General features: G+C 45.9%; 1 protein-coding gene and 1 pseudogene across 2 annotated transcripts; one reads left to right on the top strand and one right to left on the bottom strand.

Moving 5' to 3' along the window:
* Positions 1-40,313: 40,313 nt before the first annotated feature.
* LOC143766024 (alpha-N-acetylgalactosaminide alpha-2,6-sialyltransferase 2-like) lies at positions 40,314-210,324 on the bottom strand. Of its 2 annotated transcripts, XM_077253354.1 has the most exons (9): positions 209,923-210,324; positions 109,903-110,281; positions 100,227-100,392; positions 99,857-100,022; positions 99,632-99,770; positions 78,500-78,603; positions 77,496-77,579; positions 47,991-48,090; positions 40,314-41,505 (listed from the first exon to the last, which is right to left on the bottom strand). In XM_077253354.1, exons 1-9 carry the CDS (start codon positions 210,066-210,068, stop codon positions 41,335-41,337), a joined length of 1,455 nt encoding a protein of 484 aa, XP_077109469.1. In that variant the 5' UTR covers positions 210,069-210,324; the 3' UTR covers positions 40,314-41,334. The 2 variants fall into 2 exon arrangements, with proteins under 2 accessions (XP_077109469.1, XP_077109470.1); XM_077253355.1 differs by lacking the exon at positions 77,496-77,579 and having other exon boundaries at positions 41,200-41,505; positions 209,923-210,205.
* On the top strand, positions 79,489-95,175 carry LOC143769243 (ATP-dependent (S)-NAD(P)H-hydrate dehydratase-like; annotated as a pseudogene).
* Positions 210,325-227,382: the final 17,058 nt, after the last annotated feature.

The raw sequence follows: 227,382 nt of genomic DNA, 5'->3' as shown, positions 1-227,382 counted from the left end.
GTGGCTTTTGTTAGGTTCCCAGCTGTCATAGGAAAGTGTTGTCGATGAACTAAGCTGGCAAACACCTTCGAACATGGGTGGACACAGATTCGGGTTCCTGTGCAAGAAATGTGTCTGGGCCCCTCTGCATTTACATGATATATTATAGTATATAATACACCACGTTCCATAGTATTATAGAAATGCAAATTTTTCATAAATGGTCGATGCAGGTGAGTCAGTAAAATGTTCAAATCTTCAACCGTTAGAGGATAAATAACATTTTATTGGACAAACCTGCCAATGAAAACAGAACTTTTTCACTTTTTTAATCAAAAACATCTAAAAAGGCCAAGTTATGTAAGTATATGGACATGCTGCCAATGTTTCCCCCTTGAAGGAACAAATTAATTGTTGTAATGCCATGTGAATTATATCCTGCATCTTTGTGAATATCGTGATGTAATGTACCATGGGAAATGTAATATGTTCCGATGTAATATACAGTATAGAGTTGTGATAAGTATAGTATAATGTGCTATAGGCAATGTTAGTAGTGTACAGTAAAAGGCATAGTGTATAACATAGGTAGTATAGATAGATTGGGCAGCACGGTGGCGCAGTGGTTAGCACTGCAGCCTTGCAGCGCTGGAGTCCTGGGTTCTAATCCCACCCAGGACAACATCTGCAAAGAGTTTGTATGTTCTCTCTGTGTTTGTGGAGGAAGTGGGTTTCCTCCAGGTACTCCAGTTTTCTCCCACATTCCAAAGACATACTGATAGGGAATTTAGATTGTGAGCCCCATCGGGGACAGTGATGATGATGTGTGCAAACTGTAAAGTGCTGCGGAATATGTTAGCGCTATATAAAGATTATTATTATTATTAGATAATTGACTATAGTTTAGGTAGTGACATTTAGTGACATTAAGATTTAATGTTTTGGACTAGCCCATAGTAGAGGGGATTTACTGTTAGGTCAATTGACTGCTTTCTGAGTTAGAGTTTAGCAGTGCTGCCGTGGGTTGTTTCATAGGAAGAGGATAGCGAGATCCTGAGGGAAGTGACTGACTAGTCATAGTTACCTTCCGGAGAAAGATCCATGTAATGGACGCTGAGTCACAAAACCCTGAGTTAGCAATGCTAAAGGTAATGGGCCTAAACAGGACTGAGCTTGTGGGACCAGAGAAGGTCCCCAAGCAGTAGATCCAGGGCACCAGTAGTGGAAGAAATAGGACACAGAACCGCTAAGCGAGTAGAGAGACTGTGATCAGAACTGTGGCTGGGTTGTTGCAACGTAGGACGAAACAGTGTGTACAAAGCTCTGCAGTAGAACTACAAAGGATGGATACCATCTGTTAGAAAATGCTTTATGCCATACACAAAACGACCATAAGACTTTGTGCCCGCTATCCCTTGTATATAACTTTTGCCAAGATATTGTTCAGTAAAGACATTATTTTTGATTAATGGTCTCCTTTATTGAACTGTGGAAACTATGGTCCTGCCCATACCACAAACTATCCACAACCTGCATGGGCGTAAAGCCCTCACAGCACAAGTCCATACACTCAGCCAGGACATATACGAAAGTAGCGCGCTGAAGCATAAAGCAGATGAGTGCTGTGATGAGGGAGCGGCCGCCATCTTGGACGGGCAAACTAACAGAGCTTGGCGTGACTCCATTTTGTCTCCTGGTCACAGGTCTGCAGAGAGGAGTGCTCCTTGCCCCCACCTTTTCTCATGAATAAAGTTCCTTTTAGTATGGTAATGGTTTGAGCACAGTGTAGCAGGCAGATGGCATTTCAAAGCCTGAGTGAGGAAGCCACACCAGCAGGGGACATAGAGGGTTAATTAAAGCATGCATGTCAAGTGGCCACAGGATACACATCTATTATGGCTGTCCAGTCGAACCGTCTCCAACATGGAATTGTGAATTATGGATGCATTGTCCGAGGTACCGGCTCATAAAAAATATCCCCCTCGCCCTAAAGAAATTGCGCATCTGACAGTGCGACTCCCGGGTCCATGGGAGTTCTGAAACCTGAGATATAGAGATCAGCCTCCCACAGCAACCAAATGGGTCCAGGTTTGATCCCTGTACGACCGGCAGAACAAACCACATGCGCTGGTACTGCCCGTGTACTGATCCGATCATCCTAAGAGAAGTTATTCCATTTATTAGATATTGGAATAAATCTTGCAGGGATGCAGAGGGGTGGAGATTGCTAAGCCCACCCAGCTACAGGGGGAGGGACACAGCAGGGTTAAGAGCTGGGACACTTGGAGAGTGGGTCAGAACAGAGGAAGATGACTAAGGAACTAAGGAACAGGGCATATGCCAGCCAGAGGGGAGAAAACACACGCTTTCTGGGGGCTGCCCGGCAACTAAGTCTTGGACCTGCGGAACGCTGAGCCCCCCGGCTTCCACAAGCGACCTTCAACCTGGTAAATTGACCTCCAGCTTTATACCTCTAAGCCTTGTATTATTATTGTTATATTTTACTCTGACTGTAACTCTTGATATATTTTGACTGTATATTTCTTGTAATTACCTAGTGCACCCTTAAGGCAATTAAATAATAAATTAATTTTGGGCTGATCCTTTTACTCTGATTGCGAATCTTAGAATACCCAGTGTGGGTAACAGGGCAGTCTCCCCGGCGGCCATTTGCTCTAGGTGCAGTTCCCTTACTGACCTGAGAGACAAAGGGGGTGCCGGAGAGCTGTGCCTGTGTAGTGACATCATGGATTGGTGACGTGGCAGAAACTGGGCTTCCTTCACAAGTGCCTTTCCTGCAGTTACCGGCCTTGCACCATGCATAGTTGGCAGGATCAAGTCTTGCATTTCAAGGGCAACACAGTGCAAGGAAGACTTGAGTGAAGAGGAAGATTGTGACCATAATGTGGTCTAAGATTGTGTCGAACATGAACTGCAAGAAGGTGGTGAGTGGTGCGAAACATACTTGCCCAATGTCGACGTGGGAGAAGTTAAACGGCATAAAGCAATGTCTAGCCCTTCAAGAGGTACGCCTACAGAGGGGAGTGCTGGAACCAAGAGCGCGAGTCCACAGCGAGGAGTAACCATCGTTGCAGATTGAGGTGGAAAGAGGAGATCCGCTCAGTACAGTGTGTTTCGAGGAAATGGCAGGCACAATCAAGAAACTGGATGTTAGTCAGAGAGGACTTCACCCAGCAAAATGCGGGGCCATGGTGGGCCTCAGGAGGCGGAAGAGACGTCGCCGTTTGAGAGTTGTAAGTCATCGAGAGAGCAGCAGTGTTAGATAATGGTGGATTGGCAGATTCTATTGGCACGGAGTAGGTCATCCGATGAGAATGCTGGCCGAAGATGGTTACCCAGCAGATGGAGATGGCAGACAAGAAGGTGAGACCAGGCGGCCTGCTGGAGAGGGTCGAGGCCGAGCAGGATCCGAGGCCATGGACAGCGGACTGATTGGAGGCTCGTGATAGGGCCAACCGTCTTCATACCCTGCAGGTCCAGATGCCAGAGGGTCCCCTTTCAACTCCGAAGGCTCTTCCACCCAGCCCAGAGGTGAACCCCAACATGAAGTGCACACCTTTTTTAACTTAAGTGAAGGGGATTGGGGGGGGGGGTCCGGGCCCAAAAGGAAAAGGAGCAGTGGATCCAGGCCAGTTGGTCAGCCCTGACGGAGGAAGAGGCCATGGTCAGCAGTAGGAGTTGATGGCCCTCATGAGTCAGGAGCTGAAGTGTCACCACTTTCATATTGAACTATCGTTTGTCCCTACCCATCCTTCCTCCTTCACAGTTCAGCCCCATTCCTACTTTCCCTCTGTAATCCCTCACTCCCTGCATGGAGTGCATTTATTGTTTAACCCCTTTACCCCCAAGGGTGGTTTGCACGTTAATGACCGGGCCAATTTTTACAATTCTGACCACTGTCCATTTATGAGGTTATAACTCTGGAACGCTTCAACGGATCCTGGTGATTCTGACATTGTTTTCTCGTGACATATTGTACTTCATGATAGTGATAAAATTTCTTTGATATTACCTGCGTTTATTTGTGAAAAAAACAGAAATTTGGCGAAAATTTTGAAAATTTCGCAATTTTCCAAATTTGAATTTTTATGCAATAAAATCACAGAGATATGTCACACAAAATACTTAATAAGTAACATTTCCCACATGTCTACTTTACATCAGCACAATTTTGGAACCAAAATTTTTTTTGTTAGGGAGTTATAAGGGTTAAAAGTTGACCAGCAATTTCTCATTTTTACAACACCATTTTTTTTTTACGGACCACATCTCATTTGAAGTCATTTTGAGGGGTCTATATGATAGAAAATAATCAAGTGTGACACCATTCTAAAAACTGCTACCCTCAAGGTGCTCAAAACCACATTCAAGAAGTTTATTAACCCTTTAGGTGTTTTACAGGAATTTTTGGAATGTTTAAATAAAAATGAACATTTAACTTTTTTTCACAAAAAATTTAATTCAGCTCCAATTTGTTTTATTTTACCAAGGGTAACAGGAGAAAATGGACCCCAAAAGTTGTTGTACAATTTGTCCTGAGTACGCCGATACCCCATATGTGGAAGTAAACCACTGTTTGGGCGCATGGCAGAGCTCGGAAGCGAAGGAGCGCCATTTGACTTTTCAATGCAAAATTGACTGGAATTGAGATGGGACGCCATGTTGCGTTTGGAGAGCCCCTGATGTGCCTAAGCATTGAAACCCCTCACAATTGACACCATTTTGGAAAGTAGACCCCCTAAGGAACTTATTTAGATGTGTGGTGAGCACTTTGTCCCACCTAGTGCTTCACAGAAGTTTATAATGCAGAGCCGTAAAAATAAAAAATCATATTGTATGTATTTATGGGAACAATATATATACACTGTGTTCCAAATTATTATGCACAAAGAGTTTAGGAGTGATAAGGTTAGAATTTTTTTGTTTCTCATTTAAACTCGTTGATGGTGATGTGTGTCAGGGCTCTTTATATCACTGAAAGCAATTGCAGATACCTGTTCAAATTAGTTTGGCAGGTGTGTCCAAATAAAGGCAAGACTACTTAAGAAGGCTGTTCCACATTATTAAGCAGCCTACATTTTTTGCCAAAATGGGAAAGAAAAAGGATGAGTCGGCTGCTGAGAAGCAACAAATTGTGGAGTATTTAGGTCAAGGCATGACTACAATCAACATTGCCAAGACTCTTCATCGTGATCATCGCACAATCAAGAAGTATGTAGCTGATTCCCAGCACACACGTGTGCGTGCTGATAAGGAAAAATTGAGGACTCTTTCCAACAGGCAATTGCGTAAGGTTAAAAGAGCAGCTGCAAAAATGCCTTGTCATAGCAGCAGACAAGTTTTTGAAGCTGCTGGTGCCTCCAGCATCCCCAGAACAACAAGATGCAGGGTCCTTCAGAGGTGCGTAAGCCATCCTGTCAACCACCTCTATCCACTGCACACAAGCAGAAATGGCTCCAGTGGGCCAAACGATACATGAAGACTGACTTCCAAACTGTTTTGCTCACCGATGAGTGCCGTGCAACGCTCAATGGTCCAGATAGATGGAGTGGAGGATGACTGGTTGATGGACACCCCCTGAAAACACGGCTAAGGCGCCAACAAGGAGGAGGTGGACTAATGTTTTGGGCTGGAATCATGGGGAGAGAGATTGTCGGCCCCTTTATGATCCCTGAAGGAGTAAAGATGAACTCCATAATCTATGTGGAGTTTCTAAAACAACACTTCCTGCCATGGTTCAAGAGGAAGAACCGTGCTTTCCGCAGCAAGATCATTTTCATGCATGATAATGCACCGTCTCATGCTGCAAAAAACACATCTGCATCTCTGGCTGCTATGGGCATAAGAGAGGACAAACTTATGGTGTGGCCACCATCTTCCCCTGACCTCAACCCCATTGAGAACCTCTGGAGCATCATCAAAAGGAGTGTCTATGATGGCGGGAGGCAGTTCACATCTAAGCAACAGCTCTGGGAGGGTATTCTGTCCACATGCAAAACAATTGAAGCAGAAACCATCCAAAAACTGACAAATTCAATGGACGAGAGAGTTCAGAAGCTTCTTTCGAACAAGGGGTCCTATGGGCAAATGTAAAATCACCTAGAATAAAGTTTTCACTTGAAAACTGTTTGATTTCATTTTGTAATAAGCTGATAATGCTTATAACTTCACAACTGACCATTTTTTTGTTTAAAATAATAAAAAAATGGTTGAAAACTCTGCTGTGCATAATAATTTGGAACATGCATTTTGAGTGTTTATTTTTTTTTAAAAGATACTGTTTTCATAGGCAGTTTGTTCCAAAACATTGCAATTATACTAGAATAGTAGATGACTGGAAAATAACAATGACTGCAATTCAGATAGGTAATTTAGAGAAAATATGAGGAAATATTATTTGCATAATAATTTGGAACACAGTGTATATATATATATTTTTTTTTTGGGGGGGGTAGGCATCATGTTATAGTGTAAGATCGCTGATCTGACACTTTGCACAGCACTGTGTCAGATCAGCGATCTGACATGCAGGGCTGCAGGCTTACCAGCACTTGCTCTGAGCATGCGCTGGTAAGCCACCTCCCTGCAGGACCCGGATGCAGCCCTGCGGCCATTTTGGAGCCGGGGCCTGCAGGGAGGAGATGCTCTGTACAACGCGAGCACATCGCCTTGTACTGAGGGTCTCAGGGAAGCCTGCAGGGAGCCCCCTCCCTGCGCAATGCTTCCCTATGCCCCCGGAACACTGCGATCATGTTTGATTGCAGTGTTTCTGAGGTTAATGTGCCGGCTCCGTGACCGCTCATGGCACATAGTGCCGGATGTCAGCTGCGATAGTCAGCTGACACCCGGCCACGATCGGCCATGCTCCCCAAGGGAGCGCGGCCGATCGCTATGATGTACTATCCCGTCGGTGGGCATACGGGCCCACCCCACCTCGACGGGATAGTACGTCACATGTCAGAATGGGGTTAAGGGAAAATGTTTGTAAGTCTGTCGTGACTCCACCTGTGGTGTTCGGTCAATAGTGGGACCGACGCTGCGTTAAAGGGGTCCCCTAGGGGTTGTTGTTGCAGCACGGATGGTACACTTCCCACAAGTGAAGGGGGGTCCCCAGGGGTCATAAGGTGTAAGGCGGTGATGGTATGTCCTGAAGAATAAGTAGAGGACACAAGTTGTAAGTCTTTACCTAGTTTACTGTAGTTGGCAGGCCACAGTCCAGGGCACCAGGCATGGGTGGTGGTATGGCCCGGCCAGCTCAGAGGCAATGAAGGGTCCTCTTCTCCAGGTGAGGTCTGTGAGCCTTTCCTAGCACTGTTATAGATGAAGTCCCTGCTGCCTGAAGCTTTCTACAGGGTCCACCTCTTTCCCCCTGTCCTGGGACAGGTACCTGCATGACGGGCAGATTGAACCATTTTACAGAGACTCTAGCATGCCCCAGGATCCTCAGGTGCTGCTGCGTCTCAGGCGTGGGCTAATTACATACAATTTTTGGCCCTCCGGTTCTGCTCTGTGTCCTAGAGTCCCACAATAGCCTCGGGCTCTTGGTACCCGGTACTGTGCTTCGGCTCTGAGAGTCCCGGTCACAGTTCCCCTCTCTGAGCCCTGTTCCTCTCCTTTGCTCCTTTCTTCTCCAGCTACCCCACATCCAACCCTTCCAGGTTATTCCTTTCTTTCCCAGAGGCTGCAGCTCCCTCGTGGCTGCCAGGCCTCTCCGTCTGCTCTCAGTTCCAGACTTCCTTCTCCTTCAGTGTCTCTATCACACTGTCCTAACTCCAATTCCCTAACTCCTCCTCCAGACCAGGACATATATTCATATTTGAGGGAAGCTCCCCTGAATCCGAGTCCTGAGCTCCCCCTCCCTCCTCCAGTTTTATTTTGTTTCTCCTCCGCTGCTAGTTTTAATATTTGTTGTTGGCAATAGTCCTCCTTATTAATCAATTGCACACCATTAGCTGCTGATAGGGCCTCCATTGGGAATCCCATAAAGTCTGTACTAGGGTGCTTCCAATGAACTGTCTCTTTGAGCCTGCATGCCTGGGGTCATTGGCTCAGTTAATGTGTCACATGCATCAGTCATGCTATCCCAGGTTATGGCCGTTGTAATCTGTTTAAGCATTAAAGTTGGTGGGTGTGCTAGCAGTCCCACTAAGGTGTCTTCAGCTATCGGGGCAGTTAACATTCCTGTCTCACCGGTGCCGGTGTTCTGTTTTGTCTCCTCCGATGGGGTCAGGATGTCTGGTTGCCGCGCCTGGTCCGCGGGCTGCAGGGCCGGGTGCTGTGGCTTGGTCATCTCCAGTTGCGGCGTCTCATTTTCTGGCTGGGTCTCACTTTCCGACTCTGTCGGGGAAGCAGTCGCGAGGTCCAGGTTTGGTGGTGTCTAATCTTCTAGCAGCGCGTTGCTTTTCGGCTCCACCGAGGTCGAAGGTGCAGGCTCCGGTGGGGCTGGGGACACGGCTGGTGAGTACTGTCGTTGCGGCTAGGCGATCGTCATTCTCCAAACCATGGATTCTTTCCAGGCAGCCACCGCTGTCATCTGGGTCTTTAGAAGTTGCTGGGCCAGCTCCGCCATCTCCGCGGCAAGGAGCTCCGGGTCCAGGATAGGTTGCAGGTCCGAGGTTTCTTGCTGCTATGGACAGGGTACATCTTTTAAGATATCTGCTAGTGCTGGCGGCTCTTTTCCTTTGTCCGCCGGGGTCTTAACTAGGTAGCGTGCAGCCATCCTGCTGCCACGCTGTTCCACGTCCTTCGCCATCACGCTTCCAGGACTTTTTCTACAGTGCCTCCTGCATTTTCCAGCCAGCTCTCTCTGGGGGCGGACCCGTCCTGGTGACGGACATTGTTGGTTCACATTCCAGTCTCTGAAGGGGGTGGATCCAGCCCTCGCGCCGGTTCTTGAACTCCACCCATGGCATCACATCTTCTTCCTGCTTTATCCGCCTCATGTTGCAGCAACGGCGGCCATATTTCAATCTCACATAGTGCAACACAGTCCATTGTAGTCCATGGCACACAGTACTCGGCGATGCCAGGGCACGAAATCCTGTTCATGACTCCAAAGTTTGAGTCGCCCACAGCAGGGCTGTGGGGTACTCGGTACCGTGTTCAGTCTCAAAGGGGGATGTCACAGTGGCTGCAACCTGGTCCATGGCCCTGGGACTCAACTAAAGGGGGAAGGTATTTTAAGGGAAAATGTTTGTAAGTCTGTCGTGACGCCACCTGTGCTGTTCGGTCAATAGTGGGACCAATGCTGTGTTAAAGGTGTCCCCTGGGGGTTGTTGTTGCAGCACGGATGGTACACTTCCCACAGGTGAAGCGGGGTCCCCAGGGGTCCTAAGCTGTAAGGCGGTGATGGTATGTCCCGAAGAATAAGTAGAGGACACAAGTTGTAAGTCTTTACCTGGTTTACTGTAGTTGGCAGGCCACAGTCCAGGGCACCAGGCACGGGTGGTGGTATGGCCCGGCCAGCTCAGAGGCAATGGAGGGTCCTCTTCTCCGGGTGAGGTCCATGAGCCTTTCCTTCTAGCACTGTTATAGATGAAGTCCCTGCTGCCTGAAGCTTTCTACAGGGTCCTCCCCTTTCCACCTGTCCTGGGACAGGTACCTGCACGACGGGCAGCTTGAGCCGTTTTACAGGGACTCTATCATGCCAAGGGCTCCTCAGGTGCTGCTTCGTCTCAGGTGTGGACTAATTACATACAGTTTTTGGCCCTCCGTTTCTGCTCTGTGTCCTAGAGTCCCACAGTAGCCTCGGGCTCCCGGTACCCGGTAATGTGCTTCGGCTCTGAGGGTGACCGGTCACAGTTCACCTCTCTGAGCCCTGTTCCTCTCCTTTGCTCCTTAACTCTCCAGCTACTCCACATCCAACCCATCCAGGTTATTCCTTCTTTCCCAGAGGCTGCAGGTCCCTCGTGGCTGCCAGGCCTCTCTATCTGCTCTCAGTTCCAGACTTCCTTCTCATTCAGTGTCTCTATAAGACTGTCCTAACTCCAGCTCCCTAACTCCTCCTCCATACCAGGACATATATCCATATTTGAGTGAAGCTCCCCTGAATCTGGGTCCTGAGCTCCCCCTCCTGGCCTGGACTCAGAATGTGTTGCATGTGAGTGCCTTAGCTGGTGAAAAGAACTCCACTGCCTCTGAGCATGATATTACCTTCCCCAAAGGAAAAGCAACATCACTGTAGCAACCGGTTACCTGGGGTGCTATACGAACATCCTCCCTTAAGCTCTGCCTACACTCCGCCTACTTCCGCATGGGTCCTGTATCATCCTGAATACCTATTTTTAACATTGAGTTTGCAGGGACATGCGTTGAATGCGGATGTGTCCGCATGCGGTGTTTTGACATGCCCGCCGAAATCAACATGTTGCATTTTCTTGTGGTCAGCTATTTTGTAGGATTTTATTTTAATATCCAGTATAATAAGAAATGCTTCTTGTAATGATTTGGACAGTATCAACCTGCAAAATGATAAAGGATAAGACATGGAAGAGGCGATACTGCTGCCAAATATTATAAAGGGAGAGAAATGTCCTATTATGAGATTACTATCAGCCCTGTGGAGGTTGGCACCCTTCAATGTGAATAGGCCTGCCTGCTCAAGGTAGACTCGCCCTGATATCCCTTTTAATTCCTATATGAATGCAGGCAATAAGTAATTAATGGTTAATACAAAAAAGCATGTAGCAGAACCCACAACAATACTGTAGTCAGAGATAGGCCAAAAGCACCCCAGGGATCCAAGGTGCCACAATAGGGTATAAAACTCCTCATCCACATATACCAGGATATCACGTAGAAGGGTTATATGATCTATAGGAATTAATAAACAAAGTAATGCCTCGAGACACAAGATAATATTCAGTTTATCACATAAAATACAGAGCAAGTACAATACACTTGAGCTAACAATGATAGACTAGTAGAGGGGAAGAGAGGACCCTGTCTTCATGGGCTTATACTTGTGGTTATTGGGGGCGAGACAATACAGTAGGTCAGGAGGTTGGAAGTAGTGCAGGAGGTAATAAGGTTGAAATGGGGTTAATTCAGGTTGTAGGCATTTCTGAAGAGATGAACTGACAGGTTGATCATGGAGGCTTCAGTCATAAAACACAATTTGATGTGTTGAGGTATTAAGTTCCAGAGTATGGGGGAGATGCTCGGGAGACATCTTGGAGAGCATTGTTTAAGGAACAGAAAAAGGATAAAAAGAAGGTCTTGTGTAGACTGGAGATTGTATGAGGAGGAATCTGGAAATTAAGTGAATTAACCCCTTAATCCCATATGACATACTATCCCGTCAAGGTGACCTGGGACTTAATTCCCAGGGACGGGATAGTACGTCATAGCGATCGGCAGCGCTCACGGGGGGAGTGCGGCCAATCGCGGCCGGGTGTCAGCTGACTATCACAGCTGACATCTGGCATTATGTGCCAGGAGCGGTCACGGACCGCTCCCGGCAAGTTAACCCCCGGCACACTGCGATCAAACATGATCGCAGCGTTCCGGGGGCATAGGGAAGCATCGCGCAGGGAGGGGGCTCCCTGCGGTCTTCCCTGAGACCCTCGGTACAAGGCGATGTGCTCACCTTGTACCGAGCGTCTCCTCCCTGCAGGCCCCGGATCCAAAATGGCCACGGGGCTGCATCCGGGTCCTGCAGGGAGGTGGCTTACCAAGCGCCTGCTCAGAGCAGGCGCTGGTAAGTCTGCAGCCCTGCATGTCAGATCGCTGATCTGACACAGTGCTCTGCAAAGTGTCAGATCAGCGATCTGACCCTATAACATGATGCCCCCCCTGGGGCAATGTTATAAAGTAAAAAAAAAAATATTTAGATGTGTAAAAAAAATATATATATATTGTTCCCATAAATACATTTCTTTATGTAAATAAAAAAAAAGCAATTAAAGTACACATATTCAGTATCGCCGCATCCGTAACGACCCGACCTACTGTACCACCAGTTAACCCCTTCAGTGAACACCGTAAAAAAAAAAACGAAGCAAAAAACACTGCATAATTATCATACCGCCGAACATAAAGTGGAATAGCACGCGATCAAAAAGACAGATATAAATAACCATGGTACCACTGAAAACATCATCTTGTCCTGCAAAAAACGAGCCACCATACAGCATCATCAGCGAAAAAATAAAAAAGTTATAGTTCTCAGAATAAAGCGATGCAAAAATAATTATTTTTTCTATAAAATAGTTTTTATCGTATAAAAGCGCCAAAACATAAAAAAATGATATAAAAGAGATATCGCTGTAATCGTACTGACCCAAAGATTAAAACTACTTTATTCATTTTACCAAATGCGGAATGGTATAAATGCCGCCCCCCAAAAGAAATTCATGAATAGCTGTTTTTTGGTCATACTGCTTCACAAAAATCGGAATAAAAAGTGATAAAAAAAGTCACGTGCCCGAAAATGTTACCAATAAAAACGTCAACTCGTCCCGCAAAAACAAGACCTCACGTGACTCTGTGGACCAAAATATGGAAAATTTATAGCTCTCAAAATGTGGTAACGCAAAAAAATATTTTTTGCAATATAAAGCATCTTTGAGTGTGTGACGGCTGCCAGTCATAAAAATCCGCTAAAAAACCCGCTATAAAAATAAATCAAACCCCCTTCATCACCCCCTTAGTTAGGGAAAAATAAAAAAAATGAAAACATTTATTTATTTCCATTTTCCCACTAGGTCTAGGCCTGACTGCGCCCCCCTGCCGGCTGCGCCCGGGGCACATGCCCCGGCTGCCCCCTCCTAGATACGCCACTGTCAGGGGCTCTGCAAATGCAACGTGACGCCTGCAGACCAATCCATCTAAGTCTGCATTCCAAATATCGCTCCTTCCCTTCCAAGCTCTGCCATGCGCCCAAACGGTGGTTCCCCCCCACATATGGGGTATCAGCGTACTCATGACAAATTGGACAACAACTTTTGTGGACCAATTTATCCTGTTACCCTTGGGAAAATACAAAACTGGATGTTAAAATAATTTTTGTGGAAAAAAATGATGTTTTATTTTCACGGCTCTGCATTATTAAATGTAGTGAAACACTTGGGGGTTCAAAGTTCTCACAACACATCTAGATAAGTTCCTTGGGGGATCTAGTTTCCAATATGGGGTCACTTGTGGGGGCTTTCTTCTGTTTAGGTATATTAGGGGCTCTGCAAATGCAATGTGACACCTGCAGATCACTCCATCTAAGTCTGCATTCCAAATGACGCTCCTTCCCTTCCGAGCTCTGCCATGCGCCCAAACGGTGGTTACCCCCCACATATGGGGTATCGGCGTTCTCAGGACAAATTGCACAACAACTTTTGGGGTCCAATTTCTCCTATTATCCTTGGGAAAATACAAAACTGGGGGCTAAAAAATAATTTTTGTGGAAAAAAGAATTTTTATTTTCACGGCTCTGCGTCATAAACACTTGGGGGTTAAAAGCTCTCACAGCACATCTAGATAAGATCCTTAGGGGGTCTACTTTCCAAAATGGTGTCACTTGTGGGGGGTTTCAATGTTTAGGCACATCAGGGGCTCTGCAAATGCAACATGGCGTCCCATCTCAATTTCAGCCAATTTTGCATTGAAAAGTCAAACGGCGCTCCTTCCCTTTCGAGCTCTGCCATGCATCCAAACAGTGGTTTACCCCCACATATGTGGTATCAGCGTACTCAGGACAAATTGTACAACAACTTTTGGGTATAATTTCTTCTGGCACCCTTGGGAAAATAAAAATTGGGGGCGAAAAGTTCATTTTTGTGAAAAAATATTATATTTTATTTTTACTGCTCTACATTATAAACTTCTGTGAAGCATTTGGTGGGTCAAAGTGCTCACCACACATCTAGATAAGTTCCTTAGGGGGTCTACTTTCCAAAATGGTGTCACTTGTGGAAGGTTTCAATGTTTAGGCACAACAGGGGCTCCCCAATGTAACATGGCGTGCCATCTCAATTCCAGCCAATTTTGCATTGAAAAGTCAAATGGCTCTCCTTCCCTTCCATGCTCTGCCATGCGCCCAAACAGTGGTTTACCCTCACATATGGGGTATCGGGGTACTCAGGACAAATTGTACAACAACGTTTGGGGTCCATTTTCTCCTGTTACCCTTGGTAAAATAAAACAAATTAGAGCTGAAGTAATTTTTTTGTGAAAAAATTAAATGTTCATTTTTTTTAAACATTCCAAAAATTCCTGTGACACACCAGAAGGGTTAATAAACTACTTGAATGTGGTTTTGAGCACCTTGAGGGGTGCAGTTTTTAAAATGGTGTCACACTTGCTTATTTTCTATCATATAGACCCCTCAAAATGACTTCAAATGTGATGTGGTCCCTGAAAAAAAATGGTGTTGTAAAAATGAGAAATTGCTGGTCAACTTTTAACCCTTATAACTTCCTAACAAAAAAAAAAATTTTGGTTCCAAAATTGTGCTGATGTAAAGTAGACATGTGGGAAATGTTACTTATTAAGTATTTTGTGTGACATATCTCTGTGATTTACGGGCATAAAAATGCAAAATTTACTGGAATTGAGATGGGACGCCATGTCGCGTTTGGAGTGCCCCTGATGTGCCTAAACATTGAACTCCCCCACAAGTGACACCATTTTGGAAAGTAGACCCACTAAGGAACTTATCTAGATGTGTTGTGAGAGCTTTGAACCACCAAGTGTTTTACTACAGTTTATAATGCAGAGCAGTGTAAATAAAAAAAAAAGTTCCACAAAAATTATTTTTTAGCTCCCAGTATTGTATTTTCCCAAGGGTAACAGGAGAAATTGGACTCCAAAAGTTGTTGTCCAATTTGTCCTGAGTACGCTGATACCCCATATATGGGGGGGGGACCACCGTTTGGGCGCATGGCAGAGCTTGGAAGGGAAGGAGCGCCGTTTGGAATGCAGACTTAGATGGATTGGTCTGCAGGCGTCACGTTGATTTGCAGAGCCCCTAATGTGCCTAAACAGTAGAAACCCCCACAAGTGACCCCATATTTGAAACTAGACCCCGCAAGGAACTTATCTAGATGTGTTGTGAGAACTTTGAACCCCCAAGTGTTTCACTACAGTTTGTAACGGAGAGCCCCTGACGTGCCCAAACAGTGGAAACCCCCCAATTCTAACTGAAACCCAAACATACCCTTAACCCTAATCCCAACCCTAGCCATAACCCTAACCACACCCCTAACCTGAAAATGCCCCTAACCCTAATCCCAACCACACCCCTAATCCCAACCACACCCCTAACCCCAACACACCCGCAGCCCAACACACCCCTAACCCAAACACACCCCTAACCCTAATCCCAACCCTAACCACACCTTTGCCTCATTTTTTTTACGGTGTTCACTGAAGGGGTTAACTAGTGGGACAGTTTTATAGGTCGGGTCGTTACGGACGCGGTGATACTAAATATGTGTACTTTTATTGTTTTTTTAATTTAGATAAAGAAATGTATTTATTGGAACAATATATATTTTTTTTTTCTTTATTTACGATTTTTTTTTTTTTTTTTTACTTTATAACATTGCCCCAGAAGGGGACATCATGAATAGTGTCAGATCGCTGATCTGACACTTTGCACAGCACTGTGTCAGATCAGCGATCTCATAGGCAATGTTGCAGGCTTACCGGTGCCTGCTCTCAGCAGGCGCTTATAAGCCACCTCCCTGGAGGACCCGGAAGGAGCCCTGTGGCCATTTTGTATCCGGGGCCTGCAGTGAGGAGGACGTAGGAGACCCTCTGAACAACGCGAGCACATCGCATTGTTCCGAGGGTCTCAGGGAAGCATGCATGGAGCTCCCTCCCTGCGCAATGCTTCCCTATGCTGCCGGAACGCTGCGATCATGTTTGATCGCAGTGTTCTGGGGGTTAATGTGCCAGGAGCAGTCCGTGACCGATCCTGGCACATAGTGCCAGATGTCAGCTGTAATAATCAGCTGACACCCTGCGGCAATCGGCCACGCTCACAGGGGAAGCATATGACGTACTATCCCATCCCTGGGAGTTAAGTCCCAGGTCACCTCGACGGGATAGTATGTCAAATGGGGTTAACGAGTTGATTAGGAACGGCTAACTGGTCTGTAGGACCCAGAACTCTTAATGGTTGGTAGGGGATCAAATACTTTTTTCTTACTACAAAATGCAAATAAATTTATATAATTTATACAATGTGATTTTCAGGATTTTATTTTTGATATTCTATCTCTCAATCTTAAAATTAAACTACCCTTAAAATTATAGACTGTTCATGTATTTGTCAGTGGGCAAACATACAAAATTAGCAAATAATTGTTTCCTTCACTGTATGGCCGGGGTCCCACTACAGCGTAATAAGGACGAGTGCTAAGCAATAAAAAATCGCATAGCACTCGGACCAGTATTTCTCTATGGGGCAGCTCACATAACCGTTTTTTTTCCTTGGCCGTTTTCAGTGTGCGAGTAAAATTGCAGCATGCTGCGATTGTCACCGACACTCGGCCGGGTCTCGGCTCACTCGCACCCATATAAGCCTATGGGTGCGAGTGAGACAACGCACATCACTCTGATATCATCCAAGTGATGTGCGTTATACGCTGACCCCGGCAATGGAGGAGATGGAGAAATTAGTTTTTCCGCCTCCTCAGCAGCTGTGCTCCGATCTGCTCTGTGCGAGAGGCTCAGAGCACAGACGCATGACACTCGGCTCCTGCTCGCAGCAGAACAGGAGCCGAGTGTCATTAGCATATCGCATCCGATGCTCCCCCTTGTGGCATAAACTCATATGAACTCTAGCGTGGGAAAATATTCAGAAAAATTCACACGCTAGAGTTCATATGAGCTTATGCCACCAGGGGGCGCAACACCACAAGTCTACGATGCTACATTCCCCTGCATTTGATTAATTCCACAGTTTTTATAACCAGGAGCAACAGCTGCATTAGCAGGCTCCTGGTTGTAAAATTATTTAAGCCCTTCAGATGGATTTACAGCGTGGGACATGACTACGCCGGAGAGGTATGGGATATTGTTGCTTTTTTAGTTATTTTTTTTTACAGAACGAGGGTCTTCAGGTGGATTAAGCATACAATAAAGATTTTAAAACCCATGTGTGTGTGTATTATTAACCCTTTATTATTATTGCGTTAATAATGGCTAGGTGTCTTATTGACATCTTTCCCTTATTAACCAGGCTTAATGTCACCTTACATTAGCAAGGTGACATTAACCCTTTATTACCCCATATCCCACCACTACAGTGGAGTGGAAAGAGAGTGGCTAAGGCTACTTTCACACATCTGTCGGTACGGGGCCGTCGCAAACCGTCGGCCCGACGTACCGACTGACGTTGTGCTAAATGTAGCACAACGTGGGCATCGGATGCAGTCTTACGACGCATCCGATGCCCAGTGTGATGAGCGGAGAGGAGGGGCGGAGTTCATGCGCGGTCGGAAAAAGCGGAACTGACGGACAAAAAAAGTTACATTGAATGTTTTTTTGTGCGTCGTGGCCGCCAAAACACGACGCATCAGTCACACGACGGATGCGACGTGTGGCCATACGTCGCAATGCGTAGCTAATGCAAGTCTATGGAGAAAAAACGCATCCTGCGAGCAACTTTGCAGGATGCGTTTTTTCTCCAAAACGGCACAGTGCGGGGTACGCCATAAGACGGAAGTGTGAAAGTAGCCTAAGTTCCAGAATAGGCGCATCTTACAGATGCGTCTTTTCTGGGGTGGCTGGGGGCAGATGTGTTTAGCCATGGGGGGCAAATAAAATATCTATAGACCCTCTGTAGGCTATAAATATCTGCCCTCAGTCACTGGCTTTCCCACTCTGGTGGAGAAAATTGCGTGGGAGCCCACACCAGTTTTTTTTGTGATTTAACCCTTTATTTTAACACCTAGAGCCACAAATTTTTGCACACAGACACTACTAACATTAGTAGTGAGGAATATGTAAAAAAATAAGGGATATGAAATGATTTACTGTATGTAAACCATGTTTCATATCCTGTCACCTTTGATAAGGAGATAGCAAACGCCGGCATTTGAATTACCGGCTTTTAAGCTATCTACCTCTGTATTAAATATAAATATATATATTTATATATGTGTTTAAATTACACATATATATTTATATATATATACCTATACTATGGGTAGACATTTATTCTATCTATTCTATTCTAACCTGTCAGTGTGATTTTACTGTACACCACGCTGAATTACCAGCTTTTCTGTAGAACACCGGTACGTATTTCTTGCAAGTCACACTGATGGTCAGTGTGTATGTAATCCGTATTTTTCTCACCCCCATAAACTTTCATTGGTGGATTTTTTGCGCAATACGCTGACAAACGCAGCATTCTGCGATTTTATTAGTCCGTAAAATACGGCCGAGAAATATACGGCAGATAGGAGCTGCCCCATAGAGAAACATTGGTCCATGTGCAATGCTTTGTTTTTGCGCCTCTCATACGTCCGTAAAACTCTCTAGTGTGACGCCGGCTTAAGAAGGGAACAGGTTATGGATTGGAATTTACAAGTGGGGAGATAGTGGGAAATTAGGCTGGAGACATAACGAGGGGTCAGGTTATCGAACAAAGATTACATGTGGGGAGGTAGAGGGAGATTAGGTTAGAGATGAATGAAGGGGGTCAGGTTATGGTCCAGAGACTACATGTATGGAGATGGAGGAAGATTAAGCAGGAGACACATGTAGGGATCAGGTTATGGACCAGAGGTTACATGTGGGGAGATAGTGGGAGATTAAGGTGGAGATGTATGTAGGGATCAGACTATGGATAGCCTTGTATATCATTATTAGCATTTAGAACTGAATTTGCTTGGCATGAAGAGACACTAAAAGATTTGGCAGAGCGAAATGGCAGAACAATAATAAGATTAATGAGGTGCATTAATCTGCCAGAAGACTTGAGGATGGATTCAATGGGCACAAGCAGGGCCAGAACAAGATATTTTCGTCAAAAATGCAGAAGTGGTGCATATGTTTCTATTATATTTTTGCTCTGATTGTTCCACTCCTGGTTTTGGCTTACAAGTACTGATGTAATGATGTGCAATAACAAATTGTATTGTGGTACCGTGTTAGCCAGAAAAATCGATGTGAATACTTTTCTGCCCAATGATGACAGAAGTATTCTAGGAGTGATACCTTTATTGGCTAACCAGAAAATAATATGTTTGAAAGCTTTCCGAGCACAGCGGCTCCTTCTTCAGGCAAGATTACAAATAGATTCATAATAAACAAGCACAACATTTAAAGAATACTACAGGAGGACATGATGTAAAGTACTGATGTAAAATACTGACCACATACTGAACATGTGAGCATGGCCTAAAGGGTATATCCGGGACTTTCTGAAAAACAAAAAATGTGAGTAAGTACTAACAGGCAGGTAGTTGCTACTTACCTGCCTGTTGAGCTTGGTGCCATTCTTCCCTGACAACAGAGTGGTTGCAGACCACTCCTGCCAGAGATTCAGCTGCCTCTGCTGTTGTCACATCGACAGAGCAGTGGATTTTTTCAGCTCTGCTCCTCAGGGCAGGACAATTAGGCAGCAGGAATCCACCTGTCAATCTGAATGATGTCGGAGCTTTGCACTGTTAACAGAGCCCATAGTCCCGCCCATCCCCCAGCACTGGCTTCAGTGTATAGAGATGGGCGGGATTATGGGCGTGGGCAGCAGTGAATATTCATTCTCTGCCTCCTGTGACCCTGCTCCTCTGCCGCCACTCCCTTCCCCACAGCCACAGCATCTTACGGTATCTTTTTTTTTTTTTCTTTAGCCCCCAAAGTGCGCCCCCTTCAAGGAGGCAGTAGGTAGTGCCCTAGGCGGGTGCCTACCCTGAGTACCCCTCGTCTCAGTCCTGGGCACAAGAGTGCTTGATGGGAGGTTACAGAGAAGGATGCTGAATAGTGATGAGCGAACGTGCTCGCCACTACTCATTACTCGCCCGAGTATCGCTATGCTCGGTGTACTTGGCGAGCAGCGAGCATTTCCGGGGTTATTCGGCGGTAACTGGTGTCTCCACCCAGCAGTTTTGGTGGACTTTAGAGACCCAATCACGCTGCAGGGATTGTCTGCCAGGCCATGAAACGCCGCAGCCATCTTTGTTTTGGTCGTGCAGTGATTGGCTGGGCCGTACAGTATCATCCCGAGTATAAAAGACCTGGCGCCACCCTGCTCGCCGCATTCTGTTCCTGTTTTAGCGAGAGTAGAGAGAGCTGCTGCCGAGAGAGGGTCAGAATCGTTCTTTGTATAGTTAGTGTAGGTCTGCAACTGTGAAATCCACAACTCCTGAGAAACCAACAGTCCTTTTTAGGGCCATTTCCTGGGTCCCGATATTGCAGTGCTAGGTAGGCAGGGCACAGCATATCAACATCATTGCACGGCCTGCAGGCACTGTATGTGCGTACATAGCTCCCACTGCATCCCTCCCAAAGCTCCATAATTGTCTGCTGCTGCAGCTTCTTTACTATATACCTAGTTGCCTTTTTTCTTCCCAAAAATTCACCCCCCCCAAAAAAAAAAATACAGTCTGTTCTGTCAGACTGAGGCCTGTTTAACCCCTTCACCCCCAAGGGTGGTTTGCACGTTAATGACCGGGCCAATTTTTACAATTCTGACCACTGTCCCTTTATGAGGCTATAACTCTGGAACGCTTTGACGGATCTTGGCGATTCTGACATTGTTTTCTCGTGACATATTGTACTTCATGTTGGTGGTAAAATTTATTCGATATAACTTGCGTTTATTTGTGAAAAAAATGGAAATTTGGCAAAAATTTAGAAAATTTTGCAATTTTCCAACTTTGAATTTTTATGCCCTTAAATCACAGACATATGTCACGCAAAATACTTAATAAGTAACATTTCCCACATGTCTACTTTACATCAGTACAATTTTGGAACCAAAATTTTTTTTTGTGACGGAGTTATAAGGGTTAAAATTTGACCAGCAATTTCTCATTTTTACAACACCATTTTTTTTTAGGGACCACATCTCATTTGAAGTCATTTTGAGGGGTCTATATGATAGAAAATACTCAAGTGTGACACCATTCTAAAAACTGCACCCCTCAAGGTGCTCAAAACCACATTCAAGAAGTTTATTAACCCTTCAGGTGTTTCACAGGAATTTTTGGAATGTTTAAATAAAAATGAACATTTAACTTTTTTTCACACAAAATTTATTTCAGCTCCAATTTGTTTTATTTTACCAAGGGTAACAGGAGAAAATGGACCCCCAAAGTTGTTGTACAATTTGTCCTGAGTACGCTGATACCCCATATGTGGGGGTAAACCACTGTTTGGGCGTATGGCAGAGCTCGGAAGGAAAGGAGCGCCATTTGACTTTTCAATGCAAAATTGACTGGAATTGAGATGGGACGCCATGTTGCGTTTGGAGAGCCCCTGATGTGCCTAAACACTGAAACCCCCTACAAGTGACACCATTTTGGAAAGTAGACCCCCTAAGGAACTTATCTTGATGTGTGGTGAGCACTTTGACCCACCAAGTGCTTCACAGAAGTTTATAATGCAGAGCCGTAAAAATAAAAAATCATATTTTTTCACAAAAATGATCTTTTCGCCCCCAATTTTTTATTTTCCCAAGGGTAAGAGAAGAAATTGGACCCCAAAAAATGTTGTGCAATTTGTCCTGAGTACGCTGATACCCCATATGTGGGTGTAAACCATTGTTTGGGCGCATGGCAGAGCTTGGAAGGGAAGGAGCGCCATTTGACTTTTCAATGCAAAATTGACTGGAATTGAGATGGGACGCCATGTTGCGTTTGGAGAGCCCCTGATGTGCCTAAACATTGAAACTCCCTACAAGTGACACCATTTTGGAAAGTAGACCCCCTAAGGAACTTATCTAGATGTGTGGTGAGCACTTTGACCCACCAAGTGCTTCACAGAAGTTTATAATGCAGAGCCGTAAAAATAAAAAATCATATTTTTTCACAAAAATGATCTTTTTGCCCCCAATTTTTTATTTTCCCAAGGGTAAGAGAAGAAATTGGACCCCAAAAAATGTTGTGCAATTTGTCCTGAGTACGATGATACCCCATATGTGGGTGTAAACCATTGTTTGGGCGCATGGCAGAGCTTGGAAGGGAAGGAGCGCCATTTGACTTTTCAATGCAAAATTGACTGGAATTGAGATGGGACGCCATGTTGCGTTTGGAGAGCCCCTGATGTGCCTAAACATTGAAACTCCCTACAAGTGACACCATTTTGGAAAGTAGACCCCCTAAGGAACTTATCTAGATGTGTGGTGAGCACTTTGACCAACAAGTGCTTCACAGAAGTTTATAATGCAGAGCCGTAAAAATAAAAAATCATATTTTTTCACAAAAATGATTTTTTCGCCCCCAATTTTTTATTTTCCCAAGGGTAAGAGAAGAAATTGGACCCCAAAAAATGTTGTGCAATTTGTCCTGAGTACGCTGATACCCCATATGTGGGTGTAAACCATTGTTTGGGCGCATGGCAGAGCTTGGAAGGGAAGGAGCGCCATTTGACTTTTCAATGCAAAATTGACTGGAATTGAGATGGGACGCCATGTTGCGTTTGGAGAGCCCCTGATGTGCCTAAACATTGAAACTCCCTACAAGTGACACCATTTTGGAAAGTAGACCCCCTAAGGAACTTATCTAGATGTGTGGTGAGCACTTTGACCCACCAAGTGCTTCACAGAAGTTTATAATGCAGAGCCGTAAAAATAAAAAATCATATTTTTTCACAAAAATGATCTTTTTGCCCCCAATTTTTTATTTTCCCAAGGGTAAGAGAAGAAATTGGACCCCAAAAAATGTTGTGCAATTTGTCCTGAGTACGATGATACCCCATATGTGGGTGTAAACCATTGTTTGGGCGCATGGCAGAGCTTGGAAGGGAAGGAGCGCCATTTGACTTTTCAATGCAAAATTGACTGGAATTGAGATGGGACGCCATGTTGCGTTTGGAGAGCCCCTGATGTGCCTAAACATTGAAACTCCCTACAAGTGACACCATTTTGGAAAGTAGACCCCCTAAGGAACTTATCTAGATGTGTGGTGAGCACTTTGACCCACCAAGTGCTTCACAGAAGTTTATAATGCAGAGCCGTAAAAATAAAAAATCATATTTTTTCACAAAAATGATCTTTTCGCCCCCAATTTTTTATTTTCCCAAGGGTAAGAGAAGAAATTGGACCCCAAAAAATGTTGTGCAATTTGTCCTGAGTACGATGATACCCCATATGTGGGTGTAAACCATTGTTTGGGCGCATGGCAGAGCTTGGAAGGGAAGGAGCGCCATTTGACTTTTCAATGCAAAATTGACTGGAATTGAGATGGGACGCCATGTTGCGTTTGGAGAGCCCCTGATGTGCCTAAACATTGAAACTCCCTACAAGTGACACCATTTTGGAAAGTAGACCCCCTAAGGAACTTATCTAGATGTGTTTTGAGAGCTTTGAACCCCCAAGTGTTTCACTACAGATTATAACGCAGAGCCGTGAAAATAATTTTTTTTTTCTCAAAAATGATTTTTTTAGCCCCCAGCTTTGTATTTTTACAAGGGTAACAGAATAAATTGGACCCCAAAATTTGTTTTCCAATTTGTCCTGAGTACGCTGATACCCCATATGTGGGGGGAACCACTGTTTGGGCGCATGACAGAGCTCGGAAGGGAAGGAGCGCCATTTGGAATGCAGACTTAAATGGATTGGTCAGCAGCCGTCACGTTGCATTTGCAGAGCCCCTGATGTACCCAAACAGTACAAACCCCCCACAAGTGACCCCATATTGGAAACTAGACCTCCCAAGGAACTTATCTAGATGTGTTTTGAGAACTTTGAACCCCCAAGTGTTTCACTAAAGTTTATAGCGCAAAGCCGTGAAAATAAAAATTCTTTTTTTTTTCACAAAAATGATTTTTTAGCCCCCTGTTTTGTATTTTCACAAGGGTAACAGGATAAATTAGACCCCAAAAGTTGTTGTCCAATTTGTCCTGAGTACGCTGATACCCCATATGTGGGGGGGAACCACTGTTTGGGTGCATGACAGAGCTCGGAAGGGAAGGAGCGCCATTTGGAATGCAGCCTTAAATGGATTGGTCTGCAGGCGTCACGTTGCATTTGCAGAGCCCCTGATGTACCCAAACAGTACAAACCCCCCACAAGTGACCCCATATTGGAAACTAGACCTCCCAAGGAACTTATCTAGATGTGTTGTGAGAACTTTGAACCCCCAAGTGTTTCACTACAGTTTATAACGCAGAGCCGTGAAAATAAAACATCTTTTTTTTCCCACAAAAATGATTTTTAGCCCCCCAAATTTTTATTTTCCTAAGGATAACAAGAGAACTTGGACCCCAGAAGTTGTTGTTCAATTTGTCCCGAGTACGCTGATAACACATATGTTGGGGTAAACCCCTTTTTGGGCGCACGGGAGAGCTCGGAAGGGAAGGAGCACTGTTTAACTTTTTCAACGCAGAATTGGCTGGAATTGAGATTGGACGCCATGTCGCGCTTGGAGAGCCCCTGATGTGCCTGGACAGTGGAAACTCCCCAATTCTACCTGAAACCCTAACCCAAACACACCCCTAACCCTAATCCCAACGGTAACCCTAACCACACCCCTAGCCCTGACACACCCATAATTCTAATCCCAACCCTAATCCAAACGTAAATGTAATCCAAACCCTAACCCTAACTTTAGCCCCAACCCTAACTTTAGCCCCAACCCTAACTTTACCTCCAACCCTAGCCCTAACCCTAACCCTACCCCTAACCCTAACCCTAAACGTGACTGAAATACGTGGCACTGAAATACGTGGCACTGAACTACGTGGCACTGAAATACGTGGCACTGAAACACGTGGCACTGAAATACGTGATACGTGGCACTGAAATACGTGGAATACGTGAAATACGTGAATATGTGGCACTGAAACACGTGGCACTGAAATACGTGATACGTGGCACTGAAATACGTGGCACTGAAATACGTGGCACTGAAATACGTGGCACTGAAATACGTGGCACTTAAATACGTGGCACTGAAATACGTGGCACTGAAATACGTGGCACTTAAATACGTGGCACTGAAATATGTGATACGTGGCACTTAAATACGTGGCACTGAAACATGTGGCACTGAAATACGTGATACGTGGCACTGAAATACGTGGCACTGAAATACGTGGTACTGAAATACGTGGCACTGAAATACGTTGCACTGAAATACGTGCAACTGAAATACGTGGTACTAAAATATGTGGCACTGAAATACGTGATACGTGGCACTGAAATACGTGATACATGGCACTGAAACACGTGGCACTGAAATACGTGATACGTGGCACTGAAATACATGGCACTGAAACATGTGGCACTGAAATACGTGATACGTGGCACTGAAATACATGGCACTGAAATACGTGGCACTGAAATACGTGGCACTGAAATACGTGGCACTGAAATACGTGGCTCTGAAATACATGGCACTATGACTGTCAGAAAATGTTCATTAAACGGTTAGGGGTGAGGTTAGGGGTAGAGTTAGGGTTAGGGTTTGGATCCCTTTATCACCTTGATGGTGGTGGGTGGCTTTTCAGTGTGTTTTCTGTTTTTTTTCGATAAAAATGCATGCGTTTTTAACGCAAACAAACGCATGTGCTTAAAAACGCAAGAAAATACTGCAGGTTGTATTTCTGAAAATGAACGCATGCAGAAAAAAACCGCATGCGTTTGAAAACGCGACCAAACGCGTACAAAAAAACCGCATGCGTTTTCAATGTTAAATATAGGGAAAAAACGCATGCGTTTTTTTGTGCAAAAAACGCTGCAGACAAAAACGCAAGTGTGAAACCAGCAACGCTTTTTATAGCAAAAAAGTTTTTGCGTCTCCACATTTTGAGACCTATAATTTTTCCACATTTTGCTCCACAGAGTCATGTGAGGTCTTGTTTTTTGCGGGACGAGTTGACTTTTTTATTGGTAACATTTTCGGACACGTGACCCTTTTTGATCGCTTTTTATTCCGATTTTTGTGAGGCAGAATGACCAAAAACCTGCTATTCATGAATTTCTTTTGGGAGAGGCGTTTATACCGTTCCGCGTTTGGTAAAATTGATAAAGCAGTTTTATTCTTCGGGTCAGTACGATTACAGCGATATCTCATTTATATCATTTTTTTATGTTTTGGCGCTTTTATACGATAAAAACTATTTTATAGAAAAAATAATTATTTTGGTATCGCTTTATTCTCAGGACTATAACTTTTTTATTTTTTTGCTGTTGATGCTGTATGGCGGCTTGTTTTTTGCGGGACAAGATGACGTTTTCAGCGGTACCATGGATATTTATATCAGTCTTTTTGATCGCGTGTTATTCCACTTTTTGTTCGGCGGTATGGTAATAAAGCGTTGTTTTTTGCCTCGTTTTTTTTTTTTTTCTTACGGTGTTTACTGAAGGGGTTAACTAGTGGGGCAGTTTTATAGGTTGGGTCGTTACGGACGCGGCGATACTAAATATGTGTACTTTTATTGTTTTGTTTTTTTTATTTAGATAAAGAAATGTATTTATGGGAATAATATTTTTTTTTTTTATTATTTATTTAGGAATTTTTTTTTTTATTTTTTTTTACACATGTGGAAAAATTTTTTTTTTACTTTTTTACTTTGTCCCAGGGGGGGACATCACAGATCATTGATCTGGCAGTGTGCACAGCACTCTGCCAGATCGACGATCTGCTGTGCAGGGCTGCAGGCTTACCAAGTGTCTGCTCTGAGCAGACACTCGGTAAGCCACCTCCTTCCCTGCAGGACCCGGATGCCGCGGCCATCTTGGATCCGGGACCTGCAGCCAGGAAGGAGGTAGGAGACCCTCGCAGCAACGCGATCACATCGCGTTGCTCCGGGGGTCTCAGGGAAGCCCGCAGGGAGCCCCCTCCCTGCGCGATGCTTCCCTATACCGCCGGTACACTGCGATCATGTTTGATCGCGGTGTGCCGGGGGTTAATGTGCCGGGGGCGGTCCATGACCGCTCCTGGCACATAGTGCCGGATGTCAGCTGCGATAGGCAGCTGACACCCGGCCGCGATCGGCCGCGCTCACCCCGTGAGCGCGGCCGATCGCGTATGACGTACTATTCCGTCCTTGGGAAGTAGGGCCCACCCCACATGGACGGAATATTACGTCTGATGTCAGGAAGGGGTTAAGACCCTCCCCAAACTTGTGAACAGCACTCATACATGGTCAACATGGGAAAGACAAAGGAGCATTCCAAGGCCATCAGAGACAAGATCGTGGAGGGTCACAAGGCTGGCAAGGGGTACAAAACCCTTTCCAAGGAGTTGGGCCTACCTGTCTCCACTGTTGGGAGCATCATCCGGAAGTGGAAGGCTTATGGAACTACTGTTAGCCTTCCACGGCCTGGACAGCCTTTGAAAGTTTCCTCCCGTACCGAGGCCAGGCTTGTCCGAAGAGTCAAGGCTAACCCAAGGACAACAAGGAAGGAGCTCCGGGAAGATCTCATGGCAGTGGGGACATTGGTTTCAGTCAATACCATAAGTAACGTACTCCACCGCAATGGTCTCCGTTCCAGACGAGCCCGTAAGGTACCTTTACTTTCAAAGCGTCATGTCAAGGCTCGTCTACAGTTTGCTCATGATCACTTGGAGGACTCTGAGACTGACTGGTTCAAGGTTCTCTGGTCTGATGAGACCAAGATCGAGATCTTTGGTGCCAACCACACACGTGACGTTTGGAGACTGGATGGCACTGCATATGACCCCAAGAATACCATCCCTACAGTCAAGCATGGTGGTGGCAGCATCATGCTGTGGGGCTGTTTCTCAGCCAAGGGGCCTGGCCATCTGGTCCGCATCCATGGGAAGATGGATAGCACGGCCTACCTGGAGATTTTGGCCAAGAACCTCCGCTCCTCCATCAAGGATCTTAAGATGGGTCGTCATTTCATCTTCCAACAAGACAACGACCCAAAGCACACAGCAAAGAAAACCAAGGCCTGGTTCAAGAGGCAAAAAATCAAGGTGTTGCAGTGGCCTAGTCAGTCTCCTGACCTTAACCCAATTGAAAACTTGTGGAAGGAGCTCAAGATTAAAGTCCACATGAGACACCCAAAGAACCTAGATAACTTGGAGAAGATCTGCATGGAGGAGTGGGCCAAGATAACTCCAGAGACCTGTGCCGGCCTGATCAGGTCTTATAAAAGACGATTATTAGCTGTAATTGCAAACAAAGGTTATTCCACAAAATATTAAACCTAGGGGTTGAATAATAATTGACCCACACTTTTATGTTTAAAATTTATAAAAATTTAACTGAGCAACAAAACTTTTTGGTTTGTAAGATTTATGCATCTGTTAATAAATCCTGCTCTTGTTTGAAGTTTGAAGGCTCTAACTTATTTGCATCTTATTAAACCTGCTAAATCTGCAGGGGGTTGAATACTACTTGTAGGCACTGTATATACAGCACTATTTTGCACTTAAAAAAAGCCACATATTTGGCAGTGTGTTATCGTTGTCAGACGTCTGATGAATTTGTGGCCTACAAACTGTGGAAATTCAGGCCTACATTCAGCTTTATTTGCTGTCTGTTACCCTAGTTCGGTACACTATTTTAGTTTCAAAAATTAAAAAATACAGGCCACATATCGAACAGGGTGGTATCTCGATAAAAATACTTCTGTTTCAAGTTGTTATGGCTGCTTCATGACTGGGTTAAATGCTCCAACTACTACTACCACCATCATCATCTTCTGCCTAAAGGCCTTACAGGCAAGTTATGAACCTGCAAAGGATGTACCTTGACATATTTCCAAGCAAAACCCGTTTTGGTTTCGTTTTAATGTGTTTTTTGTGTCATCGGGAAAAATAGCATGAATCTCAGAAAAAAATGTTTAAAGCTGTGAATTAAGGGGAATGCTTCCAGGGGTGATCCCCATGATGTTCCGTTCCTGTGTCATTTCTGCAGTGTTTCCATCATTTTTAGACATTTTTACACCTTAAAAGGACCCCCGGGGGGATCGCGGTAAAAATACGCGGATCTCCAATAGACTTACATTGCGCTTGTTGTTCTGGCCGAGTACCCGAGTATTCCAATCTGCTCGACCCGAGCGTTGAGCACCCGAGCATTTTAGTGCTCACCCATCACTAATTCTGAAGTAATCTAGGTGAGAGATGATGAGGTCATGCCCTGGCATTTTCGTTGACTTAGAGTTAAGGAAGGTATAGATTAGAGAAATGTTTTGAGTTGGAGGCTAATTATGAGCGAGCGTGCTTGGATATCGTGTTGTCTGAGCATGCTCGGGTGTTAACCGAGTATCTCGGAAGTGCGCAAGTAATATGTTAAAGTCCCCGTGGCTGCATGTTTTGCAGCTGCATGTTTTGCGGCTGTTAAACAGCAGCAACTCATCCAAGGATTACCTAACAAACAGGCAATTCCCGCAAGTGTTGCAGTTGCCTAACAGCCAAAGGAAGATATTACTTGAGCAGGCCCAAGATACTCAGACATCACCCGAGCATGTTCAGCATGTTCAGATAACACGATATTCGATCATTCATCACTGTTGGAGGCGTCAGGACGTGATTAGGGATAGGATGTTTGGTTTGAAGGACAAAACAGAGCCAACGAACTTGTGAAATAATAGAAAGACAAAAGTGGGGCAAAGTTAAGAATAGAAGTGGGGCAGGAAGAAATAAGAATAAAGGAGCTGTATGGAAGAAAAGTAAAGGGGAATGTGTAGCGTCAATAGCTATATTAGAACATATAAAAGAACAATAACATTCATGATGCAATCATAAGGGTACAAAACAGAATGTATCTAGCAGACAGTCCCAAAGTATTACAACATTTATTGAATAGATGATGCAGAAAATATACATAATGCTTAGATTATATTAGATCATACAGGAATGTAACACAATTAAGGCATGGATGACATATTTAACCCTTCCTTACAGTGCACTCGAAAAGTTAGATTAGATACACAAAATGATGACACAAGCAAAATTTTCTTTCTTTTTTTTCTTTTTTTACAAATTTCCAAATTTATTTTCACCACTTAAATAAAAAAAAAATACATGTTTGGTATCTGCGTAATCATACTAACCAGGAGAATCATATTGCCAGGTCAATATTACAGTATAGTGAAGATGGTAAATAAAAAGCCCCCAAAACTATTGTGGAATTGCACATGATTTGCAGTAGTAGAATGGAGGGCAAGGGTAGGGTGGTAGACTGAGACAAGGGAGGAGATGTAGGGTGGTCCTGGACCATGGAGCGCTTTGTGGGTGAGAGTGATAAGTTTATATTGAACTCTGGAGTGGATGGGTAACCAGTGCAATGACTGGCACAAGGCAGAGGTATCGGTGTAACGGTTGGTGAGGAATATGATCCTGGCTGCAGCATTCAAGACAGATTGGAGAGGGGATAGTTTGGCAAGAAGGAGACTGATTAGTAAAGAGTTAAAATAGTCCAGAACATTCCCCCCTGATAGGTGATTAGATTGCCCTTGAAGGAGGGCGAGGAGTATTAACATCAGAACAGTCTGTAAATTGATGCCTGAATATGAATTGGAATGCCAAACCATGAGCAGTGCCTGTGTATGAGGAAGAGGGATTGGGAGGAGTAGGCTGCAGAATTGAACAAGTTTGCCAGACAACCTACAGCAGGACATTGCTGCCAAGAGGAGAAAGAGGCCGTGCAATGCAACATGAGACTGGGATTAAATGCCTAATACTGACACAGACCCAGTGCTGCAGAAGATTTGCTCAAGAGATTGCAGACTATTGCAAAAGTCAGTAAAGTGTTGCAAGTGCCAGTTCACTGTTGTATACACCTGCTCAAATCTATTTGTTGCCACTTGTGAAACTCAATAGCAGTGGTGGGGAGCCTGAGGCCTATGGCTCACCGGCAGATTCTCGGAGACTGCAGTGCTCGGGCAATGACACTTTAATTTCTTCTTGCACTGTGAGCATCAATGAAAGCTTGCATCAGGACACTGCCCAATGCCAGCATCAGGATGGCATCTCTAGCATCTCCTGGGATGACTATACCACAGCCCCAGCATTTCCTGTGGAGTCTATACCGCAGTCTCTGTGTGTCCTGAGATGACTATACCTGCAGCCACTGTGTCTCCTGGGGTGTCCATGATTTTGAACAGCTGACATGTGCCTGCAATACTAACTAGTTAAATGCCGCTGTCAAACTCTGACGGCAGCATTTAAATCGTGCTTCCGGCCCTCGGGCCGGAAATATGCGCACCAGTGACCCCCTCACGTGATCGGGGGTCGTCGGTTTGTCGGCATGACAACCAGAGGTCTCCTTGAGACCTCTATGGTTGTCACTGCCAGGTTGCTGTGAGCGCCACCCAGGTGGTCAGCACTCATAGTAACTCAGCAATTCTACTACATAGAGGCGATCTGACCATCCCCTCTATGTAGCAGAGCTAAGCGAGTTGTGCCAGCTTCTAGCGTCCTATGGAGACTATTGAAGCATGGCAAAAGTAAAAAAAATGTGTTTAAAAATATAAAAAATAAATAAAAAAATAAAAGTTCAAATCACTTCACTTTTGCCTTCAAAATAAAACAATAAAAAAAATCAAACCTACACATATTTGGAATCAACACGTTCAGAGTCGCCAGATCTAGGATTAACATGATCTATAAATGGCGTAGCAATAAAAAAGTAAAAACGCCAGAATTACTTTTTTTGGTGGCCGCGACATTGCATTAAAATGCAATAACGGGCGATCAAAAACGTATATGCACCAAAATGGTATAATTAAAAACGACAGCTCGGCACGCAAAAAATAAACCCTCACCCAACCTGAGAACACGAAAAATAAAGACGCTACGGGTATCGGGAAATTGCGCAATTTGTTTTTTTAAAGCAAAGTTTGGAATTTGTTTTCACCACTTAGATAAAAAGGAACCTAGACTTGTTTGGTGTCTAAGAACTAGTAATGACCTGGAGAATGATAATGGCTGGTCAGTTTTAGCATTTAGTGAACTGAGCAAGAAAGCCAAACAAAAAACAAGTGTGGGATTGCACATGTTTTGCAATTTCACAGCACTTGGAATTTTTTTCCTCTTTTCTAGTACATGACATGGTAAAACCAATGGTGTTCTTCAAAAGTACAACTCATCTTGCAAAAAATAAGCCCTCACATGGCCATATTGAAGGAAAAATAAAAAAGTTATGACTTTGTGAAAGAGGGGAGCGAAAAACTAAAATAAAAAAAAGCTCCGACCATGAAGGGGTTAACTCTCTTCTTCCCGTGAACTGCAGCCTTGGAAAAGTTCCCACGCTCGAGTTCATATGAGTTCAACCACCAGAGGGCGCCTCAACGCGACTCAATGTAAGTACAGATCACCCAGCTTTCCATTCAGCACCCGGGGGTTACAGGCACGAGCGAGTGCTTTAGCGCAGCTCCTGCCTGTAAAATTATTTAACCCCTTCAGATGGATTTACTTCGTGGGACCTGACAGTTCATCAGAAGGTATGTATATTGTTAGTTTATTATTTTGCCAAGCGAGGGTCTTCAGATGGATTGAGAGAGCAATAAAATATTAAAACAACCTGTGTGTTTATTTCATTAAAATACTATTTAATAATGTGTGTGTGTTTTTTTAACCCTTTCAGACAATTGGATTAATAATGGATAGGTGACATAATTGACGCCTCTCCATTATTAATCTGGCTTAATGTCACCTTACAATAGCAAGGTGGCATTAACCCTTCATTACCCCATATCCCACCGCTACACGGGAGTGGGAAGAGAGTGGCCAAGTGCCAGAATAGGCGCATCTTCCAGATGTGCCTTTTCTGGGGTGGCTGGGGGCAGATGTTTGTAGCCAGGGGGGCCAATAACCATGGACCCTCTCTAGGCTATTAATATCTGCCCTCAGTCACTGGCTTTACCACTCTGGCGGAGAAAATTGCGCGGGAGCCCACGCCAATTTTTTCTGCCATTTAACCCTTTATTTTAGCAGCTACAGCGCCCAAATTTTGCACATACACACTACTAACATTAGTAGTGTGGAATATGCAAAAAAAAAAAGGGGATATGAGATGGTTTACTGTATGTAAACCATGTCTCATATCCTGTCGGGTTTGGGAAGGAGAAATGAAAAGCCGGCAATTGAATTACCGACTTTTCACATATATCGCGCTGAATTAAATATAAATACAGAATATATATATATGTGTCTCAATGACATATATATATATATATATATATATATATATATATATATATATATATATATATATATATATACTGTATATATGTTTTACCGAACATTTGAGCACATACATCCATTAGATGTCGGTTTTGCAAGCCTGCGAGAAAATATCGCAGTACGGATGCCATACGGATTACATACGGAGGATGCCATGCGCAAAATACGCTGACACACCCTGCCTACGGATGACATACGGATCACTATTTTGGGGACTTTTCTCCGTATTACGGCCGTAAAAAACGGACCGTATTGTCTTACGCTGAGTGTGACGCCGGCCTAAGAGTCTTTTTTAACCAATTACTGACAGATTTAATTGGCATCAAATTGCCACTACTCCCCCACTCTGAATTGAGCTCATGTACCTGACTCAAATTTCTGGAGATTGGTGCAACTTTCTGCTAAAGGATAAAAGGAGACGACCGTTGTCTTTTCTAAAATGGAGGAGACAATTTTTGAAAGCTGCCTTGTGGATGGAAACCAATGACACAGACTCATTTTTTACAAAAATACAAAAATGTATGATTTAAATCTTACAAAATACAATCTCATTATTCTCAAAATTATCCCAAGAAAAAAAAAAAAATTAATAAATTATTCAACATTTCACCAGATTTGATAATAATACTTGTGCACTTCATCTAAAATAAAAAAAATCCACTCAAGTCCATGATTCTCCCACTATTTTTACTGATTTCACTCAACCCGATCTTAGTTACTTTTTTGGGGGTAAGTGCCAGAGACAACCCACATGGCTGCTATTACACCAGAACTTCTCCACGGGCTTCTAAATCACAGTAAATTCCTTGACCAGTCATCAACAGGGTGTCTGGATTATTGTAAAGTCACATGAGTGAGTTTTATTACTATTGTAAGGGTGAAATGGGGATCTGGCAACGAGGGAGTCTCGTGTGTGCTCAGTCAGAGCAAAAAAACACAGGCAACTTGTGATAGTAGTGACCACTGCAGAAGAAACATAAGGGTCTACATGTCATACAGTACAGACCAATAGTTTGGACACACCTTCTCATTTAAAGATTTTTCGGTATTTTCATGACTATGGAAATTGTAAATTCATACTTAACAAAAAAGTGTGAAACAACTGAAATTATGTCTTTTTTTCTAGGTTCTTCAAAGTAGCCACCTTTTGCTTTGATGACTGCTTTGCACACTCTTGGCATTCTCTTGATGAGCTTCAAGAGGTAGTGACCGGGAATGGTTTTCACTTCACAGGTGTGCCCTGTCAGATTTAATAAGTGGGATTTCTTGCCTTATAAATGGGGTTAAGACCATCAGTTGGGCTGTGCAGAAGTCTGGTTGATACACAGCTGATAGGCCTACTGAATAGACTGTTAGAATTTGTATTATGGCAAGAAAAAAGCAGCTAAGTAAAGAAAAACGAATGGCCATCATTACTTTAAGAAATTAAGGTCAGTCAGTCCAAAAAATTGGGAAAACTTTGAGTGTCTCCAAGTGCAGTGGCAAAAACCATCAAGTGCTACAAAGAAACTGGCTCACATGAGGACCGCCCCAGGAAAGGAAGACCAAGAGTCACCTCTGCTTCTGAGGATAAGTTTATCCAAGTCACCAGCCTCAGAAATCGTAGGTTAACAGCAGCTCAGATTAGAGACCAGGTCAATGCCACACAGAGTTTTAGCAGCAGACACATCTCTACAACAACTGTTAAGAGGAGACTTTGTGCAGCAGGCCTTCATGGTAAAATAGCTGCTAGGAAACCACTGCTAAGGACAGGCAACAAGCAGAAGAGACTTGTTTGGGTTAAAGAACTCAAGGAATGGACATTAGACCAGTGGAAATCTGTGCTTTGGTCTGATGAGTCCAAATTTGAGATCTTTGGTTCCAACCACCGTGTCTTTGTGCGATGCAGAAAAGGTGAATGGATGGACTCTACATGCCTGGTTCCCACCGTGAAGCATGGAGGAGGAGGTGTGATGGTGTGGGGGTGCTTTGCTGGTGACACTGTTGGGGATTTATTCAAAATTGAAGGCATACTGAACCAGCATGGCTACCACAGCATCTTTCAGCGGCATGCTATTCTATCTGGTTTGGGAACTAGCAGCAATGGCTTCAGAATGGATGTGGCATCCATTCTGAAGCCATTGCTGCTAGTTCCCAAATGGTCCCCTGATGAGCCCCTGTACCGGGAAGGGGCGAAACGCGTAGGGATGGAGACATGGAACATATTATGTCACATTTATTCAGATAGGTAATTTATTTTGACCATAGCAGTTTGTGTCTGGTATTCCGTGGCAGGATTATGCTAAGCGCTACAATGTGTAGCACGGTAGCCGCGAGAGACCAGTGAAACGGTTCATGTGCATGAGGCTTCTGTTTATGTTTGCTATATTGGGATGGAGACATGGGACATATTATGTTATATATATTCAGTTGAACAATCTATTGTGGTTGTAGTAGCCTGTGTCTGGTAGTCCCTGACAGGATTTTTGTCTAAAATGTGTGACAATCTGTAACGTGGCGTTTAAGAGAAACCAGTGAAATTTCTCATTCACTTGAAGCTTCTGTTCATGTCTGCTATGTTTTTGACCAGGTCATGGTAAATCTATTATGTAGCTCACGATGGCAGCAGGATAATTTAATATGCACAAGAGCACTCTATATATCATTATTGTGGTCTTTAACTATTAAATTTTGGGAGGCCTCTGCTCCCCTCTACCTTCCATTTTTTGTGTTTTTGCAGACGCGTATGTATATTTATGACAATACACAAGATTAATTTAGATCATATTCCTGGTCCCAAAGTGTATAGAGGGGATTTATAGGGCACATCCCACTGTGCATTGTTCTGTGCAAATAATATAGCCAGTGCAGCAATATACAGTTAGGTCCATATATATTTGGACAGAGACAACATTTTTCTCATTTTGGTTATAGACATTACCACAATTTAATTTTAAACAAAACAATTCAGATGCAGTTGAAGTTCAGACTTTTAGCTTTCATTTGAGGGTATCCATATTAAAATTGGATGAAGAGTTTAGGAGTTTCAGCTCCTTAACCTGTGCCACCCTGTTTTTTAAAGGGACCAAAAGTAATTGGACAATTGACTCCAAGGCTATTTCATGGACAGGTGTGGGCAATCCCTTCATTATGTCATTCTCAACTAAGCAGATAAAAGGCCTGGAGTTGATTTGAGGTGTGGTGCTTGCATTTGGAAGGTTTTCCTATGAAGTAAGCATGCGGTCAAAAGTGCTCTCCATGAAGGTGAAACAAGCCATTCTTAAGCTGTGAAAACAGAGAAAAAACCCATCCGAGAAATTGCTACAATATTAGGAGTGGCAAAATGTACAGTTTGGTACATCCTGAGAAGGAAAGAAAGCACTGGTGATCTCATCAATGTAAAAAGACCTGGGCACCCACAGAAGACAACAGTGGTGGATGATCGCAGAATAATCTCCATGGTGAAGAGAAACCCCTTCACAACAGCCAACCAAGTGAACAACACTCTCCAGGAGGTAGGCGTATCAATATCCAAATCTACCATAAAGAGAAGACTGCATGAAAGTAAATACAGAGGGTTCACTGCACGGTGCAAGCCACTCATAAGCATCAAGAATAAAAAGGCTAGACTGAACTTTGCTAAAAAACATCTAAAAAAGCCAGCACAGTTCTGGAAGAACATTCTTTGGACAGATGTAACCAAGATCAACCTCTACCAGAATGATGGAAAGAGAAAAGTATGGCGAAGGCTTGGTACAGCTCATGATCCAAAGCATACCACATCATCTGTAAAACACGGCGGAGGCAGTGTGATGGCTTGGGCATGCATGGCTGCCAGTGGCACTGGGTCACTAGTGTTTATTGATGATGTGACACAGGACAGAAGCAGCCAAATTAATTCTGAGGTATTCAGAGCCATACTGTGTGCTCAGATCCGGCCAAATGCAGCAAAACTGATTGGTCGTCGTTTCATACTACAGATGGACAATGACCCAAAACATGAAGCCAAAGCAACCCAGGAGTCTATTAAAGCAAAGAAGTGGAATATTCTTGAATGGCCAAGTCAGTCACCTGATCTCAACCCAATTGAGCATGCATTTCACTTGTTAAAGACTAAACTTCAGACAGAAAGGCCCACAAACAAACAGCAACTGAAAACCACCGCAGTGAAGGCCTGGCAGAGCATCAAAAAGGAGGAAACACAGCGTCTGGTGATGTCCATGAGTTCAAGACTTCAGGCAGTCATTGCCAACAAAGGGTTTTCAACCAAGTACTAGAAATGAACATTTTATTTAAAATTATTGAATCTGTCCAATTACTTTTGGTCCCTTTAAAAACAGGGTGGCACATGTTAAGGAGCTGAAACTCCCAAACCCTTCATCCAATTTTAATGTGGATACCCTCAAATGAAAGCTGAAAGTCTGAACTTCAACTGCATCTGAATTGTTTTGTTTAAAATTCATTGTGGTAATGTCTATAACCAAAATGAGAAAAATGTTGTCTCTGTCCAAATATATATGGACCTAACTGTATCTTGAGCTGCATTTTTTATATATAGCATTTTTTCATTTTTGTATTTTTTCACATTCATAGCGTGACCTAGGTTCTGGTTGTGTGTATGGTGTTTGGGTTTGGGTAGACGTTAGGGTCCGACTAGGGCCAGAAGAGACAGCCGATGTTGAGTGGGGGCACCACATCGAAATCTAGGGTGCCAACCTCCGCTGCCAGGAAGGTGTGAGTCTACTAGGGAGAATAATAGGGATTTAGCCAGGAATATATTTCTTTAGTTAAAGAGTTGCTGTAACAATACACCGCCCAGGCCCAAGGGTTATGGTGTTGGTAGTTATTATTTATTTATATTACTATATTTTAATGATGATATATTAAAGATATTTTTAAGGGTTGTTTTTTCTTTTTCTGGTTGCTATATTGAATATACCCCTATACCATTTGTTTTTGTTTTTTTTGTGATGGAATGTGTGCAGACACAGTATGGGGAGTTAGGTGAGCAGGTAGTATAGAAAATGAGGGGGTAAATATATGAGGAGACAGTATGGTGAACAGGGGGATGTGAGAGGAGACAGTATAAGGAGGGAGGGGAATAGTGTGAGGAGACAGTGTGGGGGGACAAAAGTGAGTGGGCATAGAATAGAAACTGAATAGTGGGGGTGTAGCATGGAGGGACAGTGTGAGGGCACAGCCAGGAGGGGACAGTATACCAGGAAGGGGGAGTGTGATGATAGAGGACAGTATAAATACTGGGCCCTATAGGGGGGGACAGTGTGAAGAGGGGGCCGGTATGGAAAGGAGAGGTCAGTGTGAAGAGCATGTACCATAAGAGGGACAGTGTGGGGGTCATATTTTGTGCAGACAATATAGTGAGGGGCTATTTTTTATTCAGGACTCGCATTATAATGACACTTGTATCTTTAAGGGCATCATGTGGAGATTTTCTGCAAAAGAGCGGAGAAGATGGAGGTCTGCAGAGACGGCTGTGGATGAGAAAACTCATCATGGGATCTGGACAAGATGAAGAAAAGAAGGAGTACGGCTCCAGAGACGACGTCATCTATAAGGTACCTGGATGTAAATGTTATGTGTGATGCTAACTAACTCTCATGTTTTTATTTATGTTAGGAGCTTTAAAGGGGATGTCCAGGTTTGTAATGAGTCTGCAGTCATTCTTTGTGACTGCAGACTTCTGACTTCTCATAGTGCGCCCTGCAAGCTGTCAGGATTCTCTGGTGCTGGCGATTTACATACATGCGGTCACGTGCTGACTAGACATGTGTGGCCTCACTCTATGAAAATGAACTGAGCGAGGCCGGGCACGTCTAGTCAGAATGTGGTCAGAAGTATACAAATCGCATGCTTGTGCTGACATGACTGTCCACCGGCAAGGGAGAATCCTAAAAGTGTGCAGTGCATTCGTTGTGAAAATTCAGAAGCCTGCGATGTCAGGATTCAGCTCTGCAAGTTCCAGTAGTCGTCACATGGACACTTCACTCATATGCGACTTTGTTACTTGTAGTCCTGTGACAATGAGCTTCTCTTCCTGCTTCTCTCAGTTTTTCACTGATCATTGAGAGCGTTAGGGAGAGGAGCTCGTCGGTATATGACTAAGTGTGAAAATCGCATATGTCCTGGGGGGGGCACCAAAATGAATTCTTGCCCCGGGTGCCAGAAACCCTAGGCCAGAAACCCTAGATACACCTCTGGGGCCAGCCCTTAGAGGGTGTTAAACACCTGCACTGCCATTATCACCTACTCCCCAGCGATCATCTGCAATGCCGGCCATCTTACAGCCGAACACTCCAACTGGAATCATGATCTCTTCTTTTTAATTTTTGTTTTCTTTTTTATCTTTTTATTTTTAATCCCTATTTCACTGTCCTGACAGGATTACATGTAGAGCTCAGAGGACTGTATCACACAGGATTGGATTAGATACATTGTGTAAAACTCAGAATTAGATACATGAAGTGTACAACAGGAAGGGATTGGATGCAGAGCTAAGTGGACTATGACACATGACAGGATTAGATGTAGAGCTCAGCGAACTGTATTATACAGGGTTAGATTAGATACATCGTATAAAACTCAGGATTAGATTGAATAAACGGAGTGTATCACACATGATGGGATTAGATACATGGCTCAGTAGACTGTATGACACATGATGCATTGAGAACAGCTCGGTAGCCTGGGATTAGTAGTACAACCTGCCAACCTGTGCTCACCGCCACTGCCATGTACCTCCTGTCACCTCTCGCTGCAGAACACTGTGATTGGTGACAGTGAGAACTTGTTGTTTAGAGCACCGCTCTGCACTACAACAAAATGTCACCAGGCTCCCCCAGCAGCTGTGGACTGGACAGCACATGGGACGACAGTTTTCGGCTTAGGCAGCCACAGTATAAAATGTGGTCGGACAACAACTAACATCCTATATCCTGAAGCTGCCGTATTTGAGATCTTTAAGTGTTGTGCTCAGACACCAGCAAATAAAAAAATGGCAGCCCTCCAGCGGCAGCAGAATAAATGTACCAAGAAATAAATATTAAAACATGACATTCAATTTTATTAGAAAAATAATTGATTGCATAATCAATAATTATTAACATAAAATGGCGATACACTCCCTTTGGCGATCAACTGAATTCTAATCCAGAATTTCCTCGTCGGTTCTCTCTGCTCAGATCTTCTACTCCTTGTTCACACAATATTATAGTTTTGACCCAGATTATAAACCGTTCTGGATTATTGGAAACTCGATCATCAACCTTTGTGGAATATTAAAGTCCAGATGATTAGATCCTTTCTTGATTAAGGCTATGTGCACACGTTGCGGATTTTGCTGCGGATCCGCTGCGGATCCGCCGCTGCGGGTCCGCAGCAGTTTGCCATGTGTTTATAGTACCATGTAAACCTATGGAAAACAAAATCCGCTGTGCCCATGCTGCGCAAAAAAATGCGCGGAAACATAGCGTTGTTTATTCCGCAGCATGTCAATTCTTTGTGCGGATTCCACAGCGGTTTACACCTGCTCCATAATAGGAATCCGCAGGTGTAAAACCGCAGGTGGAATCCGCACAAAAACCACAGAAAATCCGCGGTAAATCCGCAATAAATCCGCAGGTAATCCGCAGTGCTTTTTACCTGCGGATTTATCAAAACCGCTGCGGAAAAATACGCAGACCTAAAAAATATGTGTGCACATACCCTTAACAATTTGTGCTGTATAATTGGACAGAGATGATGGTCTGGGGTCTGGGAAAGCAGTGGTTACAGGGACTTATTTGCTAATAATTTATTCTAATTTATGGAGAAAGCTTTTCATCTTTTGGATTTAGGAAATAAAAAAAAAACAACGGACTCTTCATTTAGTCTGCTGGGAGCGGCATGTTGGTCCTAGCTGAAGGCCCAGCCTAACCTATAAAGGCAGGTTCTAATGAGAGCAAGTTACGCGGTTGGTACCACCAATGTCCTATCCCACCAGTGCATAAAGGAGAGTGGTGGCCTCCTTACCCTTGTCCCGAGGTGGCCATTTAGATTCACGTGACTGGGTGTGATGCCTCACACCTCAGCCCCTCATATACAGCTTTATCACCCCGGCTTTGTGCAGCTTCTGCCAGAGCATCATCTCCTTACGGAAACTGTGGTGGGCATAGAAAATGACCTTGTAGTAGGTGGTGTCAAAGTAGTGGTCTGAATATTTCTTATAGCTTGGTGTCATGAATCCATAAGCGCTGACCTGGCGGAAAAAAAGAGGCGGGGATTAATCTTGACTATTTGTAGGACCTACGAATACAAATTAAATAGCGAATTGAAAAAAAGAAATGGCATAATGATAGGGCATAGTGCCATGACTTAGTGACAGCCCCTGCAACCTCAATGTCTACACCTCTGTTTAGGGCAACTACAAGGAGAACTGTGGCCCACCACAGTCAATTCTTTGGCGCTTTTATTTCTTCATAAGTCACATGTTTAATCAAAGGAAGTCCACCTGTGTGCAATCTAAGTGTATCATGATCTGTCAGTATATACATACTTTTCCTGAAATGCCATAGAGGCTGCCACACCATTAAGCAAGAGGCACCACTAACCAAACAACACCATGAAGACAAGGGGTTCTCCAAACAAGTCAGGGATAAAGTTGGTGAGAAGTACAAGTCAGGGTTGGGTTATAAAAAAGAAATATCCAATCTCTGATGATCCCTCGGAGCACCATCAAATCTATTATCATCAAATGGAAAGAACGTAGTACCACAACTAACCTGCCAAGAGAGGGCCACCCACCAAAACCCTCTCCCTTAATCAGAAAGGCAGCACAGAGAGCAAAGGTAACCCTGAAGGAGCTGTATAGTTCCCAAGCATACTGCATACCTCCCAACCGTCCCGGATCCCACGGGACTGTCCTGATTTTGACAGTCAGCCTGCGATCCCGGGAGGGACATTAGTTGTCCCGCACTACGTGCCTAGGGTGGGGACAATGCAGGGGGCGGCACCTGAGCAAGGTTTGTGGCTGTTTTTTTTTTTTTTTTATAAAAGTTCGGTCACCTCCCCCCCGCCCCCGACCCCCCCCCCCCGCCCTTCTTGGTATAAACAGATCCTCTGAGAGATATTTGTATTGTCCCCTTATTTGATTATTAGATTGCCCCTCAGTTGTCTTTTTTCTAGACTAAATAATCATAATTTTGATAATCTCTCTGGATATTGTAGTTCCCCTGTTCCCCGCCGCTGGTACCTGCTTGCTGGGGCCGGAACTGTGGAGGCTGCATCCCCTGTTCTCGGGGGGGAAGCCTGAGTGAGCCGGACCTTCCCCTATTGCCTGGGGAAGCTCTAGAGAGGAAGACCTTTCTGCAGACCCAGGAAGGTGGGGACAGACGGGAGGAAAGCTCGCCCACCAGCGGGGGGGGATGAAAGCTGAAAGTGCATGCTGCAGAGGAGTTTGGCAGAGTGCAGCATGCAAAGTGATGAGAGACATGCTCTGCTCCTCCTGCCCCCACCAGAGAGTACCAGTGCTGCGACAGGCTGCATAGAGAGGGCCGCGTTGCCTGCAGAGCCGTGCACACAGAGCAGAGCCGAGCCATGCACTCAGAGCATAGCAGTGCACACAGAGCAGAGAGAAGGGCCAGGTGTGCTGTAGAAGCAAGAGAGAGGAGTGTTCCGTCCAGGGAGCACCAATATTGCACAGGTCAGCGTCCACTGTCGCTCGCCGCCAACAGCAGAGACCAGAGAGGGAGAGACTTGCAGTATGTGCCTGGTGATCACCATAAAGCAAGGTGTCGGATACGATACTTCGGGCCCGTGAGTACCGCGCATGTGTCGCCTGAAAGAGACCGGGTGCGTGACCGTTATCTACTCCCCTGACATTGCCTGCTAATAATTGCCCTGAGACTTGTGATCTGACTTTATTAGTGATTATAGTTGCAGAGCCACGTTGGGCTCGTACAGGACTGTGGCCCGTACCCTTGTCAGCCACTGCAGTATATGGACTAGGGGCAGTGGAAGGTACCGGAGACCGACCACTGTAGCCAGAAGATGGGGTAGTGTTGTTTACCGGACTCCATTGGAAAGGACACCGCCCCAGCCATTGTCGTCGCTATTCACTTTATGGACTGAGGAACCAGTGACTTTCATCGGAATTGCCGTGGTCTGAACCCATTGTTCTTCTACTCACCATATCCTTTTACCATTTATACTTTTAATCCTTGTTTAACCCTTTATCTCCCTGGGTGGCGTATTCCACTGTAAAATAAAACTGTTAACCATTCCATTATATCCTTCCTGAGCACCGGTGCCCAAAACTGCACACAGTACTCCATGTGCAGTCTAACCAGGGATTTGTACAGAGGCAGTATATTGCTCTCATCCTGTGTATCCAGACCTCTTTTATTGCACCCCATGATCCTGTTTGCCTTGGCAGCCGCTGCCTGGCACTGGCTGCTCCAGGTAAGTTTATCATTAACTAGGATCCCCAAGTCCTTCTCCATGTCATATTTACCCAGTGGTCTGAGACGCAGGTTCAGTGTCCTCTATTGCCTTGCGGGCCCGTCCGCGCCTGCAAGTCAACAGTTAAAGCCTCCAGCCAATCAGAGGCTGGCAGCTGACGTCAGCGCGCACGTCACCGGCGTATGACATCATTGCCATTCACCTGCAAGTCCACACTGAAATGCCTAGGATGGACGTCGGCGCTGGACAGCGGCCAGGTAAGAAAGGTGTTTTTTTTTTTACTGAATGCGGCAAGCCCGGGGCATGATGAAGACACGAGGGCAGGATGGGGGACACAGGGGCAGGAATGAAAACAACAGAGGGGGCAGAAATGGAAAATAACACAGGGGGCAGGAATGAAAACAACCTGGGGCAGGAATGAAAACACAGGGGGCAGGAGTGAAAACACAGGGGGCAGGAATGAAAACAACACGGGGCAGGGATGAAAACAACACAGGGGGCAGGGATGAAAGCAACACAGGGGGCAGGAATGGAAATAACATGGGGCAGGAATGAAAACAACACAGGGGCAGGAATGAAAACACAGGGGGAAGGAATGGAAACAACACAGAGGGCAGGAATGGAAACACAGGGGGCAAGAATAGAAACAACATGGGGCAGGAATGAAAACAACACGGGGCAGGAATGAAAACAACACAGGACAGGAATGAAACATGGGGCAGGAATGAAAACAACACAGGGGGCAGGAATGAAAACAACACGGGGCAGGAATGAAAACACAAGGGGCAGGAATGAAAACTCAGGGGGCAGGAATGAAAACATGGGGCAGGAATGGAAACAACACGGGGAGGAATGGAAACACGGGGCAGGAATGAAAACACGGGGCAGGAATGAAAGCAACACTGGGCAGGAATGGAAACAACACTGGGGGCAAGAATGGAAACAACACAGGAGGCAGGAATGGAAACTACACAGGGCAGAATGTGAGACATGGGGTAGAATGTGTGACATGGGGGCAGAATGTGTGACACAGGGGGCAGAATGTGTGACATGGGGCTGAATGTGTGACGGAGCAGAATGTGAGACACAGGAGGCAGGTTTGGAAACTACACAGGGGGGGCAGAATGTGAGATACAGGGGCAGAATGTGAGACACGGGGCAGAATGTGAGACACATAGGGCAGAATGTGAGACATGGGGCAGAATGTGAGACACAGGGGGCAGGATGTGAGACATGGGGTAGAATGTGAGACACGGGGCAGGATGTGAGACATAGGGGGCAGGATGCGAGACACAGGAGCAGAATGTGAGACACGGGGGCAGGATGTGAGACACGGGGGCAGGATGTGAGACACAGGATGGAGACAGATGGGGCAGGATGGAGACAGATGGGGCAGGATCATGGTGCAGGATGGAGACACATGGTACAGGATCACGGGGCAGGATGGATACGATGGAGACAGATGGGGCGGCAGGTTCATGGGACAGATGGGTCAGGATCATGGGACAGATGGGGCAGGATGGGGAGCTCATATGGGGGCAGAATGGATACTCATGAGGGCAGAATGGGAGAGCATATGGCTGGAGCCAGGAATGAGATACACGGGGCCAGGATGGGGGATATTATTACCATAGGGGCTAATTAAGGGATATTATTACTGCAGTGATGTATTTATTTTATTTTTTGAGGATACTGTTTTAAATGGGGGGGGGGGCGGTCCTGTTACTGTGCAGAGCAACACTAGGTCGCCTTTTTCTCTTCATCTGGTGTAGTGCAGAAGTCGGGAAAAAATTAAGCAATGTGTTCTGCAAGTGGAGCTCTAGATAACTATGTTGTTTCCTGCAGAAATGAGTCCTGGCTGGAAGACGTGATGGTGGTCTGTGCTGGATGAAGATGGAAAGCGATGCTGAAGGACTTCACCAAGAGACGTCACTGGTGAGTTAGTGTGTTACCTGTACACAGACACTGCATAATAAGTACAGATCTCCTGTGTATAATGGCACTTATGGTGATAGTAATTTGTTTTTTTTTATTAATGATCAGTATTGCAGTATTCAGTCACTATGTGGTGGTAATATGTTGTCTGACCATGGTGTGGCATTATTTGTCCCTTGTATGTGCTGTTATTTGGTCACTGTGGTGGTAATATGTGGTCTGGTCATGATGTGGCGGTATTTGTTCCCTGTATGTGGTATTATTGGTCACCATGTGGTGGTAATATGTGATCTGGACATTGTGCGGTGGTATTTGTTCCTTGTATGTGGTATTATAGGTCACTATGTGGTAGTAATATGGTGTCTGATCATGGTGTGGCGGTATTTTTCCTTGTTTGTGATATTATTGGTCATTTTAAATATTGAAAAATAAATAAAAATATACCTAAATTGTATTGGATATTTTAACAAATGTTTAGTAAGTTACAGTAGAATAGAATCCGCCAGAAGAGTTTACCTTGTCTTGGTGGTGGATTAAAAAATCTTTTGGCCAAAACAAAAGCTGCTGGCCATGTATGTGGTGATGGGAACTGTAAATGTGTGATTGGTGAGGATGTGGTGCAGAAGTGGAGTTTTTCCAAGAGAGGGCAGTGGGATTGTGGATGGTACGAGTGGTGGAGGAGGGCTGGGGTGGAGCCTGGGCGGAGTCTCAAGGGAAATTTTGCCAGTATGGGGCCCCGAAATTCCAAGTGGCAGCCCCGTATACTGGAACACTACAGTATTGCAGTGTAAGGTGAACATTACAGTCTGTAGAGCCCAGGCACTGGTTAGGCATCATAAGACCATAAAAATGCTGGCGGTCCTCTCGAGACTTTAGATACCACCTGTTTTATTTTTGCATTATCAGACTTGGCGACTTTCAGTTCCATTTCCAACCTGTAGGTGTCGATCAAGTCACAACTGTTTACGTAGGGTCTCCATATTGTTCCTTAGCACAAGTACTCCACATTGTTGACTTGTGGTTTCTTCCTTCTTTCTCTGCACTTCCTTAGACAAACACTGATTCCTTCTAGATGTCTCACACATTAATATTTGTCTTGAAGGCTGTAACCACATCCACAATTATTTTAATGATGATCAACTAAGTAATAAAAGTTGCTACCTTCCAAAATACTGACAGGATAAAAGGGTGTTGTATTTTCAAGAGCATGGTTTTGCAAAAAGAAAATCCTTTTTTTATTTTTTATTCTTTTTTTATCTAAGATGCAGGGGATCTACCCCAGTTCATGCTAGCTTCCCTGCTGGTATCTGGACTTTCAGGATGTAATGAAGCTGCCAACATGTTTGGTGGTTAATGTTGTGAAGCTTTTAATATCAGTATCCTTGATGGTCTAGGTTAACCTCAGCAACACTTGTGGTCAAGGGAAGTAGGATTTAATGCCAGCTACTTTGGTAGTCTATGACAGATGAGGTTACTGCCAAAATATCTGGTGGTCTAGGGCAGATGGGGTTAAATGCCAGCCTCACTGGTGGTCTAGGGAGGTTGGGTTTAAATCCAGCAACCCTGGTGGTCTAGGGCAAATGAAGTTAATGTCAGCATCCCTGGTGCTTTAGGAATGTCGATTTAATACCAGCAATACTAGTGGTCTAGGGCAGATAGTGTTAATGTAAATAACTATGGAGGCCTATGGAAGGTAGGATAATGGCAGCATCGCCAGGTGGTCTAGGGCAGATTGGGCTAATGCCAGCCTCCCTGGTGATTTAGGGAAGTTGGATTTAATGCTAGCAACCCTGGTGGTCTAGAGCATATGGGCTTTTTGTTGGCACCTATTGAGGTCTACAGTAAATAGGGTTCATTTTAGCATCACTGGAGGTCCAGGATAGAAGGAGGTAATGCCAACACCCTCCCATAGTCTACGAAAGTTAGATTTAATGCCAGCAACCATGATGGGCTGTGATAGATGAAATTAATAGCAGCAACTTGGGTGAGTTAGGGCAAATGCAGTTAATGTCCACATCCTATGGGGTAATATGAGCTTCTCTAATGGTTTATGGCAGTGAAGCATCCCCAGTGAAAATGTAGTATCAGCATCATCCTACTGGTATCAATTTTATCAAAGGAGTTAGGGAATTAGTGGCCACCATAGCCTGCCATACATGGATGGTCCTGCTCCTCCAGGGTGACAGTTCTATTTTGTAAGACGACCTGATTAATCCAGGAAGGTCCTGAACTGTAGACATCCCTTTTGGACATCCATCAAAATACCCTAATAAAGCACATGGAAGGGGATGTGTAGGCTAGTGATATTTTATAGTAACCATGCTGCCTGTCAAAAATGTGCTCACTCACCTGGTCACAAGTGTGTATGGCGGCCAACAGCAGTGAGGCTCCGGTGGACGGGCGATAAATGTCACGCCTTTTTGTTTTTAAAATTGGGTCATAGAGGAACCTGTAAAAGTAAAACAATAAAAATTAATCTGTCGATTTGAGGCCTATAAAACCACTTCCAGACAAAGCCAGATTATGGCCCTAAGTGAGCACCATGTGAACATAGTCTCTTCTATAGAATAACTACTATAATACTGCCCCTATCTACAACAATATAACTACTATAATACTGCCCCTATGTACAAGAATATAAGTACTATGATACTGTCCCATCCATGTGTACAAGAATATATATAACTACTAAAATACTGCTCCTATGTACAAGAATATAACTACTATAATACTGCTCCTATGTACAAGAATATAACTACTATAATACTGCTCCCTATGTACAAGAATATAACTACTATAATACTGCTCCTATGTACAAGAGTATAACTACTATAATACTATTCTCTATGTACAAGAATATAACTACTATAATATAATAGTTACGATCTCCACTCTGTTCCTGTGTGATATGTTACGTTGTGCTGGGCTTGTGCTGCATCATCTGTGTTCATTTTCCTTGATTAGTCTTCTACTTAAGCATGCTAGCTCCTTCACTCTGTGTCAGTCGTACACTTGCTGCTGCCTGGGTAAGTCTGATCCCTCTGTGCTCTGCGCCTGACCCAGCCTGACTTTATTCCCTTCCTGGACTTGACTCTTTGCTTGTGACCTGACTTCTCTTTTGCCTGCTCCCTGTAAACTATATTTGCCTTTTTTGTTTTCCTGACCCTGGCTAGTGAATTGGATTTCGTCTCTGACTACCCCCTGTTGTACTGCAACATTTCCTGGACCTGACCTCGGATCGTTTTTTCCTCCCTTTACTTATCCAGTAAGTAGTATTATATTACTATCTGTTATTGTAGTCTTTTGCTCCATTTTTGGGACTTATTATTACTATAGTGACTCGCGTCACCATAGTATTATAGTAGTTATATTATTGTACATAGGGGCAGTATTATAGTTGCTATATTATTGTACATAGGAGCAGTATAGAAGTATTATAGGAGTTATAATCTTGTACATAGGGGCGGTATTATAGTATACTGACAGTAAATACAGAGTTCCTGTGTATAATGGCACTTAGTATTGTGTTTTTTTAATTAATGATTAGTATTGTACTATTCAGTAACTATGTGGTGGTAATTTGGGATCTGGTCATGGTGTGGCAGTATTTGTTCCTTGTTTGTGTTATTATTTGGTCACTATGTGATGGTAATATGTGATCTGATCATGGTGTGCGGTATTTGTTCCTTGTATGTGGTATTATTTGATCACTATGTGGTGGTAATATGTGGTCTGGTCATGGTGTGACGTATTTGTCCCTTGTACAGTATGTGGTATTAATTGTCATTTAAAAAAAATGTATGTGACTCATTCCCTTAGACCGGTTTCACATTAGTGTTTCTGTGCGCAGCGTAGGCCTGCGTACTTCTTTCCTTAACCCCTTCATGACCCAGCCTATTTTGACCTTAATGACCTGGCCGTTTTTTGCAATTCTGACCAGTGTCCCTTTATGAGGTAATAACTCAGGAACGCTTCAACGGATCCTAGTGGTTCTGAGATTGTTTTTTCGTGACATATTGGGATTCATGTTAGTGGTAAATTTAGGTTGATAATTTCTGAGTTTATTTGTGCAAAAAATGGAAATTTGGCGAAAAGTTTGAAAATTTCGCAATTTTCACATTTTGAATTTTTACTCTGTTAAACCAGAGAGTTATGTGACACAAAATAGTTAATAAATAACATTTCCCACATGTCTACTTTACATCAGCACAATTTTGGAAACAAAATTTTTTTTGCTAGGAAGTTATAAGGGTTACAATTTGACCAGTGATTTCTCATTTTTACAACAAAATTTACAAAACCATTTTTTTAGGGACCACCTCACATTTGAAGTCAGTTTGAGGGTTCTATATGGCTGAAAATACCCAAAAGTGACACCATTCTAAAAACAACACCCCTCAAGGTGCTCAAAACAACATTCAATAAGTTTATTAACCCTTCAGGTGTTTCACAGCAGCAGAAGCAACATGGAAGGAAAAAATGAACATTTAACTTTTTAGTCACAAAAATGATCTTTTAGCAACAATTTTTTTATTTTGCCAAGGGTAAAAAGAGAAACTTGACCACGAACGTTGTTGTCCAAATTGTTCTAAGTACGCTGATACCTCATATGTGGGGGTAAACCACTGTTTGGGTGCACGGCAGGGCTCGGAAGGGAAGGAGCGCCATTTGACTTTTTGAATGAAAAATTGGCTCCAATCTTTAGCGGACACCGTGTCACGTTTGGAGAGCCCCCATGTGCCTAAACATTAGAGCTCCCCCACAAGTGACCCCATTTTCGAAACTAGACCCCCCAAGGAACTTTTCTAGAAGCATAGTGAGCACTTTAAACCCCCAGGTGCATGACAAATTGATCCATAAAAATGAAAAAGTACTTTTTTTCACAAAAAAATTATTTTAGCCTCAATTTTTTCATTTTCACATGGGCAACAGGATAAAATGGATCCTAAAATTTGTTGGGCAATTTCTCCTGAGTACGCCGATACCTTACATGTGGGGGTAAACCACTGTTTGGGTGCACAGCAAGGCTCGGAAGGGAAGGCGCGCCATTTGACTTTTTGAATGGAAAATTAGCTCCAATCGTTAGCGGACACCATGTCGCATTTGGAGAGCCCCCTACAAGTGACCCCATTTTGGAAACTAGACCCCCAAGGAACTTATCTAGATGCATAGTGAGCACTTTAAACCCCCAGGTGCTTCACAGAAGTTTATAACACAGAGCCGTGAAAATAAAAAATAATTTTCCTTTCCTCAAAAATGATTTTTTATTTTACCAAGGGTAACAGGAGAAATTGGACCCCAAATGTTGTTGTACAGTTTGTCCTGAGTACGATGATACCCCATATGTGTGGGTAAACCACTGTTTGGGCGCACGGCAGGGCTCAGAAGGGAAGGCATGCCATTTGGCTTTTTGAATGGAAAATTAGCTCCAATCATTAGCTGACACCATGTCGCGTTTGGAGAGCCCCTGTGTGCCTAAATATTGGAGCTCCCCCACAAGTGACCCCATTTTGGAAACTAGACCTCCCAATGAACTAATCTAGATGTGTGGTGAGCACTTTGAACCCCCAAGTGCTTCACAGAAGTTTATAACGCAGAGCCATGAAAATAAAAAATAATTTTTCTTTTCTCAAAAATGATTTTTTAGCCCACAATTTTTTATTTTCCCAAGGGTAACAGGAGAAATTGGACCCCAAAAGTTGTTGTCCAGTTTCTCCTGAGTATGCTGATACCCCATATGTGGGGGTAAACCACTGTTTTGGCACACATCGGGGTTCGGAAAGGAAGTAGTGACGTTTTGAAATGCAGACTTTGATGGAATGCTCTGCGGGCGCCACATTGCGTTTGCAGAGCCCCTGATGTGCCTAAACAGTAGAAACCCCCCACAAGTGACCCCATTTTGGAAACTAGAACTCCCAAGGAACTTATCTAGATGTGTAGTGAGCACTTTGAACCCCCAAGTGCTTCACAGAAGTTTACAACGCAGAGCCGTGAAAATTAAAAATTATTTTTCTTTCCTCAAAAATGATGTTTTAGCAAGCAATTTTTTATTTTCACAAGGGTATCAGGAGAAATTGGACCCCAATAATTGTTGCCCAGTTTGTCCTGAGTATGCTGGTACCCCATATGTGGGGGTAAACCACTGTTTGGGCGCACATCAGGGCTCGGAAGGGAGGGAGCACCATTTGACTTTTTGAACGCAAGATTGTCTGGAATCAATGGTGGCGCCACGTTACGTTTGGAGACCCCTGATGTGCCTAAACAGTGGAAACTCCTCAATTCTAACTCCAACACTAACCCCAACATACCCCTAACCCTAATCCCAACTCTAGCCATAACCCTAATCACAACCCTAACCCCAACAGACTCCTAACCACAACCCTAACCCTAATCCCAACCCTAATCCTAACCCTAATCCCAACCCTTTAACCCCAACCCTAACCACAACTTTAACCCCAACACACCCCTAACCATAACTCTAACGACAAGCCTATTCTTAACCCTATTTCCAACCCTAGCCCTAATTCCAACCCTAACTCTAATTCCAACCCTAAGGCTATGTGCCCATGTTGCGGATTCGTGTGAGATTTTTCCGCACCATTTTCGAAAAATCCGCAGGTAAAATGCACTGCGATTTACCGCGGATTTCCAGTGTTTTTTTATGTGGATTTCACCTGCGGATTCCTGTTGAGGAACAGGTGTAAAACGCTGCGGAATCCGCACAAAGAATTAACATGCTGCGGAAAATACAACGCAGCATTTTTTGCGCGGTATTTTCCACACCATGGGCACAGCGGATGGTACTGTAAACCTGATGGAACACTGCTAGGAATCCTCAGCGGCCAATCCGCTGCGGATCCGCAGCCAAATCCGCACCATGTGCACATAGCCTAATTCTAACGCTAACCCTACCCCTAACCCTACCCCTAACCCTGCCCCTAACCCTACCCCTAACCCTGCCCCTAACCCTAACCCTAGTGGTGGAAGAAAAAAAAAATATATTTTTTCTTTATTTTTATTATTGTCCCTACCTATGGGGGTGATAAAGGGGGGCTTCATTTACTATTTTTTTTATTTTGATCACTGTGATAGGTTTTATCACAGTGATCAAAATGTACTTGGAACGAATCTGCCGGCCGGCAGATTCGGCGGGCGCACTGCGCATGCGCCCGCCATTTTGGAAGATGTCAGCACCCATGAAGAAGATGGATGGACACCGCGAGGCTCGGTAAGTATGAAGGGGGAGATTGGAGCACGGGGGGAGGATCAGAGCACGGGGGTGGATCGAAGCACGGGGGAGCGGACAGGAGGACGGGGGAGCGGACAGGAGGATTGAGGGGAGCGGACCACAGTACGGGGCAGAAAGGAGGACTGGGGAGGCGATCGGTGGCGGTGGGGGGGGGCAGATTAGGTTTTCCAGCCATGGCCGATGATATTGCAGCATCGGCCATGGCTGGATTGTAATATTTCACGGTTTTCATTGGTGAAATATTACAAATCGCTCTGATTGGCTGTTTCACTTTCAACAGCCAATCAGAGAGATCGTAGCCACGGGGGGGTGAAGCCACCCCCCCCTGCGCTGGTCTACCACTCCCCCTGTCCCTGCAGATCGGGTGAAATTGGAGTTAGGCCTTTCACCCGATCTGCAGGGACGCGATCATTCCATGACGCCACATAGGCGTCACAGGTCGGATTGGCACCGACTTTCATGATGCCTACATGGCGTCATAGGTCGGGAAGGGGTTAAAGGAGAAATTCTCCAATTATAGTGCCAAGTTTTGTGCCACCATAATACCAGACACATTGCCCATAACTGTTCCATTCCCATAATATTCATAAAAATGTTGCTCTAAAATGATATCACAGTAGAAATAAATTTTACATTGTTATGACCTAAGACTCTAGAGCCTTTGTGAACCCTACTTAGTGCCTACTGAATCCCTGCAATTGGTGGAGAATGCGGGCATGAAATAACACAGGCGATTGCAGTGTAAAGATTGAATCTGATTAACATTGTGAACACAGTTTGAAAGCATGGAGGAGCTTGTTAACTGGTCAGGGCCAATCTGTAGTTGCAGCAGCAGAAACAGCAAGAGATTCAAACTCCTTATCTAGCAGTTTAAATAGCAGCAGCAGGAGTTAAAGCAGTGCAATGAAATTATTCCTGAAGAAGACTCTAAGAAGTCGAAACCGGTTGCATGTTAGTTTGAAATAAAAATCATCCTTGAATCAGATTATCGAGTTCCATCATCATAACTTCAGGAGTGCATATTGCTGGGAAAAATATTTACACATAATGTTTTGCATTTATCCCAAAAAAGTTCTGACATACCCAAAAAGACTGAATACAAATGCATGTCCAAATTTTCAGATATATATTTTTTGGTAATAGAAAATCATGTAGAATGTTTTTAAACTTCAGAAATACTTACTACTTTGTGTTGGTATATCACATAAAATCAAAATAAAATACATTAGATTTTGTGAGTGCAACGTGAAAAAATAAAGAAAAGTTCACGGGGTATGAATGCTTTCTCAGGGCACTGTATATGTATGTATGTTTGTGTGTACGTATATACAGTGAGTACAGAAAGTATTCATACCCCTCTAAAGTTTTCACTCTTTGTTTCATTGCAGCCATTTGGTAAATTCAAAAAAGTTCATTTTGTCTCATTAATGTACACGCTGCACCCCATCTTGACTGAAAACCCCCCAGAAATGTAGTAATTTTTGCAAATTTATTAAAAAAGAAAAACTGAAATATCACATGGTCATAAGTATTCAGGCCCTTTGCTCAGTATTGGGTAGAAGCACCCTTTTGAGCTAGTACAGCCATGAGTCTTCTTGTGAATGATGCAACAAGTTTTTCACACCTGGATTTGGGGATCTTCTGCCACTCTTCCTTACAGATCCTCTCCAGTTCTGTCTGGTTGGATGGTGAACATTGGTGGACAGCCATTTTCAGGTCTTTCCAGAGCCAGAGATGCTTAATTGGGTTTAGGTCAGGGCTCTGGCTGATCCATTCAACATTGGTCAGAATTGTTCTGTAGCCACTCCTTTGTTATTTTAACTGTGTGCTTAGAGTCATTGTCTTGTTGGAAGATGAAGCTTCGGCCAAGTCTGAGGTCGAGAGAGAGGGCTGCAGTGATAGTTGACTTTGTGGAACTTTCTCCCATCTCCCTACTGCATTTCTGGAGCTCAGCCACAGTGATCTTGAGGTTCTTCTTTACCTCTCTCACCAAGGCTCTTCTCCAACGATTGCTCAGTTTTGCTGGATGGCCAGGTCTGGGAAGACTTCTGGTGGTCCCAAACTTTTTCCATTTAAGGATTATGGAGGCCACTGTGCTCTTAAGAACCTTGAGTGCTGCAGAAATTCTGTTGCAACTTTGGCCAGATCTGTGCCTTGCCACAATTCTGTCTTTGGGCTCTACGGCCAGTTCCTTTGACCTCATGATTCTCATTTGGTCTGACATGCACTGTGAGATGTGAGGTCTTATATAGACAGGTGTGTGCCTTTCTAAATCAAGTTCTATCAGTTTAATTAAACACAGCTGGACTCTTATGAAGGAGTAGAACCATCACAAGGTGGATCACAAGGAAATGAACAGCATGTGACTTAAATATTAGTGTCCAAGGGTATCTGGAGAAATTGAACCCCAAAATTTGTTGTGCAATTTGTCCTGAGGATGCTGATACCCCATATATGGGGAGGGAGAAACCACCGTTTAGGCACATGGCAGAGCTCAGAAGGGAAGGAGCATCATTTTGGAATGCAGACTTTGATGGAATGGTCAGCGGGAGTCATGTTGCATTTGCAGAGCCACTGATGTTCCTAAACAGTAGAAACCCCCCACAAGTGACCCCATATTGGAAACTAGACCCCCAAGGAACTATTCTAGATGTGCTGTGAGAACTTTGAACCTCCAAGTGTTTCACTAAAGTTTATAACGCAGAGCTGTGAAAATAAAAAATATTTTTTTTCACAAAAATGATATTTAGCCCCCAATTTTTTATTTTCCCAAGGTTAACAGGAGAAGTTGGACCCCAAAGGTTGTGCAATTTGTCCTGAGTACGCTGATACCCCATATGTGGGGGGGGGGGACAACCGTTTGGGCACATGGCAGAGCTCAGAAGGGAAGTAGTGAAGTTTTGGAATGCAGATTTTGATGGAATGGTCTGCAGGCATCATGTTGCATTTGCAGAGCCAATGATGTTCCTAAACAAAAGAAATCCCCCACAAGTGACCCCATATTGGAAACTAGAAGCCCCAAGGAACTTTTCTAGATGTGTTGTTAGAGCTTTGAACCCCCAAATTTCACTAAGGTCTATACGGCAGAGCCGTGCAAATAAAAAAATCATTTTTTAGCCCCCAAATTATTATTATCACAAGGGTAACAGGAGAAATTAGACCCCAAAAATTATTGTCCAATTTGTCCTGAGTACGTTGATACCCTATATGTGGGGATAAACCACTGTTTGGGCGCACGACAGAGCTTGGAAGGGAAGGAGCACCGTTTTACTTTTTCAATGCAGAATTGGCTGGAATTGAGATCCGACACCATGTCGAGTGTTATGATCTGGTGGCCTAGGAGCAGCATGAGACATGCTCTGGAGAAGGTGGTACCTATACTGACCGCAGACCCTGAACCTAACACCGCAACTAGAAGTAGCCGTGGGATGTTCTTGTCACCCCCTAGACACCTCGTCACAGCCTGAGGACTAATTACCCCTAAAGAAAGAAACAGGAAAACCATCCTGCCTCAGAGAAAATCCCCAAAGGATAGACAGCCCCCCACAAATATTGACTGTGAGAGGAGAGGGAAATTACATACGCAGACTGAAAACAGAATTTAGCAAAGGAGGCCACGCTAGCTAAAAAGAAAGGACAGGACAGAGTACTGTGCGGTCAGTATTAAAATACTACAAAATATCCACCACAGAGAATACAAAATCTCCACACCTAACTAAAGGCATGGAGGGTAACTCTGCATCTCCAGAGCTTCCAGCTTGGCTGAATAAATCCTTACACAGACAAAGCTGGACAAGAAAAAACATAGAAATGCACTGAGCTATAAGGTCCACAGCATGTGGACTGCAAAAACAAAGCCAGGACTTATCTTTGATGATTTGGACAGTATAGCAGGAGAAACCAAGCAGAGATGTGAATCCTCCAAAAACCATGGACAACTGGCACTGACTAAAGGATCTAGCCAGATTAAATAGCCCAGTCAGAATTGGTAGTAAGTGAAAGCACCTGATGACTGCGGAGATCCAAAGGAGCAGCAGTGCCACTTACAACCACCGGAGGGAGCCCAAGAGCAGAATTCACAACAGTACCCCCCCTTGAGGAGGGGTCACCGAACCCTCACCAGAGCCCCCAGGCTGATCAGGACGAGCCAAATGAAAAGCACGAACCAAATCGTCAGCATGAACATCGGAGGCAGCAACCCAAGAATTATCCTCCTGGCCATAACCCTTCCACTTGACAAGATACTGAAGCCTCCGCCTCGAAAAATGAGAATCCAAAATCTTTTCAACCACATATTCCAACTCCCCATCAACCAACACCGGAGCAGGAGGATCAACAGAGGGAACAACGGGCACCACATATTTCCGCAACAAAGATCTATGGAAAACATTATGGATGGAAAAGGAGGCTGGAAGGGCCAAACGAAAAGACACTGGATTAATAATCTCAGAAATCTTATAGGGACCAATAAAGCGAGGCTTGAACTTAGGGGAAGAGACCTTCATAGGAACATGACGGGTAGACAACCAGACCAAATCCCCAACCTGAAGCCGGGAACCAACACCCCGACGATGGTTAGCAAAACGCTGAGCCTTCTCCTGAGACAACACCAAATTGTCCACCACATGGGTCCAAATCTGCTGCAACCTGTCAACCACAGAATCCACACCAGGGCAGTCAGAAGGCTCAACCTGCCCAGAAGAAAAACGAGGATGAAAACCAGAATTGCAAAAAAAAGGCGAAACCAAAGTAGCCGAACTAGCCCGATTATTAAGGGCAAACCCGGCCAATGGCAAAAAGGTCACCCAATCATCCTGATCAGCAGACACAAAGCATCTCAAATAAGTCTCCAAGGTCTGATTAGTTCGCTCGGTCTGGCCATTTGTCTGAGGATGAAATGCGGAAGAAAAAGACAAATCAATGCCCAGCCTAGCACAAAAGACCCGCCAAAACCTAGAAACAAACTGGGAACCTCTGTCAGACACAATATTCTCAGGAATGCCATGCAAACGAACCACATGTTGAAAAAACAGCGGAACCAAATCAGAAGAAGAAGGCAACTTAGGCAAAACCCAAAAATTTCTGAAGACTCTTCACAGATGTGGGTTGAATCCACTCATGAATGGCCTGAACCTTAACCGGATCCATTTCTATAGACGAGGGAGAAAAAATGAAAACCAAAAAAGAAACCTTCTGCACTCCAAAGAGGCACTTAGACCCCTTCACAAATAAAGCATTATCACGAAGGATCTGAAATACCATCCTGACCTGTTTCACATGAGACTCCCAATCATCAGAAAAAATCAAAATATCATCCAAATATACAATCATGAATTTATCAAGATAATTGCAGAAGATATCATGCATGAAGGACTGAAACACAGATGGAGCATTAGAGAGCCCGAATGGCATCACAAGGTATTCAAAATGGCCTTCGGGCGTATTAAACGCAGTTTTCCATTCGTCACCCTGTTTAATACAAACAAGATTATACGCCCCTCGAAGGTCAATCTTAGTAAACCAACTAGCCCCCTTAATCCTAGCAAACAAATCAGAAAGCAAAGGCAAAGGGTATTGAAATTTGACCGTGATCTTATTCAAGAGGCGATAATCAATACAGGGTCTCAAGGAGCCATCCTTCTTGGCAACAAAAAAAAAACCCGCTCCCAAAGGTGAAGAAGATGGCCGAATATGCCCTTTCTCCAAGGACTCCTTAACATAACTCCGCATGGCGGTATGTTCTGGCACAGACAGGTTGAAGAGTCAGCCCTTAGGGAACTTACATCCTGGAATCAAGTCAATCGCACAATCACAGTCCCTATGCGGCGGAACGGAACTGGATTTGGTCTCATCAAATACATCCTGGAAATCTGACAAAAACTCAGGAATTTCAGAAGAGGGGGAAGAGGAAATTGACATCAAAGGAACGTCATTATGAACCCCCTGACAACCCCAACTAGTCACAGACATAGATTTCCAATCCAGCACCAGGTTATGTACCTGTAACCATGGAAAACCCAGTACAATAGAATCATGCAAATTATGCAACACCAGAAAACGACAATCTTCCTGATGTGCTGGCGCCATGCACATGGTCAGCTGTGTCCAGAACTGAGGTTTATTTTTAGCCAAAGGTGTAGCATCAATGCCCCTTAAAGGAACAGGATTCTGCAAAGGCTGCAAGGGGAAACCACAACGGTTGGCAAATTCTAAGTCCATCAAGTTCAAAGCGGCGCCTGAATCCACAAATGCCATGACAGAAAATGACGACAATGAGCAGATCAAGGTCACAGATAACAGAAATTTAGGCTGTACAGTACTGATGGTAACAGAGCTAGCGAGTCTCTTTGTACGCTTAGGACAATCAGAAATAACGAGCAGAATCGCCGCAGTAAAAACACAACCTATTCTGACGTCTGAATCCTTGTCGTTCAGCTCTAGACAAAATCCTATCACACTGCATAGGCTCAGGACTCCGCTCAGAGGACAATGCCATCGTGTGCACTACTCTTCGCTCGCGCAAGCGCCGATCAATCTGAATGGCCAGAGACATAGGATCACTCAGACCAGCAGGCGTGGGGAACCCCACCATAACATCTTTAATGGATTCAGAAAGACCCTTTCTGAAAATTGCCGCCAAAGCATCCTCATTCCATTTCGTGAGCACAGACCATTTTCTAAATTTCTGGCAGTATAATTTTGCCGCTTCTTGACCCTGACACAGGGTCAACAAGGTCTTTTCTGCATGATCCACTGAATTAGGTTCATCATACAATAACCCTAGCGCCTGAAAAAAGGTGTCTACATTAAGCAAGGCCGGATTCCCAGATTCCAGGGAAAATGCCCAATCCTGAGGATCACCACGCAGCAAAGAGATGACAATTTTAACTTGCTGAATGGGATCACCAGAGGAACGAGGTTTCAGAGCAAAAAACAGTTTGCAGTTATTTTTAAAGCTCAAAAACTTGGACCTGTCCCCAAAAAACAAATCAGGAATTGGAATTCTAGGCTCTAAAACCGGAGTCTGGACAATATAATCGGAAATACCCTGTACTCTTGCAGCAAGTTGATCCACACGAGAAGCCAATCCCTGAACATCCATGCCAGCGCCAAACTCCTGAACCACCCAGAGATTAAGAGGGAGGAGAAGACAAAATAGACTACAGAAAAAAAATGGCTCAGCACTTTTCTTCCCTTCTTTTGAGATGCATTTAACTCATTGTGGGCCAGTTGTACTGTTATGATCTGGTGGCCTAGGAGCAGCATGAGACGTGCTCTGGAGAAGGTGGTACCTATACTGACCGCAGACCCTGAACTTAACACCGCAACTAGAAGTAGCCGTGGGATGTTCCTGTCACTCCCTAGACACCTCGTCACAGCCTGAGGACTAATTACCCCTAAAGAAAGAAACAGAAAAACTATCTTTCCTCAGAGAAAATCCCCAAAGGATAGACAGCCCCCCACAAATATTGACTGTGAGAGGAGAGGGAAATTACATACGCAGACTGAAAACAGAATTTAGCAAAGGAGGCCACGCTAGCTAAAAAGAAAGGACAGGACAGAGTACTGTGCGGTCAGTATTAAAATACTACAAAATATCCACCACAGAGAATACAAAATCTCCACACCTAACTAAAGGCATGGAGGATAACTCTGCATCTCCAGAGCTTCCAGCTTGGCTGAATAAATCCTTACACAGACAAAGCTGGACAAGAAAAAACACAGAAATGCACTGAGCTATAAGGTCCACAGCATGTGGACTGCAAAAACAAAGCCAGGACTTATCTTTGATGATTTGGACAGTATAGCAGGAGAAACCAAGCAGAGATGTGAATCCTCCAAAAACCATGGACAACTGGCACTGACTAAAGGATCTAGCCAGATTAAATAGCCCAGTCAGAATTGGTAGTAAGTGAAAGCACCTGATGACTGCTGAGATCCAAAGGAGCAGCAGTACCACTTACAACCACCGGAGGGAGGCCAAGAGCAGAATTCACAACAGTACCCCCCCCTTGAGGAGGGGTCACCGAACCCTCACCAGAGCCCCCAGGCCGATCAGGACGAGCCAAATGAAAAGCACGAACCAAATCGTCAGCATGAACATCGGAGGCAGCAACCCAAGAATTATCCTCCTGGCCATAACCCTTCCACTTGACAAGATACTGAAGCCTCCGCCTCGAAAAATGAGAATCCAAAATCTTCTCAACCACATATTCCAACTCCCCATCAACCAACACCGGAGCAGGAGGATCAACAGAGGGAACAACGGGCACCACATATTTCCGCAACAAAGATCTATGGAAAACATTATGGATGGAAAAGGAGGCTGGAAGGGCCAAACGAAAAGACACTGGATTAATAATCTCAGAAATCTTATAGGGACCAATAAAGCGAGGCTTGAACTTAGGGGAAGAGACCTTCATAGGAACATGACGGGTAGACAACCAGACCAAATCCCCAACCTGAAGCCGGGAACCAACACCCCGACGATGGTTAGCAAAACGCTGAGCCTTCTCCTGAGACAACACCAAATTGTCCACCACATGGGTCCAAATCTGCTGCAACCTGTCAACCACAGAATCCACACCAGGGCAGTCAGAAGGCTCAACCTGCCCAGAAGAAAAACGAGGATGAAAACCAGAATTGCAAAAAAAAGGCGAAACCAAAGTAGCCGAACTAGCCCGATTATTAAGGGCAAACTCGGCCAATGGCAAAAAGGTCACCCAATCATCCTGATCAGCACACACAAAGCTTCTCAAATAAGTCTCCAATGTCTGATTAGTTCGCTCGGTCTGGCCATTTGTCTGAGGATGAAATGCGGAAGAAAAAGACAAATCAATGCCCAGCCTAGCACAAAAGGCCCGCCAAAACCTAGAAACAAACTGGGAACCTCTGTCAGACACAATATTTTCAGGAATGCCATGCAAACGAACCACATGTTGAAAAAACAGCGGAACCAAATCAGAATAAGAAGGCAACTTAGGCAAGGGTACCAAATGAACCATCTTAGAAAACCAATCACAAACCACCCAGATAACAGACATCTTCTGGGAAACCAGAAGATCTGAAATAAAATCCATAGAAATATGCGTCCAAGGCCTCTCAGGGACCAGCAAGGGCAAAAGCAACCCACTAGCGCGGGAACAGCAGGGCTTGGCCCGCGCACAAGTCCCACAGGACTGCACAAAAGAACACACATCCCATGACAAAGAAGGCCACCAAAAGGACCTACCAACCAAGTCTCTGGTACCAAAAATCCCAGGATGGCCAGCCAACACAGAACAATGAACCTCAGAAATCACCTTACTAGTCCATCTATCAGGAACAAACAGTTTCCCCGCTGGACAGCGGTCAGGTTTATCAGCCTGAAATTCCTGAAGAACCCGTCGTAAATCAGGGGAGATGGCAGAAAGAATCACCCCTTCTTTCAGAATGCCGACCGGCTCAAGGACCCCAGGAGAATCAGGGAAAAAGCTCCTAGAGAGGGCATCAGCCTTAACATTCTTAGAACCCGAAGATACGAGACCACAAAATCAAAACGGGAGAAAAACAGGGACCATCGAGCCTGTCTAGGATTCAGCCGCTTGGCAGACTCGAGGTAAATCAGATTCTTATGATCGGTCAAGACCACAACACGGTACTTGGCCCCCTCAAGCCAATGTCGCCACTCCTCAAATGCCCATTTCATAGCCAACAACTCCCGATTGCCGACATCATAATTGTGTTCCGCAGGCGAAAACTTTCGGGAAAAGAAGGCACATGGTTTCATCAAGGAACCATCAGAATTCTTCTGAGACAAAACGGCCCCTGCCCCAATCTCAGAAGCGTCAACCTCAACCTGAAAAGGAAGAGAAACGTCCGGCTGACGCAACACAGGGGCAGAAGTAAATCGGCGTTTAAGCTCCTGAAAGGCAAAAACAGCCGCAGAGGACCAATTAGTCACATCAGCGCCTTTCTTCGTCAAATCGGTCAGGGGTTTAACCACACTGGAGAAGTTGGCAATGAAACGGCGATTAAAATTAGCAAAACCCAAAAATTTCTGAAGACTCTTCACAGATGTGGGTTGAATCCAATCATGAATGGCCTGAACCTTAACCGGATCCATTTCTATAGACGAGGGAGAAAAAATGAAAACCAAAAAAGAAACCTTCTGCACTCCAAAGAGGCACTTAGACCCCTTCACAAATAAAGCATTATCACGAAGGATCTGAAATACCATCCTGACCTGTTTCACATGAGACTCCCAATCATCAGAAAAAATCAAAATATCATCCAAATATACAATCATGAATTTATCAAGATAATTGCAGAAGATATCATGCATGAAGGACTGAAACACAGATGGAGCATTAGAGAGCCCGAATGGCATCACAAGGTATTCAAAATGGCCTTCGGGCGTATTAAACGCAGTTTTCCATTCGTCACCCTGTTTAATACGAACAAGATTATACGCCCCTCGAAGGTCAATCTTAGTAAACCAACTAGCCCCCTTAATCCTAGCAAACAAATCAGAAAGCAAAGGCAAAGGGTATTGAAATTTGACCGTGATCTTATTCAAGAGGCGATAATCAATACAGGGTCTCAAGGAGCCATCCTTCTTGGCAACAAAAAAAAAACCCGCTCCCAAAGGTGAAGAAGATGGCCGAATATGCCCTTTCTCCAAGGACTCCTTAACATAACTCCGCATGGCGGTATGTTCTGGCACAGACAGGTTGAAGAGTCGGCCCTTAGGGAACTTACATCCTGGAATCAAGTGAATCGCACAATCACAGTCCCTATGCGGCGGAACGGAACTGGATTTGGGCTCATCAAATACATCCTGGAAATCTGACAAAAACTCAGGAATTTCAGAAGAGGGGGAAGAGGAAATTGACATCAAAGGAACGTCATTATGAACCCCCTGACAACCCCAACTAGTCACAGACATAGATTTCCAATCCAGCACCGGGTTATGTACCTGTAACCATGGAAAACCCAGTACAATAGAATCATGCAAATTATGCAACACCAGAAAACGACAATCTTCCTGATGTGCTGGCGCCATGCACATGGTCAGCTGTGTCCAGAACTGAGGTTTATTTTTAGCCAAAGGTGTAGCATCAATGCCCCTTAAAGGAATAGGATTCTGCAAAGGCTGCAAGGGGAAACCACAACGCTTGACAAATTCTAAGTCCATCAAGTTCAAAGCGGCGCCTGAATCCACAAATGCCATGACAGAAAATGACGACAATGAGCAGATCAAGGTCACAGATAACAGAAATTTAGGCTGTACAGTACTGATGGTAACAGAGCTAGCGAGTCTCTTTGTACGCTTAGGACAATCGGAAATAACGAGCAGAATCGCCGCAGTAAAAACACAACCTATTCTGACGTCTGAATCCTTGTCGTTCAGCTCTAGACAAAATCCTATCACACCGCATAGGCTCAGGACTCCGCTCAGAGGACAATGCCATCGTGTGCACAACTCTGCGCTTGCGCAAGCGCCGATCAATCTGAATGGCCAGAGACATAGAATCACTCAGACCAGCAGGCGTGGGGAACCCCACCATAACATCTTTAACGGATTCAGAAAGACCCTTTCTGAAAATTGCCGCCAAAGCATCCTCATTCCATTTCGTGAGCACAGACCATTTTCTAAATTTCTGGCAGTATAATTCTGCCGCTTCTTGACCCTGACACAGGGTCAACAAGGTCTTTTCTACATGATCCACTGAATTAGGTTCATCATACAATAACCCTAGCGCCTGAAAAAAGGTGTCTACATTAAGCAAGGCCGGATTCCCAGATTCCAGGGAAAATGCCCAATCCTGAGGATCACCACGCAGCAAAGAGATGACAATTTTAACTTGCTGAATGGGATCACCAGAGGAACGAGGTTTCAGAGCAAAAAACAGTTTGCAGTTATTTTTAAAGCTCAAAAACTTGGACCTGTCCCCAAAAAACAAATCAGGAATTGGAATTCTAGGCTCTAAAACCGGAGTCTGGACAATATAATCGGAAATACCCTGTACTCTTGCAGCAAGTTGATCCACACGAGAAGCCAATCCCTGAACATCCATGCCAGCGCCAAACTCCTGAACCACCCAGAGATTAAGAGGGAGGAGAAGACAAAATAGACTACAGAAAAAAAATGGCTCAGCACTTTTCTTCCCTTCTTTTGAGATGCATTTAACTCATTGTGGGCCAGTTGTACTGTTATGATCTGGTGGCCTAGGAGCAGCATGAGACGTGCTCTGGAGAAGGTGGTACCTATACTGACCGCAGACCCTGAACTTAACACCGCAACTAGAAGTAGCCGTGGGATGTTCCTGTCACTCCCTAGACACCTCATCACAGCCTGAGGACTAATTACCCCTAAAGAAAGAAACGGGAAAACTATCTTGCCTCAGAGAAAATCCCCAAAGGATAGACAGCCCCCCACAAATATTGACTGTGAGAGGAGAGGGAAATTACATACGCAGACTGAAAACAGAATTTAGCAAAGGAGGCCACGCTAGCTAAAAAGAAAGGACAGGACAGAGTACTGTGCGGTCAGTATTAAAATACTACAAAATATCCACCACAGAGAATACAAAATCTCCACACCTAACTAAAGGCATGGAGGGTAACTCTGCATCTCCAGAGCTTCCAGCTTGGCTGAATAAATCCTTACACAGACAAAGCTGGACAAGAAAAAACATAGAAATGCACTGAGCTATAAGGTCCACAGCATGTGGACTGCAAAAACAAAGCCAGGACTTATCTTTGATGATTTGGACAGTATAGCAGGAGAAACCAAGCAGAGATGTGAATCCTCCAAAAACCATGGACAACTGGCACTGACTAAAGGATCTAGCCAGATTAAATAGCCCAGTCAGAATTGGTAGTAAGTGAAAGCACCTGATGACTGCTGAGATCCAAAGGAGCAGCAGTACCACTTACAACCACCGGAGGGAGCCCAAGAGCAGAATTCACAACAGTCGAGTTTGGAGAGCCCCTGATGTGTCTAAACAGTGGAAACCCCCAATTCTATATCCAACCCTAAACCCAACACACCCCTTACCCTAATCCCAGCCCAACCACACTTCTAACCCAACCACACTTCTAACCCGAACACACCCCTAACCCTAATCCTAAACTTAACCACACCCCTAACCCTGACACACCCTTATCGCTAATCCCAACCCTAACCCTAATCCCAACCGTAAATGTAATCCAAACCCTAACCCCAAATTTAGCCCCAACCTTAACCCTAACATTAGCCCCAACCCTACCCCTAATGGGAAAATGGAAATAAATAAAATTTTTATGTTTTATTATTTTTCCCTAACTAAGGGGGTGATAAAGGGGGGCTTGATTTACAATTTATAGCCGGTTTTTATAGTGGGTTTTTATGTTTGGCAGCTGTCACACACTAAAAGACGCTTTTTATAGCAAAAAATAGTTTTTGCATCACATTTTGAGAACTATAGTTTTTCCATATTTTGGCCCACAGAGTCATGTGAGGTCTTGTTTTTTGCGAGACAAGTTGACGTTTTTATTGGTACCATTTTTGGGCACATGACATTTTTTTATCGCATTTTATTCCGATTTTTGTGAGGCAGAATGAACAAAAAAATAACAATTCATGAATTTCTTTTTTTGGGGGGGCGTTTATACTGTTCAGCATGTGGTAAAATTGATAAAGCAGTTTTATTCTTCGGGTCAGTACGATGACAATGATACCTCATTTATATATTTTTTCATGTTTGGCTCTATTATGCAATAAAAACTATTTTATATAACAAAGAATTATTTTTGCATCGCTTTATTCTGAGAGCTATAACTTTTTTATTTTTCTGGTGATGGAGCTGTATGGGGGCTTATTTATTGCGAGACAAGATGACGTTTTCAGCGGTATCACGTTTATTTATATTCGTCTTTTTGATTTGGCGGTATGATGATAAAGCATTTTGTTTGCTTTTTTTTTCAATGGTGTTCACTGTTCACTAAAGGGCTAACTAATGGGACAGTTATATAGGTCGGGTCGTTACGGATGCAGCAATGCTAAATACAGTATGTGTACTTTTATTGTTTAGATTTTTTTAAATTCAAAAATGTATTTAGTGATAGAATAAATATTGATTTTTTAAAATTATTTTTTAAAAATATTTTTATAGTTATTTAAAAAAAATGTTTAAATTCATTCTTACTTTTACACTGTGTCCCACTATGGGACACTCATTGTGTGCAAGCTGATCGCTTCTATAGCATGCAGATCTGCATGCTATAGAAGCTGCCGGTGCTGCAGTCCCTGCACACTGACCTTAGAGACTTCCTGACATGCACTGTGTATGACAGGAAGTCTCTCAGCTCTTGTAACCCGGATGTCATCATGACGACATCGGGTTACCATGGGAGCGATCGGAACCCCACAGCATTCCGCGGGGCTGTTAGCCCCTCTGCTGGCTCCGATACACTGAAATCATGTTTGATCGCAGTGTTCCGGGGGTTAAATTGCCGTAAGCACTTTTTGCCCTTACTAATTTGGCACTTAGTAACGGCACTTAGTAATGAGTGTCAGCGCTGTTGATCGCATTGGACATACTATTCTGTCCATGGGTATTAAGTCTCAGGTCACATGGACGGAATAGTACGTCCAATGCCAGAAAGGGGTTAAATATGAGTGTCTAAGCAAAGGGTCTGAATACTTATAACCATGTGATATTTCAGTTTTTCTTTTTTAATAAATTTGCAAAAATATCTACATTTCTGTTGTTTTCAGTCAAGATAAGGTGCAGAGTGTACATTAATGCAACTTAATTAAGTATTTGATCACCTACCAACCAGCAAGAAATCTGGCTCTCACAGACCTGTTAATTTTTTGTTAAGAAGCCCTCCTACTCTGCATTCATTACCTGTATTAATTGCACCTATTTGAATTTGTTATCCGTATAAAAGACACACACTCACATCACACTCTAACCTCTCTACCATGGCCAAGACCAAATAGTTGTCTAAGGACACCAGGGACAAAATTGTAGACCTGTACAAGGCTGGGATGGGCTACAGGACAATAGGAAAGAGGCTTGGTGAGAAGGCAGCAACTGTTGGCACAATTATTAGAAATTGGAAGAAACACAAGATGATTGTCAATCTTGCTTCCATGCAAGATCTCGCCTCGTGGGGTAAGGATGATTCTGAGAAAGATCATGAATCAGCCCAGAACTACATGTGAGGACCTGGTCAATGACCTGAAGAGAGCTGAGATTACAGTATCAAACATTACCGCTAGTAACACACTACGCTTATGTGGATTAAAATCCTGCATGACACACAACCTTTTATTATCAACTCCACTCACTGTGTTTGGAGGAAGAAGAAGGATGAGTACAACCACAAGAACACTGTCTCAACTGTGAAGCATGGTGGAGGAAACAGCATACTTTGGGGGTGCTTTTCTGCAAAGGGGATAGGGCAACTGCATCATATTGAAGGGAGGATGGATGGGGTAATGTATGGTGAGATTTTGGCTAACAACCTCCTTCTCTCAGTAAGAGCATTGAAGATGGCCGTGGCTGGGTCTTCCAGCATGACAATGACCCGAAACACACAGGACAACTAAGCAGTGGCTCTGTAATAAGCATTTCAAGGTCCTGGCGTGGCCTAGATCTCAACCCAATAGAAAATTTTGGAGGGAGCTGAAACTCAATGTTGCCCAGAGACAGCCCTGAAACCTGAAAGATCTGGGGAAGACCCGTATGGAGGTGTGGGACAAAATCCCTGCTGCAGTGTGTGCAAACTTGGTCAAGAACTACAGAAAATGTCTGACCCCTGTAATTGCAAACAAATATTAAGTTCTGTTTTTCTATTATATCAAATACTTATTTAATGCAATAAAATGCAAATTAATTACCATATATACTCGAGTATAAGCCGACTCGAGTATAAGCCGACCCCCCTAATTTTGCCACAAAAAACTGGGAAAACTTAATGACTCGAGTATAAGCCTAGGGTGGGAAATGCAGCAGCTACTGGTAAATTTCAAAAGTAAAAATAGATACCAATGAAAGTAAAATTAATTGAGACATCAGTAGGTTAAGTGTTTTTGAATATCCATATTGAATCAGGAGACCCATATAATGCTCCATAAAGTTTATGATGGCCCCATAAGATGCTCCATAGTAAAATATGCCCCATATAATCCTGCATAAAGGTTAATAATGGCCCTATATGATGCTCCATAGACACATTTGCCCAATATAATGCTGCACAAATGTTGATTATGGCCCATAAGATGCTCCATAAAGATATTTGCCCCATATCGTGCTGCACAAACCTTGATTACGGCCCCATAAGATGCTCCATACAGACACTTGCCCCATATAATGCTCCACAAACGTTAATTATGGTCCCATAAGATGCTCCATAAAGATATTTGCCCCGTATAGTTCTGCACAAACGTTATGGCCCCATAAGATACTCCATACAGACATTTGCCCCATATAATGCTGCACAAACGTTAATTATGACCCCATAAGATGCTCCATAAAGATATGTGCCCCATATAGTGCTGCACAAACATTGATTATGGCCACATACAGACACTTGCCTCATTATTGTGCTGCACAAACGTTATGGCCCCATAAGATGCTCCATACAGACACTTGCCCCATTTGCTGTTGCTGCTATAAAAAAAAAAAATAATCACATTCTCACCTCTCCGTCGCTCAGGCCCCCGGCACTTTCAATATTCACCTGACTTCGCTCCGGTGCCGCTCCATCTTGAGCATCTTCTACACTGATGTTCAGGCAGAGGGCGCGCACTAACCACGTCACGCGCCCTCTGACCTGAGCATCACTGCAGAAGACGCTGAAGATGGAGCGGCGCCCAGAATGGGGAGCAGGTGAATATCATGCAGCACTGCGCTCCCCTCCCCATTATACTCACCTGCTTCTGGCATGGTGCAGTCCCTCGTTCCCCGGCGCCGCAGCTTCTTCCTGTACTGAGTGGTCACAGTTACCGCTCGTTACAGTAATGAATATGTGACTCCACCCCTATGGAAGGTGAAGCCGCATATTCAATACTGTAATGAGCGGTACCATGTGACCGCTCAGTACAGGAAGAAGCTGGGGTGCTGGGGAGCCAGGGACCTGCAAGGACCGCGCCAGGAGCAGGTGAGTATAATTGGACAGCCCCCGCTCCCCCTCCCCTGCCGACCCCTGGGTATGACTTGAGTATAAAACTACTTTCACACTTCCGTCTTCTGGGCTCCGTCGCAATCCGTCAATATGGCCAAAAAATGGATCCTGCAAATGTGCCCGCAGGATCCGTTTTTTTGCCATACACTTTAATGGACGACGGATTGTGACAGATGGCCACACATCGCATCCGTCGTGCGACGGATGTGTCGTGTTTTAGCGGTTCGTTTTGACGAAAAAACGTTCAATGTAACGTTTTTTCGCCTGTCAAATCCGCCAGTTCCGACCACGCATGCGCAGCCGGAACTCCGCCCCCTCCACTCCGGAACTCTCAATGGGCAGCGGATGCATTGAAAACTGCATCCGCTGCCCACGTTGTACTAAATTTATCACAATGTCCGTCGGTATGTCGGGCCGACGGTTTACGACGGCCCCGTACCAACGGATGTGTGAAAGTAGCTTAAGCCGAGAGGGGGACTTTCAGCCCAAAAAAATGGGCTGAAAATCTCGGCTTATACTCTAGTATATACGGTATGTAAAAATCATACAATGTGATTTTTTTTTAACCCCTTCATGACCCAGCCTATTTTGGCCTTAATGACCTTGCCGTTTTTTGCAATTCTGACCAGTGTCCCTTTATGAGGTAATAACTCAGGAACGCTTCAACGGATCCTAGCGATTCTGAGATTGTTTTTTCGTGACATATTGGGCTTCATGTTAGTGGTAAATTTAGGTCGATAATTTCTGAGTTTATTTGTGAAAAAAACGGAAATTTGGCGAAAATTTTGAAAATTTCGCAATTTTCACATTTTGAATTTTTATTCTGTTAAACCAGAGAGTTATGTGATACAAAATAGTTAATAAATAACATTTCCCACATGTCTACTTTACATCAGCACAATTTTGGAAACAAATTTTTTTTTTGCTAGGAAGTTATAAGGGTTAAAATTTGACCAGTGATTTCTCATTTTTACAACAAAATTTACAAAACCATTTTTTTTAGGGACCACCTCACATTTGAAGTCAGTTTGAGGGTTCTATATGGCTGAAAATACCCCAAAGTGACACCATTCTAAAAACTGCACCCCTCAAGGTGCTCAAAACCACATTCAAGAAGTTTATTAACCCTTCAGGTGTTTCACAGCAGCAGAAGCAACATGGAAGGAAAAAATGAACATTTAACTTTTTAGTCACAAAAATGATCTTTTAGCAACATTTTTTTTATTTTCCCAAGGGTAAAAGGAAAAACTGGACCACGAACGATGTTGTCCAATTTGTCCTGAGTACGCTGATACCTCATATGTGGGGGTAAACCACTGTTTGGGCATACGGCAGGGCTTGGAAGGAAAGGAGCGCCATTTGACTTTTTGAATGAAAAATTGGCTCCAATCTTTAGCGGACACCATGTCGCGTTTGGAGAGCCCCCGTGTGCCTAAACATTGGAGCTCCCCCACAAGTGACCCCATTTTGGAAACTAGACCCCCCAAGGAACTTATCTAGAAGCATAGTGAGCACTTTAAACCCCCAGGTGCTTCACAAATTGATCCGTAAAAATTAAACAGTACTTTTTTTTCACAAAAAAATTATTTTAGCCTCAATTTTTTCATTTTCACATGGGCAACAGGATAAAATGGATCCTAAAATTTGTTGGACAATTTCTCCTGAGTACACTGATACCTCACATGTGGGGGTAAACCACTGTTTGGGCACATGGTAAGGCTCGGAAGGGAAGGAGCGCCATTTGACTTTTTGAATGAAAAATGATCTCCATCGCTAGCAGAGACCATGTCACGTTTGGAGAGCCCCCGTGTGCCTAAACATTGGAGCGCTCCCACAAGTGACCCCATTTTGGAAAGTAGACCCCCCAAGGAACTTATCTAGAAGCATAGTGAGCACTTTAAACTCTCAGGTGCTTCACAAATTGATCCGTAAAAATTAAAAAGTACTTTTTTTTCACACAAAATTTCTTTTAGCCTCAATTTTTTCATTTTCACATGGGCAACAGGATAAAATGGATCCTAAAATTTGTTGGGCAATTTCTGCTGAGTATGTTGATACCTCATATATGGGGGTAAACCACTGTTTGGGTGCACGGCAAGGCTCGGAAGGGGAGGCGTGCCATTTGACTTTTTGAATGGAAAATTAGCTCCAATCGTTAGCGAACACCATGTCGCGTTTGGAGAGCCCCTGTGTGCCTAAACATTGGAGCTCCCCTACACGTGACCCCATTTTGGAAACTAGACCCCCCAAGGAACTTATCTAGATGCATAGTGAGCACTTATAACCCCCAGGTGCTTCACAGAAGTTTATAACGCAGAGCCGTGAAAATAAAAAAATAATTTTTCTTTCCTCAAAAATGAGTTTTAGCCCAGGATTTTTTAATTTTCCAAGGGTAATAGGAGAAATTGGACCCCAAATGTTGTTGTCCAGTTTGTCCTGAGTACGATGATACCCCATATGTGGGGGTAAACCACTGTTTGGGCACACGGCAGGGCTCGGAAGGGAAGGCACGCCATTTGGCTTTTTGAATGGAAAATTAGCTCCAATCATTAGCGGACACCATGTCACGTTTGGAGAGCCCCTGTGTGCCTAAACATTGGAGCTCCCTAACAAGTGACCCCATTTTGGAAACTAGACCTCCCAAGGAACTAATCTAGATGTGTGGTGAGCACTTTGAACCCCCAAGTGCTTCTCAGAAGTTTATAACACAGAGCCGTGAAAATAATAAATGTGTTTCCTTTCCTCAAAAATATTTTTTTAGCCCAGAATTTTTTATTTTTGCAAGGGTAACAGGAGAAATTGGACCCCAAAAGTTGTTGTCCAGTTTCTCCTGAGTACGCTGATACCCCATATGTGGGGGTAAACCACTTGGGCACATGCCGGGGCTCGGAAGGGAAGTAGTGACGTTTTGGAATGCAGACTTTTATGGAATGGTCTGCTGGCGTCACGTTGCATTTGCAGAGCCCCTGATGTGCCTAAACAGTAGAAACACCCCACAAGTGACCCCATTTTGGAAACTAGACCCCCCAAGGAACTTATCTAGATGTGTGATGAGCACATTCAACCCCCAAGTGCTTCACAGAAGTTTACAACGCAGAGCCGTGAAAATAAAAAATCATTTTTCTTTCCTCAAAAAAGATGTTTTAGCAAGCAATTTTTTATTTTCACAAGGGTAACAGGAGAAATTGGGCCCCAATGTTTGTTGCCCAGTTTGTTGTGAGTACAGTGATACCCCATATGTGGGGGTAAACCACTGTTTGGGCGCACGTCAGGGCTCGGAAGGGAAGTAGTGACATTTGAAATGCAGACTTTGATGGAATGGTCTGCGGGCGTCACGTTGCATTTGCAGAGCCCCTGATGTGCCTAAACAGTAGAAACACCCCACAAGTGACCCCATTTTGGAAACTAGACCCCCCAAGGAACTTATCTAGATGTGTGATGAGCACATTCAACCCCCAAGTGCTTCACAGAAGTTTACAACGCAGAGCCGTGAAAATAAAAAATCATTTTTCTTTCCTCAAAAAAGATGTTTTAGCAAGCAATTTTTTATTTTCACAAGGGTAACAGGAGAAATTGGGCCCCAATGTTTGTTGCCCAGTTTGTTGTGAGTACAGTGATACCCCATATGTGGGGGTAAACCACTGTTTGGGCGCACGTCAGGGCTTGGAAGGGAAGTAGTGACATTTGAAATGCAGACTTTGATGGAATGGTCTGCGGGCATCACGTTGCATTTGCAGAGCCCCTGATGTGCCTAAACAGTAGAAACACCCCACAAGTGACCCCATTTTGGAAACTAGACCCCCCAAGGAACTTATCTAGATGTGTGATGAGCACATTCAACCCCCAAGTGCTTCACAGAAGTTTACAACGCAGAGCCGTGAAAATAAAAAATCATTTTTCTTTCCTCAAAAAAGATGTTTTAGCAAGCAATTTTTTATTTTCACAAGGGTAACAGGAGAAATTGGGCCCCAATGTTTGTTGCCCAGTTTGTTGTGAGTACAGTGATACCCCATATGTGGGGGTAAACCACTGTTTGGGCGCACGTCAGGGCTCGGAAGGGAAGTAGTGACATTTGAAATGCAGACTTTGATGGAATGGTCTGCGGGCGTCACGTTGCATTTGCAGAGCCCCTGATGTGCCTAAACAGTAGAAACACCCCACAAGTGACCCCATTTTGGAAACTAGACCCCCCAAGGAACTTATCTAGATGTGTGATGAGCACATTCAACCCCCAAGTGCTTCACAGAAGTTTACAACGCAGAGCCGTGAAAATAAAAAATCATTTTTCTTTCCTCAAAAAAGATGTTTTAGCAAGCAATTTTTTATTTTCACAAGGGTAACAGGAGAAATTGGGCCCCAATGTTTGTTGCCCAGTTTGTTGTGAGTACAGTGATACCCCATATGTGGGGGTAAACCACTGTTTGGGCGCACGTCAGGGCTCGGAAGGGAAGTAGTGACATTTGAAATGCAGACTTTGATGGAATGGTCTGCGGGCGTCACGTTGCATTTGCAGAGCCCCTGATGTGCCTAAACAGTAGAAACACCCCACAAGTGACCCCATTTTGGAAACTAGACCCCCCAAGGAACTTATCTAGATGTGTGATGAGCACATTCAACCCCCAAGTGCTTCACAGAAGTTTACAACGCAGAGCCGTGAAAATAAAAAATCATTTTTCTTTCCTCAAAAAAGATGTTTTAGCAAGCAATTTTTTATTTTCACAAGGGTAACAGGAGAAATTGGGCCCCAATGTTTGTTGCCCAGTTTGTTGTGAGTACAGTGATACCCCATATGTGGGGGTAAACCACTGTTTGGGCGCACGTCAGGGCTCGGAAGGGAAGTAGTGACATTTGAAATGCAGACTTTGATGGAATGGTCTGCGGGCGTCACGTTGCATTTGCAGAGCCCCTGATGTGCCTAAACAGTAGAAACACCCCACAAGTGACCCCATTTTGGAAACTAGACCCCCCAAGGAACTTATCTAGATGTGTGATGAGCACGTTCAACCTCCAAGTGCTTCACAGAAGTTTACAACGCAGAGCCGTGAAAATAAAAAATAATTCATCTTTCCTCAAAAATTATGTCTTAGCAAGTAATTTTTTATTTTTGCAAGGGTAACAGGAGAAATTGGACCCCAACAGTTGTTGCCCAGTTTGTCCTGAGTACGCTGGTACCCCAAATGTGGGGGTAAACCACTGTTTGGGCACACGTCGGGGCTTGGAAGGGAGGGAGCACCATTTGACTTTTTGAATGCAAGATTGGCTGGAATCAATGGTGGCGCCATGTTGCGTTTGGAGACCCCTGATGTGCCCTAACAGTGGAAACCCCTCATTTCTAACTTCAACACTAACCCCAACACACCCCTAATCCTAATCCCAACTGTAGCCATAACCCTAATCCCAACCCTAACCCCAACACACCCCTAACCACAACCCTAACCCCAACACACCCGTAACCCTAATTCCAACCCTAGCCCTAATTCCAACCCTAACCCTAAGGGTATGTGCCCACGTAGCGGATTCGTGTGAGATTTTTCCGCACGACTTTTGAAAAATCTGCAAGTAAAAGGCACTGCGTTTTACCTGCGGATTTACAGCAGATTTCCAGTGTTTTTTTGTGCGGATTTCACCTGCGGATTCCTATTGAGGAACAGGTGTAAAACGCTGCGGAATCCGCACAAAGAATTGACATGCTGTGGAAAATACAACGCAGCGTTTCTGCACGGAATTTTCCGCACCATGGGCACAGCGGATTTGGTTTTCCATAGGTGTACACGGTACTGTAAACCTGATGGAAAACTGCTACGAATTCGCAGCGGCCAATCCGCTGCGGATCCGCGGCCGATCCGCCGCGGATCCGCTGCGGATCCGCCGCCGATCCGCTGCAGATCCGCGGCCGATCCGCTGCGGATCCGCTGCCAAATCCGCACATGCCATAACCCTAACCCTACCCGTAACCCTAACCCTAGTTCTAACCCTAACCCTAGTTCTAACCCTAACCACAGTGGGGAAAAAAAAATAAAATATATTTTCTTTATTTTATTATTGTCCCTATCTATGGGGGTGATAAAGGGGGGGGGTTATTTATTATTTTTTTTATTTTGATCGCTGTGGTAGAACCTACCACAGCGATCAAAATGTACCTGTAAGGAATCTGCCGGCCGGCGGGCGTACTGAGCATGCGCCCGCCATTTTGGAAGATGGCGGCGCCCAGCGAGGAGGCGGCCGGACACCGGGAGGATCGGTAAGTATGAAGGGGTGGTGGGGGGGTGGATCTGAGCACAGGGGGGGTGATCGGAGGACGGGGGGAGCGGACAGCAGGACGGGGGAGCCGGCAGGCGGACGGAGGGGACCGGACCCCATAACGGAGCGGTGGGGGGGCGATCGGTGGGGTGGGGGGTGGTCACTTCAGGTTTTCCAGCCATGGCCGATGATATTGCAGCATCGGCCATGGCTGGATTGTAATATTTCACCTGTTTTTTAGGTGAAATATTACAAATCGCTCTGATTGGCAGTTTCACTTTCAACAGCCAATCAGAGCGATCGTAGCCACGGGGGGGTGAAGCCACCCCCCCTGGGCTGAAGCACCACTCCCCCTCTCCCTGCAGATCGGGTAAAATAGGAGTTAACCCCTTCACCCGATCTGCAGGGACGCGATCATTCCATGACGCCACATAGGCGTCATGGGTCGGATTGGCACGGGTTTTCATGACGCCTATGTGGCGTCATGGGTCGGGAAGGGGTTAAAGATTTTGCCTCTCACAGTTGAAGTGTACCTGCGATAAAAATGACAGACCTTTCCATTTTTTGTAGGTAGGAAAATTTGCAAAATCGTCAGTGTATCAAATACTTTCCCCCCCTGTACTTATATTCACATTTATGCATATAGGGCTCTGGCAAAAATTAAGAGACAACTGCAAAATGTTCAGATTGTCTGATTTTGCTCTTTATAGGTATATTTTTGAGTAAAATTAAATTGTTCTTTTATTCTATAAACTTCTGACAACGTCTCAGAATTTCCAAGCAATAAATTTTGTATTTTTTTCTGAAAAAGAAAAATGGTCAAATTTTTTTTAAAAAAGTGCTTTCAGACCTCAAATAATGCAAAGAAAACAAGTTCAGAATCATTTATAAACAATACTAATGTTTTAACTCAGGAAGAGTTCAGAAATCAATATATTGTGGAATAACCATGATTTTTAATCACAGCTTTCATGCGTCTTGACATGCTTTCCTCCAGTCTTTCACACTGCTTCTGGAGCAAAAATGTAAGCAGTTCTTCTTTGTTTGACGGCTTGTGACTATCCATCATCCTCTTGATTACATTCCAGAGGTTTTCAATGGGGTTCAGGTCTGGAGATTGGGCTGCCCATGACAGTGTTTTAATGTTGTGGTCTGTTCATTTTTGCCAGAATTGTATTTATAGCCGGTGAAGGTAAAGAACCCACCTGTTTCTTATGTAACGCATAAAGTCAGGGTGTAGGATCTTAAAATGTTCTGTTGTCAGGTTCTTTCCAAAATAATTGGCAGGGCTATGGACATAAAGAAGAAGGGGGTTAAACTATGGCTATAATAAATGCCTGATGGGAGAAAGTCCCTATTCTTTTTTATCTTTTCTGCTATTTCTTCATTTTTAATAAATAACTACAGTAATAAAAAAGCAACTTTCAGTGAGGTTTAATTAGATTTAGTTGGTTTGCACCTTGGCCCAATGTCACTATAATTTTTTTAAATATCTTACTTGATATTAGGCTCCTCCTGCAGGATTTCACCTCTCGGGAGAATGATGACCCCCTTTTACCAATTCCTGAAAGTTCCACTCTTTATATAGTCAAATGGAGAGGTAATATCAACAGGAAGTTCTACAGCACTTTACAGACATCGGCACTGTCCTCATTGGGGCTCACAATATAAATTCACTATCAGTATGTCCTAGTGTGTTAGAAAGCCAGAAAACCCAGGAGAAACCCACGCAAATGCCTTGGTGGGATTTGAACCCAGGGCAGAGTAACGGTGCTAACCAATGAGCCACACAAAAGAATCAATCATGGCCACCTCTACATTGAGTTGTATAGACAGTGCAGGGAATACTATACTGGGGCATCTGGGCTCAACTTCTTTCTATGTCTGTGGTTTGGCATTGATATTGATGTCATTTTCAGCTTCTTTATTAGAAACAGTCATCAAGGTTGTCGCCAGACTGCACCAAAACTCAACATGTAACATCTTTTCTGAGCTAAAATTTTGTAATTAAAAGTTAGATTTTCCTACATGGTTACTAGAATAGAGTGACATGCCTGGGAAGATTTCAGGTCTGAAGTCTATACAGTTGTGTATGAATGCAGCTCTGGAGTATAACACAGACTGAAATTAAGGATAAGTAATGTGAAGCATTTAAAATATCTGTTCCACTTAACAGATAATCCAGTTTTACATAATTGAAATTACTTACTCTTTTCCTTTGTCTCTTCCTTTATCAATGATGGTGTTGGTGAGAGCTCCTAACACCATTAAATAGTCTCTGAGGTGACCTGGTAAAACGACATAGCGTGTTTCCTGTGGAAATGTAGGATTATAGTTAGGAACCTGATAATGATCAGGACAAAATACTAAGCTTACAACCTAATTTAGCTACACAGGCATTCATTAAGAGGTTCCTCTGGGGCAGGGCATGCGGAAAAGCACAAAAGAAGACTCTAAGGCCCTAGACTAGATATAATACAGCTCTGGCAAAAATTAAGAGACCACTACATCAAAACCCTGTCATAGGCAGCCCAATCTCCAGACCTGAACCCCATTGAAAACCTTTGGAATGTAATCAATAAAATGATGGATAGTCACATGCCATCAAACAAAGAAGAACTGCTTACATTTTTGCACCAGAAGAAGAGTGAAAGACTGGTGGAAAGCATGCCAATACGCATGAAAGCTGTGATAAAAAATCATGGTTATTCCACAAAATATTGACTTCTGAACTCTTCTTGAGTTAGAACATTAGTATTGTTGTTTCTAAATGATTATGAACTTGTTTTCTTTGCATTATTTGAGGTCTGAAACCACTGATTTTTTTTAAATATTGAGCATTTTTCTTTTTCAGAAAACAAATACAAAATGAATTACTTGGAAATTCGGAGACATGTTGTCAGAAGTTTATAAAATAAAAGAACAAATTACATTTTACTCAAAAATATACCTATAAAGAGAAACATCAGACAAACTGAACATTTTGCAGTGGTCTCTTAATTTTTGCCAGAGCTGTATATAAGGTTTCAGTTTTTGCCAAAGATCTTCAGTAAAAATCTGATAAATACATTATCTTCCAATGTGTGCGCCAAGCACGTCTGCTGAGCGGAGACGGTAACCTCCAGGGGGTGTCGGCTGCGGATGTGCGAGCTCCATGCACTCCGTTCCGTGTATCGTAGGTCTGTGCAGGCGGGCGATATGTCGGTGTGTATGCGGTGGCTCATCACAAGCACCCAGGTCTTCCTGTGTTCGGACATGGAGACCCGACCTGCTGGACATCTGGGGGGAGGCGGTCGTGCAGTCGGCCCTGGACAGGAATTTCCATAACAGCCATGTGTATCGGGACATAGCTGGGTGGCTCAGCGAGCTGGGCTTCGAGCATATGGAGCGCCCCCAGTCACAGGGCCATGGGGTACTCGGTACCGGGCCTCTCTGTCTCGGTCCTGGGGTTGTCACGGTGGCTAGACCCGGTCCGTGACCCTGCTAAGGGGCGTCCAATGGAAGATGTGATGGTGGTGCGTGGTGCAGGTCGCAATGAATAACGAGGACACAGGGTTGCAGTCTCTTTACCTCTTTACTGAAGGCTTTGGGATCCTCTATCCAGAGCACTGCAAACAGGGCTGGCTGAGACCGGCCGGTCCGAAGGCACATCCAGAGTTCCCTTTGCAGGTGGAAATCAGCGCCTGTGTGTTGTAGTACCTCCCTGCTGAGCACCACGGGATAGTCCTCACAACTGTCGTGTATGTTTCTGTTCTTTCTCTCTCTCTCCGTCCCCCCGATGATATGGAAGGGACGCACCCGTATGACGGGGTAGGCCTGGAGCTATTTTATAGGGACCCTAGAGACGCCCCTCTCCCACAGTTTGCCTCTGTTGTCTTCGTTAGGTGATTTGTTATGGTTACCCCAATGACCATGGGAAAAAAATACAAAACGGACTAGCTCTCGGGTGATGGAAACTAAGGTCGACCGTGACCTGAACCTGACCCAACACTTACAGTAGCCGGGGGATGTACCTACGATGCCCTAGACACCACGCGCCAGCCGGAGATCTAACTACCCCTATAAGAGGAATATACAGGCCTACCTTACCTCCAGTGAGGAACCCCAAAAGATGATAGTAGGCCCCCACAGATATTGACGGTGAGTTCAGAGGAAATGACATACGTAGGATGAACAGCAGATTTAGCACAGTGAGGTCCGCTTACTAGATAGCAGAAGGACAGGAAAGAGTTACTTCACGGTCGACCTAAAATCACTATTCAAAAACACCATCCAGAAATTACTTTAAACTCCAGTGACAACTCATGCCACTGGAGTAGTAATTTTCTGTCCACAAGAGCTTCCAGCACTGAAGAGTCACATTGCAGATAGCTGGACAAAAATAGCAAAACAAGAAACAAAATTCAACTTAGCTGAACTGGAACTTGAGGCAGGTGAATGCAACAGAATGCTACTAGCACATTGTTGGCCGGCATGTGACTAACAGCCAAGCAGCCTTAAATAGGAAACTCCCCAAGAGGGTGGCGACAGGTAATCAGAGATGGAGGAAGGCACATAAGAGACACTACCATAACAGACCACCGGGGGAGCCCACAAACCGAATTCACAACAGTACCCCCCCCTTAAGGAGGGGGCACCGAACCCTCACCAGAACCACCAGGGCGACCTGGATGAGCACTATGAAATGCACGAACCAAATCGGGAGCATGAACATCGGATGCTGTCACCCAAGAATTATCCTCCTGGCCATAACCTTTCCACTTAACCAGATACTGAAGTTTCCGTCTGGAAACACGGGAGTCCAAGATCTTTTCCACCACATACTCCAATTCACCCTCAACCAACACAGGAGCAGGTGGATCAGCAGAAGGAACAACCGGTACCTCATACCTCCGCAATAATGACCGATGGAAAACATTATGGATATTAAAAGATGCTGGGAGGTCCAAACGAAAGGACACAGGATTAAGAACCTCCAGAATCCTATAAGGGCCGATAAACCGAGGCTTAAACTTAGGAGACGAGACCTTCATAGGAACAAATCGAGAAGACAGCCACACCAGGTCCCCAACACAAAGACGAGGACCAATACGCCGATGACGATTAGTGAACTGTTGAGTCTTCTCCTGGGACAACTTCAGATTGTCCACAACCTGTCCCCAAATCTGATGCATCCTATCAACCACAGCATCCACTCCAGGGCAATCCGAAGACTCCAATTGACCGGACGAAAACCGAGGGTGAAACCCTGAATTACAAAAAAAATGGAGAAACCAAAGTGGCAGAACTAGCCCGATTGTTAAGGGCAAACTCTGCCAATGGCAAAAAGTCAAGCCAATCATCCTGATCAGCGGACACAAAACACCTCAAGTAAGTCTCCAAGGTCTGATTAGTACGCTCAGTCTGGCCATTAGTCTGAGGATGGAATGCAGACGAAAAAGACAAATCGATACCCATCCTGGCACAGAACGTCCGCCAAAATCTAGACACAAACTGAGTACCCCTGTCAGACACTATATTCTCAGGAATACCATGCAAACGCACCACATTCTGAAAAAATAGAGGAACCAACTCAGAGGAGGAGGGCAATTTGGGTAAAGGTACCAAATGAACCATCTTGGAAAAACGGTCACAAATCACCCAGATGACAGACATCCTACGAGAAACCGGAAGGTCAGAAATAAAGTCCATAGAGATGTGCGTCCAAGGCCTCTTAGGAATAGGCAAGGGCAACAACAACCCACTGGCCCTAGAACAGCAGGGCTTGGCCCGAGCACAAACATCACAAGACTGCACAAACATGCGCACATCTCGAGACAAAGAAGGCCACCAGAAGGACCTAGACACCAAATCCCTGGTGCCAAAAATTCCAGGATGACCTGTCAACGCGGAAGAATGAACCTCCGAGATAACTCTACTGGTCCAATCATCAGGGACAAACAGTCTACCAGGCGGACAGCGATCAGGCCTATCCACCTGAAACTCCTGCAAAGAACGCCGCAGGTCTGGGGAGACAGCTGACAATATCACCCCATCCTTCAGGATGCCGGTAGGTTCGGAATCACCAGGCGAGTCAGGCTCAAAACTCCTAGAGAGGGCATCCGCCTTCACATTCTTGGACCCAGGCAGATATGACACCACAAAGTTAAATCGGGAGAAAAACAACGACCAGCGCGCCTGTCTAGGATTCAGACGCCTGGCCGACTCAAGATAAATTAGATTCTTGTGGTCAGTGAGGACCACCACCTGGTGTCTAGCACCCTCAAGCCAATGACGCCACTCCTCAAACGCCCACTTCATGGCCAGAAGTTCCCGATTTCCCACATCATAATTTCGCTCAGCGGGCGAAAACTTTCGGGAGAAAAACGCACATGGTCTCATTACTGAGCAGTCAGGATCTTTCTGCGACAAAACTGCACCTGCTCCGATCTCCGAAGCATCCACCTCAACCTGGAACGGAAGTAACACATCAGGTTGGCGCAACACAGGAGCGGAAGAAAAGCGGCGCTTAAGCTCTTGAAAGGCCTCCACAGCCGCAGAGGACCAATTAGCAACATCAGCACCCTTTTTGGTCAAATCAGTCAAAGGTTTAGCAATGGCAGAAAAACCCGCTATAAATCGGCGATAGAAATTAGCAAAACCCAAGAACTTTTGCAGACTCTTCAAAGAAGTAGGTTGCATCCAATCACAAATAGCCTGGACCTTGACAGGGTCCATCTCCATAGATGAAGGGGAAAAAATATATCCCAAAAAGGAAATTCTCTGAACTCCAAAACTACACTTTGAGCCCTTTACAAAAAGAGAATTAGCTCGCAAAACCTGAAAAACTCTCCTGACCTGTTGAACGTGAGATTCCCAGTCCTCCGAAAAAACAAGAATATCATCCAAATACACAATCATAAACTTATCCAGATATTCACGGAAAATATCGTGCATAAAGGACTGAAAAACGGAAGGGGCATTTGCGAGACCGAAAGGCATTACCAAATACTCAAAATGGCCTTCAGGCGTATTAAATGCGGTCTTCCACTCATCCCCCTGCTTAATCCGCACCAAATTATACGCACCACGTAGATCGATCTTAGTGAACCACTTAGCCCCCTTTATACGAGCAAACAGATCAGTCAGTAAAGGTAACGGGTACTGGTATTTAACTGTAATCTTATTCAAAAGTCGATAGTCGATACAAGGTCTCAATGAACCATCCTTTTTACCTACAAAGAAAAATCCTGCCCCTAGTGGAGACAACGAGGGGCGAATATGACCCTTTTCCAAGGATTCTCTGATATACTCCCGCATAGCAGTATGTTCAGGTACAGACAAATTAAACAAGCGACCCTTAGGAAACTTACTACCGGGGATCAATTCAATAGCGCAGTCACACTCTCTGTGGGGAGGGAGAGAATCAACTTTAGGCTCTTGAAAGACATCATAAAAATCTGACAGAAATGCTGGGATCTCAGAGGGAGTAGATGAAGAAATAGGAACCAAAGGTGCATCCCCATGAATACCCCGACATCCCCAGCTCAACACAGACATAGATTTCCAGTCCAAGACGGGATTATGAATCTGTAACCATGGTAATCCAAGCACTAAGACATCATGTAGGTTATATAATACAAGGAAACGAATAATCTCCTGATGGTCTGGGGTAAGACGCATAGTCACTTGTGTCCAATATTGTGGTTTATTGCTAGCCAAAGGTGTAGAATCAATACCCTTCAGGGGAATAGAAACTTCCAACGGCTCCAAATCAAACCCACAACGCTTGGCAAAGGACCAATCCATGAGACTCAGAGCGGCGCCAGAATCCACATAAGCATTCACAGTCACAGATGATAAGGTACAAATCAATGTCACGGACAAAAGAAATTTTGACTGCAAGGTACCTGTAGAAAAAGATTTATCAACCTTTTTATCAACCTTATTTATACGTTTAGAGCATGCTGATATAACATGAGCTGGATCTCCACAGTAGAAGCACAATCCATTTTTGCGCCTGTAATTTTGACGTTCGCCTCTAGACAAAACACGATCGCATTGCATATGCTCCAATGCCTTTTCAGAGGTCACCGCCAAATGGTGCACAGGTCTTTGCTCAGAAGACACCGCCATATGGTGCACAGGTTTTTGCTCAGAAGATACCACCATATGGTGCACAGATTCTTCCTCAGAAGACCCCGCCATATGGTGCACAGATTTGCGCTCCCGCAAACGCCGATCAATCTGGATAGCCAATTTCATGGCATCATTCAGACCTGTAGGCACAGGGAACCCCACCATGACATCCTTCACGGCATCAGAGAGACCTTCTCTGAAATTAGCTGCTAAAGCGCACTCATTCCATTTAGTAAGCACCGACCATTTACGGAATTTCTGGCAGTATATCTCAGCTTCATCTTGCCCTTGGGAAAGAGCTATCAAGGCTTTCTCAGCCAAAATCTCCAAATTAGGTTCTTCATAAAGCAACCCCAAAGCCTGAAAAAACGCATCTACATTTAACAACGCAGGATCCCCTGGCGATAATGCAAATGCCCAACTTTGTGGGTCGCCGCGCAGTAGAGAGATAACAATTTTAACTTGTTGAGTCTGATCACCAGCAGAGTGAGATCTCAGAGACAAAAACAATTTGCAATTTTCTCTGAAACTCAAAAACCGGGATCTGTCTCCGGTAAAGTATTCAGGCAGAGGAATCTTAGGTTCAGACATTGGAGCACGTATAACAAAATCTTGTAGGTTCTGTACTTTTGTCGCAAGGTTATTCAAACCCGCAACTAAACTCTGTGGATCCATGTTTCAAATGGGTGTAACCCAAGCATTCAGAGGTTAAGAGGAGAGGAGAAAAAAAAAAGGCTGAAGACTGCAGTTTAAGCAAGGAATACAAATGATCAAACTAAGGTGCACTTTCAAACACAGAAAAAAAAAAAAACCTTTTCTTCTCCTTCCTACTTTAGTGCATATTTTAACACATAGATTTTTTTACAGGCCGGCCAAACTGTTATGGTTACCCCAATGACCATGGGAAAAAAATACAAAACGGACTAGCTCTCGGGTGATGGAAACTAAGGTCGACCGTGACCTGAACCTGACCCAACACTTACAGTAGCCGGGGGATGTACCTACGATGCCCTAGACACCACGCGCCAGCCGGAGATCTAACTACCCCTATAAGAGGAATATACAGGCCTACCTTACCTCCAGTGAGGAACCCCAAAAGATGATAGTAGGCCCCCACAGATATTGACGGTGAGTTCAGAGGAAATGACATACGTAGGATGAACAGCAGATTTAGCACAGTGAGGTCCGCTTACTAGATAGCAGAAGGACAGGAAAGAGTTACTTCACGGTCGACCTAAAATCACTATTCAAAAACACCATCCAGAAATTACTTTAAACTCCAGTGACAACTCATGCCACTGGAGTAGTAATTTTCTGTCCACAAGAGCTTCCAGCACTGAAGAGTCACATTGCAGATAGCTGGACAAAAATAGCAAAACAAGAAACAAAATTCAACTTAGCTGAACTGGAACTTGAGGCAGGTGAATGCAACAGAATGCTACTAGCACATTGTTGGCCGGCATGTGACTAACAGCCAAGCAGCCTTAAATAGGAAACTCCCCAAGAGGGTGGCGACAGGTAATCAGAGATGGAGGAAGGCACATAAGAGACACTACCATAACAGACCACCGGGGGAGCCCACAAACCGAATTCACAACAGTGATTTAGGTGAGACAGCCAACCTATGGTTAACTGCCCGGCCGTAGTTTAAAGTAATGCGTGAAGTCTCTTACTTTCTCGGCGTTCCGGCTTCGCGCCTCAGAAGGATGTTGCTGATCTCGAGGCACGACTCCTTCTGGTATTATCTCCTTTTTGGCTCTATTTCCGTTCCTCACTTCTCCACAATAAACCTCGCTTCTTGTCCTTTCTTAAGAGTCTGCCGCTGTAAGGCACAGGCACAACTCCGTAGCGTTCTGTCTCTTTCTAGGACTCTGCCAGGATCCCACCCCTGACAGGTCCTCTCTCTAGCTCTTCCCAGCTACTTTCCCTCTAACTTCCTGTCCAACCCCCAGTTTTACCAGAGCGTGAGGAGTGGCCTACTAGATAGAACCACTCCCCCTGGTGGCCGGAGTGTGAAGTGTATTGTGTGTGTGTGATACCTGGTCAGGTGAACTCCTTTAGTGCAATCAGACGTAACATCACTCCCCTTAGTGGCAGAGTGACATTACTGCAACGACCAGGACTCTGGGGCGCTGCACTCCCCCCCCCCGGTTAAATCCAGTACTCCCGGACTGGGAAACTAAGAACAACAATACATGTTAACAGAAAACACATAACATTTTTAAATATCATAAACAATTAAACATAACAGTGCTTCCCTTTATGGGAGGTGAGGACTCTTGAACGTTGCAAAAGTTTTGGTCATGCACAGTTCATGACTCCCAGTTCAGTGGTTGTAACTTTAAAACAGCAGGGACCCCAGGTAGACAAAGGGGTCCTTTTGAAAGTTTTGGAGCAATTCACTGTCCACTGCTTCGTTGTCCATTGTTAAACTTGTAACAAAGATATTTACACAAACACAATTAGCAACTTTAGTTAATACTTCCAAGTTTTGTAGCGAAGGGGAGTTTGATTCTTGGTGCTACGTGTAGACCTCCGTAGTGCAGGGGCTGCTATTGGCCTAGCAGGGCTCGCTATGCTTGCTACCACTTGTATAGTGCACTGCCTTCTAGCTACGCTTCTAGTGAGTCTGGGTAGCACTGGCATGCTGGATCTCTCAGAGCTGCTGCTACCAACAGTGGGTATGGCAGATTCGCCGATAGCAGAGGGAGGCTCCGCCGGTCCGACGGTGGGCATGGCATCGTCCGGCGGGGTCTGTGGTGATGGCGGGTCCGGGGGATCTGGCATCATGTTTAGTTCAGGTGGGCTCGGTTGATGAAACGTTAATACAGGTACCACAATGGCCTGATTTATTTGAGTCCACGACTGGGGGAAATCGCCAAGAACAGTGTGTATCATCTTCTCCTCTTCTACAGGTGGAGAGGTTCTTGGATCTGTTTCCTTCTCTCTCAACTTGCCAGGGCATACCTTAAGGTGGTCTCTGGATATTGCCGTTGAGGTTTCCCCCCCATCTTTGCTGATGAGACAGACTTTAGTATTGTCGAAATCGGACGGCAGGATGGTATACGGTTCCGCTTCCCATTGGTCGTCAAGCTTGTGTAGCCTTCTCTTCTGCTTGAGTACTTGCTCACCAGGTGGTAAGGGAATCGCAGGAGCATGCTGGTTGTAGTCCCTTTCCTGTTTTTCCCTGGCCTGAGCGAGACTTCTTTCCACGCACTCCTGTACTTTGCGGTACCTTTGCTGCCTCTCTGTATCCCAATCGGCATCCGGCGAGGTATCTTCGGGGGTTAGAACCCCCATGTCCAGATCAACGGGCAACTTGCTAGGCCTTCCTCTCATCAGGTACGCCGGAGTGCAGTTAGTAGAGTTCACTGGGATGTGGTTGTACATGTCTACCAGGTCGGACAATTTTGCTGGCCACAAGTTCCGTTCTTCTACAGGCAAGGTCTTCAGTAAGTCGATCACCACTTGGTTCATCTTTTCACACATCCCATTGGTTTGTGGATGGTACGGTGTGGTTCTGATCTTCTTACACACGTACAGATTGCAGAACTCCTGGAACACCTCCGCCTCAAATGCTGGTCCCTGATCGGTCAGTACCTTCTCTGGATACCCATGGGGCCTACAGAAGTACTGCTGGTTTTGGCAGCCGTCCTGGCCGTTAGATCCTTGACAGGTACAACCACCAGGAACCTGGAGTAGTGATCCACTATGGTGAGAGCATAATTATAGCCCGACCGGCTAGGCGTCAGCTTCAAGTGGTCTAGCGCGACCAGTTCTAGCGGCTGTTTGGTGATGATGGGCTGCAAGGGAGCCCGTTGGCTTTCACGGTCCTTCCGGCGTAGGCTGCACGTGCCACACTCCCGACACCACTTCTTGATGGCTCTTTTCATGCCAATCCAATAGAATCTCCCTCGGAGTAGTCTCTCCAACTTCCTCCACCCGAAGTGTCCAGCCCCATCATGGTACGCTCTCAGAACCATGGGCGCATCTTGCCTTGGAACCACTAACTGCCATACCAATTCATGGGTGCGGGGGTCTATACTCCTTCGGCACAGCTTACCATCGTGAAGAAACAGTTTGCTTCTCCCCTTCCACAGCTGTTGGGTTTCTTGTGGATCATCCGGGCCGGGATGCAAACCTGCTTGCGTAAGGAGCTCCTTCACCCGACGGACCGCAGGGTCACCATCCTGGGTCTCTGCCCACCCATGGTGGGGCAGGGGATTCAGCGTGGCATCCTGGTTGTTTTTGTGCCTGTTCTTCACATGATGGGAGCATTGAGTGGCTTTGGAGCGATGGAAAGCGGGCAGTTCTACTTCTTCAAGGGCCTCCGGGTCCTCCCCCGTTTCTGGCAAATTGGGCATCCGGGACAAGGCATCGGCATTCGCATTCTTGCGTCCTGCCCGGTACTTGATGGTGAAATCGTAATTGGACAACCCGGCCATCCACCACTGTTCCAAGGCCCCGAGTTTTGCTGTGTCCAAGTGCGTTAGTGGATTGTTATCCGTGAAGACGGTGAATTTCGCTGAGGTCAGGTAGTGCTTGAACCTCCCCGTCACTGCCCAAACGATGGCGAGGAATTCCAGCTTGAAGGAACTGTAGTTGTTAGGGTTCCTTTCCGTGGGACGAAGTTTCCTGCTGGCGTAAGCGATTACCCTCTCCTTGCCTTTCTGGACCTGGGACAACACAGCTCCCAGTCCTACATTGCTGGCATTCGTATACAGTACAAACGGTTGATCATACCCAGGGTAGGCCAGTACCTCGTCTCCCGTCAGCGCCATCTTCAAGCAAGTGAATGACCCTTCCAGTCCTTCGTTCCAATCAAATGGGGTGCTCTTCCCCTTGGTCTTCTTGGATTGGCCCACCAACAGATCTTGCAATGGCGCGGCCTTCTTGGTGAAGTCCTTGATGAACCTCCTGTAATAGCCTACCAACCCGAGGAACTGCCGGACTTCATGGAGGTTGCTGGGTTTCGGCCAGTCCTTAATCACTGTAACCTTGTCGGGGTCTGGGGCCACTCCTTCAGCACTCACCACATGGCCGAGATACTGCACTTTGGGTTTCAGCAGGTGGCATTTGGATGGTTTCACCTTCAAGCCAAAGTTGGACAGGGCTTCAAACACCTCGGCCAGGTGATTCAGATGGTCTTCATAGGTCTTGGAGAAGACAATGACATCGTCCAGATACAGCAGTATGGTTTCAAAGTTCTTGTGCCCCAGACAGCACTCCATCATCCTCTGGAACGTCCCCGGGGCATTGCACAATCCGAAGGGCATGTAGTTAAATTCTCAGAGACCCATCGGCGTCGTGAAGGCCATCTTCTCCTTGTCCGCCTCTGATACGGGAACCTGCCAGTACCCACTGGTGAGATCCAAGGTAGAGAAGTAGTTAGCAGATTTTAACGCAGCCAGTGACTCCCCTATCCTGGGCAGTGGGTATGCATCTTTATGTGTAATGTGATTTAACTGCCTATAATCCACACACATTCTCATTGTGCCATCTTTCTTCTTAACGAGGACTAATGGAGCTGCCCAGGGGCTATAACTGTCCCTCACTACCCCAGCCTCCTTCATCTCTCGCAACATGACCTTGGCACACTGATAATGAGCTGGGGGTACAGGACGGTATCTCTCTTTTATGGGTCGATGATCCCCTGTGGGGATATGATGTTGGATCCCTTTCACCTGCCCAAAATCTAAGGGGTGTTTGCTAAAGACCCGTTCGTACTCATGAACCACCCTGTAGGCCCCCTGTTTCTGGTGAGGTGGGGTAGAGTCAGTGCCCACGTGTAATTCCCGACACCAATCTTTCGGGTGCCCTGCAGAACCGTTGTTCTCTGCCGGATTGGACGGGACCAAGGGCCCAGGTGCCTGTATCACACTACTATTAACAGTAAACAGTTTGGCAAGTGTGGCATATTTGGTTAGCTGGACTTCTTCCTCCCCACAATTGAGAACACGTACTGGCACCCTCCCCTTGCGGACGTCAACCACCCCTCTGGCTGTCAGTAGGGTAGGCCTATTATCTGAATATACAGGTTCTACCAGGGCCTGATAGTCTTTACCCCTGAGGCCTATGGCTGCCCGACACCATATTAACATTTCACTCCTGGGGGGTATCGCAATGGGGTTTTAATTACGCACTGTGACACAACCAATTTCACCACCAGTCAGCTCCACCTGCTGTCTTTGCATTAGGGCCCTGATTTCTTTTTGCAGGGCATGTTGTTCACTGTAGCCAGCTGTTTCTGCGACCTGTTGTAATAGGACAATAACTTCTGCAAGACAATTTTCTATAACATTAGTACCAATGGTCATCATGGGATTACACTCACGGCGGTCAATATCAACAATTACAATCCCTTGGGCCTTCAATTCCACCCGCCCCACTTTGATGGTGACCTCTTTATACCCCAATTGTGGCAATGGCTGACCATTACTGGCTATTATGGTTAAATCGTCATCGGGGCCACGAGTAATATCGGCGTCCTCCCAATACCGTCTATAAAGCACGTAAGGCATAGTCGTCACCTGAGAACCGGTGTCCAGCAGAGCGTTCATGGGGATACCGTCGATCACAACAGGAAGAACTGGTCGCCTTCCAACGTATTTGGCTCTTCAATGCTGCAGGCCTGATCGTCCTTCTCCTGGGGGTGGGCCCTTTGCCCCAGGGGTTGCTCTTTTAAAGGACAGTACCTTGCAAGGTGGCCCACCTGGTGGCAGCGGCGGCAGATAGGTCGTCCGTCCCTGCCTCTGGTCGGCGGAGTCCTCCTCTGTCGCATCCAGGGGACATCCTCTGGTCTGGAGGCCAGCTGGATCTTCTCCTTGGGGGCCTCCTGTAGGGACTGCACGGTCCGGGCTAGGGCAGCAACGCTCTTGGTCAGCTCCTGCATCTGGAGGTGGAGTCCTGCGGGGGAGTCGTCCTCTAGGCTCTGGGCATCGGCCTCGGCGGCAACTGGGGCATCCGACGCCACCTCCTGGTGGTATGTGAGGGCGGGACACCTGGGAGGCACTGCACGGCTGGGCTGTTGCTCTTGTAGCGCCTGGATGGCTTTATCCTTGAATTGCGCAAAAGTCAGGTCTGGATTCTTCATGGCCAGGAAGTGCAGTTGACCCCTTTGGTGGCTGCACAGGAGCCCCTCAATGAACCGCTCCTTCAGGAGTTTATCTTCATCTTGCATGCTGCTGGGGTCACTCTGCTTGATGGCCCGCAGCGCCTCCTGGAGGTTAAGGGCATAGTCCCGTAAGCTATCCTGCGGCCTCTGCTTGCACCCATAGAAAGTCAACTTAATTTCCATAGCGGGGCGGGTGTCAAAGGTGGCTTTAAGCTTTGCAAAGACCACAAAGACCTGTAGCGCAGTTTTCTTATCCGCGGCGGGCCAGGACTTCACTTCTCTCAGAGCCGCCCCAAAGAGTTGGCCGGTTATCATATGAACTTTCTGAGGATCTGTCATGGGATAAAACTCAAGCAGGCTGCAGATCCCCTCTTTAAAGTCAGTTAATGTATGTGACTCTCCAGAGTATCGCGGGAGCCAGGCTGCTCCGGGCAGGTACGGCATAGAGAAGGGCATTATGGCTGTTGTAGCCGCGGCAGTATCCGGCTGGCTGACGGGGGCGGCAAGCTCTGCGGCGACCGGCGGTGGCACAAGGCCTGTGGCTGCGTCTACTGCGGGGTCCGGAGGTGCCTCTGAGTCCACGGCTGCGACCGCCACCTCTGCCCCTCCCGACTCAGACATCACTGTTCCTTCCCCCTGCTAACCTGCTGAGAGTCGGGGTTCCTCTTCCGGGATCGGCACTACACCGCGTTTTCTTGTTCCGCGCTCTTTTTGGCCGGCTCTGCCCACATAGCTATGGCTCCTCCCTCGTGCGCGGCGATGGTGGATTTTGGCGGCAAATGGCAATACACAGTCTGTGCATTAAATCACGGTTCAAGCACAATAAATCACAGTTCCAAGGCACACATGACCTGATTCTTCAGGCTTAAGTAGATCCTGTTCGTGACGCCAAGTTTGGAGCGCCCCCAGTCACAGGGCCGTGGGGTACTCGGTACCGGGCCTCTCTGTCTCGGTCCTGGGGTTGTCACGGTGGCTAGACCCGGTCTGTGACCCTGCTAAGGGGCGTCCAATGGAAGATGTGATGGTGGTGCGTGGTGCAGGTCGCAATGAATAACGAGGACATAGGGTTGCAGTCTCTTTACCTCTTTACTGAAGGCTTTGGGATCCTCTATCCAGAGCACTGCTAACAGGGCTGGCTGAGACCAGCCGGTCAGAAGGCACATCCAGAGTTCCCTTTGCAGGTAGAAATCAGTGTCTACCTTCTAGCGCCTGTGTGTTGTAGTACCTCCCTGCTGAGCACCACGGGATAGTCCTCACAACTGTCATGTATGCTTCTGTTCTTTCTCTCTCTCTCCGTCCCCCCGATGATATGGAAGGGACGCACCCGTATGACGGGGTAGGCCTGGAGCTATTTTATAGGGACCCTAGAGATGCCCCTCTCCCACAGTTTGCCTCCGTTGTCTTCGTTAGGTGATTTAGGTGAGACAGCCAACCTATGGTTAACTGCCCGGCCGTAGTTTAAAGTAATGCGTGAAGTCTCTTACTTTCTCGGCGTTCCGGCCACCGGCTACGCGCCTCAGAAGGATGTTGCTGATCTCGAGGCACGACTCCTTCTGGTATTATCTCCTTTTTGGCTCTATTTCCGTTCCTCACTTCTCCACAATAAACCTCGCTTCTTGTCCTTTCTTAAGAGTCTGCCGCTGTAAGGCACAGGCAAAACTCCGTAGCGTTCTGTCTCTTTCTAGGACTCTGCCAGGATCCCACCCCTGACAGGTCCTCTCTCTAGCTCTTCCCAGCTACTTTCCCTCTAACTTCCTGTCCAACCCCCAGTTTTACCAGAGCGTGAGGAGTGGCCTACTAGATAGAACCACTCCCCCTGGTGGCCGGAGTGTGAAGTGTATTGTGTGTGTGTGATACCTGGTCAGGTGAACTCCTTTAGTGCAATCAGACGTAACATCACTCCCCTTAGTGGCAGAGCGACATTACTGCAATGACCAGGACTCTGGGGTGCTGCACATACACCGGTGCCGTGCCGCATCAGCATCAAGGGCCTCAAGCGCGAGTACTACCAGGCCCGGGAGGGCTTCCAGAAGAATGGGCACTCCCGGAAGATCTGCCACTACTACGATGAGATGGACCACATTCTGTGCACACAACAGGCCCTGGCTACCAGTGCCGAGCCCCTCGGGATCCTGCTCCTCCACCTAGAGCACCCTCAGCAGAGAGGAGCTGCCTGCAGACCCAGAGGCAGAGGACATCGAGGAAGAGCTCCCCGGGAAAGGGAATGGGGGGCCCGAGTACTCCCAAGTCAACTTCACTCGGGGGAATGATCATCCTGCTACATGTAGCTGCTCACCAAGGTGGAAGATGGCCCCAGCTTCGCCATCCCGCTGCCCCCTTAAGAGGGTTATAAATCTGTTCATGCTAAGACAAATCCTTCTCAGATGCCTCAGCTTAAAATGTTTAAGAAGCGCCACTTGGGATTTAGTTTGGACAAGATAATGGAGCGTTTCCTTCAGCAGAGTGTGAATGCAGAGGAAAGGTTTTACAAGTATGAAGAACAGCGTCTGCAGGTTGAACACAAGCGGCGAGAATCTGAGTACAATCGGGAAATCCAAATGTTACAGATGCTGGGACAGTTACTGAATGGCGTCTCCTCCTGCACTCAGATGGGGGGGCACAGGCGTGTCAGCAGCCCCATGCGAGGCAATGTGTAGACGTATGGGGACTCGGTGCACTTTACTACTGCTTCACCATTTTCTCCTCCAATATTTCTAGAGAGATCTTTCTCTCTGCGTCCCACATGGCCAGCCAAGGACATGGAGAATATCTTCCAGCTGGTCAGAAATGTCATTCCCCCACTTGCATCTAAAAAGCACAAAAGTCAAGATGGAAAGATTGGCATTGTTGGAGGCTGTCAAGCATATACCGGTTTTCCGTACTTTGCAGCAATTTCAGCACTTTAAGTGGGTGCAGATCTGTCCAAGGTATTTTGTACCAAAGATGCAGCGACTGTGATAAAGTCGTACAGTACAGAGCTGATTGTACACCCAGTTTTTTTATCATCCCAATGCATTGCATGAGATAGAAAAATGTCTTCCAAGACTATATACTTTAGTAATAGGACCAGGTTTGGGAAGAAATTCTGGACACCGCAAAGGGTATTATTGAAAAAGCCAAGGTGAAAGGTATTCCTCTGGTTATAGATGCAGATGGACTTTGGCTGATTGCCCATCAACCTTCTGTTATTCAAGGCTAAAAGAGGGCTGTCCTCACCCCAAACTTCATGGAGTTCAGTCGGCTGTATGAAGCGGTGCTCACTGAGCCAGTGGATAGTTGTGATCAGCATGGAAGTGTACTCAAGCTCAGCCAAGCAATGGGCAAAATTTCTATTGTTCAGAAAGGAGAGTGGGATCTAATCTCAGATGGGGATAAAGTTTTAGTGTGCAATCATGAAGGTAGCAGCCGGTGCTGCAGAGGACAGGGTGATCTCTTAGCTGGTTCTCTTGGTGTCTTGGTACACTGGGCATTTCTTGCTGGACCATAAAAAATAAATGGTCAGAATCCTTTTGTGATGGCAGCATTCGGAGCCTGTTCTCTTACAAAGCAGTGCAATCATCAAGCGTTTCAGTAATATGGCCGTTCCATGACCACCCACGACTGACATGATTTCGGAAGTTGGGACAGCTTTTAACAAGCTCTTTGAAACCTAATCTGCTTGTTCTGAACAAGTGACTGCTTGATGCATGGGACTGGCACTGGAATGCACAAAAGACACTTGTTCCTATGCAGTAGCTATAGGGAAACTATGCAACACTGTATTTTCCTGCAAGGAGGAACTCCTATTGAAGACGCCAGATTTTTGTTTAACCATTTACCAAAAAGAGAGCACTGAATTTCAGGCAGAAGATGAACAGTCACAAAAGGACAAGAAGAAAATCCAATCACCTCTGAACACTATTAGGATATACAGTTATACTGTATATGGGTGCTCTGATAATGAGCTACATGGAAAGAAATGAAAGGCATTAGGGGGGTTGTCCGAGATGTTGGCGTTGGTGGCCTGTCCTTGGGGTAGGGTATTGGCGTCTAATCAATGGGGGTGCAACATCTGTGTCGGTGGACATCAGAACTCTGTTAACTATATAGTGGCCTCAGCTGGATAGTGGGCAGATGTGCAGTACCTGGTCATCACCACTGTGCAGTTGAAGAAGTTGTGCTCTACAGGTCTGCAACTGAGCACTTCCGTCCGTCATTAGGAATAGCTGATCGGTGGTGGTACCAGGTCTCGCACCCCCACCCATCAGACGTTGATGGCCTGTCCTGGTGACGGGCCATAAATGTTGAGGTTCCGGACTAGATCATTAATTGTAGATGATCACTGCCCAGTGACTCCCACTTGCCCATGGTGATCAGTGCCTGCAATTAGGTTTCATTTGTCTCCACTTTCTAATGAGTCCTCTGAAATGTTGTCAGAGCTTCTAATGCATTGTTCTAAATACATATAGTTCGTATGCAAGTTTAGAAAATCTTTACAGGAAAGTAAGATAATATATCCAGTGAAAAGCTCTGTTGTCTTTAAGTTTGGTGATTTTTACTTATGTACAAGACCTACAGTTCTAGGTTACAGTTGTTTCAAACGAATAAGTATTCTGTCATTTTGGGAAAAAAACAAACAAAAAAACCCCAAAACATTATCTTCCATTAAATGACAAGTAAACTACAATATTTATTAATTGGCTCCAGGGAGATCTCAAGTGACACTCTCTCCAAATTAGTGATGAGCATGGACAGATTGGTCCATATGACAAGCTATCATTCTGTGATCGGAATTTTCAGACATAAGTCTTGCATATCCTGGCCACACATGCTATACCATTTCTAGTTATGCACACAAATGGGTCCCATAGTCACATTTAGAGGTATAACTTGAAGTATTGCCCACACAAATGTGTCTGATTGTGATTGAGTAGCTTGGTCGGCTGTTACTGCAACGTCTACATAACCTAAATTTCCACCCCTGCTTACAAAACTTTACTAGTACTACTCCATTAGTGGTTCCCCAGGCCTATTGTAATATCATATGCCCCTTTCGTCACAGTTGGACACCATCTGAGGCAAAGTTCTCCCCTTTTCTCATGGACGGTATACCACACACAGTAAAATATGCTACAAAATAAGTATTGCAATAGGGATCACGTTAATCACAGGGATCACAGAAATCCTAGAGGGCAGGGCAAAGTCGTCTAGTATCGTTAACAATAAAATGTGGTTTGCATGAGGGAACTAGGGAGGGCGAACTCAAATAGTGAAGTTCGAGGTTTGTACCGAACATCTAGTGTCCGTGCATGGACTCCGAACAAGGACTTCTCCCTGAGCTCCATACTACTGTTCGGGTTTGGCAGCCCAAACATCTGGCATTTCCCACGCTGTCATCTGTGTGACAGCGCGAGAAACACCGTCTGATCGGCAGTAAGTTTGTTACCGCCGGTCAGAGCACTGCGGTTCCCTCACTGTCATACAGATAGCAGCATGTGAGTCATCAGCTGTGACAGGTGGTAAAAAGGTTACCCTTGGTCACAGGCATTGGCTGATGAAAGTATTACTCTCATCATCCTATGCCTGGTCTCGCTGATGGCAGCGAGAGCAGACGTATAATGATGAGAGTATTCGTCCATCGGCGGCTGTGCAATAAATAAACAAAATTTAAAAAATGCTCAGTGTCTGCTGGATTCATGGCTGAGCAGTCGCATCATGCCACCACTCAGCCATTCAGTCGAGATGTAGCTGAGTCGGCCTCTTCTTGGAACAAATGGATTGTCATCGGACAAGTGAGGAATATGGTGTTTTTTTATTTTTAATTTTACAGTAATAAATGGGTAAAAGGGGGTGGTGAGTGTTTATTTCCAATAAAGGAGTCTGTTAATATTTCAATTAAAGGACTTTACTCTATGTATGTTTTCAATACATTTAGACTATAGGGTTAGTAATGGGGGTGTCTTATAGCCACCTCTCTATTACTAACCCGTGGGCTTGATGTCAGCTGACAATGCAAAGATGATATCAACCCCACAAATATTACCCCACTTGCCACCACATCAGGACAAGTGGGAAGAGCAGGGCAATGTGCCAGAATTGGCGCATCTATTAGATGCGCCATTTCTGGGGCAACTGCAGGCTCCTATTTTAGGCCGGGGAGGGACAATATTCATGGTTCCTTCCCATTCTGAGAATACCAACCCCCAGATGTCTGCTTTAACTTGGCTGGTTATCAAAGAATAAGAGGGACCCCACACCATTTTTTAAATAATTTATTTAAACAATTTAAAATAAAATAATGCATGGGGACCCCTTTAGTTTTCAAACCAGCCAAGATAAAGCTGACAGCTGAGGAATGCAGCACACATCTGTCTGCTTCTGCTTCACTGCTTATAAAAAAAAATGTTTAAGTTATGTATTTAACCCCTTCACCATCTTTCTTGGGTTTTCTGTTTTTGAGTTTCCGTTTTTTGCTCCCCTTCTTCCCAGAGACATAATTGTTTTTTTTAAAAAGAGTGCAATTTCACAATTTTTTGTTGTTGTTTTTTTTTTCCATGTTCATAAATGCTAAATCTGACCTGCCATTATGATTCTCCAGGTCATTATGAGTTTGTAGATACTAAGCAAGGATAGTTTCTTTTTTTAGTTAAGTGTTGAAAAACAAATACAAAGTTCATTAAAAAAAAGTTGAGATTTTCCGAGACCCGTAGTGTCTCCACCCATAGTGTCTTATTTTTTTGCGTGCCGAGCTGATGTTTTTATTTATACCATTTTGGTGTAGATAAGATCTTTTGCGCTCCTATTATTGTATTTTAATATAATGTTGCAGAGATAAAAAAAACGTAATTCTGACATTTTGACGCCGTTTGGATTAATTTTTTATATATTGATAGATCGGGTGATTCTGAATGTGGCTATACCAAATACATGTATTTTATATATTTTTTAATTGTTTTAATTTGAATGGGGCAAATGGGGGTGATTTAAACTTTTTATATCTTTTAAATATTTTTTAAAACATTTTTTACCTTCTACTAGCTTCAATAGTCTCCATGGGAGACTAGAAGCTGCGATCTTCTGATTGCTTGTGTTAGGGCTTGTTCACACGTTCCTTTTTTTGCTGCGGATTTTTCAGCTGCGGATTTGGAAAATCCGCAGTGCAAAACCGCACTGCGGATTTTCCTGCGGTTTCTTCTGCGGATTCCTCTGCGGTTTTTCAACAGCACTTTCCTATTGGTGCATGTTGAAAACTGCAGCGGAATCCGCAGAAAGAAGTGACGTGCTCCTTCTTTTTTTCCGCAGAAAATCCGTGCGGATTTTCCAGCAGAAAAAAGGAACGTGGGCACAGCGGTTTTTGTTTTACATAGGGTAACATTGTACTGTACCCTGCATGGAAAACGGCTGCGGATCCGCAGAGGCAAATCCGCTGCGGATCCGCAGCAAAAACCGCAACGTGTGAACATAGCCTAACACACACAGCAGAGCTTCAGCCCTGCTCTGTGTAGCAGAAACGCTGACTTGCTATGAGCATAATAATTAAACACCATATTCCTCACCTGTCCGACAACAATCTATTTCTCCCACGAAAAGGCCAACCCAGCTACATCTGGATTACATGACTGAGCATTGGCATGGTGCAACTAGTGCTACAGTGCTGAGTTCTGACTCAAAATGTGACCAGAGTTCTCAGGCTGAGCTCAGTGTCTCATGGATTCACGGCTGAGCGGTCAAATCATGCCACTGCTCAGCCATGCAATCCAGATGTAGCGGAGTTGGCCTCTTCGTGACAACTATGCGTGAATGTGCGCCTGGGGATCACCTACGGACACTGACATGCAGTGCGTCTTTCAGGACCGCAGCATGGTGAATTCCTCTCATGGAGATGCTAGTCTCCGCCACAGAAACTGAAACAATAGAATGTATTGAATGATGCAAATCCGCACGGTTAAGAGAACACATGTGGATTTACCTGCGTTCAATAAAAGGCTTTTTGGACGCAGAAAAATATGCTGCCTTTAAATCGCTGCTACATCCGGATCTTGGGCACATAGTGGTGACTCTTGTATTGTGTTGCTAAGATGCCTATTGTCAAACTACAGCTAACAATGCTAACCAGTGTGTATATCTTACCGGTGTTCTAGGAACTGCCTTGAATCCATTTTTGCCATATCTATTTAACGAGTTCATCAATGTATTTGTAGAGAAAGAATAAAACGAAGTTCGGTTGCCAACGTCCTTCTCAAAACCTTTTGTAATGGCGCCATTCACCCTGCAAGATAAGCCAATAACTAGAAGATGAGAAAGGCATCATTTATGGCCTCCTTTATGGTCTTTTTACATGAAGCTACACCATACCTGAAGACATAGTCATGGGAATCAATCTCTTGTCCTATTCCGGATCCATTTAAAATGCCACCATTGCCCACCACGGCGCATCGAATACAAGGTGACTGCCCTTGCCAGGTATCGAACATATAGGCATTACCCGTAGAGTTCAGCAGGTTCAGAGTTTTATTAATAACTGGTGAAATATATACAAGAACATATTAGTTAGGTAAACAGTTTCCATCAGGGGTCTGGCATGACTTTGTCTGTGTTACATGGGTAGATTATTGCTTAAGGAAGTAATGGATCACCTCAACATGTATGATTTTGGAGTTTTAAGTATCTTGTGAGACCTTTGATAAAGATTACTAGTGTAGATGTCCATAAGTAAGAAACTTACTCTCCCAGGTGGCCCCCATCCATCCTGTACATCCCTTGTATTTCTTAAGTCTTTCGTATTCTGACTCTTGAGCGTGTTTCTTCCACAGCAAAACTGGTATTTTTTCCAAAAACATATTTTGGAACTCCTTGCTCTGTAGCTTATCTCTGATGCGGTTTGGACATTTCTGCGGAGATATGAAGGTGAAGAACTAATTGATTATGTATAGAGGTTGTGGAAAGCCTGCCAGGTCCATGGGGTACTCGGTACCGGGTCTGGTACTTAAAGGGGATGTGTCATGACAGCAACGACCCAGTCCGTGGCCCTGTGCGCCCAAGCAAAGGGGCGGTCTTTAAAGGGGGTCTGAATAAAGTAATAAAAGATTGTGACACCACCTGTGGTGCTCGGTCAGGGGTGACCGATGCTGCTTAAAGGGGTCCTCTGGGGGTGATGGTACTGCAGCGAAGATGGTATTGCTTCCCACAGGTGAAGCTGGGTCACCAGGGCTCCTGATGTGTTTTTCAAGGATTGTGTGGTGCCGGAAATAAACACAGGACAAAGGGTTGCAGTCTCCTTATCTGGTTTACTGATGGTAGACAGCCTCAGTCCAGGGTACCAGCAACAGGTGTTGGTGTGGTCCGGTCGGCCTGGAGGCAATGATGGATCCCTCTCCCAGGTGAGGTTTGTAAGCCTTCCTTCTCACGCTTTTATGCGAGGTCCTTGCTGCCTGTGGCTCCCTTACAAGTTCCTCACTCTCCTGTCCTGAGACAGTACCCGTATGGTGGGCAATGCAAGCCTTTTTTACAGGGTCCCTTTCATGACCAGGGCTCTGTGTACTGCCGCACCTTCGGGTATGGGTGCGGACAGACTATATAAAGTCTTCTGCCCTCCGGTTCTGCTGTGGGACATGAAGTACTACACAGCCTTGGGCTCCCGGTGCCCGGTTCCTGCGCTTCAGCTCAGAGGGTGCCTAGTCACAGTTCCCCTCCGAACTCCTTTGTTCTCCTTTGCTTCTCCCATCTGGCACTTGCTATCAATGCAGCTCATCTGATTCTCATCCGTCCTGGAGCTGCAGCACCACACATGGCTGCACGACCCCACTCCGCTCACACTCCTCTCTCCTCCTCTCTCTGTCACCAACTAACTCCTCCTCCAAACTAGAATATATATATATCTGGGGAAGCTCCCCTGAATCCGGGTTCAGAGCTCTCCCTTCTGGCCTGGATTCAGAATGATTTGCATGTAGGTGCATTATCTGTTAAAGGGAATCCTCCTTGCCTCCAGGCATGACATCACCCACCCCGAAAGGAAGGCAACATCACTGTAACAGCCGGTTACCTGGGGTGTTACAGTTGTCCAAAGGTTTCTTCAAAATTCTATATTTTTGAAGTATAATTGTTTGACACCCATATACAGTGGGTATGGAAAGTATTCAGACCCCTTTACATTTTTCAATCTTGGTTCATTGCAGCCATATGGTAAATTCAAAAAAGTTCATTTTTCTCTCATTAGTGTACACTCTGCACCCCATCTTGACTGGAAAAAAAAACAGAAATGTAGAATTTTTAAAAAATTTGAAATATCAAATAGCCATTAGTATTCAGGCCCTTTGCTCACTATTGAGTAGAAGCACCCTTTTGAGCTAGTATAGCCATGAGACTTATTGGGAATGATGCAACATTGGGATATTCAATATGCAATATTAGGAATGATGCATCATACCTGACCTATCTATCGCAATTAATGACATCACGCTTTCCCCCGTACCGGAAGTCCACTGCCTTGGAGTAACCCTTGACTCTGCCCTGTCCTTCAAACCGCACATCCAAGCTCTTTCCACCTCCTGTCGCCTCCAGCTCAAAAATATCTCCATAATCCGTCCTTTCTTCAACTGTCAATCTACTAAAATGCTTGTGTATGCCCTCATCATCTCCCGCCATGACTACTGCAACATCCTTTTCTGTGGCCTCCCTGCTAACACCCTTGCACCTCTCCAGTCCATCCTTAACTCTGCTGCCCGACTAATTCATCTCTTTCCTCGCTACTCCTCTGCTTCCCCCTCTGCAAATCTCTTCACTAGCTCCCATTCCCTCAGCGTATGCAGTTCAAACTACTAATACTGACCTACAAGGCCATCCATAACCTGTCTCCTCCATATATCTCTGAACTAATCTCCCGATATCTTCCCTCACTTAATCTCCGGTCCACCCAAGACCTACTTCTCTCCTCCACACTTATCCGCTCCTCACCCAACCGCCTCCAAGACTTCTCCAGAATATCCCCCATACTCTGGAATTCTTTGCCCCAACACATCCGACTATCAACCACATTCGGCTCCTTCAGACGAAACCTGAAAACCCACCTCTTCAGGAAAGCCTGCAGCCTGCACTGACCTTGCCGCCTCCTCACCACTACTGAAGCTACCGCCTCACCAACGCCTGAGCTCCTACAACCCTCAACCTATTGTCTCCATCCCCACCATCCTGTAGAATGTAAGCCCGCAAGGGCAGGGTCGCCACCCCTCTGTATCAGTCTGTAATTGTTAGTTTGCGTACTCTAAGTGTTATCTGTAATTTGTATGTAACCCCTTCTCATGTACAGCACCATGGAATCAATGGTGCCATATAAATAAATAATAATAGTTTTTCACCCCTGAATTTGGGGATCCTCTGCCATTCTTCCTTGCAGATCCTCTCTAGTTCTGTCAGGTTGAATGGTGAACGTTGGTGGACAGGCATATTCAGGTCTCTCCAGAGATGCTCAGGGCTCTGGCTGGGCCAGTCAAGACTGGTAACAGAGTTGTTCTGAAGCCATTGTCTTGATGAAAGGTGAACCTTAGGCCAAGTCTGAGGTCCAAAGCACTCTGGAAGAGGTTTTCATCCAGGATATCTCAGTACTTGGCAGCATTCATGTTTCCTTCAATGGCAACCAGTCATCCTGTCCCTGCAGCTGAACAACACCCCCATAGCATGATGCTGACACCACCATGTTTCACTCTTGGGATTGTATTTGGCAGGTGATGAGCAGTGCCTGGTTTTCTTCACACATACCGCTTAGAATTATATCACCAAAAAGGTCTATCTTTGTCTCATCAGACCAGAGAATCTTATTTCTCATAGCTTGGGAGTCCTTCATGTGTTTTTTAGCAAACTCTATGCAGGCTTGCACTGAGGAGAGGCTTTGGTTGGGCCACTCTGCCATAAAGGCCCGACTGGTGGAGGGCTGCAGTGATAGTTGACTTTGTGGAACTTTCTCCCATCACCCTACTGCATCTCTGGAGCTCAGCCACAGTGATCTTGGGCTTCTTCTTTACCTCTCTAACCAGGGCCGGACTGGCCATAGGGCACTTCTGGCAAATGCCAGAAGGGCCGGTGCCAGTGGTGGGCCGCTCAATCCGCCGCCCCCGCCGTCGCATTCAACTACACCGGCGTATAGACGCCGGTACAGTTGAATGCAATGATGGAGGAGAGCGTCTACAGACGCTCCTCTCCCATCATTCCCCGCTCTGCCTCTGACACTGCGGGTGCGCGATGATGTCATATCATCGCGCACCTGCTGTGTCCCGGGCAGACTGCAGCTGCTGAGACAGGAGCAGGAACCAGGAAGCAACGCTGGGCACGAGGAGAGGTGAGGAGAGTTGTTTTTTTTTCTGGACTGTGGGGCCATTCTCGGAGGAGGTGAGGGGAGGAAGAGAAGAGATGTGGGCTGTATGTAGTTCTCTGTGGGCTGTGCTCTGTGCTGTATACTGCTGTGGGCTGTATATAGTTCTCTGTGGGCTGTGCTCTGTGCTGTATACTACTGTGGGCTGTATATAGTTCTCTGTGGGCTGTGCTCTGTGCTGTATACTGCTGTGGGCTGTATATAGTTCTCTGGGCTGTGCTCTGTGCTGTATACTACTGTGGGCTGTATATAGTTCTCTCTGGGCTGTGCTCTGTGCTGTATACTGCTGTGGGCTGTATATAGTTCTCTGGGCTGTGCTCTGTGCTGTATACCACTGTGGGCTGTATATAGTTCTCTCTGGGCTGTGCTCTGTGCTGTATACTGCTGTGGGCTGTATATAGTTATCTGTGGGCTGTGCTCTGTGCTGTATACTGCTGTGGGCTGTATATAGTTCTCTGTGGGCTGTGCTCTGTGCTGTATACTGCTGTGGGCTGTATATAGTTCTCTGTGGGCTGTGCTCTGTGCTGTATACTGCTGTGGGCTGTATATAGTGCTCTGTGGGCTGTGCTCTGTGCTGTATACTGCTGTGGGCTGTATATAGTACTCTGTGGGCTGTGCTCTGTGCTGTATACTGCTGTGGGCTGTATATAGTACTCTGTGGGCTGTGCTCTGTGCTGTATACTGCTGTGGGCTGTATATAGTTCTCTGTGGGCTGTGCTCTGTGCTGTATACTGCTGTGGGCTGTATATAGTTCTCTGTGGGCTGTGCTCTGTGCTGTATACTGCTGTGGGCTGTATATAGTGCTCTGTGGGCTGTGCTCTGTGCTGTATACTGCTGTGGGCTGTATATAGTACTCTGTGGGCTGTGCTCTGTGCTGTATACTGCTGTGGGCTGTATATAGTTCTCTGGGCTGTGCTCTGTGCTGTATACCACTGTGGGCTGTATATAGTTCTCTCTGGGCTGTGCTCTGTGCTGTATACTGCTGTGGGCTGTATATAGTTATCTGTGGGCTGTGCTCTGTGCTGTATACTGCTGTGGGCTGTATATAGTTCTCTGGGCTGTGCTCTGTGCTGTATACTGCTGTGGGCTGTATATAGTTCTCTGTGGGCTGTGCTCTGTGCTGTATACTGCTGTGGGCTGTATATAGTTCTCTGGGCTGTGCTCTGTGCTGTATACTGCTGTGGGCTGTATATAGTTATCTGTGGGCTGTGCTCTGTGCTGTATACTGCTGTGGGCTGTATATAGTTCTCTGTGGGCTGTGCTCTGTGCTGTATATAGTTATCTGTGGGCTGTGCTCTGTGCTGTATACCACTGTGGGCTGTATATAGTACTCTGTGGGCTGTGCTCTGTGCTGTATACTACTGTGTGCTCTGTGCTATATATAGCTCTCTGTGGGCTATGCTCTGTGCTGTATACTGCTGTGGGCTGTATATAGCTCTCTGTGGGCTGTGCTGTATACTACTGTGGGCTGTATATAGTTCTCTGTGGGCTGTGCTCTGTGCTGTATACTACTGTGTGCTCTGTGCTATATATAGTACTCTGTGGGCTGTGCTCTGTGCTGTATACTACTGTGTGCTATATACAGTTCTCTGGGCTGTGCTCTGTGCTATATATAGTACTCTGTGGGCTGTGCTCTGTGCTGTATACTGCTGTGGGCTGTATATAGTTCTCTGTGGGCTGTGCTCTGTGCTGTATACTACTGTGGGCTGTATATAGTTCTCTGTGGGCTGTGCTCTGTGCTGTATACCACTGTGGGCTGTATATAGTACTCTGTGGGCTGTGCTCTGTGCTGTATACTACTGTGTGCTCTGTGCTATATATAGCTCTCTGTGGGCTGTGCTCTGTGCTGTATACTGCTGTGGGCTGTATATAGTTATCTGTGGGCTGTGCTCTGTGCTGTATACTGCTGTGGGCTGTATATAGTTCTCTGTGGGCTGTGCTCTGTGCTGTATATAGTTATCTGTGGGCTGTGCTCTGTGCTGTATACCACTGTGGGCTGTATATAGTACTCTGTGGGCTGTGCTATGTGCTGTATACTACTGTGTGCTCTGTGCTATATATAGCTCTCTGTGGGCTGTGCTCTGTGCTGTATACTGCTGTGGGCTGTATATAGCTCTCTGTGGGCTGTGCTGTATACTACTGTGGGCTGTATATAGTTCTCTGTGGGCTGTGCTCTGTGCTGTATACTACTGTGTGCTCTGTGCTATATATAGTACTCTGTGGGCTGTGCTCTGTGCTGTATACTACTGTGTGCTATATACAGTTCTCTGGGCTGTGCTCTGTGCTATATATAGTACTCTGTGGGCTGTGCTCTGTGCTGTATACTGCTGTGGGCTGTATATAGTTCTGTGGGCTGTGCTCTGTGCTGTATACTACTGTGGGCTGTATATAGTTCTCTGTGGGCTGTGCTCTGTGCTGTATACTATTGTGGGCTGTATATAGTTCTCTGTGGGCTGTGCTCTGTGCTGTATACTACTGTGGGCTGTATATAGTTCTCTGTGGGCTGTGCTCTGTGCTGTATACTACTGTGGGCTGTATATAGTTCTCTGTGGGCTGTGCTCTGTGCTGTATACTACTGTGTGCTGTATATAGTTCTCTGTGGGCTGTGCTGTATATAGTACTCAGTGGGCTGTGCTGTATATAGTACTCTGTGGGCTGTGCTGTATATAGTACTCTGTGGGCTGTGCTGTATATAGTACTCTGTGGGCTGTGCTGTATATAGTACTCTGTGGGCTGTGCTGTATATAGTACTCTGTGGGCTGTGCTGTGTATAGTACTCTGTGGGCTGTGCTGTATATAGTACTCTCTGGGCTGTGCTGTATATAGTACTCTCTGGGCTGTGCTGTATATAGTACTCTCTGGGCTGTGCTGTATATAGTACTCTCTGGGCTGTGCTTTATATAGTACTCTGGGCTGTGCTGTATATAGTACTCTGGGCTGTGCTTTATATAGTTCTCTGTGGGCTGTGCTGTATATAGTTCTCTGTGGGCTGTGCTGTATATAGTTCTCTGTGGGCTGTGCTGTATATATTTCTTTGTGGGCTGTGCTGTATATATTACTTTGTGGGCTGTGCTGTATATATTACTCTGTGGGCTGTGCTGTATACTACTGTGTGGACTGTGCTGTATACTTCTACGTGGGCTGTGCTGTATACTACTGTGTGGTCTGTGCTGTATACTACTGTGTGGTCTGTGCTGAATACTGCTGTGTTATCTACTACGCGAGCTGTGCTATAGTATGCAGGCTGTGCTGTATACTATGCGGTTTGTGCTATATAATATGCGGGCTTTGCTATATACTATGGGGAGTATATTATATTCTATGGGGGAGGCCATGTTATGTACTATGTGGCTGTGTTATATACTATTGTGGGGGTATATTATATTCTATGGGGGAGGCTGCGTTATATACTATGGGGGGCTGCATTATATTCTATGGGGGGCTACATTATATATTATGGGGAGGTGGGCTGTATTATATTCTATGGGGGTTACATACTCTGGGGTGGCTGCATTATACTCTGTGGGGTGGCTGCATTATACTCTGGGGTGGCTGCATTATACTCTGGGGTGGCTGCATTATACTCTGGGGTGGCTGCATTATACTCTGGGGTGGCTGCATTATACTATATGTGGGCTGCATTATACTGTATCGAGGACTATGGGGAATACGTTATACTATATGAAGAACTATGGGGTGCATTATACTATGGGAAGTGAATTGTACTACATGGATGACTGTGGCGGTGCATTATACTATATGGAGCACTATGAGGATTGTATTATGCTATATGGAGGACTATGAGGATTGTATTATGCTATATGGAGGACTATGAGGAGTGTATTATACTATGTGGAGGACTGAGCAGTGTATTTTAATATATGGAGGACTATAGGGAGTGTATTATACTATATGGAGGACTATGGAGCACATTATAATATATGGAGGACTATGGGGTGTATTTTACTAAACAAGTAAAATGCTGCATATTCGGATTGTTTTTGCTGGAACTAAAAGCCTTGTTGTCAGCAGCACATTGCCAGTGTAAACTGTAGATGTGCTGCTGAAAACATGATACTGTATGGTGATCTGTTAGTGATCTATTAGTGATCGTTCTGTCTCATCATTATTCCTCAGCTGGTGGAAAGAGGCCGGGAAACAAGCATTGAACAACTTCAGTATTGTCGATCAAACTTGTTTAGCGGCCTGAACTCAGCGCACGTAAATACAACAGAAAGGCTTCTGTGTGATGTGCAATATGTTAGCATTTGGGGACCCATTTTAAACTTTGCCTAGGGCCCCACTTTGCCTAAAACCGGCCCTGCCTACAAGTGTACAAAGGTATTATACAGTCACCATGTGACAAGTGGGCCTGTGTAACTTCAAATGCCAGGGCTGAATTTTAGTCCCAGTCCGGCCCTGTCTCTAACCAAGGCTCTTCTCCCACGATTGTTCAGTTTGGCTGGACGGCCAGGTCTAGGAAGACTTCTGGGGGTCCCAAACTTCTTCCATTTAAGGATTATGGAGGCCACTGTGCTCTTAGGAACCTTGAGTACTGCAGAAATTCTTTTGAAACCTTGGCCAGATCTGTGCCTTGCCACAATTCTGTCTCTGAGCTCCTTGGCCAGTTCCTTTGACCTCATGATTCTCATTTGGTCTGAGAACCATCTCAGGGAAGATCACAAGGAAATGGACAGCATGTGACTTAAATATGATTGTCTGAGCAAATGGTCTGAATACTTATGACCATGTGATATGTCGGTTTTTCTTTTTTAATGAATTTGCAAAAATTTCTACATTTCTGTTATTTTTTACATCAAGATGGGGTGCAGAGTGTACATTAATGTGAAAAAATGAACATTTTTTTAATTTATCAAATGGCTGCAATGAAACAAAGAGTGAAACATTTAAAGGGGTCTGAATACTTTCCGCACCCACTGACCTTTCCCTTTTACACGGACGTCCCAGGGCCATGGACCGGGTCAGCCACCGTGACATCCCCCTGTGAACCGAAGGACCCGGTACCGAGTACCCCACGGCCCCATGGGGGCGCTCCATAAGCCTTTACCAGTGACACAGTAATCTGTTCTGCTCCAGAATATGGGAATTTTCAACTTTTCTTCCTCAGTCACTCAGTTACATCTTTGGAAAGTATTTGTTCTCTCAGTATTTCTTTGTCTGTGTCACGGTGTCTGGTAATGTGAAGATATATCACCAGGTGATTCATGTTTACAGAAGAAACACGTACGCAGAGCTCTTAGGTTCCTCTACCAATGAAAGTCACAGAACCATAATAAGATCCATTAACAGCAGTTACATGGATTCAGAGGTACTGAGGTGTTAATAAGTTAAGTGTTAATTAATAAGAAAACACACCAACAACATCAACAGCCTACTGATATTTTTAAGACGAGACCTGATCCATCAACAGCTTGCTGATGGTTTCCAAAATAAATAAGAAAGAAATAAGATTTACAACACATTTTACATTAGATTACTTTATTACCAAAAGTTAATTAATGTTGGCCACTTTAATATCTAGGTGGCCATGTAGTAGTTGTACCAATGAGAAATATCAGAGTTATATATTTAAGGGCTAATGTGTCATAGATACAGGTTCTACAGATACTATGGGAAAATATGAGACTTATTGATCTTATCACCCATTTGACTATGGGGGTATGTGAATGTGCACTCTGTTCGATAATGGAGGAAAAGCCTTGTAGGTTTTTGTCAGGGGAAATCAAAACAATAAATAAATTCCTATAAGGTTTAATTTTTACTGGGAAACCATCTTTAGATGTCATTCCGAAGAAGAGGCAGCACTGTGAACCCCATAATCTCTCCCCTACACCCCATCCAAGTATCATGATTACCCCCATGCTCCTAGAGCATCCTGAACCAAGTAAAATTCTAATGTTTTCAACCCCTAACAGATGCTTCACCAACACTGAAAAAGCAACAACCAACCAAAATCTGATATCAAACAATGGAAAAAATAATTTGTAGCCTTCGCATTTCAAAATTTCGGACTTACAGAATGGATGTGCGTCTCGTCAGTAGCATACTTATTTTCCAAGTAGTTAAAGGTTGTTGAGGGCGAACTCTTTTTGGTTGACTCTGGTATACGTTTTGTAGTTATTGCATTCTGTGGTTTGGTCTTAACATTTGGTCTTTGGGTGGTCACATGTGATTTTGACAACTTATTTTGTAGCTTGATGGAATCATTTGTTTTTGTACTTTTCCTGGTGACTGTAGATGACTCTCTAACATTTTCAATTGGTTTTGGTGAGGAGGTTGTGTTGGTACCCTCAGGTTGTAGAGACTCTGTAGAATGCTGTATGGTCATCTCTGGTCTTTCTTCTTTTTTTTCTATTACTTTAGAACCAATGTAGTTTTTTATAAGGTCAATTTGGCTGTAAAAGAGGATCAGATTAGGTCAGTCAGGTTGAATACTTTCTTGAGATCAATCAAAATATCTACAAATTCTAAAATGGTTGATGAAGTTCTCCTCTAATAGTGGGTCCACTAGTCTTTCAGCAATAGAAGTTAAAGTCCTTCATGACAAGTCTAGACTATGGGGCAGTCAACGCTCTAGGTACATTTCTCTTAAATTTATGGTGGGTTTGTGTTTTTACATCTCAGCCAATCTGAACAGGGAGATCTTCAGCAAAATGGAAAAAAAAAGCACGGAAAAAGGGCTGAGGAAAAGCCTGAGCTTCTGTTTCTGCAAAAGGTAGATTTTAGATCATTATAAAAAGTGCCATTTAATGTATCATACACATTAGATGACTGTCAGCCAAACTCACCAATTTCGGCAGAAGGATCGGACAGTTGGACTTTCTCTTCTCTCCCACTGAAAACGCATGAACACTCAGCCAAACCTAGAGTTTGTGTATGAGGTACATGGCAAAGATAGCTGTCTCCCAAACGAATGTGGAATGATTTGCCCAACAACTGTCTCATGTGCATGCCCAGCTTTAATCCAGAGGAAGTCAATCAATAAGTGCATTACAACTAACAATTTTGAACCAGAATTGTGTAATGCCTTAACTGCCCTGCGAGAGTGCTGTAGGGGAAATTAAAACTTGCCGCCAGTCCATAATTGACTCTTATTTACAACATGTTCACCTACATGGATCTGTCACTCATCAGTCAGATAAGTGTTTGGAATGTATCAGACAATATTATGTTGACTCTGAGGTAGTGATGAGCGAGTGCGCTCGTTACTCAAGTTTAACGAGCATGCTCGGGTGTTCTCCAAGTATTTGAGAGCGCTCGGAGATTATGTTTGTGTCGCCGCAGCTGCATGATTTGCGGCTGCTAGACAGCCTGAATACATGTGGGGATTCCCTAACAAACATGCAATCCCTGCATGTATTCAGGCTGACTAGCAGCCACAAATCATGCAGCTGCAGCGACACAAAATAAATCTCCAAGCACGCCCTAGGTACTCGGAGAACACCCGAGCATGCTCAGAAAACTAAAGTAAAGAGCATACTCGCTCATCACTACTCTGAGGTCAGGTGGGTAGATATACGGCTAGATATACGATAGCTGACATGTGTTTTCAGTTGTAGACAGCAGCCTCAACCATTTCTGGAAATCCCTCTTGTTCTTCCTCATTACATCTACTCAGCAGGTTTGATAGAAATGCAAATGCTCAGCGGCCAGTATGTGGTTTATGATAATGAATTACACTGCATTCCTTAGATGCTAATGGGTAAAGGTTTACCGTCACAACCCATGTTGATATGTGTCCTTGCTTTATTATTACACCTTACATACCCATCAGCTGCAATATTTCATCATAATTCTGCAGGCTCCAGTGTGAAAATCTAACAACATCCCTTGCTTGTTCAGGGTCTGTCACACCAGACACTGCGCAGTCATCAGATGCAAGAAATGTTGCATAGTTTGGTCACAGAAGAAAATTATGAGAGTAGATTATATGGGGTAATTCAACTTTTATCTTCACAGAACATGAGCTACATGCATCAGCTTCTTAATGCAGCATAACAGGAAGTCTGAAGGAACTTTTACTAGAGAGAGAAAGTGAAACCAAAGTACAACAAGTATATGCATTACATTCAACTAAGCATATAAAAGTAACATCACCATCTACTGTCAGTAAAGGCCTTTGTGAAAATATCTGCTCATATCTTCAGTTGGGCAGTACTCTAAATTTAGGATTCCTTGTTCCTGGAGATCTCTCAAGAAGTTAAACTTCACGTCAATGTGTTTAGTTCTTGGATTAACTCTTTCCATCCAAGCAAGAACTAGACATCCTTGATTGTCCTCATACATTTTGTTGGTCCCAATTGTTGTACTAAGTCTGTTAGTAGTTGTCTTAACCATAGAAATTCTTGACTAGCATATGCTGCGGCAACATATTCTGCTGCTGTCGACAACAGTATTACTATAGATTGTTTCTTGCTAGTGATGAGCGAGCATATTTGGTAATGCTCGGTACTCGCGGTGCTCGGCGAGCGCATAGCATTTCCGGGATTATTCGGCGGGTCCTCACCCTGCATGTTTGGCGCTCTTTAGAGAGTCAATCAACATGCAGGAATTGTCTGCCACACACTGTAATGCCGCAGCCATGTTGGTTGTGGCATTACAGTGATCCGCTGGCCACACAGCATCATCAGGTTTATAAAACACCTGCCGCCGCCCTGCTCATCGCATTCAGCTCCTGATTCAGACAGTGTAGGGAGAGGCGCTTCCGATATAGGGTCAGATTTGGGGGTTTATCAGCACAAATCCAGATAAACCAACAGTCCTCCAAGGACAAATTACGGACTATATAGATTGCAGTGATAGGTAGGCAGGGGAGTGTACTGTATGTTGCTCTATACATATCAGTGCAAGGCACGCAGGTACTGTATGTGGGTATATAGATATCATTGCATACATCAAGAGGGTCCATTCCAATACTATCTGCTGCTGTTGCCTCTTACATACTGTATATTGACCGTATATACCTAGCCCCAGGTATCAGTGGCTAGGAATAATTTTTTTTGCATCTTAATCCTGATTATTTTATTCCAAAGCAATCCAGAGCCCCCTTTTTTTCTCCATTTGCTTGTTGACACTGCAGACTACAGCCTGATCCTCTTCATAGTGCATTGTGAAAATCCAGCAATTATAAACGGATTTGCCCGTCCCATCCATCACATCTGAGTGTGCAGAAAATTCTGCAATTTTTTGTGGTACTGTAGAATTTTTTTGGAGTGTCTGATATAATTTATTGACCCCCTTTTTATGCCCCAAAAATATTTAGCTGCCCAAAAAATATTTAGCTACAGGGCAGATATTTTACACTGGGTTTTGTCCGCCACACGGATCGCATATCATTGCGCTCAAAATTGTGCCATTTCAGGCCTCCATAGAATTTTTTTTTGTCATAGCCTACTTATTGACACAATTTTGCTGGCTAATAAAAAAAAAAATACAGGCCAGATATTTGAAAGTGGGCTATCTCCCTCACACGCCTCATCTATCTGTGGGCTGCAAAGTGTTGCATTTGAGGCTTCCATTCACCTTTTTTTGCTGTGTGTTACCCTAGTTCTATACACTATTTTGCGGTAAAAAAACAAAGCAAAAATACAGGCAACATATTTAACAATGTGTTATCTCCGTCAGACACCTCATCTATCTGTGGGCTACAAATTGAGGCATTTAAGGACTCCATTCAACAGTTTTTGCTATGTCTTACCCTTTTTCTGTACACTATTTTGCTGTAAAAAAATAAAAAATACAGGCCACATATTGAACAGTGTGGTATCTCCGTCATCTATCTTTGGGCTACAAATTTGGGCATTTCAGGCCTACATTCAACTGTTTTTGCTGTCTGTTACCCTAGTTCTATACACTGTTTTGCGTTAAAAAACCAGCCACATATTGAAGTGTGGTATCTCCGTCAGATGCGTCATCTATCTGTGGGCTACAACTTGTGGCATTTGAGGCCTGCATTCAACTGTTTTTTGCTATGTGTTACCCTAGTTCTATACAATATTTTGCGTTTAAGAAAATTAAAAAAAAAGGCCACATAATGAACAGTGTGGTATATCTGTCAGACAACTCGTCTATCTGTGGGCTACAAATTGTGGCATTTGAGACCTTCATTCGACTGTATTGGCTGTCGTTTACCCTAGTTCTATAAAATATTTTGCATTAAAAACCAAAAATACAGGCCACATATTGAACAGTGTGGTATCTCCGTCAGACGCCTGATCTATTTGTGGGCTACAAATTCTGGCATTTTAGGCCTCCATTCAATTGCTTTTGCTGTGTCTTACCCTAGTTATTGATGACAGTTTGCTAAAAAAAAATAAAAAAATTGTTGCCTACAGTCCAGATATTTTAAACTGTGGTTTCCCACACCGATCACATATAAGTTCGCTCCAAATTCAGCCATTTGTATTGAACGTGGAAAGTATTGTAGTCCATTTAAAATGGGTAAGGAGCGTGGCAAGGGACGGGGAAGTGGACGTGATGGTGATGGTGCATGCAAAGGCCGAGGCCGTGGGCAAGCTGAAATTATGCCACAACACCCACATGCAAAGATGCCTCCTGCCCTGCACCTTTCATTGCCCACATCAGCTAGCACCATCATCAAGCACATCCTTGTCCCAGCGCAGCCTTCAGTTGTCCATACCCCAGTCATTGGAACGCAAGGGGAAATACTCAGCCAATGCCCCACAGGCCACTGTACTAAATTCACACATTTCTCGTCTGCTTGCGCTCGAAATGTTGCCTTTTAGGCTTATGGAGATGATAGCTTTCTGTAACCTGATGGCGGCAGCCGTCCCAAGGTACTTGGTCCCCAGCCGCCACTATTTCTCCTGGTGTGCTATCCCGGCATTACACAAGCTCATGTCCCACAACATTTCCCGTGTCCTCAACAATGCTGTTACTGGGAAAGTCCACCTAACCACGGACACGTGGACAAGTGCTTGTGGGCAGGGATGGTACATCTCACTGACGGCACACTTACTACTAACATAGTAGAAGCCGGGACCCAGTCAGTCCTTGGGATGGAACATGTCCTCCCGACACCAAGGATTGTGGGCCCTACATCAATCAGGGTTGCCCCCACAGTCTACAGCTCCTGCACCTCCTCTTCTTCAGCCTTCATCTCCAAAATGAGCACATCAGTCACAAGCTGGAAGCACTGCCTCAGCCAAGCGTCAACAGGCTGTGCTGAAGCTAATATGCTTAGGTGACAAACCGCACAATGCTGAAGAATTGTGGACAGCTCTGAAAGAGCAGGCAGATCTGTGGCTGACACAGCTGAACCTACAGCCAGGCATGGTCGTGTGTGACAATGGCCAGAACCTGGTGGCGGCTCTGAGGCGAGGAGAGCTCACACACGTACCATGCCTGGCCCATGTGCTTAACCTCATTGTTCAATGGTTTCTCAAAAGCTACCCGGAGCAGCCGAATCTGCTTGTGAAAGTACACCGCCTTTGTGCCCATTTTAGAAAGTAGCCTACAGCTTCCACCGCCCTTACCGTGTTTCAGCAGGGTTTGCTGCTTCCGGCTCACTGACTTGTGTGTGATGTCCCCACGCATTGAAACTCTACACTGCATATGTTGGAAAGGATTTGTGAGCAGAAGAGGACAGTTGATGACTACCAGCATCAACAAGGCCATTGGTATTCAGTTCAGACTCCACTCATAAAACCTCAGGAGTAGACATGGATGTCAGACATACAGCTCTGGCAAAAATTAAGAGACCACCACCTTAAAATCCTGTCATGGGCAGTCCAATCTCCAGACCTGAACCCCATTGAAAACCTCTGGAATGTAATCAAGAGGATGATGGATAGTCATAAGTAGTGTTGAGCGATACCGTCCGATACTTGAAAGTATCGGTATCGGAAAGTATCGGCCGATACTGGCAAAGTATCGGATCTAATCCGATACCGATACCCGATACCAATACAAGTCAATGGGACACCAAGTATCGGACGGTATCCTGTATGGTTCCCAGGGTCTGAAGGAGAGGAAACTCTCCTTCAGGCCCTGGGATCCATATCAATGTGTAAAAGAAAGAATTAAAATAAAAAATAGGGATATGCTCACCCTCTGACGCGCCCTGGACTTTATTGCCGTAACCGGGAGCCGTTGTACCTAAGAATGTGCGCTTGAAGGGCCTTAGATGACGTCACGGCGCTCTGATTGGTCCGTAGCGGTCGCGTGACCGCTACGCGACCAATCACAAAGCCGTGACATCACCTAAGGTCTTTCAAGCGCTTCACGGCTCCCGGTTACGGCGGTAAAGTCCAGGGGCCGCCGGAGAGGTGAGTATATCCCTATTTTTTATTTTAATTCTTTCTTTTACACATTGATATTAATCCCGATACCGATGCCCGATACCACAAAAGTATCGGATCTCGGCATCGGAATTCCGATACCGCAAGTATCGGCCGATACCCGATACTTGCGGTATCGTAATGCTCAACACTAGTCATATGCCATCAAACAAAGAAGAACTGCTTAAATTTTTGCGCCAGAAGCTGTGTGAAAGACTGGTGGAAAGCATCCCAAGACACATGAAAGCTGTGATTAAAAATCATGGTTATTCCACAAAATATTGATCTCTGCCCTCTTCCTGAGTTAAAACATTAGTATTGTTGCTTCTAAATGATTATGAACTTGTTTTATTTGCATTATTTGAGGTCTGAAAGAACTGTTTTGTTTTTAATTTTGACCATTTTTCTTTTTCAGAAAAAAAATACAAAATTTATTGCTTGGAAATTTGGAGACATGTTGTCAGAAGTTAATAGAATAAAAGAACAATTTACATTTTACTCAAAAAATATAACTATAAAGAGAAAAATCAGTCAAACTGAACAATTTGCAGTGGTCTCTTAATTTTTGGCAGTGCTGTATGTACCATCCTACAAAATTTTGAGTACACCACCAAGATGGTGAGCGGCAATGACGCCATAGTTAGTGCCGGACCACCCCCGGCACATTAACCCCCGGCACACCACGATCAAACATGATCGCGGTGTACCGGCGGTACAGGGAAGCATCGCACAGGGAGGGGGCTCCCTGCGTGCTTCCCTGAGATGATCGGTACAAGGTGATGTACTCACCTTGTACCGAGCGTCTCCTCCCTGCACTCCCCGGATCCAAAATAGCCGTGGGGCTGCATCCGGGTCCTGCAGGGAGTACTTCTGGGTCCGGAGCAGGCTGCAGAGCAGCCTGCTCCGATGAAAGTAAGATCGCCGATCTGACAGAGTGCTGTGCAAACTGGCAGATCGGCGATCTGTGATGTCCCCCCCTGGGACAAAGTAAAAAAGTAAAAAAAATTTTTTCCACATATGTAAAAAAAAATAAAAAAATAAAAAAATAAATTCCTAAATAAAGAAAAAAATATATATATTATGCCCATAAATACATTTCTTTATCTAAAAAAAGCAAAAAAAACAATAAAAGTACACATATTTAGTATCGCCGCATCCTTAATGACCAAACCTATAAAACTGTCCCACTAGTTAACCCCTTCAGTGAACACCGTAAGAAAAAAAAAAAAAAACGAGCCAAAAAACAACGCTTTATTATCATAACGCCGAACAAAAAGTGGAATAACACGCAATCAAAAAGACGGATATAAATAACCATGGTACCGCTGAAAACGTCATCTTGTCCCACAAAAAACGAGCCACCATACAGCATCATAAGCAAAAAAATAAAAAAGTTATAGTCCTCAGAATAAAGCGATGCCAAAATAATTATTTTTTCTATAAAATAGCTTTTTATCGTATAAAAGCGCCAAAACATAAAAAAAATATAAATGAGGTATCGCTGTAATCATACTGACCCGAAGAATAAAACTGCTTTATCAATTTTACCAAACGTGGAACGGTATAAACGCCTCCCAAAAAAGAAATTCATGAATAGCTGGTTTTTGGTCATTCTGACTCACAAAAATCGGAATAAAAAGTGATTAAAAGCTGTCACGTGTCCAAAAATGTTCCCAATAAAAACATCAACTCGTCCCGCAAAAAATAAGACCTCACATGACTCTGTGGACCAAAATATGGAAAAATGATAGCTCTCAAAATGTGGTAAGTCAAAAAATATTTTTTGCAATAAAAAGCGTCTTTCAGTGTGTGACAGCTGCCAATCATAAAAATCTGCTAAAAAAACAGCTATAAAAGTAAATCAAACCCCCCTTCATCACCCCCTTAGTTAGCGAAAAATAAAAAAAATTTAAAAAATGTATTTATTTCCATTTTCCCATTAGTGTTAGGGTTAGGGTTAGGGCTAGGGTTAGGGTTAGGGCTAGGGTTAGGGCTAGGGTTGGGGCTAGGGTTAGGGTTAGAGCTAGCATTAAAGCTAGGGTTAGGGCTAGGGTTGGGGCTAGGGTTGGAGCTAAAGTTAGGGTTGGGGCTAAAGTTAGGGTTGGGGCTAAAGTTAGGGTTAGGGTTTGGATTACATTTACGGTTGGGATTAGGGTTGGGATTAGAGTTAGGGGTGTGTCAGGGTTAGGGGTGTGGTTAGGGTTACCATTGGGATTAGGGTTAGGGGTGTGTTTGGATTAGAGTTTCAGGTAGAATTGGGGAGTTTCCACTGTTTAGGCACATCAGGGGCTCTCCAAACGCGACATGGCGTCCGATCTCAATTCCAGCCAATTCTGAGTTGAAAAAGTAAAACAGTGCTCCTTCTCTTCCGCGCTCTCCCGTGCGCCCAAACAGGGGTTTACCCCAACATATGGGGTACCAGCGTACTCGGGACAAATTGGACAACAACTTTTGGGGTCGAAGTTCTCTTGTTATCCTTGGGAAAATAAAAATTTGGGGGGCTCAAAATCATTTTTGTGGGAAAAAAAGGATTTTTTATTTTCATGGCTCTGCGTTGTAAACTGTAGTGAAACACTTAGGGGTTCAAAGTTCTCACAACACATCTAGATAAGTTCCTTGGGAGGTCTAGTTTCCAATATGGGGTCACTTGTGGGGGGTTTGTACTGTTTGGGTACATCAGGGGCTCTGCAAATGCAACGTGACGCCTGCAGACCAATCCAAGTCTGCATTCCAAATGGCGCTCCTTCCCTTCCGAGCTCTGCAATGCGTCCAAACAGTGGTTCCCCCCACATATGGGGTATCACCGTACTCAGAACAAATTGGACAACAACTTTTAGGGTCCAATTTATCCTGTTACCCTTGTGAAAATACAAAACTGGGGGCTAAAATATCATTTTTGTGAAAAGAAAAAAGAATTTTTATTTTCACGGCTCTGCGTTATAAACTGTAGTGAAACACTTGGGGGTTTAAAGCTCTCAAAACACATCTAGATAAGTTCCTTAAGGGGTCTACTTTCCAAAATGGTGTCACTTGTGGGGGGTTTCAATGTATGCATTCACTTCTTGGGCAAACTGTAGGTGACTGAAAAAAATCATAACAATGGGAACTTTGGTTTCATATGGCCATCCAGTATATGGGTTCAAAGGCTTATTGGGGTGCTTGTAACTTTGCTGCAGGACAGGCCTTGCATTCAATGCATAAGCAAACAGTATGGGAGTAACACATGAATATTGGGAACTTTGGTTGCATGTGGTCATCCATGATGTTTGTTGAATGGGTTGTTGGGGTGCATCCAAATTTTGGGCAGCCCTGACACTCACTGCATATGCAATAATAGTATAAGGGACCCACTGTTTAATAATGGCAATAATAAAGCATAGCCAGCTGACGGCTCTCTAAGAATAGTGAGGGCCGACTGCTGACCCTATAAAAATAGACTTTGTGACTTTCAGAGTCCCTCCATCATAAATGAAACAGGATGAGTCTGATGATGTGTCACACACCACATGGCCAAATAAAGTTGTAAAATGTTAAAATGACATTTCCCAGTGAATGCATTTGTCTTTGTTGAAAGCTATGGTAAAGTTGAAAAACGCTACATGTAAACATAGCCCAAGTGGTGGAGGAACATTTTTTGGGGGGGTTATTTCTTTTGCCTTCATACAAATTATTACCCTGGAAAAGATGTTCCTTTACATAGAGCTCTGGCAAAAATTAAGAGACCACTGCAAAATGTTCAGTTTGTCTGAGTTTTCTCTTTATAGGTACAGTATACTAGCTGAAGAACCCGACGTTGCCTGGGCATAGTAAAAATATGTGGTTAGTTATAGCACCTCACTTCTCTTATTTTCCCATCAGGCCTCTCGTTTAGCACCTCACTTCTCTCATTTTCCCATCACGCCTCTCATTTTCTCCCTCACATCTTTCATTTTCCCCTCACATCTCTCATTTTTTCCCTCACTCCTCTTATTTTCCCCCTCACTCCTCTCATTCCCCCCTCACTCCTCTCATTCCCCCTAACACTTGTCATTTCGACCTCACATCTGTCATTTTCTGATCACTCCACTATTTTCCCTCACTCCTCTCATTTTGCACTCATACCTTTTCATTTTCACCTCACACCTCTCATTTTCACCTCACACCTCTCATTTTCCCCTCAGTATATACATGTTTGTCCCTTATATATGGTATACACCTGTATGTCATCTCCTGTATATAGTATATACCTGTATGTCATCTACCCTGTATATAGTATATACCTGTATGTCATCTCCCATGGAAATAGTATATACCTGCTGTATGTCATCTCCTCCTGTATATTGTATACACCTATGTGTCATCTCCTCCTGTATATAGTATATTCCTGTATGTCATCTCTTCTGTATATAGTATATACCTGTATGTCATCTCCTATCTATAGTATATACCTGTATGTAATATTCTGTATGTAGTATATGCCTGTATGTCATCTCCCCTGTATATAGTATATACCTGCTGTATGTCATATCCTCCTGTATATACTTGTGTCATCTCCTCTTTTATCTATATATATAATTGTCTAAGGGTTTTTCTGTCTGTCTGTCTGTCTGTCTGTCCTGGAAATCCCGCGTCTCTGATTGGTCAAAACCGCCAGGCCTCGACCAATCAGCGACGGGCACAGCATGGCGACGATGATGTCATAAAGGTTGCCTCGACCAATCAGCGATGGGCACAGTCTGCCGCGAATTCGCCTCGACCAATCAGCGACGGGTGTTGTGAATTAGACTTTTTTGGCTCCCTCTTGTGGTCACTAGTGGTATGACTCTGAGATGGTCTTTCCCTAGTTTGGCACCCACCTGGGTCGTTAGTCCAGGGGTGTTGCTATATGAACTTCCTGAATTCCTAGTCTGGTGCCTGGCATCGTTGTAATCAGTCCTTTCTGTTTGCTCCTGTCTGCTGGTCCTGGTTCATGCTAAATTAAGCTAAGTCCTGCTTCCTTGTTTTTTGGTTATTTGTATTGCTCTTATTTTTTGTCCAGCTTGTACTAAATGTGATTCCTGATTTTGCTGGAAGCTCTAGGGGGCTGGTATTCTCCCCCCGGGCCGTTAGACGGTTCGGGGGTTCTTGAATATCCAGTGTGGATATTTTTGATAGGGTTTTTGCTGACCGTATAAGTCATCTTACTATATTCTGCTATTAGTCAGTGGGCCTCTCTTTGCTAAATACCTAGTTCATTCTTACGTTTGTCTTTTCTTCTTACCTCACCGTTATTATTTGTTGGGGGCTTGTATCCAACTTTTGGGGTCTTTTCTCTGGAGGCAAGAAAGGTCTATCTTTTCCCTTCTAGGGTTAGTTAGTTCTCCGGCTGGCGCGAGATGTCTAGAACCAACGTAGGCACGTTCCCCGGCTGCTGCTATTTGTGGTGCTAGGATTAGCTATACGGTCAGCCCAGTTACCACTGCCCTATGAGCTGGTTTTTTGTGTTTGCAGACTTGGTATTTATTGCAGAGACCCTCTGCCATTGGGGTCATAACAGACGGGCACAGTATCGATGTAGATGTCATAATGGTTGCCATGGCGATGATGATGTCATAAAGGTTGCCTCGACCAATCAGCGACGGGCACAGTCTGCCGCGAATTCTGGAATCATCATTGTCCATATACTACGGGGACATGCATATTCTAGAATACCCGATGCGTTAGAATCGGGCCACAATCTAGTATAGTATATATCTGCATGTCATCTCCTCCTGTATATAGTATATACCTGTATGTCCTCTCCACCTGTATATAGTATATACCTGTAAGTCATCTCCTCCTGTATATAGTATATACCTGTGTGTCATCTGCTCCTGTATATAGTATATACCTGTGTGTCAGCTCCCCTGTATATAGTATGTACCTGTATGTCATCTCCTCCTGTATATAGTATATATCTGTGTGTCATCTTCTCCTGTATTAGACCTCGTTCACACATTGTTTGGTCAGTATTTTTACCTCAGTATTTGTAAGCTAAATTGGTAGCCTGATAAATCCCCAACCAACAGGAAGCCCTCCCCCCTGGCAGTATATATTAGCTCACACATACACATAATAGACAGGTCATGTGACTGACAGCTGCCATATTTCCTATATGGTACATTTGTGGTACGTTTTGAGTATGTGGCAATTTTTCCGCATGTGCAAGTTTTGTTGTGAATTCTGCTCTTGGGTTCCCTCCGGTGGTTGTTGGTGGTAATGCAGTTGTCCCTGGGTTGCAATCTTGGTCAGGTGTCTCCGCTGATTGCAGCTCTGACTGGGATATTTAGGTGTGCAGGATTCAGTAGTCCTTGCCAGTTGTCCATTGTTCTTGGAGGTTTTGCACCTCTGTATGGTTCCTTCTGCCCTACTGCCAAGTCAGCAAAGATAAGTGTCTGTGGTTTTTGTTTCTGCAGCACCCATGCTGTGTGCTTTACTATTCAGTGCTATTCATTGTTTTTTCTTGTCCAGCTTAGACTGTGTTAGGATTTTTTCAGTCAAGTTGGATTCTCAGGAGATGCAGATATACATTCCATGTCTTTAGTTAGATGGTGGAATTTTTGTATTATCTGCTGTGGATATTTTTAGGGTTTTAATACTGACCGCTTAGTATTCTGTCCTATCCTTTCCTATTTAGCTAGAGTGGCCTCTTTTGCTAAATCCTGCTTTCTGCCTGCGTGTGTCTATCCTCTCCTACTCACAGTCAATATTTGTGGGGGGCTGCCTATCCTTTGGGGTTCTGCTCTGAGGCAAGATAGAATTCCCATTTCCATCTATAGGGGTATTTAGTCCTCCGGCTGTGTCGAGGTGTCTAGAATGTGTTAGGTACACCCCACGGCTACTTCTAGTTGCGGTGTCAGTTTAGGGTTTGCGGTCAGTACAGTCTCCACCTACTCCAGAGAAAGTCTCATGCTGCTCCTTGGTCACCGGATCATAACAAGTTTTGCCTGTGGCGAGTTTTCCATGAGGTGATTTTTGTACGTGTGGCGAGTTTTGCGTGAGCTTAGTTTTGCAAGTGGCGAGTTTTGCATGTGGCAAATTTTGCACGTGGTGAGTTTTGAGTGGCGACTTTTGTGTTTTGACTTTAATGTGGCGAGGTTGGTGTATGTGTGGTGAAATGTGTGCTGAGGGTCGTATATGTGTTTAAGCATGTGGTAGTGTGTGGCGCATTTTGTGTGTTCATATCCCCGTGTGTGGTGAGTATCCCATGTCGGGGCCCCACCTTAGCAACTGTACGGTATATACTCTTTGGCGCCATCGCTCTCACTCTTTAAGTCCCCCTTCTTCACATCTGGCAGCTGTCAATTCACCTCCAACACTTTTCCTTTCACTTTTTCCTCATTATGTAGTTAGGGGCAAAATTGTTTGGTGAATTGGAACGCGCGGGGTTAAAATTTCGCCTCACAACATGGCCTAAGACGCTCTTGGGGTCCAGACGTGTGACTGTGCAAAATTTTGTGGCTGTAGCTGCGACGGTGAATATGCCAATCCTAGACACACACACACACACACACACACACACACACACACACACACACACACACACACACACACACACACACACACACACATTCAGCTTTATATATTAGATTATTGAGTAAACTGTAAATTGTTCCTTTATTCTATAAACTTCTGACAGCATGTCTCCGAACTTCCAAGTAATACATTTTGTATTTTTTTTCTGACAAAGAAAAATGGTCAAAATTAAAAAAAGTAATTTCATGTCCATGATGCTATGACCGGGGATACAAACATGTTTGGCTACCGGTAGGTCCATTCTTTTTTCTCTTATTGTGTGGCGATGAGAATCCATTCTTGGTCTAAGTTTTTGCCCTGCCTTGTTTTAAAAGGTAATTTCAAGTCTCAGAAAGACAGGAGAGTCTGTGAGTTTAAACTCATGAGGACCTTTGACACACTCAGTGAAGGAATGAATGTTTCGCATGGATTTATGTCTTTTTACATCAATTAAGGAATTTGCTCTTCAGACCTTCAGGGGTCATCACAAAATAGAACCAGACCAATTCAGAGGACCATAAAACATTAAGACTTCCTTATCTATGAACTATTCCAATATCTTTGGCTATCCCTCTCAAATAATGGTAATTCTGCTTCACGTCACTTGTCTTATCTATTGCATTCTTTCTCTCTGGGCTGTGTTGTATATAAGTATGTGATTGTTCAGAATTTGCTTTAGTCTTTGCCTGATAAAGGGATCTGAGTAGTTTTGAAAGCTTGCAATTTGTTACCATCTTTTCAGTTAGCCATTAAGCGGTATCAACCACTGAGGACTCTCAATTCTAAATATGTTTCTTAATACTAAAAGGTAATTTTAAGGATGACAGAGAAAGAAAAATTTGGGAATTCAAACTGATAATGATATTCAATTCTTTCCCACTAGGACTCAATTTAACACCTGGATTTATGACTCACTACATAGATACAATTCACACCTCCACCAGACACACTCCAGATAATTAAGGACACCTCTCCATTTGTATCAAAATGCCTAATTTGATTTCCTTGGCTAATCTTTAGGAGGCATCACACCTCCCACCTCATGAACAAATGTCCTACTGTACTATCCCTTAAATGTTGTGCTTTTTTCTTATTAATCTATATGCAATCCTGCCTGAAGAAGGAGCCACTGTGCTCTGAAAGCTTGCAAGCATATTATTTTCTGGTTAGCCACTAAAGGTATCACTCCGAGAATACTTTTGTCATCATTGGGCAGAAAAATATTCACATCAATTTTTCTGGCTTGCACGGTACCACAATATAATTTGTTATTGTATATCAGGGACAACAATACTAATGTTTTAACTCGGGAAGAGTAAAGAAATCAATATTTTGTGGAATAACCATGATTTTTAATCACAGCTTTCATGCGTCTTGGCATGCTTTCCATCAGTCTTTCACACTGCGTCTGGCGCAAAAATGTAAGCAGTTCTTCTTTGTTTGATGGCTTGTGACTATCCATCACCTTCTTGATTACATTCCAGAGGTTTCCAATGGGGTTCAGGTCTGGAGATTGGGCTGCCCATGACAGGGTTTTGATGTGGTGGTCTCTTTTTTTTGCCAGAGCTGTATTTCCCAGGAAAATCCATTTTGGTTTCTTTTTTTTAATGTTTTAGTCTACGCCTGTAAAAGTGGCATAACACTCTGACAATATTGTTCACAGCAGTTACCTAGGAGTCAGAAATGCTTTCAGGGGTCTTCCCCATGGTGTTCCCTTGTTATTTGAACACTGTTCCCATCGATTTCAGATGTTTTTAGTCTCTAAAAGGACCCCCGGGGGGATCACGGCAAAAAAGCCTAGGTTTCCAATAGACTTACATTGGGCTCGTTGTTCGGGTCGAGTACCCGGGCATTCCAATTTGCTTGACTCGAACAACGAGCACCTGAGCATTTTAGTGCTCGCCCATCAACTTATTAGTCTGCCTGAGAGAAAAAAAAAGATAGCCACTGGTAGACTTCCTGTCAATTAGGTCTCCAGCCCATTCTGCATCAAGGTATCCAGTTAAAATGCATTCTCACTTGCAGGTAGTTTCAGTTTAACATTGCTAGTCCCTTTCAAATAACAGATTACTCTTTTCACTGCATTGCAATCCATTTTGTTTGGCTTTGACACATTCCTTCTCAAAATTCCCACTGCTGCAATGTCTGGCCTTGTAACAGTCACAAGATATAATAATTTTCCCATTGCCTTTCTATATTGTTCATTATTCAGTAACATATTCTGTTCACTATTTAGTTCCTTCAGATAGTTGGTATCCATTGGAGACTTTACTGGTTTTGCATCTTTCAATCCAAATGTTTCGATTATGTCTTGAATCATGTGATTTTAATTAACAAGGAAACTCCCATCTTCTTCTGTTTCTCCCTGTATTCCTAGGTACTGTTTCACATTTCCCAGATCTTTGATCTCGAAGTGTTGATCCAAAAATTTCGCTATCTCCGCTTCATCCCTTTCTTTTTCAAAACAAACTAAAATATCATCCACATACAGCTCTGGCAAAAATTAAAAGACCATCACATCAAAACCCTGTCATGGGCAGCCCAATCTCCAGACCTGAACCCCATTGAAAACCTCTGGAATGTAATCAAGAGGATGATGGATAGTCACAAGCCATAAAACAAAAAAGAACTGCTTACATTTGTGTGCCAGGAGCAGTGTGAAAGACTGGTGGAAAGCATGCCAAGACGCATGAAAGCTGTGATTAAAAATCATGGTTATTCCACAAAATATTGATTTCTAAACCCTTCCTGAGAAAACATTTGTATTGTTGTTTCTAAATGATTATGAACTTGTTTTCTTTGATTTATTTGAGGTCTGAAAGCACTGGGGTATTTTAATTTTGACCGATTTTCTTTGTCAGAAAAAAAATAAAAAATGTATTGTTTGGAAATTTGGAGACGTTGTCAGAAGTTTATAGAATAAAAGAACAATTTACATTTTACTCAAAAATATACCAATAAAAAGAAAAAAAGAAAAGTCAGACAAACTGTACATTTTGCAGTGGTCTCTCAATTTTTGCCAGAGCTGTATGGTATGTGTATATATACTATACTATATATATATATATATATATATATATATATATATATATATATATATATATATCACCAGGATTGGGGGGGGGAAATCGGACTCTAGTTGCATAGATGGATAGGCAAATATGGCGCACCACCAGCAGCAGTAAAAATAGAAAAAAATAGCACCCCAGGCAAACCCAAACCTTAGTAATATACAAAAATTGAGGCAGCACTCCAAGGTCACAAGGTAAAAAGAATTAATAATTTGTTGATCCCTTGTGCTGGCGACGTTTTCACTTGGAACGAAATGTCCCCATGGCAATGGGTCAATGAATTATTCATTTTTTTTTACCTTGGAGTGCTGCCTCTATTTTTAGATATATAGAGATAGAGATACCGTAGATAGAGAGATGTAGGAGATAGATAGATTGCCCTGGTTCTTTTACACAAGGCTCGTCATATGACCTCTGTCTTACTCTTCAGAAGTGACTATGACTTGTTGAATTGTTGTATTGTGACGATTAGCTGTAAACTGTGGAAGAACCTGACAGCAGCTCTGGAGTACTCAACAATAGCCACTGTGCAATATTTCATTCCACCTATGGTGGCGCTGCTTGAGAATTGAACACTTGCTGCCAGGTTCCCTTGTTGATCGCCATAAGTCACCATATGATCAAACGAAAAAAAAAAAAATTGTCAAAAGTATAGAATCCCTTTAAGTAAATGTCAAACCGGCTTAGATACTAATCAGACAGTGCAACCTCACAAATTAGTAAATTTTTCACAAATGTTATGGACTAGGCCTTTAATTAAAGGGGCAACTGGAAATGATATGGAAACAAAGAATGCGACGCTCCTTTTACTGTGACATGAAATTAATTTTTTTTATCATTTGTGGCAATTGTCGCTTGCGCTGTACCTATTAGATGCTCTACACACCAATAATAAGTGTGGAGAAGGAGATCCCACAACATGGAGCCACAAGAGAGCCATTGATACAGCAAACAATGGACTTCATATAATGAAGAGCACTGACGTCATTCTCAGTCTCCTCTGGCATCTGTGGGTTATCAACTACACATTCATGGAATTTTATAATTAAAAGCAATTTAGGCTCCTGAAACACTCTGTGCTGTGGGAGACTCGCTCCTCCTTCATTCCCATTTTCATATGGCACTGCTACATACAGTCCTTTCCTGAAATACTCTGTGCTACTGAGACCCTTGCTCTCTCTAATGTGAATTTGCGATATTCATTGCTATCCTCAAAGACAATGGCCCAACAACATGCAGTTATAAATTTTAGGGCTCATACCCATACGTGAGAAAAAAAACGGTCCGTAATCTGGACCGAAAAAACGGACGAGTGCCATGCGCGTGTCATGCGAGTACAATACGATATTCACACCTAGCATCCGATTTACATCCGAGTGCATTGTGATTGCTATCCGATTGCAATGCGATTTTAACATGAGATTTTACATACAGCAGTTATCTATGTCATTTGCACATCGTTTTCAAAGGAAATATTTGTCAAAACACACATGTAGCGCCCCCACTGCCGCAGGGCCGAGGGGTACCCGGTACCGGGCCTGTGAGTCTCTGCTCTGGGGTTGTCACGGTGGCTAGGCTCCGGTCCGTGACCCTGCCGTGGGGCGTACAGTGAATAATAGTTATGAATGATGGTGGTGCCGCTGTAGTGGTGCAGTGCAGTAAATAACGAGGACACCAGGTTGCAGTCTCTTTACCTCTTTACTGAAGATCTCTGGGTCCTCAGTCCGGAACACGGTTTACCAGGCTGCGCAAGTCCGACCGGTCCAATGGCACCTCCAGAGTTCTCTTCGCAGGTGGAAATCGGTGCCTTCCTTCTAGCGCTATGTGTTGTGGTCCTTCCCTGCTGTGCTTACAGAAAGTCCCCCACAACTGTTGTGTCTGTTTCTGAAGTTCCCTCACAACTCGATTAGATGATGTTCTGCTAATCCTCCGTCCCTCCCTGGTGTTCTGGTTGGGACGGCACCCGTTTGACGGGTAGGCTCGGAGCTCTTCCGGGACCCTAGAGTCGCCCCTCTCCACAAGTTGCCCCCCAAGACTGCATAGGTGATATAAGTTAGACAGCCGGCCTTAGACTGACTGCCCTGCCGCTGTTTGGAGTATTGCTTGAAGCTGAATGTTATGATACTCCCTCGGCGTTCCGGCCACCGGTAGTGCGCCTCAATAGGATGTTGCCTCGGTCTTACAGCACGACTCCTACTGGTATTTCTCCTTTGCGTGATCTTGTTTCTCACTCAGCACAATCTATCTCGCTTCTATTCCTTCCTTGGGCACCGCCGCTACCCGGAGCAGGCGCTGTCCCTTTACGTTCGTTCAAGTTGCCAAGCCTCTGTCAGGATCCCACCCCTGACAGAGACCCTACTGTATCTTCCCCCACAACACTCTCTGCCACAAGGTGTTGCCTGGTTCCAACCCAGTCAGCTTTCTGATCTAACTTCCTTCCTGACCCCCAGTTTACCCACTATGGTGGGGAGTGGCCTAATGAATAGCACCCTTAGCTCCCCCCGGAGGCCCGGCTGTGAAATATATTGGTGTCTGTGATACCTGATCCGATGAACTCCTTCAGTGCCATTAGACGCACCATAGCTCCCCATAGTGGCGGAGCCACAGTACTGCAACGACCAGGACTCTGGGGCGCTGCACTCCCCCCTGGTTAAACACAGTACTCCGGGACTGGGAAGAAAACAACAATACAAGTTAGCAAAAAGACATACAGTTTTGTTGAGTGCAATAACAATAAGTATACTTGAACAGGCTTCCCTTTATGGGAGGTAAGGACACTTGAACGTTACAAACATGGTTAAATATCATAGCAACATGCTATAAATAACTCTTCTTACCCAACCGGGTATTCTACTAAGTGCAAAATTGTTGAACAATAATTTAACATTGCCTTTAAGGACATACACTCTGAATCCACTAAAGACCTTCCTATAATCACATTATAAGGTAATTTAACTTTTTTTTTCATTCTCCTTCTTTAAATCTGCAGGACCGCCTGTCCTAATGGCACCAGACCTACTGCCTCTCCTTTCTATGCAGGACCGCCCCGTTCAGCCCGGGCCTACTGCCTTTTCAACTACTATACACGGTATAGAACATAATATTACTTTCAGTTTAAGAGCACTGAGCCATCTCTACATGACTCCTATGAGGACTCAGGGTTTACCTTCTATCCTAACTATCTATCAACATTATTAAAACATTTTCTATTGAACATTAAGCCTTCTCATTATCTTTCTCTCTATCATGCATGCTGGACATCACGTCTATCCCTACGGGCCCACTGCATCTTTCTTCTATCTTTCACTTTTTCTTGTCAGAGAACATCATCAGCATTTCTTCACAATCAACTAGTTAAATACATATAACTTACTCACATAAACATTATCATCACTTTCTTTGGTCAAGACATTTTTGCTTCCAGTCTTAAAGCAATATCACGGTTTAAGCGCAACAAATGAACATCCCCTTTAAGAGGGGACCAAGTCTCTATGAGGTAGCACGCCTTCTCAAGCTACCAGTCCATACTCAGCCAAGGTTCCAGTGTGGTATCTTCACAAAGAGTCCTTTTTGAAGTAAAACCAGTAGGGAGCACCTTTAAGAAGGTGCAAACTATTTACAAGCAGTTTGTATCATGCATTGTTCATGATCCAGCAGTTCTTTTCAACATGGGTGAACAAAAAGCAAAAAGGAAAACAAAAGCAAAAATAAAAGGCAATAGGGATCCCGGGTAAACAAAGGGATCCCTTTAAGAATAACCCTAGTCGGGTTTAAAGCAGCAAAAGCAGGGAAACAAACAGTTAACTATTTACATGTTCAGGTTTCCGAGGTTTAGTGGGACGGCTTCCAGGGCTGCACCTGGCACTTAACCCTTCTTGGCCTGGGAAGAGTGAGGTCCAGGGTTACACCCAGTGCTGGACAAACGCCGTTAATCCGTCTTGCATGTACTGTTAAATCGGGCGCAGCGATGGAGGTCTGCGCAGCTTGAGTAGGGGCATTTGCTGCAGCAGAGGTAGCGGCTGCTGCAAGATCAGTCACTGGGATGGAGTCAGCAGTTGCGGCACTAGCAGTCACTGGAGTGGTGTCGGTCGTCAGGGCAGGGTCGTCCTTCATACCTGCTTCAGATGCGGTCCCGCCGGTTCCGGTCTGCTCCGTCTCCGCTGGGGTCTGGAACTCTAGTTGCAGGGCCTTGCGCTGCGGCGTTGTCATCTCCGTTTGCAGCATCTCACTTTCCGGCAGGGCCTCGCCTTCTGGCTTCGGAGCGCTGGAACTTTTTTCTTGCTCCGGACCAGACGAGGCTACCGACAGACATCTGGTGAGGCTCCCGATGAAGGTCTTCTTCCACTCGGCCTCAGTGCTCCGCTGCGTCCGCCGGAGTTGGTCGCCGAGCTCGTCCGCTCTGGCCTGCAGGAATTCAATATCAGCGGTGGAGGCCTGGTTGCGGTGCCCCTCCGGGTAGCTGGGGGAGTCCTCGGCTCCGACCCCACGCTCCGGCTCGCTCGCCATGGCGTCCTCCATGTCTCTGAATTCTTCTTCCTGGTCCTTTTCCCGCTCTCTCCTTCGTGGGCGGTTTCGTTTTCTCTGTCTCTGCCCACCATTGAGGATCAGGAGGCGGATCTCGGCTGCTGACGGACACGTCCTCAAGGGGCCGAGATATTTAGACTGGGCGGCCATTGTCTTTCACGCTCTTCAGCTTGTTCACGCCCACTTCCACGCCCTTCTTCTTCTCCTGCGCTCTCCTCAGCGCTGTAATGGCGGCGGTTTTGGCGCAAACTTTTGGCAGCAAGTGACAATCCACAGTCTTTGCAATAAAGTACAGTCCAAGCACAGTAAATCACAGTTCCAAGGCACACATGACCTGATTCTTCAGGCTTAAGTAGATCCTGTTCGTGACGCCAAGTTGAAGCGCCCCCACTGCCGCAGGGCCGAGGGGTACCCGGTACCGGGCCAGTGAGTCTCTGCTCTGGGGTTGTCACGGCGGCTAGGCCCCGGTCCGTGACCCTGCCGTGGGGCGCACGGTGAACAATAGACGGATGTAGATATGGATGATGGTGGTGCCGCTGTAGTGGTGCAGTGCAGTAAATAACGAGGACACCAGGTTGCAGTCTCTTTACCTCTTTACTGAAGATCTCTGGGTCCTCAGTCCGGAACACGGTTTACCAGGCTGCGCAAGTCCGACCGGTCCAATGGCACCTCCAGAGTTCTCTTCACAGGTGGAAATCGGTGCCTTCCTTCTAGCGCTATGTGTTGTGGTCCTTCCCTGCTGTGCTTACAGAAAGTCCCCCACAACTGTTGTGTCTGTTTCTGAAGTTCCCTCACAACTCGATTAGATGATGTTCTGCTAATCCTCCGTCCCTCCCTGGTGTTCTGGTTGGGACGGCACCCGTTTGACGGGTAGGCTCGGAGCTCTTCCGGGACCCTAGAGTCGCCCCTCTCCACAAGTTGCCCCCCAAGACTGCATAGGTGATATAAGTTAGACAGCCCGCCTTAAACTGACTGCCCTGCCGCTGTTTGGAGTATTGCTTGAAGCTGAATGTTATGATACTCCCTCGGCGTTCCGGCCACCGGTAGTGCGCCTCTATAGGATGTTGCTTCGGTCTTACAGCACGACTCCTACTGGTATTTCTCCTTTGCGTGATCTCGTTTCTCACTCAGCACAATCTATCTCGCTTCTATTCCTTCCTTGGGCACCGCCGCTACCCGGAGCAGGCGCGGTCCCTTTACGTTCGTTCAAGTTGCCAAGCCTCTGTCAGGATCCCACCCCTGACAGAGACCCTACTGTATCTTCCCCCACAACACCCTCTGCCACAAGGTGTTGCCTGGTTCCAACCCAGTCAGCTTTCTGATCTAACTTCCTGCCTGACCCCCAGTTTACCCACTATGGTGGGGAGTGGCCTAATGAATAGCACCCTTAGCTCCCCCCGGAGGCCCGGCTGTGAAATGTATTGGTGTCTGTGATACCTGATCCGATGAACTCCTTCAGTGCCATTAGACGCACCATAGCTCCCCATAGTGGCGGAGCCACAGTACTGCAACGACCAGGACTCTGGGGCGCTGCACACACACATAAGAATGGAGCACCCCCCACGTAAGGATAATGGGATACTCGGCACCGGGTCCTTCAGTTCAGGGGATGCCACGGTGGCCCGACACGGTCCGTGGCCCTTTAAGTGGTGTCCAATAAAGGGAATAGTTTTTACGGTTTTGGGAAAGGTCTTTAAAGGGGAAGTGTTCTTGACGCCACCTGTGGTATTCGGTCAGGGTGACCGACGCTGCTTGGGGGTCCGCTGGGGTGATGTTATGGCAGCCGGATGGTATACCTTCCCACAGGTGAAGTGTATCCCCAGGGCTTCCCAGAGTGTAGATGGTGATGGTGGATGGTGAGAGGAGCAGTGAATAACGAGGACACAAGGTTGCAGTCTCTTTACCTTTACTCAAGGCTTCAGTGTCCACAGTTCAGAGCACCAGATCACAGGGTCGTCAGAGTCCGGCCGGTCTGAAGGCAAATCCAGAGTCCCCTTATCCAGGTGGAATTCAGTAGCCTTCCTCTAGCACCTGTGTGTTGTAGTACCTCCTTGCTGAGCAACTCGGTGAGGTCCTCACAACTATTGGAGATGTTAAGTCTCTTTCTCTCTGTCCCCCTGATGGATAGGATAGGACAAAACCCAAATGACTGGTGGCCTGAGGTTTTTTATAGGGACCCTAGAGACGCCCCAGCCCCCACAAGTTGCCACCGTGCCTCCTGGGTATAAGGTCGGCAGCTAACGTGGAATTAACTGTCCTGCCAGTCTCTGAAGTAAAGCATAGAGATCCTTACTCCCTCTGTATTTTGGTCACCGGGATTCCTGTGCTTCAGAAGGAGGCAGCCTCTCACAGGACAGAACTCCTTCTGGTTTCCTCTCCTTTTGCTATGACTTAGTTTCTCACTCACTGCAATACACTTCCTTTCAATGTCTCTTTCTTAGAATGCTGCCGCACGTGGGGCAGGCGCAGCTCCGTGGACCCTCGTCCACCACAGACCGAAGTCTGGATCTGGCTGGAGCTCATTCCAGCCAGCCTCTGCCAAACTCCGTCGGGTTCTGACTCCCTAACTTCCTATCCAAACTGCCAGTTTTACCTAACCGTGAGCAGTGCCCTAATAGATAGAAGCGTAGCTCCCCCTGGCGGCCTGGAGTGTGAAGTGTGTTGTGTGTGGTTGTGATACCTGGTAAGAAGATCTCCTTTATTGCCTTCAGATGTAACATCATCCCCCCTGGAGGAAGAGTAACATTACTGCGACGACCAGGACCTCTGGGAGCTGCACCCCCCCCCCCCCTTAAATCCAGTACTCCCGGACTGGGAAAAGAAAACAACAATACATTAGCAAAAGACATGCAACATTTTTGAAATGCCATAAAACAAATTAATTTAACAGTGCTTCCCTTTATGGGAGGTGAGGACACTTGAACGTTACAACGTTGCAAACTAGAACATTATTTACATTATGCGCTCAACTTTAAATTAAGTAAAGAACATTTATTAACTAACTATGAAACACAATTACCCATACAGGTATATTATCTACTAAGTGCAAGTACAAAACAGTATTTTTCTTTCTTTAAGTGCAAGTACCCTTTAAGGATATACTACAAAACTTCAAAGTGCAAACCAATATGCTATTCTTACCCTTTCTACACATGCAGGACTATCTATCAACCCCCACGGGCTCACTGCATTTCTTCTTTAACTTATTTAACCTCAATTTTATTTAAAGCACATCTATTCTTGGCTACATACTACCAGCTATATAAACATTATTACTATCTAACGGCTCAATACTTTCAAACATTGTTTCTCTTAGGCAAAGTGCAACAAGTGAACATTCCCTTTAAGGGTAAACCCAAGTCTTTCCAGAGGTAGTGCAAAATAATCACATCATTAGTTTCCAAGTTTGTTTAAAAGCAATATGACGTGATATGAGGGACTCGTTATGAACCCCCGAACGTTGGTCTTGGGTGGGCTACAAGACGTGTAATCCTGACCCGGAGTTCTGCCACACCAACGGGTTTTTCTTCAGGTCTGAAAGGCAAAGTTTTTTTTACAGCATAATTTACAGCAGTTTCTGTTAAGAGGCAGTGTCTGTAAAAGCCTCCTTTGTAAAACCAGTAGAAAGCACCTTTAAGAAGGTGCAAACTATATACAGGAACAGTTTGTGATCATGCAACAGTCCATGATTCTGCAGTTCTTTAAAAGAAATAGGAAAACTTGTGCAACAATAGGAGCAAAAACATAGGATCCCTTTAAACAGGGGATCCCTTTAAGAGTTAACCCTGGATGGGTTTAAGCAGCAAAAGAAACAGGAAAAAGTTTTTGAACTATGTACATTCAGTGTTTCCAGGTTTATTTAAACCATTCAGGAGGTAGTACCGGTGGGGGTAGTCCTTTTGGATATTGGCTACCACATGGTACTACGTAGGGAGCTCCTCCACTCCAGACGGGGGTCTGAGTACCCACCGTGTTCTGTTCAGGTTTAGCCGAAGCACAGGCTATCACGGGAGTTAACTCTTTAGCCACAACAGTGGTGGTAGTTGTGACGGTGCATATGGTGATCCTAATGAGGGTATATGCCGGAGTAACAGTTGTGGTCGTGGTGGTAGCAGTAGCCCGTACGCATGGGGACGAGGTGGTTACAGGAGTTAGCACAGCTGGAGATCCGGTAAGATGTGCCACAATGTCTCTCTTGTGCACATTTAAAGCAAACCAGCCTTTCTCACCGAAATGTCTGGTGTAGGTAACGGTGTCCCCCGGGTACAAGTCTCAGTCTGGGTGACCTTCCCAGAGGTGGTATTCCAAGTCCCTCCTATTCACAAAGACCTCGGCATACAGTCCTTGCTCCTTGATAAACCCCATCCTCCTCGGAGTTTGAAAGCGACAACTGTGCCCTGCTTACGCGGGGCCTGGTGGGTGGTGCGGTCCTTGTGGGCCTTGGCCTTGACTGCTAGGTCGCATTGATCATGAGCCTTGCGTTGGGCCTGGTGTCTCTCCTCAGTTTCCTCCCACTTGCGGGCAAGCTGGGCCTGGTAGTCCTCCCTAATCAAAACCTCGACAGTCTCTCCCTTGTGTGGTTCTTCTCCAGGGAACTCCATGAAATCGGACCCAGGATTCACCCAGCGGTATACAGTCTGCTCCACGTATATCTCACCCGGCAGGGTGGTGGGCACAATTGGGGCCTTCAAGAATTGCTCCATGCCTGTGGCCTGGTCCCAGGGCTCGAGATGCTGAAGCCGATGGGTAGCGTGGGGAGGTGGCACTGCTACAGGGCCTATCAGTAGTCCCTCTGTCACTGGGGCAGGGTCGGCGTGCTTACTGGCCGCAGCGGTGTCCTCCATGTCGGCTGGCTCCGCCAGCGTCATCGTTCGCGGTGGTTCTGGCAATGGCTCCGGGAGCGGTGCAGGGAGCGATGTCGATGGCGGTACTGGCTGCAACTCTGGGGGCGATGCCAGTGGGTCCTCCGCAGACAGTGTCCCGTATGGAGCCTTGGTGTTCACCCGCAGCTGCAGAAGCTGGTCAATCAGCTCATCCACTCCAGCCTGCAGGGACTCGGCATCAGCAGTGGAGACCTGGTTGCGGTAGCTGGGGAGTTCTCTGCTCCGACCCCACGCTCTGGTTCCGGGCAGCTGGCCATGGCATCCTCCATGTGGCTCCCTTCTTCCTGGTCTTTTTCCCACTCTCTCCTTCTGGGGCGGTTTCATTTTTGTTGTCTCCGCCCGCCATTGAGGATCAGGAGGCGGATCTCAGCTGCTGACGGACACGTCCTCAAGGTACAGAGATATTTAGACTGGGCGGCCATTGTTCTTCGCGCCTCTCAGTTCGTCCATGCCCTCAACTCTAGCCTTCCTCTTGCGCCTGTGTGTTGTAGTACCTCCTTGCTGAGCAACTCGGTGAGGTCCTCACAACTATTGGAGATGTTAAGTCTCTTTCTCACTGTCCCCCTGATGGATAGGATAGGACAAATCCCGTATGACTGGTGGCCTGAGGCTTTTTATAGGGACCCTAGAGACGCCCCAGCCCCCACAAGTTGCCACCGTGCCTCCTGGGTATAAGGTCGGGCAGCTAACGTGGAATTAACTGTCCTGCCAGTCTCTGAAGTAAAGCATAGAGATCCTTACTCCCTCGGTATTCTGGCCACTGGGATTCCTGCGCTTCAGAAGGAGGCAGCCTCTCACAGGACAGAACTCCTTCTGGTTTCCTCTCCTTTTGCTATGACTTCGTTTCTCACTCACTGCAATACACTTCCTTTCAATGTCTCCTTCTTAGGATGCTGCCGAACGTGAGGTAGGCGCAGCTCCGTGGACCCTCGTCCACCACAGACCGCTAAGTCTTCTGGGTAATTTCGCTATGCATCTCTGGGAACGGAAGATGGCGGCGGTCGCGAGCGTATCGTCCAACGACGGAAGGTGAGAATAACCGTTTTTTAAATTATTTTTAACATTACATTTTTTTATTATTGATGCCGCATAGGGAGCATCAATAGTAAAAAGTTGGGGACACACAGGGTTAATAGCAGCGGTGACGGAGTGTATTATCCGCGTCATAACGCAGTCCATTACCGCTGGTATTAACCCCGTGTTTGCGGTGACTGGAGGGGAGTATGCGGGCGCCGGGCAGTGACTGCAGGGGAGTAGGGAGGGACTAATCGGACTGTGCCCATCGCTGATTGGTTGCGGCAGCCATGACAGGCAGCTAGCGATACCAATCAGCGACGCAGGATTTCCGTGACAGAAGTTGCAGACAGAAAGACGGAAGTACCCCTTAGATATTTATATATAGATAGATATATACACAGTGTATATATATATATACACTCACCGGCCACTTTATTAGGTACACCATGCTAGTAACGGGTTGGACCCCCTTTTGCCTTCAGAACTGCCTCAATTCTTCGTGGCATAGATTCAACAAGGTGCTGGAAGCATTCCTCAGAGATTTTGGTCCATATTGACATGATGGCATCACACAGTTGCCGCAGATTTGTCGGCTGCACATCCCAAAGATGCTCCATACAAGGCAGGATGGATCCATGCTTTCATGTTGTTTACGCCAAATTCTGACCCTACCATCCGAATGTCGCAGCAGAAATCGAGACTCATCAGACCAAGCAACGTTTTTCCAATCTTCTACTGTCCAATTTCGATGAGCTTGTACAAGTTGTAGCCTCAGTTTCCTGTTCTTAGCTGAAAGGAGTGGTACCCGGTGTGGTCTTCTGCTGCTGTAGCCCATCTGCCTCAAAGTTCGATGCACTGTGCGTTCAGAGATGCTCTTAGGCCTACCTTGGTTGTAACGGGTGGCGATTTGAGTCACTGTTGCCTTTCTATCAGCTCGAACCAGTCTGCCCATTCTCCTCTGACCTCTGGCATCAACAAGGCATTTCCGCCCACAGAACTGCCGCTCACTGGATTTTTTTTCTTTTTCGGACCATTCTCTGTAAACCCTAGAGATGGTTGTGCGTGAAAATCCCAGTAGATCAGCAGTTTCTGAAATACTCAGACCAGCCCTTCTGGCACCAACAACCATGCCACGTTCAAAGGCACTCAAATCACCTTTCTTCCCCATACTGATGCTCGGTTTGAACTGCAGGAGATTGTCTTGACCATGTCTACATGCCTAAATGCACTGAGTTGCCGCCATGTGATTGGCTGATTAGAAATTAAGTGTTAACAAGAAGTTGGACAGGTGTACCTAATAAAGTGGCCAGTGAGTGTATATATATATATATATATATATATATATACTCACACACACATACATGCACTGCTCAAAAAAATAAAGGGAACACTTAAACAACAGAATATGACTCCAGGTAAATCAAACTTCTGTCAAATCAAACTATTCACTTACGATGCAACACTGTTTGACAATCAATTTCACACGATATGTATATATATATATATATATATTTATATTTATATTGCACAGAAATATAGATATAAGAAATGCCGGTAATTCATATGCCGGCTTCTGTAAAATCACTGCAGGAGCCGACAAAATGGAAGAGCTGGACTAAATACAGTAAATACATATAGAATAGGTAAATTTATAGATGTCTGTGACAAATACAATTAGTACAGTGTTTGTGCAAATTAGTGGACATGTATTTCATTAATTAAATTAAAGGTTTTTTTTACGGAAAAGAAGGGCATGGGCTCCCGCGCAATTTTCGCAACCAGCAGAGGGAAAGCAAACGACTGGGGCAGATGTTTATAGCCTGGGAAGGGGGTAATACCCATGGAGGTTCCCAGGCTATTAATATCAACTCACAGCTGTATACTTAGTCTTTACTGGCTACTAAAATAGGGGAGCCCCCCCCAAAAAATGATGTGGGTCTCCCTACAATTAATAACCAGCAAAGTATATGCAGACAGCTACGGGCTGATATTATTAGCCTAGGCAGAGGCCATGAATATTGGCCCCCCTGGCTAAAGACCATCAGCACTCAGCTGCCCCATAAAAGGGGCATCTCCAATTCTGGCACTTAGCCTCGCTCTTCCCATTTGCCCTGTAGCAGTGGCAAGTGGGGTAATAGTTGTGGGGTTGATGTCAACTTTGTGACATCAAGCCCCGAGGTTAGAAATGGAGAGGCATCAATAAGATGCCCCTATTACTAACCCCATAGTCAAATTGTTAAGAACACACAGACACACAGTAAAAAATCCTTTAATTGATATACAGACACAGACTCCTTTATTGTTCTTAATTAAACCATACTTACACCCTCACCTAATTCGTGCGAAGCCCTCGATCTCCTGTAATAAAAGTAAAATAACAACCAACAATATACCATAGCCGTCCGTCGTTGTGTCCCACGCAGTAATCCATATCTGGGAAATATACAGTTTTCAACCTGGATGGTGCCAAGCTGCGCCCATCCTGGCTCAAAACCACTGGTGTATGAGCTGCTGGGAGCAGAGCTTCAGTGACTAGCGGTGACATCACTGAAGCTACGCTCCCTCACAGCCTGGACTCTGGACAGTGGGAAAATGCCAGTGCTTTTTCGCATGGTCCAGAGGTCATCCCAGTTCAGTACGGCTGTGAGCGGCAGCTTCAGTGACTAGCGGTGCCATCACTAAGGCTGCCCTCCCAGCTGTGCTAAACTGCAGTGAACTTTGGACCATGGGAAAATGCAGTGGCATTTTCCCACAGTCCACACTTCAATGCTATTTAGTTGGTGAGGGAGCGCAGCTTCAGTGATGTCACTGCTAGTCACTGAAGCTCCACTCTCAGCAGCTCATTCACCAGTGGTTTTCAGCCGGTACAGTCGCATCTTTGCACCATCCAGGTTGAAAACTGTATATCCCCCAGATATGGATTACTGCGTGGGACACAACGATGGACAGGTATGAGTATATGGTTGGTTTGTTATTTTACTTTTATTACAGGAGATCAAGGGCTTCACGGGAATTAGGTATGGTTGTAAGTATGGTTTAATGAAGAATATTAAAGGAGTCTGTGTCTTTATTTCAGTTAAAGGATTTTTTACTGGGTGTCTGTGTTTTCTTAACAATATGACTATGGGGTTAGTAATGGGGGCGCTTATTGATGCATCTCCATTGCTGATCTCAGGGCTTGATGTCACAAAGGTGACATCAATCCCCACAACTATTACTCCACTTGCCACTGCTACGGGGCAAGTGGGAAGAGCGAGGCTAAGTGCCGGAATTGGCGCATCTTGGAGATGCGCCTCTTTTGGGGCGGCTGAGTGCTGATGTTTTTAGCCAGGGGGGCCAATATCCATGACCCCTTCCTAGGCTATTAATATCAGCCTTTTATTAAGTAAATACATAATAATAGTAATTTGCACACACACTGTACTAATTGTATTTGTCACTGACATCTGTATACTGTATCTACCTAATCTATTATTATTTACTGTATGTAATCCATATCTTCTATCCTGTCGGATCTCCTGAAGTGATTTTACAGAAGCCAGCAGATGAATTACTGGCTTTTCTTCTATATTTCTGTGTAATATAAATACATATACATATGTGTGTGATACTGACATATGTGTGTGTGTGTGTATATATTGTAGCATGGCTAAAGGGTGTGTAGTCGACAGGAGATATGTGTCGCATAGGTGGCTTGTTGCTGTAATGTAGCCCGGAGTATTTCTTTGTTGCACATAACCATGTATATATATGTGTTCCAGGACCTGTGGTGATGTCAGACCACATGGCTAATCATGTGATGGGTTACTGGGTGTGGTTAGCTCTATATAAGACAGGCTAATGCTTAACACAGCAGATATGTGTGGAGGTGCTAGCCTCCAGAGGGTGTTAAGGCCCCAGGTCTGAGCCTGAAGGAATGGACAGTTGTTTTTTCCTTTTGCCTGAGTTAAAGGCTATTTGTTTTTCTGTTTATGCTAACTGGTTTATGAAGCAATAAACCTCTGAACTTTTGTTGGAACCTGCCTCCTAAGTGTCAGCCGTCGCACCTGAGTGAGTGAAACCCCTACAATTGGTGGTAGACGTGTGGGCAGCGTTCCCAGTGGAGACCTAAGTCTATTTTTGAATGTCCTGGGTCAAGTCGGCTGTAAGCCAGCAAGCATTGCCGGGGAAAATGGAGAACCTGCTGAAACACTTGGTCCAGTTGCAGTCACAGCAGCAAGAGACCAACAGGCTGTTGCAGTCACAGCAGCAGGAGACCAACAGGCTGTTGATGCAGCAGATACAACAGAGCCAGCAGGAGCAACGGCAGAGCCAGCAGGAGCAAAGGCAGCAGATGCAACAGAACCAGCAGGAGCAACGGCGGCAGATGCAGCTTCTGGCAACCGCCATCCAGGGCAAGACAAGCGCCCCAACCCCAGGTTTGGCTGATGACACCCACGTCCGGAAGACGGTAAGATGTGCATTACAGAAAATGACTCCCCGGGATGATGTTGAGGCCTTCCTGACGGTGTTTGAGAGGGTCGCTGAGAGGGAAAAACTTCCGCCAGAGCAGTGGGCAGAGGTACTGGCGCCATACCTGACGGGAGAACCCCAGAAGGCGTACTATGATTTGACCTTGCAGGATGCCAAAGAGTATCACAAATTGAAAGTCGAGATTCTCGCACGTTTGGGGGTGACACTGACTGTCAGGGCACAGCGAGTTCACGGCTGGGCCTATCACCGGGACAAACCGCCTCACTCCCAAATGTTTGACCTGTTGCACCTGGTCCAGAAATGGCTGCAGCCAGAGTCCTCTACGCCTGCACACATGGTAGAACGGGTGATGATGGATCGGTTTGTGCATACCCTCCCGAGGTCCATACAGACTTGGGTTGCCCAGGGTGATCCCCAGAATGCCGACGAACTGATCGGACTGGTTGAGAGATACCAAGGGTTGGAAGGCTCCATTGGGAGGCAGCCCATGCCGTACTGGGGGTCCCAGAAAGGTGCTGAGTCCCAAAAAGGGGTGGGGCGTCCAAGGTCACAAAGGGCGGGGGAGGTGGTGCCCAAGGTCCCTACGGATGATATTATTTGCTGGAAGTGCCACGGGCCAGGACATATAGCTGCCCGTTGTTCCCAGGCCACTGAGCAGATGGACTGCAGCATGGGACGCCGTAGTTCATACTATGCATATCCAGTCTGCAGTGTGAACTCTCCGCCCAATGAGGGGCCTCAAGCGTGTTCTGTAAAGGTGAACGGTCGAGCAGCAACGGCGCTGTTAGACTCAGGGAGCTTAGTGACCCTGGTGAGGGCCACTTTCCCTCTCCACCTGCTCCCGGGAAAGAAGGTCGGAGTGCGGTGCATACATGGTGATGCCAAGGACTACCCTTTGGCCAGGGTGGACATTGAAACGGCATGTGGCACTGAGCCCCACATAGTCTGCGTCGTGCAGGACTTGTTGCACCCTATAATTATTGGCCGGGATTTCTGTTTGTTTTGGGATTTGTGGGGAAAAGGTTCTGAGCTCCCTAGCAAGAGTAGGGAACCAATGAACTCTGGAAGGGTGTCGCCACACCCAGAGACAGACAGGTTTCCTTTTGGTGTTCTGGTTTGGGATGAGGAGGAAGTGTCCCCTGCATCTGACATTATGGAGTTAGAGGTAACCTGTGAAAATTTTGGGACTGCCCAACATAGGGACCCAACTCTGAGGGAAGCCTTTAATAATGTCACAATTATTAATGGGGTTGCACAGGAGCCGGGGGCAGACAACAGATTTCCGCATTTCCTGATGAATGGGGAGTTGTTGTACCGAGTCACGAAAATGAGGGAGGAGTTGATAGAGCAGTTGGTAGTGCCGGGTCCATATAGACGGAAGGTATTGGATATGGCCCATTCACACATCTTGGGTGGACACCTAGGGGTGGAAAAAACGCAGGAACGGGTTGTGCAGAGGTTCTATTGGCCTGGGTGTCACCGGGAAATAGTGAACTATTGCAGGTCCTGCCCTACATGTCAGCTAACTGCTCCCACTCCTCATTTCCGGAACCCCCTTGTGCCACTGCCCATTATTGAGGTGCCGTTCGAGAGAATTGCCATGGACTTGGTTGGTCCCTTAGTTAAATCAGCCCGGGGCCATCAGTATATATTAGTCATCCTGGACTATGCCACACGCTATCCTGAGGCAATCCCGTTGAGAAATTCTTCCTCGAAGAGTATAGCCCGCGAGTTGGTCTATGTCTTTTCCCGGACAGGTCTGCCGAAGGAGATCCTGACTGACCAGGGGACACCTTTCATGAGCAAGGTGATGAGGGAGTTGTGCAAAGCCCTGAAAATCTCCCAGTTGAGGACCTCGGTGTACCATCCCCAGTCAGATGGCCTTGTTGAGAGATTTAACAAGACACTGAAGAGCATGCTGAGAAAAGCTATAGAGAAAGACGGTAGAGACTGGGATTGTCTCTTACCCTATCTGATGTTTTCCATTCGTGAAGTTCCACAGGCCTCCACAGGGTTCTCACCGTTTGAGCTTCTATATGGCCGACATCCGCGAGGACTCCTGGATATTGCCAAGGAAACCTGGGAAGCCAAAGTTACGCCCCACAGAAGCATCATTGAGCATGTGGACCTGATGCAGCAGAGGATTGCAAAGGTGATGCCTATCGTGAAAGAACACCTCCTCCAGGCACAAGAAGCTCAGGCCAGGGTCTACAACCGGTCTGCAAGAGTGAGGCAGTTCAATCCTGGAGACCGAGTTCTTGTGCTAGTTCCGACGGTGGAAAGCAAGTTCTTGGCCAAATGGCAAGGGCCATATGAGGTTGTCGAGAAACTTGGTGAAGTAAATTGTAAAATTCACCAACCAGGAAGACGGAAACCATTCCAAGTATACCATGTCAACCTCATCAAGCCGTGGCAAGATAGAGAGCAGACAGTAACTCCATCGTTGTTAAGCAACCCAGAAGGTGAGGTTGGAGCAGTTACTATAGGGGAGACGCTATCGAAGACCCAGAAACAGCAGTGCCGGGAGTTACTCCAGAAAAACAGGGACCTGTTTTCAGAGTTGCCAGGACACATGAAGGTCATAGAGCACGAGGTCCTAACAGAGCCACATGTGCGGGTGAACGTGAAGCCCTATCGTATTCCTGAGGCTCGTCGAGAAGTTATCTCCAAGGAAGTGGAGCGTATGTTGAAGCTTGGAGTCATTGAGGAATCCAAGAGCGGTTGGTCGAGCCCAATTGTCCTGGTCCCAAAACCTGATGGAGAGTGGAGGTTTTGCAACGACTATCGGAAGTTGAATGAGGTCTCCAAGTTTGACGCTTATCCCATGCCCCGCGTTGATGAGCTCATCGAAAGGCTTGGGCACGCCAGATATATATCCACCTTGGATTTGACAAAGGGGTATTGGCAGATCCCCATGGCACAGGAAGCCAAGGAGAAGACGGCCTTTTCGACACCTGATGGATGCTTCCAGTATGTCCGGATGCCGTTTGGCCTACAGGGAGCTCCGGTGACCTTCCAGAGGGCTATGGATAGAGTCCTTGCACCCCATAAGGCATACGCTGCTGCGTACCAGGATGATATCATCATTTTTAGCCCGGACTGGAAGAGTCATCCGGAGAAAGTCCAAGCGGTGTTTGATGCTCTAAGAGAAGCGGGGTTTACAATAAACCCGAAGAAGTGTGCCTTGGGTAAGGAAGAAGCTAAGTACCTAGGCTATATAGTGGGTCGTGGAGAAATAAAGCCCCAAATCAGGAAAGTGGATGCAATCCAAACATGGCCAAAACCACTCTCTAAAAAGCAAGTTAAAGCCTTTCTGGGGATTGTGGGATATTACAGGAGGTTCATCCCGAACTTCGCCACAGTGGCTGCACCTCTGACTGATCTGCTAAAGGGGACAAAATCGGTGATGATTAAATGGTCCGAAGAGACAGAGTCAGCCTTCCAAGAGTTGAAAGGGGCTCTATGTAAGCAGCCCATTCTGATGGCCCTGGACTTCAAGAAAGAATTTATTCTTCAGACAGATGCCTCAGATGTTGGGGTAGGAGCAGTCCTTTCCCAAGAGCTACATGGGGAGGAGCATCCTATTCTCTATCTGAGTGGAAATCTGTCCTCATCTGAGAAGAACTACTTAGTCGTAGAAAAAGAGTGTTTGGCCATAAAGTGGGCGGTGGACACGTTACGGTACTATCTGCTGGGTCGCAAATTCAGACTAATTTCTGACCATGCCCCACTTAGATGGATGAGAGAAACAAAAGGTAGAAATGCTAGGGTCACCCATTGGTTCTTAGCCCTGCAGGACTTCAGTTTCCATGTGGAACATAGGGCCGGAAAGCTGCACGGTAATGCGGATGCCCTATCAAGAATCCCTTGTTTAGTGGGGGAAAGTGCCAAGCCCCACGGCTTTAGGCAGAGGGGGGAGGTATGTAGCATGGCTAAAGGGTGTGTAGTCGACAGGAGATATGTGTTGCATAGGTGGCTTGTTGCTGTAATGTAGCCCGGAGTATTTCTTTGTTGCACATAACCATGTATATATATGTGTTCCAGGACCTGTGGTGATGTCAGACCACATGGCTAATCATGTGATGGGTTACAGGGTGTGGTTAGCTCTATATAAGACAGGCTAATGCTTAACACAGCAGATATGTGTGGAGGTGCTAGCCTCCAGAGGGTGTTAAGGCCCCAGGTCTGAGCCTGAAAGAATGGACAGTTGTTTTTCCTTTTGCCTGAGTTAAAGGCTGTTTTTCTGTTTATGCTAACTGGTTTATGAAGCAATAAATCTCTGAAATTTTGTTGGAACCTGCCTCCTAAGTGTCAGACGTCGCACCTGAGTGAAACCCCTACAATATATATATATACTAGATGGTGGCCCGATTCTAACGCATCAGGTATTCTAGAATATGTATGTATATAGCAGCCACAAAGTACAGACTTACCGATGGCTAATGTCTGTATGTCCACATTCACCCAAGCATACAGACATTAGCCTTCGGTAAGTGTTCACATTTGGACAGGGAGGTCGGGGACCCATCAGATTAATGAGACCACCTTGACGATGGTTGATGGGCTCACACTATTTGGCCAAATTCTGTACAAAGCGTCTCTCAAATATTTTTCCTAATGTTCAAAAGCCATTTTGCTATTCATTTTTCATGTATTTCATATTAGACATGCTTTGGCACGATAGAGAGCAACCTTTTTTGTATATTGTATATGGAGGTAGCTGCTCCTGGTATGCACCTATTCACACTAGTTTGGATGTGCCAGTCGTTTTTCTATTCTATTCTAATCTGTCAGTGTGATTTTACTGTACACCGCACATAAATTATCGGCTTTTCAAAGGTCACCGTTGCTTAAAAAACAGACAGCACTCGCATGATGCAAATGCTGTGAGTTTTTTTCTCGCATCCATTGACTTGCATTGGCGAGTTTTATCCGAGATACGCAGCAAATCACCACATGCTGCATTTTTTTCTCAGTCCGATTTCAGCTGAGAAAAAATTGCAGATGAGATGTAAGGGTATGTTTCCACGGTCCGGTTTGGCAGTGCTTTGGACACAGCTCCGTCCAAAGAACTGCCAACGTTTGTACGAGCAGTAATTCCGCATGTGTTCATTGAACCATGCGAAATCACCACATCCTATACATAGGACGGTGATATTTATTTTGCGGAGACTGAGCGTCTCTGCAAGATAAATAGACATGCTGCTGTCTGGAAAGACGCTCCAGTCCAGTTACGCAGGGAAGCTGGAGGCGTCCCTGCACGCATAGTGGAGATAGGATTTCATAAAATCCCATCCACTATGCTGTAACATCTGGCCGCTGCGGATTGGACGCTGCGGCTGTACGCAGCTTCCAATCCGCAGCGAATACTGACCGTGGAAACATACCCATACTCATTGAATAACATTGGTCAGAGTGCAATCTGATTTTTTATCAGTTTGCACTCGTCCGTCTTTCTCACAAATGAGATTGAGCCCTTACAGTAATCACCACTAATTCCGCAGGAATTACTTACATGTCTGCTGAAATACTCTGTACTGCTTTAACCAGTCACTTCTCCTTTGACTACGTGACTTTTTCCATTATGCTTTTCTGACCATGCTACCGCCTCATCACAGGTCTTTCCTCATTAAAAAAAAAATGAACAAGTCACTGCGAAATCAGAACACTCTTCTGAAATACTCTGTGCTGCCAATAGAATTCTTTCCTTCCACCATTGGCATCAACAAGAGAGCTCCCACTTGTCTCTAATTACCTCCTCATATTAGGACATTGCAGAACTAAGTCACACAAATGCAAAGGAAGAAATATGAGGACACAAGTTTCCTGAAATGCTCTGTTCTGCTGTGGGCTTGATCCCTAGTAAGCAATTCCTGACATTTGACTTCATTGATGTCTTCAAATGACAGTTAGGAGTGAACAGGATACTGCCCCCTACAAGATCAGCACACTCATTTCCTGAAATACTCAGTTCTGCTGTGGGCCTGCTTCTTCGCCAACTGAATGGGGGTGGGGGGAGGTGACCAATCACTTCATTCCGCTCCTCACTTCATAATTATAGTCCTGTCCTCACTAGCATAATTACATGGGTGAACAGGTTATAGCAGCACACTTGGTTCCTGAAATACTCTGTTCTGCTGTGGAACTGACCTTTCAGCTATGAGTTTTTAGATCTCTATTGGGAAATTGCCTAAATAGAAACATTGTAAGGCCAGAGTCACACTAGGGTATGGCATGTGAGGGATGGATATCCTTCTAATTTGTCTTTATTTATTTTGTTGTGAAGAATATACTGATGTTGTTGAGTACCTTGTGCTCATTATTCATAACACTTGTCAGAAGAGCTCAAAGTACAAGAATCCTTTATGGCAGAGCTGGGGTAATCATTCATGTATATTAGTATGGAAGATAGTGACCTCACATGGGTTTGGTAGTTACTTCCTATACTAGCGGAGTCTCCATGGTAGATTTGAGTCCTGGAAATATTTACCTGATGGCAATGTCTAATATTTAGATTGGTATGACTACTGATAGCCTGGACTTTCCATGTTTTTCCTTTCCAATACCGTTTGAGCCTGGTGATGTCACCTAACTAGGCTGGTGATGTCACTAATCCTGCTCAAAGGAGATCTCCGCCTACCCGCCATTGTGCCACCATTTTTGTCTACTTGTTCTCTGATTTCCAAGCAAGTCAAAGTCTCTTCTAATAGTCCTTTTCATATTAAGAGTCTTATTCCAATGAGACCCCCCCTTTACCTCAAATTCCTTTTTGAGGTATTTCTGCAGAGCAGGTGCGGATGGGAACAGTCCTTTTATCTCTTTTATCTTACAGCAGGGCCGGACTGGGACTTAAATTCAGCCCTGGCATTTTTAAGAACAAAGGCCCACTTCTTGTAACTTCTGTAATCTTGCGCTCTAGGTAGTCAAAGTACAGGTCAGCAGCATACAATCAAAATGTTTTGTGTTGCGGACCTGCATAGCTGACAGCCACTGAATTATGGCCAATTTAGATGATCCAATTCTCCAGCACTGATCCTCTCACACTCAGCCCTGCATCCTCCAGCACTGATCCTCTCAAACTCCACCCTGCGTCCTTCAGCACTGATCCTCTCACACTCAGCCCTGCATCCTCCAGCACTGATCCTCTCACTCTCAGCCCTGCATCCTCCAGCACTGATCCTCTCACACTCAGCCCTGCATCCTCCAGCACTGATCCTCTCACACTCAGCCCTGCATCCTTCAGCAATGACCCTCTCATACTCAGCCCTGCATCCTCCAGCACTGCTCCTCTCACCCTCAGCCCTGCATCTTCTAGCACTGATCCTCTCACTCTCAGCCCTGCCTCCTCCAGCACTGATCCTCTCACCCTCAGTCCTGCCTCCTCAAGCACTGATCCTCTCACCCTCAGCCCTGCATCCTCCAGCACTGATCCTCTCACCCTCAACCCTGCCTCCTCCAGCACTGATGTTCTGGCCATCAGCCCTGCATCCTCCAGCACTGATCCTCTCACTCAGCCCTGCATCCTTCAGCACTGATCCTCTCACACTCAGCCCTGCATCCTCCAGCATTTATCCTCTGGCTATCATCCCTGCATCCTCCAGCACTGATCCGCTCAACCTCAGCCCTGCCTCCTCCAGCACTGATCCTCTCAAACTCCACCCTGCATCCTCCAGCACTGATCCTCTCACACTCAGCCCTGCATCCTCCAGCACTGATCCTCTCACTCTCAGCCCTGCATCATCCAGCACTGATCCTCTCACTCAGCCCTGCATCCTCCAGCATTTATCCTCTGGCCATCAGCCCTGCATCCTCCAGCACTGATCCTCTCACCCTCATCTCTGCATCCTCCAGCACTGATCCTCTCCCTCAGCCCTGCATCCTCCAGCACTGATCCGCTCCCCCTCAGCCCTGCCTCCTCCAGCACTGATCCTCTCAAACTCCACCCTGCATCCTCCAGCACTGATCCTCTCACACTCAGCCCTGCATCCTCCAGCACTGATCCTCTCACTCTCAGCCCTGCATCCTCCAGCACTGATCATCTCACACTCAGCCCTGCATCCTCCAGCAATGATCCTCTCATACTCAGCCCTGCATCCTCCAGCACTGTTCCTCTCACCCTCAGCCCTGCATCCTCCAGCACTGATCCTCTCACTCTCAGCCCTGCATCCTCCAGCACTGATCCTCTCACACTCAGCCCTGCATCCTCCAGCAATGACCCTCTCATACTCAGTCCTGCATCCTCCAGCACTGCTCCTCTCACCCTCAGCCTTGCATCCTCCAGCACTGATCCTCTCACCCTCAGCCCTGCATCTTCTAGCACTGATCCTCTCACTCTCAGCCCTGCATCCTCCAGCACTGATCCTCTCACACTCAGCCCTGCATCCTCCAGCACTGATCCTCTCACCCTCAGTCCTGCCTCCTCAAGCACTGATCCTCTCACCCTCAGCCCTGCATCCTCCAGCACTGATCCTCTCACCCTCAGCCCTGCCTCCTCCAGCACTGATCCTTTGGCCATCAGCCCTGCATCCTCCAGCACTGATCCTCTCACACTCAGCCCTGCATCCTCCAGCACTGATCCTCTCCCTCTCAGTCCTGCATCCTCCAGCACTGATCCGCTCACCCTCAGCCCTGCCTCCTCCAGCACTGATCCTCTCACCCTCAGCCCTGCATCCTCCAGCACTAATCCTCTCACCCTCAGCCCTGCCTCTTCCAGCACTGATCCTCTCACCCTCAGCCCTGCATCCTTCAGCACTGATCCTCTCACCCTCAGCCCTGCATCTTCCAGCACTGATCCTCTAACCCTCAGCCTTGCATCCTCCAGCACTGATCCTCTCACCCTCAGCCCTGCATCTTCTAGCACTGATCCTCTCACTCTCAGCCCTGCATCCTCCAGCACTGATCCTCTCACCCTCAGCCCTGCATCCTCCAGCACTAATCCTCTAACCCTCAGCCCTGCATCCTCCAGCACTGATCCTCTCCCTCTCAGCCCTTCAACCTCCAGCACTGATCCGCTCAACCTCAGCCCTGCCTCCTCCAGCACTGATCCTCTCAAACTCCACCCTGCATCCTCCAGCACTGATCCTCTCACACTCAGCCCTGCATCCTCCAGCACTGATCCTCTCACTCTCAGCCCTGCATCCACCAGCACTGATCCTCTCACTCAGCCCTGCATTCTCCAGCATTTACCCTCTGGCCATCAGCCCTGCATCCTCCAGCACTGATCCTCTCACCCTCATCTCTGCATCCTCCAGCACTGATCCTCTCCCTCTCAGCCCTGCATCCTCCAGCACTGATCCGCTCCCCCTCAGCCCTGCCTCCTCCAGCACTGATCCTCTCAAACTCCACCCTGCATCCTCCAGCACTGATCCTCTCACACTCAGCCCTGCATCCTCCAGCACTGATCCTCTCACTCTCAGCCCTGCATCCATCAGCACTGATCATCTCACACTCAGCCCTGCATCCTCCAGCAATGATCCTCTCATACTCAGCCCTGCATCCTCCAGCACTGTTCCTCTCACCCTCAGCCTTGCATCCTCCAGCACTGATCCTCTCACTCTCAGCCCTGCATCCTCCAGCACTGATCCTCTCACACTCAGCCCTGCATCCTCCAGCAATGACCCTCTCATACTCAGTCCTGCATCCTCCAGCACTGCTCCTCTCACCCTCAGCCTTGCATCCTCCAGCACTGATCCTCTCACCCTCAGCCCTGCATCTTCTAGCACTGATCCTCTCACTCTCAGCCCTGCATCCTCCAGCACTGATCCTCTCACACTCAGCCCTGCATCCTCCAGCACTGATCCTCTCACCCTCAGTCCTGCCTCCTCCAGCACTGATCCTCTCACCCTCAGCCCTGCATCCTCCAGCACTGATCCTCTCACCCTCAGCCCTGCCTCCTCCAGCACTGATCCTTTGGCCATCAGCCCTGCATCCTCCAGCACTGATCCTCTCACACTCAGCCCTGCATCCTCCAGCACTGATCCTCTCCCTCTCAGCCCTGCATCCTCCAGCACTGATCCGCTCACCCTCAGCCCTGCCTCCTCCAGCACTGATCCTCTCACCCTCAGCCCTGCATCCTCCAGCACTAATCCTCTCACCCTCAGCCCTGCCTCTTCCAGCACTGATCCTCTCACCCTCAGCCCTGCATCCTTCAGCACTGATCCTCTCACCCTCAGCCCTGCATCTTCCAGCACTGATCCTCTAACCCTCAGCCTTGCATCCTCCAGCACTGATCCTCTCACCCTCAGCCCTGCATCTTCTAGCACTGATCCTCTCACTCTCAGCCCTGCATCCTCCAGCACTGATCCTCTCACCCTCAGCCCTGCATCCTCCAGCACTAATCCTCTAACCCTCAGCCCTGCATCCTCCAGCACTGATCCTCTCCCTCTCAGCCCTGCATCCTCCAGCACTAATCCTCTCACCCTCAGCCCTGCCTCTTCCAGCACTGATCCTCTCACCCTCAGCCCTGCATCCTCCAGCACTAATCCTCTCACCCTCAGCCCTGCCTCTTCCAGCACTAATCCTCTCACCCTCAGCCCTGCCTCTTCCAGCACTGATCCTCTCACCCTCAGCCCTGCATCCTCCAGCACTGATCCTCTCACCCTCAGCCCTGCATCCTCCAGCACTAATCCTCTCACCCTCAGCCCTGCCTCTTCCAGCACTGATCCTCTCACCCTCAGCCCTGCATCCTTCAGCACTGATCCTCTCACCCTCAGCCTTGCATCCTCCAGCACTGATACAGCAGAGGAGGGAACGCTGCAGCTGGTATTGGAAGAGCTCAGCGCTGTAATCTTCCATAGTCTTTTTCTCCAGTCCTCACAGCACTGGCCCAGCCCACCTCCTCCCATTGGTTTCTGTAGCTCCCCTGCTTGATTTCATTGGCTGGGTGCTACAGACAGCAGCTGTGTCTGGTGCGGCCTCTAGGAGAGGTATGTAAATTGTCCCCGGCCATGATCAGAAGCTGGGAGATAGCCCGGGGATAAATGCCTCCCTGCCCCCAGCCCAGCTTACCTCCACCCTTCCTCCTGACTGCTGACTACTCCTGTCCCACTGCTGATGTTTGCAAGAAAAGAGCAGTTGAGGCCGCACCTCCTTCTCCTGCTCCTGAGCGGCTCCTGTCCTGTCACCACATCAAAGGGGCTCCTGCAGAGGGAGCGGCCCGTGGCAAATGCCAGAACTGCCCGATGGCCAGTCCGGCCCTGGGTATAATACAGACGAGTGCTATGCGAGAAAACATCCCATAGCACTTTGACCAGTGTTAATCTATGGGAAAGCTCACATCATCGTTTTTTTCTTGGGTATATTCTACGTGCGAGTGAAATCGCTGCATGCGGCGATTGTACGCGTATATAGACAATGCAAGTGTATGGGTTTGAGAAAAAAAAACGGATGCTACACGGACCATCAGTGGGACTTGCAACAAATACACACACATTTTCCACATTTCAGCCCATTGAGCCATTAAATTCATTGGGGAAAAGCATTGAGAAATGTAAAGCCATACACATGTCATACGGATGTCATACGGAAACTAAGAAGCAAAAAAATCTCCTCATCGCATTGCAAATGCATTACACATGGATGACCATACAGAGAACATTTGTGGGATTTTCAGACCGATTTTTCATACGTTGCGCCTGACTCCGGCCTAACCCTAATAATATTTTTCTTATAGTTCTCATCAGCTACATGAACAAATATATTTAAGGAATTATTGAAGCAATTCCCTACCATAAGGGTTATCTTACACTTTGAGATCTTGGCAGGCAGCTGGATGATTTTTATTTATCTATGACATCTCTATATCCCCCCGTGTTTGCTACTACTACAGTTTATAACGCAGAGCCGTGAAAATATAATTTTTTTTTCCACAAAAATGAATTTTTAGCCCCCAGTTTTGTATTTTCCCAAGGGTAACAGGAGAAATTGGACCAAAAAAGTTGTTGTCCAATTTGTCCTGAGTATGCTGATACCCCATATGTGGAAGGGAACCACTGTTTGGGCGCATGGCAGAGCTCGGAAGGGAAGGGAGTGCCATTTGGAATGCAGACTTAGATGGATTGGTTTGCAGGCGTCACGTTGCATTTGCAGAGCCTCTGATGTACCCAAACAGTAGAACCCCCCACAAGTGACCCCATATTGAAAACTAGACCTCGCAAGGAACTTATCTAGATGTGTTGTGAGAACTTTGAACCCCCAAGTGTTTCACTACAGTTTATAACGCAGAGCCGTGAAAATAAAAAATATTTTTTTTTCCACAAAAATGATTTATTTGCCCCCAGTTTTGTATTTTCCCAAGGGTGACAGGAGAAATTGGACCCCAAAAGTTGTTGTCCAATTTGTCCTGAGTACGCTGATACCCCTTATGTTGGGGTAAACCCCTGTTTGGGCGCACGGGAAAGCTCGGAAGGGAAAGAGCACTGTTTTACTTTTTCAATGCAGAATTGGCTGGAATTGAGATCGGACGCCATGTCGCGTTTGGAGAGCCCCTGATGTGCCTAAACAGTGGAAACTCCCCAATTCTAACTGCAACCCTAATCCAAACACACCCCTAACCCTAATCCCAACGGTAACCCTAACCACACCCCTAACCCTGACACACCCCTAACTCTAATCCCAACCCTAATCCAAACCGTAAATGTAATACAAACCCTAACCCTAAATTTAGCCCTAACCCCAACCCTAACCCTAACTTTAGCTCCAACCCTAACCCTAGCCCTAACCCTAACCCTAACCCTAACCCTAGCCCTAACCCTAGCCCTAACCCTAGCCCTAACCATAACCCTAGCCCTAACCCTAATGGGAAAATGGAAATAAATACATTTTTTTCATTTTATTATTTTTCCCTAACTAAGGGGGTGATGAAGGGGGGGTTGATTTACTTTTATAGCATTTTTTATTCTGGATTTTTATGATTGGCAGCCGTCACACACTAAAAGACGCTTTTTATAGCAAAACAGTTTTTGCGTCTCCACATTTTGAGACCTATAATTTTTCCATATTTTGGTCCACAGAGTCATGTGAGGTCTTGTTTTTTGCGGGAAGAGTTGACGTTTTTATTGGTAACATTTTCGGACATGTGACAGTTTTTGTTCGCTTTTTATTCCGATTTTTGTGAGGCAGAATAACCAAAAACCAGCTATTCATGAATTTCTTTTGGGGGAGGCGTTTATACCATTCCACGTTTGGTAAAACTGATAAAGCAGTTTTATTCTTCGGGTCAGTACGATTACAGCGATATCTCATTTATATAATTTTTTTATGATTTGGCGCTTTTATACGATAAAAACTATTTTATAGAATAAATAATTATTTTGGCATCGCTTTATTCTGAGGACTATAACTTTTTTATTTTTTCTTTGATGATGCCGTATGGTGGCTCGTTTTTTGTGGGACAAGATGACGTTTACAGCGGTACCATGATTATTTATATCCGTCTTTTTGATCGCGTGTTATTCCACTTTTTGTTCGGCAGTATGATAATAAAGCGTTGTTTTTTGCCTCGTTTTTTTTTAATTTTTTTTTACGGTGTTCACTGAAGGGGTTAACTAGTGATATAGTTTTATAGGAGGGGTCGTTACGGACGCAGTGATACTAAATATGTGTACTTTTATTGTTTTTTTTTATTATTTAGATAAATAAATGTATTTATGGGAAAAAAAAAAATTTTTTCTTTATTTAGGAATTATTATTATTATTTTTTTTTTTTACACATGTGGAAAATGTTTTTTTTTTTACTTTGTCCCAGGGGGGACAAAGCAGATCGATGATCTGACAGTTTGCACAGCACTCTGTCAGATCACCGATCTGCCTCACAGGACTGCAGGCTTACCAGCGCCTGCTCTGAGCAGGAACTCGGTAAGCCACCTCCCTCCCTGCAGGACCCGGATGCCGCGGCCATCTTGGATACGGGCACCTGCAGCGAGGAGGAGGTAAGAGACCCTCGCAGCAACGCGATCACATCGCGTTGCTCCGGGGGTCTCAGGGAAGCACGCAGGGATCCCCCTCCCTGCGCGATGCTTCCCTGTACCGCCGGCACACTGCGATCATGTTTGATCGCGGTGTGCCGGGGGTTAATGTGCCAGGGGCGGGCCGTGACCGCTCCTGGCACATAGTGCCGGATGTCAGCTGCGATAGTCAGCTGACACCCGGCCGCGATCGGCCGCGCTCCCCCCGTGAGCGCCGCCGATCGCGCTGGACGTACTATCCCGTCGGTGGTCATACGGGCCCACCCCACCTCGACGGGATAGTACGTCCAATGTCAGAAAGGGGTTAATGACTCGAGTATAAGCCTAGGGTGGAAAATGCATCAGCTACCGGTAAATGTCAAAAGTAAAAATAGATACCAATAAAAGTAAAATTAAATGAGACATCAGTAGGTTAAGTGTTTTTGAATATCCATATCGAATCAGGAGCCACATATAATGCTCCATAAAGTTTATGATGGCCCCATAAGATGCTCCATATTAAAATATGCCCCATATAATCCTGCATAAAGGTTAATAATGGCCCCGTAAGATGCTCCATAGACACATGTGCCCAATATAATGCTGCACAAATGTTGATTATGGCCCCATAAGATGCTCCATAAAGATATTTGCGCCATATAGTGCTGCACAAACATTGATTATGGCCCCATAAGATGCTCCATAAAGATATTTGCCCCATATAATCCTGCACAAATGTTGATAATGGCCCCATAAAATGCTCCATACAGACACTTGCCCCATTTGCTGTTGCTGCGATAAAAAAAAATCACATACTCACCTCTCCGTTGCTCAGGCCTCCGGCACTTTCAATATTCACCTGACTTCGTTCCGGCTCCGCTCCATCTTCAGCATCTTCTGCACTGACGTTCAGGCTGAGGGCGCGCACTAACCATGTCACCGTGCCCTCTGACCTGAGCGACACTGCAGAAGACGCTGAAGAGGGAGCGGCACCGGAACGAGGAGCAGGTGAATATCACGCAGCGCTGCGCTCCCCTCCCCTTTATACTCACCTGCTCCTGGCGCCATGCAGTCCCTGCTTCCCCGGCGCCGCAGCTTCTTCCTGTATTGAGCGGTCACCGTTATCTCTTATTACAGTAATGAATATGCAGCTCCACCCCTATCGGAGGTGGAGCCGCATATTCATTGCTGTAATGAGCGGTACCATGTGACCGCTCAGTACAGGAAGAAGCTGCGGCGCTGGGGAAGCAAGGACCTGCAGGGACCGCGCCAGGAGAAGGTGAGTATAATTAGACAGCCCCCGCTCCCCCTCCCCTGCTGCCCCTTGGGTATGACTCGAGTATAAGCCAAGAGGGGGACTTTCAACCCACAAAAATGGGCTGAAAATCTCGGCTTATACTCGAGTATATACGGTACATTGAAGTGCTTTTTGGCCTGCTTTACTAAGGATTATGGGAATCATATGCTATACACATATAAACACAGATATGCATGTGAAATACACACATATAAAACAAACAATTCTACAAAAAAACATACACTGCTCTAAAAAATAAGGGGAACACTAAAATTCCACATCCTAGATATCACTGAATGAAATATTTCAGTTGCAAATCTTTGTTCATTACATAGTGGAATGTGTTGAGAACAATAAAACATAAAAATGATCAATGTAAATCAAAATTAATATCCCTCGGAGGTCTGGAGTTGAAATGATACTCAAAATCAAAGTGGAAAATCAAATTACAGGCTGATCCAACTTTAGTGGAAATGCCTCAAGACCAGGAAATGATGTTCAGTTGTGTGTGTGTTGCCTCCATGTGCCTGTATGACCTCCCTACAATGCCTGGGCATGCTCCTGATGAGGCGGCGGATGGTCTCCTGAGGGATCTCCTCCTAGACCTGGAATAAAGCATCCGCCAACTCCTGTACAGTCTGTGGTGCAATGTGGCGTTGGTGGATGGTGCGAGACATGATGTCCCAGATGTGTTCAATCGGATTCAGGTCTGGGGAACGGGCGGGCCAGTCCATAGCTTCAATGCCTTTATCTTGCAGGAACTGCTGACACACTCCAGCCACATGAGGTCTGGCATTGTCCTGCATTAGGAGGAACCCAGGGCCAACTGCACCAGCATATGGTCTCACAAGTGGTCTGAGGATCTCATCTCGGTACCTAATGGCAGTCAGGCTACCTCTGGCAAGCACATGGAGGACTGTGCGGCCCTCCAAAGAAATGCCACCCTACACCATTACTGACGCACTGCCACACCGGTCATGTTGAAGGATGTTGCAGGCAGCAGATCGCTCTCCATGGCGTCTCCAGACTCTGACACATCTGTCACATGTGCTCAGTGTGAACCTGCTTTCATCTATTAAGAGCACAGGGCGCCAGTGGAGAATTTGCCAATCCTGGTGTTCTGTGGCAAATGCCAATCGTCCTGCACAATGTTGGGCTGTGAGCACAACCCCCATCTGTGGACGTCGGGCACTCAGAGCATCCTCATGGAGTCGGTTTCTAACCGTTTGTGCAGACACATGCACATTTGTGGCCTGCTGGAGATCATTCTGCAGGGCTCTGGCAGTGCTCCTCCTGTTCCTCCTTGCACAAAGGCTGAGGTAGTGGTCCTGCTGCTGGGTTGTTGCCCTCCTACGGCCCCCTCCACGTCTCCTGGTGTACTTGGCTGTCTGCTGGTAGCGCCTCCAGCCTCTGGACACTACGGTGATAGACACAGCAAACCTTCTTGCCACAGCTCGCATTGATGTGTCATCTTGGATGAGCTGCACTACCTGAGCCACTTGTGTGGGTTGTAGAGTCCATCTCATGTTACCACGAGTGTGAAAGCACAACCAACATTCAAAAGTGACCAAAACTTCAGCCAGAAAGCATTGGTACTGAGATGTGGTCTGTGGTCCCCACCTGCAGAACCACTCCTTTATTGAGGCTGCATTGATAATTGCCAATAATTTTCATCTGTTGTCTATTCCATTTGCGCAACAGCCTGTGAAATTGATTGTTAAACAGTGTTGCTTCCTAAGTGGACAGTTAGATTTCACAGAAGTTTGATTTACTTGGAGTTATATTCTGTTGTTTAAGTGTTCTCTTTATTTTTATGAGCAGTGTATATGTGCATAAAGTGCACACTTACACATATAAAATACACATATACTACACACATATAAACACAGACATCTAAAATATACACGTTTCATACACATATAAAACAAACAATTCTAGAAAATACATAGATATACACATACAGTGCACACATATACATAAAAGCACACATACACATCATACACACATAAAATACACATATAAAAGACAGGAATACAGAAATAAAGATACATATCTACATAGTAAAATTATATAAATATACCTAATACACACATCTAGGTATATGGCACACATATATACACTTATAGTACAAACAAAAACTGGCAAAGATACGTATAACATACACACATATAAAGTCACACATGTACACAGATACAAGCAGACACTAAATAGATGCACATCCACTATAACACACGAATATACATGTTACACACACACTTAATATACATATAATCGCACAAAACTGCCATGACACCCAAGGTGTCACTGGCACTGCCTAGGGGATGCTATCAGGGGGCACGAATAAAAGTACTGAGTGCAGAAACAAGTCACGCCGAACTCAAGAGCCTTACTCTAATGCATTGCAGTGAGCACAGGACCTGGCACAGAGCAGTCACGTGACCAGGGGGCAGAGCCACAGCACATGAATGGAGGGAATGACACTGAACACACAGTGTGCAGGGCACAGACAGAAAACTATGGCTACTTTCACACATCAGGTTTTCAGTGTCAGGCTAAATCCGGCAAATGTTGGAAAAACTGGATCCGGCGCAGATTTTGAAAACTGATGCGACGGATCCGTTTTTTTTGACGGATCCGGCTAGTCTATCTAGAGTATTGGATAAAAAAAATTTTGGAGCATGCTCACTTTAAAAAGCCGGATCAGGCCGCCGGATCCGCCTTTTTCCGGATCCGGCACCTTCTGGCTCCCATAGGCTTTCATTGCAGCAAACAGCCGGAAGCGCCGGATCCGGCGCTTCAGGCTTTTTTGCCGGAGACAAAAAACGTTGCAATGGACGTTTTTTCAAGAATCCGGAAGCGGCAGATTTGCAAAAACTGGACGAAACGCGATGTCATCCGGTGCAATCCGGCACTAATACAAGTCTATGGGAAAAAACCTGATCCGGCGGCAATATTCGCCTGATCCGTTTTTTTGAAAATTAGCCGGATTTAGCCTGACACTGAAAACCTGATGTGTGAAAGTAGCCATAGTCAAATAGAGCCCAGGGTCAAAGCCAGGAGGGAGTGAAGTACCTTAGGGATAAGACAAAGAGTAAACAGTGACAAGCCAAGGGATCTGATAACCGGGAGAGACAGAGCAGTATAAAGCAGAATACAAAGACAGAAGTCAGAGAACAAAACCGAGTCATACACTGCGAGGCACACTAGCACAGAGGCACAACATTACAGACAAGAACCTGGGTCAGCAACCACAAGCTGAGTATACGGAAGTATCACCAACACACAATCCAGGAACTGCCAACGTTAAATAGCCGCTCCAGAACCAAAGAGAGGAGGACTAAAATGAATCCTGACCTGACCAGGATGGAGACGGTCCCATCCTGTCCATAGTCATGAGAAAAACCATGTGAGACATATAAAACACACAAATAGATAAATAAACATAATTATACAGACATATATATATATATATATATATATATATATATATATATATATATATACACACACACACAACTATAATACACAAAGTAGCACACCACACACACATATTCTCCGCCCACACATTCTTCCTCTTTCCTTTCTACAGCATTTTTGGCACGCAAATCTGCAGCTAAGACCTTTTTACACCTGCGGGTAAGCTGCGGATTTGACTTACTCAATGTAAGTCAATGGGCGCAGAAACGCTGCAAATCTGCAAAAAGAATTGACATGCTGCGGTAAATAAAATGTTGAGAATCAGTGCGGAATTTTCCGCAGCATGTGCACAACAATTCTGGATTTCCATTAACATTGCCTGAACACTCATTGCGGATTTGGTGCAAATCCGCGAGTAAAATATGCTGTGGATCCACAACGTGTTCACATAGCCTTAGGGTATGTGCGCACTTTGCAGATTTGCTGTTGTAAAAATCTGCTCAAATTTTCTCTCGTCAGAAAACACAGGTGACAATCCGCACGGATTTTATGTGTTTATGTGGATTTGATGCGGATTTTCATGCGGATTTTCATGCGGATTTTTATGCGTTTTTGTAAGCTAAATAAAGATACCGTATATACTCGAGTATAAGCCGACCCGAGTATAAGCCGACCCCCCTAATTTTGCCACAAAAAACTGGGAAAACTTATTGACTCGAGTATAAGCCTAGGGTGGAAAATGCAGCAGGTACCGGTGAATTTCAAAATTAAAAATAGATACTCCATACCGTTCATTATGGCCCCATAGATGCTCCACATAAAGCTGTGCCACATATAATGCTCTGCACCGTTCATTATGGCCCCATAGATGCTCCACATAAAGCTGTGCCATATATAATGCTCTGCACCATTGCCCCATAGATACTCCACATAAAGCTGTGCCATATATATAATGCTCTGCACCGTTGCCCCATAGCTGTGCCATATATATAATGCTCTGCACCGTTGCCCCATAGCTGTGCCATATATATAATGCTCTGCACCGTTGCCCCATAGCTGTGCCATATAGTGCTCTGCACCATTGCCCCATAGCTGTGCCATATAGTGTTCTGCACCGTTGCCCCATAGCTGTGCCATATAGTGCTCTGCACCATTGCCCCATAGCTGTGCCATATAGTGCTCTGCACCGTCCATTATTGCCCCATAGCTGTGCCATATAGTGCTCTGCACCATTGCCCCATAGCTGTGCCATATAGTGCTCTGCACCATTGCCCCATAGCTGTGCCATATAGTGCTCTGCACCGTCCATTATTGCCCCATAGCTGTGCCATATAGTGCTCTGCACCATTGCCCCATAGCTGTGCCATATAGTGCTCTGCACCATTGCCCCATAGCTGTGCCATATAGTGCTCTGCACCGTTGCCCATAGCTCTGCCATATATATAATGCTCTGCACCGTTGCCCCATAGCTCTGCCATATAGTGCTCTGCACCGTTGCCCCATAGGTGTGCCATATAGTGCTCTGCACCATTGCCCCATAGCTGTGCCATATAGTGCTCTGCACCGTTGCCCGATAGCTGTGCCATATAGTGCTCTGCACCGTTGCCCCATAGCTGTGCCATATAGTGCTCTGCACCATTGCCCCATAGCTGTGCCATATAGTGCTCTGCACCATTGCCCCATAGCTGTGCCATATAGTGCTCTGCACCATTGCCCCATAGCTGTGCCATATAGTGCTCTGCACCATTGCCCCATAGCTGTGCCATATAGTGCTCTGCACCGTCCATTATTGCCCCATAGCTGTGCCATATAGTGCTATGCACCATTGCCCCATAGCTGTGCCATATAGTGCTCTGCACCGTTGCCCCATAGCTCTGCCATATATATAATGCTCTGCACCGTTGCCCCATAGCTCTGCCATATAGTGCTCTGCACCGTTGCCCCATAGGTGTGCCATATAGTGCTCTGCACCATTGCCCCATAGCTGTGCCATATAGTGCTCTGCACCGTTGCCCCATAGCTGTGCCATATAGTGCTCTGCACCGTTGCCCCATAGCTGTGCCATATAGTGCTCTGCACCATTGCCCCATAGCTGTGCCATATAGTGCTCTGCACCATTGCCCCATAGCTGTGCCATATAGTGCTCTGCACCGTTGCCCCATAGCTGTGCCATATAGTGCTCTGCACCATTGCCCCATAGCTGTGCCATATAGTGCTCTGCACCGTCCATTATTGCCCCATAGCTGTTGCTGCTGCTGCAATAAAAAAAAAAAAAAACACATACTCACCTGTCTTGCTTGCAGCTCCTCGGCGCCATCTTCCCGGCGTCTCTCCGCACTGACTGATCAGGCAGAGGGCGGCGCGCACACTATATGCGTCATCGCGCCCTCTGCCTGAACAGTCAGAGCGGAGAGACGCCGGGAAGATGGAGACAGCGCCCGGCGTGTGGAACGAGGACAGGTGAATATGTAATACTTACCTGCTCCCGGCATCCCGCTCCTTCCCCCGGACAGCTGGTCTTCGGTGCCGCAGCCTCTTCCTCTATCAGCGGTCACCGGCACCGCTTCATTAGAGAAATGAAAAGGCGGCTCCGCCCCTATGGGAGGTGGAGCCGCCTATTCATTTCTCTAATGAGCGGTCCCACGTGACCGCTCAGGGGAAGAGGCTGCGGCACCGAAGACAGTGTGACAGGCAGGGGGAGCGCCAGGATCGCCGGGACTAGGTAAGTATATGACAGTGCTCACCCGCCGACCCCACCACCGATCATGACTCGAGTATAAGCCGAGAGGGGCACTTTCAGCCCAAAAATTTGGGCTGAAAATCTCGGCTTATACTCGAGTATATACGGTATTTAACTAAAAAAAATAATTGTGATGTAATTTCCTTGTCCAACCTCTTCTTTTACATTCTCCATTGAAGACCATAATATCATTACATACCATGTCCAAATATAACGTTTACACACACAAAACAAATATACTGTATATACTCGAGTATAAGCCGAGACTTTCAGCCCATTTTTTGGGGCTGAAAGTCCCCCTCTCGGCTTATACTCAAGTCATACCCAGGGGTCGGCAGGGGAGGGGGAGCGGGAGCTGTCTAATTATACTCGCCTGCTCCTGGCGCGGTCCCTGCAGGTCCCTAGCTGCCCGGCGCCCCAGCTTCTTCCTGTACTGAGTGGTCACATGGTACCACTCTGTTATGACCCCAATGGCAGAGGGTCTCTGCAATAAATACCAAGTCTGCAAACACAAAAAACCAGCTCATAGGGCAGTGGTAACTGGGCTGACCGTATAGCTAATCCTAGCACCACAAATAGCAGCAGCCGGGGAACGTGCCTACGTTGGTTCTAGATGTCTCGCGCCAGCCGGAGAACTAACTAACCCTAGAAGGGAAAAGATAGACCTTTCTTGCCTCCAGAGAAAAGACCCCAAAAGTTGGATACAAGCCCCCAACAAATAATAACGGTGAGGTAAGAAGAAAAGACAAACGTAAGAATGAACTAGGTATTTAGCAAAGAGAGGCCCACTGACTAATAGCAGAATATAGTAAGATGACTTATACGGTCAGCAAAAACCCTATCAAAAATATCCACGCTGGATATTCAAGAACCCCCGAACCGTCTAACGGCCCGGGAGGAGAATACCAGCCCCCTAGAGCTTCCAGCAAAATCAGGAATCACATTTAGTACAAGCTGGACAAAAAATAAGAGCAATACAAATAACCAAAAAACAAGGAAGCAGGACTTAGCTTAATTTAGCATGAACCAGGACCAGCAGACAGGAGCAAACAGAAAGGACTGATTACAACGATGCCAGGCACCAGACTAAGAATTCAGGAAGTTCATATAGCAACACCCCTGGACTAACGACCCAGGTGGGTGCCAAACTAGGGAAAGACAATCTCAGAGTCATACCACTAGTGACCACAAGAGGGAGCCAAAAAAGTCTAATTCACAACAGTACCCCCCCTTTAAGGAGGGGTCACCGAACCCTCACCAAGACCACCAGGGAGATCAGGATGAGCAGCGTGAAAGGCACGAACTAAATCGGCCGCATGCACATCAGAGGCAACCACCCAGGAATTATCCTCCTGACCATAGCCCTTCCACTTGACCAGATACTGAAGCCTCCGTCTGGAGAGACGAGAATCCAAGATTTTCTCCACCACGTACTCCAACTCGCCCTCAACCAACACCGGAGCAGGAGGCTCAACAGAAGGAACCACAGGTACAACGTACCGCCGCAACAAAGACCTATGGAACACGTTGTGAATGGCAAACGACACCGGAAGATCCAAGCGAAAGGACACAGTATTAAGGATTTCCAATATCTTGTAAGGACCGATGAAGCGAGGCTTGAATTTAGGAGAGGAGACCTTCATAGGAACAAATCGAGAAGACAGCCATACCAAATCCCCAACATGAAGTCGGGGACCCACACCGCGGCGGCGGTTGGCAAAACGCTGAGCCTTCTCCTGTGACAACTTCAAGTTGTCCACCACATGATTCCAAATCTGCTGCAACCTATCCACCACAGAATCTACCCCAGGACAGTCAGAAGGCTCCACATGTCCCGAGGAAAAACGAGGATGGAAACCAGAGTTGCAGAAAAATGGCGAGACCAAAGTAGCGGAACTAGCCCGATTATTAAGGGCAAACTCAGCCAACGGCAAGAAGGTCACCCAATCATCCTGATCCGCAGAAACAAAACACCTCAAATAAGCCTCCAAAGTTTGATTAGTTCGCTCCATTTGTCCATTAGTCTGAGGATGAAAGGCAGACGAAAACGACAAATCAATGCCCATCTTACCACAAAAGGATCGCCAGAACCTGGAAACAAACTGGGATCCTCTGTCAGACACGATATTCTCAGGAATGCCGTGTAAACGAACCACATTCTGAAAGAACAAAGGAACCAGATCGGAAGAGGAAGGCAGCTTAGGCAAAGATACCAAATGGACCATCTTGGAAAAGTGATCACATACCACCCAGATGACAGACATGCCCTGAGACACCGGAAGATCTGAAATGAAATCCATGGAAATGTGTGTCCAAGGCCTCTTCGGGACAGGCAAGGGCAAGAGCAACCCGCTGGCACGAGAACAGCAAGGCTTAGCTCGAGCACAAGTCCCACAGGACTGCACAAATGACCGCACATCCCGCGACAAGGAAGGCCACCAAAAGGACCTAGCCACCAAATCTCTGGTGCCAAAAATTCCCGGATGCCCTGCCAACACCGAGGAATGAACCTCGGAAATGACTCTGCTGGTCCATTTAACAGGAACAAACAGTCTGTCAGGTGGACAAGAGTCAGGTCTACCAGCCTGAAATCTCTGCAACACACGTCGCAAATCCGGAGAAATGGCTGACAAGATTACTCCCTCTTTAAGAATACCAACTGGTTCTGCGACTCCAGGAGAGTCAGGCACAAAGCTCCTTGAAAGAGCATCAGCCTTCACATTCTTTGAACCTGGTAAATACGAGACCACAAAGTCAAAACGGGAGAAAAACAATGACCAACGGGCCTGTCTAGGATTCAGGCGTTTAGCAGACTCGAGATACATCAGATTTTTGTGATCAGTCAAGACCACCACACGATGCTTAGCACCCTCGAGCCAATGACGCCACTCCTCAAATGCCCACTTCATGGCCAGCAACTCCCGATTGCCAACATCATAATTCCACTCAGCAGGCGAAAACTTCCTAGAGAAAAAAGCACATGGTCTCATTACAGAGCAACCAGGGCCTCTCTGCGACAAAACGGCCCCTGCCACAATCTCAGAAGCATCCACTTCAACCTGAAAGGGAAGTGAGACATCAGGCTGGCACAAAACAGGCGCTGAAGTAAACCGGCGCTTCAACTCCTGGAAAGCCTCCATGGCTGCAGGAGCCCAGTTAGCAACATCAGAACCTTTCTTGGTCATATCCGTCAAAGGTTTAACAACGCTAGAAAAATTAGCGATAAAACGACGGTAGAAGTTAGCAAAGCCCAAGAACTTCTGAAGACTCTTAACTGATGTGGGTTGAGTCCAATCATGAATAGCTCGGACCTTGACTGGGTCCATCTCCACCGCAGAAGGGGAGAAAATAAAACCCAAAAAGGGAACCTTCTGTACTCCAAAGAGACACTTTGAGCCCTTAACAAACAAAGCATTCTCACGCAAAACCTGAAACCCCATCCTGACCTGCTCTACATGCGAGTCCCAATCATCAGAAAAAAACAGAATATCATCCAGATAAACAATCATAAATTTATCCAGATACTTCCGGAAAATATCATGCATAAAGGACTGAAACACTGAAGGAGCATTAGAGAGCCCAAAAGGCATCACCAAGTACTCAAAATGACCTTCGGGCGTATTAAATGCAGTTTTCCATTCATCTCCTTGCTTAATGCGCACAAGGTTGTACGCACCACGAAGATCTATCTTGGTGAACCACTTGGCACCTTTAATCCGGGCAAACAAGTCCGACAACAGAGGCAAAGGATACTGAAATTTAACAGTGATTTTATTCAGAAGCCGATAGTCAATACAAGGTCTCAAAGATCCGTCCTTCTTGGCCACAAAAAAGAATCCCGCACCAAGAGGGGAAGAGGATGGACGGATATGCCCCTTCTCCAGAGATTCCTTGATATACGAACGCATTGCGGTATGCTCAGGTACAGACAGATTAAATAATCTTCCCTTAGGAAATTTACTACCCGGAATCAAATCTATAGCGCAGTCACAGTCCCTATGAGGAGGAAGAGCACTGGACCTGGACTCGCTGAATACATTCTGATAATCAGACAAATACTCAGGAACTTCCGAAGGAGTAGAGGAAGCAATAGACACCGGTGGGGAATCACCATGAATTCCCTGACAGCCCCAACTTGACACAGACATTGCCTTCCAATCCAAGACTGGATTATGGGTCTGTAACCATGGCAGACCCAAAACGACCAAATCATGCATTTTATGCAGAACAAGAAAACGAATCACCTCCCGATGTTCAGGAGTCATGCACATGGTTACCTGTGTCCAAAACTGCGGTTTATTTTCCGCCAATGGCGTAGCATCAATACCTCTAAGAGGGATAGGATTTACCAATGGCTCAAGAACAAAACCACAGCGCTTGGCAAACGACAGATCCATAAGACTCAGGGCAGCACCTGAATCCACAAACGCCATAACAGGGTAGGAAGACAATGAGCAAATTAAAGTCACAGACAAAATAAATTTAGGTTGCAAATTACCAATGGCGACAGGGCTAAGAACCCTTGTAAGGCGTTTAGAGCATGCTGATATAACATGTGTAGAATCACCACAGTAAAAACACAACCCATTCTGCCGTCTATGATTTTTCCGTTCATTTCTAGTCTGAATTCTATCACATTGCATTAAATCAGGTGTTTGTTCAGACAACACCACCAGAGGATTAGCAGTTTTGCGCTCCCGCAAACGCCGGTCAATTTGAATAGCCAGCGCCATGGAATCATTCAGACTTGTAGGAATGGAGAAACCCACCATCACATTCTTAATGGCTTCAGAAAGGCCATTTCTGAAATTTGCGGCCAGAGCACACTCATTCCACTGAGTAAGCACGGACCATTTCCGAAATTTTTGGCAATACACTTCAGCTTCATCCTGGCCCTGAGAAATAGCCAGCAAGGCTTTTTCTGCCTGAATTTCAAGATTGGGTTCCTCGTAAAGCAATCCGAGCGCCAGAAAAAACGCATCAATATTCGCCAATGCCAGATCTCCTGGTGCTAGCAAGAAAGCCCAATCCTGAGGGTCGCCCCGCAAGAAAGAGATAACAATTTTAACTTGCTGAGCTGAGTCTCCAGACGAACGGGGTCTCAGAGAAAGAAACAATTTACAATTATTCCTGAAATTCCTAAACTTAAATCGATCTCCAGAGAACAGTTCAGGAATAGGTATTTTAGGTTCAGACATAGGACTACTGGTAACAAAATCTTGTATGCCCTGCACACGAGCAGCAAGCTGATCCACACTTGTAATCAGAGTCTGGACATTCATGTCTGCAGCAAGCTTAAGCCACTCAGAGGTAAAGGGGAGGAAGAAAGAGAGGAAAAAAAAAAAAAAAAAACCTCAGAATTTCCTTTCTTATTATCCCACTTCTGCAATGCATTAAACATTCAACTTTGGCCTGGCATACTGTTATGACCCCAATGGCAGAGGGTCTCTGCAATAAATACCAAGTCTGCAAACACAAAAAAACAGCTCATAGGGCAGTGGTAACTGGGCTGACCGTATAGCTAATCCTAGCACCACAATTAGCAGCAGCCGGGGAACGTGCCTACGTTGGTTCTAGACGTCTCGCGCCAGCCGGAGAACTAACTAACCCTAGAAGGGAAAAGATAGACCTTTCTTGCCTCCAGAGAAAAGACCCCAAAAGTTGGATACAAGCCCCCAACAAATAATAACGGTGAGGTAAGAAGAAAAGACAAACGTAAGAATGAACTAGGTATTTAGCAAAGAGAGGCCCACTAACTAATAGCAGAATATAGTAAGATGACTTATACGGTCAGCAAAAGCCCTATCAAAAATATCCACGCTGGATATTCAAGAACCCCCGAACCGTCTATCGGCCCGGGGGGAGAATACCAGCCCCCTAGAGCTTCCAGCAAAATCAGGAATCACATTTAGTACAAGCTGGACAAAAAATAAGAGCAATACAAATAACCAAAAAACAAGGAAGCAGGACTTAGCTTAATTTAGCATGAACCAGGACCAGCAGACAGGAGCAAACAGAAAGGACTGATTACAACGATGCCAGGCACCAGACTAAGAATTCAGGAAGTTCATATAGCAACACCCCTGGACTAACGACCCAGGTGGGTGCCAAACTAGGGAAAGACAATCTCAGAGTCATACCACTAGTGACCACAAGAGGGAGCCAAAAAAGTCTAATTCACAACACCGCTCATTACAGTAATGAATATGCGGCTCCACCTCCGATAGGGGTTGAGCCGCATATTCATTACTGTAATGAGCAGTAACGGTGACCGCTCAGTAGAGGAAGAAGCAGCAGCACCGGGGAAGCAGGGACTGCACGGCGCCAGGAGCAGGTGAGTATAACGGGGAGGGGAGCGCAGCTCTGCGCGATAGTCACCTGCTCCTCGTTCCGGCGCCACTCCGTCTTCAGCATCTTCTGCAGTGACGCTCAGGTCAGAGGGCGCGGTGACGTGGTTAGTGTGCGCCCTTTGCCTGAACGTCAGTGCAGAAGACGCTGAAGATGGAGCGGCGCCGGAACGAAGTCAGGTGAATATTGAAAGTGCCGGGGGCCTGAGCGACGGAGAGGTGAGTATGTGATTTTATTTTTTATCGCAGCAACAGCAAATGGGGCAAGTGTCTGTATGGATCATCTTATGGTGTATGGATCATCTTATGGGCCATAACGTTTGTGCAGCACTATATGGGGCAAGTGTCTGTATGGGGCCATAATCAACATTTGTGCAGCACTACATGGGGCAAGTGTCTGTATGGGGCCATAATCAACGTTGGTGCAGCACTATATGGGGCAAGTGTCTCTATGGGGCCATAATCAACGTTTGTGCAGCACTATATGGGGCAAGTGTCTGTATGGAGCATCTTATGGGGCCATAATCAACGTTTGTGCAGCATTATGCGGGGCAAATGTCTGTATATAGAATCTCTTATGGGGCCATAACGTTTGTGCAGCACTATATGGGGCAAATATCTTTATGGAGCATCTTATGGCGCTATAATTAACGTTTGTGCAGCACTATATGGGGCAAGGGTCTGTATAGAGCATCTTATGGGGCCATAATTAACGTTTGTGCAGCACTAAATGGGGCAAATATCTTTATGGAGCATCTTATGGCGCTATAATTAACGTTTGTGCAGCACTATATGGGGCAAGGGTCTGTATAGAGCATCTTATGGGGCCATAATTAACGTTTGTGCAGCACTAAATGGGGCAAATATCTTTATGGAGCATCTTATGGGGCCATAATCAACATTTGTGCAGTATTATATTGGGCAAATATGTCTATGTAGCATCTTATGGGGCCATTATTAACCTTTATGCAGGATTATATGGGGCATATTTTAATATGGAGCATCTTATGGGGCCATCATAAACTTTATAGATCATTATATGGGGCTCCTGATTCAATATGGATATTCAAAACCACTTAACCTGCTGATGCCTCAATTAATTTTACTTTTATTGGTATCTATTTTTACTTTTGACATTTACCGGTAGCTGCTGCATTTTCCACCCTAAGCTTATACTCGAGTCATTAAGTTTTCCCAGTTTTTTTGTGGCAAAATTAGGGGGGTCGGCTTATACTGGGGTTGGCTTATACTCGAGTATATACGGTAAGTGAATATAATCTTAATATATTCTTACCTTGTAATGTCTTCACATCCTGTTCCGTCCAGATGTGTCCGGATTCCAGAATTCCAAGCGGCGGAAGTTCACCGACCGCCGTATTGGGACACCCAAGTGATGGGTGTCTCAATATGGAAACTGCTGGTGGTACCAGCCTCTTGTGTTGTACCACCAGTGGAACACTGTCGCACAACACATGCTCTGTATACGCAGTACGCACCACACACACACATGACCCTGGTATTGTCGAGGGGTAGTCTTCTGAGGTAAAACCCACCCCCACCTCTTCTCCCCACCGTGGCCCCCAGCTATCATTCCTAAACCCAATAAAAACACGACCACATTAATTCTTTGGAATGATATAGGCCACAGTAGCCTTTTTTATTAAACATAAACAATAAATACATTGATACAAAGCAATAATAACATTTTAAAGGCTAGAAGGAGTCCTCGGAGCCCCAAGAATCTGGTGATTGACAACCAATACCGTGAACGTACATAACACCAACTTTACTCCCAGCCGTTCAAAAACCCTGGCTCGGGAGCACCAAAAACCCAAACAAGGGTTCCCTGTTCACGGTAAAAAATCCCAGGAGATCCGGCCACCCCTGCCGGAACTCCCCAACCACCATTCACCAGATTCCAAAGCCACCAACACCAAAACAGAGGAGCCATAAGCCAAAATGGATCCCCAAACCAATTTTTTACCAACTCCTAGGACTCCCCCCAGCCGCCACCACGAGAGCCCTTTGAACACCTCAAAGGCCCGAGACCCCACCACTCCGAAAAAATATGGCCCGTTCAATGCCCTCCTGAATAGCGAGGGCCCAAAAGTCCATACCCACCGCATTCAAATGGACCTCATCGGCCAACCAAAAGGCCCCTTCCCCTTTTTCCAGCTCGAAATGCCGAACCGCAACACCTCCATTCCTGGCCACAAAACCGGACACTGCCCGATTAACCTTTATCCGGGCTTTATTCAACTTGTCCAAAGACCTCATGTTCCTCCATCGCTTGCGCGGCACAATATCAGACCAAATAATGGTCAAACCTGGGTACAATACCCACAAACGCAGACAGTCCTGCTTAATGTCCTTTATCAACTCTCTAAACGGTCGTGCATCTAAATCATTACCCCCAACATGCAATACTAAAATATCTGGAGCCCTGTCCAGCCGGACACTATCGTTAATTTCCTTTAAAACTCTATGCCAAACCAACCCCCTAAAACCCAACCAACGGATTACCGCCACTTCACGACCAAAACCCAGTTGCCGCCCATCGGTCCGCACGTCGGCACGCCGCGCTCCCCAATGGACGTATGAATGGCCAAAAATCCACACCAACAACGGCGAGGAGCCTGAAAAACACAAAGGGAAAATCAAAAATACACGACCAAAAAATAACGGCCATACAGCCCCCACCTTCAAAAAACCCACATCCAATTACGGGCGCACGTAGCTCCGATATCTATCAGAGCGCCACCTACCAATACGCTGAATTACCGGAACCCCAAGACCCCCCAATGCCGCTTCCGTCGCCGCCCCAATCCTGAAAGAATGAGGCGCGAAACCACCTACCTCCAGCCCCAACAACCCAATTGCTTTTTTTAAAAATCACCGTAAACTGATACCGGGACAACAAGGAACCGTCCCTATGGCATAACAACGACCGTTCACGACTAGGCCGCAATTCCCAAAAATTTGCTAGACAGGCAACCGGGCACATAACCGACCCCGGAACGGCACCTAACACAATCCTGCTACCCTTACCATCCTGATCAGACTTAGACCGCCGCAACCACAACTCGACCGTCCCTGCCGATAAAAACACGTCGCGAGCCAACAAACCTCCCATAACATTCTTACTAGGTGAAACCAACTCGCCCACCCGGAATGCCCCAAAAAAGGCTAAAGAAAAGGCTAGCCGAAATAAACGCAATTCAAAACCAGACACACAGACCGAAGGCAAAACCCCGCCCAAGCTTTCTAACAAGCTGAAAGACACGGGACGCCTGGCATCCATGCGCCGCGGCCGCCGCCGAAAACCCTTCACCGCTTGTTTTACCAGAAACACCTTAGTTAAATCCGATTGACCACGTAATTTAAAACCAAATGCCAGACCAGACATAACACATGACACCTTAGCAGGGGACCAACCCTCTGCCGCTCCACGACTCAACCAGGACAACAACACCCCCGTTTGCTCCTGCTCGCTTGGCCCTCCACCAACAGCCCGCAACAACTCCACCCACTCCAGCCAAATAGCCTGGTAAGCCTCCCACGTTCGGGGAGCCAACGACGACTTGATCAATGCCTCGGCGTCTCGAACACCACAAGCCAAAGTTCTGCAGGGCATTCCAACCCCAGGACCTCCGCATCTGGAACCAGAGACCGAAAACGTTCGAACTGTGAACGAGAGAGAGAGTCGGCAATAGAATTTTGAGCCCCAGGAACATGTGTCGCAGTTATATGCGCGTTCAATTTCAAACATGATAATACCAGCTGTCTCAACACACGCACCACCGGGGGCGATGAAGCCGACAAATTGTTTATCGCACAAACCACCCCCATGTTGTCACAATAAAAACGAACACGCCTGTTCCGAAAAACCTGTTGCCACAAATGCACCGCCACCAAAATAGGAAAAATTTCTAAAAGTGCGATATTCCGAACCAAACCAGCGGAAATCCACGAAGCCGGCCACTGCGCAGAGCACCATTGCCCCTGAAAATACGCACCGAAGCCTGCCCCTCCGGCCGCATCAGTAAACAACTCCAACGACTCATTGTCCACCACTCCCTCCTGAAACAACGACCTGCCATTGTAGCTCTGCAAAAAACTACTCCACACCGTCAGATCATCCTTAAGGTCCGCCGACAACCGCACAAAATGATGAGGAGCACGAACTCCAGCCGTAGCCATGGCCAACCGCCTCGAAAAAACTCTGCCCATAGGCATAACCCGACAAGCGAAATTCAGCTTTCCAAGGAGCGACTGCAACTCCCTTAACGACAACTTCCGCAAACAACAAGCCCGCAGCACCTCCTCGTGCAAAGACACGACTTTGTCAATGGGCAACCTGAACTCCCACTGAACGGTATCAATCACAATACCAAGGAAAGACAAACACGTACTCGGGCCCTCAGTTTTTCCCGGAGCCAACGGAACTCCAAAACGAAGCGCCACCAGTTCTATCGCTCTCAAAATCTTCATGCAACAGTCAGACCCGGCCGGGCCGACGCACAAAAAGTCATCCAAATAATGAATGACAGAATCACAACCCGAAACATCACGAACCACCCACTCCAAAAAGGAGCTAAACGCCTCAAACAGCGCACAAGAAAGCGAACACCCCATGGGCAAACACCTATCAACAAAGAAGCGATCTTCCCAAAAACAACCAAGCAGCCGAACGCTATCTGGATGAACCGGCAATAAACGAAAAGCGGATTCAATATCTGTCTTAGCTAGCAGAGCCCCTCTTCCGGCTTTTTGAACCTATTCTACCGCCAAATCAAAAGACGCGTAAACCACCGAGCAAAGCCCGGGGTCAATCCCGTCATTAACCGACATACCTCTAGGATACGACAGATGCTGAATCAAGCGAAATTTTCCAACCTCTTTTTTAGGCACGACCCCCAAAGGGGAAACCACCAAATCCACAAAAGGCGGTGACTCAAACGGGCCCGCCATCCGACCCAAAGCAACCTCCTTCCGCAACTTTTCGGAAACCACATCAGCATGTAACAATGCTGACCGCAAATTCCTCCTAACAGAAGGAACATCAAATGAAGGGGCCGGAATTACAAAACCTTTTTGAAAACCGGACAACAATAACGCCGCCTTTTCCCTATCCGGATATCTATTTAGATAAGGGACCATCTTTTCCCACTTCACCGGTGTCACCCCCATGGGTATTACCGCTTCCTGACTTCCCTCTACCTCTCTTAAAACATTTTGCCGCCCCGTGTGTGGAGCCGCTACAGTGGGAACACAAGTGTTTAAACTTGCAGTTGACCCCGAATCTACACTGGCCTTCGTTAAACTGCCAGCAAACACCCAGCTTTTGAGCCCCTGCCTGGCTGGCGGAACCAGAGGATCCCGAGGAACCAGACTGAAAACCCTGGCCGGATCCTCCGGCCCCACCTTGAAAGGGATGACCGAACTTGAACTGCGCCATCATTCGCAACCAAAGCCCAATATCTTTCTGATCCCAGCGAATTGCCGGGCGAACCGATTTCCTTTGTCTGAACTGCTCATCATACCTGAGCCACGCCTGACCACCATAAACCCTATAAGCCTCATGAATAGAATCCAAGTAACAAAACAGACCTGAGCGACTCTCGGGCGCCTTCTCTTCGATCACACTAGCCAGAATGGCAAACGCCTGCAACCAGTTAGCAAACGTCTGAGGAATTAAGCGCCACCGCCGCTTTTCCTCATCTTCCTTTTTACCCTCATCCTTCTTTTTCTTTTCCAAATTAAATTTCTCTAGCGGAAGTAACGAAAATATTTCAACATATTCATCCTTCGCAATCTTTTCCTTAACTTCCTTTTTAAGATGCGCCCCCAGGGGGCCCTCAAAACACACATAAACTTCGCCGTGAGCCCTGTCGTCTAAATGCACCCTACACTCTTTCTCCTTTTCCGTCTGCACTGACACGGATATTGGTGCAGGCGCCACTACCGGTGCTGCCACTGCCCCAAAAGCCCCCACCTGTGGGCTCAACCAAGCCCCTAAATGTCTCTGCGCTGCCATACTCTGCTCCAACCTGGATAACAAACCCTGCACGCTACCCAAAAGCTCACGAACCCCCGCAGAACCCACATCGCCCGCCACCCTCTCAACAGAACCAACCCCTTGATTACTCATGAAAACGGGTGATGCCAAATTAGGAGTACACAGACCCGACACAGACATATACTCACCGGGCTGCAAGGGATCTGTAGTCCCCCCAGCCGAAGTGCTGGCATCCAGATGTCCCGGGTCGCCGCGTCCACGAACATCCCGCCGGAATCCAAACGATGCTGAGGTCCCAGGAGGTCTTCCAGGGTGCCCTGTCCAGGTACAGGCCCGCCAGACGAAGGGGGGAAACTCTGACTTCCGGAGGAGAAAGGTGCCTGCGTGGAAGAGCTGGCAGCACACCCCCTCGCCTCCACTCCAACGCCTGCCACCATCACTCCATCGCCATCCTGCCGACCTGATGCAGGAAAGGTCCCCGCCGCTGCAGATGGGGCCAGCCTGGGTCCGTCCTGCCTCGGGCCGCCCGCCCCGATATCCGCGACCATAACCGCTGCCCTCCCGAGTGAGGCCGAGGCAGGCCACGCGGCAGGAGCCTCACCGCTGCGGCCTCCCGTTCCAGCAGGCCCCGAACGCTGTCCGGCGCGCCGAAGCCCCGCCCCCGCTGCACTGCGAGGTGCAGGCCTGCTAACCGCCGCTGAGCCCCGACCGGCCGGTGGATTCCTCACAGGCCGGGACCGCGCGCCTGCAGATCTTACTGGCGCCCGGCCTGGAGGGTCCCGCGAGGGGCTCCTACGCCTTCTGGGGGCTTGAGGACCGGAGTCTGGGGAAAGGCGCTCGGGGGGCCGCGTCCTCCGAGAACGCCGCTCCAGCGGCGCTGCAGCGCCGGACGGCCCTACACCGTCCGACATGATGTGGGCCACCTGCGCCTGCAACCAGCCGGGGGGATGCGATGCTGCAGCCGCCCTGAGGGCCTCAAGGATCGCGTCCACGCCAGACATCACAGGTATGTCTGCTCACGATCCAAAAGTGCGGGAAGTGTCTAATCCCACCCCCCAAACCCCATAACCCCTCAGGCCTCATTAACATAATACCTATCCCACTCCCCCCCATTGTCATGCAGGCCTTCGCCTACGCCGTGGGGGGAGGGGGTACGGCTAGCTCCGGCCTTTTCTAACACACTGTATATGCCGTACGCACCACACACACACACTGTTTAAGCCTTACGCACCACACACTGTATACGCTGTACGCAGTCTCTTGCAAGGTACCACCAGCAGAACTCCGTCGCGAACACGCCACCACGATCAGCCGAATGATTCACTGACCATTGCCATCTTTGTACAGGAGGAGCGCATGTGCAGTTTTAATGTGACCGCCGCTATCTGTCTGCACAAAGATGGTGGCGGTCTGATTTACTGCGCCTGCGCGAATTCCCTGGGTGAGCACATGGGGAGAGATTTTCAGTGCTGCAACACCTGCCCCCATCATAACATTACCGCCCTCCCCATGCAATAGAAATGGGCCTCCATCTAGCACAGGGGTCTCAAACTGCATTCCTAGAGTGCTGCAAACCATACGTGTTTTCAAGATTTCCTTAGCATTGCACAAGGTGCTTTCATCATTATGTGTGTAGGTGATAATTTAATCACCTGTGCAGTACAAGGAAATCCTGAAAACATGATCCATTTGCAGCCCTTGAGGAATGCAGTTTGAGATCTCTGATCTAGTGTATATATATGTAATACCAAGCTCGAGGTTTAGTAATGAGCAGGTGTCAGCCAGATACCCTCATTAATAAAATGGTAAATAAAGAGTTAAATAAAAGACACACACACAAACAAACGAAATCTGCATGAAACGCAATATCTGTTTGATTTTCTAAAACTTTAGAATAAAAAATTATTGGGCTCCCGCGCAATATTCTTAACCAGCAGAGGGAAAGCCGACGGCTGAGGACTGATATTAATATTCTGGGAAGGAGCCAATAGCCATAAAGGTTCCTAGGCTATTAATATCAGCTCACAGATGTTTGCTTAGCCTTTACTGGCTAGTTTACAGGGGACCCCAGAAAAAAAATGACATGGGGTCCCAATATAAAATCGAACCAGCAAAGGCTAGGCAGACAGCTGCGGGCTGATATTAATAGCCTGGGAAGGGGCCATGGATATTGGCACCCCCAGGCTAAATATCAGCTCTCAGCCACCCCAGAAATGGTGCATCTTATAGATGCGCCAATTCTGGCACTTAGCCTTACTCTTCCCACGTGCCCTGTAGCAGTGGCAATTAGGGTTTATATTTGTGGTGTTGATGTCACCTTTGTATTGTCAGGTGACATCAAGCCCATGGCTTAGTAATGGAGAAGTGTCTATAACACACCTATTCATTACTAATTCTTTAGTTATATGGTAAATAAAGACACAGCCAGAATAAAGTCCTTTATTTATCTTAATTAACCATACTTACTGCATCGCCTAATCCCCGACTCCCTCGATCTCTTGTAACAAAAATGAAAAACCAACATAAATACTCCCCATCCAATGTAGTCCATTTATAAATGAGTGTCCCACCACAATCTCCCATGTAGAACAGACACATCAAGACTAATCGCTCCTGCAGTGCATCACTGAGAGTTCACTGGAGTTTGTGCTCTCACTTTACAGCACCGCTGTGTGAGAATTTTCTCACGCAGCAGTGCTGCAAGTGACAGCACGAACTCCGGTGAACTCTCTCACGGCGCCGCAGTGATACACTGCAGGGGGCGATCACCACCTGTCGGGTAGAGTGGTCACATCTTCCGATGTGACTGTTCTACATGTGAGATCGTCGTGGGACACTCGGTAAGTGATAGTGTTGGCCCCCTTAAAAATAGACTGGGTGAAATGGTGAATGAGGATGAGGAAAAAGCCAATATCCTAAATGACTTTTTTTCATCAGTATTTACACAAGAAAATCCCATGGCAGACAATATGATCAGTGATAACAAAAATTCCCCATTAAATGTCACCTGCTTAACCCAGCAGGAAGTAAGGCGGCATCTAAAAATCACTAAAATTGACAAATCTCCGGGCCCAGATGGGATATACCCCCGAGTACTGCAGGAATTAAGTACAATCATTGATAGACCATTATTTTTAATCTTTAAAGACTCCATAATAACAGGGTCTGTACCACAGGACTGGTGTATAGCAAATGTTGTGCCAATATTAAAAAAGGGGACAAAAACTGGACTCGGAAATTATATGCCAGTAAGCTTAACCTCTACTGTGGGTAAAATCCTGGAGGGTATTCTAAGGGATGCTATGCTGGAGTATCTGTAGAGGGATAACCTCGAGTCATGACCCAGTATCAACATAGGTTTACTAGGGACAGTTCCTGTCAGACTAATCTGATCAATTTCTATGATGAGGTAAGTTCCGGACTGGACCAAGGGAACACAGTCGATGTCATGTATATGGACTTTTCAAAAGCTTTTGATACGGTGCCACACAAAAGGTTGATACATAAAATGAGAATATTGGGGATAGGGGAAAATATGTGTAAGTGGGTTAAGAGCTGGCTCAGGGATAGGAAACAAAGGGTGGTTATTAATGAAGCACAGTGGGACTGGGTCGCGGTTAGCATTGGGGTATCACAGGGGTCAGTATTGGGCCCTCTTCTTTTTAACATATTTATTAATGACCTTGTAGGGGGCATACAGAGCAGAATTTCAATATTTGCAGATGACACTAAACTCTGCAGGGTAATCAATACAGTGGAGGACAATTTTATATTACAGGATGAATTATGCAAACTAGAAGCTTGGGCTGGTTAATGGCAAATGAGCTTTAATGGGGACAAATGTAAGGTCATGCACTTGGGTAGATGTAATAAGATGTATAGCTATGTACTTAATTCTAAAACTCTGGGCAAAACTGTCAATGAAAAAGACCTGAGTATGGGTGGATGACAAACTCACATTTAGTGGCCAGTGTCAGGCAGCTGCTACAAAGGCAAATAAAATAATGGGATGTATTAAAAGAGGCATAGATGCTCATGAGGAGAACATAATTTTACCTCTATACAAGTCATTAGTTCGACCACACTTAGAATACTGTGTACAGTTCTGGTCTCCGGTGTACAAGAAATACATAGCTGAACTAGAGTGGGTGCAGAGAAGAGCGACCAAGGTTATTAGAGGAATGGGGGGTCTGCAATACCAAGATAGATTATTACACTTGGGGCTATTTAGTTTGGAAAAACGAAGGCTAAGGGGACAGTACAAAGACCTTTCTGATGATATTTTTAATCATAGACCTGAGACAGGGACAAGGGGCATCCTCTACGTCTAGAGGAAAGAAGGTTTAAGCATAATAACAGACGCGGATTCTTTACTGTAAGAGCAGTGAGACTATGGAACTCTCTGCCGTGTGATGTTGTAATGAGTGATTCATTACTTAAATTTAAGAGGGAACTGGATGTCTTTCTTGAAAAGTATAATGTTACAGGTTATATATATACTAGATTCCTTGATAGGGTGTTGATCCAGGGAACTAGTCTGATTGCCGTATGTGGAGTCGGGAAGGAATTTTTTTCCCCAATGTGGAGATTACTCTTTGCCACATGGGTTTTGCCTTCCTCTGGATCAACATGTTAGGGCATGTTAGGTTAGGCTATGGGTTGAACTAGATGGATTTAAAGTCTTCCTTCAACCTTAAGGCTATGTGCACATGTAGCAGAATTGCCGCGGAAATTTCAGCTGCAATTCTGCGCCTCCTGCCGCGGGTATATCGCATGCAGAATTTGCATGCATATACCCGCAGAAAGCTAGCGTTTTGCAAGCATAATTAGCTTGCAGAATGCTAGCGTTTTCCAAGCGATCTGTAGCATCGCTTGGAAAACTGTTTGACAGGTTGGTCACACTTGTCAAACATAGTGTTTGACAAGTGTGACCAACTTTTTACTATAGATGCAGCCTATGCAGCATCTATAGTAAAAGGTAGAATGTTAAAAATAATAATAAAAAAAAAGGTTATACTCACCTCAGCGGTGTCCGTTCCTAATACTGTGTGTTCAGGACCTTCCATTGACGTAGCGGTCACGTGACCCACGGTCACGTGACCGTGACGTCATCGCAGGTCCTTCACACACACCACAGAAGCCGTTGAGGAGGTCGGGCCGCCCGAAGGTGAGTATATCGCTATTTTTTATTTTAATTCTTTTTTTTACCACTTATATGGTGCCCAGTGCGTGGAGGAGAGTCTCCTCTCCTCCACCCTGGGTACCAACCGCACTTGATCTGCTTACTTCCGCATGGTGTGCACAGCCCCGTGCGGGAAGTAAGCAGATCAATGCACGCCGCGATTCCGCAATTTTAATGAACATGCTGCGTTTTTTTCTGGATTGCGATTCCGCCCAGGAAAAAAATGCAGCATGTGCACAAAAAATGCGGATTGCATTCTGTTACATAGGATGCTTAATGTTAGCTTTTTTTTCATGGTTTTATAGCGTTTTTATAGCGAAAAACCACGAAAAAAACGCAAAAAATCTGCTACGTGTGCACACAGCCTTAAGGGAACCTGTCACCCCTAAAATGGCTAGTGAGGTAAGCTCACCGGCATCAGGGGCTTATCTACAGCATTCTGGAATGCTGTAGATAAGCCCCCGATGTTACCTGAAAGAGGAGAAAAAGACGTTAGATTATACTCACCCAGGGGCGGTCCCGCTGAGGTCTGGTCAAATGGGCGTCTCCGGTCCGCTCTGGCGCCTCCTATCTTCATTCCATGACGTCCTCTTCGGGTCTTTGCGCCGCAGCTCCGGCGCAGGCGTACTTTGTCTGCCCTGTCTTTCCTGTCTGGCGCCGGAAAGGTCAGAGAGGCCCGGCGCCTGCGCACTGCAGTACTTTGCTCTGCCCTCAACAGGGCAGACAAAGTACGCCTGCGTCGGAGCCGCGGCGTAAAGACCCGAAGAGGACGTCATGGAATGAAGATAGGAGGCGCCGGAGCGGACCGGAGAACCCTTGCAGAATAGCAGGAGAGGGGAGGAAGGACAAAAAAAAAAAGGAAAAGAAAGAGGTCGCGGGCCCTTTAAATGCGCGAGCATGCAGCTCCACAGAACAGTGGAGAGCTGAGCCAGGGAGCAGGAGAGAGCCGGGGTCGCATGCCTGGCAGCGTCACAGCTAGCAGACATGACCGCAGCCGTGTCTGCTAAGACTGACATCACTCTGCTCGCCCTGCACTTCTGCTTCCAGGTATAGAAAAGTACTTCAATAAACCCTGTGCCGGACTGGAGACAAGCCAAGGTAGGATGCTAAAACCTCTAATGTTTGCATATGTTTATATGAATTGTATGTATATGCCTGCAGGTGTATGTATGTATGTATGGTTTATGTGTGTGTATATATATGCCTGTATGTATGTATGCATGATATATGTATACTGTACAGGTCCTTCTCAAAAAATTAGCATATAGTGTTAAATTTCATTATTTACCATAATGTAATGATTACAATTAAACTTTCATATATTATAGATTCATTATCCACCAACTGAAATTTGTCAGGTCTTTTATTGTTTTAATACTGATGATTTTGGCATACAACTCCTGATAACCCAAAAAACCTGTCTCAATAAATTAGCATATTTCACCCGTCCAATCAAATAAAAGTGTTTTTTAATAACAAACAAAAAACCCATCAAATAATAATGTTCAGTTATGCACTCAATACTTGGTCGGGAATCCTTTGGCAGAAATGACTGCTTCAATGCGGCGTGGCATGGAGGCAATCAGCCTGTGACACTGCTGAGATGTTATGGAGGCCCAGGATGCTTCAATAGCGGCCTTAAGCTCATCCAGAGTGTTGGGTCTTGCGTCTCTCAACTTTCTCTTCACAATATCCCACAGATTCTCTATGGGGTTCAGGTCAGGAGAGTTGGCAGGCCAATTGAGCACAGTAATACCATGGTCAGTAAACCATTTACCAGTGGTTTTGGCACTGTGAGCAGGTGCCAGGTCGTGCTGAAAAATGAAATCTTCATCTCCATAAAGCATTTCAGCCGATGGAAGCATGAAGTGCTCCAAAATCTCCTGATAGCTAGCTGCATTGACCCTGCCCTTGATGAAACACAGTGGACCAACACCAGCAGCTGACATGGCACCCCACACCATCACTGACTGTGGGTACTTGACACTGGACTTCAGGCATTTTGGCATTTCCTTCTCCCCAGTCTTCCTCCAGACTCTGGCACCTTGATTTCCGAATGACATGCAAAATTTGCTTTCATCAGAAAAAAGTACTTGGGACCACTTAGCAACAGTCCAGTGCTGCTTCTCTGTAGCCCAAAAAGTGGCTTTACCTGGGGAATGCGGCACCTGTAGCCCATTTCCTGCACACGCCTGTGCACGGTGGCTCTGGATGTTTCCACACCAGACTCAGTCCACTGCTTCCTCAGGTTCCCCAAGGTCTGGAATCGGTCCTTCTCCACAATCTTCCTCAGGGTCCGGTCACCTCTTCTCATTGTACAGCGTTTTCTGCCACATTGTTTCCTTCCAACAGACTTACCATTGAGGTGCCTTGATACAGCACTCTGGGAACAGCCTATTTGTTGAGAAATTTCTTTCTGGGTCTTATCCTCTTGCTTGAGGGTGTCAATGATGGCCTTCTTGACATCTGTCAGGTCGCTAGTCTTACCCATGATGGGGGTTTTGAGTAATGAACCAGGCAGGGAGTTTTTAAAAGCCTCAGGTATCTTTTGCATGTGTTTAGAGTTAATTAGTTGATTCAGAAGATTAGGGTAATAGGTCGTTTAGAGAACCTTTTCTTGATATGCTAATTTATTGAGACAGGTTTTTTGGGTTATCAGGAGTTGTATGCCAAAATCATCAGTAAAACAATAAAAGACCTGACAAATTTCAGTTGGTGGATAATGAATCTATAATATATGAAAGTTTAATTGTAATCATTACATTATGGTAAATAATGAAATTTAACACTATATGCTAATTTTTTGAGAAGGACCTGTATGTGTGTACATGGGCGGACCTACCACTGATTCAGTCAGTGCAGCTGCATCGGGGGACCCTGAGGTGGAGGGGGGCCCTTGCAGGCAGGGGCCCGGCTTTCTGCAGCTTTAGTAGATCGGTGCCGGCTGCCAGCCACTATTGCAGACACTGCAGGGGCACTGCAGGCTGTGTGTCTGCTGATCTGCGCACCTGTCTTCCGGAGAGGAGAGATGAGGATAGCACTGCAGGGGCGGAACTACTGCAGTCGCAGGGGTTGCAGCTGCGACTGGGCCCAGAGTGCTTAGGGGCCAGCCCAGTCCAGCAAAGATTGGGCGGGCCCCTAAGCACTGAGCTACAAAATTGTCCGCCGGCCCTTTAAATCATTGGGTGGCTTTTCATGCGGCCCGCAGGCAGGTCATCAATGCTCCGGCGGCAGCCTGCTGTATCGTGCCGGCTGCCAACCCATTAACCCCTGAGGGCAGGGTAAGGCTACTTTCACACTTGTGTCGGTACGGGGCCGTCGCTAAGCGTCGGCGCAACGTACCGACGGACATTGTTAAAATTCAGAACAACGTGGGCAGGGGATGCAGTTTTTCAACGCATCCGCTGCCCATTCTAAAGTCCCGGGGAGGATGAGGTGGATGTCATGATTCTCAATGGCGAGAGAACATAGCCCAGCATATATAAGAACTAGCTCTTGGAAGATGGAATCTAAACTGACCATGAACTAAACCTGCCGCACAATTAACAGTGGCCGGGTAGCGTGCCTACGTTTTATCCCTAGACGCCCAGCGCCAGCCGGAGGACTAACTAATCCTAGCAGAGGAAAATACAGTCCTGGCTCACCTCTAGAGAAATTTCCCCAAAAGGCAGACAGAGGCCCCCACATATATTGGCGGTGATTTTAGATGAAATGACAAACGTAGTATGAAAATAGGTTTAGTAAAATCGAGGTCCGCTTACTAGATAGCAGGAAGACAGAAAGGGCACTTTCATGGTCAGCTGAAAACCCTATCAAAACACCATCCAGAAATTACTTTAAGACTCTAGTATTAACTCATAACACCAGAGTGGCAATTTCAGATCACAAGAGCTTTCCAGACACAGTAACGAAACAGCAGCTGTGAACTGGAACAAAATGCAAAAACAAACTAGGACGAAAGTCCAACTTAGCTGGGAGTTGTCTAGTAGCAGGAACATGCAAAGAAAGGCTTCTGATTACATTGTTGACCGGCATGAAACTGACAGAGGAGCAAGGTTATATAGAGACTCCCACATCCTGATGGGAACAGGTGAACAGAGAGGATGATGCACACAAGTTCAATTCCACCAGTGGCCACCGGGGGAGCCCAGAATCCAATTTCACAACAGTACCCCCCCTCAAGGAGGGGGCACCGAACCCTCACCAGAACCACCAGGGCGATCAGGATGAGCCCTATGAAAGGCACGGACAAGATCGGAGGCATGAACATCAGAGGCAGTCACCCAAGAATTATCCTCCTGACCGTATCCCTTCCATTTGACCAGATACTGGAGTTTCCGTCTGGAAACACGGGAGTCTAAGATCTTTTCCACAACGTACTCCAACTCACCCTCAACCAACACCGGAGCAGGAGGCTCAACGGAAGGCACAACCGGTACCTCATACCTGCGCAATAATGACCGATGAAAAACATTATGAATAGAAAAAGATGCAGGGAGGTCCAAACGGAAGGACACAGGGTTAAGAATCTCCAATATCTTGTACGGGCCGATGAACCGAGGCTTAAACTTAGGAGAAGAAACCCTCATAGGGACAAAACGAGAAGACAACCACACCAAGTCCCCAACACAAAGCCGAGGACCAACACGACGACGGCGGTTGGCAAAAAGCTGAGTCTTCTCCTGGGACAACTTCAAATTGTCCACTACCTGCCCCCAAATCTGATGCAACCTCTCCACCACAGCATCCACTCCAGGACAATCCGAAGATTCCACCTGACCGGAGGAAAATCGAGGATGAAACCCCGAATTACAGAAAAACGGGGACACCAAGGTGGCAGAGCTGGCCCGATTATTGAGGGCGAACTCCGCCAATGGCAAAAAAGCAACCCAATCATCCTGATCCGCAGACACAAAACACCTCAAATATGTCTCCAAGGTCTGATTAGTCCGCTCAGTCTGGCCATTAGTCTGAGGATGGAAAGCAGACGAAAAAGACAAATCTATGCCCATCCTAGCACAGAATGCCCGCCAAAATCTAGACACGAATTGGGTCCCTCTGTCAGAAACGATATTCTCCGGAATACCATGCAAACGAACAACATTTTGAAAAAACAGAGGAACCAACTCGGAAGAAGAAGGCAACTTAGGCAAGGGAACCAAATGGACCATCTTAGAGAAACGGTCACACACCACCCAGATGACAGACATCTTCTGAGAAACAGGCAGATCCGAAATAAAATCCATCGAGATGTGCGTCCAAGGCCTCTTCGGAATAGGCAAGGGCAACAACAATCCACTAGCCCGAGAACAACAAGGCTTGGCCCGAGCACAAACGTCACAAGACTGCACAAAGCCTCGCACATCTCGTGACAGGGAAGGCCACCAGAAGGACCTTGCCACCAAATCCCTGGTACCAAAGATTCCAGGATGACCTGCCAACGCAGAAGAATGAACCTCAGAGATGACTCTACTGGTCCAATCATCAGGAACAAACAGTCTACCAGGTGGGCAACGATCAGGTCTATCCGCCTGAAACTCCTGCAAGGCCCGCCGCAGGTCTGGAGAAACGGCAGACAATATCACTCCATCTTTAAGGATACCTGTGGGCTCAGAATTACCAGGGGAGTCAGGCTCAAAACTCCTAGAAAGGGCATCCGCCTTAACATTCTTAGAACCCGGTAGGTAAGACACCACAAAATTAAACCGAGAGAAAAACAACGACCAGCGCGCCTGTCTAGGATTCAGGCGCCTGGCAGACTCAAGGTAAATTAAATTTTTGTGGTCAGTCAATACCACCACCTGATGTCTGGCCCCCTCAAGCCAGTGACGCCACTCCTCAAAAGCCCACTTCATGGCCAAAAGCTCCCGATTCCCAATATCATAATTCCGCTCGGCGGGCGAAAATTTACGGGAAAAAAAAGCACAAGGTCTCATCACGGGGCAGTCGGAACTTCTCTGCGACAACACCGCCCCAGCTCCGATTTCAGAAGCGTCGACCTCAACCTGAAAAGGAAGAGCAACATCAGGCTGACGCAACACAGGGGCGGAAGAAAAGCGGCGCTTAAGCTCCCGAAAGGCCTCCACAGCATCAGGGGACCAATCAGCAACATCAGCACCCTTCTTAGTCAAATCACTCAATGGTTTAACAACATCAGAAAAACCAGCAATAAATCGACGATAAAAGTTAGCAAAGCCCAAAAATTTCTGAAGACTCTTAAGAGAAGAGGGTTGCGTCCAATCACAAATAGCCTGAACCTTGACAGGATCCATCTCGATGGAAGAGGGGGAAAAAATGTATCCCAAGAAGGAAATCTTTTGAACCCCAAAAACGCACTTAGAACCCTTCACACACAAGGAATTAGACCGCAAAACCTGAAAAACCCTCCTGACCTGCTGGACATGAGAGTCCCAGTCATCCGAAAAAATCAGAATATCATCCAGATACACAATCATAAATTTATCCAAATAATCGCGGAAAATGTCATGCATAAAAGACTGAAAGACTGAAGGGGCATTTGAAAGACCAAAAGGCATCACCAAATACTCAAAGTGGCCCTCGGGCGTATTAAATGCGGTTTTCCACTCATCCCCCTGCTTGATTCGCACCAAATTATACGCCCCACGGAGATCAATCTTAGAGAACCACTTGGCCCCCTTTATACGAGCAAACAAATCAGTCAGCAGTGGTAACGGATATTGATATTTAACCGTAATTTTATTCAAAAGCCGATAATCAATGCACGGCCTCAAAGAGCCATCTTTCTTAGACACAAAGAAAAAACCGGCTCCTAAGGGAGATGACGAAGGACGAATATGTCCCTTTTCCAAGGACTCCTTTATATATTCTCGCATAGCAGCGTGTTCAGGCACAGACAGATTAAATAAACGACCCTTAGGGTATTTACTACCCGGGATCAAATCTATGGCACAATCGCACTCCCGGTGCGGAGGTAGTGAACCAAGCTTGGGTTCTTCAAAAACGTCACGATAGTCAGACAAGAATTCAGGAATCTCAGAGGGAATAGATGATGAAATGGAAACCAAAGGTACGTCCCCATGAGTCCCTTTACATCCCCAGCTTAACACAGACATAGCTTTCCAGTCGAGGACTGGGTTATGAGATTGCAGCCATGGCAATCCTAGCACCAAAACATCATGTAGATTATACAGCACCAGAAAGCGAATAATCTCCTGGTGATCCGGATTAATACGCATAGTTACTTGTGTCCAGTATTGTGGTTTATTACTAGCCAATGGGGTGGAGTCAATCCCCTTCAGAGGTATAGGAGCTTCCAAAGGCTCCAAATCATACCCACAGCGTTTGGCAAAGGACCAATCCATAAGACTCAAAGCGGCGCCAGAGTCGACATAGGCGTCCGCGGTAATAGATGATAAAGAACAAATCAGGGTCACAGATAGAATAAACTTAGACTGTAAAGTGCTAATTGAAACAGACTTGTCAAGCTTCTTAGTACGCTTAGAGCATGCTGATATAACATGAGTTGAATCACCACAATAGAAGCACAACCCATTTTTTCGTCTAAAATTCTGCCGCTCGCTTCTGGACAGAATTCTATCACATTGCATATTTTCTGGCGTCTTCTCAGTAGACACCGCCAAATGGTGCACAGGTTTGCGCTCCCGCAGACGCCTATCGATCTGAATAGCCATTGTCATGGACTCATTCAGACCCGCAGGCACAGGGAACCCCACCATAACATCCTTAATGGCATCAGAGAGACCTTCTCTGAAAATCGCCGCCAGGGCGCACTCATTCCACTGAGTAAGCACAGACCATTTACGGAATTTTTGGCAGTATATTTCAGCTTCATCTTGCCCCTGAGATAGGGACATCAAAGCTTTTTCCGCCTGAAGCTCTAAATGAGGTTCCTCATAAAGCAACCCCAAGGCCAGAAAAAACGCATCCACATTGAGCAACGCAGGATCCCCTGGTGTCAATGCAAAAGCCCAATCTTGAGGGTCGCCCCGGAGCAAGGAAATTACAATCCTGACCTGCTGTGCAGGATCTCCGGCAGAGCGAGACTTCAGGGACAAAAACAATTTGCAATTATTTTTAAAATTTTGAAAGCAAGATCTATTCCCTGAAAAAAATTCAGGCAAAGGAATTCTAGGTTCAGACATAGATGCATGAACAACAAAATCTTGCAAATTTTGTACCTTCGTGGCGAGATTATTCAAACCTGTAGCTACACTCTGAAGATCCATTTCAAACAGGTGAACACAGAGCCATTCAAGGATTAGAAGGAGAGAAAGAGAGGAAGGCTGCAGTATAGGCAGACTAGCAAGTGATTCAATTATGAGCACACTCAGAACTAGAGAAAAAAAAAAAAAAAAATTTTCAGCAGACTTCTTTTTTCTCTCCTTTCTCAGCCAATAATTTAACCCTTTTGGGCCGGTCAAACTGTCATGATTCTCAATGGCGAGAGAACATAGCCCAGCATATATAAGAACTAGCTCTTGGAAGATGGAATCTAAACTGACCATGAACTAAACCTGCCGCACAATTAACAGTGGCCGGGTAGCGTGCCTACGTTTTATCCCTAGACGCCCAGCGCCAGCCGGAGGACTAACTAATCCTAGCAGAGGAAAATACAGTCCTGGCTCACCTCTAGAGAAATTTCCCCAAAAGGCAGACAGAGGCCCCCACATATATTGGCGGTGATTTTAGATGAAATGACAAACGTAGTATGAAAATAGGTTTAGCAAAATCGAGGTCCGCTTACTAGATAGCAGGAAGACAGAAAGGGCACTTTCATGGTCAGCTGAAAACCCTATCAAAACACCATCCAGAAATTACTTTAAGACTCTAGTATTAACTCATAACACCAGAGTGGCAATTTCAGATCACAAGAGCTTTCCAGACACAGTAACGAAACAGCAGCTGTGAACTGGAACAAAATGCAAAAACAAACTAGGACGAAAGTCCAACTTAGCTGGGAGTTGTCTAGTAGCAGGAACATGCAAAGAAAGGCTTCTGATTACATTGTTGACCGGCATGAAACTGACAGAGGAGCAAGGTTACATAGAGACTCCCACATCCTGATGGGAACAGGTGAACAGAGAGGATGATGCACACAAGTTCAATTCCACCAGTGGCCACCGGGGGAGCCCAGAATCCAATTTCACAACAGGTGGAGTTCCGGCCGCGCATGCGCGGTAGGAAATGGCGGACCCGACATACGAAAAAACGTTCCCTTGAACGTTTTTTCATGATGGTCCGCCAAAACACGACACATCTAGTGCGCGATGGACGCGACGTTTGGCCATAAGTCGCAATCCGTTGGCAAGACAAGTCTATGGGAAAAAACTCATCCTGCGGGCACATTTGCAGGATGTGTTTTTTTCCCAAAACGATGCATTGCGATGGACGCCAAACGACGCAAATGTGAAAGTAGCCTAAGCAGCATTCATTACAGAACCTTGCCTGTCCTGCACAGGAATGATGTCATTGAGGTGGGCGGGGTTACTGGGTGGGCGGAGTTACTGCCCATTGCTCTCCTGTCCTTAAATAGGAGCTGCTGCCCGACAGAGACTTTGTGCCTCTCTGCAGATGATCTGTGCTGGCAGCTTTGTGCCCCTCTGCAGGTGATCTGTGCCCCTCAGCTCTGTGCCACTTCCCCACTGTTTGCCCCAATATGATCTCTGTGCCCCCCGCTGTGTGCCCCAATATGATCTCTGCCCCCCATGCTGTGTGCCCCAATATGATCTCTGCCCCCCTGCTATGTGCCCCAATATGATCTCTGCCCCCCACTGTGTGCCCCAATATGATCTCTGTGCCCCCCTGTGTGCCCCAATATGATCTCTGTGCCCCCCTGTGTGCCATAATATGATCTCTGTGCCCCCCGCTGAGTGCCCCAATATGATCTCTGCCCCCCCGCTGTGTGCCTCAATATGATCTCTGCCCCCCATGCTGTGTGCCCCAATATGATCTCTGCCCCCCACGCTGTGTGCCCCAATATGATCTCTGTGCCCCCCCGCTGTGTGCCTCAATATGATATCTATGCCCCCCGCTGAGTGCCCCAATATGATCTCTGCCCCGTGTGCCCCAATATGATCTCTGTGCCCCCCTGTGTGCCCCAATATGATCTCTGTGCCCTCGCTGTGTGCCCCAAAATGATCCCTGTACCCCAATATGATATCTGTGCCTCCCGCTGAGTGCCCCAATATGATCTCTGTGCCCCCCCCGCTGAGTGCCTCAATATGATCTCTGCCCCCCACGCTGTGTGCCCCAATATGATCTCTGTGCCCCCGCTGTGTGCCCCAATATGATCTCTGTGCCCCCCGCTGTGTGCCCCAATATGATCTCTGTGCCACTCTGTGTGCCCCAATATGATCTCTGTGCCCCCCACTGAGTGCCCCAATATGATCTCTGTGCCCCCCCGCTGTGTGCCCCAATATGATCTCTGTTGCCCGCTGTGTGCCCCAATATGATCTCTGTGCCCCCATGCTGTGTACCCTAATATGATCTCTGTGCCCCCTGCTGTGTACCCCAATATGATCTCTGTGCCCCGCTGTGTGCCCCAATATGATCTCTGTGCCCCCCGCTGTGTGCCCCAATATGATCTCTGTGCCCCCCCGCTGTGTGCCCCAATATGATCCCTGTGCCCCCCGCTGTGTGCCCCAATATGATCTCTGTGCCCCCCGCTGTGTGCCCCAATATGGTCTCTGTGCCCCTCGCTGTGTGCCCCAATATGATCTCCATACCTCCCAACCGTCCCGGATCCAGCGGGACTGTCCCGATTTTGACAGTCAGCCCCGCGATCCCAGGCGGGACACAAGTTGTCCCGCACTGGTTGGGAGGTGTGTAATATCACCCCATCAACTCCCTGAGTCCCTGCACCCGCAGAGTAGCACACCACATATTGGCTGCTCTGTGCACACAGGACCTGTGATGAAGTCACAAGATGGGAGGAGTCAGGGGGTCACATGATCGGGGGGACCTCCGTGTACAGGACTCTGCTGGTTGTCATGACGCTGGACGAGGGTAAGCATATGTGTGAGGTCAGGAGGTGTTTACAGTGTGGATGTAGCATAGCCGTGTGTGTTCGAGGTGTATGGATCGGAGCAGCGTGTGAAAGGTGTATGGAGCGGAGTCATGTGTGTAAGAGGTGTACGGAGCCGTGTGTACGAGGTGTACGGAGCACAGCCGTGTGTGTAAGACGTGTACGGAGCGGAGCCATGTGTGTAAGAGGTGTGCGGATCGGAGCAGAGTGTGAAAGGTGTATGGAGCAGAGTCGTGTGTGTACGAGGTGTACGGAGAGGAGCCACATGTGTACGAGGTGTACAGAGCAGAGCCACGTGTGTATGAGGTGTGCGGAGCAGAGCCACATGTGTACAAGGTATACGGAGCGGAGCAGCGTGTGCAATGTGTATGGAGCGGAGCCGTGTGTGTACAAGGTGTACGGAGCAGAGCCGCATGTGCTAGGTGTATGGAGCGCAGTCGTGTGTGTAAGAGGTGTATGGAGTGGAGCCATGTGTGTACGAGGTGTATGGAGCGGAGTCGTGTGTGTACGAGATGTATGGAGAGGAGTCGTGTGTGTATGAGGTGTACGGAGCGGAGCCGTGTGTGCAAGGTATAAGGAGCGGAGCAGCGTGTGCAATGTGTATGGAGCGGAGCCGTGTGTGTACGAGGTGTACAGAGTGGAGCCGTGTGTATACAAATTGTACGGAGTGGAGCCGTGTGTGTATGAGGTGTACGGAGCGGAGCCGTGTGTGTACGAGGTGTACGGAGTGGAGACGCATGTGCAAGGTGTATGGAGCGCAGTCGTGTGTGTACGAGGTGTATGGAGCGGAGCCGTGTGTGTACGAGGTGTACGGAGTGGAGCAGTGTGTGTACGAGATGTATGTAGAGGAGCCGTGTGTATGAGGTGTATGGAGCGGAGCCGTGTGTGTACGAGGTGTACGGAGCGGAGCCGTATGTGTACGAGGTGTATGGAGTGGAGCCGTGTGTGTATGAGGTGTACAGAGTGGAGCCGTGTGTGTACGAGGTGTATGGAGTGGAGCCGTGTGTGTACGAGGTGTACGGAGTGGAGCCGTGTGTGTATGAGGTGTATGGGGAGGAGCCGTGTGTGTATGAGGTGTACGGAGCGGAGCCGTGTGTGTACGAGGTGTACGGAGCAGAGCCACATGTGCATGGTTATGGAGCGGAGTCGTGTGTGTACGAGGTGTACGGAGCGGACGCTGGCTGTGTCAGATCGGAGCAGATATTGCTCCTCGCTCTGACACTGACTGGCACAGGAGACATGGAGAGGTCTTTATCAGTGGCGTATCACAGCTGCAGCAACGTGAACAGTCAGCGGTGCAGCTGGATGACACCATTCAGCACCGTGGGAGTGGAAGCTGCTGGCTGCTGTGAGGGTGCGCGGTGAAAGGTGTGTGTGTGTAGTGATGGAGAAGGCAGTGATAGGGCTGGGGTAACCATGTGTGGCCATTATACTGTACCCAGCTTTGTGTGGGGCCATTATACTGTACCCAGCATTATGTGTGGCCATTATACTGTACCCAGTATCATACCGCTGCTGCCGCCTCCTCGCTCGCTCCCGGCCTCTGTTTCTCGTGCGCGCGCGCGCATACCAGGTTCAGTGCTGCGCGTGTGCACTTCTGATCTTCTGTCGGCGTCTCCTCTATGGTTCTGGAGGACTAGTACCCGGAAGTCGGTCCTCCTTATTGTCCTCTCTATGGTTCTGGAGGTCTGTTACCCGGAAGTGCTACCCTGCCTTTAGGTATTTAAACTGCTTCCTGCCGTCCCTCTGTGCCTGGTTATCATTTGTTCCTTCAGGTGTTCCTGGCCGCTCTTAGTCTCTGTGAAGTTCGGTTTCCCTCTGACTTTGGGTTTATCCTGTCTTTCCTGTATCCTGCTAGCCTCTGCGTTCCCTCAGTTCCTCCGCCAGTCCCTGCACTGCTGCAGTTTACCCACCAGTCCTGTGTCTCTGCAGTACTCACCTATCCTGTGGTCCTACTATCTCCACCTCTTCTTGGTCTTCTCCCATCCTGGTCCTCTAGCTTCCATGGCGATAGTCCCTCACGGGCCTGCCCCTAACTCTCCCTGTATAGGGGGTGGTCTATCTGGTCAGTTCGTCCATGAGGGGTTCTTTGTCGCGGTCTAGAGGGTCCACTTTCCGTTTTCCCTCTTTGAATCGTCACACTCACATTTGGACTGCACTCGGATGACATCTGAGTGCAGCCTGATTCTTACAGGATAACACCCAGCATCGTGTGGGGCCATTATACTGTACAAAGCATCATGTGGGGCCATTATACTGTATGGACCATCAGGTGGGGCAAGTATACTGCATGCAGCATCATGTGGGGCCATTATACAGTTTGGAGCATAATGTGGCTATTATACAGTATGGAGCATCATGTGTGGCCATTATACAGTATGGAGCACTATGTGGCCATTATACAGTATGAAGCACTGTGCGGCCAATATACAGTATGGAGCATCATATGTGGCCATTATACAGTATGTAGCATCATGTGGGCCCATTATACTGTATGGAGCATCACATGGGGCCAGTTCACTGTACGCAGCATCATGTGGGGCCATTATACAGTATGGAGCATCATGTGTGGCCATTATACAGTATGGATCGTCATGTGTGGCCATTATACAGTATGGAGCATCACGTGGGGCCAGTACACTGTACGCAGCATCATTTGGGGCCATTATATAGTATGGAGCATCATGTGGGGCCATTATACAGTATGGAGCATCATGTGTGGCCATTATACAGTATGGAGCACTGTTTAGCCATATTTTTTTTTGTTTATAATTATTGTTTACGAAACAATCCATGTGACTGTATGTGTGTGTGAGTGTGTGTGCATGTCTTCCTGGGTGTGCGCATTTCTGTGTTTGTGTCTTCACACGTGTGTGTGTGCATGCTTGTGTGCATGTGTGTGCACATTTCTGTGTGTGCTTGTCTGAGAGTGAATTTCTGTGTGCGCATCTGTATGTGTATGGGCATGACTGTCTGCACGTTTACGTGTGCACTTTTGCGTGTGCTTGCCTGCATGTATATGTGTTTGTCCCCATTTCTGCGTGTGTGCAATCTGCAAGTGTGTGTGTGTGCTAATGCATGTCTTCATGTGTGTATGTGTGCTTCTGTATATCCTTGTACTCTTCCAAATATTTATTATAATTGGGGAGAGATGGAGCAGAGAAATTTTAGGAGACAGTATAGGGAGAATGTGTGAAGAAACAGTATGGTGAATAAGGGGAGGGTGAATGGGTGCGGGAAAAGAAAGGGGATGTATGAGGAGACAATATGGCAAGTGGGAGGAATGTGAGAGGAGACAGCATTGGGGAGAAAAGTATGAGGAGACACAAAACAGAGACTAGGTAGTGTGGGGGAGGAATACAGATACGGCAGTATGGGGGACAGTGTGAGGGCACAGCAAGGAGGGAATAGTATGCTGAAGAGAGCTAGTGAGATGAGGAGGCACAGTATAGAGACTGGGCAGTATAGGGGGGACACCGTGTGAGAGGACAGTGTGAAGAGGATACCCAGTATAGAAGAAAGAGGACAGTGTGGAGGGCATGTAGCATAAGAGGGTTAGTGTGGGTCATATTTTGTGCAGGGGCTTTATGAGAGTTAATAGTCTATATAGGGGCTCAGCGTAAGGCAGATATTTGTATTCAGGAGCATTGTAATGACTCTGCTATTTTTAAGGGCGTTGTGTGGGGATGTGCTGCAGCGGAGTACAGCTGTGTATGAGATCAGTCATCATGGTCAAGATGGAGATGAAAAGGAAGAGAAAGACTCTAATTATACCTTTCCCGGCCCCTGCGCACTTCAGTACTGTGCTCTGCCCTCAACAGGACAGAGAATTACGCCTGCGCAGGAGCCATGACAAGAAGCAAGGAAGATGATGACATCGCATGAAGATGGGAGGTGCTGGACTTGGAACTTGGACCTGCGACGTCCATCGGACCGGACCGCCCCCAAAGGAGTATAATATAACTTGTTTTTCTTCTCTTTCAGGTTTAACATTGTTTAACATTCCTGTCATTATATTATCTAAAAAAGGTTTCTTGTAGCAGTAGAGTGGGCCCCTTGAGTTAATTCCCCTGGTGGGCCCAAGGTACCCCAGTCCGACCCTGGCATCATGTGAGTGCCATGAGAGTTGGAAGAATGCGAAATAAAGAATCCATTCAAAAGCCAAGAGGTGGACATCCAGACAAAATATCCATCTCAACTTGTCAGCTCATCCCAAGGTCTATCAGTTCTAGTGTGACAAACACGTCAGAGGTGGCTCGTATGCTTCGTAATAGTGAGATCAGATGTCCACTCAAGCACTGCGGGACACATTACACAAGTTGGTGGCCCATAAAAAGGTGAAGAAGCCTCAACATTAATATCGTCATAAGAAGCATTCGTATGAGTTTTCAAAAAAGGTTCAAATTGTGGACAGTAGAATATTGGGAACAGGTGATTTGGAGCGATGAGACAAAAGTCAATAGACTAGGCACTGATGAGTGCTAATGTGTCTGGAAGAAACAAGGGAAAAGGGGGCTAATGGATCAAGAAATTGAAGGAACTCTTAAATTTGGTGGAGGAAGCCTGATGATATGAGATTGTCTCACAGGAAAAGGTGTTGACCAGGATCGATGGTGGTCTCAATGCTGTGCTATATGAGTATCCTATAAGATGAGTTATTTCGTACACTCGAGTACTATGGGTATGAAAAGGACGTCATAGTTTTCCAGCAGGACAACAACCTGAAGCATATGTCAAGCTTGGAGACGAAATGGTTCAGTGACAATGAAGTAGAGGTGCTGAATTGGCCCCCATAGTTCACAGTAGGGTTGAGCGACTTTCATTTTTTTAAGATCGAGTAGGGTTTTGGGAAACCCGATTTTGTCCAGAGTCGAGTCGAGTGCAGTCGGCCGATTATTGCTAAAAGTCGGGGATCGACCGAAACACGAAACCCAATGCAAGTCAATGGGGAAGCATAGTCGGCAGTGAGTGGAGGCCAGGAAAACACCTACAGTGCCCATTTTAATGCCAAAAACATCCATTCTTGTTTCTGAAGCTTGCCAATCTTAATTAACTGTATAATAATAGTTGGGCATAGGGAATTGGGGGAAAGTTGTGGGGGGAGTAGGGCTGGCTCAAGTTTTTCGTGGGCCCAGGAAATGCGGACTACGTCACGGCGGTGTTGCAGGGAAAGGTAAGTATTTAAACGTTGCAAGTGCTGTGATCCTGAGCAAGCAGGGGGGGGCCCACTCGTTCGCATTGCCACTGGCACAGGGCCCCTCAAAGTACGGCGGTGTGTTTGCATGGCGGGGGCGCCTCCCACCAGCAGCGACACTTTTGCGTACTCTGAGGGGCCCTGTGCCAGTGACGTCGCCAACGAGTATGCCCCCCCACCTGATGAAGGAACCTGCACTTTCATCTGCACCTTCCTCTTTGTCCCTGTGTAAGGTGGTATAACATGCGGGAAGGGGAACCTTACTTTCAGCAGGGTCAGATTCTGGCTGTGTAGAGTACAAGGGGAATGTAGTGGTCTAGGTCAATGTACCAGCAGACTCATTTAGCAGTGGCTGGGCAATGGGCAGGATGAGGAGGAAACAGATATAGGGCCAAAGAATAAAGTAGGCTACATGCAGTTCAAAATTGGTAACAGGACTAAACAGGCGGCATTGCTTTGTTCAGTGGAGTAGCAAACCCAAGAGCAGCAGACACTGTTTCAAGGGCCTAACCACACTAGTAGGCCAAATGCAGTTCAATATCTGATAGTATAGGGCGAAAGCCAGAATGTGGAAGCTCAGCTTTGTTCAGTTGAGGACAACACCAGGGAGGGGCAGACACCTTTAGTAGGCCGGAAAAGCCTATTGCATTTTTTAAAATGGTAATTTGGAGCAGAAGGTTGAAGCTCAGCTTTATTTAGTTGAGGGCAACACCAGGCAGGGGCACACAGACAGACACCTTTAGTAGGCCGGAAAAGCCTATTGCATTTTTTAAAATGGTAATTTGGAGCAGAAGGTTGAAGCTCAGCTTTATTTAGTTGAGGGCAACACCAGGGAGGGGCAGAAGCCGTTAGTAGGCCCTAACCACCATTTTTTTTTTTTAAAACCACTTAATGAGAGCCGGAAGGTTGAAGCTCAGCTTTATTTAGTTGAGGACAACACCAGGCAGGGGCACACAGACAGACACCTTTAGTAGGCCGGAAAAGCCTATTGCATTTTTTAAAATGGTAATTTGGAGCAGAAGGTTGAAGCTCAGCTTTATTTAGTTGAGGACAACACCAGGCAGGGGCACACAGACAGACACCTTTAGTAGGCCGGAAAAGCCTATTGCATTTTTTAAAATGGTAATTTGGAGCAGAAGGTTGAAGCTCAGCTTTATTTAGTTGAGGGCAACACCAGGGAGGGGCAGAAGCCGTTAGTAGGCCCTAACCACCATTTTTTTTTTTTAAAACCACTTAATGAGAGCCGGAAGGTTGAAGCTCAGCTTTATTTAGTTGAGGACAACACCAGGCAGGGGCACACAGACAGACACCTTTAGTAGGCCGGAAAAGCCTACTGCATTTTTTAAAATGGTAATTTGGAGCAGAAGGTTGAAGCTCAGCTTTATTTAGTTGAGGACAACACCAGGCAGGGGCACACAGACAGACACCTTTAGTAGGCCGGAAAAGCCTACTGCATTTTTTAAAATGGTAATTTGGAGCAGAAGGTTGAAGCTCAGCTTTATTTAGTTGAGGGCAACACCAGGCAGGGGCACACAGACAGACACCTTTAGTAGGCCGGAAAAGCCTATTGCATTTTTTAAAATGGTAATTTGGAGCAGAAGGTTGAAGCTCAGCTTTATTTAGTTGAGGGCAACACCAGGGAGGGGCAGAAGCCGTTAGTAGGCCCTAACCACCATTTTTTTTTTTTAAAACCACTTAATGAGAGCCGGAAGGTTGAAGCTCAGCTTTATTTAGTTGAGGACAACACCAGGCAGGGGCACACAGACAGACACCTTTAGTAGGCCGGAAAAGCCTATTGCATTTTTTAAAATGGTAATTTGGAGCAGAAGGTTGAAGCTCAGCTTTATTTAGTTGAGGACAACACCAGGCAGGGGCACACAGACAGACACCTTTAGTAGGCCGGAAAAGCCTATTGCATTTTTTAAAATGGTAATTTGGAGCAGAAGGTTGAAGCTCAGCTTTATTTAGTTGAGGACAACACCAGGCAGGGGCACACAGACAGACACCTTTAGTAGGCCGGAAAAGCCTATTGCATTTTTTAAAATGGTAATTTGGAGCAGAAGGTTGAAGCTCAGCTTTATTTAGTTGAGGGCAACACCAGGCAGGGGCACACAGACAGACACCTTTAGTAGGCCGGAAAAGCCTATTGCATTTTTTAAAATGGTAATTTGGAGCAGAAGGTTGAAGCTCAGCTTTATTTAGTTGAGGGCAACACCAGGGAGGGGCAGAAGCCGTTAGTAGGCCCTAACCACCATTTTTTTTTTTTAAAACCACTTAATGAGAGCCGGAAGGTTGAAGCTCAGCTTTATTTAGTTGAGGACAACACCAGGCAGGGGCACACAGACAGACACCTTTAGTAGGCCGGAAAAGCCTATTGCATTTTTTAAAATGGTAATTTGGAGCAGAAGGTTGAAGCTCAGCTTTATTTAGTTGAGGACAACACCAGGCAGGGGCACACAGACAGACACCTTTAGTAGGCCGGAAAAGCCTATTGCATTTTTTAAAATGGTAATTTGGAGCAGAAGGTTGAAGCTCAGCTTTATTTAGTTGAGGACAACACCAGGCAGGGGCACACAGACAGACACCTTTAGTAGGCCGGAAAAGCCTATTGCATTTTTTAAAATGGTAATTTGGAGCAGAAGGTTGAAGCTCAGCTTTATTTAGTTGAGGACAACACCAGGCAGGGGCACACAGACAGACACCTTTAGTAGGCCGGAAAAGCCTATTGCATTTTTTAAAATGGTAATTTGGAGCAGAAGGTTGAAGCTCAGCTTTATTTAGTTGAGGACAACACCAGGCAGGGGCACACAGACAGACACCTTTAGTAGGCCGGAAAAGCCTATTGCATTTTTTAAAATGGTAATTTGGAGCAGAAGGTTGAAGCTCAGCTTTATTTAGTTGAGGGCAACACCAGGCAGGGGCACACAGACAGACACCTTTAGTAGGCCGGAAAAGCCTATTGCATTTTTTAAAATGGTAATTTGGAGCAGAAGGTTGAAGCTCAGCTTTATTTAGTTGAGGGCAACACCAGGGAGGGGCAGAAGCCGTTAGTAGGCCCTAACCACCATTTTTTTTTTTAAAACCACTTAATGAGAGCCGGAAGGTTGAAGCTCAGCTTTATTTAGTTGAGGACAACACCAGGCAGGGGCACACAGACAGACACCTTTAGTAGGCCGGAAAAGCCTATTGCATTTTTTAAAATGGTAATTTGGAGCAGAAGGTTGAAGCTCAGCTTTATTTAGTTGAGGACAACACCAGGCAGGGGCACACAGACAGACACCTTTAGTAGGCCGGAAAAGCCTATTGCATTTTTTAAAATGGTAATTTGGAGCAGAAGGTTGAAGCTCAGCTTTATTTAGTTGAGGACAACACCAGGCAGGGGCACACAGACAGACACCTTTAGTAGGCCGGAAAAGCCTATTGCATTTTTTAAAATGGTAATTTGGAGCAGAAGGTTGAAGCTCAGCTTTATTTAGTTGAGGACAACACCAGGCAGGGGCACACAGACAGACACCTTTAGTAGGCCGGAAAAGCCTATTGCATTTTTTAAAATGGTAATTTGGAGCAGAAGGTTGAAGCTCAGCTTTATTTAGTTGAGGACAACACCAGGCAGGGGCACACAGACAGACACCTTTAGTAGGCCGGAAAAGCCTATTGCATTTTTTAAAATGGTAATTTGGAGCAGAAGGTTGAAGCTCAGCTTTATTTAGTTGAGGACAACACCAGGCAGGGGCACACAGACAGACACCTTTAGTAGGCCGGAAAAGCCTATTGCATTTTTTAAAATGGTAATTTGGAGCAGAAGGTTGAAGCTCAGCTTTATTTAGTTGAGGGCAACACCAGGGAGGGGCAGAAGCCGTTAGTAGGCCCTAACCAAAGTTGAAGGCCAAATGCAGTTTAATTTCTGATACTATAGGCCGAAAGCCAGAAGGTGGAAGCTCCGATTTAGACAGTGGAGGACAATTTGAATTAGGGACTGCAGACAGACTTAGTAGGCTGTCCCCTGTGGACCATGCATCCACCACATTAACCCATTGCGCCGTAATGGACACGTAATCTTCCGTGGCCATGCCTACAGGTCCATGCGTCTGTTGTCAGGTGCACCTTTGTACTCACAGATTGCCAGAGTGCATGGACAATGCGGTCTTCTACATGCTGGTGGAGGGTTGGGATGGCTTTTCTCGCAAAAGAAGTGTCGACTGGTTAGCTTGTAGCGTGGTACAGCGTAGTCCATCATGGCCTTATTAATAGTAAATAAAATATATAACTAGGCTCTATGAACTTTTAAATAGGTTCCAGGGGTACACGGGCAGCATTGGTGTGGTCAGTGGAGGAGTATTGCAAGTAGGGGCTGCAGACAGGCTATCAAAGGCCTAAAATAACAAACAGTAGGCAGTCATGGCAGTTTTACATCGGTTACATGGATACACAGGCAGGCACTCCAGGCAGCATTGTGGTCAGTGGAGGAGTATTGCAAGTAAGGGCCGCAGACAGGCTATCAAAGGCCTAAAATAACAAACAGTAGGCAGTCATGGCAGTTTTACATCGGTTACATGGATACACAGGCAGGCACTCCAGGCAGCATTGTGGTCAGTGGAGGAGTATTGCAAGTAGGGGCCGCAGACAGGCTATCAAAGGCCTAAAATAACAAACAGTAGGCAGTCATGGCAGTTTTACATCGGTTACATGGATACACAGGCAGGCACTCCAGGCAGCATTGTGGTCAGTGGAGGAGTATTGCAAGTAGGGGCCGCAGACAGGCTATCAAAGGCCTAAAATAACAAACAATAGGCTCATTGCAGTTTTACAGCGGTTACATGGATAGACGGGCAGGCAGCTTGGTGGTCAGTGGAGGAGTATTTAAAGTAGGGACCGCAGACAGGCTTCAAAGGCCTAACATAAGAAAATGGGCTGGCTGTAGGCACTTTATAATTGGTTCCAGGGGTACACGGGCAGCAGTGGTCTGGTCAGTGGAGGAGTATTTAAAGTAGGGACCGCAGACAGGCTTCAAAGGCCTAACATAAGAAAATGGGCTGGCTGTAGGCACTTTATAATTGGTTCCAGGGGTACACGGGCAGCAGTGGTCTGGTCAGTGGAGGACTAGTGGAAGGAGGGACCGCAGACAGGCTTCAAAGGCCTAACATAAAAAAATGGGCTGGCTGTAGGCACTTTATAATTGGTTCCAGGGGTACACGGGCAGCAGTGGTCTGGTCAGTGGAGGACTAGTGGAAGGAGGGACCGCAGACAGGCTTCAAAGGCCTAACATAAAAAAATGGGCTGGCTGTAGGCACTTTATAATTGGTTCCAGGGGTACACGGGCAGCAGTGGTCTGGCCAGTGGAGGACTAGTGGAAGGAGGGACCGCAGACAGGCTTCAAAGGCCTAACATAAAAAAATGGGCTGGCTGTAGGCACTTTATAATTGGTTCCAGGGGTACACGGGCAGCAGTGGTCTGGTCAGTGGAGGACTAGTGGAAGGAGGGACCGCAGACAGGCTTCAAAGGCCTAACATAAAAAAATGGGCTGGCTGTAGGCACTTTATAATTGGTTCCAGGGGTACACGGGCAGCAGTGGTCTGGCCAGTGGAGGACTAGTGGAAGGAGGGACCGCAGACAGGCTTCAAAGGCCTAACATAAAAAAATGGGCTGGCTGTAGGCACTTTATAATTGGTTCCAGGGGTACACGGGCAGCAGTGGTCTGGTCAGTGGAGGACTAGTGGAAGGAGGGACCGCAGACAGGCTTCAAAGGCCTAAAATAACAAACAATAGGCTCATGGCAGTTTTACAGCGGTTACATGGATACACGGGCAGCTTGGTGGTGAGTGGAGGAGTAGTGCAAGGAGTGTCTGTCCCAGTACTCCCAAAATATAAATAGATGTTAATGTCTCGCAAAACAACCAAAACAAAAAAAAAGGTGGCATACTTAGGTACAGGGGTGGGCTCATCTGCTGAGTTTCTGACATAGTAATTTGGCAGTAACTATTTAATGGTGCCAATATAGGACACAGACACAGACTACTTTAAGTTGCATCATAGATGTCTACAAATTTGTATTGTCAGTGCCAGACATTGAATGATGTCAGCGAATAGACTAAAGATTGGTGGAGCTGTGCGACATAATTTTGCATGTGGTAGAGCACATTTTGAGCTGGGGTAGGGGGGAACTCTCTAGAGGCCGGCGGGACCGCCCCAGGGCCCCTCATGTTACAACGGTGTGTCTGACGTTGGGTGCGCACCACCACCGCCAGAGACACTACATTGTACTATGAGGGACCCAGTAGCAATGCCGTCAACCAAAAGCGAGCACACCCACCTCTTCAGACAAACAGCAGTCTCACGGGTGCTTGCGCCAAGTCGCGATACCACGGCCCCGTGTGGGGAGTTTGGCCATTTAGGGAGGTGTAAACATGTCGTATGCTGTACAGTCAGCTGCAGCAAATTAGACATTAGAAAAGTAATTCACAGGCAAGAGCCTTTCATAGGAAAGCTAGGTGTCGGCCGGGCAAGGTGGGGCAAAAGATTTCGAAATCCAGTTGTGGTTCATTTTAATGAATGTTAGATCGTCAACATTTTGGGTAGCCAGACGAGTCCTTTTTTCGGTTAATATTGAACCTGCAGCACTGAATACTCTTTCTGATAGGACACTTGCTGCCGGGCAAGCAAGCTCCTGCAATGCATATTCTGCCAATTCTGGCCAGGTGTCTAATTTGGAGGCCCAGTAATCAAATGGGAATGACGGTTGAGGGAGAACATCGATAAGGGATGAAAAATAGTTAGTAACCATACTGGACAAATGTTGTCTCCTGTCACTTTCAATTGATGCAGCAGTACCTGTCCTGTCTGCGGTCATAGCAAAATCACTCCACAACCTGGTCAGAAAACCCCTCTGTCCAACGCCACTTCTGATGTGTGCACCCCTAACACTCCTAGTCTGCTGCCCCCTGGAGCTCGTGTGAGAACGATCACGTGCGCTGTGTGCTGGGAATGCCTGAAGCAAACGGTCAACAAGAGTTGATTGTTTGGTTGCTAATATTAGTTCCAAGTTCTCATGTGGCATAATATTTTGCAATTTGCCTTTATAGCGTGGATCAAGGAGGCAGGCCAACCAGTAATCGTCATCGTTCATCATTTTCGTAATGCGTGTGTCCCTTTTTAGGATACGTAAGGCATAATCCGCCATGTGGGCCAAAGTTCCAGTTGTCAAATCTCCGGTTGTGATTGGTTGAGGGGCAGTTGCAGGCAAATCTACGTCACTTGTGTCCCTCAAAAAACCAGAACCCGGCCGTGACACGCAACCAATTTCCTGTGCCCCCGGGAAAGGTTCGGCATTAAAAATATACTCATCCCCATCATCCTCCTCGTCCTCCACCTCCTCTTCGCCCGCTACCTCGTCCTGTACACTGCCCTGACCAGACAATGGCTGACTGTCATCAAGGCTTTCCTCTTCCTCTGGTGCAGACGCCTGCTCCTTTATGTGCGTCAAACTTTGCATCAGCAGACGCATTAGGGGGATGCTCATGCTTATTACGGCGTTGTCTGCACTAACCAGCCGTGTGCATTCCTCAAAACACTGAAGGACTTGACACATGTCTTGTATCTTAGACCACTGCACACCTGACAACTCCATGTCTGCCATCCTACTGCCTGCCCGTGTATCCTCCCACAAATAAATAACAGCACGCCTCTCTTCGCACAGTCTCTGAAGCATGTGCAGTGTTGAGTTCCACCTTGTTGCAACGTCTATGATTAGGCGATGCTGGGGAAGGTTCAAAGACCGCTGATAGGTCTGCATACGGCTGGCGTGTACAGGCGAACGTCGGATATGTGAGCAAAGTGCACGCACTTTGAGGAGCAGGTCGGAGAACCCAGGATAAGTTTTCAATAAGCACTGCACCACCAGGTTTAAGGTGTGAGCCAGGCAAGGAATGTGTTTCAGTTGGGAAAGGGAGATGGCAGCCATGAAATTCCTTCCATTATCACTCACTACCTTGCCTGCCTCAAGATCTACTGTGCCCAGCCACGACTGCGTTTCTTGTTGCAAGAACTCGGACAGAACTTCCGCGGTGTGTCTGTTGTCGCCCAAGCACTTCATAGCCAATACAGCCTGCTGACGCTTGGCAGTAGCTGGCCCATAATGGGACAACTGGTGTGCAACAGTGTCATCTGCCGATGGAGTGGTTGGCAGACTGCGTTCTGTGGAAGAGCTGTAGCTTCTGCAGGAGGACGAGGAGGAGGAGGAGGAGGGGGTGCGAACGCCTACAGCCAACTGTTTCCTAGACCGTGGGCTAGGCACAACTGTCCCTAAATTGATGTCGCCTGTGGACCCTGCATCCACCACATTCACCCAGTGTGCCGTGATGGACACATAATGTCCCTGGCCATGCCTACTGGTCCATGCATCTGTAGTCAGGTGCACCTTTGTACTCACAGATTGCCTGAGTGCATGGACGATGCGCTGTTTAACATGCTGGTGCAGGGCTGGGATGGCTTTTCTGGAAAAAAAGTGTCGACTGGGTAGCTCGTATCGTGGTTCAGCGTACTCCATCAGGGCTTTGAAAGCTTCGCTTTCAACTAACCGGTAGGGCATCATCTCTAACGAGATTAGTCTAGCTATGTGGGCGTTAAAACACTGTGTACGCGGATGCGAGGATAAGTACTTCCTTTTTCTAACCAGAGTCTCATGTAGGGTGAGCTGGACTGGAGAGCTGGAGATCGTGGAACTTTCGGGTGTGCCGGTGTACATGGCAGACTGAGAGACGGTTGGAGACGGTATTGTTTCCGCCGGTGCCCTAGATGCAATATTTCCTCCTACAAAACTGGTGATTCCCTGACCCTGACTGCTTTTGGCTGGCAAAGAAACCTGCACAGATACTGCCGGTGGTGCGGAAAATGGTGGCCTTACAGTGACGGAAGGGATGTTGCGTTGCTGACTAGCTTCATTGGCCGAGGGTGCTACAACCTTGAGGGACGTTTGGTAGTTAGTCCAGGCTTGAAAATGCATGGTGGTTAAGTGTCTATGCATGCAACTAGTATTTAGACTTTTCAGATTCTGACCTCTGCTTAAGCTAGTTTAACATTTTTGACAGATGACTTTGCGCTGATCAGTTGGATGTTGTTTAAAAAAATGCCAGACTGCACTCTTTCTAGACTCGGATCCCTTTTCAGGGATTGCAGACTGAGCTTTAACCGGATGGCAACGCTGTGCTCCAACAGGTTTTGGCTTTGACACGCGTTTTGGGCCAGATACGGGCCCGGCAGATGGAACCTGTTGCGATGTTGATGCCTGCTGCGGCCCCTCCTCCACCTCCGCTTCTGAACTACTGCCGCCTGCACCCTGTTCCCCCAATGGCTGCCAATTGGGGTCAATAACTGGGTCATCTATTACCTCCTCTTCGAGCTCGTGTGCAACTTCGTCTGTGTCACTGTGTCGGTCGGTGGTATAGCGTTCGTGGCGGGGCAACATAGTCTCATCAGGGTCTGATTGTGGATCTGTACCCTGAGAGGGCAATGTGGTGGTCTGAGTCAAAGGAGCAGCATAGTACTCTGGCTGTGGCTGTGCATCAGTGCACTCCATGTCAGAATATACTTGTAATGGGCATGGCCTGTTAAATGTTTCACTTTCTAAGCCAGGGACGGTATGTGTAAAGAGCTCCATGGAGTGACCCGTTGTGTCGCCTGCTGCATCCTTCTCTCTTGTTGTAGTTTTTGCTGAGGAGGACAAGGAAGCGACTTGTCCCTGACCGTGAACATCCACAAGCGACGCGCTGCTTTTACATTTACCAGTTTCGGAAGAGGAGGCAAAAGAGCTAGAGGCTGAGTCTGCAATGTAAGCCAAAACTTGCTGTTGCTGCTCCGCCTTTAAAAGCGGTTTTCCTACTCCCAGAAAAGAGAGCGTTCGAGGCCTTGTGTAGCCTGACGACGAAACTGGCTCCACAGCTCCAGACTTAGGTGGAATATTTTTATCCCCACGACCACCTGATGCTCCACTACCACTACCATCATTACCAGCTGACAATGAACGCCCACGACGACCTCTTGCACCAGACTTCCTCATTGTTTTAAAATCTTAACCAAAGTAACTTTATTTGTTGCTGTCAAACAACTTACACGGTGAGCTATAACTTCAGTATGATTTCAATATCCCTTAACAGGTTGGTGAGACCACAAGGAAAATCAGGCACAATGTTACACACTCTGTTTTCTGTGGCACAAAATCACAGAGATGACACACACGCAGGACTGTCACTCAAGCACTAATGTCAATATTAATCTCCCACCTAATTTATTTTTTTTTTTTTCTCAGGGAGACTTTAGAAACCAAATAATATTAAAAAAAAAAAAAAAGGCTTTCTATGGCCCACAATTAGAGAGAGAGAGGTGGCACACCCAGGAGTCAAGACTGGCGCACAAGCTGAAAGGGCAATATTACTCTCCCACTGTTTTTTTAAGTTTTTTTTTTATTTCAGGGAGACTTTAGAAACCAAATAATATTAAAAAAAAAATAAAAAAAAATAGGCTTTCTATAGCCCACTGAATGAGAGAGAGAGGTGGCACACCCAGGAGTCAAGACTGGCACACAAGCTGAAAGGGCAATATTACTCTCCCACTGTTTTTTTATGTTTTTTTTTTTTTTTTCAGGGAGACTTTAGAAACCAAATAATAAGAAAAAAAATAAATAAATAAATAGGCTTTCTATAGCCCACTGAATGAGAGATAGCACACACAGTAGTGGCACACAAGCCCTGACTGAGGCCAATATTTTTCTCCCACTGATTGATGTAGTGTTTTTGTGTTGAGGTAGATTTTAGAACACAAATCAAGGAAAAAAAAAAAAATGCTTTCTATGGCCCACTGAATGAGAGAGAGGTGGCACACCCAGGAGTCAAGACTGGCACACAAGCTGAAAGGGCAATATTACTCTCCCACTGTTTTTTTATGTATTTTTTGTTTTTTAAGGGAGACTTTAGAAACCCAATAATATTTAAAAAAATAAATAAATAGGCTTTCTATGGCCCACTGAATGAGAGGGAGAGAGGTGGCACACCCAGGAGTCAAGACTGGCACACAAGCTGAAAGGGCAATATTACTCTCCCACTGTTTTTTTATGTTTTTTTTTTTTTTTCAGGGAGACTTTAGAAATCAAATAATATTAAAAAAAACAAAAAAAAAAATAGCCTTTCTATGGCCCACTGAATGAGAGAGAGAGGTGGCACACCCAGGAGTCAAGACTGGCACACAAGCTGAAAGGGCAATATTACTCTCCCACTGTTTTTTTAGGTTTTTTTTTTTTTTCAGGGAGACTTTAGAAACCAAATAATATTAAAAAAAAAAAAAAAAAAAATAGGCTTTCTATAGCCCACTGAATGAGAGATAGCACACACAGCAGTGGCACACAAGCCCTGACTGAGGCCAATATTTTTCTCCCACTGATTGATGTAGTGTTTTTGTGTTGAGGTAGAATTTAGAACACAAATCACGGAAAAAATAAATAGGCTTTCTATGGCCCACTCAGTGAGAGATGGCACACACAGGGATGGCACTGTAGCAGAAATGCCAATCTTAATCTCCCACAAAAAAAACAAAAAAAAAACAGGGACTGTCCTACAATTACTATCTCCCTGCAGTAATCTAAGCCAGGTATGGCAGGCAGCAATAGGAGTGGACTGATGCACAAATTAAATAAAAAGTGTGGACAAACAAAAAAGATAGCTGTGCAGAAAGGAAGGAACAAGAGGATATGTGCTTTGAAAAAAGCAGTTGGTTTCCACAGTGGCGTACACACAGCAATACAGCTATCACGGAGCCTTCTAAGGCAGCCCAATGAGCTACAGCGCTGAGGGGAAAAAAAAAAAAAATAGCTTCCACAGTCCCTGCACACCGAAGGTGGTGTTGGACAGTGGAAATCGCTGCAGCACAAGCGGTTTGGTGGTTAGTGGACCCTGCCTAACGCTCTCCCTGCTTCTGACGAAGCGGCAGCAACCTGTCCCTAAGCTCAGATCAGCAGCAGTAAGATGGCGGTCGGCGGGAACGCCCCTTTATAGCCCCTGTGACGCCGCAGACAGCAAGCCAATCACTGCAATGCCCTTCTCTAAGATGGTGGGGACCAGGATCTATGTCATCACGCTGCCCACACTCTGCGTTCACCTTCATTGGCTGAGAAATGGCGCTTTTCGCGTCATTGAAACGCGACTTTGGCGCGAAAGTCGCGTACCGCATGGCCGACAAGCACAGGGGTCGGATCGGGTTTCATGAGACGCCGACTTAGCCAAAAGTCGGCGACTTTTGAAAATGATCGACCCGTTTCGCTCAACCCTAGTTCACAGACCTCAACCCAATCATAGACTTGTGGGTAGAATTGAAGAAAAAACTATATACATACCCAAGTGAGTATGCACCAACTTTGGGAACCTGTAGAAAAGACCTTGAATCAGATTTTGTTCAATACATGCTTAAATCTGATCAAGAACATGCCCAGAAGGATTCAGGCAGTGTTGAAAGCCAAAGGTGGATTTACAAAATAATAAAAATTTAAATTTTGATTTTTAGGAGCAAAACAGTAACAGTACAGTGGCATGACAATAGTTTGCATGACTAATCATATGCTAAGTAGTTGCAAGTCAAATTTATGAATTAGATATCCAAGATGATTGTCTATAAAATTATGGTAGTCTCACTTTCGAAGCAGTAGTGGATGGTGAGATATGGAACCTGAAAGTCAAAAGTTCAAAACATTTCTACCCTTTTAGTCATCAGTGTATATGAATACTAACACACAAAAATGCACACATACATAAAAACACATACACACAAAATTCACATACATATAAAAACATACACTAATGCACACAAACAGAAATACTATTGTTTACTTTGACACGGCGGAGAGGAACTACAAGCCCATTCAGCTGCTGTCTCTCCACATTCACTTCCTAAAGGTCACAATCACTGAGCCCTTAGAAACACAAGTTTCAAGTTTACCCAGTACCCATCTGATACCCAGAATCACAAATACTGCCCTAGTGTTCGATCCCTCAAAAATGGAAAAAAGTCCTATAAGAGTCCGTAGGGTCACCACCACCCACCGATCATTCGTACCTCTTGTAATAGGCAGGCCACCGTGGCGATATAATAGTAACCATCTGTTCCTTGCGGGAAAGAAGTAGTCCTACCATAGTGAACAGACATAGTGCCAGGAGGATCTTCATTAAGAACTTCAATCGTAGGTTCACATAGGGGATCATCTTGAGATTTTATTTTTTATTCTTCGAGCTCTTACCAATAATGACTCAGTTTTTGGCATGTGAGTGCCTTATCAGTGGGATTCCCAGTACATGGGTGAGGGCACTGGTGTGAGCTCAGGACTGGTAGTGCTCTAGTGTTGCCCTTCTTCAGCTCCGCGCTCAGTGGTGTATGACAGGTCCAACCATGCGTGTGCATACAGTGTGTGCATGTGTGTAATCTGAAGATGTGAGTCTCTGCAGAGCATTCTCGGACAGTACAGAGGCAGCTGTGTCAGACACTTATGCTGAAGGCGGGTCACTACAGCACAGTGTTTTAGGGCAGGCTAATACATCTTTTGAAATATGCAATGATTAACTCATTAGTCACTGCCACTGCAAGAGTCCGACACTCTAAAGGAGAACAAGCCGTTTATAGACTGTTAGCTATTGGCTAATATCAAATTATTGCTCATTACTCTGCAGCAATTTTTTTACTTTTAAATTAACTTTATTCTATGGGTTGTTAAAGCTACGTCATTTCCTAATAATTATACACTTAAGGCTTTTGCTAGGTTCCCAGCTGCCATAGGAAAGTGTTGTCTATGAACTACAGTTGGTACAGAAAGTATTCAGACCCCTTTACATTTTTCACTCTTTGTTTCATTGCAGCCATTTGGTAAATTCAAAAAAGTTCATTTTTTTCTCATTAATATACACTCTGCACCCCATCTTGACTGAAAAAAACAGAAATGTAGAAATTTTTGCAAATTTATTAAAAAAAGAAAAACTGAAGTATCACATGGTCATAAGTATTCAGACCCTTTGCTCAGATATTGATATTTAATTCACATGTCCATTTCCTTGTGATCCTCCTTGATATGGTTCTACTACTTTATTGGAGTCCAGCTGTGCTTAATTAACGTGATAGGATTTGATTTGGAAAGGCACACACCTGTCTGTATAAGATCTCACAGCTCACAGTGTATAAAACAGAACTCTGCAAAGGAATATGTGGATTTCGTCCGCGCTGCCCAAATGATGAGATTCCAGAAAGTTATTAAAGTTTGTCAGTGGTTTATTCTATGTGTTTCAAGGTTTTTTACAACCTCTTCTTCAGGAAATAGGTCATGAAACATACATAGGTGGAGCATTAAATACACACAGGTTTCCAAGGAAAAAAAAAACAGACACCAAGCAGTCAGATGACACATGTCAAAGTTCAAAGTTAGCAGACCATATACTGTTATTTGCATCAAAGTTCATAGTAATAAATAGAAGCTGTTCTTATATTGACATGTCTATTTTAAACACAAGGAGAAAAAAATATAGGGAAAATTTAAAAAACACATCTATGCTGAGCAAGAAAAGCACATCTCTGTCATGAACTCCAAAAGATATGCCTCAGCTTCCTCAAGATCCGTCGCCTGACAATTACACCACTCGGCTGTACTAATAAGTTCCTGCCAGTGTATCCAATGTGGAAGAGACATATGTTAAAATAAACCATTATTTAAAACAATTTTAAATTGTATGGATCTAAATTTTAATCAAGTAAAAATAATTTATTCCTATTTAATCCCTTTACCCCCAAGGGTTGTTTGCACGTTAATGACCGGGCCAATTTTTACAATTCTGACCACTGTCCCTTTACGAGGTTATAACTACGGAATGCTTAACAGATCCCAGTGATTCTGACATTATTTTCTCATGACATATTGTACTTCATTATAGTGGTAACATTTCTTTGATATTACCTGCTTTTATTTGTGAAAAAAACGGAAATTTGGCAAACATTTTGCAATTTTTCAACTTTGAATTTTTATACAATTAAATCACAGAGATATGTCACACAAAATACGTAATAAGTAACATTTCCCACATGTCTACTTTACATCAGCACAATTTTGGAACCCAATTTTTATTTTGTTAGTGAGTTATAAGGGTTAAATTTGACCAGCAATTTCTCATTTTTACAACCCCATTTTTTTTTAGGGACCACATCTCATTTGAAGTCATTTTGAGGGGTCTATATGATGGAAAATACCCTAGTGTGACACCATTCTAAAAACTGCACCCCTCAAGGTGCTCAAAACCACATTCAGGGTATGTGCACACGTCAGGATTTTGTCAGGATTTTGTCAGGATTTTGTCAGGATTTTTCATCAGGTTTTGTAGCCAAAACCAGGAGTGGGTGATAAATGCAGAAGTGGTGCATATGTTTCTATTATACTTTTCCTCTAATTGTTCCACTCCTGGTTTTGGCTACAAATCCTGATGAAAAATCCTGACAAAATCCTGACGTGTGCACATATCCTCAAGAAGTTTATTAACCCTTCAGGTGTTTCACAGGAATTTTTGGAATGTTTAAATAAAAATGAACATTTAACTTTTTTACACAAAAAATTTACTTCAGCTCCAATTTGTTCTATTTTACAAAGGGTAACAGGAGAAAATGGACCCCAAAAGTTATTGTACAATTTGTCCTGAGTACGCCGATACCCCATATGTGGGGGTAAACCACTGTTTGGGCGCATGGCAGAGCTCGGAAGCGAAGGAGCGCCATTTGACTTTTCAATGTAAAATTGACTGGAATTCAGATGGGACGCCATGTTGCGTTTGGAGAGCCCCTGATGTGACTAAACATTGAAACCCCCCACAAGTGACACCATTTTGGAAAGTAGACCCCCTAAGGAACTTATCTAGATGTGTGGTGAGCACTTTGACCCATTAAGTGCTTCACAGAACTTTATAATGCAGAGCCGTAAAAATAAAAAATCATATTTTTTCACAAAAATGATTTTTTCGCCCCCAATTTTTTATTTTTCCAAGGGTAAGAGAAGAAATTGGACCACAAAAGTTGTTGTCCAATTTGTCCTGAGTACGCTGATACCTCATATGTGGGGGGTAAACCACTGTTTGGGCGCATGGCAGAGCTCGGAAGGGAAGGAGCGCCATTTGACTTTTCAATGCAAAATTGACTGGAATTGAGAGAGGATGCCATGTTGCATTTGGAGAGCCACTGATGTGCCTAAACATTGAACCCCCCCAAACCCCCCACAAGTGACACCATTTTGGAAAGTATACCCCCTAAGGAACTCATCTAGATGGGTTGTGAGTAGGGTTGAGCGAAACGGATCGTTCATTTTCATAAGTCGCCGACTTTTGGCAAAGTCGGCGTCTCATGAAACCGAGCCGATCCCTGTGTGGGGTCTGCCATGCGGTACGCAACTTTCGCGCCAAAGTCGCATTTCAATGACGCTAAAAGCGCCATTTCTCAGCCAATGAAGGTGGACGCAGAGTGTGGGCAGCGTGATGACATAGATCTCAGTCCCCACCATCTTAGAGAAGGGCATTGCAGTGATTGGCTTGCTTTCTGCGGCATCACAGGGGCTATAAATGGGCGTTCCCGCTGACCGCCATCTTACTGCTGCTGATCTGAGCGTAGGGAGAGGTTGCTGCCGCTTCTTCAGAAGCAGGGATAGTGATAGGCAGGGTACATAAAGCCACAAACCGCTTGTGCTGTAGCGATTTCCACTGTCCAACACCACCTTTTGTTTGCAGGGACAGTGGAAGCTACATTTTTTTTCCTCAGCGCTGTAGCTCATTGGGCTGCCCAAGAAGGCTCACTGATAGCTGCGTTGCTGTGTGTGTACAACGCTGTGCAAACCAACTGCTTTTTTCAAAGCACAAATCCTGTTTTTCCTTCCTTTCTGCACAGCTATCTTGTGTGTTTGTCCACACTTTTGTGTGCAGCAGTCCTTTTTATAGCTGCCTGCCATACTTTTATGAGATAACTGCAGGGAGATAAATATTGGCAAGTCTGCCTCCGTGCCATTGCTGTGGGTGGCATCTGTCTCTCATTGTGTGGCACCGAAAACCACTGTGTAATACTTGGCCATTTTTTTTTTGGGTACATTCTCCCTTTTCAAAAAAAAAAAAATTAGTGGGAGATAAATATTGGCAAGTCTGCCTCCGTGCCATTGCTGTGTGTGGCATCTGTCTCTCATTGTGTGCCACCGAAAACCACTCTGTGACACTTGGCCATTTTTTTTTTTTGCTAAATTCTCCCTTTTCAAAAAAAAAAAAATTAGTGGGAGATAAATATTGGCAAGTCTGCCTCCGTGCCATTGCTGTGTGTGGCATCTGTCTCTCATTGTGTGCCACCGAAAACCACTGTGTAATACTTGGCCTTTATTTTTTTTTTTTTGCTAAATTCTCCCTTTAAAAAAAAAAAAAATTAGTGGGAGATAAATATTGGCAAGTCTGCCTCCGTGCCATTGCTGTGGGTGGCATCTGTCTCTCATTGTGTGGCACCGAAAACCACTGTGTAATACTTGGCCATTTTTTTTTTTTTGGGTACATTCTCCCTTTTCAAAAAAAAAAAATTAGTGGGAGATAAATATTGGCAACTCTGCCTCTGTGCCAGTCCTGTGTGTGGCATCTGTCTCTCATTGTGTGCCACTGAAAACCACTGTGTGATACTTGGCCATTTTTTTTTTGGGGGTACATTCTACCTTTTCAAAAAAAAAATTAGTGGGAGATAAATATTGGCAAGTCTGCCTCCGTGCCATTGCTGTGTGTGGCATCTGTCTCTCATTGTGTGCCACCGAAAACCACTGTGTAATACTTGGCCATTTTTTTTTCTTTTTTTTTGTACATTCTCCCTTTTCAAAAAAAAATAATTAGTGGGAGATAAATATTGGCAAGTCTGCCTCCGTGCCATTGCTGTGTGTGGCATCTGTCTCTCATTGTGTGCCACCAAAAACCACTGTGTAATACTTGGCCATTTTTTTTTTTTTGGGTACATTCTCCCTTTTCAAAAAAAAAATTTTGTGGGAGATAAATATTGGCAAGTCTGCCTCCGTGCCATTGCTGTGTGTGGCATCTGTCTCTCATTGTGTGCTACCGAAAACCACTGTGTGATACTTGGCCTTTTTTTTTTGGGGGGGGGGTAAATTCTCCCTTTTAAAAAAAAAATAATAGTGGGAGATTAAGATTGGCATTTCTGCTTGAGTGCTGGTCCTTTGTGTGCCATCTGTCTCAAATTATTGGGGCACAGAAAACCTAGTGTGTAACATTGGGCCTGATTTTCTTTTCAGTGTCAGGCACCTATAAAGGTGTATATAAATCCTACAGAAGTTTGAGTTCACCTTATAAGTTGTTTTACAGTAACAAATAGCGTTACTTTGGTTACGTTTTGCAAACAATGAGGAAGTCTAGTGGAAGAGGACGTGGCCGTGGGCGGTCATTGTCAGCTGGTAATGATGGTAGTGGTGGTGGAGCATCAGGTTTTCGTGGTAAAAGCAGTACAGCACCTAAGTCTCGAGTTGTTGAGCCAGGTTCGTTGTCTGGCTACACAAGGCCTCGAACGCTCTCTTTTCTGGGAGTAGGAAAACCACTTTTGAAGCCGGAGCAGGAGGAACAAGTATTGGCTTTCATTGCTGACTCTGCCTCAAGCTCTTTCGCCTCCTCCTCGGAAAGTGCCAAATGTCAGAGCAGTGCATCGTCAGTGGATGCTCCCGGTCAGGAACAAGTCGCTTCCTTGTGTCCTTCACTAAAAACAACAGTGAAGGATGCGTCAGTCGACACAACAGGTTACTCCATGGAGCTCTTTACAAATACTGTTCCTGGGTTAGACAGTGAAACAGTTAACATGCCATGCCCATTAGAAGTTGCATCGGACATGGAGTGCACAGATGCAAAGCCACAGCCAGATTACTATGCTGTTCCTTTGACTCAGACCAGAACATTGCCCTCGCAGTGTACTGAGGCAGAATCAAACCCAGCGGAGACTATGGTGCCCCGTCACGAACGCTATACCACCGGCTTACACGGTGACACAGACGAAGTTGCACACGACATAGAAGAGGAGGTCATAGATGACCCAGTTGTGGACCCCGATTGGCAGCCATTGGGGGAACAGGGTGCAGGCGGCAGTAGTTCTGAAGCGGAGGAGGAGGAGCCGCAGCAGGCATCAACATCACAACAGGTTCCATCTACCGGGCCCGTATCTGGCCAAAAACGCGTGGCAAAACCAAAACCAATTGGAGGACAGCGTGGCCATCCGGTTAAAGAAGCTCAGTCTGCAATGCCTGAAAAGGTATCCAATAGTAGAAAGAGTGCAGTCTGGCATTTTTTTAAACAACATCCAAATGATCAGCGCAAAGTCATCTGTCAAAAATGTTCAACTACCTTAAGCAGAGGTCAGAATCTTAAAAGTCTAAATACAAGTTGCATGCATAGACATTTATCCACCATGCATTTGCAAGCCTGGACTAACTACCAAATGTCCCTAAAGGTTGCAACACCCTCGGCCAATGAAGCTAGTCAGCAACGCTACATCCCTTCCCTCCCTGTAAGCCGACCATTTCCCACACCACCTGCAGTATCTGTGCAGCTTTCGTCGCCAGGCCAAAGCAGTCAGGGAATCACCAGGTTAGTAGTAGGAAACACTACATGTAGGGCACCGGCAAGAATACCATCTCCAACCCTCTCTGTCACCCATGTCCACCGGCACCACCGCTAGTTCCACGATCTCCAGCTCTCCAGTCCAGCTCACCCTACATGAGACTCTTGTTAGGAAAAGGAAGTACTCATCCTCGCATCTGCGTACACAGGGTTTGAACGCCCACATTGCTAGACTAATCTTATTAGAGATGATGCCCTACCGGTTAGTTGAAAGCGAAGCTTTCAAAGCGCTGATGGACTATGCTGTACCACGCTACGAGCTACCCAGTCGGCACTTCTTTTCTAGAAAAGCCATCCCAGCCCTCCAACAGCATGTTAAAGACCGCATCGTCCATGCACTCAGGCAGTCTGTGACTACAAAGGTGCACCTGACAACAGATGCATGGACCAGTAGGCATGGCCAGGGACGTTACGTGTCCATCACGGCACACTGGGTGAATGTGGTGGATGCAGGGTCCACAGGGGACAGCAATATTGGGACAGTTCTGCCTAGCCCACGGTCAAGGAAAGAGTTGGCTGTAGGCGTTCGCCCCCCCTCCTCCTCTTCCTCCTCCTCATGCAGAAGCTGTATTGGCAATGAAGTGTTTGGGCGACAATAGACACACTGCGGAAGTTCTGTCCGAGTTCTTGCAGAATGAAACTCAGTCATGGCTGGGCACTGTACATCTTGAGGCAGGCAAGGTAGTGAGTGATAACGGAAGGAATTTCATGGCTGCCATAGCCCTTTCCCAACTGAAACACATTCCTTGCCTGGCTCACACCTTAAACCTGGTGGTGCAGTGCTTCCTGAAAAGTTACCCGGGGCTACCCGACCTGCTCCTCAAAGTGCGCAGACTTTGCTCGCATATCCGCCGTTCGCCCGTACACTCCAGCCGTATGCAGAACTATCAGCGGTCTTTGAACCTTCCCCAGCATCGCCTAATCATCGACGTTGCAACAAGGTGGAACTCCACACTGCACATGCTTCAGAGACTGTGCGAAGAGAGGCGTGCTGTTATGTTTTTGTGGGAGGATACACATACACGGGCAGGCAGTTGGATGGCAGACATGGAGTTGTCAGGTGTGCAGTGGTCGAAGCTACAAGACCTGTGTCAAGTCCTTCAGTGTTTTGAGGAATGCACACGGCTGGTTAGTGCAGACAACGCCATAATAAGCATGAGCATCCCCCTAATGCGTCTGCTGATGCAAAGTTTGACGCACATAAAGGAGCAGGCGTCTGCAGCCGAGGAAGAGGAAAGCCTTGATGACAGTCAGCCATTGTCTGGTCAGGGCCGTGTAGAGGACGCTGTAGCGGGCGAAGAGGAGGAGGAGGACGAGGAGGATGATGGGGATGAGTACTTTTTGAATGAGGAAGCTTCTCCTGGGCCAACAGAAATTAGTGGCGTTGCAATGCCGGGTTCTGTTTTTTTAAGGGAGACAACAAGTGACGTAGATTTGCCTGTAACTGCCCCACCAACCAGCACAACCGCAGATTTGACAACTGGAACTTTGGCCCACATGGCGGATTATGCCTTATGTATCCTCAAAAGGGACACATGCATTATTAAAATGATGAGCGATGACGATTACTGGTTGGCCTGCATCCTTGACCCTCGCTATAAAGGCAAATTGCAAAATATTACGCCACATGAGAACCTCGAACAAATCTTAGCAACCAAACAAGCTACTCTTGTAGACCGTTTGATTCAGGCATTCCCAGCACACAGCGCCGGTGATGGTTCTCACACAAGCTACAGGGGGCTACATGGCAGAGGTGTTAGAGGTGCACAGATCAGAAGTGGCGTTGGACAGAGGGGTTTTCTGACCAGGTTGTGGAGTGATTTCGCAATGACCGCAGACAGGACAGGTACTGCAGCATCTATTCAAAGTGACAGGAGACAACATTTGTCCAGTATGGCTACTAACTATTTTTCAGCCCTTATCTATGCTCTCCCTCAACCGTCATTCCCATTTGATTACTGGGCATCCAAATTAGACACCTGGCCTGAATTGGCAGAATATGCGTTGCAGGAGCTTGCTTGCCCAGCAGCTAGTGTGCTATCAGAAAGAGTATTCAGTGCTGCTGGTTCAATATTAACCGAAAAAAGGACTCGTCTGGCTAAACAAAATGTGGATGATCTCACCTTCATTAAAATGAACCACTCCTGGATTTCAAATTATTTTGCCCCACCTTTCCCGGCTGACACCTAGCTTTCCTATAAAAAGGTCTTGCTTGTGGACTGGTCTTACTGAGTGTTCAAATCTCTTAATTTGCAGCAGCTGTTTGACCAGCATACGACATGTTTACACCTCCCCCAATGGGAAAACTCCCCCCACGGGGCCGTGGTCTCGACACTTGGCGCAAGCACCTGTTAGTTACAGTGCTGTTTGTCAGAAGAGGTGGGTGTGCTCGCTTTTGGTCGACGGCACTGCCACTGGGTCCCTCATAGTACAATGTAGTGTCTCTGGCGGTGGTGGTGCGCACCCAACGTCAGACACACCGTTGTAACATGAGGGGCCCTGGGGCGGTACCGCCGGCCACAAGAGAGTTCCCCCCCCAGCTCAAACTGTGCTCTACCACGTGCAAAATTATCTCGCACAGCTCCACCAATGTTTAGTCTGTGCGCTGACATCATTCAATGCCTGGCACTGACAAACAATACCAATTTGTTGACATCTATGATGATAGTTACAGTAGTCTGGGTCAGTGTCCTATATTGACACCAGTAAATACTAATTTACTGCCAAATTACTTTGTCATAAACTTTGCAGATGAGCCCACCCCTGTACCTAAGCATGCCACCCTTTTTTTATTTATAGTTGTTTTGCGAGACATTAACATCTATTTATTTTTTGGGAATACTAACTGTGTCAGACACTCCTTGCAATACTCCTCCACTGACCACAATGCTGCCTGCCTGTGTATCCATGTAACCGATTTAAAACTGCCATGAGACTATTGTTTGTTATTTTAGGCCTTTGTTAGCCTGTCTGCGGTCCCTAATTGCAATACTCCTCCACTGACCACAATGCAGCCTGCCTGTGTATCCATGTAACCGATTTAAAACTGCCATGAGACTATTGTTTGTTATTTTAGGCCTTTGTTAGCCTGTCTGCGGTCCCTAATTGCAATACTCCTCCACTGACCACAATGCAGCCTGCCTGTGTATCCATGTAACCGATTTAAAACTGCCATGAGACTATTGTTTGTTATTTTAGGCCTTTGTTAGCCTGTCTGGGGTCCCTAATTGCAATACTCCTCCACTGACCACAATGCAGCCTGCCTGTGTATCCATGTAACCGATTTAAAACTGCCATGAGACTATTGTCTGTTATTATAGGCCTTTGTTAGCCTGTCTGCGGTCCCTAATTGCAATACTCCTCCACTGACCACAATGCTGCCTGCCTGTGTATCCATGTAACCGATTTAAAACTGCCATGAACCTATTGTTTGTTATTTTAGGACTTTGTTAGCCTGTCTGCGGTCCCTACTTGCAATACTCCTCCACTGACCACAATGCTGCCTGGAGTGCCTGCCTGTGTATCCATGTAACCGATTTAAAACTGCCATGAGCCTATTGTTTGTTATTTTAGGCCTTTGTTAGCCTGTCTGCGGTCCCTAATTGCAATACTCCTCCACTGACCACAATGCTGCCTGCCTGTGTATCCATGTAACCGATTTAAAACTGCCATGAGCCTATTGTTTGTTATTTTAGGCCTTTGTTAGCCTGTCTGCGGTCCCTAATTGCAATACTCCTCCACTGACCACAATGCTGCCTGCCTGTGTATCCATGTAACCGATTTAAAACTGCCATGAGCCTATTGTTTGTTATTTTAGGCCTTTGATAGCCTGTCTGCGGTCCCTACTTGCAATACTCCTCCACTGACCACAATGCTGCCTGCCTGTGTATCCATGTAACCGATTTAAAATTGCCATGAGCCTATTATTTGTTATTTTAGGCCTTTGTTAGCCTGTCTGCGGTCCCTAATTGCAATACTCCTCCACTGACCACAATGCAGCCTGCCTGTGTATCCATGTAACCGATTTAAAACTGCCATGAGCCTTTTGTTTGTTATTTTAGGCCTTTGTTAGCCTGTCTGCGGCCCCTAATTGCAATACTCCTCCACTGACCACAATGCAGCCTGCCTGTGTATCCATATAACCGATTTAAAACTGCCATGAGACTATTGTTTGTTATTTTAGGCCTTTGTTAGCCTGTCTGCGGTCCATAATTGCAATACTCCTCCACTGACCACAATGCTGCCTGCCTGTGTATCCATGTAACCGATTTAAAACTGCCATGAGCCTATTGTTTGTTATTTTAGGCCTTTGTTAGCCTGTCTGCGGTCCCTACTTGCAATACTCCTCCACTGACCACAATGCTGCCTGGAGTGCCTGCCTGTGTATCCATGTAACCGATTTAAAACTGCCATGAGCCTATTGTTTGTTATTTTAGGCCTTTGTTAGCCTGTCTGCGGTCCCTACTTGCAATACTCCTCCACTGACCACAATGCTGCCTGGAGTGCCTCCCTGTGTATCCATGTAACCGATTTAAAACTGCCATGAGCCTATTGTTTGTTATTTTAGGCCTTTGTTAGCCTGTCTGCGGTCCCTACTTGCAATACTCCTCCACTGACCACAATGCTGCCTGGAGTGCCTGCCGGTGTATCCATGTAACCGATTTAAAACTGCCATGAGCCTATTGTTTGTTATTTTAGGCCTTTGTTAGCCTGTCTGCGTTCCCTACTTGCAATACTCCTCCACTGACCACAATGCTGCCTGGAGTGCCTGCCTGTGTATCCATGTAACCGATTTAAAACTGCCATGAGCCTATTGTTTGTTATTTTAGGCCTTTGTTAGCCTGTCTGCGGTCCCTACTTGCAATACTCCTCCACTGACCACAATGCTGCCTGGAGTGCCTGCCTGTGTATCCATGTAACCGATTTAAAACTGCCATGAGCCTATTGTTTGTTATTTTAGGCCTTTGATAGCCTGTCTGCATTCCCTACTTGCAATACTCCTCCACTGACCACAATGCTGCCTGCCTGTGTATCCATGTAACCGATTTAAAACTGCCATGAGCCTATTGTTTGTTATTTTAGGCCTTTGTTAGCCTGTCTGCGGTCCCTACTTGCAATACTCCTCCACTGACCACACCAATGCTGCCCGTGTACCCCTGGAACCTATTTAAAAGTTCGTAGAGCCTAGTTATATATTTTATTTACTATTAATAAGGCCATGATGGACTATCCTGTACCACGCTACAAGCTAACCAGTCGACACTTCTTTTGCGAGAAAAGCCATCCCAACCCTCCACCAGCATGTAAAAGACCGCATTGTCCATGCACTCTGGCAATCTGTGAGTACAAAGGTGCACCTGACAACAGACGCATGGACCTGTAGGCATGGCCACGGAAGATTACGTGTCCATTACGGCGCAATGGGTTAATGTGGTGGATGCATGGTCCACAGGGGACAGCCTACTAAGTCTGTCTGCAGTCCCTAATTCAAATTGTCCTCCACTGTCTAAATCGGAGCTTCAACCTTCTGGCTTTCGGCCTATAGTATCAGAAATTAAACTGCATTTGGCCTTCAACTTTGGTTACAGCCTACTACCGGTGTCTGCCGCTCCCTGGTGTTTGCCCTCAACTGAATAAAGCTGAGCTTCCACCTTCTGGCTTTCGGCCTATAGTATCAGATATTAAACTGCATTTGGCCTTCAACTTTGGTTACGGCCTACTAACGGTGTCTGCCGCTCCCTGGTGTTGTTCTCCACTGTATAAAGCTGAGCTTCAACCTTCTGGCTCTAATTTTTTTTTTTTTAAGTGCTGGTTGGGGCATAATACCTCTGTTTGCTGCTCCCTGGTTTTGACCTCAACTGCATAAAGCTGAGCTTCAACCTTCTGGCTCTCATTAAGTGCTGTTTTTTAACAACTTGGTGGTTAGGGCCTACTAACGGTGTCTGCCCCTCCCTGGTGTTTGTCCTCAACTGAATAAAGCTGAGCTTCAACCTTCTGGCTTTCGGCCTATAGTATCAGATATTAAACTGCATTTGGCCTTCAACTTTGGTTACGGCCTACTAACGGTGTCTGCCCCTCCCTGGTGTTGACCTCCACTGTATAAAGCTGAGCTTCAACCTTCTGGCTCTAATTTTTTTTAATTTTTTTTTTTTTTTTTGTTTAAGTGCTGGTTGGGGCATAATACCTCTGTTTGCTGCTCCCTGGTGTTGACCTCAACTGCATAAAGCTGAGCTTCAACCTTCTGGCTCTCATTAAGTGCTGTTTTTTAAAAAACTTGGTGGTTAGAGCCTACTAACGGTGTCTGCCCCTCCCTGGTGTTGTCCTCCACTGTATAAAGCTGAGCTTCAGTCTTTAGGCTTTTGGCCTAAAGTATCAGATATTAAACTGCATTTGGCCTATTAGTGTGTTTGGGCCCTTAAAACAGTGTCTGCTGCTCCTGGGTTTGCTACTCAACTGAACAAAGCAATGCCGCCTGTTTAGTCCTGTTACCAATTTTGAACTGCATTTAGCCTACTTTATTCTTTGGCCCTATATCTGTTTCCTCCTCATCCTGCCCATTGCCCAGCCACTGCTAGATGAGTCTGCTGGTACATTGACCTAGACCACTACATTCCCCTTGCACTCTACACAGCCAGAATCTGACCCTGCTGAAAGTAAGGTTCCCCTTCCCGCATGTTATACCACCTTACACAGGGACAAAGAGGAAGGTGCAGATGAAAGTGCAGGTTCCTTCATCAGGTGGGGGGGCATACTCGTTGGCGACGTCACTGGCACAGGGCCCCTCAGAGTACGCAAAAGTGTCGCTGCTGGTGGGAGGTGCCCCCGCCATGCAAACAAACCGCTGTACTTTGAGGGGCCCTTTGCCAGTGCCAATGCGAACGAGTGGGCCCCCCTGCTTGCTCAGGATCACAGCACTTGCAACGTTGAAATACTTACCTCTCCCTGCTCCACCGCCGTGACGTAGTCCACGATTCCTGGGCCCACTAAAACCTTGAACCAGCCCTACCCCCCACAACTTTTGCCAAATGACCCCCAAGTTCCAATGAACAACTATTATTATAAAGTTAATTAAGATTGACAAGCTTCAGAAACAAGAATGGATGTTTTTGGCATTAAAATGGGCACTGTAGGTGTTTTCCTGGCCTCCACTCACTGCCGACTGCTTCCCCATTGACTTGCATTGGGTTTCGTGTTTCGGTCGATCCCCGACTTTTAGCGATAATTGGCCGACTGCACTCGACTCGACTCTGGACAAAGTCGGGTTTCACAAAACCCGACTCGATCTTAAAAAAATGAAAGTCGCTCAACCCTAGTTGTGAGAGCTTTGAACCCCCCAAGTGTTTCACAGTTTATAACGCAGAGCCCTGAAAATAAAAATTCTTTTTTTTCCCCCACAAAAATTATATTTTAGCCCTAAGTTTTGTATTTTCCCAAGAGTAACAGGAGAAATTGGACCCCAAAAGTTGTTGTCCAATTTGTCCTGAGTACGCTGATACCCTATATGTGGGGGGGAACCACCGTTTGGGCGCATGGCAGAGCTCGGAAGGGAAGGAGCACCATTTGGAATGCAGACTTAGATGGAAAGGTCTGCAGGCGTCACATTGCATTTGCAGAGCCCCTAATGTACGTAAACCGTAGAAACCCCCCACAAGTGACCCCATATTGGAAACTAGACCCCCAAGGAACTTATCTAGATGTGTTGTGAGAACTTTGAACCCCAAGTGTTTCATTACAGTTTATAACGCAGAGCCGTGAAAATAAAAAATCCTTTTTTTTCCACAAAAATTATTTTTTAGCCCCCAGTTTTGTATTTTTCCAAGGGAAACAGTGTAAATTGAACCCCAAAAGTTGTTATCCAATTTGTCCTGAGTACGCTGATACCCAATATGTGGGGGGGAACCACCGTTTGGGCGCATGGCAGAGCTCGGAAGGGAAGGAGCGTCATTTGGAATGCAGACTTAGATGGAATGGCCTGCAGGCTTCACGTTACATTTGCAGAGCCCCTTATGTACCTAAACCATAGAAACCCCCCCACAAGTGACCCCATATTGGAAACTAGACCCCCCAAGGAAATTATGTAGATGTGTTGTGAGAACTTTGAACCCCCAAGTGTTTCACTACAGTTTATAACGCAGAACCGTGAAAAAAAAATCCTTTTTTTTCCACAAAAATTATTTTTTAGCCCCTAGTTTTGTTTTTTTTTCAAGGGAAACAGTGTAAATTGAACCCCAAAAGTTGTTGTCCAATTTGTCCTGAGTACGCTGATTCCCAATATGTGGGGGGGAACCACCGTTTGGGCTCATGGCAGAGCTCGGAAGGGAAGGAGCGCCATTTGGAATGCAGACTTAGATGGATTGGTCTGCAGGCATCACGTTGCATTTGCAGAGCCCCTGATGTAAATAAACAGTAGAAACCCCCCATAAGTGACCCCATATTGAAAACTAGACCCCCCAAGGAGCTTATCTAGATGTGTTGTGAGAACGTTGAACCCCCAAATGTTTCACTACAGTTTATAACGCAGAGCCGTGAGAATAAAAAATATTTTTTTACACAAAAATTATTTTTTAGCCCCCAGTTTTGTATTTTCCCAAGAGTAACAGGAGAAATTGGACCCCAAAAGTTGTTGTCCAATGTGTCCTGAGTATGCTGATACCCCATATGTTGGGGTAAACCCCTGTTTGTGCGCACGGGAGAGCTCGGAAGGGAGGGAGCACTGTTTTACTTTTTCAACACAGAATTGGCTGGAATTAAGATCGGACGCAATGTCGCATTTGGAAAGCCCCTGATGTGCCTAAACAGTGGAAACCGCCCAATTATAACTGAAACCCTAATCCAAACACACCCCTAACCCTAATCTCAACTGGAGCCCTAACCACACCCCTAACCCTGACACACCCCTAACCCTAATCCCAACCCTATTCCCAACTGTAAATGCAATCCAAACCCTAACTTTAGCCCCAACCCTAACTTTAGCCCCAACCCTAACCCTAACTGTAGCCCTAACCCTAGCCTCAACCCTAACCCTAGCTCTAACCCTAGCCCTAACCCTAATGGAAAAATGGAAATAAATACATTTTTTTAATTTTTTAATTTTTCGTAACTAAGGGTTTGATGAAGGGGGGGTTTGATTTACTATTTATAGCGGGTTTTCTAGCGGATTTTTATGATTGGCAGCCGTCACACACTAAAAGACGCTTTTTATTGCAAAAAAATGTTTTTTGCGTTACCACATTTTGAGTGCTATAATTTTTCCATATTTTGGTCCACAAAGTCATGTGAGGTCTTATTTTTTTGCAGGACGAGTTAACGTTTTTATTGGTAACATTTTCGGGCACGTGACATTTTTTGTTCGCTTTTTATTCCGATTTTTGTGAGGCAAAAACCAGCTATTCATGAATTTCTTTTTTTTTGGGGGGGGCTTATACCGTTCCGCGTTTGGTAAAATGGATAAAGCAGTTTTATTCTTCGGGTCAGTACGATTACAGCGATACCTAATTTATATCATTTTTTTATGTTTTTGCGCTTTTATACGATAAAAACTATTTTATAGAAAGAATAATTATTTTTGCATCGCTTTATTCTGAGGACTATAACTTTTTTATTTTTTCGCTGATGATGCTGTTTGGTGGCTCGTTTTTTGCGGGACAAGATGACGTTTTCTGCAGTACCATGATTATTTATTTCCGTCTTTTTGATCGCATGTTATTCCACTTTTTGTTCGGCGGTATGATAATAAAGCGTTGTTTTTTGCCTCTTTTTTTTTTTTACGGTGTTCACTGAAGGGGTTAACTAGTGGGACAGTTTTATAGGTCGGGTCGTTACGGACGCGGCGATACTAAATATGTGTACTTTTATTGTTTTTTTTTTAATTTAGCTAAAGGAATGTGTTTATTGGAACAATATTTTTTTATTATTATTATTATTTATTTAGGATTTTTTTTTTTTTTTTTTACACATGTAATTTTTTTTTTTTTTACATTTTTACTTTGCCCCAGGGGGGGGGGACATCACAGTAAAGTGACAGATCGCCGATCTGACACTTTTCTGTGCACTGTGTCAGATCGGCGATCACACGGCACAGCAGGGAGGATTCCAGGCGCCTGCTCTGAGCAGGTGCTGTGAAGCCTCCTCCCTGCAGGACCCGGATGCAGCCTCCGTGGCCATTTTGGATACGGGGACTGCAGGGAGGAGACGCTCGGTACAAGGTGAGCACATCGCCTTGTACCGATCGTCTCAGGGAAGCCCGCATGGAGCCCCCTCCCTGCGTGATGCTTCCCTATACCGCCGGCACACTGCGATCATGTTTGATCGCAGTGTACCGGGGGTTAATGTGCCGGGGGCGGTCCGTGACCGCTCTTGGCACATAGTGCCGGATGTCAGCTGCGATAGTCAGCTGACACCCGGCTGCGATCGGTCGCACTCCCCCCGTCCCCCCGGTCGCGCTGGACGTACTATTCTGTCCTTGGGAAGTAGGGCCCACCCCACATGGACGGAATAGTACGTCCGATGACAGAAAGGGGTTAATTATGAATTATAATAAAAGGAAAGGAAGGAGATTGCTCATCTGCCAAAGCTCAGTGGCCATGTGGGAAGGACCATGTGTTCCACATCTGCAGGATTGCGCACACCCTCAGGATCCCATCCCAGGAGGAGCACATGGCGCCTCTTCAAATGACACAGGGCTATTATCAGCTCCTGCACAGAGACAAATTATACAGGGGCTACTGCAAGCCACATAACAAAGTTTTATAAATCCCTCCTTCGGCAGCATTTTTCCACCACCTGGGGATTGCAACTCATGTCTTTTGTACAAAGGAATGATTGGTTGTCTAAAATTATTTCAGAGAGGAATATTTAAAAAACTTAA

This window comes from Ranitomeya variabilis, chromosome 4 (assembly GCF_051348905.1).
Source record: "Ranitomeya variabilis isolate aRanVar5 chromosome 4, aRanVar5.hap1, whole genome shotgun sequence".
NCBI classification, from domain to species: Eukaryota; Metazoa; Chordata; class Amphibia; order Anura; family Dendrobatidae; genus Ranitomeya; species Ranitomeya variabilis.
This window is presented reverse-complemented; position numbering and strand designations above follow the sequence as displayed.

Excerpts from the sequence above, each read along its gene's own strand:
- LOC143766024 (XM_077253354.1), bottom strand. The coding sequence starts at position 210,068 with ATGATCCCCTATGTGAACCTACGATTGAAGTTCTTAATGAAGATCCTC. Across the intron at positions 100,393-109,902 it reads ACGAGACGCACATCCATTCT|AAATGTCCAAACCGCATCAG; the intron begins GTAAGTCCGAAA and ends ATATCTCCGCAG. Across the intron at positions 48,091-77,495 it reads ATGCGTTACATAAGAAACAG|GTTCCTCTATGACCCAATTT; the intron begins GTGGGTTCTTTA and ends TTACTTTTACAG.